We start from the raw sequence: 288,358 nt of genomic DNA on the forward strand, positions 1-288,358 counted from the left end.
AGCTTTGCACACGCTTGGCATTTTCTCAACCAGTTTCATGAGGTAGTCACCTGGAATGCATTTCAATTAACAGGTGTGCCTTGTTAAAAGTTGTGGAATTTCTTTCCTTCTTAATGCGTTTGAGCCAAACAGTTGTGTTGTGACAAGGTAGGGGTGGTATACAGAAGATGGCCCTATTTGGTAAAAGACCAAGTCCATATTATGGCAAGAACAGCTCAAATAAGCAAAGAGAAATGACAGTCCATCATTATTTTAAGACATGAAGGTCAGTCAATCAGGAACATTTCAAGAACTTTGAAAGTGCAATCGCAAAAACCATCAAGCGCTATGATGAAATTGGCTCTCATGAGGACCGCCACAGGAAAGGAAGACCCAGAGTTACCTCTGCTGCAGAGGATAAGTTCATTAGAGTTACCAGCCTCAGAAATTGGCAATTAACTGCACCTCAGATTGCAGCCCAAATAAATGCTTCACAGAGTGCAAGTAACAGACACATCTCAACATCAACTGTTCAGAGGAGACTACGTGAATCAGGCCTTCATGGTCGAATTGCTGCAAAGAAACCACTACTAAAGGACACCGATAAGAAGAAGAGACTTGCTTGGGCCAAGAAATACGAGCAATAGACATTAGACCGGTGGAAATCTGTCCTTTGGTCTGATGAGTCCAAATGTCAGATTTTTGGTTCCAACTGCCGTATCTTTGTGAGACGCAGAGTAGGTGAACGGATGATCTCCGCATGTGTGGTTCCCACCATGAAGCATGGAGGAGGAGGTGTGATGGTGTGGGGGTGCTTTGCTGGTGACACTGTCTGTGATTTATTTAGAATTAAGGCACACTTAACCAGCATGGCTACCACAGCATTCTGCAGCGATACGCCATCCCATCTGGTTTGCGCTTAGTGGGACTATCATTTGTTTTTCAACAGGACAATGACCCAAAACTCATCTTCAGGCTGTGTAAGGGCTATTTGACCAAGGAGAGGGATGGAGTGTTACATCAGATGACCTGGCCTCCACAATCACCCGACCTCAAACCAATTGAGATGGTTTGGGATGAGTTGGACCGTAGAGTGAAGGAAAAGCAGCAAACAAGTGCTCAGCATATGTGGGAACTCCTTCAAGACTGTTGGAAAGGCATGAAGCTGGTTGAGAGAAGCTGTCATCAAGGCCAAAAGGTGGCTACTTTGAAGAATCTCAAATATAAAATATATTTTGATTTGTTCAACACTTTTTTGGTTTCTACATGATTCCATATGTGTTATTTCATAGTTTTGATGTCTTCACTATTATTCTACAATGTAGAAAATAGTAAAAATAAAGAAAAACCCTTGAATGAGTAGGTGTGTCCAAACTTTTGACTGGTATTGTATATTTTTGTGCCTTAAATGCTAAAACGTTAGCAGTGGAAACAGTGTCAGGAAAACTAAACCAAGGCATGTATTTATTTCTGCCATACCTTGTCCATAGACTGCTTGCTTACAGTGTAAGGACACCAACATGTCATTTTGTAATTTGGGTGAACTATCCCTTTAAGAATAGAATAATCAGCTCATTCATATCTAATTTAAGAAAAAGTAAACAGATTCAAATTCTTTCTTTTTATATAAAATATACAGTAATTATATCAAATACATGTATTTACACCACTATTAAACAAGTAATTGCAATGATACCATACTCCAATGATTTGTCTTACATACATTACATTTTAAAATAGACTAGTGTGCAAAAAGGTCTATTGATGATTGATGATGCATTACAAACATACTGGCTGGTGATCAGACCCCATAATCAAATGAATTAAGTTACCAAATTCTCTTTGAGACCCTCGTTTTTTTCAATGGTATTCTCTTGACATAAGAGAATGGTAATGATGACAGTGGCTTTTATAGATGTGGCCTCAGTCAATCAGTCAGTCAGTGTCTCTCTCTCTTTCTCATCTACATACTTTTTCTGGGTGCATTTATGATAACTAGTCCCCATCACCTCATGATTTATTGTAAACCAGCCAATGTCTTTCAGCGGTGACTGTGTTCTATCACCTTCAAGTTAGGCTCGATAAATTCAGACCTTGAAACAAGCGAAGGGCTCCGAGTTCTACTTTCATTTTAGCATAGACCTCCTAGCATGGTAATATCAACCACATTGGATATCACATCACAGGTTATTATAGCATACAAAGTCATAAGCAGAAAGCCACCAGACATTGAAACCCCCCCAGTCAGTTTCCTGTCATGCAACATGTTCTATAGGGATCTTAAAATAGGTGCCTGTTCTTTTGTGTCATGTTTTTACTGAAGGCTTGTGCACAGTGCATTCAAACCTTTATGGCTAACTTATAAGAACTTAGATGAGCTCAGAGAGCAGACTTGGCCTGTAGTAGGCTATATGCACCTTTAAATGGAACCTGTTTTTTAAAGAACTGGTTAATCCAACAAGTGACTGCTTCAAGAGCTTCTGTTGTTAGCGCACCAAGACATCAAACTATCTTTAAGTCGTTCTTCTGCCAAGCTTAGTAATGAAAATGTCCCTCCCAGGGTGATTCAGTGTTGGAACACAAAGAGCAGCAGGTAGTGTGTTTACATGGCAAGCAAAATTGGATCAATTCCATTTCAATTCAGTCAATTCCTATGGGAATTTCAGTTTACTCCATAACTTTACTGCATTGAAATGGAATTCACCCCAACCCTGACGTCAAGGGATGGATGATTGGGAGGGTGGGCTACTCTTCAGACGGACCAGAATTTGAACCCAGGTTGTCAAGTTTATGTTAGCCCTCTGAGCTAAAGCCTATCTAGGAGCTAATACCACCTCAGCTTCACTCTCATGCCTCATACACTCTCATAAACTTGTCAATTGTAGAGGCAATATTGTTCTTTGACAATGCTGTCAGTCAGAGATATGCCCATGGGTACAGTATATGATAAAACTCTGTCACAAGCAGAAACGAGATCCAATACCCATGGCATATTCATTTGTTTGTTGACACATCTGACACTTGTCAGACTCAATTGGTTTTCTTGTCAAGGTTACACCAGGTAAATAACCCTGGCTTACCCTTAGCTGCCACCCGGGTTCTCTTTCCACATCCCCTCAAGGTACACTGAGGCTCTGTTTTGAGTACTGAGCGCATCCGTGATCGTCATACAATGTGGATGGTCTCAACCCTTCAGTCTCTGTATAGGAGAGTCCATCCAGATGGTTGTGGGATCAGTCAGTTGATGATACCAGCGAAGGTGTTGATTGGAAGAGGAAGTCCTTTGTTCATGTACTTGCTGAGGCCAGCGTCCCTCTCCTCTTCCCCCAAACTGAACTTGGACCGCATGGTCCTCTGGACACAGTACCCAGGATCAAGACAGGGGGTGATCTCTATGCTGGAAATGAATTCATTGATAGAGGACATGTCAAATTATGAGCGTTAGATAAGTATGTTTGCCCGTTTTTTTTGGGCTTTAGTGACATTGAACATTGACTGAGGATTATAATATGACACTTTTTAAAAGCATATATGTGCATTTAGTTATTTACATATAACATATATACTGTAACATGACACAATATATATAATATATACTGTAACATGACACAATATATATAATTTATACTGTAACATGACAAAATATATATAATTTATACTGTAACATGACACAATATATATAATTTATACTGCAACATGACACAATATATATAATATGTGCATATGTAGCTAAAACATATACAGTATGACTAGGGCAAATCAAATGAGGTTAGACCAACATGGTTCAAAAGAAACCTTCTGGTAACAAGATCATCTGTCTATCCACCAAACCACTGTCTGACCTGTTTTCATCTATTTAAAGTTGACATGGTAGGCCTACCGTTGGCAACAGCTACACCAACAGCACTCACCTCTGTACGTCTTTGAAGGTCCTCCTAGAGTCTTTGTCCAGGGTCACAGTAAAGGTTTTCATCTCCAGGGTTCTGATCTTAATGTTACAGGTACGGATCTTGGCCTCCTGTGGAATGAAGTTGATGTGTTAGGTTTGGTTTTAGGTTTATGAGTTCATAAGCGATGTGGCCACAAGGCTTAGTAAAGCGAACCAGGCCTTTGGGATCTTAAGAACAATATGGAGACCCAAGAACATCAAGAGGATTAAGTAAATATGTTTATGAATTTTATGACAACCTTCACTAACAGAAGTCTTTGTGTTAAAATTGTGTAAACTTACCATGGTGTTCTTGGGTTTAGTTTCGTTGAAAGCTACTGTAAGACAGTTCAGATCTGAGGACAACAAAGGAACAAGAACATAAGCCAGGCTTCAACAAATATACAGAATAATATGGGAAAAGTAGTAGACATTTCAGAACTTATTTTTACATTCACACAATTGTATCAATTGCAACAGCATGAACATGCACTACTTTTTTACACTGTGACTTTGCCCACTGGCCACACACTGGTTGAATCAACGTTGTTTCCACGTCATTTCAATGAAATGCCGTGGAACCAACTTGGAATAGACGTTGAATTGACGTCTGTGCCCAATGGGTGACAACTCAGCTACCACTGATCATAATACAGTTGAATCTATCAATTAATTATATTAATAGCGGTATTGTGTGTGATATTTAGTGTTGTATACCTTCAGTTTCATTGGAGGGAATGGCACTAATCTGAGCACCTGAGGTCCTCACTGACATACCCTTATCTACGTCTCTACCACTCAACGACACCTGGAGAGGAGGACAGAGACACAGGTCAGAGGTCATAGAGAGAAACTAACACCTAAACGTCAAATACAGGTTATATGATCTTTCTTCAGGTCAGTTCACTCTCATGATGCAGTTCAAAACTCTAAACAGAGACAAACAGACATTGCATGAACAGTATCAATCACAAACACTATCAAAATAGAGCTAAACGTCAAATACAGGTTATATGATCTCTCTTCAGGTCAGTTCACACTCATGAAGCAGTTCAAAACTCTAAACAGAGACAAACAGACGTTGCATCAACAGTATCAATCATTAGCGTTTACATTGATGTACATTGATGAGGTAATGTTAAAAACACGGTTGAACTTCGCTGACCTTTGTGTAGTTTACAGAGACGACAGCACCACATACATCTCCAGTGTTCTTCTTCTGCTTGATGGTCATGGCTGAGAGAGGGAGGACAGACGTGATCAGACCGGACGAGCGACATACACACGTGCACACACCAATGCATGCACACACGTACACACACACTTTAAATCAGTTTAAAAAACATCAGATGCAGAGAATGTTGAGTGCAGCGATCAGCGTACACAGGCTAAATGTTACCTTTCAAAGTAGCTGGGGACTGTTTGAACTCGGGGAAGTCCAGCTCTAAGTGAGAGAGAAACACGTCCTCCACTGGGTCCTTGGTCAGGTTGGAGAAGGAGATCTAGAACATAGTCAAGAGGATGACAAACAAACACCAGTGGATTTTTAATCGGACAATCGTGGCTCAGTTGGTAGAGCATGGCGCTTGCAACACCAATGGTTGTGGGTTTGTTTCCCGCTGGGGCCACCCGTATGTAAAAATGTATGCATACATGACTGTAAGTCTCTTTAGATAAAAGCGTTTTCTAAATGGCATATATTTATAATATATTACAATTCAGATAATGTGCACTCTTGCATTTGGTGTTTTTGGTCTATGAGTGAGGACTGATAATCATGAACATGCTAGAGGACTAAACGTAAACTATGCTCAGTCCATTGCTGCAGACTTAACTGTCATTATATCACACAATGAACAACAGACAGTGGTAGAGAGATTCTATAGTATTTAGGCGATGACCAGAGCTGTTTGTAAAGCATATGGCTATGTTTGTGTTCCAAATGGCACCCTATTCCCTTTATTGTGTACTGCTTTGGACCAGGACCCACAGGGATCTGAATAGGGTGCCATTTCAGATGCATCCTATGTCTCCTCACCTTGACAGAATAGATGGTGAAGTAAACAGGCTGCAGTCCGGTCCGCACATAGTAGGAAATGACATCAGACAGAAAGGGGTTTGGCTCTGCCTGCTTGCTGCTGTTGGACTGCTGGAGAGAGATAGGCTCATGTTAGTATGGAGCCTGGGGTTGACCAAGACAGATAGGGGTACAAATAAAAGTAGCTTTTTAATACACTGAATGATCATGTTTTGGAAGGAACTATATTTCACTGATGTAGAGACACAGGAGAGGAGCGTTTGTTTTGTTTATTGTGCTCTTTGATCATGGGATGATACTATAGAAGAAATAAGGGGTTAATGCTGGATAGTAAACAATGCCGGAAAAGCCTTGGCGCAAAGAAACTTCCAGAAGTAATCAAGGCACTCTCATGTAGTGGAAAAATTCAAAAGCCTTTATTGTTTTACAGCTTATGCATGACAATAATAAAAAACCCACCGACACGTTGCAATAAAGGCTTTTTCATTTTTCCACTACATGAGTGCCTTGATTACTTCTGGAAGTTTGTTTGCGCCAAGGCTTTTTTACTTTGCAGCGTCAACTTATTTTTGTTCTATTTCCCTCATATTGTAATTCATTATAGGTCATTATTGATTGGAAACTACAGCATCTTTTCCCCCGCAATACTTCCCTGTCTTTCCCGATACTGTGTCATTCAGTTTCTCTTCCCTCTATCCAGCTAAATGCTGATGACCAATAACAGCAAAACTATTTGCATACAGTACTCATAGCTTGTTAGTTTCGATAAGAGCCCACAGATGTGTTTTTCACTTCCTGTAAGCAAGCAACTACTGTAAAGTACTGTGCAATTTCCTTTTGTTTTGCTAATCATTCAAGATGCCTAGCAACATGCAAACAGTAATTTGTGGACATTTATTTTATGGTCCCGACTCCCAGTTGCAGAGCATAAACCACATTCAACATAACCACACATAACTTTATCTACTGTAGATCAGACCTACTTTAGATTAGACTAGTATTTTGTTTACTCATAAAATCCTGAAAGCTACACTTGATTGGTCCAATGAAACCAATGGAATAGTCCTGAAAGTGCAAACCCTATCCATCTATAATTCCAGGCAGGCGCAATCAAAGTATCAAAAGAGAACAGAAACACTATTTGATGCTGTCATTTCAACATAACGTAGAAACAGTAGGTTACTGTACCATTTTGGCCAGCTTGGGGATCATGGAGCCCAGACTGTTGATGTTGCAGTCGTACCATGGATCCACCATTCCCAAGTAGGAACCCAGGGCACAGGGGTTGTCCCGGGATGGGGAGAGGTTTTCCTGATAGAGAAGTACAACATGGTCTATTATAGATACACTACTGTATTAAACTGTTAGGGTTACTCAACTACAGCCAAGTTAAGTGTAAAACCAGAGAACAACCTTAACCCTTTACACTTGTGGGAATTGGCCTATATGGATAGGGCTAAATTGAAATGCTTCTCACAGAAGAAATATAAACAAAAATATGCATGACCATGGTAGCAATTGAAAGGGAACAGTTTGTAGATTATGGGAAAATTATAATACCAAAGTTGAGGACACAGTTCACCTGACTCAAGATTGAATCCAAACATTACACTGTTGATTTTATGCGCATTTTACATTTACTGTACTTTTCGCCACATTTATTGATAACAGAATCTCTAAAAAATACTCTGAATACATTCAATAACATGATAAGAATATTACTGGAAAATGTGGGGTAGGTGCAACATAAGACAAAAAAAATTGTCTCCAAGGGGCCACACACCTCTCCAAAGTGTGCTCAGTTTCTAATTAATTTCAATGCATTTTTATGACTCAAAGAAGAGTCTTCAACTATAAGGTGCTTTTTTGAGCTCTCCTAGCTGTGCCGTTGAGGAACTACAGCAAGCAGACTTGTAGTTGTTTTGTTTGGAACACAATACTGCATCACCACCATCACATAATTACTGTTGTTGTTTACGCAATCCAAAGACGGACCATTATAAATCGCAATCTGGGTCAGGTGGTCATCATTTGAAAGCTTGTTCTATTGCCAACATGACTAGCTAAGTTATAAAATACGATCTTACAGTGTTAGGCTTTCACAGGGCAATTCAGAGAACATATCGTAATTTTGGTGCGCATCGAAAGGAGTCATGCGTGCATTCAGGTGCATTCAGCTGCGTGTTCCGTGACGGATTTTCTTCATAATAGACAAACATCCCATTGGGCACAGACGTCATTTCAACGTCTAGTTTTGATTTACATTTGATTGAGTTGTCAACTAATGTGAATTCAACGTGAAATCAACAAAAAATCTCACTACGTCATTAGATTTAGGTTAAAAGGTGGGTGAAAAAAAGAAATTTCCTTATGTTGATTACTTTTTTCAAATCCAATCAGTTTTCCACGTTGATTCAACATCATCACATATATTTGTTGTTGTTGAAATGACGTGGAAACAACATTGATTCAACCAGTTTTTGCCAAGTGAGATTCTGTTCAGAACAACCCAGGGTATGACACCATGCTTCTACATCTGCATTGCTTGCTGTTTGGGGTTTTAGGCTGGGTTTCTGTATAGCACTTTGTGACATCTGCTGATGTAAAAAGGGCTTTATAAATTCATTTGATTGATTGATGTCATCTTGTAACTGTACATCAAACATAGTGATCATACATTTTGACAGTATATTACATGAGTTTTATGATATGGAAATGTGAAGTGCACATTTTGACATTTTGGTGTTTTGCTTGTATGACATCAAAGTAGTATTTATTATAATTCTCAACATCTTATCTTTCAAAATACATCGAGTCCTCTTAATTGACAGAATTTCCCTCACTCAGACAACAAAACATTTCAAAAGTTGTCCAACTAGCAGGAGGGATGGGGGCAACTTCTTGCTGCGCGTGGTGCTGAAGTTCAGAACAGCTGTCAGTCAAAACCCATACAGCGCTGTGAAGCACAGAGCCTGAGCTCTGATGTCATTTACAGCATATTACTGTACAGCCACTATGTTCCAATATAGGCCCTTATTAGTGCCCAAATCTGCCATTTCAACCTACATTCTTTTGATGTGATCATTTCACATACTGTGTGTGGGTGATCACATACTGAAACACTGAAATGAGTCATATCTTTGTCTCTTGACAGGTTGTAAACGGATAGGAGTGAGGTGTTAGTTTGTGGTCTTACTTTGACAGGACAGGTGGGACTGGTATCTTCACAGACAGGGATGTAGTAAAACTGGAAGTTGACTTTCATCGTCAGAAAGAGACGACGCGCTTCCCTTTTCCTGCAGAGGGAAACCAATGATTAATAAACCCTAAAACCATGCTACACAGGAAACCAAAATGGCTGTAATAACCAGTCTTGAGTTAGTCGGAATAATCCCATTGTATATTTCTGACGCATTAACTATTAATGTGTCTTGTTTTCAATTCAACTTTCTTCTTCCTGACTAGACCATGGAAATGCAAATATGGACTGTTAGTTTCCGATTCCATTTTTGGACATTAGGAAATAAAACATTTTCAACAGCATAGTATAAGGCTAACCAAACTGAGATGTTGTAGGTGGAACTGTCTCCAAAAACTGTACTATGATAATTTCTAACAGAAATCTATCATATCCAGTATCCATTCTAATATATCTAATATCCACTACAAACTACATGCAGTCTCCCAGACTACATTACCCATGATCCTTGTCCCTCACCTGAGAAAGTAGAAGGCCTTAGCCAGCTTCCCCAGCACCCTGTCATCCCCCATCACCACGATCCGGGCCGTGAAGTGCCTCTGCTGCTTGGAGAATGAGGGGGTCCCGCTGCACCCCGCCTTCCTCTGAAGTTTCCCCCCTCCAATGGCTGCCCCTCCCCCGGCCACGCTCCCACTCTCCTCCAGAGCGTCCTGCATCAGGGCCATATGGTCCGTGACTGACGGCCTCATCTTGATGCCTCCTCGTCGGGTTAACCTGGCCTCCCCCTCCTCCAAACCACCAGAGGGTTCTACCACTGATGGCTCAACCCCAGGGGGAAGATCCCTCTCGATGCCGCTGTCGTTGGACATCACGGAGTGGCGGGGCATGGCGGAGGAGGAAGTGAGGTCGGCGGGGAGGTCGGCGAGGTCAAAGTCGGTCTCCTGGTCGAGGCAGAAGTGTTCCGACGACATGGAGCTGGAGCGCACACACTTGGCCAGCTCGCGCCCTGTTGGAAGACGTGACATCAGAGAAATAGGAATTAGATTACTGTATCGCTGTAAAATGTATGTCAATGCAGGTCAATGAGAACATGAAGCAGTGAGACAAAAAAGAGCTATAGTATTGGAAGTTCGCATTGGGTGAACCCTTTTAACATACAGTGGGGTCCGAAATGATTGACACCCTTGATAAAGATTAGCAATAATGACTGTATAAAATAAATAATTAAAATAATGACAATAATAATCATCATCATCTTTGACCCTCTGTAGCTTTCTCACTCATCATTATTCACGATTCATTTAGGATTATCCATAATCATGGTAGCATCCACATTAATGTAGAAGTGTTCAGAAACATATTATATTCTTATTTACAATAAAAGTGACTCCAAAATGACACAATACATTATTTACCATTCATTTCTATTGGGCACAAAATAATCTGAAACACAACTAAAAACGAACTGCAAATGCATCCAATCGTTTGTAGAGTCGCAAGCTTGATGTAGTCATTGCGTACTAGGAATATGGGATCAAATACTAAACTTTTGACTACTTTATTTCTAAGAATCTTTAGGGGTGTCAATAATTTTGACCCCTACCCTTTTTGAGAAAAAAATAACAGAGTTGATGTAACAGAGTTCTCCCATTGGTGTGTACATGAGTTCCCATGGGTGTGTATAAACAACAGATCTCGCCACTCACAGATCTCCTCATCCTCCTGCCACAGGTGGAAGCTCATCTCCGGGTTGGGAAGTGGCGTGTCACACAGGGATCCCCCGCCACCGGACGACAATATGTCTAAACCAGGAAGAGCCCACACTGTCACAATGACACCAAAAACAACACAATACCCGCTTACTTCCTGGTCCCCCTGCCCTAAACTAAGTATATGGCTTCACAGCTGGTCTGTGAGAGAGGTCCATTTGAAGGATAGTTGTTATGATGAGAATAATAAATATGGATGAAAAGGGAAATACACTGTACATCCGTCTTAAAGGGTGGGGGGGGGGAGGAATACAGTGTGAAATATCAGCTGACCTATACAGCAATCTATTAATAACATTCCCAACATCAGTGACTGCTATAGAGCGATCTATTAATAACGTTCCCGAAGTTAGTGACTGCTGCACTGAACGGTATGTGTCAGCTTGAAGACACACCAACACAATTGACAGCATTGGCAGTATTTATCTGAATAAGCCCTATGTAAAAAATGTACAACTACTTATACAGTGGGAGAAAAAAGTATTTAGTCAGCCACCAATTGTGCAAGTTCTCCCATTTAAAAAGATGAGAGAGGCCTGTAATTTTCATCATAGGTACACGTCAACTATGACAGACAAAATGAGAAAAAATAATCCAGAAAATCACATTGTAGGATTTTTAATGAATTTATTTGCAAATTATGGTGGAAAATAAGTATTTGGTCAATAACTAAAGTTTCTCAATACTTTGTTATATACCCTTTGTTGGCAATGACACAGGTCAAACGTTTTCTGTAAGTCTTCACAAGGTTTTCACACACTGTTGCTGGTATTTTGGCCCATTCCTCCATGCAGATCTCCTCTAGAGCAGTGATGTTTTGGGGCTGTCGCTGGGCAACACGGACTTTCAACTCCCTCCAAAGATTTTCTATGGGGTTGAGATCTGGAGACTGGCTAGGCCACTCCAGGACCTTGAAATGGCTAGGCCACTCCTTCGTTGCCTGGGCGGTGTGTTTGGGATCATTGTCATGCTGAAAGACCCAGCCACGTTTCATCTTCAATGCTCTTGCTGATGGAAGGAGGTTTTCACTCAAAATCTCACGATACATGGCCCCATTCATTCTTTCCTTTACACGGATCAGTCGTCCTGGTCCCTTTGCAGAAAAACAGCCCCAAAGCATGATGTTTCCACCCCCATGCTTCACAGTAGGTATGGTGTTCTTTGGATGCAACTCAGCATTCTTTGTCCTCCAAACACGACGAGTTGAGTTTTTACCAAAAAGTTCTATTTTGGTTTCATCTGACCATATGACATTCTCCCAATCCTCTTCTGGATCATCCAAATGCACTCTAGCAAACTTCAGACGGGCCTGGACAGGGCTTAAGCAGGGGGACACGTCTGGCACTGCAGGATTTGAGTCCCTGGCGGCGTAGTGTGTTACTGATGGTAGGCGTTGTTACTTTGGTCCCAGCTCTCTGCAGGTCATTCACTAGGTCCCCCCGTGTGGTTCTGGGATTTTTGCTCACCGTTCTTGTGATCATTTTGACTCCACGGGGTGAGATCTTGCGTGGAGCCCCAGATCGAGGGAGATTATCAGTGGTCTTGCATGTCTTCCATTTCCTAATAATTGCTCCCACAGTTGATTTCTTCAAACCAAGCTGCTTACCTATTGCAGATTCAGTCTTCCCAGCCTGGTGCAGGTCTACAATTTTGTTTCTGGTGTCCTTTGACAGCTCTTTGGTCTTGGAGTTTGGAGTGTGACTGTTTGAGGTTGTGGACAGGTGTCTTTTATACTGATAACAAGTTCAAACAGGTGCCATTAATACAGGTAACGAGTGGAGGACAGAGGAGCCTCTTAAAGAAGAAGTTACAGGTCTGTGAGAGCCAGAAATCTTGCTTGTTTGTAGGTGACCAAATACTTATTTTCCACCATAATTTGCAAATAAATTCATAAAAAATCCTACAATGTGATTTTCTGGAGAAAAAAAATCTCAATTTGTCTGTCATAGTTGACGTGTACCTACAGTGAGGGAAAAAAAGTATTTGATCCCCTGCGGATTTTGTACGTTTGCCCACTGACAAAGAAATGATCAGTCTATAATTTTAATGGTAGGTTTATTTGAACAGTGAGAGACAGAATAACAACAAAAAAATCCATAAAAACGCATGTAAAAAATGTTATAAATTGATTTCCATTTTAATGAGGGAAATAAGTATTTGACCCCCTCTCAATCAGAAAGATTTCTGGCTCCCAGGTGTCTTTTATACAGGTAACGAGCTGAGATTAGGAGCACACTCTTAAAGGGAGTGCTCCTAATCTCAGTTTGTTACCTGTATAAAAGACACCTGTCCACAGAAGCAATCGATCAATCAGATTCCAAACTCTCCACCATGGCCAAGACCAAAGAGCTCTCCAAGGATGTCAGGGACAGGATTGTAGACCTACACAAGGCTGGAATAGGCTACAAGACCATCGCCAAGCAGCTTGGTGAGAAGGTGACAACAGTTGGTGCGATTATTCGCTAATGGAAGAAACACAAAAGCACTGTCAATCTCCCTCGGCCTGGGGCTCCATGCAAGATCTCACCTTGTGGAGTTGCAATGATCATGAGAACGGTGAGGATTCAGCCCAGAACTACACGGGAGGATCTTGTCAATGATCTCAAGGTAGCTGGGACCATAGTCACCAAGAAAACAATTGGTAACACACTACGCCGTGAAGGACTGAAATCCTGCAGCGCCCGCAAGGTCCCCCTGCTCAAGAAAGCACATTTACAGGGCCGTCTGAAGTTTGCCAATGAACATCTGAATGATTCAGAGGAGAACTGGGTGAAAGTGTTGTGGTCAGATGAGACCAAAATCGAGCTCTTTGGCTCTGCCTGGATCGATGCTGCCTATGACCACAAGAACACCATCCCCACTGTCAAACATGGAGGTGGAAACATTATGCTTTGGGGGTGTTTTTCTGCTAAGGGGACAGGACAACTTCACCCCATCAAAGAGACGATGGACGGGGCCATGTACCGTCAAATCTTGGGTGAGAACCTCCTTCCCTCAGCCAGGGCATTGAAAATGGGTCGTGGATGGGTATTCCAGCATGACAATGACCCAAAACACATGGCCAAGGCAACAAAGGAGTGGCTCAATAAGAAGCACATTAAGGTCCTGGAGTAGCCTAGCCAGTCTCCAGACCTTAATCCCATAGAAAATCTGTGGAGGGAGCTGAAGGTTCGAGTTGCCAAACGTCAGCCTCGAAACCTTAATGACTTGGAGAAGATCTGCAAAGAGGAGTGGAACAAAATCCCTCCTGAGATGTGTGCAAACCTGGTGGCCAACTACAAGAAACGTCTGACCTCTGTGATTGTCAACAAGGGTTTTGCCACCAAGTACTAAGTCATGTTTTGCAGAGGGGTCAAATACTTATTTCCCTCATTAAAATGCAAATGAATTTATAACATTTTTGACATGCGTTTTTATGGATTTTTTTGTTGTTATTCTGTCTCTCACTGTTCAAATAAACCTACAATTAAAATTATAGACTGATCATGTCTTTGTCAGTGGGCAAACGTACAAAATCAGCAGGGGATCAAATACTTTTTTCCCTCACTGTATGATGAAAATTACAGGCCTCTCTCATCTTTTTAAGTGGGAGAACTTGCACAATTGGTGGCTGACTAAATACATTTTTTCCCCACTGTATACATGTACCAGCTGTAATCTATAGTACCCCTCCATGTTCACTTGTCAAAAGATGACCCCTCTATGATAAGGATACAGTACCTGATGTGTCAGTATGGGTGAGGATCTCTCTGTAGAGTTGTCCCAGTCTCCCCCTCAGCATCACCCCCTCCCCCTTGCTGCCCTCCTCCACACTCTGCTCCAGACTGGCCACCACTTCCTGGAAGTACGGCTCCACGTCCTGGCCCATTTCCTGCCACACACACACACGCACAAACAGACACACACGTGGAGACACATGGATGCGGACGGACAGACAGACACACACACACACACACACACACACACACACACACACACACACCGTCTATCAATAGAATACAGGTGAAAGGCCACCAGTGTCCAGACAAACACATCTGGAAGTCTGAGTTTGAGACATCCTGTTGAGATGAGTGTTATATTAGGACCAGTGTGTGTAAGTATGTGTGTGTGTGTTTTATTAAGAATGGTGCCAACCTCTGTTAGATCATGGAACAACACAACTAAACAACACATTGTTGAGTCATTATAGATAATCTCTGGTTAAGTGTGTTGCTGAATATGACTGAGATGGCATGTATGAGGCACCAGTAGAGACCTTCTAGCTTACTGAGCTTTGCTACAAAGGGGATTGCGCAATACACTGAAATAGAAACTAGTATCAAACACAAAGTGATATTGATTTAGATAACTTTGAACAAACTTTGAACACAGCAACATTTGTGAAATGACACGACAAAACCAAAGTCAAACCGAAGTAAACATCAAAGTAACTATCAAGACCATAAAACAGGTTTCTTTACTCTAGAACAGAAGTCAAACCCAAAAGGTTTTTCTACGGTGTAAAAAGTGCTGTATATGTAAAATGTGTGTACAATGTACATGTAAAAAAAAAAAAAAATTATATAAAAACGAAGTTCCTTTTGTTCTCCGAAGAGGGGTGGATGGACAAATAAAGAAATAAAACAAAGTAAAAGAAGGGTTTTAACAATAACTTTTACCCTGAAACCCATCATCACGCGAAAGAACAAAGACTTGAACAGAAGAAGAAACATCATAGTGAAACTCAATGTTGGGCTGTGTGACATGAATCACATACAAACATAAACCCAACTGCAGCGCAACCGCAAGCACACTGACCTTCAGTACCTGTGCCAGTTTATGACTGTGGCACAGCTCCCCACCTAGAGCAGCCTGGATGGAGTGTTGGACCACGCTCCGCATGTAGTCAAGGGGGTTCAGATACCCCCCTGACCCTGAGGCCTCGATGTCCCACCTCAGCGCCCCACCGAGGGGGCCGGAGAAGACCGCCGGATCGGCGAACACAAACACCCTAGGAGACCATAGGAGAGATTGAGTTATTGCCTTTGGTTATCCTTGATTAACCAGTTCCCTGATTGTTTGGTTGGCAGTTCACATGCAAGCTGCTGTTATTACAAGCTACTTTATCTACAAACAGCATATCATTCTATACCATAAGGAAAAATGGCTTCTCTCTGTGTCACCGTGTGTATACAACATCAAGTTAGGTTGTTCTCTCACCTCTCCTGAAACGGATGGTAGACATTCTTCAAGCTCTGCTCTGCTACAACCATCCTCTGATACAGCACTCCTGTGGGTCAAAAATATTTACTATCCAGATAAAACACATGACATTCTCGTACTACAGCCATTGAATACATTGAAACAAACATCCCTCTTCATTATAAAGTGTATTACAGTAAAACGATGATCACCTATGAAGACAGTAAATTCTACCAATAAAGTCTTATCTAATACATAATAAAAAATACATCATTCGACATGCTAGACCAAGGATGTATGTTGGTTTCAGTACCTGGTGTGTAGCGTTCTGTCTTCATGCGTCTGGTGTAGCTGAGGCCGACAGTACAGTAGGGCTGGGGGAGGGTAAGTAGCCTCTTACAGAAGTCATACACCCGCTCGTACAGGTCGTCAGGAAGATATGCTGACTGGAACATACACAGATATACGCACAGTTAGCACTGTCAGTCAGTCACAGCTGTCCTAAGACTGAACTAAACCACCAAACACAATTGGTATGGTACACACAACCCTCAAATACAGTATGGTACTATTTCCCTCCATAAATACTTGCACAAACTTCCCAAAACAAGCAATCGTTAATGGTTTGTAATATTCTATTATTTTCTATCCCATTCTATTATATTCTATCCCATTCTATTATATTCTACTGTAATGAACCGGTAACAACAAGAACTGTCTCTTTAAGACACTAACAGATAAAGAAGAGATAAAGGTCTACTACAGGACAGAGTCCTGACCTAGCCTGACCAGGAAGTATAAGAGACGATTAACAGGAAGTAAGACTTCATCAAATCTGAGATCATCAAAACAGTGATAGGAAATGATCCAATCCCCCAAATTAAAGCTCCTCCCCAGCCAACCCTGAGACAGGTCGGTCTGTAAAGATGGTGTTATCATGTCTGACAGGTGTTTCTTTGTGTAATGTAAGCCCCAGAACCTACCTGTATGACAGCATAGATGAGTGTGTGGAGCAGGGGGATGATGTGTATCCGACAATCTACCCTCTCAGCCTGCAGACAACAAGAGACAAACACACAAACTGTGTCAGTCAGTTACTCACTAATACAAAGTTTGTCTGTAGAAGATAGCTTGTCTGTTACCACCAGGGGCGGACTGGGACCAGAAATCGGCCCTGGCATTTCTAACACATTGGACAATTATTTTCCTTGAGGCCTCCACACAGGCCCATTATTAGCAAGTTAATGATCATTTTGCGTAAAAAAAAACAAGTTTGACAGACCCACTGTGCTAAAAATAAACCAATCCATCTGGCATTTGCCTGAAATGCCTGATGGCCAATCCGCCCCTGGTTCCACTAGACATAACATTCATGTTTCACATCGTTGCACAATGTCCTTGACAATCTCTGTGTTCTTTTCATCTGTGGCAAACAAGTTTATTTGGGTAGCAATCGTTGATTGTCTTATCATGTTTCTTGACACTACAGTGAAATCTAACGTACCATATGCACTGGATACACTCCAAATGGAATGACTAATAATAAATGGCCCAGAGCCGTATATTTCTCCATATAAGGCCACGGAATGGTCTAATGGCACACATTGATGACATACCTTTTCCAGCTCCTTGACGACGACTCTCACCAGAATGAGACTGTTGGCAGGATTGTTCCGAACCTTCTTGTGCAGCGTCCATCTTAGCATCCCTTCAAATGGAAAAACACACACTCAGCACAAACATTTCCACAGACATGGCGCTAAACAGCACTCACACTCTCCGTTGTTTCCATAGCTCTACACAAATAGCTGGTGTGACTCAGTGTCAATGCTTTGTTCCATTGCACAACTAATCCAAACTGTGGCTAAAACAAATAGCTGACTAAGTGCAATTTTCCGATTATTGGCAGGCAGCGTTACGTGTCATCCTCATGTGGTTTGGGCAGATTGATAAGGCCTGGTTGGCACATTAAAGAGGATCAAGTCAGGGACCTTTAGACCATTTTAGACCTAGATGCTTTGTATGTAAGGCACAGGCGGCTGGTGGCACATTAATTGGGGAGGACAGGCTGGAATGTAATGAATGGAACGGGTCTCCCGAGAGGCGCAGCGGTCTAAGGCACTGCATCGCAGTGCTAGAGGCGTCACTACAGACCCGGGTTCGATCCCGGGCTGTATCACAACCGGCCGTGATCGGGAGTCCCATCGGGCGGCGCACAATTGGCCCAGCGTTGTCCGGGTTAGGGCAGGGTTTGGCCGGGGGGGGCTTTACTTGGCTCATCGCGCTCTAGCGACTCCTTGTGGTGGGCCAGGCGCCTGCAGGCTGACATCGGTCGTCAGTTGAACGGTGTTTCCTCCGACACATTGGTGCGGCTGGCTTCCAGGTTAAGAGGGCGGGTGTTAAGAAGCGCATTTTGGCGGACGCATGACTCGACCTTCGCCTCCCGAGCCCTTGCAGAGACAAGATCAAAATTGGGGAGAAAAAGGGGGTAAAATACAAAAAAATAATAAGAAAAATGAATAAATGGAACGGTAACAAACACGTTCCATTCCATTCACTTCATTCCAGCCATTATTATGAGCCGTCCTCCCCTCACCAGCCTCTTGTGATGTAAGGGTACCCATATGTATCTTTATTAAGCTTAGGGTCAGTAATGTGGGGGTTACTTGATGAAGCTTGCTATGCATCTAGCTAGCACTACCAGTTGAAGCTAGCCCGCTAGCGACACCCCTGACCAAACCAGACTGGAAATAAGCAATGTGCAACAAAAGCAGGCTGACTTTATACGGAGCCATGCTCACACAACAGTGTGTAAACCCTATAAAGAGTCTAGTGGAAACTACTGGTGGGTTTACCTTTATTGTGCACAGAGGAGGGGTGTTGGCTCTCCAGCTCCCTGAGCACGGCCTGGACGCTGCGGTAGATGTCCGACTCTGAGGCCGAGGGGGCACAGCTTCCTGGAGGGTCAGAAGTTAGGAGTTAATGTTAATAAAAGTCCTACAGCAAATGTTCCATTTTGGATCAAATGTACATGCATGCCACTGTTGAAATCGTGGCGCGTCAAATGACACCCTATTCCCTATATAGTACCTATAGGCTCCATGCTGTTCGTGGGGCTGCTCAAGCTATCCCAGGCTGCCTTGTTGGTCATGTCTCACATGCATGGTGGGGACACGGCCTGGTGTCTATAGGGACGGGGCAGGAAGAAAGTAAAAGCTGTTAGCGGCACCCACCGGAGGGATGACATGGGCTTTTAACCAGGAAAAAGGCTATAGACCTAAATGATATACTGAACATTCTTGTGGCACAGAGGTGTTAGAACCAGTGACCTGACCACGAAAAACACACACACACACGTACACACACACACACACACACACAACCCTGAGCTATAACACTAACCATAATGAGTTTCAGCAGCAGGTGCTGCGGTCACAGTCACAGTACTGTTCAAATAGAGCATGGCTGATCGTTCTCATTGCCTCATAAACAACCTCTCTCTCTGCTTCTCTTTCTCACAGTCTAGTTTATCATCGCACAAATAGAATTATACCCCGTCCCACATGTTCGTTTTTTGGCGTTCGGTAGAGATAAGTCATCTACCCACCTGTTTCTCACAATCCCCCATAACAAAGGCTAAAATGACAGGGTGTATTGAGGTCTATGGGACAGCTTCACTCATCACATGTAAAATGGCCAATCATGTCAAATGAAAGTTCCCAACAGTGAAAGACGATGACTTCTTGATACTCAGATCTGTGATGAGTACACTGACAGTATACACGCAGGATGCATCATCACAACACAAGACAGATCTAGTCAACTAGTGAAACTGCTGTGGAGTTATAAACATGAGCATAAAAAAGTGTATTACTGTAACTTGCCTTAGAGATAGATACCAGAGTGAAAGAAAATAAAAGTAATTTTCAATTTGAATTAAATTGCCAAATAGAATATGCTGCATTGTTTCTGCAACAACTATACCACCAACTTGACTTTCACCACATGCCTCAGCTAACAGCATACTAAGACATTTACAAAAGTGAAACATACTCAGTATAATTAACTGTATCACTTCCTCAGTTTTGAATAGCCTGACCCAGAATGACACTGCTGAAATGAATGAATGTCACCATACTGATATAAAAACAGTTGGTCTATAAAGTTGCACCAAATGTTCTGTTGAAACATTTCCGATCCAGTCAAAACTTGGAAAGAAAGGACTATCTGACAAACCCTGTAACAGTTCCCTAAGCCAGAGGCAGAGAGCATGCCAAAATGTCTCTCTTGCTCTCTCTCTATCTCAAAACTCTCTCTCTCAATGTTAGTTCTCATACTGAAAGTTCACAATTAGTTTGCAGCTTCCAGTTCTATCCCAGACACATCCACCATCCAGTACCTACCCACCAAAGCACACAAAACAGGTGAACCGCCAAAAAAACAAATCCCCCTACCTTTTCCCTCCCAGAAAGGTTCCTCTTTTCCGTGATACACAAAAGGTTCCCTGAGGTGTTTAATATCTGACACACTGGCTCAGTGTTCAACGTGCTGCTGCAGGGTCTGACAGAGAGAATAGTGAAGTGAATTTACTGAGTGAACTTCCTCTAACTGGGAGGTAGTGACGAGGTGGTGGTGGTGGTGGTGACAGAGAGAGGAGCAGTGTTCTGAGAGAGGGGGAGCGAGAGAAAGAGGTAGCAGTGTTCTGAGAGAGGGGGGGAGAGAGAGAGAGGTAGAGGGGGAGGAGGAAAGTGAGCTGGAGGTTTGGAGGAGGATGTTTGGGGGTGAGGTAACAGCAGCAACCTGTTTGAACTGTGTTTAATGTTGCATTCTCTCTCTCTCTCTTTTTGTCTTTCCGTTTTCTTGTATCTCTCTTTGTGCTGATCTTTTTCTCATCTTTTTCTCCCTCTCTTTCTCCCACTCCCTCAGGCTGTCCTGGGGGTTGTTCCTGAGGCTACAGTAGCAAAATGGAGGTTTAGTTTGAGGGATCCCTGCAAGAAAAGCACAACACGGGGAAGAACAGCAACAGGGACAACAGCGCTGCCTCAGCAACTGACTGGGTGACCACACGTTTCCTGTCGCTGATGCACCCCTCTCTCTTTCGCTCTCTTTCTGACTCTTGGTCTGTCTCTCTCTCACTCGTTCTCTCTTTCTACACTGTCCTTCACTCCCTCTGCCTTTCTCTCTCTCCATCCTCCCTCACTCTCTCTCCCCCTCATTCTCTCTCTTCAACACTCTCCATCTCTCACACACACACACTAACATATTGTTTTTTTTAACACCTATTTGTGCGGAGGGAGGACAGGACCTGCAACATTTCCTGTCTGTGTGAATGCGTAGGCCTACACCACGCTCAACAGGCTATATTTAGGTTGGAGCCCCAGAGGTGTGTGTGTGTGTGTGTGTGTGTATATGTGTGTGTGTGCCCCAGATGTTTCATTCATGTGTTGCCAAATGAAGAGCCTAAAAATAGTCAGAAATGTCCATTTCAGCACTAAGTGAGCATGTCCTTGCAAACGGAGGGAGGAAAGTGTACGTGTCGCAACAATGAGTGATCTTTTTAATCTTCAACATAGGAATGCTACCAAAAAGAACTTAATGAAACTGGTTACAATTGACGGAGTCACCCATAATTCACCAAATGATATTTTGAAGGAAGAAACAAAGTACTTTAAGCATATGTTGTTTTCTTTTCAGTCGCCTCCATCTCCTCTAACTGAAGCTAATTGTAGAGATTTTTTTTCTATTGATAATGTCAAATTAACAGCCACACAGAAAGACTCATGTGAAGGTGAAATTACAGAGGAGGAACTTCTGGATGCAATTAAAGACTTTAAGTCTGGGAAAACTCCAGGGTTGGATGGCATACCAGTCGAGGTATACCAAACCTTTTTTGATATACTAAGAGGACCGTTATTAGCATGTTTTAACCACTCCTATGTAAATGGTAGATTATCTGACACTCAAGAAGAAGGTCTGATCTCATTATTACTGAAACAGGATACAAGTGAAAAATATAAAGATCCAGTCCATTTACAAAATTGGAGGCCCCTTACACTTCAGTGTTGTGATGCAAAAATCCTAGCAAAATGTATAGCGCATAGAATTAAAAAGGTATTGTCGGATATTATTCATTCTAATCAGACAGGTTTTTTACATGGAAGATACATTGGAGATAATATAAGGCAAGTATTGGAAACAATAGAACACTATGGAAAATATGGGAAACCAGGCCTGCTATTCATAGCAGACTTCGAAAAGGCATTTGATAAAGTTCGACTGCGGTTTATATATAAATGCCTGGAGCATTTCAATTTTGGAGAATCTCTTATAAAACGGGTCAAAATCATGTATAGTAACCCTAGGTGTAAAATAGTAAATAATGGCTATTTCTCAGAAAGTTTTAAACTGTCAAGAGGAGTGAAACAAGGTTGTCCACTATCGGCATATCTATTTATTGTGGCCATCGAGATGTTAGCTATTAAAATCAGATCCAATAATAATATCAGAGGATTAGAAATACAGGACTTAAAAACAAAGGTGTCATTGTACGCTGATGATTCATGTTTTCTTTTAAATCCACAACTAGAATCCCTCCACAGCCTCATAGAGGATCTAGATACATTTTCTAACCTCTCTGGATTACAACCAAATTATATATTTATATTTTTTATTTAGCAGACGCTCTTGTCCAGAGCGATTTACAGGAGCAATTAGGGTTAAGTGCCTTGCTCAAGGGCACATCGACAGATTTTTCACCTAGTCGGCTCAGGGATTAGAACCAGCGACCTTTCGGTTACTGGCACAACGCTCTTAACCACTAAGCTACCTGCCGCCCCACATTATGACAAATTTACTATATTACGTATTGGATCACTAAAAAATACAATTTTTACATTACCATGTAGTTTACCAATAAAATGGTCTGATGGTGATGTGGATATACTCGGAATACATATCCCAAAGGAAATAAATGATCTCACTTCAATAAATTTTAATAGAAAGTTAGCAAAAATAGATAAGATCTTACTACCATGGAAAGGAATATACCTGTCAATTTGTGGAAAAATCACCCTGATTAACTCTTTAGTATTATCCCAGTTTACCTATTTGCTTATGGTCTTGCCTACGCCTAGCGAACAGTTTTTTAAATTATATGAGAAACAAATATTCAATTTTATTTGGAACGGCAAGCCAGACAAAATTAAAAGAGCATATTTATATAATGAATATGAATTCGGAGGACATAAATGATTAAATATTAAAGCATTAGACCTATCACTAAAAGCTTCAGTCATACAAAAGTTATACTTAAATCCGAACTGGTTCTCAAGCAAATTAGTAAGATTGTCTCACCCAATGTTCAAGAAAGGCCTTTTTCCCTTTATTCAGATTACAACCTCTCACTTTCAGTTATTTGAAAAGGAAATAATCTCCCAAATGTCACTATTTCTAAAACAAGCCATAGAAAGTTGGTTGCAATTTCAATTTAATCCTCCAGAAACGACAGAACAAATAATGCAACAAATATTGTGGTTAAATTCAAATATACTAATTGACAAAAAAACTTTATTTTTTGACAGAATGTTTAAAAAAGGTATTATCTTCGTAAATGATATCATCGGTAGGACTGGTGGAGTTATGTCGCACATGCAGCTGACAAAAACATATGGAAATGTCTGCTCTACCCAAAATTACAACCAAATAATTGCAGCCTTACCGCAAAAGTGGAAGAGGAAAGTGGAAGGGGGAGAAAGTAAGGAACTTGTCTGTCGGCCTTGCATTAAAGAACATAATTGGTTAAGGAAAACTGTGATAAATAAAAAAGTATATCAGTTTCACTTAAGGACCAAAGGATTGACAGCCGTCCCATATAGATTGCAAAATAGTTGGGAAGAGATCTTTGACGTACCGATCCCATGGCATAGTGTTTATGAACTGACACGCAAAACGACACCGGATTCAAAAATTAGAATCTTTCAATTTAAATTATTATATAAAATTCTTGCTACCAATAGAATGTTATTTATATGGGGGATACAATCTTCCCAGCTCTGCAGATTTTGCTGTGAAGAGACAGAATCATTAGATCATTTGTTTTGGTTCTGTCCATTTGTAGCTTGTTTTTGGACACAGGTCCAGGAATGGCGAAAGGATTGCAATATTTACCTGGAACTAACCTTGCAGATAGCATTACTGGGTGATCTGAAAAGTCATAGTCAATCAATCAATAATATAATAATACTTTTAGCAATTTTTTTTATTTTTAATTCACAATCTGTAGAAGCAATGAGAATAGAAAGGTTCAGAACTTTTTTTAAACATCACAGTACGCTTGAAATATATATGGCAAATAGAAATCCTGTATGGATGGTGTTAAGAGATCGATGGGAGGTATTGAATAGAGTTGAAGGATGGGACTGATAACAAATAACAACAAATAATAACAAAGATAGCTAATAATGTAAGCATACTGTGTCCATAATAAGTATATAGGTTGTATGTTGGGAGCTTTTGGGAAAGAGCACAGTTAGAAAGATATGGCATATAGAAGCAAACCGGATGGACATCATGAAAATGATCGGAGAGGTTGAGAGTAGAAGAAGTTCAGGAGCAATAAAAATTAAAAATAATATATATATATATAATAGAATTATTGTAAAATTAACTCTGTCCATAAGGTGTAGGTAGTAAGTATAGACCGGAAGTAGAGGCCTGGGCATTGTTGTTCACTAATTTACTCCAAGTAGGGAAAGGATGGTGGGGTTGAAAAGTAATAAAGGGGAGTATATATATAAAAATAAAAAATAAAAAAATAAAAAACATGGGGGATTGGAAGTGATGCAGACAATTACATTGATAGAAGATACAATCTATCTGCAATATTAAGCTGATCCATTCCCCCCCCCCCCCCCCCCCCAAAAAAAAAAAAAAAAAAAAAAAAAAAGAATGATCTGCTAGACAATTATAGGTGTGTATATCGTTTAGATGTGATATGGGTGTGGCAAGTGGCACACAACTAGAGCTCTGCCTGTGGATGACATTTGGAGCTTTTGTAAATTGTGCATGAGATATGGAGCTTTGATAAGAGTAGCCAAAACCAATGGTAAAAGCATGTACTTTAGCAACTTGTACTTCAAGAAAGAAGTACAAGACTGAAGTCCAAGTTTGCAGTGAGTGGTCCACCACCGGGACCACAAAACCCCAAGCCTCAGGTGGAAATGAACACTCACAAACAATGTGCTACAATACTTTAGGTGGAGTCAATCAAACATACCCTTATCAGACTGTATAATTGTACATGGTACATGGCTAAAAACAGACTGCGTTTTCCCAGCTAGCCACACCCCTTTCACATGATCACATACCTGTAAACACCCGACAGTACGTGCAGGGCTACTCAAGTGTATGACTAAGGTTTCATACACACGCATGCATGAACGCACGCACACGCACCCTATAAAGACTACTGTGCATGACTATAGAGGTGTAGAGTCCATGGCTGAGATTTCATTTATGACCAGGGCATCTTAAGTCTAGTAGGCCTAGTCATTGTAATCAGTTTATGTGTGAAAGCGTTATCCAAACATGCAGATTGTTGAAGTGTCTTTTCCTGCTCCTTTATTCAAATCAAATCAATCAAATAAAAGGTTCTGTAGCCAATGTAGCCAAGTCTCCCTCTTTTCAGCTTGAGAGATTACCATTCAAATGATACTGTATGACCCATAATATCAGTGCTACGTTTTGTTGGCTGGTATGTTAATGCAGATGACAACAAGGACAGACATACTACAGCCTGGCAGTGTAAAGTAAACTAACTTCTTCCAGCCCTGCCTATTATTTACAGGACAGAGCTGGCTCAGTTCCTGCTCTCAGTTACAAACGCTAGTTGGAGGATTCCAGTTCATATAGAAGCGAAAGAAACGCACACCTATTTAGGCGAGGTGCTGGCTAACGGAGTAGAACACTTGAAAAAGAAAAGGAGAGCCGCACACTCTAAGAGCTCAGATGCAATCATTTAATAACCTAATAACCAATGTTTCGACAGTCTTCATCAGGGTATAATGACAAACACTGCGGGTCACTAGTTTATATAGTGTCAAAGGAGACACACAGGTGTCTGTAATCATGGCCGGGTGTGGCCTGATATCATTGGTTAATTCACAGATAAACAGAACATACAGAAAACATGAATAGATAGCATACGATCATAGATACAACGGCTACATAGGCCCACAAACATTTACAATGAATAGCAAAATCACAATAATCACAAGAATGGCTTCAAATCAAAGTCTACGTTGAGACCGAAGGGAGCAAGGGTCTTTAAATTAAAGATCCAGGCAGCCTCTCGTTTTAACAATAAGTTGTCGAGGTCACCCCCTCTCCTAGGGAGGGTGACATTTTTGATGCCGATATAACGTAGGGACGAAATCGAGTGGTTCGCTTCCAAAAAGTGGGCAGAGACTGGGTATGTCGAGTTTTTGCACCTAATGGTGCTACGATGCTCCGAGATTTGTACTTTTAATTCGCACTTTGTTTTACCCACATCATTTTTATCAGTTAACATCCACCTGTAGAGCCCCAGTCTGTAGAACTGGGTCATATTAATGTGTGCCCACCATAGCAAAGCGTTTTGCAATGGTAAAATGAACATGTGCTTTTCTTATTGGACAAGATCAGGTAGTCCCTCCCTGTTTTCGTCCTCATTTCTTCCGTTTGGTGCCTAGTGAAAACAACCTTTCGGTCAGTGAAAAACAGGGGGATTCAATTCCGTTCAGGCCTGCCGCAGATGCCTCTGAAAACAGGAAGAGCCAGCCAGCGAGAGAGAATATAGGAATTGGAGGGAGTGGGGGATGAGGGAGGGTGAGGTGCGCATGCGTGCATGCGTGCATGTGAGTGTGTAAGTGTGTGAGGCTGGAAATCCCCACGTTAGGACAGTGAGCAGCAAAATAATATATACACTGTAGGCTCACATGTACAGTGCCTTCGGAAAGTATTCAGACCCCTTGACTTTTTCCACATTTTATTACGTTACAGCCTTATTCTAAAATGGATTCAATATTTGTTTTTCCTCAGCAATCTACACACAATACCCCATAATGACAAAGTGAAAACAGAAATACCTTATTTACATAAGTATTCAGACCGTTCGCTATGAGACTCGAAATTGAGCTCAGGTGCATCCTGTTTCCATTGATCATCCTTGAGATGTTTCTACAACTTGACTGGAGTCCACCTGTGGTAAATTCTATTGATTGGACATGATTTGGAAAGGCACACACCTGTCTATATAAGGTCCCACAGTGCATGTCAGAGCAAAAACCAAGCCATGAGGTTGAAGGAATTGTCTGTAGAGCTCCGAGACAGGATTGTGTCGAGAGGCACAGATCTGGGGAAGGGTACCAAAACATTTCTGTAGCATTGAAGGTCCCCAAGAAATCAGTGGCCTCCATCATTCTTAAATGGAAGAACTTTGCAACCACCAAGACTTCCTAAAGCTGGCGACCCGATGGTCACTCTGACAGAGCTCTAGAGTTCCTCTGTGGAGATGGGAGAACCTTTTAGAAGGACAACCATCTCTGCAGCACTCCACCAATCAGGCCTTTATGGTATAGTGGCCTGATGGAAGCCAGTCCTCAGTAAAAGGCACATGACAGCCCGCTAAAGACTCTCAGACCATGAGTAACAAGATTCTCTGGTCTGATGAAACCAAGACTGAACTCTTTGGCCTGAATGCCAAGCGTCACGTCTGGAGGAAACCTGGCACCATCCCTACGGTGAAGCATGGTGGTGGCAGTATCATGCTGTGGGGATGTTTTTCAGCGGCAGGGACTGGGAGACTAGTCAGGATCGAGGCAAAGATGAAAGGCGCAAAGTACAGAGAGATCCTTGATGAAAACCTGCTCCAGAGCACTCAGGACCTCAGACTGGGGCGAAGGTTCACCTTCCAACAGGACAACAACCCTAAGCACACAGCCAAGACAGCGCAGGAGTGTCTTTGGGACAAGTCTCTGAATGTCCTTGAGTGGCCCAGCCAGAGCCCGGACTTGAACCCGGTCTAACATTTCTGAAGAGACCTGAAAATAGCTGTGCAGCGACCCTCCCCATCCAAACTGACAGAGCTTGAGAGGATCTGCAGAGAGGAATGGGAGAAACTCCCCAAATACAGGTGTGCCAACTTTGTAGCGTCATACCCAAGAAGACTCGAGACTGTAATCGCTGCCAAAGGTGCTTCAACAAAGTACTGAGTAAAGGGTGTGAATACTAATGTAAATGTGATATTTCCTGGGTAAAAAAAAAAACATTGGCAAAATTTTCAAAAAAACTGTTTTTGCTTTGTCATTATGGTGTATTGTGTGTAGATTGATGAGGGGGAAAAACTATTTTATCCATTTTAGAATAAGGCTGTAATGTAACAAAATGTAGAGTGCTTATTATGTCACAGTTGAAAAACAAGGCAACTACAGTAGAACATTCCTTTCATGACATAGGCAAAGAAATGTCCCAGCTAAAGTAACTCTTAGATTGTGTTGCTACAGTATGTTGTTGAGCAATGCCTCACGTCACAAGCAAGTTGATGTTTATTGTCATGAGTCTTGTCCTGGAGGCAGAACTGAGCAATATCCCCTTAGACAGGCCAGCTGCAAAGTCAAACTTCGCTATATGGTAAAAATTTATGAAAACAAAAATTAGCTTTTTGGTCTTAATTTAAGGTTAGGGTTAGGGTTAGGCATTAGGGTTAGCAGTGCGGTTAAGGTTAAGTTTAAAATCAGATGTTATGACTTTGTGGCTGTGCTAGCTAGTGACCACTCCACATAGCTGCCTCCAGAACAAGATTCATGACGAAAAACGCTAACCCACACGTCGCAAACTAACACTACCAAGTTTTTTTTTGTTAGAAACCAGTCCAGTATCAAGTGGTGCAAATGTTGTTCTTGGATAATTTCCGTAGAAACAAGGCACCCAGTACAGAAAAAAATCTAAAAAGGACACCATTGAAAACCAACAGTATTTCCCTAAGCAAAAATCTACATACAACGTCTATAACCCATAACACCTAATGTAACCATAACACATACAAGATAAAGCGGTCAATGATTCTCCTCCACCAGTGGCAGAAGTACCTGTAAGAACATAAACATAGGCTATGTCCTAAAGGTAGTGCACTATAGATATATAGGGAATAGGGTGGCATTTCAGATGCAGCCTCTATGCTGCTGGTGTGAGGAGGGATATCAATCAAGGATATTTCCTGCATTCACAGCAGGAACAATGTGAGGAAGTGTTTCAAGACCACTGGACTCTCACAACCCTCTGGCTCTCTACCTGGCTAAGCTTCCCTAAGTTCCCCTATCACATTGCGTCAGACCCACGCATGAGCATGCACACACACACACACACACACACACACACATTCAGGAGGCAGGCACGCACGCTGGCACGCACCCACAATTCTGACAGGACACAATGGGGCTAAGTGGAAGATTTATACCCCATGTGCTAAAACCATCAGGCTGGATGGAGGAAGAGAGGAGGAAGAGGGGTGGGTAAAGAGGGGGTCCCCACGGGGGGCTGTTGGTGTGAATTGGGTCAGCCCCTGTACAGAGGGTCACCTGAGGATGTCGCTCCTGGGCTGGTTCTTGTTTGGGCCCCAGCACTCAGGGGCCAACTGTACTGTACAGTACTGTACACACACATGCATGCATGCACAAACGTGCACCTGCACGCATGGATGCACGCATGTTTACACAAGCACGCACAAAAACTACTGTAAACCTAACCAAAATAAATATGACATTTACTTTATAGCCATGGCATGAACTATCGGCATGAACTATCGGCATGAACTATTGAACTTCCACAAAGACCTACTGTACAGAACTTACTTCTGATCCTGGTTTATCATGACTATGCTTTTACAACCATCGGATACTGTTCAAGGTTTTAAAATGGTCTTTCATAACAAATAATGAAAGAAAAGCATTGTTAGAATTTTGTAAAGTTAGTGTGGGAGAGGTGCAAAAATGATTGTTATTGATCAAGAATGACAAACCTCCTGGCATTGACAATTTAGATGGTAAGCTACTGAGGATGGTAGCTGACTCTATAGCCACTCCTATCTGTCATATCTGTGGTCCTCTGTAGCTCAGCTGGTAGAGCACGGCGCTTGTAACGCCAAGGTAGTGGGTTCGATCCCCGGGACCACCCATACACAAAAAAATGTATGCACGCATGACTGTAAGTCGCTTTGGATAAAAGCGTCTGCTAAATGGCATATTATATATTATATTATAAAATGATACAATTTGCACGATATCAAAAGTGTATGGCCTCCCTCTTATCAATGTGATAAGAACGTTGCACTTAACGGTTTCTCATTCATTCCTTAACGGGAAATATAATGCTTAATCTGTTCTTATCAAGCAAAAATCCAGGCTTGAACACAATATTGTTACCATAGCTACAACTAGGGCCCTGTGACAACTCAGTAACAAGAGTGCTTGTGGATTTCAGGCTAGTAGTGTGGTACATTGGCTAAGCATACAGTAAATGGCATTTTTCCATTGAATGTCTAAGGAATGGTTTTGTAGATTCTAGTAGGGCTGGTTTTGACACACTGCTGCTGTACGTGGTCATTATAAGCCATGTTAACATTAGAGTAAACATATATCGAGGGAGGTTGTTTGGTGTAATGCAATCTATCCGCCACTGGGACAGGATGTACCCAGGGCGTCAGACTAGACGTGGTCGCAACACACACACACGCACACGTGCACACACACTTGGCAGGGAGCATGTCCAGCCATTGTGGAGACAACCTCCCAGGAGCTTTTACACACGACGATGCCAAAAGTGTGGCCATTTGTTTATATATTCTTCTTTAGGAAAGTGCGTCTGAGCTGAAGTGCGTCTGCGGTTTGCCTGCCACCTCAATGTGCTCATAGCGTCAGGCTTAGACTGTGAGTAAGGTATCATTTCAATTGACATTTCTTCAGTTAAACAAGGAAGCTTCATGGCTCACGCAAAATCTTCATTTCTAATCCAAGACTCTTAGCTTGGGTGCCAGTCTGTTTCTGCTCTCCATACGGAGGCAAGAAACCAGGCACAGGGGAACAGGCTGGCACCCAGGCTACCATATTCCCACAAGGGAATATGTTTACATCAACATAGGCATGCCATAAACCTAGAGTGTTTGGACCCAGTGACCCCTGGCTTGCTACTTTATAACCCCATTGAGACAGAGAGCTTTCCCTATAATGACACTGCCTAAGCTCTCCTCTCCTCAGCTGTGTACACTACCAGTATCCCATACAGAAGACCCAAGCCAATGGGTCATATCGTTGAGGGTCCATATTCAGGGGTGGCCAGGGGTTATGGACACTCCCATAACAAATCAGAGCACCGCTATAAAGCATTTAAAATATACAATTTGGGAACCCACATAAGTGTTCATAATAAGAACATTGATCCAGCAATTACTACTTTACCCATACATTAAAGCTGCAATATGTAACTTTTTGAGCGACCTGACAAAATGCACATAGAAATGTGAGTTATAGATCTGTCATTCTCATTGAAAGTAAGTCTAAGAAGCGGTAGATATGTTCTATGTGTGCTATTTCTATGCTTCCTCTTCTTAAGTCTCATTTTTGTGTCTTTTACTTTTGGTTTTGTATCCCAGCTTCAAACAGCTGAAAATCCAATATTTTTGGTTATGGAAAATATATTTCACAGTGGTTTAGATGGTATAATGATTCTCTACACTATACTTGCTTGTTTTGTCACATAAACTGAAATTAGGTGAACTATTAGAATTTTAGCAACCAGGAAATGGCGGAGCGGTTTTTTAAGTTGTTCTTATACCGGTGTAGTAACACTGTAATTAAATTAGCTGGAAATGGGCACCAACCCTTTCCAACACTCAATGAGTAATTCAAACCCTGCCCAAACATCACCAACAACCAACCACGCATCTAGCCTGGTCCCAGATCTGTTTGTTATGTCTTGTTGACTGTTGACCATATGAGTTGGCAAGACAGCATAAACAGATCTGGGACCAGGCCACAATGCATCCCAGAACTACCAGGAAACCTGAATCTAAAACAAGGAAACTTGAGGACAGCTGTGCTTTAGACTCACCAAGACAAAACACACATCGCCCACAGAGCCAGAGCTTCAATCAAGCATTGTGTTATCATAATGTTGTTATTATCTCAGGAGAGAAAAAAAACTGGTTGTTGTCCTTTGTGTCTTCCAGTTAAGGCGTAGTGTGTTTGAACAGGCATGATGGCAAGGAAAAAAAAATTATAAAGGAAAAACTAAACTAAAAATAGAACAACTTCTTCTCATGTCTACTCTGTTTATCCCCTCTATGTATCCATATTCCTTTCATTCAGTGGGATATCTGTATGAGTCACTTTCGGCCTGGTAAGGTTACAGTGTGGCAGATTCTGAACTCTCAGTTCTCTAGATGAAGTGTAGTACCACACTGATAAAGTATGCACCTGATTCTCATTCAATGGAAAACATCAACAGCAACAGTAAAAGAGTGGAACCAAACAAAATACTCAGTAATCTTGTCATGAGTTTTTGTAACTCTCAACCCCAAAATACAAAGGCACACTGAGAATAATCCACTGCTGGTATTAGAAAATGGCTCAGTCATGCATTGATGACTACTGTTTTGAAATATGCATCAAAGCTCTGTTGGCACCATATCAGAAAAAGAGTTCAACTTCATCTCAGTAGTGAGTTTAACAGTGCAACATTATTGCAGTATTTAGGTTACTAAACTGTGCAACTTGAACATAAAACATGAATCATGCAATGGTCCAAGAGCAATTATCTTACTGTAAAACCATTCAAAATGAACAAACTCACAAAACAAAAAGGCCACACATTTAAGAGAGCTTATTTCTGTTAACAACATCACTATTTACCTGCGGTTCCGTTCAGCAAAGAAATCCATTAGCTTTCTATGAAGGTGATCGAACTCTGCTCGGCAAAAGCAACTTCACAAGTTGCTACAGTGCAGCTGTGACAACAGCACGCGTGGCAGTACAGTATGACAACGCCCACCGAGGATTTATTTAACCAATAGGATGTCTCAAATGTTTCCCTGGCGATCTAGGTAGGAGGAGTTAGCTAATCAAATAGGCCTACAATATATACCTGTATTTTGTGCTGGTTGTGGTTTCTCATCTTTGAATAGATTTCAAACACAGTTGATATGCTGTTTGAAATTCAGCCTACTGTATGTTTAAAGATACCCAGAGAAACAAGTTTTAAAAATGTAGCCTACCATTTTATCTTGTTTCATCATCATTATTTATTTCTTATAGGATTTCTCAGATTATACAAACACACAATTATAGGACATTGATAAAACACAAAATGAAGACTAACATCAACATTGGTACCATATGGAGAGAACAGAAGTGCAAGACAACACCATTTTGTTATATCTTGTAACATGTACAGTACCTTTCATTTCTGTTTATTTTACACCTGTCTTTTGATGTTAACTATATAGCAATATACATTGAGTGTACAAAACATTAGGAACACCTGCTCTTCCCATGACATAGACTGACCTGGTGAAAGCTATGATCCCTTATTGATGTCACTTGTTAAATCCACTTCAATCAGTGTAGATGAAGGGGAGGAGACAGGTTAAATAATTATTTTTAAGCCTTGAGACATGGATTGTGTGTGTGCCGTTCAGGTGATGGGCAAGACAAAATATTTAAGTGTCTTTGAACAGGGTAGGATAGAAGGTGCCAGGCGCACAGGTTTGCATGTGTCAAGAACTGCAATGCTGATGGGTTTTTCACACTCAACAGTTTCCCGTGTGTATCAAGAATGGTCCACCACCCAAAACACATCCAGCCAACTTGACACAACTGTGGGAAGCATTGGAGTCAACATAGGCCAGCATCCCTGTGGAACGCTTTTGACACCTTTTAGAGTACATGCCCCGACGAACTGAGGCTGTTCTGAGGGCAAAAGAGGGTGCAACTCAATATTAGCAAGGTGTTCTTAATGTTTTGTACACTCGGTGTACATGTGTAATGTATTAACCTGTGGTGTTTTCCTGACATCATAGGAAAACTGGTTAGGTCACAGTCAGGAGAAACCCAGAGCCCTAGCCATGTTCAACACTAAGATTTCTAACATACCAACCTCACCCTTTTTTAAGCAATTTTACTGGCTATTTTACTGTGCATTCTATTCTGCTTTATGATTGATTACTGTGACCATATTCATTTTTCTGCAGTGCAAAGCTGTAGACAGCAATAAATTAGATCAGTGATTAACAAAAGGACAAGGTCTGGATGAGTCTATTCTGTAGCACCATAGACTGGTCTATGACACCAGGTCAATATACCCTGGAATATCTATATCCTTTCTGCGTCCCTGCGGTCATCAGTATCAGCTAAATAAAAACATATATCTTATATTATGTCAAATACAGTGTCAAATAAAGATTACAGTGTGCTACTTAGTATGATACACCTTATATTATGTACAATGGAATGTCAAAATGGGATTATTTAATACAATGTCAAATATATACATTCAAATGTAAAAACACAACATTTAACGTAATTGCTATAGGATCAGTCTGTGGAGTCCTGAGAAAGGCTGCTTTTCCTACCACATTAACCTGCCATACATTACTCTAGTGTGGGAAAGTGAACACAATAGCCTCCCCTGCTGGTCTAAAGAAGTTACTGTGATATTTCAGAAATGTCCCATTTCAGGAAACCGTTGCTCATTGCAGTGCTTGCACCAATGCCGGTGTAGCTACAGTGTAATGTTGAAGTTATTTTCAGGGAAGAAATATATAGTATACAAATGTACATCATTTACATAATCCATAGTGTCCATTTTAGAAACTGGGTATCGAACCGGGTCTCCTGAATGTCACAAGACTGTGTGAGCCCAACATTAGTCATCACAGGAGGGTGGTTCGCTGAACCATCAAGCAGCCATAATGTCCCTTGGCTCCAAAAAGAGTCTCATCCATTCATTTTAGTCTGGTCCACAGACTCAAGGCTTCTCACCTCCACTTGCCAGTCTCCCCCTATGTTGTGGTCCTCTGTAGCTCAGCTGGTAGAGCACGGCACTTGTAACGCCAAGGTAGTGGGTTCGATCCCCGGGACCACCCATACACAAAAAAATGTATGCACGCATGACTGTAAGTCGCTTTGGATAAAAGCGTCTGCTAAATGGCATATTATTATTATGTTACCAGCTGTCTAAAAAAAAGTATCAGAAATACATTAAAGTATATATATTTTTAAGGCTGGTCTCCCCCTTCAGGGGAGAGGCCCACTGCTCTCAGGGCTGTGCTCCACTGAAGGTGGCTATGGGCAGGCAGAGGAGGGAGCAGAAGGTGGGGTGGAGAGGCTGGATCTGGGCAGACAGGCCCTGGCCTAACCTCCAGTCTGTAGAGCTGTCAGGCTTGTAGCATACAGATACCTCACACCTGGGAGAGAAGGACGGAGGGAAGGAGACGCTGCGGTCAGTGTGTGTGTGTGTGTCCGTGTGTGTGTGGTTGTGTTTAACTATATTGTGGGGACTAGAAGTCCCCATAAGAATAGTAAACAAACAAAAATTGGACCAACTGGGACATTTCATTGGTCCCCAAAAGGCCAAATGTTATTCCTAGGGGGTTTGGGTTAAGGTTAGAATTAGTGTTAGGGTTAGAATTAGGTTTAGGGTTAGGAGCTATGGTTAGTTTTAGGGTTAGGTTTAAGGTTAGGTTTTGGGTTACGGTAAGTGTTAGGTTTAGGGGTTAGGGAAAATAGGATTTTGAATGGGACTGAATTGTGTGTCTCCACAAGGTTAGTTGTATAAGACTGTGTGTGTGTGTGTGTGTGTGTGTGTGTGTGTGTGTGTGTGTGTGTGTGTATGCCTGTACCTGGTGACACCCTGGAAGATCTTCTTCTCATCCTGGTCCAGACACACAGCGAAGGTAGTGTTACCAGCCCCACTAACCTGCACCTTGTCCACCTTCACCTCAGTAATGCTCAGTTGCTGTCAAGTAGAAACGGACCATTAGAAGGAATACAAGTATATTTTAGGACTCTAAGGGTCGTTTTCCCAGAAACAGATTAAACATAGTCCTGGATTTAAAAAGCATGACCAAAGGAGAATCTCCAGTGAAAGTGTTAAGGCTTAATCTGTGTCTGGGAAACCAGCCCTAAGGACATATAGAAAAGCCTTATTAGTGGCATTAATGCTATATTTGTCGGAGCTACAGGATGCAGTGTCTCACATTAATGTAAGATCAAGTGAACAGGAAAAGGGTTGGACAATTTTAAAAAAACTCAAGTGAAAGTCGTGCTCTGTTAAGGTAGAAACTGAGATGTGTTTGTGAAAGTGTGCATTGGGTTTCTTATCAGGTCGATCTAGAAATAAGTTCATTCTCAGGGTATGAGAGATGAGAGATGTTGCTACAGACCTCTTTATGGAGTCCTTATAGAGCACAGTGGTTTATGTAAAGTTGTTGATGAACATTGTCTAACCGCAAGTCACACAAACTCGATCTGACAACATCCTGCTCACCTGATTGTAGCCCTTCTTAGATTTGTTTGAGTTTTGCCTTTTCAGTACTTCTGTCATTGTCAACTGCAAGCACTCCATCTTCGCATCTAAACCGTGGGGGGAGGAAAGGATCAAAACACGATTTCTGCATTTTTGAAACAAACGTTCAAACCTAACTGATGTCGCTGCTCTCTAACATGTGTGAGCCAAGAAATGTCCAATTCATTAATGAACCGCAGAACATTGTATTACTGTAGTTTATTTTATTGCTGTAGTTATATTACCTAGTTCCTCTGGATTCTTGCAGGCTTTGGTCAGGTTGATGGAGGTGCAAACTTTGTCTTTTGTCGTCCATTGACTTCTCCCACTGATAACCACCTGAAAGAGAAAAGGAAGAAGGAGAGAGAGAAATACATCAGAAATGCATCAGGCAAAGATGTTGATGATTAATTATGCAGTTGACAAGTCAGTATGTTTCTAGAAGGATGAAGAGCTACTGAACACCACCTTACCCTGTTATAAACCACCTCTAACATCAGAGGGACTGCCTCCCGGTCGCCATCAATCCCAAACCTCTTGCTTGCGGCACCTACAAAGGATAAACACAGAGCTTCATATTAGGGTACAGCCATAGAGCTGAACATGATGATGATGAAGAATAATCAATCATTGATGATGATGATGATGATGATGATGATGATGAATACGAAGAATGATGATTTATACATTTAGTATTATTTTGTTTTTTTAATAAGCAAAAAGCGGTGGAAGAGATTCAGTCATGTATCATAAAAGAAATGACATGGAGGAACAAATTAGACAAATGTAGTCTCTGAATCATAGATTGAAACAGCAGATGTTCCCATAACCATAATCCATCCAGACCTTGGACTCCCGGCTGAAGTCAAGATGCATATTTTTTGTTTGGAAAATCTTAACTGCCTGTTGTTTATTATGGGCTGGTTGCTAGGAGACTGGGCTGAGGCAGATGTAAGTACCCATGGCCTTGATGGCTCGTGTTCCCGCGGTGTGGCCCAGCTCTAGGGAGTGGATGAACACCTCTGTCCTCCTCTCGCCTCCAGCTAACGTCATCTACAATCCCAAGGACATCAAACACTCAATACACACATTTATAACATGGAGGATGAGTATAGGAGATGTGCAGTGTGTGTGTGAGTGAGAGAGAGAGAGAGAGAGACAGACAGACTCCAGGCCTCACCTCAGCTTGGTAGAGCTGCATCAGTGCAGGCCGGGTGGCATGGCGACAGTAGTATAACACCAGGTCAGCCAGGATGGGCAGACGATCCTCATAGGAACTATCATACAGCTCAGACTCTATCTTAGAGGTTTGCTGCAAGACACAGTAAATACCATTGACTATGTGCGAGACAAAAAAAATTCAGCATTTGATATGTCACACACACACACACACACACACACACACACAAAATGCGGTCTTACCTGACACACCACGTTGGCTGGTAGACTGAGCAGGCTCAAGGTGTTGCGTTCGTACCAGGGGTCCAGCATACCAATGAAACGGGCTATGTCGTTAGTGCTGTCTTCTGTGCCCAGATTGTTGAGCTCCTAAAAGAACAATACAACACAATACGTCAGTCTCTCTTCATTTTAGCTGCAGTAGTAATAGTATTGTATGGCCACAGAAACATTGCCTGACGACTCATCCTGAATTGAATTCCGTTGCTCTATCAATCTCCCCATACATTCATTGTGGAGAAGAAACGCTAGTGGGCGTGGCGTTTGGCCGGTGCGATGTGGATGGGTCGCCAGGCAAACAGAAACAGTCACGTATCCTAAAAAGCACTCAACCCATAATCTAGAATTATAAATTTTAGAGCTGATGTCTCTTATGGTGCACCATAAACTGTACCAGGGTTTGGGTCAACCTCATCAATTCAGGAAGGGAATTGAAGTTAAAAGTATGAATTGAAAAAACTTAAATAGTAGCACTTTTCAATATTACAAATACAATTTCAATTATCTCCCCAATTGACTGAATTGAAATAGAATTGACCCCAACCCTGATAGGGCCACTATACTATAAGAGTTGGACTCACTGTACAGGATGTACTTCCTCTCCGTGGGCTTGCCGACTGGCCTCCAGGGCTAGGGCACCTGGGACTGGGGCACCTCACAACACCGTCCCTCTTCACGGGCACAAAGTAGAATTGCAGCCGGAAGGCTCTGCTGAGGCGCGGGCAAACGTTCTCTCTCTGTCGTAGGTTACTATAGGCCCTCGCCACCTTGCCCGCAACGTGGTCGGCCCCAAACACTACCACCCTCAGGGTGGTGGCATTACTGTTGCCCTCCTCGTCACTGCTCAGGATGGGCCTCCGGCGGAAGCACACGTGCTTGAGGGCCTGGGGGGTACAGGGGGTCTGGAACAGGGAGTCTGGGCTGCGTAGATGCACCTGCTGCGGGAGGGAGTTGGAGCGCTTGGAACGAACCACGACCAAGTCCTTAGCATCTGGGCTGCCGAGGCTCTTGGCTCTGGTCAGGGACTGAGTCTTTGTCTTGAAGAGACGGGAGAGGTGCTGGCTCAGACGGGCCGAAGCTTTGGCTGACTTGCCGGACGATGGGCTCCGTTCCGAAGGGGAGGGGCTGGAGGTGGAGGTGGCGGTGGCGTCCTCGGGGTCTTCGTAGAAGTCGCTGTCGATGCCGGAAGTGACTGAGAGGACGGAGGGGGCGTGGGATCCGGAGGCCAAGGACAAGGTGGAGTACATGGAGTCTTTAGAGGCAGTGGAGAGGGAGGAGACGGTGGAGAAGGTAGAGGCTCGGTGGTCCACTCTGTAGCAGTTGTACATAGACATGGCGGAGACAAGCTCCTCCTCTCCCTCTTCCGTCTCTCCCTCTTCCTCCTCCAGGTCGAACTCTGCCCCTTCCTCCTCCTCCTCCTCATCTTCGCCGTCACCCTGACCACTGGAGGTCTGGAAGCCGGTTAGGTCATGCTCGTTCTCCAGGATGGTGTTGAGGATGTCTGAAAATCACAAGGACACAGTCTATCAGTTACATGTACTGTAAAGCACCGTCTACAAATTCATTCGTCACAATCCAAGTCGAAATCCCCAAAGAGAAAGGAAAGTCAACCTAGGTAGGGAGAAACCTTGAGAGGAACCAGACTCAAGGGGGGCGGGGGGGGGGGGGATCCCATGACAAGCCATTTCATGAGAGAGTGAAGACAAAAGTCCTTTACCAAAGTTGTCCTTGTCCCAGTGAAACATGTAGCACTTGGCTGTGGGCAGTGGTAGAGTTTGCAGCATTCCTAAAAACAGAATAAATACAACAAAACAACATTTACACACATTGTATGGACATTTTTCTCATAAGCCTCTATCATTTTGACAAACCAATGCACCGATTAGGCTCCGCCCTCTCACCGTCAGACTTCCTGCCATTGGATGCTGGGACGCCAATCCTCTCCCTCAGCCCCTCCAGGCCCTGGGTCACATGATCACGGCCTTTCACCGGGTCGCCCATGGCAGCGGCCGTCTCCAGGACGTCGGTTACCATGGAGAAGATCTCCGCCAGCTCCTCTAGACTCTTGACCTGTGGAGAGATAGTTATGTTTTGTTACTGTACAGAAGATAGGTGGTCCATTTCAGAGGCACTAACAAACTATCAAACTACTAAACATTCATTTTGACCATGATGAAAAACTAACAGATTACACAGCCATCGAGACTAACAAAATCTTTGCTAAAATCACTTTATTTCTATCGGTATCTCTATAGCTCTCTAGTGGTATATTGTGTTGTCCAGTACCTGCAGGGCTTTGTGGATGTTGGCCAGGAGGTACTTGGTGCCCAGAGTAGCCTGGTAGGCATGTTTGACCAGTGTGATGTATGTCTCTCTCTGGGACCGTTGGATACTACTCAGCTGCTCTGCTACAGACAAGAACTCAGGAGGTACCTCACCAGGGTTCATCAACAGAACCGTCCTATAGGGATGAGATGGCATAGGGTTGACGTGGTGGAAACACAGGGGTGATAGAGGTCTGCACTCTAAAAACGAGTCAATATTATTATTCCTTGTTACACTAATTGTATAACAGCAAGATACAAATGCCTTTGTTACACACATAAATACACACCCAGTAACACAGAAACAGAACAAGGGGAACGCTAACAGAAGAAAAACCCACGAGAGTGAAAAGGAAGTAGTGATATATTGGGCTGGGAGTGGGTGGGGAGAACCAATAACTGAAGGGGATTTCCAGACCTGTGCAAGACAAAAATGCACAATACTTTCTAATAAGCTGTAGTAAAATATAGCAGTTGAGCTGTTGACAACCTACATTGTTTTTGAGTGATGTTTTGAGGTGGCCAGGCCTTGCTCTTCTCTCACCAGTCTGTGATAGGAAATCCCTGTGAAATGAACACACACGCTGAATAAGTTGATTGTTCCTTGCACACTAAAGTATTGTATTGCACACAATTACATAATAATTTGATCTCACAACATCACAAAATAGTGAGGCCCATTCACAACACTGCAAGTTAATTCATTTATTGGCCTCTACCTGACGTGACTTTCTCAGATTTCAGTGGGATTCTTTATTTGATCTGTCACTATCCTCTTCCAGGTAGTTGAGAGGTTGTCATAGTTCTGCTTTTCTTTCTTTTGTGAATTGAAATATCGCACATCCGCTTTCAAAGAACAGGCTACAACAGAGCCCTAAATCACTTCTCCATTATCAATGGCACATGTTTGAGCAGACACATTTACCTAACTTGACTCGACTCTTAACTTACCTAACTTGATCACTTTGAGGTGATCAAGTTCATCCGATTATGTTATATCTACAGTGCCTTCAGAAAGTATTCATACCCCTTGACTTATTCCACATATAGTTGTGTTACAGCCTAATTCAAAATTGATTACATTTTTTAAAAATTCTCTCCCATCTACACACAATCCCTCATAATGAAAGTTAAAACATGTTTTTAGATTTTTTTGCAAATGTATTGAAAATTAAATACAGAATTATCTCATTTACATAAGTATTCACACCTGTCATGAGCCTCTCACTCCACCGGGTTACCACCTTAATTTTCTTCCACTCTGCTCACCACTCTCTCTACTCAGCCTAACTAGCTCCACCTGTCCCTGCTCTGCTCTGCTCTAATTACTCTGCCAGCTGCGCTGCATTACCCACTACCTCTCCCAGTATTTAAGGCCCTGTCTTTCAGCTCTCCGGTGTCAGATCGTCTGCAAAGCTCACACCCGGAACCTGTTTGCTCGCGCTTCTGGCTCTCCCTGGTTTTGTGACCCCGGACCTGCCTGATTTTTGGATACTCTTCTGCCCCAGGAGATCCAGACCTGCTTCTGCCATAACGACTCCTGACTACTCTTCAATCCCGGTAACTCTGACCAGCCTTCTGCCTTGCTACTACGTATTTTGGATTTCCCTTGAACTGTACTGCTGCCTTGTTTCATTCCGCCCTGTTGTGTCTGTGTCTCCCCCCCCCAGGACTTCTGGACCACCCACCACCGGCTTCATAGGACGCATCGCTGCCACTGGGGGGGGCACAGACCCAGCACATTGGACGGGATCCCTGTTACCCCTGGAGCCTTCATTCACTCCCTACTTCCCTTTTCCCTTAAGTTTAATAAACTTTCTGGTGTGACGCAATTGTGGTCCTCTGGTCGTCTGTCTGAACCGTGACAGTACGATCTGACCATTATGGACTCAGCGCACACTTTCCCCGACATGGAAACCGATGAGCATGAGCAGCAGTTCCAGCAGCAGCAACAACAACTCGCCATGATCATTCAACTCCTCACCAACCTTACCCCAGCCAGTCTGCACACCAGCCCTGCCCCCGAGTTACCTGCCCCGGTCATTGCAGCCGCTGCTCCGGAACCCAAGATTGGAAACCCCGAGCGGTTCAACGGCGATTCAACCCAGGTCCGGCCATTCCTGACTAGCTGCCGACTTCAGTTCTCCTTGCAGCCAAGGACCTTCGCCACGGAGGGGGCTAAAGTTGGGTATGCCATCACTCACCTGACGGGCCGAGCTCGACTCTGGGGAACAGCAGAGTTCGAACGTCAAACCCCCGCATGTGCAACCTTCGACCTGTTTGCTGAGGAGATGCTGAAGGTGTTTGACCTGGATTCACCAACCGCAGAGGCGTCTCGTGAACTGTTCAGTATTCGACAAGGCAGACGTACAGTCGCAGACCATTCCATCGACTTCCGAACCCTGGCTAGACGAAGTTCTTGGAACACACCATCGTTGGTGGACGCGTTCTTCCATAGTTTGGCTGACTATATCAAGGACGAGTTGGTCTCCCATGAACTGCCTTCCACTCTTGATGAAGCCATCGCACTGACTGTCAGGATCGACAGAAGGATACAGACCCGTCGTCGTGAGAGGGGGCGCCAAGGTCCACCTACTACCGGCATTCGGAGAGATCCGACTGGGCTCCTGTCATCTACTGCCACTCACCCAGGTCAGCTTGATCAGTCTGAGCCTATGGAGATTGGGCGAGCCTCTCTCACTCCTGCAGAGCGCCAGCGCCGCTTCACCTCAAACCTCTGCCTCTATTGTGGAGGTGATGGACATCGTGTGGTAACCTGCCCTTTAAAGGGCCGAAGCTCACCGGGCATAGGGGGAGTCCGGTTGAGTTCAATGACCATCCAGTCCTCCGACCGCAAACCCCTGCTGCAAGTTCACCTCCGCCTCTCTGACTCAACTCACACCCTGGCTGCTCTGGTGGATTCTGGCGCCGAAGCCAACATAATGGACATCAAGCTGGCACGCCAACTGGGACTGGAGAACCTCCGTTTGACACCTCCTATTCCTGCCCGGGCACTGGACGGACACTTACTCGGATCGGTCACTCATGTCACGGCCCCGGTCTCGATGGGTCTGTCCGGAAACCATCAAGAAACTATCCAGTTTCACCTGCTCCCCTCTCCAGGCCAACCCCTCATCCTGGGTTACCCATGGCTCCGCCGGCACAACCCTCAGCTCGACTGGGTGACCGGGGTGATCAGGGAGTGGGGAGAGGACTGCCACCGAACCTGCCTGCTTGCTGCCGCACTACCCCCTCGGCCAGTACCTACTAACTCCGCTCCTGACCTCTCCAATGTCCCAGAATGCTACCATGGTCTCAGAGAGGTGTTTAACAAAGCAAGAGCCACATCTCTGCCCCCTCACCGACCGTACGACTGTGCCATCGACCTCCTCCCTGGAACAGCCCCTCCAAAGGGCCGTCTTTATTCGTTGTCTGCTCCTGAAAGAAAGTCCATGGAGGACTACATCAATGGCTCTCTGTCCGCAGGATTAATCCGTTCATCTTCATCTCCTGCTGGTGCTGGCTTCTTCTTTGTGGGGAAGAAGGACGGATCTCTTCGCCCCTGCATCGACTACAGGGGACTCAACGACATCACAGTGAAAAACCGTTACCCTCTGCCTCTGCTCACCTCTGCTTTTGAGTTGCTCCAGGGAGCCACTGTTTTTACCAAGTTGGATCTCAGAAACGCTTACCACCTAGTGCGGATCCGGGAGGGAGATGAATGGAAAACCGCATTCAATACACCAACAGGCCACTACGAGTATCTGGTTATGCCTTTTGGCCTCACCAATGCTCCTGCTGTGTTCCAGGCTCTAGTGAATGATGTACTGCGGGACATGTTAAACAAGTTTGTCTTCGTTTACCTGGATGACATCTTAATCTACTCCAGAAACCTGTCTGAACACACCCGCCATGTCCAGCAAGTCCTTCATCGTCTTCTGGAGAATTCCCTCTACGCCAAGGCAGAGAAATGTGAGTTTCACGTCAAGACAGTGGCCTTCCTGGGGTACATAGTGGCAGAGGGAAGTATCCAAATGGATCCTGCCAAAGTATCAGCAGTCACTTCATGGCCAGTTCCGGAGAACAGAAAGAAGCTGCAACAGTTTCTGGGGTTTGCTAACTTCTATAGAAAGTTTATCCGGAACTACAGTACCGTTGCTGCCCCTCTCACTGCTCTAACCAGCACCAAGCAACCCTTCACCTGGACCCCAGCAGCCGACAAAGCCTTCAGTACCCTCAAGGTGAGGTTCACCTCCGCTCCCATCCTCCAGATGCCTGATGTGGACCGGCAATTCATTGTGGAGGTGGACGCCTCGGATGTGGGAGTTGGTGCTGTGATTTCTCAGTGGGCTGCGGAGGATAGGAAGCTCCATCCCTGTGCCTTTTTCTCACGTCGGTTGTCCCCCTCTGAGTGCAATTACGACATAGGGAACCGTGAGCTGCTGGCTGTGAAGCTTGCCTTGGAGGAGTGGCGTCACTGGCTGGAGGGGTCCACCATTCCATTTCTCGTTTGGACCGATCATAAGAACTTGGAGTACATCCGCACGGCCAAACGGTTGAACCCCAGGCAGTCCCGCTGGGCCCTGTTCTTCACCAGGTTTAATTTCACTCTGTCATACCGGCCTGGATCACGCAACACCAAGCCAGACGCCCTCTCCCGTCAATTCCAGAAGGATGACACCCCCTCCAAGGACCCTGTGTCGATCCTGCCAAGTCCCTGCATCGTTGCAGCTCTGACCTGGGCTGTTGAGGAACAGGTGCTGGAGGCTCTCCGTAACCAGCCAGGTCCCAGCACTTGCCCAGCTGACCGCCTTTTTGTCCCCGAAGACCTGAGGTCCCAGGTCGTTCAGTGGGGACATGACTCCCGCCTAGCTTGTCACCCTGGCTCCACCCGCACTTACAACCTGCTCGCCCAGAGGTTCTGGTGGCCCTCTCTGAGAAAGGATGTACGGGAATTCGTCCAAGCCTGCCCCATCTGCAACCAACACAAGTCGTCCTGCCAGCCCCCAGCCGGATTGCTGCAGCCCCTGCCTGTGCCCAGACGTCCCTGGTCTCACATCGCCCTTGACTTTGTCACGGGGCTGCCCCCTTCAAGTGGCATGACCGTCATTCTCACCATAGTTGACCGTTTCAGCAAGATGGCACACTTCATTCCCCTCCCCAAGCTCCCAACCGCCAAGGAGACCGCCCAGGTGGTCCTGGAACACGTCTTCCGGATCCACGGACTGCCAAAGGATGTAGTTTCTGACCGTGGTCCACAATTCTCCTCCGCTTTTTGGAAGGAGTTCTGTCACCTGCTGGGAGCCACAGTCAGTCTGACTTCCGGATTCCATCCCCAATCCAATGGGCAGTCAGAGCGGGCTAATCAGGAGCTCGAGAAGGCACTGCGATGCATGACTTCACGCAACCCCCACTCCTGGTCGCAGCAATTGACATGGGTGGAGTACGCACACAATTCTCTGACCTGCTCTGCCATCGGTATGTCCCCTTTCCAATGTGTTTATGGATACCAGCCTCCTCTATTTGCCAGCCAGGAAGAGGAGGTTACTTGCCCATCTGCACTTGCTTTTGCCCGTCGATGTCGCCGCACCTGGTCACAAGCCCGAGCCACACTCCTCAGATCCGTTGCCAGCTACACTACCGGGGCCAACCGTCGGAGAATTCCTGCTCCCACCTACCATGTTGGTCAAAGGGTGTGGTTGTCATCGAAGAACCTGCCACTCAGGGTGGAGTCGCAGAAGCTGGCACCTCGGTTCATTGGCCCATTCCCTATCATAAGAGTGATTAGCCCAACTGCTGTCCGGCTCCAACTGCCTAATTCCCTGAGGGTGCACCCCACTTTCCATGTGTCTAAGATTAAGCCCATCCATGAGAGTCCGCTGGTCCCTGCTGCGCCTTGTCCTCCTCCTCCACGGCTCGTCGATGGTGGTCTGGTTTACACCGTCCGCCGCCTGCTTCGGTCCAGACGGAGGGGTAGGGGTCTCCAGTACCTAATTGACTGGGAGGGCTATGGACCTGAGGAAAGGACCTGGGTGCCAGCTAGTCGGATTGTGGATAGGACTCTCATCACCGCTTTCCACCAACGGCATCCTGATCAACCTGCAATCCGTAGGGGCCGCCCCAGAGGGGTCCCTAACCGTCCTGCCCGCTCGGCTTCCTGTCCTGTGTCTGATCCTGTCTCGGGACCTGTCCCATCTCCCGACCACGGCCCTCCGGCTTCCTCCGAGGATGAGGACGTTCACTCGGACCGTTCGGAGGAGTCCTAGCCCTCCTCCGGCTCCCCTCCTCCCGCCCGGCGTGGTGTTGCTCTTGGGACTTCTGGGGCCGTCCCTTGGGGGGGGGGTTCTGTCATGAGCCTCTCACTCCACCGGGTTACCACCTTAATTTTCTTCCACTCTGCTCACCACTCTCTCTACTCAGCCTAACTAGCTCCACCTGTCCCTGCTCTGCTCTGCTCTAATTACTCTGCCAGCTGCGCTGCATTACCCACTACCTCTCCCAGTATTTAAGGCCCTGTCTTTCAGCTCTCCGGTGTCAGATCGTCTGCAAAGCTCACACCCGGAACCTGTTTGCTCGCGCTTCTGGCTCTCCCTGGTTTTGTGACCCCGGACCTGCCTGATTTTTGGATACTCTTCTGCCCCAGGAGATCCAGACCTGCTTCTGCCATAACGACTCCTGACTACTCTTCAATCCCGGTAACTCTGACCAGCCTTCTGCCTTGCTACTACGTATTTTGGATTTCCCTTGAACTGTACTGCTGCCTTGTTTCATTCCGCCCTGTTGTGTCTGTGTCTCCCCCCCCCAGGACTTCTGGACCACCCACCACCGGCTTCATAGGACGCATCGCTGCCACTGGGGGGGGCACAGACCCAGCACATTGGACGGGATCCCTGTTACCCCTGGAGCCTTCATTCACTCCCTACTTCCCTTTTCCCTTAAGTTTAATAAACTTTCTGGTGTGACGCAATTGTGGTCCTCTGGTCGTCTGTCTGAACCGTGACAACACCCCTGAGTCAATACTTTGTAGAAGCACCTTTGGCAGCAATTACAGCTGTGTGTCTTTCTGGGTAAGTCTCTAAGAGCTTTCCACACATTCATTGTGCAACATTTGCCCATTATTCTTTTCAAAATTCTTCAAGCTCTGTCAAATTGGTTGTTCATCATTGCTGGACAAGAATTTTCAGGTCTTGCCATAGATTTTCAAGTAGATTTAAGTCATAACTGTAAAACTCGGCCACTCAGGTACATTCACTGTCTTCTTGGTAAGCAACTCCAGTGTAGATTGGGCCTTGTGTTTTAGGTTATTGTCCTGCTGAAAGGTGAATTAATCTCCTAGTGTCTGGTGGAAAGCAGACTGAATCAGGTTTTCCTCTAGGATTTTGCCTGTTCTCAGCTCCATTCAATTTCTTTTTTATCCTGAAAAACTCCCCAGTCCTTAACGATGACAAGCATACCCATAACATGATGCAGCCACCACTATGCTTGAAAATATGGAGACTGGTACTCAGTAATGTGTTGTATTGGATTTGCCCCAAACATTTCACTTTGTATTCAGGACAAAAAGTTAATTGCTTTGCCACATTTTTGCAGTATTACTTTAGTGCCTTGTTGAAAACAGGATGCATGATTTGGAATATTTTTATTCTGTACAGGCTTCCTTCTTTTCACTCTGTCAATTAGGTTAGTATTGTGGAGTAACTACAATGTTGTTGATCCATCCTCGGTTTTCCTCCTATCACAGCCATTAAACTCTAACTGTTTTAAAGTCACCATTGGCATGGTGAAATCCCTGAGCGGCTTCCTTGCTCTCCGGCAACTGAGTTAGGAAGGATGCCTGTATCTTTGTAGTGACTGTGTGTATTGATACACCATCCAAAGTGTAATTAATAACTTCACCATGCTCAAAGAGATATGAGTGTCTGCTTTTTTTTACCAATAGGTGCCCTTCTTTGTGAGGCATTGGAAAACCTCCCTGGTCTTTGTGGTTGCATCTGTGTTTGAAATGCACTGCTCAACTGAGGGTCCTTACAGATAATTGTATGTGTGGGGTACAGCGATGAGGTAGTCATCTAAAAATCCTGTTAAACACTATTATTGCACACAGAGTGAGTCCATGCAACTTATTATGTGACTTGTTAAGCACATTTTTACTCCTGAACTTATTTAGGTTTGCCATAACAAACGGGTTGAATACTTATTGACTAAAGACATTTCAGCTTTTCATTTTTTATTAATTTCTAAAATTTCTAAAAACATAATTACACTTTGACATTATGGGGAATTGTGTGTAGGCCAGTGATAAAAAAAATCTCAATTTAATCAATTTTAAATTCAGGCTGTAACACAACTAAATGTGGAAAAAGTCAAAGGGTGCGAATACTTTCTGAAGGCACTGTATTTGTGCGTTTCATCTTCCTGTGTTATCTGTTTGAGTCACTAGGTGGCAGTCACTCATCATGGTTGACAGAGCCACAGTACATGACATGGGGTGTATTCATACGGAAACCATTTACCGTTGAAGAATCAAATGAATCAAACAGAGCAAACTGAACGAAACGGGGAGGGACCTACCTGAATTTGTTCAATAGAAACTCTTGTTTGCGTTTTCAGTGTTTGGAGTAAACAGTTTATTGCAAAACGTTTCGGCGTAATGATTACACTCCTGAGTAACTATGGCTCGGACCATTGAGATAGAAGTCAACCTAGGCACTTGGTGTTTCACAAAAAAGAAAGGCCGTCTTACACATCTTTCATATGTCTGTTTTTGACCTCATATTGATCCAAAGTCCACGTTGCTCATCAATGAAGTAAATGAATAGTTCAAAAACCCCACAGAAACATAGATAGATGTATAAAACCTAGAGTAGTTCACATGTCTTTCAATGTTTACCTGGGGCCTTGATTTCCTGGTGTAAAGTGGAGAGCAGTCCTTTACACACACTGCAGTAAGGCTCTGGCCACGTCAGGAAACAGCCAAACACCTCACAGGCCTCCTCCAGCAGCTCCATGTCAGGGGGACAGAAGGGGGTCTGCAACCAGAAAAACACATAGTTAGAGGTGACTAAGGTTGGGGTTCTCGTGTTTGATTTCTTCAATTGATTGATTGATTGATTTATTGATTACCATTACCTGTAGCAGAGTGGAGGAGAACATGATAGCGAGGGGAGCCACCAGCTCATACTGACACTGCTCCTGAACCTGCACACACATACAGAGACCCAAAAGTTCATTCACATAAACACTTTACAGTTTCAGTTCTCAATTCCCACCACAAGGTGGCATACAGCTCCTAATCCCATGCTGTAGATCAGACTGTGTCTAAAATCCCACCTACATTCTGTGGAGGCTTGGGGTCATCATGACATGTGACCATAAGAATCTAGGTCATAGCAGCATCCTGAGTAGAGGAGTTATGATGGCCTCTGACCTTTCAGTAATGACCTGTGACCCCTCACCTCTCGGGTCTTCCTGAGGATCTGCTGCAGGAGGATGAGGAAGTTCTCTGGGTCTCTCTTCACCAGTTCCTCCAGACTCCAGCGGTTCATAGACTGGCCCACCGAGCACATCAGGACTGAAACAAACACGTCACATCAGATGGAGCATGCCACATTGTGTAACATGTTTATGAAACTAGAACATGCAGCTTCCCTGAAGGGTGCACAGCGTACTTGGAACAAATTAATAACTTCCTTTCAACACCCTATGTGGCAACAAGGTACCATCTGAAAACGTGACATATAAAACCACAGTGTGTAGGTGTATCATATCTGACACAGTTGGTGCTGCTACACTCTACTACACTAACCGATCCTACCCTCTCACACTACCTCATCATACTTCAGGCACACTGCGGTGGTCTGTGCCACCACGGTCTCTCTCTGTGTGTGTGTGCACCACTTCCTCCACAGCCATAGTGTCGACGTTGATACTTCCTCTAGCACATAATAACACTTCTCTGACAGTTTAACAACAACAGACTCACTAGGCCTACTGGGCTTCAAATATCCCTGTCAAAATGAACAGTTCTGGTGTTCAAAAGTTGAGAAAAAACTATTTACTGTCAGTGTGGTCTGACTGACAGGTAATGAAGATGACCTTGTGGAGGGGTTACATGTTGCTGGACACTTGAAATGTGAAACATCTCATGCTATTTGATACCATGTAGACTTTCTGTGACACCACACTTAGAAAATGTTCCTACAGTTTGGATCAATACTCTAACATGAACTACATGCAACAGTGACACGTGAACAGGCCTGCTTTCCATATCATGTGAACAACCATATTATGCCTTTCTTACGAAATAATTTCCCTTAGAATGAAAACTAAGTCACCAATGAAGAGATGAAATACACCCCCCATGTCCGACCCTGCTCAGCCCAGATGAGGCTTACCGTTCCAGGGTTGTGGTGTCGTGGGGCTGGGTCTGAGCCCATCCAGACATCGGTCCAGAGCATGCTGGATCCGGTCCTCAGTACACGACGTGTGCTGCATGTCTTCTCACAACCTGGAGTAGAAGAGAGGGATTGTGAGATAAACATTCATTACACACACACACACTTCTCTCCATTCATCCTTCTCTTTCCGTGAAAACATATTAGACTTATCAGATCAAGGAAGTAAACACAGGTCCAGTTTTGCATGTTGGTATACATCACAATGCCCTCATGAGTTTCGTGGAAAAGCCACAGGACAGGAGGGATTTTCAGGGGGATGGAGAAAGAGAATATCAGTTTGTTTATCTTCCTTCCTGCCCTTCTTAGAGTTTATTATATTTATATGGCCCTTCATAGGCATCACCCTGATCTGTGTTCCTGGGAATCATATAGAGACCATAGCATATGGGATTTCGTGGTATTAGGACGCACAACAGGCATGTTCAGTAGAAACCAAACGATTTGAACATGGTTTGAAACAGAGAACATTAACTGGTATATTATCAAAAATCATTTTTCAGCTTCAAAATGTTCCTGTTTCACGCCTGTTTCGACCCAGGTGTTAGGCTCTATGGTTGGACTTTGTTTCAGTCGTGTTATAAGTGTGTTGAATCTCCTCTGTTATGCATGATGGTGTTGTATCATAACAGGCAATCTCACTCTCAATCACAGGAGTTTCATGTTTCTATAATCCAGTCTCGGCAACAACATAATAAGATGCAATAACAGTCACATGAATAAATGTACATTATATCCTCAAAACTACTGGAGGCTGATGAATTTGCTGTCTATTACTGTAATAACTGGTAATAATTTGTTAATAATTGTGTTATTTAACAAAAATGTCTAATTGTTTTTCACAACAATCTTCAAGTAGTCGGTGACACTACAGTAATTCATGTGACTAGCTCACCAATTGATAATGTACAGTGACAAGTACAGTAGCCTACTGTATGAATGTGTTGACTGCAGATTGATCAACAGCCGGACGTTCTTTGGTTATAACTTCATGATACAATCTGCAGATGTCTCAAGAAAGGCCTGTGAAAATGCTTGTCAAAGTCATTGATGTGTTTTTGACCAGCTACAGTAATGTAGGATACTGTACATTCACAGAGAAACATCTTTGTATTAGCCTGAGTGCCAGTCTATTTGTGCTATCATGCCAACTCTGTATCACTCATTGCCATGCCTTTGTCCTGACAATGAGAGCAGTAGGAGTTGGCAAGAGCACAAACAGATCTGGGACCAGGCTACTAGTGTTTGAATCGACTCTACACATTCTAAGATTCCAATTTAGGGACATAACCAATGGTACTGTCTAAGGCTGCTACTGTATTGTCCTTTCTTGCCCCACTGGGGAACTTTACCATGGGTTAAAGCCCAGGTTTGGAGTTTCCAAAGTGGACAGTGCAGCTTCCTTTGTTGAGTGAAAACAAATGTTTTTCATGAGACAATACACTTAAATCCCTCCCACCAACTACAAGTGTTAGTATCCAATAACAGGCTCAAAAACTCCCCATCGAGACAGAGAAATCCCCTATATCCCACATGTGAGTGATAATGTGTGCCAGATAGCACCGTGCTGCATATGAATCTGTGCCTATAAATGACTCACACAAATGCACAAAAGGTCAGAGGAGTGATTGCCATGCTGATTAGTGGTAATATCTCACCATTAAAAATCCACCAGACACCTGCTCTGAGTGGACTTATGCTGATTCTGACCAACCAATCCTTATCTATGAGTGTTCCTCACTGGCCTTATGTTGATACAGAGATAGGGTCTGTGTTTATGTTTTAGCTCCAGGTCAAAACAAGTACTAGTTCATTTGAAGCATTTTAACACCAGGAGCAGGCTTCATTTGGGTCCTGGAAACCGCCTCTTAAGTAATGTTACAGGGGACAGGGGTTAGACAAAGCCAAGCTTTCTCAACTGGGTCATTCAACTGCTGTTGAGAAAGGCAATATTATAAATTCTCATGATGAGAAGTCTCCCTATTTCTAGGACTTGTGTTGGACTTTTCACAGTGTTGACCACATGACAGGAAACTGTCATTGTGTACAGATGGGTCTGGGGGGCCAGACACACACACACAAAGAAGCACACAAACACCACAGGAGGTTGGTGGCACCTTAATTGGGGAGGACGGGCTCTTGGTAATGGCCATTCCATTCGCTCCGTTCTGGCCATTATTATGAGCCGTCCTTCCCTCAGCAGCCTCCTGTGACACACACAAACACAACAGGGCCAGAGAGCGGATAGTCAGACGGATGGGGAAATCGAGGGTTAACCCGGCTTCAGAAGCTAACCGGCGGGGCGCCCCCGCCATTAAGGCCCCTAAGGAACCATGAGAGGAAGAGCATGTGACCAAAGGCCAGGGGGTCAGAGTAATTAACCATTATTTCCCAGCACCACTACTGTTAATAACAACAATATGGTAAACCCCGACAATAATAATAGAAGTTACATAAACAACACGTCCATACAGCCTAATTCTCAGCCCCCTTCGCTAAAGGTGTATTGTGTCCCGTGTAGCTCACTTGGTAGAGCATGGCGCTTGCAACGCCAGGGTTGTGGGTTCGATTCCCACGGGGGGCAAGTATGAAAAATGTATGCACTCACTAACTGTAAGTCGCTCTGGATAAGAGCGTCTGCTAAATGACTAAAATGTAAAAATGTAAATGTGTCCCCAAAAGTGTTATATCCTAGTCTGAGATCTGTTTGGGCTGTCTTGCCAAATCTGTCATTGTTTGGGTTGACAATGGCCATAGGAGTTTGCAGGACAACACAAACAGGTCTGGGACCAGGCAAGATGTGTGGCACGGTCAGTAGGTGTAGGAAAGTTACTGTTTGATACTAACCGGTAATGACCCACTGGTCATTGTTGGACACAGGTCAGGTGGAATGGGAAGGAACTAATAAGTCATAGAAGTTCTGATGGCTGTATCCAGCCTAGGGTCAGATGTTGACTCTGGGTATAATAAAGCAACTCTTATGATCTCATATACAGTAGGATATTCAGAGTGAGTCATCCACTGCCATATAATGGCTGACTGTAGGTTATTAACTTATTTAAATTATTATGTAGTGGTATGAATGCATTTAGTATGTGTCACGTTCGTCGTATACAGAGGAGGACCAAGGCGCAGCGTGGAAGGTGAACATGCTTTTTATTATGTAACACCACAGCGAACAAAACAACAAACGATACGTGACGTCCAAAGGTGCAAACCACAAACCTACATAGGAACAAGATCCCACACCATACTGTGGGAAACAGGCTGACTAAGTATGGTTCCCAATCAGAGACAACAAGCAACAGCTGATTCACGTTGCCTCTGATTGAGAACCACACTGGCCAACATAGAAACACAATACTAGAACTCACACAAATGAAAACTCACACCCTGGCTCAACATACTAGAGTCCCCAGAGCCAGGGCGTGACAGTATGGATTATGAATATGTAATGAAGTCCTTCAAACAAAGTGTTACCAACATTTTCTAAACATCAGTGACTGTTGGATATATTTCACATAGTCAATGTAACAATAGCATAGAGTAACAGGCTGTTCTGGAAAATTCTATTCAGTAATTGAATCATTCTGTTTGCATGGCAACTATTGAAAATATATGAAACTGTGGGCTTTCATAAGAGGATGTATGAATGTCCTCTCAAACGTCAACAAGGTCACTTCCACATTTTCAGCTGTTGCGAAAGCTGACTAAAATGTCACGTCTGTCTCTAGGTGCCATGTCTCCGGTCTCTCCTTTGTCCTTCACATCACATATCATTTTGGAGTATCCTACACTCTTAGAAAAAAAGGTGCTATCTAGAACCTAAAAATTGATCTTCGGCTGTCCCCATGGGAGAGCCCTTTGAAGAACCCTTTTTGGTTCCTGGTAGAACCCTTTTGGGTTCCATCTAGAACCCTTTCCACAGATGGTTCTACATGGAACCAAAAAGGGTTCTACTTGGAATTTTTGTTAAAGGGTTCTCCTATGGGGACAGCCGGAGAACCCTTTGGGAACCCTTTTTTCCTAAGAGTGTAGCATCTGCAGGTTTTCCACTAATCCCTGATTTTAACCCAAGGTACTAGCATGACACATCCGATCTCATCCAATTAATCAATTAGGATCAGATACATCAACGGATCAATACAAACAACTGACTGCCACGATCAAGCCAACAACTGAGTCATATTGAGCCTGACCGAACATAACCTGACTATTTAGTCTTATTGTCAGCAGATTTATAGGTCAAGCCTGAATGTGACTCAATCCTGATGGAGTACTCTTGCACACAGCTGTGGCATGATGAAGGCCCTCAAGTAATGTCAAGTCAACAGTAACAAGATCTTCAGTTTGCCGCTAGCCGGGTTGCCAGATCTGTGTATACTTTAGCCAACTCTCCAATCAAATTAACAACAGAAGAGTTAGCACAAGCAGATCTGGCAACCAGGTTAGCTTCCCACTCAGCCTGTACCCTCCACAGAGATCCTATTAAATGGCTATATGTAATTCTATGGTACCCTACCCTCAAAAACAGTGTTATAGCCATGACAACGAGCAACAGATCTGGCAACCAGCTTAGCTCTACACTTTCTTCTTTGCCTCTACAATGCTCTTCCCTCAGACACAGTGTGAGACTCTTCCTTCTTCCCAAGTCTTTTCTTTCCTCTTTCTCTTCCTCTTGCCTAGCCTGATCACAACAGCTTCCAAACAGGAAGATAGCTCCCCAGCTCTGGAAGGGAAACAGGTGCCTCTCCATTGTTGTGGTGTGATCAGCCTCTCAGATAGACTCCCACAGACCAGGGAGGAGGTGGTGGAGGGGGGTCGTCTCATTGTACTTTAATTGATAGAGTCCCATATCCCCATCCAATCTTCCTCTGTTGGGTTTAAAACACTGAAGGCCCCCTCCCCCTATCACCTTCCTCTCCTCTCTTTCTCTCCACTGGACTACTGCATGAGAACCAGCCTCTTATGGTTTTAGGAAATAACAAAAGTTAAACAATAATACAATAATGCTCTGCTGTTAATTGCTTCCTCTTTTGTTCAATGCAACTACCGGCGAGGGGGTGTCTTTCACACGTACAGGCCCAACCAGGTACAGTGGGATGCAGCGGCAGGGTATCGATGATGGTAAAGTTCATTACACTCTATGGTGGAAGTAAAGAAGTGGCCACATCTGCAGTTACTATTATGTACTGAACACTTTTATCTGATGAAAATAGTTTTTTACGGATTACTGTCTGCGGTGTGGTCCTTACTGTACACCCTACACATATCTTATGATCAGATTCAGGACACATTAAGACAAGTGACAATAGATCCACAAGGTGGATGGGAGTTAGAACAACAGTGTCATTATACAGACTTTGATCCTCACGTCCCCAGTAAAGATATTATAAGAGGGAGTGGCCAATTATGCAAATATGGTCTGAATTGCATGATGTTGGTCTTGCACTGGATGTTATGGACTACGAGCCAGGTTTGATATAAGACAGACATGACTACCAAACCTCCACACTGTGTTATATATATATATATATATATATATATATATATATATATATATATATATATATATATATATATATATAGCTAGACTGTCAGTTAGAATATCATGAGCACATGATATGTAAATAAGGAAAATCAGTCAGGTGTATAATGTTTGACTGCTCTAATCCTAGCATTAGTGTATAACGTGCAATGTAGATATAGTGTACGCAATGTGAAAGACCTGGGGCGTGTTCAGGTTACCTTCAGATAGAAATATGTTTAACAAAATACTTAGAACAAACATGCCTCTCTGACATGTAGAATAAGGAATCATGTCAGCTCTATTTATTACATTTCTATCTGCAACGTTCCACATTTGCTTACTGAACGTACCCCTGGGTGAGTGAGGTGTAATGTGGGAGAGTTATGAGTGTGTGTAGAAAAGTGAAATTGTAGATTTTGTAGATAGATAAGAGTGGTAAAGAGGTAAACAGGAAGAGAGGTAGTGTGAATCATACTGCAGGGCGTTTTGATGTGCATGCTAACCAAACGATCTTGTCTACTAAAAATGGGTGTTGCTGCTTTCACTAGTGCTTGGAGATAGAAATAGGGAGGTGGGTGACATCCAATCTTATGCTGTAGAGCAGCAGGTAGCCTAGCAGTTAAGAGTATTGAGCCAGTAACTGAAAGGTTTCTGGTTCGAATCCCCGAGCTGACTAGGTGAAAAATCTGTTGATGTGCCCTATTGCTCCTGTAAGTCGCTCTAGATAATAGTGTCTGCTAAATTTTGGTTAACACCTTACTAGTGTTATAAATATTTTCAGTGCTCACAATAGACTGATACCTAAAACGGAAACACACTTGCACATCAATAGCAGGTTGCTAGAAGGAGCATTTGGAGATATGAAAAAGTATTCCGTTTCATTCTGCCTTCGCCAAATAATTGTGTTGACAAAATATCAAATTCTGATAAAAGTGACATAAGTTTTCAATTAAAAGCTAGATTAAAAAGCCGAAACAGTAAATCCACACTCATGATTGGGATATGGATTAAGTAGTTCCTTATGTAACATTACTGTAATTCTTAGAAAAACTGCAACACCCAACTGCAGAGGCCATTTCCCAATCTTTGACTAATCTTTGAGCAAAACACTGAGTAGAAAAATACATGACTGTGAAGGACTTCCAGGTACCTATAGCTTCAGATTACTGTAAGTGGTGCATCAGTCAACACATAGGCCTACTGTAAGGGGTTCATCAGTCAATACATAAGTCTACTGTAAGGGGTGCATCAGTCAACACATAGGTCTACTGTAAGTCGTGCATCAGTCAACACATAGGTCTACTGTAAGTCGTGCATCAGTCAACAAATAGGCTTATTGTAAGTGACAGCTGAGGTATTAGAGTATTATAACGGTGGTCCTCCGTGGCTTGGTTGGTAGATCACGGCGCTTGCAACGCCAGGAATCAAAGGTTTGGTTCCCGGGAACACCCATATGAAGAATGTATGCATGCTTGACTAATTCGCTTTAGATAAAAGCATCTGCTAAATGGCATATATAATAATTGTTTGCATGCATATTGTGTCCATGCAACCAACACATGCTTATTCATCTACTTCCTCATTGTGTATTAGAAGCATGACAGTACAATCACAGGGTGTCTAAAAATAAGTTCCAAAAATGCTGCTTGGTGGGGGTCTGCAAGTTTAATTCCTTGTGTGTCAGTGACATCATTTTGACAGCTCCTTTCCTACCACTGTAACAGAATCTACCATGAACCGTGTAATAAGCCCAGTTGGGTTTATAGGTGTGGTTTCTGATAGTCACCACAGTTTTATTGATGGAGTGCAAGTCCATTTGTGGAATTTGCAAGTAAAATAATTTGATATCAGTTTAATGGATGACGACCTCATCTAACCAGAATAGCCCATCACCAGTACTCTAACTATCCTTATTACTATAATACTGTCTCAGTACCCTTTTCTTACACCCCTGGACCAACAGCCAGCCACAAATTCAGAAACACAAGCATTGAGGCAATGATATGACAATTGGGCATTGGTTAGGTTTATTCAATTGGCTGGTCTAGTCCAAGGATTAGTACAAAATAAAATGTTCCCTTCTCAGATGTATGGCACCAGTATTTTCTCTGTTTGCAGTTGTGTGCACAATGGCCAGTAGAAATGTTCAGTGATAAGGCATCATCCACAGATGAAGACAACTGACAATTCTAAGGCCATAGTAACTCATATCCAAGGTCAAATGTCTAAATTTGAAGAAAATGTAATTGTGAATATCTGAGTCTGGAGTCATAGACACTTGCTGAGTACTTTACAGATTGTCCAGATGTTATATTTTCTAAACTTTTCTATTGCCTATTATTCTGGATCTTTAGGCTCCAGTAATTTAGTTGGCATGAGTCACTGGACCCGGGTTCGAGTCCCAGTCGGGGCTACTCCCCTCCACCAAATTAGCCCTTAACCCTCAACCTTCTGGCCCGAAGCCCAGTGCACCATCGACTGTGCCACAAAAGCATGCTCATACATTGTGAAAAGACAATATCCTTGTAGGGTTACAACCACAGATAAAGCACCAGATCCCCTTCAGGAGATAGTCCACTAGACCTCCACACTGCTTACCTGCTGTTATCGTCCAGTAACATCCATAGCCTTTTGGCGTCAGTTTGTGCGAAAGCCCCTCAGGTCCAATGACTCCAATCCCACTGCCATTCATTCACAAGAGAGAAGAGGGGGAGAGCAGATGAGCCACATCCTTTACTAGTGCTGTGTATGGCCCCAGAGAAACAACAGCTATAGACCACCACCAGTCACAGTAGCCGCAGTAGTAGTAGTGGAGATATAGTCCCTCCACACGCAGAAGGCTTGTGTCAAACAGGAAGTGAATGAGAGAGGTGCATGTAAGCACAATGAGGAAGGCAGAGTGTGGGTGTCTGTGTCTGTTGGCCTCCCTAAAGGAAGTAATTTCTCTCATTTGTTTGTTTCCCTGCTATTTTCATGGATAAACACGTGTTTCATTGTTTTGAATGTTGGGCTTTGACTATATTTATTACTAATCCAAATAGTATTTTGCCTCGTCTTTGCAAAGGTAGTTTTCACATATCACTACCCGATTCACTTGAGAGAAAATACACTTGAGAGTTTGTCCAAGTTCAAGTTAGTTCACACGACAGAGGACAATTGAACTCTGAATTGTGATGAATAATAAAAGGAAACTAATAGAAAAAACTAATACTTTTAGTTTTAAACTGACTTCCTAAAGTTCACTATCTAAATAACAACGAACCTCTTTTGAAAAATGAAAAATGCATCTGGGCTCATTGGGACAGCCATTGTTCCAGGTCCAATTCAGCAGTTCTGTCATTTTCTCTGCCCACTCAGCTGTTTTCTTCTCACTCAGAGCAGCACTTAGTCTCCCTACTTCCCCTGAAGCCACTTTGACTGTGATTTGCATTTCATGTGTTACGGTAAATCCACCCTCTCTCTCCCCCTCTCTCTGAGAGGGAACAGGACCCAGTAAATAAACAGTAAATTCATGAGGTTCACGATGAAGTCTGAAGTCTATGATTACTATAATAGCTCTAGAAAGGTCAAAGGTGAAAATGATATCATTTAAACTGGCTTTAAATGTACATTTGAGATATTGGGAGAAGAGGCCCAGTCTAATAATAAAGATGGCTCTCCACTTGCGGTTCAACCAATGAAGGCCACTATTGCACAGATGCCGTCATGCCAATGAGATTGAATAGACCCCACTAAGTACAGTAGCCAGTCAGAGTAGCCAACCTACAACAACAGTGGTGAAACACTGCCACCTCCTGTTATGAAGTCATTAGACTACAGCAGTGGTGAGGACATTGATGTGGGTTATCATGAAACTTCCTTCGTTTTTTGACTTCTCCACAGAATATCAAAAGGTGCCAGATTAATATTGGTCAATGTTGGATAAACAGTACTACATTGTCTCAACGTTTTAAGTCAGACTGGTTTTACAGGTCATGGTGGGTGCATTTTTGTTGTTGACGATGATTTGGAACAAACTTACCAAGTTCCATCCTGTTCCCACAAGATGACGCTCTTTCCACAGCCTCAGGATATCAACGTGCTACAGGTGCTTGACAAACAATGCAGAACATCAACTTCCCACTCCACAGCCATCTGAAGAGATAAATGCTGCTGATGTTATTGTACTGGCAACTTAGTTAAACATTCCTGACAGCCACTCTAGCATAGGTGTTTGCAAATGTCCATCAACGCATGCCAAACAAAGCACTTTCCAGATGTAATCTTTGCTAACATGCTAAGTCTTTTGCCCATTTATTAGCAGCAAAGATAAATACACTGAAAGCATTACATACAGGCCTATTAGCGTAGGCGAAATCACAGTTCCAAGGTGTAAACGGTGAAATGTATGCTCTCCATACCTGTGCATTCCCACTTCCTGGTCACCTGTGTGCCTACACACATGACCCATGACCCAAGATATAGAGCCCAACAGTGAAGGTGTCATAATACCCATAAAACCTAGCGGTCAAACAGGGAAATGGTTCCAATCATTTTTCCACCATTCATTTTTCCCATAGGGAATTTTAGAAGCACTTCAAATAAGGGCTGTGTTTTGTATAGGCTTACCCTGGCATGACGTTTTGATAACCATGTAAATGTCTCTCGGACAAGGTAACTTTTATCAATATATTCGGCTCTATTTACTCTCAGATTTGAAAATGTTTTTTTAGCATCACAGTAGACATCATGCAAGACTACAAATCCCTGCAAGCTCCTGCACATCATTTTTAGCTGCAAACTGGTCTCAGAGCATTTGTTTTATTCTGTATGTAAATCCGAGACACTCCATTTAGTATGATTTGTTACAATTCGTATGGTATGTATTAATTTGTGGATGTCCATCACCCATTTCGTATGATATGTTACAAATTACAATTTGTATTATATGTCAGGAATTTGCAAAACGTACAATATGTTACGAATTTGCTAAACGTTTGATATATTATGAATTTGCAAACGTACAATATGTTACTCAGTTGCAAAACGTACAGTATGTTACAAATTTGCTAAATGTATGATACAGTATGTTACAAATTCTAGCTAGGTGGCTAACGTAAGCTAGCTTGCTAACGTTAGCTAGGATAGGATTTATGGTTAGGTGTTAGGGTTAAATTTAGGAGTTAGGTTAAAGGGTTAAGGTTAGGGTTAGGGGAAGGGTTAGCTAAAAGGTTTAAGGTTAGGGTTGGGGGAAGGGTTAGCTAACATGCTAAGTAGTTGCAAAGTAGCTAAAAAGTAGTAAGTATTTGAAAAGTTTCTAATTAGCTAAAATGCTAAAGTTGTCTAGATGTTGGAACATTGCTGTGGGGACTTGCTTCCATTCAGCCACAAGTGCATTAGTGAGGTCGGGCACTGATGTTGGGCGATTAGGCCTGGCTCACAGTCAGCGTTCCAATTCATCCCAAAGGTGTTCGATGTGGTTGAGGTCAAGGCTTTGTGCAGGCCAGTCAAGTTCTTTCACACCAATCTAGAACAAACCATTTCTGTATGGACCTCACTTTGTGCACTGGGCATTGTCATGCTGAAACAGGAAAGGGCCTTCCCCAAACTGTTGCCACAAAGTTGGAAGCACAGAATCGTCTAGAATGTAATTGTATGCTGTAGCCTTAAGATTTCCCTTCATTGTAACTAAGGGACCTAGCCCAAACCATGGAAAAAAAGCCCCAGACCATTATTCCTCCACCAAATTTTACAGTTGGCACTATGCATTCGAGCAGGTAGCATTCTCCTGGCATCTGCCAAACCCAGTTTCATCCATCAGACTTCCAGATGGTGAAGCTGGATTCATCACTCCAGAGAACGCGTTTCCACTGCTCCAGAGTCCAATGACGGCAAGCTTTACACCACTCCAGACGACACTTGGCATTGCGCATGGTGATCTTTGGCTTGTGTGCAGCTGCTTGGCCATGGAAACCCATTTCATGAAGCAGCCAATGAACAGTTATTGTGCTGATGTTGCTTCCAGAGGCAGTTTGGAACTCGGTAGTGAGTGTTGCAACCCAGGACAGACTATTTTTACGTGCTACGTGCTTCAGCACTCGGCGGTCCCGAACTGTGAGCTTGTGCAGCCTACCACTTTGTGGCTGAGCCGTTGTTGCACCTAGAGGTTTCCACTTCACAATAACAGCACTTACAGTTGACCAGGGCAGCTCTAACAGGGCAGAAATGTGAGGAACTGACTTGTTGGAAAGGTTGCATCCTATGACGGTGCCACGTTGAAAGTCACTGAGCTCTTCTGTAAGGCCATTCTACTGCCAATGTTTGTAAATGGAGATTGCATGGCTGTGTGCTCAATTGTATACACCTGTCAGCAACGGGTATGGCTGAAATAGCCGAATCCACTCATTAGGATTTGAAAAAAATAAAAGATGTATGCACTCACTAACTGTAAGTCGCTCTGGATAAGAGCGTCTGCTAAATGACTAAAATGTCAAATGTAAAAATGTGAAGGGGTATCCACATACTTTTGTATATATAGTGTATTATAGCCATTTTGCGCTCCATGTAATCCCCAATGAATAGGCTGTGGAAGCATTACACGAGATAGAATATGTATGGTCTCCACTGCATTTTCTCTTCAAAAATGGTCAAGTCAGAAATATCGAAATAGGCATATTTTATAGTGGTCTTGAGCAGTTCATAAAATATGCACAGAAGCCTTGTAATATTATAGAATAGGACATACTTGTTTGTACTTTGCACTTCGTTTCTATGAAGGTTTGATAATTTAAACTTTTTGGAAAACTGATAGGCCTACTGAATGGGGAAAAAACCCATCAAGGATGCGTAAAATGTGCTTAATAACTCTTAATTAACAAGTGAATCTGGGTCACAATCTAAATTATGAAGTACAAATGCACCATAATTCCCCAGAAAGAATAATAGCAGTAGTAATAATAATAAATAGATTAAAAAACATATATATTAACCTAATAAAAGGCTAATGTGACAAAGTCAATATTCATGATGAAAATAAAAGCTGCCATTTCGATAAGAAATATGAAAACAACTTCAATATGGAAGCCTTGGTTTATATAATCTACGTGATAATCAGATAACCTCGATCACTTTGTTGTTCTTGTTATCGATAAACTACCAGTGGATGTCGTTGTTCACTCCTTTTATGCGCGAGTGTCACTCCTCAAGATGACCTCAAGCTCTGCAGACGCTCCAATCGTCCTTCACTTTCTATACAGTCAGTGCGGCAGACAGAGATAGAAGGTTAGAGGGAGGGAGTGAGAGAGTGAGTGAGTGAATGAGAAAGACCGGCACACAGGGAGTGAAACAGACACAGGGAGAGTAGCGGTTCTTACATCTAGACGCGTGTAGATATTTTGCTCCCGGAGATTCCAAATAAAACAAACAAGAACACAACAGCTCGCGCTTGTGACAGGACAGGCACCCGACAGAGAGAGCGAGCCTGCTGATATTTGAATGACTTTTCTGTCTAGTTGAATTATTATTCCGAGGAATAGTGTCATATGTGGAGATTTCTTAACCTCGTAAGCCGATTTATTTCACTTAATAGGTGCATTATGATAGGCTAATGTTATAAATCGATACATTTCTCCTGACAGTGTGTTCATATTAATAACGGTTCAAATTATGTTTTATGTAGGCTATTCATGTGATGGTAATCTATATGAAAATGTTATTCGATCTATGTGCATGGTAAATTCAAATATCTATTGAGGTGTTGCTTTTCTATTCTAATTCATAGCTTTACATCTGCAGTGCTCTTTTGGACATCATGCAAAAGTGTCATTTCTTATCTGTCTTTTCAGGGAACGGCTGGCGTTTTTCAGCGCACGAGACACTGAAGAACAAGGAATACAATGCTAAGGATTTTGGATACCGTGGTCACTGTCTTGACGGTTTCCTTTGTGGTCGAGGGTGTGCTCGGTGGCTACGGGATGAGCATGTTCGCCGCGCAAACATCTCCCCCGGACCCTTGCTACGACGAGAACGGTAACCCAAGGAGATGCATCCCCGATTTTGTGAACTCCGCTTTCGGGAAGGAAGTCCGCACTTCCAGCACCTGTGGTAAGACCCCGGGTAGGTACTGCTTGGTAACTGAGAAGGGCGACGAGAGAAATAGGAACTGCCATACTTGCGATGCCTCGGACCCTAAAAAGTATCACCCACCGGCATATCTAACGGATCTCAACAACCCCCATAACCTCACATGTTGGCAATCGGAAAACTACATCCAATACCCCCAAAACGTCACCATAACACTGTCACTGGGCAAGAAATTCGAAGTCACCTACGTAAGCCTGCAGTTCTGCACACCTCGACCCGAATCTATGGCTATCTTCAAGTCTATGGACTACGGCAAATCTTGGGTACCTTTCCAATTCTATTCCGCCCAGTGCAGGAAGATGTACTCCAAACCGAGCAAGGCCACCATTACCAAACAGAACGAACAAGAGGCGATATGCACGGACTCCCACACGGACATGCACCCTCTATCCGGCGGTCTCATTGCCTTCAGCACTCTGGACGGCAGACCGTCGGCGCACGACTTCGACAACTCGCCGGTGCTCCAGGACTGGGTCACCGCCACGGATATCAAGGTGACGTTCAGCCGATTGCACACTTTCGGTGATGAGAACGAGGATGACTCGGAGCTATCCCGGGACTCTTATTTCTATGCGGTGTCCGATCTGCAAGTTGGCGGTCGATGCAAATGCAATGGCCACGCTTCGCGGTGCGTAAAAGACAGGGATGGAAACCTTGTTTGTGAGTGCAAACATAATACGGCGGGACCGGAGTGCGACAGGTGCAAGCCTTTCCATTATGATCGGCCGTGGCAACGCGCAACTGCTAGAGAAGCCAACGAATGTGTCGGTAAGTCAAAACATTATATTTGTCTCCAAAAATCATCCAAATTATCTTTAAGCACTGCAGCAGTTTCCTCTCCACACAATGTCTGTATCACAAGCAAAAATACCTTTGGCATAAATTGAATTATTTGGTGACTCTTGTTTGGACAGTCATGAGTGATTTGGCTGTTTTTAAATTTGGTAATCTTTGTCAATTCTGGTGAAAAACAAAGATTCAGATAGGCCTATTATTTTCTCTGGATGAAAGTTGTCGAAATACCATAAGAGTTATTTGTATTGTCATGAATTAGAAATGGGATTATAGCACATCATTTTACGCCCCATCAAGTTCACACAATTTTATAAAACCTTCTGTGTAATTTAGGTTTCCAACTCCAAGGCTCGAGGAAAAATTGCCTATCCTTTGTTGTAGTTTATATAGTTATGGAAAACAATTTAAAATCCTTATTAGTATTAAAATGTTATTATAATTATCATTATTATTGTTATTATAATTTAGTCTCGAAATTAATTTTTATAGTTGTAAGCATTTTATTAGGCTATGTCAATTTTTGTCTGATCAGCCCACGCTGTATTAATAGTCCATGCTTTCATTAAAACATGATACTGATGTGATTTGAAAATGTAGGCTATCAAAAACAAGGCTGTACGGTTGGTATAAATCAAAACCACTGTTAGGCCCAACACAAAATGCACTATTTTAATGAAATTATGTCGCGCGTCCTGCACATAAAAAGTCACATGCAATGAGTTCTCAATTTGAAAACCTTAAAGGCCGTTACCGCCATAGCTCAAATGGAGGTTTATAACAACCACCCACTTCAGAAAGACCGCCACATCACAATGTCTAATCATGCACAGCATTGAAATGTTTCTCATGGGGCAAATGTACAGTTCCAACTTCATCACTGCAATAAAGCGACGCACTGTAATTTATTTAAAGAGCATTTAAACTGCCCCACCACAGTAATTGAACACAGACTTCTCTGCCCATTTAATTATCGTTTGAATCAAAGTTAATTATAGGTCTAAATTACGTTAATTGATGTATCATAAAACGATTTTAAAAAAGTATATTGAAAAAAATCCTTATTTCAACCCGAAACCATTATGATTATTATTATTATTATTGTTATTATATCAAATGTATTGCCATTTTTGAAAACAATAAAATAGGAATTTGCCTTCCTTGGAAACAATTTGCAAAATGTTAATCCACCTATTAAGCCTTAATACTCAAATAAATGTGATATTATTAGGCAATCATTATTAATTACAACCATAACACGTTATCATTACTATTGTAATCATTCTAAATATTATTAATAGGCTATTATTAGTATTCATATTATTAGCTTTTTATTATGTGCTGGTCTTCAACGATATCATCGGACATAGTTTATGAATGTGAACACTTTAGGCCTACAATAAGAAAAGTAATCGTAGTAGATATGGATTCCTATCTTCAATGAACTGGCCCTTTTAGATGTATGCTTTCCCATCTGTCCCCATGAAGGCAAATAAAGCACATGGAGGAAGTTATCACATCGGACAAAATACGGCCACTTGGCTGTGTTTTGTGGCTTTCATTGAATTCATTCAGTACACTGTTTCCAACACCGAGGCTACATCAGCTGCTATAGAGATAGGGACAATGCAGCAGCAGGATCAAAGATATGGTAGTACTTTTTATTGCCAGATATGCCTATGAACCACTTAAAGATAATATATATTAATGTGTAGATGAGGAGAGAGAGAGCATGCAGGAGCTTGGTGAGAATGTGAGTGCTCCTACTTTAGATAAAGGAGAATTAATTATTGGAAAATTGTAGTCTGACATTGACTCGGCTGTGTTTTGACTATCTAGCAAATATTGTATACGATTTTATCATGATGATGGTGGTTAAAAGTTGTGATTATGTATTGTTGATGTAGGCGAAGATAATTGATTCCTTGTTAAATATCTCACCCCTTATAAGCCAAGTAACTGCCCTATACATGCATGCTTTCAAGGTTAACATGAAAGGTAGGCCTAGTGGAGGATGGTTCCCCGGACCATAGTACCCGAATGACTTCATCAACTGCATTGCTGCATAATGTATGTGTCAGTACTTTATATCAACTCTGCAAATGTGCACTATTTCATTGACATTGTATACCCAACATTTATAATAATAGTTCAAGACTCAGAGCATGCAAGGGCATCTCTTAGGGCATGCAATGTGGATGCAAATAGGCCAGTGAGTCTCAAGAGACAATGCTGATGGAAAAGATGAGGATGATGATGAAGGTGGATAAACCTCGACTTCTCTCTGTAACCCACTCTAGATTGGATTTGCGATTGCATGGCACACATGAATTATCATGGTGTGAGGAGGCTCCTCATTCAACCCCATATTGTTTGCATCAGAGAGCCCTACTGTCGACCTGTAGTAACATGAACTGAGTCAAACTCCCCTTTTGTCTTTATGTCTATTTGACTGTTGTCGGGGGAAAGTGGAGCTGGATTGTTTGACAGTCATCCATGGCACATGTCGACTGTTTTGACACATAGCAGGTGTTTAAAAGGGTTTTGTTTGCTGTTTGTTTCCATTCCCACAGCTCAGAGTGGTTCTCTACGGCAGATAAACAGGCTTGAGCCTTGTGGAAATATCTACGCTCTTACTATAGTGACTGGCTACGAATACACTTTGGAGACAGTCACCCCAGTTGTGTATAAAATTGTGATGTGTTACCACAATTAAGAGGGCTCTGAATCTGATAATATATCACTCTCAATATATCCCGATCGCAGCCCTCCATATTACAGGCTACATTTCTAAGCCCTGCTGTCAAATCCAAGATTTATGCTAGTTGGCCAACTATGAGAAACACAGAGTGACAATGATTAAATGAAGTTGACCAAATAGGTGAAACACAAAGTGACAAATGAATACAAATAAATAAGTGATTGTCAGTGGCGGTTTCTGTGAGGAGGAAAGGAAGGCTGTGCCTTCCTCTTTGGTTCACCAGGGCTCCCATCCTGGAAAAGCAAACAGACTTGTTTAGACACAACCCCGCCGCTATAGGAATGAAGAATGAATTGTTCCCCCCCTATCCCCAGTATCCTTGACACTTTCTTTTTACTGGACCAGCATGTGTGTGTGTGTCGTGTGTGTGTCTCGCACGGATCCACAAAGGAGCATCACTCACTGTATCCATCATTCTGTCAGCAAGCACACACACACACACACACACACACACACACACACACACACACACACACACACACACACACACACACACACACCCTGTAGCAACACATTCCTCTGGGCTGTTTGTGCTGCGGGCCGCCTGCACCGTCAGACAAGGCGTGGAAATGAAGAGCGAGGTGCGGAGGGGTGCTGGGGTCGCACACCTTCTGCTGAAGCAAACACCGCCTCATCTCTCAAACAGGGAGAAGAATGGTCTGCCTGACACCTCTGTGTGAAGGAAGGCTCCTAGGGTTTTTGAGAGGGTGAAGTGGTTGTGGATGAGGTGGAGTTGGAGCAGTGTGTGTGTGTGTGTGTGTGTGTGTGTGTAGTATAGTGCTGTTGTCTGTTACCACCTGTAATAGCAATTAGTCACAGGAGGTTGGTGGCACCTTAATTGGGGAGGACGGGCTCGTGGTAATGGCTGGAGCGGAATAAATGGAATGGTATTAAACACATGGTTTCCATGGTTTCCATGTGTTTGATACCACTCCATTAACTCCATTCCAGCCATTATTATGAGCCGTCCTCCACCCAGCAGCCTCCACTGCAATCAGTAATTAATTGTAGCATAAAGATATGACTAGAACAGAACACAGCTTCAGGAACAGAGGAGTGATGTCAAAGCGAGATGTACTGTACTGTATGATAAGCTTTGCTATGAGCTGCTTGTCTGGATGTGCTGAAATATTGAACAGTTCCAGCACTATTTGACAGTCAGTAAATTGAAAGATTCCAACTCTCTCTGAATCCTCTGCAGTCATAACATGTTCTCAGTTACAGAGTTTATCTAGTGTAGAATTCAAAAGTGATACCAGGTGGGGAAAGGAAACGTCATCAAGACCAGCATCTTCTTCTATGGTGTGTGAAACACAACATAGGGATAGGTACTTACATTTTATTATAGAGATAATGATAGGCACTTGTTTTTTATCATGGTCCAAAGAGCCAATGGCTGAGAAAAAGAAATACGTACAGCCTAAGCCCATGCAGTTAGTCTGTCAGGATCTCTCTCTGGATGATTATCTTTGTCCAAGTCCTTGAATCTTGCTACTTGCTCTGTCTTTGACTGAACCTTGATATTGGTTATCATATCTATATACAGGTCTAGGCATTCCACTACAAATAGCTTTGCATTTGTGGAGTGATTATAATGCAATTGGTCTTACAAAAACAAAACACATTGAAACAGGTTGCATGTCGTCTTCCCTCCTTGATGTGCACTTTGCTGATTAGTCCGTCTGAGTCTTAAAGGACTTTCATGCACTTCTGAGTGCACTTCCAGGTCCATTTGGGATATTGATTCTCACAGGCCACAGGGGAGACCGTCTTTGTAATCTAATGCAATGAGTTTCAGAATGGAGGCATGGAGGAGGAAGAATCGTGGGTTCAATATCAATTCAGGTGTGACCAGTCTCGGCCTGACAGAAATGGCCGGATGGATAGACTGTCTCATCACGACTGTCTCATCGTGTCGAATTCGGTCGGAGTCAGCAAGGATGCTCAACTACCCAATTGTCCCAATTTAATCAAATAGATTCCCTTCCTCTTACTTAAGAACTCTATCAACTCAGAGTGAAACTACAGCATCTGAAGGAGAATGAAGGAGACGCCAATTCCGCTCATGGTAATGAGGAAAATGTGTTAGACCCCTAAGACGATCACTTTAGGAGGAAGGTCTTTCAGATACAGAAAATGAAATGCAAGACTGTTCCACTGCTTTTTCTGCCTGAGTTTGTCCTGTTTATTAGCTTCTGGTTCCATAGCTTGAAAGTGTTGCGAAAAGGGGTCTTGAATAATTCAGAGAGATTAAGAAGAATGCTTGGAGGCATGCAGAATGAAGGGACGGATACTGCTGCAGCACAGAGAAAAGTAAAGAGATTGAGGGAGACTACAATAGAGACTATAAATGAGAGAGAGAGAGAGGGAAGATATAGAGAAAGAGAGATGGAAACAGAAAGACAAAGGGACAGGAGAGAGTGACATATCCAGGGGCTTTTGGGGACAGGATAGACTTTTTTGATAAAACAGGCTTTATCTTTTCTTGAGAACCACTTCACGGTAGTTTTTCTACTTGTTCATAGAGTGGGTGGAGGGGGCGGGGAGGGGGAGGGCCCTTCCCTCAGTTCTAGAATTTTGTTGGCACAGAGATAGCATATCAGTGACTTGGCACAGACATCGCCTCAAGCCCCGTCCAAATCTCCATGGATTTCCCCCCCCCACCCCCCCGATAAAATTTTTTTCCCCCCGTAGATAACTTCACTTATCTAGCCTCAAACCGCAACATCATCTGGCCGATTTGAGCAGACCTGCCGGTTGTCTCGCCTGATTACGTCAAATAAATACGCTCCCAGGTGTTATTCTGAACAGTTTGATTGACAGGCGAAGATGACTGTGGTGGTGGATTGAAATTGAGATTTGACGCCCCTTCAGGTAATTGGGCTTAAATGCTCTAACCACTTGCTTAGAGGAAACAGTGTTTTGCTGAGATGTCATTTTGATAGAATCTTCCCTTGTTCCATTGACGGAAGAAAGATCAACAATGGCATGATGATATGTCAGTAATTAAAACGTTCTTACCTGAAATAACTAATTCATGTTTTTGGAAATGGAAAATGGTTAACTACAATAAAGTTAAGCATTTTGAGAATGTCGGTTAGATTGTCAAAATGTAATAGACTAGTATTTACGTTCATATGGGATCCTGCAGATAAGATTTAATGGAAAAACAAAGCAACACTACAAAAGAGAGTATACTGTATTGTGTTGGCTTTTCAGACCTTTCATTTCATGTAGGGGTTTCTACAACTGAGTAAAACAGCAATAGTTATTAACAATGACACCATGATGAGGGATGATGACCGAGCTGTGATCTGGTTAATGTTTGAGCTGCCACCAAAGGACCTCCATCCTTTATGAACCGCCAAGCTTAATCTTCAAAGGGCAACCGCCGACCGTCAAACGCATTGACCATCCCGACACTCACCACCCGACAACGCCAGGCAGACTAAAGGAGTGAGAAACAGAGGTGCGAAAAGAGTGTCAAAGTAGTTTGCACTTTGCACCGTGGCGTATTCCCCTCCCTTCCCCCCTGAAGAATCCCGACCCCCGTGCCGGTAGTTCAAACAGGTGAATGGCCTCCCTCACGCAATGAGGACCTCCTTCCTACAAAGTGTTATCACTGTTTTACGACTTGTTTTTTAAACCACTGCATAACACGTTATTCAGAGTCTGGAGTAGGACGCACTCTGATGACTCCTACTTTTGGTTAACTGTGCTATACACAGCCTTGCACCTTGCTCAGCCACTGTTTAAGTTTAGCATATGCATGCAGTTACATATGGTATGCATGCCTGCAACGTCACACACACACAAAACCCATCAAACTCAATTGTGACCATAACTTTGATTCTTGAAACCAGCCACAGAAGCAGACAGCCAAAACAGTCAGCCAAAACAGACAGCCAAAACAGACAGCCAAAACAGACAGCCAAAACAGACAGCCAAACAGATAACTGTAAATCGTAAAACCTCCTCCACAGTGAGAAACCACAGGTTAGGTTTCGGAGGAGGCCCAGACCTCCCGCCTGCGTCTGTGCTGGCCAGGGGCCACAAAGGATTCTGTTGCATTGGGGCCAGGGCTGTTTCCAGCAGGGTGTCCAGGACCATTGCAGCGGGGCCACAGCAAATTCAACCTGATGGCTGGCAGGACAAGCTGGGGCAGGCCAGGCTGCAGTATAGGCCCATCTGTATCTTGTTTAAACCTAGTAGTGTGTTACCATCCACTACTACTCTGCTGGGCGCCGTGTGTAACTAATGGGAGAATGTGTTGAAATATGAGGTTACTGGCTCTGTGCACAAATGCTGCTGCAGTGGTGGCCTGAGTAAATGTGTATGCCAGTGAGAGAGAGAGAGGGAGGGAGGGAGGGACTAAATGAAGGGTGCTCTTTGGTTAGTTTTTGAATTCTCCTGTAAAGGGGGTTGGGATAGATTGTAAAGGGGGTTGATATAGATTGTAAAGGGGGTTGATATAGATTGTAAAGGGGGTTGATAAAGATTGTAAAGGGGGTTGATATAGATTGTAAAGGGGGTTGATATAGATTGTAAAGGGGGTTGATATAGATTGTAAAGGGGGTTGATAAAGATTGTAAAGGGGGTTGATATAGATTGTAAAGGGGGTCGATATAGATTGTAAAGGGGGTTGATACAGATTGTAAAGGGGGTTGACATAGATTGTAAAGGGGGTTGATATAGATTGTAAAGGGGGTTGATATCGATTGTAAAGGGGGTTGATATAGATTGTAAAGGGGGTTGATACAGATTGTAAAGGGGGTGTATATAGATTGTAAAGGGGGTTGATATAGATTGTAAAGGGGGTTGATATAGATTGTAAAGGGGGTTGATATAGATTGTCAAGGGGGTTGATATAGATTGTAAAGGGGGTTGATATAGATTGTAAAGGGGGTTGATATAGATTGTAAAGGGGGTTGATATAGATTGTAAAGGGGGTTGATATAGATTGCTTTGAGTTTGAGGCATCTCTTTTGATCATCGTAGTCTTTAGACAAAATGAATTCAGTGGTCTGTGACAGTTTCAGTATCAGTGCCAGATGAGTTACAGTAATCCATCAAATCTGTTTGACAATTAACTCATTATAACATTCTACCGGGAGAGTGCTCGCACGGAAAGATGCTGTGAGAGACAGCACTTTTATGGTTTTCTTAGCACGTAAGGGATTCCATACAGTAGCTAACTGTACGGCGTCAATCACTTTGACAATAAGATCATGATGACATTTTACATTGGTAGCAAAGAAAGACACATTGAAACCTGATGGCTTGATGGTTTCTTGGACCTTTAGAGGATCCATACTTCACTGTACTGTAAGGGCCACATTCACATCTGTCCAGGACGGTCATACTGTGGGTCCTTGAATGCATAGACTGTACATACTAGGTAAAAATACATAGTCAAAATACCCCCAAAGACAGGGACCCCCTGGGTCTTCTTCCCCCAGCAAGGTCAACACGCGAGCGGGTCAATCTGTGCTAGTCAGAGCCCCCTTGTTGGATCTCTCTGTCTCTTTCTCGCTCTCTCTATGACAACAAGATGAGGAACTATCTGTTTTTGACGATTCACACAGAGACCATTCTGGTTAATTTCCCAAAGACTGAGTTCATATGAACTGCAATAACTCACTCAAGAAACCTTGTGAAATGTATGCATATTAAGAGTTATATTCTATTGTAATCTTGACGAACTGAAGATCTTGAAGCCATTAAAGTCTACTTTGGCCAGACGTCTTTTTAAAGGGGAATTTGGAGCAGGTTGATGCAAAGTGAAAGGGCTGTTCAAGACGCAATTTCACTTTGACGGAATTCCAGCTTTATCCAGATAACAGATTTTGACAGGATATTTTGAATGGAAACACTTTATATATGGAGGAGAATGTCAGATGAGGAGAATAGATGCTGGGGCTGTTAACACAGAAAACAATGATTAGAGAGGGAGGGTGTGTGTGTGTATGTGTGTGAAAACACAATTTTATGATTGTGCAACAAAATGATACTGCAACAAAATAATTTCCCCCACGGGGACAATAAAGTCAGTAAATGAAAGAGAGAGATGGGGAGAAAGAAAGAAAGAAAGAAAGAAAGAAGAGTATTGGCTACTGATACCATGTGCAACAGACTACAGGCTCCTGGCACTACAATCTATACCATCTCTTGTGGAAAGACATTGTTGCTATAATACATTCCACAACCTTTGGCAATGCTCACGCCATAACGCTGAGGGCTTGTGGGATGTGTTTGATTGACAGAGTAGCAAAAATGCATTCAGAAATCTTACAGTTGAAGATTTTTGAGGAATTTCAGGCTTCTTTGGGCAAAGCCTACATTTTGGAGCTTTTTGTTTTGTTTTTGCTGGTTAGGGTTAAATGCATAATGCAACACAGATACTGCTGATGGTATGTGTGTGTGTGTGTGTGTGTGTGTGTGTGTGTGTGTGTGTGTGTGTGTGTGTGTGTGTGTGTGTGTAGCTTGCTTGAGTACATGTTCCTGCTTTGACTCTCCTAGAGACTAAACCTTGACCCTGTTTAGAGAGGCGGTTTGGTGGGAAGCCATATTGTTGTGTAGAAGGAGAATATTGCATTTCCGCCTTGGCTCTGTGTTTGCTTCCACTCATCGGTTGAAGTCCGTCCACTGTCACTGGTTTATCGCATGGTCCGCCATCACCGTGTGTGAAGTCATCACATCACGGCCTCCAGAACGGGTTGGCGGTTGGCGGCATGGAACACGTGTTCCGCTTTGATCATTTTGGTGCGTTAAAACGTCACTGTCTTAATGTAAAGCAGACTCCCACGCTTTCTCATTCAGCACTCTCACAGCAGCTGGAGCTAATTGGGTCGGAGGATGACGGGACTTTGCGTTAACCAGCAAGGCCTTCTCTTTTCTTCTGTTTCTTCTGTTTCTTCTCTTCTGTTCCCTTCTCTCTCCATATTGGCCCAACTGAGAGTGTTGAGTGACTCAACACTAAGTGAGTCTAAGAGAGTATGGCCTACCAAAACGCTGCAGGCGTAGACGCGGGAGACGAGGTGGAGTCCTGGTGAAATTGAGGCGGAGAGAAAACCGAACGGCGCTCCCCTCAGTTCTATTGGCAACTGTCCAGTCAATCGATAATAAGGTGGATGAGCTTCGTTCTAGAGTCTCTTATCAGAGAGACTTGAAAAACTGCAATATTATATGTTTTACTGAAATGTGGCTGGATGATGATGCTATGCACGTAGTACTCGGTGGATTCTCCATGCAGTGGCAGGATTGTACAGCGGCTTCGGGGAAGTCGAAAGGAGGCGGAGTGTGTTTTTTCATGAATAACAACTGGTGTGCTGCTTCAAGTGTGAAGGAAATCTCAAGCTTTTGTTGACCTGATATAGAATACCTCATGGTAAGCTGCAGACCCTTTTATCTACCAAGAGAGTTCTCATCCATAGTTATGATGGCTGTCTACATCCCTCCACAAGCCATCACTACTCTGGCACTCAACGAAATGTATGGGCCCATAAGCAAACAAGAAAACGCTCACCCAGATGCAGCGTTTTTCGTGGGCTGAGATTTTACCGCGTGGAGACTTAAAACCGTCCTACCTCACTTCTACCAACACGTCTCCTGAGTCACTAGGGGCGTTTACTTTCTAGACCACTTTTATTCTACCCACAGAAATGCATATAAGGCCCTCCCTCATCCTCCCTTGGGCAAATCTGACCATGACTCCATTCTCCTGCTTTTTGTTTACAAACAAAAGCTCAAACAGGAAGTAACAGTGATGTACTCAATGTGGAAGTGGTCAGATGAAGCAGACGCGAGGCTACAAGACTGTTTTGCTAGTACAGACTGGGATATGTTCTGGGATTCATCCAATAGCATTGAGGAGTTTACCACAACAGTCACGGGCTTCATCAATAAGTGCATAGACGATGTTGTCCCCACAGTGACTATAAGAACGTATACAAACCAAAAACCATGGATTACAGGCAACATCTGTGCTGGGCTAAAGGCTGGCAAGTGTCTTCACAGACATTTTCAATCTACCCAGTCTGTAATCCCAACATGTTTCAAGATGACCACCATTGTCGTTGTTCCCAAGAGCTCCAAGGTAACCTGCCTAAATGACTACCGCCCTGTAGCACTCACATCTGTAATTATGAAGTGCTTTGAAAGGCTGGTCATGACACACATCAACACCACCATCCCAGACACCCTAGACCCACTCCAATTTGCATACCGCCCCAGCAGATCCACAGATGACGAAATCTCAATTGCACGTCACAATGCCCTTTCCCACCTGGACAAGAGGAGAATAACTATGTGAGAATGCTGTTCATAGACTACAGCACAACGTTCAACTCCATAGTGCCCTCAAAGCTCATCACGAAGCTAGGGATCCTGGGACTGAACCCCTCCGTCTGCAACTGGATCCTGGACTTCCTGACAGGCCGGCATCAGGTGGTGAGGGAAGGCAACAACACCTCCGCCACGCTGACCCTCAACACGAGGGCACCTCAGTGGTGTGTCCCTGTTCAAACACGACTGCGTGGCCACACACGACTCCAACACCATCAGCAAGTTTGCTGACGACACTACGGTGGTAGGCCTGATCACCGATGGCAATGAGTCAGCCTACAGGGAGGAAGTCAGAGTGCTTAGCAGTGTGGTGCCAGGGCAACAACCTCTCCCTCAACGTCAGTAAGACCAAGGAGATGATCGTGGACTATAGGAGAAAGAGGGGAGAGCACGCCACCATCCATATCAACGGGGCTGTTGTGGAGCGGGTCGAGAGCTTCAATTTCCTTACCGTTCCTTGGCGTTAACATGGTCCACACACACCTTATCATTATCTATCCTGATGCCTAGTCACTTTACCCTGCCTTCATGTACATATCTACCTCAAATACCTTATTATTATCTATCCTGATGCCTAGTCACTTTACCCTGCCTTCATGTACATATCTACCTCAAATACCTTATTATTATCTATCCTGATGCCTAGTCACTTTACCCTGCCTTCATGTACATATCTACCTCAAATACCGTATTATTATCTATCCTGATGCCTAGTCACTTTACCCTGCCTTCATGTACATATCTACCTCAAATACCGTATTATTATCTATCCTGATGCCTAGTCACTTTACCCTGCCTTCATGTACATATCTACCTCAAATATCTTATTATTATCTATCCTGATGCCTAGTCAGTTTACCCTGCCTTCATGTACATATCTACCTCAAATACCTTATTATTATATATCCTGATGCCTAGTCATTTTATCCTGCCTTCATGTACATATCTACCTCAAATACCTCGTACCTCTGCACATTGATCTGGTACTGGTACTCCCTGTATATAGCTCCATTCTTGTGTATTTTATTTTATTCCTCTTGTGTTACTATTTTATTTTTAAACTCTACATTGTTGGGAAGGGCCTGTAAGCAAGTATTTCACGGTAAAGTCTACACCAGTTGTATTTGGTGCATTTGAATTTGAGTCTCAGTGCTCAGCGCTCCTCAGGCTGCCTGTCTATCTGACTCAGATTGTCCATTGACATCCAACATCTCTTAACTCAACACCTCCCGCCTTTGGCACTAAACACACAACCCACTCCAGACAGCCGCGTTTAGCTGTTTGGATGTGTCCTTGTTGATACCTGTCTCACTCATCTCGTCTGCCAACAGCTGTTTACAATACAGAGATGTATTGTAGGAGGGTTGTTTCTAGCAATTCCCAGCCCCTCGGGCCGAGTTCAGCTAATTAATTAATTGAGGGCTGTTGATGCCGTAGTGAAAGCTATGTGTCTGGGTGTAGGGCGGTGTTTCAGAGAGGTGGTTTTGGAGCAAGATGGAAGGTTGAGAGAGGGATGGATGAGAGAGGGAGGGATGAGACAGAGAGTGAGAAGGTGTGGAGTGATGAGAGAGAGAGAGAGAGAGAGAGAGAGAGAGAGAGAGAGAGAGAGAGAGAGCTTGTCCTGATGGAGGGCAGTGTTTCAGAGATGTGGTTTTGGAGCAAGATGGTGGGATGAGAGGAAGAGGGATGGATGAGACGGAGGGAGAGACGGAGGGAGAGAGGTTTAATGGAAAGTTTGGGTGGTTTGGTAGACTGGGCAGCCAACAGACGATTAGGAGCAATTAAAGCCAACGCCAGACAACATCAATGTGTTATTCACACATAAGACACATTAAACAATATAATGTTTCAGTACCAAGTCCCATGAGTCAGAATCACTCTGTTTATTAATGACACTCTCACCACAGAATGAACACTCATTATGCATGATCAAACAGCAATGAAATAGTACATTACATGCTTTTTGGTTTGATATGATGTTTTTGCGCTATACCCCAAAGAATGGCAACAATTTATGGACTATTCCAAAAGAGCTGTATCTTAACTACCAATTAATTGGCTATAAATCACGATAGCCTACTTTCCATGTCCCAGGGTGTTGAAACAGTGGCATTGCTGTACTACAGAGCCCATGTGAGCTGTATGGCAGAGCCCCAGCTCCAGTGCCAGATACCCTGCACCTCCAGGAAGTAGACAGACAAAACCCACAGACATCACAGAACCTAGAGTAAACAGTACCCAGACATTTTCCTTGAATTGCTCCAGAAAGAAGTATGTGGAATGGAGAGACCTGCTGCAGTTGTTCTACGGTAGTCCTATCCACGATGAGCTTCCCCCTACAGCACCACCCCTGTTCCCATCCCCATTCTATTACTTAGCAGTGTATAACTGGATGTCTTTCTTTAACCCTCAACCTGTTTGGAAACCCCCCTCATAATTGTGTACTTTACCCGACATTAGAGTGCTTACTACGGGCATTTCTGTGAACTGTGAAGTCATCAGGTCTTCTCCCTGTGTGGCAACAGGCCCTTGTTGAACTGTTTCTGATTCATTACAGTAATAGACAGGGCTGAGTTGTCTTGCTTGTTAAAGTGTCACTGGATTTTTAACAGAGGTCGTAAAGAGAGCAGTAAACAGGGTAGACAAATACATGGGGAGGAGTGTGTGTGTGTGTGTGTGTGTGTGTGTGTGTGTGTGTGTGTGTGTGTGTGTGTGTGTGTGTGTGTGTGTGTGTGGTGTAGTAGCGCCAGTCAACAGTGTGTGAGGCCAGGGCCAGGGGCACTGTGGAGGATCACAGATGATGACCTCAGCACCTCTGTGTGGCGCTTACCAGGTGGTTAACGGGCTGTGGGCAAGTGTTAGGAGCCAAGGCAAATATACAACAATGAGAGAGAGGGGGGGAGAGGACTAGAGAGAGGGGAGAGAGGACTAGAGGTAGATAAAGAGAGAGAGATGGGGAGAGAGAGAGGACTAGAGATAGATAAAGAGAGAGAGATGGGGAGAGAGAGAGGACTAGAGATAGATAAAGAGAGAGAGATGGGGAGAGAGAGAGGACTAGAGATAGATAAAGAGAGAGAGATGGGAGAGAGAGAGAGAGAGAGAGAGAGACAGAGAGAGAGAGAGAGAGAGAGAGAGAGAGAGAGAGAGAGAGAGAGAGAGAGAGAGAGAGAGAGAGAGAGAGAGAGAGAGAGAGAGAGAGAGACCCTTGGTGTAGCAACGCTCGAGTCCCCCTCCGCTGGCCAACAGGACCACCTAGGGTGAGAATGAGCACATTGGACCCAAAGCGGGGTCCAGTCTATAGTCTATAGGCGCAGCGTTATGTATGATTAATGTGTGTATTAAGTTACTACACATACTCTATGCCCCCTGCAGTGTAGGATGTGTTGGACAGAGCGCCCCCCTCTGTCTCCCTCCGGTACTGCTGCTGACGTCTGAGGGGTTGCAAATCTTGGAGTAGTTAAATGTTGTCCCTAACTGATATATTTTTCATCCTTCTAATGGTTAAAGTTAGGATTTGAGCCGGAGTAATCTGAGGTTAGGGGAAATGTCTGGACACAGGCTGAGTCAAGCAGAACACCTGTGGCAGATCAAACAAGAGACAGTCAAACACTGACAGTTAGTCAAACATGCGATGGACAAAAATAATGTATCCCTGGAGTTGGTGTAGGACGAGTAAAGTGGGTGAAGGTGATTTATATTTGTCTTTCCCATATATGTCAGGAACAGGGAGGTTGGACGGTGGGTGGCCACAAGCATTGCAGCCTAGGATTGTATCACTGTGTCACCATGGACGCAGGTCACAAAGAGCGTTCTGTGTGTGTGTGTGTTGTGTGTGTGTATGTGTGTATGTGTGTGTGTATTTAGGCAGCAGAGGTCTCAGGGTCAGGTTGTGATAGGACTAAAAATAATAAATGCACATGATTGTCAGACTTCCAATTTCTATCCTTGTTTTCTAGAGACATTACTTGTCTATTTGTCCTAGTTCTATGGGAAATAAAGATGGTATGGCACTGGTGAACATGGAGCGAGATTGACACCAATCATTGGAGTTCAGGCCAAATGTGACTATTTTATATAATAACATAGCTGCAGACTTGGTTTCACCTTGGCCGTACTGTGCAACTGTACCATACTATTCAAGGGAGTGTACAAGGTGTGTGTGTACGTATGTGTGTGTGTGTTTGTGTGTGTGTGTGTGTGTGTGAGAGAGAAAGAGAAAGACCGAGAGGGAGAGACAGAGTATGAGAGATGAGAGAGAGAGATGAACGTGTGTGTGTGTGTGTGTGTGTTTGCAGGAGTGTGTGTTTGCGGGAGTGTGTCCGAGTGTGTGTTTGTATTTGCGGGAGTGGGGGTGTGTGTGTGTTTGCGTGTTTGTGGGTGTGTTTGCGAGGAGTGTGTGTGGGATGTGTGAAGTGGAATGCGTACTGCTGGGAAGGCACTTAGGGGAAAGTTTGTGAGGTCATCTCAATTTGCCATGTGTGATCCATGGGTTAATCCATCACCCATTAGGTCTCACAAGACCGATAGGAGGTGGGGGAGAGGAGCCCATACCTCTCTCATCTCATCCCCCACAAACACACACACACGTTATTAAGAAACAGAGGGAGAGCAAGTCAAGAGAGAGAAATAGAGAAAGAACCAGCCAGTAAGAACAAGCTCCACATCCCTGTGAGCCTGACACTCCCCTTCCCCATTAACCCCTTCCCTCTCTTTGTTACCTCCAGGACAATGGAGGTGATTCATTAGGCTTGGTTTCCAGCCGGGAAGGGAAGGGTAGAGCAGTGAGCCCCTGCTTATTCAGCCCTGATGGTCCATTATGGGCCCTTTATAGAGAGAGCTGCTGGGCTCTTGACTCAGCAAGCTACTGGTAAGAGCTTTAAATAGCCTCCTCTTCTCACATCGCTACTGCTGTCTGGGGGTCTGACAGAAATGTGTATGTGAGAAAGAGAGAGAGAGAGAGAGAGAGAGAGAGAGAGAGAGAGAGAGAGAGAGAGAGAGAGAGAGAGAGAGAGAGAGAGAGAGAGAGAGAGAGAGAGAGAGAGACGGTGTGTGTGTGTGTGCAGCTGTGTGAGTCGTTCGTAGGGGTCCCCACATCCCCATCTGAAAAAGCCATTAGGTTCCTGCATTGGTCCCTTCCTGCTTCTAATAACAAAAGCCCTATCTAGCACTGGAACATGACAAAGCAAACAAGTGGGCTGTTATTATGAGGGTGATAAGGAAATGGCGTCATTACTGCTAATATTAGTTTTATGAGAGGATACTGCGTCAGGGGCCCCGAGAGAGAAGGGTCTCAGGGTCTCTAGTGGAAATACATTTCTAATAGGGGCCCCTGTTCCCTTGAGGAGGATTGGTTATTTTCATAGAACTATGAGCCACTGGACCTGGGGATGAAAAAATATGAAAAAGACAAAAATGATGGACAGAGATGGAGAGAGACAGTTGGGCCAGGATTCAAACTGACGCCGATTAACAACCTACGCACTGTGATTGACTTTTAAAAGCAATTTCCCAGACGTTCCCGGAGATCCCGTAAACGCTGAAGATGTCACATTTAAAAGTCAATCGGAGTGCACAGGTCTTTAATCTCTGTTTGTTTGAATCTTGGCCTTGGTCTCAATCATAGTCCTCCCCCTCTCTATGAAATGTACAATCCAGAATCTCAATCATTCCCTCCTTCCACTACATATCCAGTAGATATCCAGAGGTAGGCTACATCTAAAGCAGCAGGAACAGGAGGAATAACCTCCCTTCTTTCCACCTTTAAGATCCTTGGGATTCGGGAATGTTTCCCTCTCTTCCTTTTTCCAAGTACTCCTCATATTTTCTCCTGGAGGCTGCTAGGAGGACAGGGCGCTGGCCGGAGATGAAAGCCGGAGGTCGGGATGAGGGATGATCGATAAGAGCCTGTGTTCCTGTCTCCCATCGTCTCTGAGGAGAGAGAGGGATGGAGAGAGGGATGGAGCTGGGCCTGTCGTATAGCAGTGGGTGGGCGGCTGGGCGGCTCGCTCCCAACCCAGCACTCCTTTTTTTTACTCATGTGGTAGAGTACTGTGGTTGTGGCATATAGGAGCTGCAACAATAACCATTCTGACCTTGACTGTGACCCTGACAGTACAGGGGCCTTAACTCCCTCCTGTCTTGCCCTGCCCTCTTGGGGTGTTGTGAGATATTGAGATCCTGGGATATGTGGTCAATGTTAGATGCCAGAGAGAGAGAGGGAGGGTGCTCAATAAGGATCGTGACACCATCCCTTGATATCGCGGCCCTGTGGCGTCCGGGGCTCCTCGTCAACGACCGTTTATTTATCTGGGGATGAAGCGAGACGCGTTTCCACGAGATACAGTATCTGGTTTCTGCGAAGGGGAGGTGTTGTCATGGCGATGGGCGGGAAATTGAAGTGAGTTCGGAGCCTCAATAACAAACAGTGACAGAAACAGATTAGAGTTCGATTAAGAAATAGAATAACAGTGGCGGGAAGTGTTTGGCCTGCACCGTGGCTCTTTTACCTCTTTTTTTCCTGGCCTGTTTAGATTGGTCACTCCCCCTGGATTACAATAGACAGGAGACGGATACTGCAACAGTGAAAATTATGAAATAGGTTGATGACACGCGCACAATAATGACCAAGCAAAAAGACAACAGCATGCTTGATTTGTTTGATTGACACGTATATACCAAATAGCCTGGATTGGTTAATGTAGGCCTAGTTTTCAGCTGCAATGTTTTGAGACAAAAACATACTACCTTTCTACCCCAGGATGTCAGAGTATTAATTCAAAGTAATTTTCAATAGATTACGTTTAAGTGGTCCATTGACAATAATTATGGTTAACTTTCCTGGCCCACCGAACACAATCGGTTTCAAACCGCAAGTCCCCTGCCAGAGCAAATAAAACCGCATATCTACAGAATCAATAGAACATTTAAGGTAATATTATTCTTGACATAAATTAAACAACCACTTTCATTTTGTTGGATGGCTTTGAACTAGCGCTCAGCAGCCAAACAGGCCACAGGAGTGGTAGCAGGGAGCCAATAGAAATCGTACAGGTAAAATCTGGGGCATGTCATAGGCTATCTGACAGGAACAGGACGTTTTTGGAGTTCTGTTGTGTTTCCTGAAACTGTTCATCTTTTAACCTTTGAGAGATTCTATCCACTCTGTCACTTCCTTGTTCTGTTCTGGTCAAACAAGCACATTTCACTTCCGATAATTTCCTTTAGAAAGGACAGAAACACACTGTATGATCCGCACATCCATTGGCTTTGAGCAGGTGCTAAAGATCAAAGTTACCCAATGAAGACCTAAGGGTTGAATCACACCTGGGATCACAGTGTGTGTACTGCAGACTTCCTTTGATGAACCATTACTCAGTCGCCATGCATCACCATCCAACTTTCTACCAGATTCAATACAGTACATTTGATCCCAATGTAGCCTCTCTGTTGCCTCAGTAGCCTACGTCGTTCATCAGCTCTCTTCTCCAGGAAAAGCCTTCCTCCCCAAAGGTTGTCCTCAGAGATGAACTTTTACCCCAGCCTCATCTTTCATCGGAATAAATCAGACTTTTAAATGAGACATTAAAAATAACGAGCTGTTTCCCCCACTCTTCTGTTCTGGGGGACTTCAATAAATCCTCAAATCATCATCTGTTCTGACTCCTGACTCCTCAGCGTTTCCACTCAAACAATGCAGCAATTGCTTCTCGACCCATTGGCTTTTCTTTCCACAAAGTTGGACGTTTTTTGGAACCTTGGGCCTTTTTTCTGTGTGCCCAAGGCCACCCCAGGTTCCAAACTGTTCTGTTTCAGCAATTAGAGAGGCTTGCTGAGCATGTAATCATTATTTAGTGGTAATGTAGGACTTCCTCCATTGTCACGTGACCATTTGTGAATCTAGACATTGTTGCGCAACGTTTCAAAACAAACTCTCAACGTTTGTCAGCCTCCGCAAACTCTGCTCTGCAAATCCCAGCCCAGGTTCCCTAATTGGCCCACTCCTGATTAGTTAATTACAACAAGGTTCGGGGTTTCTGGGTTTCAGGATCTGAGGGGCTATTTACCCCCTCTTTATGCCCCCCTGTATCCTCAACGCCCCCCTGTATCCTGAAGCTGTAATTTCGTTCAAAATAATGTTCTGGGTGAAAAAAAACTCTAAGAACTACTGTTCCAAAGCTGCAATTAGAGCTAGAGTGATCCAATGGTTGGTGTGTGCTGTGGGTTTCCCAGAATTCCAGTGGGGCGAGGGGTAGGGGGTGGGTACTGGGCAAGAGGCATTATGACATGGCAGTGTTCTGTGGTAACTGCGGTTCTGGGAGCCGGTTCAGAAACAACAGCTCAATTCCATCAGTGTCAGAAACAATCTGTGTGGACAGAACCAGCTGGTGTAGTTACACTTTAACACAGTATATAACCATCTATTGTTGTCATTGGATATGGATATCTGCTGGTTTCCATTTTTAGCATAATAATAAGCAACCCCTCGGAAATATGTCAAAGTTATTGGTCTTCTCTTTTTATCATTCGGAGTGCTTGTGTAATACTTGTAGAATAACGAGGCATTGTGTCACGCCATTGTGTTTCTCCTCCAGTGTTGCTGTAAGTGACTTGTTTTTCTATAGCTTGAGTGTTAGGTTACACAGGCCCTGGAAAGACCTGGTCATAGAATGCTAACAGATGTTTTTTTATCTGTTTTGGCAGATGTATTGATTGATGTACCATGATTTATTATAAGAATCATCCAGCAGACATATTCATGAAATATGTACCGTAGACTTTGTAAATAGCCAAAATATACTACTGTAATATAGTTTGTGTATGCCCATTTGTGGAGGGGTCCTGGCTCATCACAAAATCATTATGAGCATCCCTTCTCCCTCTCACTTAAACCGTGGAACAGTATCATCATTTCATCACTGTATTTGACTCTAGAACATTACCGTTCCGTATTAGTGTTCTGATGTGAGCTTCTCTGGCTAACTGGCCTAGACCTGGCAGAGTGTCTCAGTGTGAGCTCATCTTCCACACTGTGCTCTCTCTCTCCGCTGCCCCGTCCAAGAACAACGCCTGAGCCGGGGCAGAAGCGCCGGCTTCACACCCCATTAGCCGCCCTAAGCATCCACGCTGAGGCTTTGAAGGCTTCAAACAGGGGTGGAGAAAGACGGGCCATGGCGAGAAGTTAATTACTCCACACTCAGTCATACTGTGCAGAGACACACACGCTCGCAGATACGCCCGCAACAACGTATACACACACAGCCAAACACAAAATGAAAAAATTTAAGACTTTGTGGAATTCAGGCGAGAGTGGCGTCATTCTACAAACGAGAGAGAGGTGGAGAGAATAATAACAATAAACGTGTCCGAGGGAAGGCCGAGGAGCGCCGCATGCTCCTAATTTACGGTTTCGCCGCTTCCTGCTTGGTCCCACTTCTCAATAGGAGAAACAGCACTAGGCATGTGGCAGGGAGTCAAATACGCTCCCCTCCTCCTCCACCCTTCTCCCTCATCCCTCATTTGAATGAGCAAAGAAGTCTGCATGTGTGTGAAGAAGGCTTCCCCGGAGGCCCAGGAGAACAGGCTCACAGAACAGGCACAATGTTTAGTAGCTACAGCAGGGGTGTCAAACGTACGGCCCGCGGGCCGGATCAGGCCCGCAAACGGGTTTAATCCGGCCCGCGAGATGATTTTAGAAATTATTATTATTATTTTTTTTTTTTAAGTATAAAAATGAGCTTTTTTTCAATGAAATAAACTGCAGTTCCAATTGCGTCCACTGGATGGCGCAATAGCAATTGTGTTAAGCAAGCAAACTGTTTATACCGGGGCAGAGCAAGTAGGTCAAGCACGTGCAGCCAATGAGCTACTTTGTTTTGCCCGCGATATTTATTACGGCTTCTACTTTTAACATTATGTGCTTTGGCACCCTCATTGCCCCAATATGTCTCTGTCAAAAAAGAGAAAAGTGGACGCAGAGTGCAGAGTGTTCCAAGAAAAATAGTCATCCTATTTAATCACGGAATTGAATGGGAAAGCTGTATGTTTGGTGTGTTCAGAGCATGTTGCAGTGCTGAAAGAATATAACCTTCGTCGCCACTATGTGAGTCTTCATGCCGACAATTTGACAACTTTCAAGGACAGCGGAGATGAGAGAAGGTGAATGAACTGTTGGCGGGTCTGAAGAAACAGCAGTCTGTGTTTACTCACAGCCGAGACATCAGTGACGCTGCAGTGAAAGCTAGCTACCTCATTGCTAATGAAATCGCAGTGGCTTCAAAACCATTTAGTGAGGGTGAATTTGTAAAAACATGCATGATGAAGGCAGCGGAGATTGTGTGCCCTGAAAAGCGGCAGGCTTTTGCAAATATCAGCCTGACAAGAAACACAGTTGCAGACAGGATTTCCGATCTTTCAGTGGATTTGGACAGCCAGTTGAAGCAAAAAGTAAAGTCATTTATTGCGTTTTCGGTTGCAATTGATGAAAGCACGGACATTACAGATGTTGCACAACTGGCCATTTTTTCATCCGCGGAGTTGATGACACATTGACCGTCACCGAGGAGTTCGTGGAGTTGGTGCCGATGACAGATACAACGACAGCAGCTGATATTTTTACCGCACTCGTCGGCGCGCTGGACAGGGTCGGAGTGGACTGGTCCCGCGCTGTCAGCCTGGCAACAGATGGTGCGCCCTCAATGATCGGGAAAAAAGCAGGCGTTGTGACAAAGTTCAGAGAGAAAGTGCAATCTGCAAATGGAGGATGTGATTTTTTGACTTTTCACTGTATTTTGCACCAGGAGGCTTTGTGTTGCAAGTCATTAAAGATGGATAATGTCATGAAGGTGGTCATCCAAACTGTTAATTTCATCTGATCCAGAAGCCTGAATCACTGTCAGTTTGACAGCCTTCTCAGAGAGAAAGACCACATCTATGGCCTGCCATACCACACTGAGGTAAGATGGTTAAGCCGAGGTGCTGTGCTGAGGCGTTTCTTTGATTTACGAGAAGAAATTGAACAGTTCATGGAAGAAAAGGGCAAACCCGTGTTAGAATTTCATTCCGCAGAATGGATGCCGGACCTTGCATTTATGGTGGATGTTACAGAGCACCTGAATAACTTGAACAAACAGCTGCAAGGGCGCAACAAAGTTGTCACGCAGTATTATGACAGCATACGTTCTTTCAAGTTGAAGCTGTCATTGTGGGAGACGCAACTTGCCGGTGGTGATGCAGCTCACTTCCCCTGTCTGAAAAATGTGTGCGCGACCCAACATGTGGCAGACATGAAGCGGTTCAAAGATAAAATAACTGGACTGTTACGGGAGTTTGAGCAACGCTTTCAGATTTATGTTTATATGTTTTTATATTGATGTGCTATTGTTTTTAATTGATTTTATTTTATTTGTATATTTAACCTATTCTTGACTCTGTGGTTCTTGCACTTGTTTGGGGAACAGGATTTCATAATTTTTATCTACATTTCTGCCTGAGAAATGACACCCTGATATAGTTCTGTGATCTGTGATATACTTCTGTGAATCACTGAGGCATTGTGTGTTTGTGTGTTCTTTGTCCTCAGAACTTTCAAATAACTTGAGGTGTTTTATGATTAATAGTGATGTTGTGCTTTTGGACACTGTCCTCAGGCTCCAGCTTTATGTTTATATGTTTTTATGTTGATGTGCTATTGTTTTTAATTGATTTTATTTTATTTGTATATTTAACCTATTCTTGACTCTGTGGTTCTTGCACTTGTTTGGGGAACAGGATTTCATTATTTGTATCTACATTTCTGCCTGAGAAATGACACCCTGATATAGTTCTGTGATCTGTGAAACAGTTCTGTTAATCACTGAGGCATTGTGTGTTTGTGTGTTCTTTTTCTTTAGAATTTTCAAATAAACTTGACGTGTTTTATGATTAATAGTGATGTTGTGCTTGTACTATTTTGGACACACTGTCCTCAGGCTCCAGCTTTATGTTGTATGTTGATCGTATTAAAACAAAGAAAACAATCTGAAGTTGTTGTTTTTAAGTTATATATACCATGATTTTTCCGGTCCGGCCCACTTGGGAATAGATTTTCCTCCATGTGTCCCCTGAGCTAAAATGAGTTTGACACCCCTGAGCTACAGGTTGAGTTTTTATCTTACAAAGTGTCTGAGCTGAGACAGTGCAAATGCCTCCCCGACCGCAGCACCCTGACAGCCCCAGTGTCTCTCTATTTACACTGAGTCTGAGTCTGAGGCTGAGTCTGAGCCCCGACGCTCCGAACACAGTTCTACACACACGGGACCTGTAACTCATGATCTGTGTGTGTGTGTGTGTGTGTGTGTGTGTGTGTGTGTGTGTGTGTGTGTGTGTGTGTGTGTGTGTGTGTGAGAGAGAGAGAGAGAGAGAGAGAGAGATGGAGATGGATCATTTGACAAATCTCATGTAGGGCAGTTTACAGAGGGACGTTGACGTAAAATCAATATATTGTTGTTATGAAAGTAGTTGTTCCTAACTCAATTGTCCAAATGCATTGGAATATGCCGTTTTTGTTAGGGCATTAGTGTGATTCAAGGCATAGTTTAACGGCTGTATCAGGGGGTTGAGAACTTTGGCACAACTCATTTCAATTCAATCGAATTTCCTCCTAAACACATTTATATTAATTGAATGCTTCCCAAGTTAGGTTACCATCGAGAGCCAACCACTAATAAAGACCTTAACTAAGTACCAAGCTGCAACTCTTCTATTCACAGCCACCATCCAGAGTCATTGAGTCGGTTTAACCATGTTTTTTATTGCATCCTGTGCTGCGACCAAATCAGCCCCCCAAGACTCTTTGCACTAATTGACAGACTGTTAAAAGAGCTAGAAAAAATCAGGGAGGTTAAATAGCCAGACCTGAATGCCCTGTGAAAGGAGAGGTAACTTAACACACACTCAGTGGGATAGTGAAAGGACAAGTGTTTAGTTTGCAGGGAAAGAGAAAGCAGTCAGCCTGCAGAGCATAGCCTAGAATCTAGATTCTACACCCCTTCCCTCCTCCTTTCCTCCCCCTCTTTATCTTCTTCTTTCTTCTTCTTCTTCTTCTTCTTCTTCTTCTTCTTCTTCTTCTTCTTCTTCTGCTTCTTCTGCTTCTTCTTCTTCTTCTTCTGATTCTTCTTCTTCTTCTCCACCACACCACCACCTCTCCTCTCCTCCCCTTTAGCTCAAACTGAAGTCATTTTCATGCTTTATACATTTTATTGAAAAATCCGTTGTGGTGGACTTGCTTTCCAATAAAGCAGCGTGAAGGCTTGTTAAGGCCAGAGCGTGGACGGCGGTAAATCGGCGAGGAGGTGACACATGCTAACGACATCTGCAGGAGGCAGCGAGGCAGGGAAGGAAAGCCCCCGGTTCTCCTCGGTCCCCCGAGAAGCGTCACGCCACATTTCTGCGGTGGTAGAAGACCCAGAGGGTCGCGGTTGGGGGTAGTACGAAAAGGTTAAAGTTCACGCACCTGGTGACAATGGGCCCTAGTGCTATAATCACTAATGATGCTAGGAGAGAAGTGGAGCTGGTTTATTGAATAGAGCGGAGAGATTAGACTAGAGAGGGTTTTACCATATTACTTCACTCCTACACTCATAGAAAAAAGGGTTCCAAAAGGGTTCTTCGGCTGTCCCCATAGGAGAAACCTTTTTGGTTCCAGGTAGAACCCTTTTTGGTTCCAGGTAGAACTCTTTTGGGTTCCATGTAGAACCCTCTGGGGAAAGGATTGAACATGGAACCCAATAGGGTTCTACCTGGAACCAAAAAGGGCTTTTCAAAAGGTTCCCCTATGGGGACAGCCGATTAAGCCTTTTAGGTTCTAAATAGCATATTTTTTCTAAGAGTGTACACATTCATTCATTCATTCATTTATTCATCACCCATTCACTTCCTCTTGGCTGTGATGATAATGATATTATCGTGCGTGCTTATTCTAGGTCCCTGATCACTAAAGAAGTCCCTCGTCGTCAGTTAACTGTTCAGAAAAGTAAGGATTTACGATATACATGACATCACTCTGGGCCAGATAGCGAGAAATAAGGCAATTCATTAACATGCTATGTGTTATGATTTATGGATCGGAAAAATCCCAAGGAGGCCATTGGAAGTGGTTGCTTTACTTGAACTGAACAGTCCTATAGTTATACATGCACTGTCTCAAAAGAGGTGATTTGTAGACTAAATACTTTGGGGACATTCTGTTACTAACCTTTTTGCATCACTTGTTAGTGATTTAGCATAACACTCCAAACCAGAGTGACTCACAACGAGTGCATTTTATATAGGAAATGAACAACACCATGAAAACCAAGCATAACCCAATTAGCCAACCAAAAATACATTACTAGCCGTCTCTCATCCATGGTTCGTCTGCTCACTGGGATTTTTTCCCCCATAGTCCAATACGTGAAGAGCCAGCCTTAGCGAACGCCAAACCCCTCTCGACCGTCTCTCATGTGAACAGAAAACGAAAGGACCCACCAAAAAATTGGTGGGAAACTATGCAATGTTCAGGCCGTGTTCATTACATAACGTGTCACTGAGATGATGTTAGAGGGGATATCCCCACGTCTGGCTCTTCTAGTCAGAATCCAGTTGATCTTTTCCCTCCAAATCCGGCCAGTCATCTCTGTAACAGAAACTGCCTGTCACCTCCGTTTTGTGACTAATATGACAGGTTAATATCTTCATTAGGAGGCGCAGGCGATATCTGTGTGTGTGCGTGTGTGTGTGTGTGTGTGTGTGTATGCCCGCCTTAATTGCAGACTCTGCTGGATTAGTGTAAACCACAGTTATGATAAGTGTTGGTTTAGTTAGCATTGTGCCGTATGCCGCCGTCTCAGTGTCTTAATTGACAACTTGGCCTTCTCAGCCAGGCCCTCAGGCAAGGGGAAAAGAGCCTGCCAAAATATGTGAGATCAGAAAATCCCTTTGAATCGGTCTCATAGAGACCAAAGCAATGCAGCCCAAATACACTGGAGGTGATATTTGACAAGAGAAGAGAGATGGGAGGTAGCTGTTGTTTAGAGAGATCCGTCTCGCCTCTTTCCGATCTACGTCGGTTCTGTGTAGCCCAAGAGCTGTTTGTGGATGTCCGCTGTGTGAGGCTAGGTGGAGGAGACACATTATTAAGTAATACGGCTGGTTGTTAAACTGTGGAAAACAGAGTGGAATCGTATTACCATTGGTTTTTAAGGTTGTGTTGACGCCGGGCTTGCACCGGGGTTGCGAAGGGTTGAGCAATTGTTTTACACAGTTTGGTTCCCAACTTCCCGTCGATGTGGTGAGGTCTTGGTTCAGTTTGTTCAGGATCAGATAGAGGGCAGAATTTATCCGAAGATTTACCACAGTACCTATAGTTCACATTGAGGTTATTAGATAACTTTGGTCTGGCAAAAGGAAGCACGAATCTCAGCACAGCGATTCTCTGTCTGGAATTGACTGTGAAAAAGGAAACACTGCTCCAATGCTTCAACAGTTAAATACAATCCATTTCTAGTCCCCACTGCTTACCGTTCAATAAAATAAAACCCAACAGCTTCATAAGTGAAAGCAGAGATTTTGGTTTGCCCTCACTGAAAGCTATAAATCCAGTTATTTTCTATCTGTATCGTGTTCAACACACTTCCCTTTGCCATTGACCAATCAGATTCATTTATTTGTGGAGCTCTCGGCTACAGTAACCGACCACTAGCCTGGTTACTCGTGAAGTTCTCGGCTACAATATCCTGGTTTAACTCATGGTGAATACAGCGCCCAGTCTGGTTAAACCAAGCTTTGCGGATCCCACCGCTAACACCAGTGGGAGAGTTGTCGGAGGGCGATAGTGACAGTGTCAGTGGATACTCCAGCGCAGTGGATGCTCCAGCTCCTCAAGCTGTCTACCAATCAAATTCACTTATGGGAGTTCTTAGCTACAGGAACCTAATCGGATCCCACCGCTGACACAGTTGTCGGAGTTGTGACTGACAGTGCAAGTGGATGGATGCTCCTCCAGTCCAGCACTGCATCCCCAATGGGCATCAGTCCCTCATGCTATTAAGACGGCTGGGTCTTTGTGGGTATTGTTTAGTGGGGGTCTATGGGAGCCCTGACAGCCCTTATTATATTCTTTATTCACCCCTAAAGGGCTTTCACTGCCACGGCCTGAATGGAGCCTGTCCACATCAGATTGCCCCCATGGCATTTTTGTGGCTTAGTTCACACACACAACACACCCTCAGTATCAACAGCCTCAATACTTTAGCATTCTCTGCTCTCTGTGTGTTGGTATGTCGTTGTTTTACTAAAGAAGTGGAGGGAAGATCTTTTCCAGGCAACGGTGTATTTATTTGGCAATTACTCATCCAAACACTCATATAGAATAGACACAGTAACACTAACACTCACAGAGGCTTAGATACTGTACACACACACACATACACACAAACAAACAAACAAACACACAAAATCTCTTTCCACACACAACCAGACAATAGAAGCCTTGCTTACTCAGCAAATTGATGCACCTCAGATCAGAGGCCGTCCCCTTTATAAACTAGCCCTATTATAGGCTCCCAGCGTGGGGTGGAAGTGCCAGAGTGGCCCCGGGGGCCTGGAGGGTGTGTAGGGGCCCGGGGCTACACCAGGGCTCCCTAATGAGAGGGCAGGCCGGACATTAAATGGGCACTAATGCGGGAAATAGGAGGCCATTAGGGCCCCTTTGTTGTTGGCCCCTCAGTGTGGCGAGAGCAGAGAGCAGGCTCTTGACAGAGCAACAGGCCTGATTAGTCCCCATGCGGTGGGACTATCTGCCCCCATGGAGACTTCCTTATCTGGGCTGCTTAGGGTTAGTGAGTGCTGCTACTGCAGGTTGATGATGACGAAATAGTGGTGGAAGTGTGACCCAATGTCCTGAGGAACATATAGGGATTGATAAGAGTCGTAAAGGGTGGAGAGGACACATATGGGAATAGTAGTTTACATCCTGGAGCATACTGTACACCAGTGGGATAAAGTTACCCCTGAACACTGACTGAAGGAAGATCAGGGTTTTTCTTCTTTAATGTTTGCCCCAAAGTTACAATTTGATGTTCTTAGATCTGTAACTTCTACCCAGAGCTACAGTACAGTATACAGTATAGTATCATAAAATATTTCAGCTGTACTCTACGGTCACCATGGGCCCTCATTCTTCAGAAAGAACATTGTTTGCACTAAGCCCATGTACAGTACAACTGTCAAATAGAAAGTCGGATTATCTTCATTTTGGACCCATAGGCAATCCACTAGACTAGGCATTCCACTGGATGAAACAGAGGGAATGTTGAGATGGAGAATTCTGCTCTGCAGCTAATGTTTATTCTCCTCCAGTCCCAAATCCCCTCTGCTTAGCATTAACCTTAGCCTTAGAACCCCGGCTTCATTAGGATTCCCCCAGCAGCAGAGCACCCCACTTTCTCACAGCTCTTAATTGCGGCGGAATATGTTTCATTAGCCAACTGACAGAACAGAACAGAACAGAACAGAAATACATCTGTCTGCGAGGGGAATTGACTAATTTGAAGGAGGAAAATAGACGATATGAGAATGCAAATGTGTATGAAACATCCAAAGCCAGCGGCTGCGGTGTTAAATTATGAAATTAGATACAAACCCATAACAGCTTGACTGATATAAAAAAGGTTACACGGTTGGGGAAAGCCTGTTTGGTTCGTAAAAATCCTGTCCATTTCAAATCAGTTCAATTCAGATTTCAGTCCCACGTCCAGACCAGTACATATTTCATCACAACCACAGCAGCCTTAAAACACTGATGAATATATAGCCCAGAACTCAGTTGCACAAGGCTATGTCCCAAATGGCACCCTGTTCCCTATATACTGCATTACTTTTGACCAGAGCCCTATGGGCCTTGGTAAAAAGTAGTGCACTAAATAGGAAAAAGGGGGCCATTTGGACACAACCCACGTCTCTTTAATTAAGTGGAGCCTATGATTTAACAAGCAACAGACTGATAAAAATCATATTTTATGTGCCAGAGACGAGTCATTAAAATGTGTGCATGTGAAACATGAAATTCCTGTGACAGAGTTCTGAGATCCAGAGTTGGTCATTAGAAATTGAGAGAGAAGGAGAGAGAGAGAGAGAGAGAGAGAGAGAGAGAGAGAGAGAGAGAGAGAGAGAGAGAGAGAGAGAGAGAGAGAGAGAGAGAGAGAGAGAGAGAGAGAGAGAGAGAGAGAGAGAGAGAGAGAGAGAGAGAGAGAGAGAGAGAAAGAGAGAGAGAGAGAGAGAGAGAGAGAGAAGAGAGAGAGAGAGAGAGAGAGAGAGAGAGAGAGAGAGAGAGAGAGAAGGGGCGAGAGCCCTCTGGGAGCAGAAGTGCTACTGCTAATTGGCAGCGATAAAGGAATTAAATCAGCCTGATAGAATCTCAGCAGGCAGTAGGGGCCCCTCCCCCCTTCCCCGCCCCCCTTTCCCTTCCCCCCTTTCCCTCCCCCCTCTCCCCATCTGTCCTCTCCATCCCAGGAAAGCTTCAGGGAGGTCCTGCACTGCCTCACTGGCAGAGTGACCCCTCACACCCACAAACTGACCCCCTCTTCCTCTGCCTCACACCTCCAGAAATCAGGTCCATGCCTCTCCCTTTTCTCCTCCGTGGTCCCCTTTTATGCTTCAGGTTTAAATTGGTGGGCTTAAGTAGTTTCCTTGAGGTTGATATAAGGTATGGAAGTCAGACAGAACTCTAGAAAGATCTAGAATTCTAGAAAGATCTACAACTCTAGAAAGATCTACAACTCTAGAAAGATCTACAACTCTAGAAAGATCTACAATTCTTGAAAGATCTACAATTCTAGAAAGATCTACAACTCTTGAATAGAAAATACACTTGGAGGATGGACCTGAAACAGGTCTGAAGGGGAAACTGTCATCTTGTGCTGATGATTGCCAATTAAAGGAACAACAGGTACACATTTTTCAATCAAATAAATGTCTGTAATGTCCTTTAATTTCTTTTAGGGGCAGTGTTTCATAACAATTTTACTAAATGCTTTCATGGAAACGCATGTTACATTTCATGAACATATGGAATCACATTGTGGGTATATGATTTCACATTGTGGGGATATGATTTCACATTGTGGGGATATGATTTCACATTGTGGGGATATGATTTCACATTGTGTCACACATTCAAAGTGCAAGAATGGAACAACTTGTGGAAAGCCCATTTGTTTGTTTTGACTGAGTGTCCACTGAAGTCTCTGTAGAGAGAGTGATCATGGAATCAACAGGGTCCTGTTTGACAATACAAACAGTTGTCTTCAATTAAATATGGAGCGTTTACGTCCTTATACATCGATGCAGATACAGGTGTTTGTCTGAACGGGCATGACATAAATCCTTCTCTTCCGGCCATGCATTCAGACAAACGAAGGCCGCCGCTATGTTAAATGTGTGTTTCATTAGAAGCGTATCGCTGACTCCATTCCCTTTATTCCCCACCTGGAAACTGATCTGAAATCAGAGTTTGTTATTGTGGGGCCTTGTCCACTCTGGTTAAGGTGATCAAAGAACCTTCATCTTTAATACGTTTCTTCCTGGTACGCTTTTTCTCTCTAATCTTTTATTTGTTTATGTCACGCCAAGGTGATACTGTAGTTTCAAATCAGACCTTTTTTATTTTTCCAATTAAAAAAGTTTAGATTTCCGTCAAACCAACAAAGCATTCCGGAACATTGCGGTAACTTGTAAAATAAATCATCATCATCTCCGTGGCTCCAACCCAAGTTGTTGTGTTCTTTTCCCTTCCCATCCAAAATAACAGCTGGCTTCGTGCAAAATATTACAAATGTTTGACGCATGCCGGATGATATTGAAACAGTCTGGACTGGAGAGGAGAACAATAGAAAGAAAGGAGAATAGCTGTAGCTTTATTTAATGAGAAAGACATTCATTGAATGAACGACTTAAGAGGAATATGCTTCCCTAACTGTTCCAGTAGTATATGTAAGGGGTATACAGCTTTTAAATACAGAGGCAAGGTTTGACACTTGACTTGTGATTTAATATTTATATTTTACACATGTTGATGCTGTTCACTAAGAGCCCGATTCTGACTTAGGAAATGTACGCCTTTCCTACGCACACCTTTCCTACGCATGCCTTTCCTACGCCAAGGGCGAAATTGTGGTGTAGATATTTGGGGGGACGAACAGTAGACGGGGACCAGATTTTTTTTTAACATTTTAAAACGCATTTCCTGCAATTCTACAAAGTTTGACATGACTTATGATGCCTCTCTTGAGGGATATTTGGAGGGGAATTTTGAAAACACAGTATAAGTGGAAGGATAAGTAGAATGCCCCCCAACCCTCCAAATGTGTTTTGTTGTTGACTCATCTTACACTCGTATTTGTGGCAAAAGCAGAAATTGGAGAAACCCCCCCCCCCCCACCTCAAACTTGTATCTCAAACAGACATTTTCAAAAATGCTTACTATTTCCTCATAGAGGATGATGTCATTCACACCATTATGTCGTTGGGGTAAACCCATACCATGCCAACACAGAAAAGCTGCTTTTTAGCATACTTAATAAAAAATTTTTGGAAGGAAAACTATTCAACTCATATTGTAATTAATTACAGGTAATATTGAATAGAATTCTGGAAACACTGGACAATTATTTTAAAGATCGACTTTGGGCAAAAACGCTAAAATAATGGCTTTAAACTGTATAACTGATCAATGCACCATCATACCAGGTCATTTAATGCATAAAAACAAAAACAATTATGAATAAGATATTTGGCCACAGAAGTGCCATTTCTTACCGATCTCTACAGCTTCCGTCCAAAAACAAATCCTGTGAAATGAAGTCAACACATACTGGAGGAGTTACTGGCTAGCTACAAGTGGCTTGCTTAACTTACTACCTACTTCAGTCACAGTGCGCATGACCAGAATGACACATCGATGAACCACCAAAAGCACATCCCATTTCTGTTTGAAAATTGAGATTGTGGAGGAGTTGGAAAAAAAATGTGTGCCCATTAAATCTAATTTCCTGCAATTCTGCACATTTCGCCATTGCTTATGACGTGTTCATATGCTATCTGGGGCCCCCCAATCTCCAGGGAGCCCCCAAATCATTTTTATTTGTATTTTGTATTTTTGTTCTGAATATTGGGGGGGACATGTACCCCCATTCCCAGTGGCAATTTTGCCTATGTCCTACTTACTTCTCAGTAGTTGGTATTCAGACATGGTCTTTGCAGGTGTGGTTAAAACTAATCTAAAACTATTTCTATGTGTATTTACAATCCCATTTTCCAAGCTGATTACTTGGAGAATGCTGTTATTTATATCGGTAAAAATAAAGTAGATGCTTTTTCCACTTGGAACCTGCATAGCTGATGTTTTGGCAGTGTCAGAGGTGTAACTACATTGGAGCTGTCAAAACGGTGAGCAGCTGCTCTTGATCATTGTCACGAAGCAACAAAACCGTCCCACTCGGGTAGAAGTTCAGAACAACAAAGTGTAGGCTATATAGAAATAATGAAGCTCAAATTGAAAATTATTCAACAAAATAATGAGGATTTCTATCAGCCTAATCGAGGTGTAGATTACATCTCACATTCCAGTGTTCGAACTTGTAAACAAGGCTGCATGGGATTTCTCTTAATGCCAATGGCAATGTCCGCTTTAGGTATAATGCCAGGAGCCGCTTGTGGATTTGACAGCACTAACGCAGTTCCACCTCCAACACCGCCAAAACAACCGTTATGCGGATGCCGGCTATAAAGCGGATCTGATTGAATAGAGCCCTAAGTCTGATTCAATAAAGCTCCCTCATTTGATCGAAAGTAAACACACATAATGTCAGCTGTTATATTTTGTTGTTGTTTTTTGGTTTAATTGACTGGCAGCTATTAGATGTCTACTAAACGTCACCAGAGTGCTCTTTCATCTGTATATGATGCACCATTTGAAGTTGTCAGGCCCGTTTAATCACATTGATTTGATGCTATAATTGGATCCAAAGGGAACGTCTCAAAACATGCATTGTTAGGCCTATAAGTATGATGTCATCCATTAAACTCTCTGAATACATTTAATTTATTTGGGAATTCCCAGCTCTGGAATGACATAATGCCCAGCTTTTACCATGGCAGTGTCTGAATCAACAAATAAACCAGACAAAAAAAAAATTGTTCCAATGTAAAAGGAAAAATAACACACAACGAATAAATTACTGTGGTAACATGAAGCAATTTAAGTAATTGTTGTCATGAAGTTTAATGGGTCAGATATATTAGTTGATATCTGAGCAAGTATGATACATATGGCATAGCTACAGCGTTAGCGTAAATATTTCCCCTCTCTCTCTCTCTCTCTCTCGCTCAGATCACTTGATGCTTTGTGTGTGTGTGTGTGTGTGTGTGTTTGAGTGTGTGTGTTTGAGTGTGTGTCTGCTGTTATTATGGGATTTGACATAGTGAGATGTTGTTGGGTTGTTTTGCAAAAAACTGTAATTTTGTTCTCAAGAAACTATTATTTATTTATAAGAGAGAGTAGAATTCCAGGGCATGTGAATTCTACACATACTAGAGCATCGGTGTGGTCCTCAGTCCTGATATGTACAATATTGTCCTGGCTACAAGAGCTGCGGGAAGTAGGCCTAGCTAACTGTCATGAACACCAAGGCTTTTTAATCATAGCCAAGGAAAGTGTCAACATTGAGTGAATCTGTCTGTCTGCCAATAGCCTAAGAGGCTGCTGCCAGTTGTGGATGTGTGAATCAAAATGATTGTTTGCAACTGGTGCACTTTAACTATAATGCAAGGCATTACGGCTGGAGTATGAAAAGATGGAAAAGATTTTAAATCACAGACGATATCATTATACCCCCTATGTAAGGCTTTAAGTTGTGCAAGGAATCTATAGCAGTAGTGTGTGTGTACATTCGTGTGTGTGCGTATGTACTGTACATTTGAGTGTGTGTGTGCACGTGCATGCGTGTGTGTTGGTCTGGCATGGCTGAAGGTGTACCATAGCATGCAGTCATATGTGTACGTTTATCCTATCAGACTTTTTGACCCACTTGTGGAGTGGATTAAAGTGGATTAGATCTGTAGAATGGATCTTGTCTGAGGAGGGATCTCCTGGCTGTATGTCAATTATGTGATCCTCCTACTTTTAGCTGTATGAAGCACAACTCCCTCGCAACTACTGCTGGTGTGTGGCTAATGTAATGTTTCCTTAGGTCTCCAACATTGACCAGTCCTAAGCATGTGTAACCGGTTTGAAATGGCTCGCTAGTTAGCGGTGCACGCTAGTAGCATTTCAATCGGTGACGCCACTCGCTCTGAGACCTTGAAGTAGTTTTTTCCCTTGCTCTGCCAGGGCTGTGGCTTTTGTGGAGCAATGGGTAACGGTGCTTCGAGGGTGACTGTTGTCGATGTGTGCAGAGGGTCCCTGGTTCAAGCCCAGGTAGGGGCGAGGAGAGGGACGGAAGCAACACTGTTGCACATGCTGTCTATAGGTTAGCGGGGTAGAGGGAATTGAAGTACCAACTGTTGACCCTAATAGTGCACTACGTTGTGACCAGAGGGGCTCTGGTTAAAAGTCATAGGATGACATTTGAGACACATTTGGTGCTCAGTGTTGCATCATGCCTTGCATTCTAAAAATGTATGTAATGTGCTGTAATACTGGGAAGTCCTGCTGCTGATGTAACAAACAGAATTCATCAACCCATCCACACATGGACAACATACACTCACACACACACACACACACACCTCCCTTCTCCGCCAAAACCCCTCGAAAACCAAAACAATCGCCAAAGCAGGGACACCCAATATTTTTTCATTTTGTCTTCAGGGGCTTTCTGGGCCTAATCTGATTACTTTCAGGGGCGCCCGTAGGATTAAAAGTAAACTGTGCGTGTAGGGGCTCCCCCGCCTGTTTGTTTTAAACCTAGAGACAGAATAGCGAGAGCCTCCTGCTCCCTATCCCTGCTCCCCTGCTCTGACGCTCTGGTGTTGGGTGTTGCTATTCCGTCTGGTTTGGGGGATAGTGAAGGTTTGAGGCAGCAGGGAGATGGAATTTGTGGGGTTTGTGGAATATCAATGACGGGACTCAGGTCAGTCTGTGACCCCTGAATGTTACAACAGACGGATGGACGGGTGGGTGGACGGATGGACGGGTGGGTGGACAGTTTTTGAGATGAACATTGTTGAAGACGTCTTGCAGAGTGGGTGATCAGGTTCTAATGAAGGTTTTATATGGTGCCAATTAAGTTTGGACTTGTATCAATTTATTCAGTAACAAGCGTTCTTCATAGCAGTGAATTTTCTGAACAAATCTGTCACTATATGAAACTAGACCAACAGTTGTCGACTGGAACTTATTGCAACTTGAGCTTGACTCCCAGGGTCAAACTTTCTCGTTAATTAGGAAAACAAGGAAGCAGGGCTGTGTGTTAGTGATAGCAATGGGGTCAGTCCAAGAGCCTGGGGACCGTTCGGAGCGAACATCTGCCAATTCTGCAACACACACAAACACACTCTCTTTAGATCCAACTCTCTCTGGTGGTCTAATGTGTGGTGTTTCTCAGGATGTGCGAGAAACAGTAACAACTGATAGGCCTAGGCCTCATTTTATATTTCCCGCAAAATACCACAGTATTTTCTTTCTAATATTTCTTCTTCGGCTTTTAATTCAAATTACTTTTTTCAAAACTTATTTGGGGAGGTAAAGGTCCCGTTTTCAGTAGGTGTGAGTGTCATTAGGAGGGCTAAGCTTATCTTGATCCGGCTAACTCAATTATATGTGCTTATATGTGCTTAAAGGGATCAGTTAACACATTTTACTACATACCTGTGGGTCATTAACTAGCGGTGGGTTGCCACGGTAACCCAACCTGAAGGGTTATAGTTGATAGCCCCATGGGGTTAGAAAATTGCCACACTTTTGCTTCCCGGTCTCATTTTTAACTTCCAGATTCAATCTTACATTAAATGTACAATATGCTTAATTTATATGAAACAAAACAAGTAGTAATTACACTACAAATAATTGTGTCATGTCTCCTCATTTAATATTTTCAGTTATCACCTCGCTTTCGTAATAGTAAAACATGTCTTCTCATGCCCTGAAGACAAAATGTGTATTTTATGTATTTATTTAACCTTTATTTAACTAGGCAAGTTAGTTAAGAACAAATTCTTATTTACAATGACGGCCTGTACAATTGGTAAATGGGGAGAGAGAACGCACTTCAAAGCACACAGTACGTTCCAGGCATTCCCATGTGTGTGTGTGTGTGTGTGTGTGTGTGTGTGAGTGTGTGTGTGTGTGTGTGTGTGTGTGTGTGTGTGTGTGTGTTGAGGTGCATTGGAGTCTCATGGTCTTATAGGTGTGTACGCTGAAAGGTCTGGCAGGAGTGTGGCGCTTGCAGCTTTTGTGTTTCTCTATTGAGGGGCAGCCACCCTGAATCCTGCCTGGCCCAAGGAGCAGGTGTGAGTAGCTTATTTCTGTTTGTGTGCATTTGTGTGTGTGTGTGTGTGTGTTGGAAGTAGTGGAAGACAATTGTTCTCTTTCTCTCATTTGGCTGGGGTCTCATCACAGGAATCCCACGGTAGAAGTGTGTGTTGCATATGTTTGCGCGGCATGTGTGTGTGCTTGACAGCAACAGTGGGGACTGCTCTTCAGCCTCTTCTAGACCTCTGTGACTGTGGAGGTGTCTCAACTTCAGATGAGGCCTGTCAGGAAGAGCTGCTGCTGTGAACCCTCAGCACAGAGAATGTCCCAGGTCAATGCAGGTGTTAAAACAACATGGGCCTCATCTTCAGAGCGCTGACATATAGAAAAAAACACAAGTATAACAGGTATTCAATGACGAGCGGCTGTATCCCATAGTTACCACCAAGACAAAACAAGATGAGTATTTGGTTAAACTCAATTTGAAAGGGGGAACTCCACATGAATGAATGGATAAGGGTTGAATGAAGCCTGAATGACAAACGTACCTTTCACAACATTGCAGGAAACGTGATAAGCCAATGCCAGACAAGCAAGCGGAACATCAGCTTTTATCTTCAATTGTTTTTAATTAAATCTAGCAGAAAAGAAAACTACCAGGGTTATGTAATTGTTAAAAAAGTTTGTACTCATAATAACTCATAAAACACATTGTTATTCATATGTTGCTCGGTTTCATGTCATGTAGCATTTTTTTTTTTTTGGAGCCACTCTAAACCCCGGGAGGATTTAATTGAAGAGAAGAAGTCTGACTCTGTATGGGCTATTGTGATGCAGGTCTATCACTTTCTAAGGTTCTAAGAACCAGAAGTTTAGATAAAGGGTGTTTTGCTCTTTCCCATTGGTCGCGCAATGTATCTTTTGGAACCAATTACTGTAGCTTGAAGCGTATTACACCTTTCCATCCCAGTTGCATACTGTATAATAGCCAACATGCCCTGTAGCATATCTCTGTTATTGTAAAGATAGAGAGAATGAAAAAAGAGAGAGAAAAGAGAGAATTAATGCATATTGCCCAGTTGTTGTAATCTCTGCTCCCATCATTAGGCAGGGTGTGAAGGAGTCTGGGTAGTGTAACTATAGAGCTGCCTGGAGCAGTCTGAGCAGTGATCTGGCAGCCTGAGGGAGCGGACACGCCGCACTGAATGTCCATCTGCCGTTCGTTCGCCATTCGTTCGGCCAGTGTTTAGAGACCACCCCTAAAACACACTGTGGGTGTGTGACTGCCGACATGTTCGCACGATTCTACATGTAGAATTGGCTTGCAAATTATGGCTGGCACTGTTCAGAGGTGATAAGTACTCGCCACCGGTAAATGCTACCGGTGTGTCCGTGCCTTAACTCTCTCTGCCGGTAATCCCTAAACCTCCTGGCCTCCAGGCAGAGGGTTAAGGGATGGATAGGTTTCCTATGCGATGCCCCCAAAGCAGATGGATAGTTTTCCACCGTGATGTCCCTAAGGCAGTGAGGGGTGAGGGATGAGGGGGCTAAAGCCCAGGGTGAGCCCAGGCAACAAACACAGAAAATCGACAGTCCCAGAGCAGGAGGAAAACAAGCAAAGAGGACAGCCCTAATTAACGACCCCTGGTGTCCGGTAGAGAGCTGGGAAACCAGACCCTACAGATAAGGGACTGAGCTATGTGTGAACCCCCTGACCCTCCTTCTCTCCAGTCTCTAACATCATTTGTGTGAATGAGCTAATTATAGTGTCTGGACTAAAACACTACAGCCCTTCAATGGATCTTTGTTTTAACTGGTGCAAGCTGAGGAGCGACTCTGTTCCCTAGATTGTGATGGGCACATGATAACAGGAAGTAGCCTACTTGAGTGTGTGTACAGTACGTGTGTTTCGGGAGGGAGTGAGCTGAAAAACATGGGCAGATGTGTCAGGGTGGAGCCCTATCCAGATGTTCCCTCCCTCACCCCTCCTGTGGCATTGGCATTGTGATGCAGTATTTGGTACAGTACACAGTAGTGGGACTATTGTGTCCCGCAGTAAATCATTGATGAGGAAGGGAGACCTGGACGGACTGGTAGATGTGTGTGTGTGTGTGTTGTCGGATGGGGGGTTTAATGAAGTCAAGCCAAGCGACGAGTCATGAATAAACATCAGCTGGCTAATTAAACTCGGCTGTAGCAACTTTATTCATTAGTAAACAAGCAGCAAACACGACCGGGGATTTGGTGTGGATTGATAATACTGTACTGAGACCTTGTCTGGTAGAGTCTGCTAGGAGGAGAGAAGAACCTTGAGAGAAAAAGAGAGAGAGAGGGGGAGAGAGAGTGAACGAGAGAGAGAGCGAGGGGGGGTGGGGGAGAGGGGGTAGAGAAAGTGAAAGAGAGAGAGAGAGAAGAAAGAGAGAGGGGGATGGAGGGCAGAGTGAGAGAGAGAGGCAGAGGAAGCAAGAAATCGAGAGAGAGAGAGAGAGAGAGGGAGAGAGAGAGAGAGAGAGAGAGAGAGAGAGAGAGAGAGAGAGAGAGAGAGAGAGAGAGAGAGAGAGAGAGAGAGAGAGAGAGAGAGAGAGAAAACGACTGGACTCAGCTCAGTGCCTGACCTCATTATCAGGGAAGTTAAAACTCTCACGGTCTTTTACCTTGGGGGGCTGATCTGCTGAGGCCCGGGTGTCAAGTAGGATTTGTATATCTTGTAAACAAACACGTACAGAATACTGCAATTATTCACAACGCTTTATCGGTTGTCAGGCACCATACTGATAATTGGGGTGTGGGCATCAAGCGGTGGTGTAGATAGAGTGCAGTAATCTGTAGAGTTTGTAATTCAATGAAAGAATATATTTTCTTCTCTTTCTTTTCTTCTTCCCTTTATTATTTTCTCTTCTCTTCTGTTTATTCTATTCTCTCTCTTTCTCACTCTCTCCCTCTGTGCAGTGTTTTTTTTTTTTTTGATTTAGCATTGAATTCGCAATTCAAATAAGTTGAAAGGTGCCTATAAAGGCTGCTTAAAATGCAATACCTCCCTTCTTTTCTGTCTCTGCAGCCTGTAACTGTAACCTGCATGCCAGGCGATGCCGTTTCAACATGGAGCTGTACAAGCTGTCTGGGAGGAAGAGCGGAGGAGTCTGTCTCAACTGTCGTCACAACACGGCCGGACGCCACTGTCACTACTGCAAGGAGGGTTACTACAGAGACCTGTCCAAAACCATCTCCCACAGGAAAGCCTGCAAAGGTATGAGGGGTCTGGGGAGGGCTTCTGTCCTGGTGTTAACTCTGGGGCTCTCTTGAAGCTCTAGTGACATGATACACATCTTTTATCCAAAGTTACACTTCATGTCATAAATAGAGTACATTTAGAAATTCTCCTCATCTGAAAACAGCATATTGTGCACATTTTTTAAATGTAATAACCCAGCTAGTCATGTTGACTGGTGAATAAGTAACTGCAAAATCAGAGGAGAACCTAGAGATAACCACTACGTTATGTGGGTCCCTCATCTCCTATCTAAAAGTTAAGAGCAGAATCAGAAGAATTTGAAAAACACAGTGATCCATACATTCCTGGCCTGTCTTACCCCCATCTAGCTCTGTCAGTGGAGATGGGTCAGCAGGAGTCTGTGATGAGGTAGGGGTTTGGGGGGTCTCCTCACTGACACAGAGTTATTTGGCTTCATTTGGGGTGAGGGATGGGGGATGACAGGGCAAGCAAAACAAACAGAGGAGAGGTGTGAAGTGATCCCCGGCGAGGCGCAGGTCAGATGAGTGAGAGGAATTCTGGGATGGGCAGGGGGCGACAGGAGAAGGGGGGCAGGGCAAGAACGCACTTCTACACAGGTGTGCTCATCAGGGTTCATCAGGCAGTGGGGGGGTGTAAAGGACGCCACAATTTCCTGACATTTTTGGCCCCCACCTCAGGAGAGAAGAGGGAAAAAACTGAGAGAGAGAGAGAGAGAGAGAGAGAGAGAGAGAGAGAGAGAGAGAGAGAGAGAGAGAGAGAGGGGGGGGGGGGGGGGGTAGAGGGGGGGAGAGAGAGAGGGGGGAGAGAGAGAGAGAGAGAGAGAGAGAGAGAGAGAGAGAGAGAGAGAGAGAGAGAGAGAGAGAGAGAGAGAGAGAGAGAGAGAGAGAGAGAGAAGAGAAGAAAGATTATGTTTTCAAACCTCCTATAGCTGAAGGGAAAGAAAACATGGAGCTAAAGGTCTGTTCAAACAAGGTGACACCTTAAACATGCCCCGCATACACACACACACATACACACACACACAAACACAAACACACTCTTTAGAGCGCTTCCTTCCAAGGTCGTATAAAAGGGAAAAATTAGACAAATAGAGCTCAATTTTTTCCCACATTATTCACGGAGGAGGTAAATAAACAAACTAATCAATCAGTTTGACAGAGAGGCTTTCTTGTCTATCTGAGAAAAAGTACATCTGTGCTGCTCAACCCATAGACAACCCATAGACACTATTCACAGGAGGAGGGATGCCTAAGTCAATGTATTTCAGCTATTATAATGTTGTTTTCTTTATTTATCCACACCTGACATCAATACTACAGTATGAATGTGGAATAAGTGTCTATTTCCTGTATTGTTTGTGATTATTTGCTTGTGTCTGTTCAATGTCATATTTTCACATAACTGCAAAACATGAATTTGCTATGAAGTTACGTTTCTAAAAGATCTGTCAGTTTGACAGAAAGAGAGAAATTGAGAGTAAACAGTCCGATTTATCCAAACACCACACCCAATATGATTCATTCTCTGCATGAAAAAAGTCCTAATAACGAAAGTCATGGAACCTAACCCAAATATCCATCCATCCCATTCTTGCGGTATTCCCAACTGACATTAACACTTCGGAATGTTGATTCGGAATGCAAACAGACATCCATCATGGGAGGCTGTGTATCATTAACCCCCATACTACATGCCTATGAGGCTGTCTAATTGTTGGGGATTTAACCTCTATTGTTTTTACATCCATCCATCCCTTTTTCATGTGGACAAGACTTGATTCTTTCAGCATCATAACTCACTCTCATGGTGTGTTCTCTGTGATACCTTTAAGTCTGCTGATGCATTTTATTACAGTGTTGATTTAAATAATAATATTTAATGCAATTAACATTTTAATTCAATTACATGTATTCATCAATTATATTTATTCATTCATTTATATTTATGCCGCAGTGCTCCCCATATGTGTAGGAAGCTCCACCATGCTAGTCTTTTACCCCTACTTTCAGATTTTAATAAGGACCGAAATGAATAATCCATTTTACTCCCAGGTGAATCTGAACCCTTTTACTCTGGCTTTTTATTAAAAATGATTTGCTTTACTTGGAGAGCTAATGAAGACCTCTGGTTCTGAGTCAGAGGCCACAGAGGATTTCTGAGGCAGTGTGTGTGTGTGTGTGTGTGTGTGTGTGTGTGTGTGTGTGTGTGTGTGTGTGTGTGTGTGTGTGTGTGTGTGTGTGTGTGTGTGTGTGTGTGTGTGTGTGTGTGTGTGTGTGTGTGTGTGTGTGTGTGTGTCAGAGGCCACAGAGGATTTCTCAGGCGTAGCTGAATTAGGGTCAACAAACTAGCAGGAATTTGCTAATGGATTCACTGCAGCTTTGAGTAGTTAGTTAAGCCAAAGTTGAAATGCCACTCAAAACCCTCAATATGCACAATTAGTATTTGGTTCTATAGCTACTGCAGAGTCTAGAGTAACCAACTTTATTTCTGTTGAGATTTTGCTAGTAGTTCTAGTTTCCTCGTTTTTTTAAAACAGTCATAGAATGTTAGGATTTACTGTAAATTATGAATTAATGGTAGGAGACTGATGCATTAAATATTATGTCAAAACAACTTGTCAAAAAGCTGTGAATAATGCATCAGTGTGGACCTCAAGGCATCTAATTCTGAACTATACGTGTGCATCCGGGACATGTGGGGCTGGCTTTGTAATTCTCTTGACTCCTTTGGGTGCACCAACTACCAACGCTACTGACATGGAAAACTGATAAGAACGCTCTCTGTGCCTCCTTCATCATCTCAATGTCTTCTTTTGCATGACTTTCTTTCACTCTTTTTCCCCGGCTGGTCTTCAACTTTTTTACTCATGCTCGTAACTGCTTGATTTTTCTCTCTTCGCTGCTGATAACTTGATGGCCAAACTGTACACATCTGTCCTGTTACTTTCAGTGGGGAAAAAAAGTATTTAGTCAGCCACCAATTGTGCAAGTTCTCCCACTTAAAAAGATGAGAGAGGCCTGTAATTTTCATCATAGGTACACGTCAACTATGACAGACAAAATGAGAAAAGAAAATCCAGAAAATCACATTGTAGGATTTTTAATGAATTTATTTGCAAATTATGGTGGAAAATAAGTATTTGGTCAATAACAAAAGTTTCTCAATAGTTTGTTATATACCCTTTGTTGGCAATGACACAGGTCAAACGTTTTCTGTAAGTCTTCACAAGGTTTTCACACACTGTTGCTGGCATTTTGGCCCATTCCTCCATGCAGATCTCCTCTAGAGCATTGATGTTTTGGGGCTGTCGCTGGGCAACACGGACTTTCAACTCCCTCCAAAGATTTTCTATGGGGTTGAGATCTGGAGACTGGCTAGGCCACACTAGGACCTTGAAATGCTTCTTACGAAGCCACTCCTTCGTTGCCCGGGCGGTGTGTTTGGGATCATTGTCATGCTGAAAGACCCAGCCACGTTTCATCTTCAATGCCCTTGCTGATGGAAGGAGGTTTTCACTCAAAATCTCACGATACATGGCCCCATTCATTCTTTCCTTTACACGGATCAGTCGTCCTGGTCCCTTTGCAGAAAAACAGCCCCAAAGCATGATGTTTCCACCCCCATGCTTCACAGTAGGTATGGTGTTCTTTGGATGCAACTCAGCATTCTTTGTCCTCCAAACACGACGAGTTGAGTTTTTACCAAAAAGTTATATTTGGGTTTCATCTGACCATATGACATTCTCCCAATCCTCTTCTGGATCATCCAAATGCACTCTAGCAAACTTCAGACGGGCCTGGACATGTACTGGCTTAAGCAGGGGGACATGTCTGGCACTGCAGGATTTGAGTCCCTGGCGGCGTAGTGTGTTACTGATGGTAGGCTTTGTTACTTTGGTCCCAGCTCTCTGCAGGTCATTCACTAGGTCCCCCCGTGTGGTTCTGGGATTTTTGCTCACCGTTCTTGTGATCATTTTGACCCCACGGGGTGAGATCTTGCGTGGAGCCCCAGATCGAGGGAGATTATCAGTGGTCTTGTATGTCTTCCATTTCCTAATAATTGCTCCCACAGTTGATTTCTTCAAACCAAGCTGCTTACCTATTGCAGATTCAGTCTTCCCAGCCTGGTGCAGGTCTACAATTGTGTTTCTGGTGTCCTTTGACAGCTCTTTGGTCTTGGCCATAGTGGAGTTTGGAGTGTGACTGTTTGAGGTTGTGGACAGGTATCTTTTATACTGATAACAAGTTCAAACAGGTGCCATTAATACAGGTAACGAGTGGAGGACAGAGGAGGCTCTTAAAGAAGAAGTTACAGGTCTGTGAGAGCCAGAAATCTTGCTTGTTTGTAGGTGACCAAATACTTATTTTCCACCATAATTTGCAAATAAATTCATAAAAAATCCTACAATGTGATTTTCTGGATTTTTTTTCTCAATTTGTCTGTCATAGTTGACGTGTACCTATGATGAAAATTACAGGCCTCTCTCATCTTTTTAAGTGGGAGAACTTGCACAATTGGTGGCTGACTAAATACTTTTTTCCCCCACTGTATATGTGATGTTTTTAACGGAGGTTGTAGAATATGATATTGGTCCAGTTTTTTTTTCTAGGAGATTCTAGGAATGGAGCCTACATCTGTGTTAGATATTGAATATGTTTTTTATTTTTGGAATCTAGTGCGGATGGAGTCAAGCTTCTTGCTTATGTTCTTGAGAAAGTTACAAGCCTTAGGGCTCAGATACACCAATAGCATTTGCTGGCTGAGAGTACTTAACACCTCTGAACGTAATTTGCGAACCGATTACGCACCAACTTTACATGTAGAATCACATGAAAAATAAAACAGAGCGCAGATGAATGCTAGATCCACATTCAGTGCGATGTGTGCGAGCCGGGCAGACGTAGTAAGTACAGGCGCATCAGTGCCAAGACCGAGAGACTAAAAAACTGTTTCTATTAGCAGGCCATCAGACTGTTGAACAGCCATCACTAGCCGGCTACCAGGTTATGCACACTCACTCACACAAAAAAAACACACAAGCTATCACACACACCTCATACTCACAGACACATGCACATACACACACACACACACACACACACAAACACACACACACACACACACATCCAACGCTGCTGTCCCATGTCATAGAGACATTGAACCACTGGACACTTCCCGTTTCACACTGAGTATTTACAGTTGAAGTCGGAAGTTTACATCCACCTTAGCCAAATACATTTAAACTCAGTTTTTCACAATTCCTGACATTTAATCCTAGTAAAAATTCCCTGTCTTAGGTCAGTTAGGATCACCATTTTATTTTAAGAATGTGAAATGCTTTTATTTATTTCATCACATTCCCAGTGGGTCAGAAGTTTACATTCACTCAATTAGTATTTGGTAGCAATTGTTTAACTTGGGTCAAACGTTTCGGGTAGCCTTCCACAAGCTTCCCACAATAAGTTGGGTGAATTTTGGCCCATTTCTCCTGACAGAGCTGGTGTAACTGAATCAGGTTTGTAGGCCTCCTTGCTCGCACACGCTTTTTCAGTTCTGCCCACACATTTTCTATAGGATTGAGGTCAGGGCTTTGTGATGGCCACTCCAGTACCCTGACTTCGTGGTCCTTAAGCCATTTTGCCACAACGTTGGAAGTATCCTTTGGGTCATTGTCCATTTGGAAGACCCATTTGCGACCAAGCTTTAACTTCCTGACTGATGTCTTGAGATGTTGCTTCAATATATCCACATACTTTTCCTTTCTCATGATGCCATCTATTTTGTGAAGTGCACCAGTCCCTCCTGCAGCAAAGCACCCCCACAGCATGATGCTGCCACCCCCGTGCTTCACGGTTGGGATGGTGTTCTTCGGCTTGCAAGCAACCCCCTTTTTCCTCCAAACATAACGATGGTCGTTATGACCAAACAGTTCTATTTTTGTTTCATCAGACCAGAGGACATTTCTCCAAAAAGTACGATCTTTGTTCCCATGTGCAGTTGCAAACCGTAGTCTGGCTTTTTTATGCCAGTTTTGGAGCGGTGGCTTCTTCCTTGCTGAGCAGCCTTTCAGGTTATGTCGATATTATGTGGATATAGATACTTTTGTACCTGTTTCCTCCAGCATCTTCACAAGGTCCTTTGCTGTTGTTCTGGGATTGATTTGCACTTTTCGCACCAAAGTACGTTCATCTCTAGGAGACAAAACGTGTCTCCTTCCTGAGCGGTATGATGGCTGTGTGGTCCCGTGGTGTTTATACTTGCGTACTATTGTTTGTACAGATGAATGTGGTACCTTCAGGCATTTGGAAATTGCTCCCAAGGATGAATCAGACTTGTGGAAGTCTACAAAAAAATGTCTGAGGTCTTGGCTGATTTCTTTAGATTTTCCCATGATGTCAAGCAAAGAGGCACTGAGTTTGAAGGTAGGCCTTGAAATACATCCACAGGTACACCTTCAATTGACTCAAATGATGTCAATTAGCCTATCAGAAGCTTCTAAAGCCATGACATAATTTTCTGGAATTTTCTAAGCTGTTTAAAGGCACAGTCAACTTAGTGTATGTAACCTTCTGACCCACTGGAATTGTGATACAGTGAATTATAAATCAAATAATCTGTCTGTAAACAATTGTTGGTTAAATTACTTGTGTCATGCACAAAGTAGATGTCCTAACCGACTTGCCAAAACTATAGTTTGTTAACAGAAATTTGTGGAGTGGTTTAAAAATGAGTTTTAATGACTTCAACCTAAGTGTATGTAAACTTCTGACTTCAACTGTAAATACTGTACTCCTGACATAGGTCATTCTAATATTTATACTACATTTAACATTTAAGTCATTTAGCAGACGCTCTTATCCAGAGCGACTTACAGTTAGTGCGTACATTATTATTATATATTTTTTTTCATACTGGCTCCCCGTGGGAATCAAACCCACAACCCTGGCGTTGCAAACGCCATGCTCTACCAACTGAGCTACATCCCTGCCGGCCATTCCCTCCCCTACCCTGGACGAATTGTGCGCCGCCCCATGGGTCTCCCGGTCGCAGCCGGCTACGACAGAGCCTGGATTCAAACCAGGATCTCTAGTGGCACAGCTAGCACTGCAATGCAGTGCCTTAGAACACTGCGCCACTCGGTACTACTGTACTTTGTATTAGTTACACTGTTTATACACACCGCATATTTATTTACTTATATACTGGATTCTTGACATAGCTAACTTTAATATATCTACTGCTGTACACATTCTTAATATACAATATATTGTGTAAATTTTCTGGTGTACATACAGTGCATTCGGAAAGTATTCAGACCCCTTCACTTTTCCCACATTTTGTTACTTTACAGCCTTCCTCTAAAATGGATTAAATCAAATAAAAAACTAATCAATCTACACACAAGACCCCATAATGACAAAGCGAAAACAAGTTTGTATTTTATTTTAGAAATGTTTGCAAATGTATTACAAATCAAAAACAGAAATACCTTACTTACATAAGTATTCAAACCTTTTGCTATGAGACTCGAAATTGAGCTCAGGTGCATGCTTTTCAGCAGCAGACTGGGAGACTAGTCAGGATCGAGGGACAGATGAACAGAACAAGTATAGAGAGATCCTTGATGAAAACCTGCTCCAGAGTGCTCATGACTTCAGACTGGGGCGAAGGTTCACCTTCCAACAGGACAACGACCCTAAGCACACAGCCAAGACAACGAAGGAGTGGCTTCGGGACAAGTCTCTAAACGTCCTTGAGTGGCCCAGCCAGAGCCCGGACTTGAACCCGATCTAACATTTCTGGAGAGACCTGAAAATAGCTGTGCAGCGACGGTCCCCATCCGACCTGACAGAGCTTGAGAGGATCTGCAGAGAAGAATGGGAGAAACTCCCCAAATACAGGTGTGCCAAGCTTGTAGCATCATACCCAAGAAGACTTGAGGCTGTAATTGCTGCCAAAGGTGATTCAACAAAGTACTGAGTAAATGGTCTGAATACTTATGTAAATGTGATATTTCCATTTTTTATGTTTTATAGATTTGCAAAAATGTCTAAAAACCTGTTTTTGCTTTGTCATTATGGGGTATTGTGTGTAGATTGATGAGGAAAACAAACAATTCAATCTATTTTAGAATAAGACTGTAATGTAACAAAATGTGGAAAAAGTCAAGGGGTCTGAATACTTTCCGAATGCACTGTAGGTATAGATTGCATTTTGATTACTGTTACAGTGCTATTTGGGTTGTTAATTGGATTCGTCCCAACGTTCTTGATTTTTGTTTTACTTTTTAAAAAACATTTTAATTATTTGTGTACTTGTTTGACATTTTACTGCATTGCTAGGAGCTAGTAACATAAGCATTTCGCTGCACTCCGCTATAAAGTCTGCTAAACTGTGTGCGCGACCAATACACTTTGATTAGTCTTTAGCTAGCAGTCTTAACCTTCATATTCACCTAATCAGTAAGATCATCATCATTACCACAAACACCTCCTAGATTAAGTTTATCACGTTTATTTGTTCTTTATCCGTGTCACTAAATGAACAGCGTCCAATGGCAGTGACACATACACACCAACACACACACACGCACACCCACATCCACCAATCACAGACACCGTTACTGTACTCCCATAGGCTGTGAGCTCAAAGTCAGAACAGCAGTACAGCAAACCCCTGTGGTCTAAACCCTTGCATGCCACCATGTAATTAACACTAGGTCCCCACACTACTAGGAAATAATAACTCATCTCATATGCAAGAGAAACTTCCTATGTTTCTCTGTTAGTTTGCCCTAACTCCTTCAAACTCAGTGACGCCTCACACCAAAATGAAAGCATAAACAGATTCCATCATCATTTATAAAATCCTCAGCTTACCTAAGGAGTTTTATTCAATTTAATTCCTGAAACTAGCCAGAGTGAAAGACCTAATGTAATTATAAGCAAACGTTTTCCGAGTTAGGCTGCGGTGTTCGATTACATCAAAATAAGACTTACAATAAAGAATCCATGGTAATTACGCTGAGGTGACAAATTATATTATGCATGATCCCGTCTGCTTGCCAGTTAAAACATTTGCACAAAACTATATTTGGAACTTTGCTGGCAGTGAGTGAAGATATGAATCTGTCACTGTGTTACACAGGCAAACACACATCGCTGCCAATTAGCAGTAGCACTTCTGCTCCCAGAGGGCTCTCGCCCCTTCTCTCTCTCTCTCTCTCTCTCTCTCTCTCTCTCTCTCTCTCTCTCTCTCACACTCTCTCTCAATATTAACCACCTCTCTCTCTCTCTCTCTGTTAATGAAGTTACCACATACAGTGCTTTACCTATTATATATCAACTCCTATGAACGATCTTATGCTTAGTGCTTAGCTTCTAAAATTCTTTCAAGTCCGGCATATCATAACTCAAGACAATTCAATGAAAACTAAAACCATGTAACTAATTTATGTTCGCTCCTCCAGTGACATAAATACGCACCACGCAGCAACACTAAAGTGACAGCAATTAAGGGCCTCAGTTATTTATTGTTCAACAGGAACCTTTGCTGGGTAGCTCTTGGACAGAATAAGCCCTTTAGCAATCCAAGAGGGTAGAAGAGTACAGAGTCTTGCTTTTGTATGGGAAACTCGATCACTTCAAATGACTCCCATGTGAGACCATTGTGAAGGAAACTGAGAACAACGGCCATTTTGGCTCCGAAAGAACTGTGCCCAGAGCCTAGATTTATGGCTTCACCCCTCATTGACAGAGCGTAAACACAGAATGCATTTCGATTGAGGGCCTGGGCCCTAAGTGACTACTTTTGAAAGGTGCATCTTGTTCGTTTCTCTAACAACTTTGTTGGTAGAGCTAAAGTAATTACACATTTTGGCCCACTGTCCGGGCATGGCCCAAGGCCCACCATACTTAGAGTTGATTGGATAGGGAACCTGTTGTTGATAGCACACAGGTGGTTGGGCCTAAATCACATGCAAGTGTAGATAGTTAATTAACATGGTATGATAGCCAAGGTGGACAACAAGGTAGAAGCTCTCTGGGTGGTCTGGTTACTAATCTAACAAATTTAGCACCACAAATATTATTGTTATTATTTTTTTTTGAGGGTAGATCAGCTTTAAAATTGCAGATAGATTGTAACTTCCATTAATGTAATTGTCTGCATCACTTCCAATGCCCCATATATTTTTTCCCGGAAATATATATACAGTATATAAATATATATATATATATACAGTGGGGAGAACAAGTATTTGATACACTGCCGATTTTGCAGGTTTTCCTACTTACAAAGCATGTAGAGGTCTGTAATTTTTATCATAGGTACACTTCAACTGTGAGAGACGGAATCTAAAACAAAAATCCAGAAAATCACATTGTATGATTTTTTAAGTAATTAATTTGCATTTTATTGCATGACATAAGTATTTGATCACCTACCAACCAGTAAGAATTCCGGCTCTCACAGACCTGTTAGTTTTTCTTTAAGAAGCCCTCCTGTTCTCCACTCATTACCTGTATTAACTGCACCTGTTAGAACTCTTTACCTGTATAAAAGACACCTGTCCACACACTCAATCAAACAGACTCCAACCTCTCCACAATGACCAAGACCAGAGAGCTGTGTAAGGACATCAGGGATAAAATTGTAGCCCATCCCTGCACAAGGCTGGGATGGGCTACAGGACAATAGGCTTGGTGAGAAGGCAACAACTGTTGGCGCAATTATTAGAAAATGGAAGAAATTCAAGATGACGGTCAATCACCCTCGGTGGGGCATCAATGATCATGAGGAAGGTGAGGGATCAGCCCAGAACTACACGGCAGGACCTGGTCAATGACCTGAAGAGAGCTGGGACCACAGTCTCAAAGAAAACCATTAGTAACACACTACGCCATCATGGATTAAAATCCTGCAGCGCACGCAACGTCCCCCTGCTCAAGCCAGCGCATGTCCAGGCCCGTCTGAAGTTTGCCAATGACCATCTGGATGATCCAGAGGAGGAATGGGAGAAGGTCATGTGGTCTGATGAGACAAAAATAGAGCTTTTTGGTCTAAACTCCACTCGCCGTATTTGGAGGAAGAAGAAGGATGAGTACAACCCCAAGAACACCATCCCAACCGTGAAGCATGGAGGTGGAAACATCATTCTTTGGGGATGCTTTTCTGCAAAGGGGACAGGACGACTGCACCGTATTGAGGGGAGGATGAATGGGGCCATGTATCGCGAGATCTTGGCCAACAACCTCCTTCCCTCAGTAAGAGCATTGAAGATGTGTCACGACCCGGTGCGAGAAACAGTCACTAATAATTGTCAGAACCCAGAAGATGAGGCAGACACAGCAGTACTAGAGATGGTGGTTTAATAAAGAACAAAATCTTCAGGCAAAGAAACTTAATCCACAATGTCCAAAAATAAAGCCAAGAGGCACAAAGAGGAAAACCTCCAAAAAACAAAGAAACTCCACAAAGTGGTAAAAAACAGCAGGGAAAAAACAAACCTCAAAAGACTACTCAAACAGAACACAATAACTAAACCAGAGAACCTCTGGAAAAATCCCACCAGAGAAATATCAATATAACACAAGGCTTGGGCTGGGGCTGGGTGCTAACTTACAAACACTGAGCAAGGAACTGAGGAACACACAGGGTTTAAATACTAACAAGGGAATGACCTACAGGTGCAAACAATAATTAGATCCAGAAAAAACAAAAGGTACAAAAAAGGTGCAATGGGGACATCTAGTGACCAAAACCCGAACAGTCATGGCCAAAACCTGACAGAATCCCCCTCCTAGGAACGGCTCCTGACGTTCCTACCAGCCTTCTCAGGGTGGAGGGCCCTGAACTGACGAATGAGGTCAGGGTCCAGTATGTCCTTGGCAGGAACCCAGGAGCGCTCCTCGGGACCGTAGCCTTCCCAGTCCACCAGATACTGCCAGGACCGCTGCACCCGGCGGGAATCCAGTATCCGGTGGACGGTATAAGCCGACTGGCCACCGATGACACGGGGCGGAGGGGGAGGTCTGCCTGCCGGAATAAGGGGAGAAAAAACAACAGGTTTTAATAAAGAAATGTGAAATGTTGGATTGATCTTAAGGGATCTGGGTAAGTGCAGGCGAAAAGTAACGGGATTGACTCTCCTGGCAATCTTAAAGGGACCGATGAACCTCTGGGACAGCTTGCGAGACTCCACCCGTAGAGGTAGGTTCTTAGTTGAGAGCCATACTCTCTGGCCGGGGTACAGGGTAGGACCGGGACGGCGACCTCTGTTGGCTTGTCGTTGGTACTGCTGAGAGGAACGCAGAAGATTAAGACGTGCCTTCTTCCACGTAAGCCGACAGCGTCTGATGAACCTCGAGGCTGAAGGTACTCTGACTTCTGCCTCCTGGTCCGGGAACAATGGAGGCGCATAGCCAAACTGACACTCATGCGGGGACATACCAGTGGAGGAGGAGCACAAGGTGTTGTGCGCGTACTCGGCCCAAACAATGAAGGATGACCAAGTGGACGGGTTGTTGGAAACCATGCATCTGAGGGTGGTTTCCAGCTCCTGATTCATCCTCTCAGTTTGGCCATTGGACTCCGGATGGTACCCGGAAGATAAACTGGCCGTGGCCCCTATGAGTTGGCAGAAGGCCTTCCAAAACCTTGAGGCGAACTGGGGACCTCTGTCGGAAACCATATCTTGCGGGATCCCAAAGACTCGGAACACATGGTTAATCACCAACTCAGCTGTTTCCTTGGCAGAAGGTAATTTGGTCAAAGGAACAAACCTGGCCGCCTTAGAAAACCTGTCGATGATGACTAGGATCGTAGTATTACCATGGGACGGAGGAAGGCCAGTGATAAAGTCCAATGAGATATGGGACCAGGGTCGGTGGGGAATAGATAGAGGGTGAAGGAGTCCTTGAGGGCGAAGGTGAGAAGATTTGCCCTGGCAGCACACGGAACAGGCCTTGATGAAAGTGGCAACGTCTTCCTTCATGGTGGGCCACCAGAACTTACACTGGATGAACTCCAAGGTGCGGCCTACGCCCGGGTGACAGGTGAGGCGAGAGGAGTGCCCCCACCGAAGGACTTGGGACCTTGCTGCCTTGGGAACAAACAACCGATTAGCAGGACCTCCACCAGGGCCCGGTTCGATGGCTTGAGCTTGTTTCACGGTATCCTCCACTTGCCACGAGATCGGAGCCACGATCTTAGCGGCCGGAAGGACAGTCATGTCAGTATCTTCTCGAATGGCAGGAGAGTAGATTCGTGACAAGGCGTCCGGTTTGAGATTCTTCGACCCGGGTCTATAGGTGAGGATAAACTGAAATCGGCTGAAGAAAAGAGACCATCGAGCTTGTCTGGCGTTCAACCGCTTCGCCTGCTGGATATACTCCAGATTCTTGTGGTCCGTAAGCACTTGAAACGGTTGTGAAGCCCCCTCGAGCCAGTGTCTCCATTCCTTCAATGCCATCTTAACCGCTAGGAGTTCACGGTCCCCCACATCGTAATTCCTCTCGGCCGGGGTAAGCCGGTGAGAGAAGAAGGCGCAAGGATGAAGCTTCTTGTCTTCCCCCCTCTGAGACAGGACAGCTCCAACCCCAACCTCTGATGCGTCTACCTCCACCACAAAAGGTTCCTCCGCCGTTGGTAGTGTCAGGATGGGAGCAGAGATGATGCGCTGCTTGAGTCCTTGGAAGGCCGTCTCAGCTTCTCTTCCCCACAGAAACCTTGTGTTGCCACCCTTGGTTACCGCCGAGAGAGGGGCTGCCACCGAGCTGAAGTTCTTGATGAACTTGCGGTAAAAGTTGGTGAAGCCCAGGAAACGTTGAACTTCCTTAACTGACTTGGGGGTGGGCCAATCCGCTACCGCCTCTACCTTCTTGGGGTCCATCTGGACTCGTCCGGGTTCCACTATAAATCCCAGGAATTGTACTCGAGAGGAATGGAATTCACACTTCTCCGGCTTAACGTACAAATGGCTGTCTAGGAGGCGTTTGAGCACTTGTCTGACATGCTTAGTGTGTTCTTGAAGGGAGCTCGAAAAGATGAGGATGTCATCCAAGTACACAAACACGAAGATGTTAAGCATATCCCTAAGCACATCGTTTATGAGCGCTTGGAACACAGCCGGAGCGTTGGTCAGGCCGAAGGGCATCACAGAGTATTCGTAGTGACCAGTAGGCGTGTTGAAAGCGGTCTTCCACTCGTCCCCGGGTTTGATCCGCACAAGATGGTATGCGTTCCGCAGGTCAAGCTTGGTGAAGACAACTGCTTCCTGGAGCAGCTCAAAGGCTGTGGCCATAAGAGGTAGCGGGTAGCGGTTACGGACGGTTATGGCATTGAGTCCCCGGTAGTCGATGCAAGGTCGTAATCCGCCGTCTTTCTTGGCCACAAAGAAAAACCCTGCTCCCGCCGGCGAGGTAGATGGACGCATGAGGCCTGCTGTCAGAGCATCCTTGATGTAGGTATCCATAGCAGCTCGTTCGGGAGGAGAAAGGGAAAAGATCCGACCCCTGGGAGGGCAGGTCCCCGGCAACAGGTCGATGGTGCAATCGTAAGGTCTATGGGGTGGTAGTTTGGTGGCCCTCTGTTTGCTAAATACCAGTTTGAGGTCATGGTAACACTCGGGAACTCGGGACAAGTCGATGGATTCTAGAGACTCAGAAGGAGAACTCTGGGAACTCGGGAAGATACAAGTGGCTTGGCACGTGGGACCCCACTGCTTGATAGTGCCCACAGACCAGTCGATGTGAGGGTTATGGCTGTGAAGCCAGGGATAGCCAAGGACGAGAGGAAACTCGGAACAGGCGATCAGATGAAAGTTCATCACTTCCTTGTGTTGGGAAACTGAAAGTCGTAAGGGGGTAGTGGCACGAGTGACAAGTCCAGATCCCAAAGGACTTCTATCCAACGTAGTAACCCTTATGGGGTCACTTAGAGGTTCAGAAGGAACGCCATTCTCCTTCGCCCAGATCCCATCCATGAAGTTACCTGCGGCTCCAGAGTCTACCAAGGCTTGAAGAGAAACCTCGTGGTCGTCCCAGGAAAGGGTAACAGGAATGAGCAGGCGGGAGTTGGATGGATGGGAGGAGGTTATGTTTCCCGTTACAGTCCTCCCAGGCCTGCACGGGAGAGTGCGTTTCCCTGGAGCCCGGGACACGTGGAGCGGAAATGACCCGGTTTGCCGCAATATAGACAGCATCGCTCCCTCATCCGGCGGTCTCTCTCAGCCTGGGAGATGCGTCCAACCTGCATGGGTTCTGGTGGAGCCAGCGAGGATAAAGGTGGAGACTCGGAGTTGGAACCGATAGGAACTAGGGTGAGCGGTCTATGGTTTTGTTCTCTCTCTCTCAGACGCTGGTCTATGCGTGAAGCCAACTTGATAAGGGACTCGAGGTTGTCCGGTGGTTCCCGAGTGGCCAGTTCATCTTGGATGGTGTCAGAAAGACCCTTCAAAAAACACACTGTGAGCGCCTCGTCGTTCCAGCCACTTGCTGCTGCCACAGTGCGGAACTGGATGGCATAGTCCGTCACGCTGCGCCGACCTTGGCGGAGAGTCAGGAGCTGTTTGGCTGAGTCAGGGCCGTTGGTAGGACCTTGAAACACTCGCTTGAATTCTTCAGCAAAGGTAGAGTAGCTGGCACAGCAGGGACTTTGGGCATCCCACACAGCAGTAGCCCAGGCTAGAGCCTTTTCCGACAGCAGGGTGATGATATATGCTATCTTGGACCGGTCGGTGGGAAACGACGATGGTTGCAGCTCAAAGGAGAGAGAACATTGGGTGAAAAACCCCTTACAAACACTTGGGTCCCCTGAGAACCGTTGGGGAGGCGGCAGACGAGGTTCCGCCAGGGGATTAACTGCCAGGGGCCCTTGAATCGGATGAACTGGAGCAGAAGCGGTTGCCGGGGAAAGTCGATCCGAAATCTGCTTTATGGAAGTCAGCATCTCTGACAGAAGTTGAGAATGTCTAGCCATTAAGGCCTCTTGCTGACCCAGAGCAGCTTCGTGGCGTTGGACAGTCCCCTCATGGTGGGACAGCATGGAAAAAAAATCCTGGGTACTGGCTGCCTCTGGGTTCATAATAATGGCTCAGTGTTTCTGTCACGACCCGGTGCGAGAAACAGTCACTAATAATTGTCAGAACCCAGAAGATGAGGCAGACACAGCAGTACTAGAGATGGTGGTTTAATAAAGAACAAAATCTTCAGGCAAAGAAACTTAATCCACAATGTCCAAAAATAAAGCCAAGAGGCACAAAGAGGAAAACCTCCAAAAAACAAAGAAACTCCACAAAGTGGTAAAAAACAGCAGGGAAAAAACAAACCTCAAAAGACTACTCAAACAGAACACAATAACTAAACCAGAGAACCTCTGGAAAAATCCCACCAGAGAAATATCAATATAACACAAGGCTTGGGCTGGGGCTGGGTGCTAACTTACAAACACTGAGCAAGGAACTGAGGAACACACAGGGTTTAAATACTAACAAGGGAATGACCTACAGGTGCAAACAATAATTAGATCCAGAAAAAACAAAAGGTACAAAAAAGGTGCAATGGGGACATCTAGTGACCAAAACCCGAACAGTCATGGCCAAAACCTGACAAGATGGGTCGTGGCTGGGTCTTCCAGCATGACAACGACCTGAAACACACAGCCAGGGCAACTAAGGAGTGGCTCCGTAAGAAGCATCTCAAGGTCCTGGAGTGGCCTAGCCAGTCTCCAGACCTGAAACCAATAGAACATCTTTGGAGGGAGCTGAAAGTCCGTATTGCCCAGCGACAGCCCCGAAACCTGAAGGATCTGGAGAAGGTCTGTATGGAGGAGTGGGCCAAAATCCCTGCTGCAGTGTGTGCAAACCTGGTCAAGACCTACAGGAAACGTATGATCTCTGTAATTGCAAACAAAGGTTTCTGTACCAAATATTAAATTCTGCTTTTCTGATGTATCAAATACTTATGTCATGCAATAAAATGCAAATTAATAGATTCCGTCTCTCACAGTTGAAGTGTACCTATGATAAAAATTACAGACCTCTACATGCTTTGTAAGTAGGAAAACCTGCAAAATCGGCAGTGTATCAAATACTTGTTCTCCCCACTGTATACACACATATACAATTGAACTCTGAAGTTTACATACAGTACACTTAGGTTGGAGTCATTAAAACTCGTTTTTCAACCACTCCACACATTTCTTGTTAACAAACTATAGTTTTGGCAAGTCGGTTAGGACATCTACTTAGTGCATGACACAAGTAATTTTCCCAACAATTGTTTACAGACAGATTATTTGACTTATAATTCACTGTATCACAATTCCAGTGGGTCAGAAGTTTACATACACTAAGTAGACTGTGACTTTAAACAGCTTGGAAAATTCCAGAAAATTATGTCATGGTTTTAGAAGCTTCTGATAGGCTAATTGACATCATTTGAGTCAATTGGAGGTTTACCTGTGGATGTATTTCAAGGCCTACCTTCAAACTCAGTGCTTCTTTGCTTGACATCATGAGAAAATCAAAAGAAATCAGCCAAGACCTCAGAAGAAAAACAATTACACCTCCACAAGTCTGGTTCATCCTTGGGAGCATTTTCCAAACACCTGAAGGTACCACGTTCATCTGTACAAAAAATAGTATGCAAGTATAAACACCATGGGACCACGCAGCCATCATAGCGCTCAGGAAGGAGATGCGTTCTGTCTCCTAGAGATGAACGTACTTTGGTGTGAAAAGTGCAAATCAATCCCAGAACAACAGCAAAGGACCTTGTGAAGATGCTGGAGGAAACAGGTACAAAATTATCTATATCCACAGTAAAACGAGTCCTATATCGACAGAACCTGAAAGGCCCCTCAGCAAGGAAGAAGCCACTGCTCCAAAACCTCCATAAAAAAGCCAGACTACGGTTTGCAACTGCACATGGGGACAAAGATCTTACTTTTTGGAGAAATGTCCTCTGGTCTGATAAAACAAAAATAGAACTGTTTGGCCATAATGACCATCGTTATGTTTGGAGGAAAAAGGGGGTCGCTTGCAAGCCGAAGAAAACCATCCCAACCGTGAAGCATGGGGGTGGCAGCATCATGCTGTGGGGGTGCTTTGCTACAGGAGGGACTGGTGCACTTCACAAAATAGGAATCATGAGGAAGAAAAATTATGTGGATATATTGAAGCAACATCTCAAGACATCAGTCATGAAGTTAAAGCTTGGTCGCAAATGGGTCTTCCAAATGGACAATGACCCCAAGCATACTTCCAAATTTGTGGCAAAATGGCTTAAGGACAACAAAGTCAAGGTATTGGAGTGGCCATCACAAAGCCCTGACCTCAATCCTATAGAACATTTGTGGGCAGAACTGAAAAAGCGTGTGCGAGCAAGGAGGCCTACAAATCCGACTCAGTTACACCAGCTCTGTCAGGAGGAATGGGCCAGAATTCACCCAACTTATTGTGGGAAGCTTGTGGAATGCTACCCGAAACATTTGACCCAAGTTAAACAATTCAAAGGCAACGCTACCAAATACTAATTGAGTGTACAGTATGTAAACTTCTGACTCACTGGGAATGTGATGAAATAAATTAAAGCTGAAATAAATCATTCTCTCTACTATTATTATGACATTTCACATTCTTAAAATAAAGTGGTGATCCTAACTGACCTAAGACAGGGAATTTTTTACTAGGATTAAATGTCAGGAATTGTGAAAAACTGAGTTTAAATGTATTTGGCTAAGGTATATGTAAACTTCCGACTTGAACTGTATATAGCTATAATATTGTCGGTATGCCCATAGGATCTTGCCTTGGCCAAAAGTGTGACATCCCTAAGGTTTCCAATGATTTTAATCAATAAAATACCAAAACCTATGAAAACCCAAAGCTAGATAGACACTCCTTGTATCAGATAAACATGTCATTGAAAAAAGGCTTGAGTCATGTAACATTATTTCAGTTTTTTTTTACGCTCTCCTCTCCACACATTTTTGCGGACCAGTAGAAACCTAATTATAATAGAACACAGACATGGCTCAGGTTGGACCTTATCCAACAGCACAAAACCAAACTGTTGGGGAGCATTGCAGTTCAAACTTCAAACACAAGCTTTATGGTAAACGATTGGCAGAGTAAAACAATTCTCACATTTAGCAATGATCGTCTCCTACGAAGAGCGAGCTCCTTTGAAATGCCTTCCACCACCCTCCCCATTAACCAAGACATTTTTCACTCTTTTATGTGTAACTCCCTCCTCAAAGTGTGTGTGTGTGTGTGTGTGTGTGTTATGCTAGGAGGGAACTCAATCTTAGCTCCAGCTGAGCCTCTCCAAGGTCTTTATATAGAGGAACGAGACATTTATATACAGGACCCCTCAACCCTCAGAGCTCCTCAACCGGCTCAGTACTTTAACCGGCTCAGTACTTTATAAAAAGCCCCAGGCTCATATAAAAAGGCCTATTCTCTCCCAGACTGCTCCTTTAACTAGCTCAACATGAGTATCAAGAGAAGCAATTTCTCTCCCCTCTTCAAGTGTGTGTGAAAGAGGTTGGAAGGAGCTAGCCTTTCGCTAGCTAGCCCCTGTAACTAGCTCACCATGAGGGGCTCATGAACACTTTATCTGCCCTCTACAAGTGTGTGTGAACGAGGACTCGAGGATGGAAGGAGTTAGCCTTTTTCGCTAGCTAGTGTCCCTATCTTGCCCAGCCATCTGGAGTAGCTGTGAAGAAGGATAGCAGGATAGCGTAGCCACTTAAGTGCTAAGTGGACACCCACTTAAAGCTTAAACTCTCACCAGGTGGGTCCCCAGCAGGCTATAGCAGTCAGAAAGGGCAGGAGGTCCCTGGGAGGAGAGAGAGAGACACCATTGTAAATACAACCCATATTTATGTTTATTTATTTTCCCTTTTGTACTTTAACTATTTGCACATCATTACAACACTGTATATAGCCATAATATGACATTTGAAATGTCTCAATTCCTTTGGAACTTTTGTGAGTGTAATGTTTACAGTTCATTTTATATAGTTTATTTCACTTTTGTTTATGATCTATTTCACTTGCTTTGGCAATGCAAACATATGTTTTTCATGCCAATAAAGCCCTTTGAATTGAATTGAGAGAGAGTGTGAGAGAGAGAGAGAGAGAGAGAGAGAGAGAGAGAGAGAGAGAGAGAGAGAGAGAGAGAGAGAGTGAGAGAACGAGAGAGAGAGTCAGAGAATGAAAGAGACACCCAGAGAGAGAGAAAACGAGAGAACAAGCGAAAAAGAGCAGCCCACCTGCAGACCATGTGCGGAGCAACTTGATTTACTGGCAGGCTTAAGCCGTGGTTAGTGGGGCAGACGCTCTTAAAAACACCATGCTAGCTCTCAGAAGCTCTGAAGAGGGCCGCACTTTGCCCTCCCTAACGCCCCCCTACCCCACTCCCCTCCGCCCCACTGACAGGCTCTTAAATGTACGTGCCTGAAGACGTGCCCGATTGGCCTCTACACTTGTTTATAGGTTGTGTGTAAGCCCCCCCCCCCCCCTTTTTTATTTCTCTTTCCCTCTCTCTCTCTGTTGTCTAGCCTCCACCACTCTCCCCTCCTCTTCCAGACCCAGACAAAACGAGGCAATGAAACCTGGTGACAGATTGGCCTGATAAAGTGCTAATCGTTACACTCGCTTTAAAGGCCGCCGGCCTGATAACAGAGGGGAGAGGGCTACGGATTCCCCCTTCGTTGTCTGATTAAGATAAGAGAGAGTAGCAGCAACAGCCACTGACTCAAATAATATAGACAAATAGAGAGATCAAGGAGGGGAAGAGAGGAGGGGAAGAGAGAGAGAGAGAGAGAGAGAGAGAGAGGTCTTAAAATGCTTACTGGCTCATAGCCTGAATGAATCAACCAAAATACAAAAGCTCCTCATAAAATATTGTACCTAATCTCAACATTCTCTGATCTGAAATATCGTTTCAGGTTTGAGGCAACTGTATGTTTATAGCTCATAGTACCAAAGTCTGGCCTGAGGTCATTAGATCCAGTCATTTAGTACAGTACCAGTTAAAAGCAGAGGCCAAGCAACATTCCCATAACATTCCCACCATGGGGAATGAGAATGCACATTGTGGTCTGTAACACCAGTGTAACTGCTTATCCCCACAAAACCTCAAATTGCATATCTCAAACTGAGACCTTTGATGATTCTCATAGTGACAAGTGACACTAGACAGATGTAGGGAGGGGCCATTCCGAAGGACAATATGCCCACAGGCTAAAACCAAACATCATTGGCTGAAACCCAAAGTAATTTGCTGAAATCCGACATCATTGGCTGAAAACCAGTCATTTGCTGAAACCCGACATTGTTGGTCGTTCTAAGGGACATACAGTAAACATTCAACATGGAACACAGCCCATGTGATGCACACAACCGGACCCAAGTCACATAGTTCTGATACCCTGGCAACAACAACGTCTCATGGAGCTTAGGGGCTTGGTGACTAGAAGAGAGATGTTGAGAGATTATTAGAGAAGTTCTGGTCTTGATTAGAATATCGGATTTGCGTCATGTGTGACATATCGTTATGGTAACCACGCCATGCCTGGACATGAACAGTGCAAACAAACATAGACAAAAGGAACAACTTTGCCAATAGTTTACCGTTATTTATTATAACAGTTGATCTGTTATTCAATTCTTTATCAAACTTGATAAAGTGAGTTTAGTTGGCAAGATAGACCAAATGTGGGTTTAGTTGAAAAATAAATAGGGGGTTGGGGTTAGCCTAGTGCAGGCAGAAATAATTGCATTCCTGAAGCATATGTCTTAGATAGACCCCCCAGTCAGAGAGGAAATGTGACAGCCATTTTGGTTCCAGACTCAAACCTCTGATTAATAAAAAACAGCCAATCAGGATTATCACTCCGATTTAATCATCTAGGAAACACAGTCGCCTGCTCCATTCCCCTTCTTTCACACAGTACAGTACACACTCACACACACACACACACACACACACACACACACACACATTATAGAAAAAAGACAAAACTTTTTCGGACAATCCTACTGTCATGATCATGTTACCATGATAGCAGCTTGGAAAGTGCCAACGATTCCCAGCAGTCAATATCAACTAGTACTGTATGCCAGTTTGAATATGCTGAGTGTATGCTGTTCGTGTGTTCTTGCAGCGATGGCACTGCACGTCAAGCTTGTCGTGTTGTGGACCCAAGTAAGTCTCGTCACTCTTCCTGCAGCAAGCCTCACAAGCTTCACTATCCCTTCTGTCCTCGACGCTCACGTTTCCAACCCTGTTGCTGCCACCACCACTGCTAATGTTGTTGTTGTTTTGTACTGTATCTGTGCTCTCTCTGTATATGGGTGTTACATGTTTTTTGTCCCCCCCACGCCAAACGTGTGTTCTCTTACCTCTTCTCTTCTGTTCCTCACAGCATGTGATTGCCATCCCGTGGGTGCTGCTGGCAAAACCTGTAACCAAACCACAGGCCAATGTCCCTGTAAAGACGGCGTGACTGGTATCACGTGCAACCGCTGCGCTAAAGGCTACCAGCAGAGCCGCTCGCCCATTGCCCCCTGCATAAGTACGTGGAACCCAGCCTTTCCTAGTTGCCTGAACTTGCCTCACCAGCCACCCATATTAAAACCTTGGGTCAAGATATGACCTGTGTTTTGCCCATTCCATCTCTATGCTTGAAACCTTCATACACACCTCCACAAAGAAAATTGACAACTTACAAAAAGGAACAAACTCACTCACTCACTCAACCAACCAACCAACCAACCACCCTCCCAACCAACCAAACAACCTCCCTCCCTCCCTCCCTCCCAACCACCCTCCGTCCCTCCCAACCACCCTCCCTCCCTCCGTCCCTCCCATCCACCCACTCTATCTTAGCTTGACAAACACACACTACATGGCACAGAATCCTACTCTTCTTCTTTCTCTCTTCTATTGGTTTCCTCAGACAAGCGTTTAGTCACAGTGTTCTGACCAACCGGTAAATCTGAAAGCTAAAATAAACAAATCATCCCCCAGAATCCTCTGTGAAGCCTCAACCTCCCCATGTTGACAGTCCCAATAAATCCAACAAAAATAAAATGGCCGCCACTTTATCTTAATTAATTGGCCTTTGTTTTCAGACTCCAAAACAATACATTTTAATTGCTGCTTTTGGTCAATAAAATTATGATTCAGAGGTTAAACAAAAGATCTTATGAAATGAATCGTTCCAAGGGGATATCTTTGGCCAATGTCCAAGCAAAGGGGATAAATTAAACCTACAAACTCCATTGGAATCGGATATCTTTGATTTTCCTGGGAAAGTTGCCCCAGTCACTCGGAGGTGTGAAACTTGGAGATGCTGAGGTCCCCGCGATCAGATCGGATCAACAAAAATATTTAGTTTCTTCTATAATTGCTAAATAATCCTTTTTAAAGCCCTCCCATTAACATTTAGCAATACTGAAACATCTTGCCAATTTCAGTTTTAACAGGGAGGGATAAAATGTAATAGCTCTGACTTCATATACTTTCCAATGTAGAGGGCCGTAAATCCGACCATACGAGTCGATTATGAGAAACAGGCTCATTATTATTATGTGATCTGGCACGCGTGGCTGAATCCTGATCGGCTATCAGGGCTTGGCAGGTCGATTAGCAGTGACACAGAGTAATCAGTAGGGAGTAAGAACCACATGGCCTCTGGCAGCAATTTCTTTTCTTGTCACAAGACAGACGCTTCGATTCTTAATGAAAAAATACAAAATTAGGCCTGTATAATTAAACAATTAAGGGAAAGGGGAAAGGGGATACCTAGTCAGTACAACAGAATGCATTCAACCAAAATGTGTCTTCCACATTTAACCCAACCTCTCTGAATCAGAGAGGTACGGGGGGCTGCCTTAATCGACACCCATGTCATCGTTGCCAGGGGAGCAGTTGTTGTTGGGGGTTAACTGACTTGCTCAAGGGCAGAACGTCAGCAACCTTTCGGTTACTGGCCCAACGCTTATAACCGCTAGGCTACCTGCCGCCCCTATGATTAGTCAACTTTTAGATTCATAATGTTTATATACAGGATAGTGTACTGTATACTAATCTGCACGATTGGGAGAAGGCAAGGAGTAACCAAGCAACCAAGCAACCAACCAACCAACCTAATCAGAGGCGTTGATCAGAAGACTTGATTCTTTCTTCCTTTTCCTTTCCTGTGTATCTTATCTATCTTGCCACCGTTTCCTTTTATCTGTGTGTTCTCATACAACTGTATCTGTGCTTCTCTGTCCTCGCTTCCCCTCGCTGCTTACACACCTGTTTCGGTGGTTTTATCCCCCTTTTGCCGCCAATGTAACAAAATGCATTATGTTTTATATCTACTGTTATCTAATGTTACCATCCAAAGGAGATAAGAGGAGCTCTCTTCATGCATGGCTTCCTTCAATGTCAACTTCCTGCCTCTGTGAATAGCCTACGAGAGGGTGAAGGAGAGCTGAGAGAATGAAGTCTTGGATGTAAAACCGCAGATACCTCGTCGTGGGGGCAAATGGAGGCATGAGAGGAGAGGCATTACAGATTTCACACCCCTCCTGATATCGCCCCTCCAGATCTTAAGATTGCATCTCGCTGTTCCCCTTTGATCTGATCTGCCAGGTAGCTCCACTTGTACGGTATTCATATAAGGAAGTCATCAGTTCTCAGACTTCCTAATATGGATGCCATACAGCTGAGAGAGTAAATCTCTACAGGCGAAACCTAACCAGTAACCATCCCTTCATACAGTTACCCCACACAGCACGTCTACATCTACTGAAAAACTTTAGGTTGTACACTAACACTAAAGCTTGTCTGCTGGAAAATAAACGCTCTTATTGTATACTCTTGTCTTATTTTACATAACTCTTACATCAAGATAACGGTTGTCTTTAATTCTATGTCGAATGTATTAAAACATAATAAAGCTAACTTTTGTTTGTGTTTGTGCGTTTTTTTTACCTGGAAACAGAGATTCCCGTTGCTCCTCCGACAACAACAGCCAGCAGTACAGAGGAGCCAGCAGGTGAGTGGCTCCAGTCTCAGTCTCTTATCTCTTATTATACTGCTTGTGTGATCCTAATTCCTCTGCAAGACAGGATTATCAGAACATATTCTTGAGACTCACTTGTTGATATCAAACTGTTTAAATGCCACTGGCTACACCTGTGGATACCAATAATGCCTTAAGCTAGGATTTGGTTTACAGTGTGTATTTAGGCTGTACAGAAAATAGAAGGAACCGCTCTCCCTCCCTTACTTCCCCACCCCTACTAACTAAACATTTCTTCACATGAAATGTGAGAGCGAGTACAGTTTAAATTGGATCCCCGTTGCCTCCCCCCTCCCTCCCCTCGTTGGAATTTCATCAATATTAAATCAATTAGCCGATGCCTTGGGATGTAGCTCCTTTAATCTTACACTCTTCATCCGATTAACTGTGTAACTGGAACGCAGTGGGGTGTAACAGGAACGCAGTGGGGTGTTGGCACGGCAACGCTCTGGGCCTTGATATTGTTGATCTGTTGATTTTGTCTCTCTCTCTAAGAGGAAAAGAGAGTGAATATGGTAGAGAGAGGAAAATAGAGGAATTTGGGGTTCTGGCGCTAATCAGGGAAGCGAGCTCTTTCTCCAATTCAGGAGAGAGGATACAGTAGCTCGTTCAGAGGGAAATTCTTCCTCCAAATTATACACTCTCCCACCAGCTACTGTCAAAACACAGCAGTACTGTGTACTGTATATATAATTTAATGGAATACTTTCTTAGTTAAATCTTGTTAATTAACATGGAGAGATTTAATGGAATTTGATGGCACTTTTATATAAACACCTGTTAAACTAGAAAATTAAACCAGAGACATGGTATGTGATACAAAGTATTCAGAAAAAATGTTAAGAACCGCATTACAAATTAACAAAGAAGACAATGAAGATTCGTCACTAGTTAGTCATTACAAAAACCTGTCAGGGTTTGCCCCACAAGGGGCAACGTAGGCCGAAATACTTATCCTTTGCCCCTAGACTTTGGAAAAGTCTAGTCATAGCAGTGTTCCTCTCCCAGACAGAGAGAGGAATCCTAGCGTGCGAGAATGCCTGGCAGCTGTTCTCAGACCTCCCTAATGCTGCTCTGACAGATCAGATTGACAGGGAAGTGAGGGTACTGCTGGTGTTGTTCCATCACTCCTCTTCTCTTCTCTCCCTGTTTCACATTTTTGTTGTTGTAATATCACCATGGGTAGTATTTCAAGTTGCTCCTGCTTCTCTCTTTCCATCTCGTCTAGGTAGGTTTAAAAGTAGACTCTCCTCTTCTGTTCTCCTCTCTTCTCTTCCTCTGTTCCATGCTTTTCCCTCTTCATACCACTATGGGTGATGTGTGAGTTTGGTTTCGTGGCACGGTCTGTCATCGTTGGTGTGAACATTTTATTTTCCCTTATGCTGTGTGCTTGTGGTTGAGTGAGGGAAGAACATTAGGGTTTTTTCCCTGGCTGAACTAAACAAACTGTGGCTTTTCATTTGTTGTACCCTGAACAGTGAACACAGAGGTTTTCAAAAGGCCTTACAAGTGAATCACTGGCTGGTCGGCAGCTTTGAACAACTCTTTCGACATCGCTTGATAATTTGCCATAGTTCTCGCGAGTTCAGTCGTTTAGTTCTCTTCCGTCCGAGTTCCTCCTGGTTCTTGTAGTTGAGAACTGGCATTTGAGTGAGCATTAAGGCGTAGGCGTTCTTGCGGAATAAAAGCTAAAGAGCTCCCATTATAATCCTATTGATTAACCCGTGTCATCGGACCAATGTAAACATCATTATAGAGGAAACGTATAATGATACTGACCACGTAGCTCCGTATAACGTCATCACCTGGGGGAATTCCTGTACATACAACCTGAATGGGGCAACACACGTTGAACATTCTATAGAAATGGGAGACGTTGAAATCAAACAGATTGCAAGGTGGGGCACTTTGACTGACACATTGTATCGGTCACGTCAGATTCCTGGGTAGATGGACAGAGGTCCGGCGGGACCACCCAGGCTTCCAGCCCAGAGGATGCATAGTTGCGTACATTACTGGGTCTGGACCGAGCCAACCACTGGTTGGCTTGGTATGTGGATAAATGGGATCTCATCCAATACATGATGGTTGACAGATGTGGTTGTTCTTATCAGGGCTACATCACCACCAGCCCCAGAAACGTCAACCCACCCACCGCCTGGGTGAGTGCCTATGTCGTTAGTGAAGCAAATATACACTACCGGTCAAAAGTTTTATAACACCTACTCATTCAAGGGTTTTTCTTTATTTTTACTATTTTCTACATTGTAGAATAATAGTGAAGACATCAAAACTATGAAATAACACATGGAATTATGTAGTAACCCAAAAAGTTTTAAACAAATCAAATATATTTTATATTTTATATTCTTAAAATAGACACCCTTTGCCTTGATATTCTCTCAACCAGCTTCATGGGGTAGTCATCTGGAATGCATTTCAATTAACAGGTGTGCCTTCTTAAAAGTTAATTTGTGGAAATTCTTACCTTCTTAATGCATTTGAGCCAGTCAGTTGTGTTGTGATAAGGTAGTGGGAGTATACAGAAGATAGTCCTATTTGGTAAAAGACCAAGTCCATATTATGGCAAGAACAGCTCAAATAAGCAAAGAAAAACGACAGTCCATCATTACCTTAAGACATGAAGATCAGTCAATACAGAACATTTCAAGAACTTTTAAAGTTTCTTCAAGTGCAGTCGCAAAAACCATCAAGCGCTATGATGAAACTGGCTCTCATGAGGACCACCACAGGAATGGAAGACCCAGAGTTACCTCTGCTGCAGAGGATAAGTTCATTAGAGTTACCAGCCTCAGAAATTGTAGCCCAAATAAATGCTTCACAGAGTTCAAGTAACAGACACATCTCAACATCAACTGTTCAGAGGAGACTGTGTGAATCAGGCCTTCATGGTCGAATTGCTGCAAAGAAACCACTACTAAAGGACACCAATAAGAAGAAGAGACTTGCTTGGGCCAAGAAACACGCTAAATGGACATTAGACAGGTGGAAATTTGTCCAAATTTGACAATTTTGGTTCCAACCGCTGTGTCTTTGTGAGACGCAGTGAGGGTGAACGGATGATCTCTGCATGTACATTTCCCACCGTAAAGCATGGAGGAGGAGGTATTATGATGTGGGGGTGTTTTGCTGGTGACACTGTCTGTGATTTATTTAGAATTCAATGCACACTTAACCAGCATGGCTACCACAGCATTCTGCAGTGATACGCCATCCCATCTGGTTTGGGCTTAGTGGGACTATCATTTGTTTTTCAACAGGACAATGACCCAACACACCTCCAGGCTGTGTAAGGGCTATTTTACCAAGAAGGAGAGTGATGGAGTGCTGCATCAGATGACCTGGCCTCCGCAATCCCCCAACCTCAACCAAATTGAGATGGTTTGGGATGAGTTGGACCGCAGAGTGAAGGAAAAGCAGCCAACAAGTGCTCAGCATATGTGGGAACTCCTTCAAGACTGTTGGAAAAGCATTCCAGGTGAAGCTGGTTGAGAGAATGCCAAGAGTGTGCAAAGCTGTCATAAAGGCAAAGGGTGGCTATTTGAAGAATCTGAAATATAAAATATATTTTGATTTGTTTAACACTTTTTTGGTTGCTACATGATTCCATATGTGTTATTTCATAGTTTTGAAGTATTCACTATTATTCTACAGTGTAGAAAATAGTAAAAATAAAGAAAAACCCTTGAATGAGTAGGTCTTCTAAAACTTTTGACCAGTAGTGTTTACTGAACAAAAATATAAACGCAACGTGCAACAATTTCAAAGGTTTACTGAGTTACAGTTCATATAAGGAAATCAATTGAAATTAATTAATTAGGCCCTAATCTATTAATTTCACATGACTGGGAATACAGACATTCATCTGTTGGTCACAGATACCTTACAAAAAGGTAGGGGTGTGGATCAGAAAACCAGTCAGTATCTGGTGACCACCATTTGCCTCATGCAGCGCCACACATCTCCTTCGCATAGAGTTGATCAGGCTGTTGATTGTGGCCTGTGGAATGTTGTCCCACTCCTCTTCAACAGCTGTGCGAAGTTGCTGGATATTGTCAGGAACTGGAACACGTTGTCGTACACGTCGATCCAGAGCAATCCAAACATGCTCAATGGGTGACATGTCTGGTGAGTATGCAGGCCATGGAAGAACTGGGAAATGTTCAGCTTGGAGTAATTGTGTACAGATCCTTGCGACATGGGGCTGTGCATTATCATGCTGAAACGAGGTGATGGCAGCAGATGAATGGCATGACAATGGGCCTCAGGATCTCATCATGGTATCTCTGTGCATTCAAATTGCCATCAATAAAATCTCAGACGATCCTCTAAAACGACGTTGGAGGCGGCTTATGGTAGAGAAATTAACATTACATGATCTGGCAAAAGCTCTGGTGGATATTCCTGCAGTCAGCAAGTCAATCACACGCTCTCTCAAAACTTGATACATCTGTGGCATTGTGTTGTGTGACAAAACTGCACATTTTAGACTGGCCTTTTATTGTCCCCAGCATAAGGTGCACCTGTGTAATGATCATGCCGTTGTCATGTGAATTTCTATCTCTAATTCAACCTAAGCTTGAATCATTACCAGAGGTTGTAAGGCTCTGGATTTAATCATCAATGATTCAAGGTCCATAACCACGAAGAAGGATTTTTTGTATGTTTATTCATGGAGAGCTCTGGCGCCAAAAACACACCAAAAACACAAACATACGATTTTATACTTCCTGAACTTGACTCCTCCCACCTTTAGTTGGCTTTTCTAAACAGTTTCCGCCTTCCCCTTCACCCTTGAATGTTTAGTACCGCCCCCTCTGTTAGTGGTTTGACACTACATGATAATTCTAACATTTATACTGTATTTGGGGTGAAATCCTTTAGTCATTATTCTTAAAATCCAAATGAATCTAACAGCCGTTTAATCAGCTTCTAGATCTGACACACCTGTCAGGTGGATGGATTATCTTGGCAAAGGAGTAATGCTCACTAACAGGGATGTAAACACATTTGTGCACACAATTTGAGACAAATAAGATTTTTGTGTGTATGAAACACTTCTGGAATCTTTAATTTCAGCTCATGAAACATGGGACCAACACTTTACATGTTGCGTTTATATTTTTGTTCAGTCTATATATACAGTGCATTCAGACCCCTTTACTTTTTCCACATTTTGTTACGTTACAGCCGTATAAAAAAAAATATATATATACCTATAATGACAAAGCAAAAACTGTTTTTTAGAAATTTTTGCAAATGTATTAAAAATAAAAAACGGAAATATCACATTTACATAAGTATTCAGACCATTTTCTCAGTACTTTGTTGAAGCACCTTTGGCAGCAATTACAGCCTTGATTCTTCTTCGGTATGACACTACAAGCTTGGCACACCTGTATTTGGGGAGTTTCTCCCATTCTTCTCTGCAGATCCTCTCAAGCTCTGTCAGGTTGAATGGGCAGCGTTGCTGCACAGCTATTTTCAGGTTTCTCCAGAGATGTTCGATCGGGTTCAAGTCCGGGCTCTGGCTGGGCCACTCAAGGACATTCAGAGACTTGTCCCAAAGCCACTCCTGCGTTGTCTTGGCTGTGTGCTTAGGGTCGTTGTCCTGTTGGAAGGTGAACCTTCGTCCCAGTCTGAGGTCCTGAGCGCTCTGGAGCAGGTTTTCATCAAGGATTTCTCTGTACTTTGCGTTGTTATCTTTCCCTCAATCCTGGCTAGTTTCCCTGTTCCTGCCACTGAAAAACATCCCCATAGCATGATGCTGCCACCACCATGCTTCACCGTAGGGATGGTACTAGGTTTCCTTCAGACGTGACGCTTGGCATTCAGGCCAAAGAGTTCAATCTTGGTTTCATCAGACCAGAGAATCTTGTTTGTCATGGTCTGAGAGTCCTTTAGGTGCCTTTTGGCAAACTCCAAGCGGGCTGTCATGTGCCTTTAACTGAGGAGTGGCTTCCGTCTGGCCACTCTACCATAAAGGCCTGATTGGTGGAGTGCTGCAGAGATGGTTGTCCTTCTGGAAGGTTCTCCTATCTCCACAGAGGAACTCTGGAGCTGTGTCAGAGTGACCATTGGGTTCTTGCTCACCTCCCTGACCAAGGCCCTTCTCCCCCGATTGCTCAGTTTGGCCAGGCGGCCAGCTCTAGGAAGAGCCTTGGTGGTTACAAACTTCTTCCATTTAAGAATGATGGAAACCACTTTGTTCTTGGGGATGTTCAATGCTGCAGACATTTTTTGGTACCCTTCTCCAGATTTGTCTCTCGACACAATCCTGTCTCGGACCTCTACGGACAATTCCTTTGACCTCATGGCTTGGTTTTTGCTTTGACATGCAGTGTCAACTATGGGACCTTATATAGACAGGTGTGTGCCTTTCCAGATCATGTCCAATCAATTGAATTGACCACAGGTGGACTCCAATCAAGTTGTAGAAACATCTCAATGATGACCACTGTCCTCCCGAGTGGCGCAGTGGTCTTAGGCACTGCATCGCAGTGTTAGCTGTGCCACTAGAGATCCTGGTTCAAATCCAGGCTCTGTCGTAGCCGGCCGCGACCGGGAGACCCATGGAGTGGCGCACAATTGGCCCAGGGTAGGGGAGGGAATGGCCGGCAGGGATGTTGGTCTTGTGGGTTCGATTCCAGTATGAATTTTTTTTATAAAAATGTATGCAGTCGCTCTGGATAAGAGCGTCTGTAAAATGTAATGATCAATGGAAACAGGATGCACCTGAGCTCAATTTCGAGTCTCATAGCAAAGGGTTTGAATACTTATGTAAATAAGTTATTTCAGTTTTTTATTTGTAATACATTTACAAACATTTCTAAAAACCTGTTTTCACTTTGACATTATGGGTTATTGTGTGTAGATTGATGAGGATTTTTATTTTATTTAATCAATTTTAGAATAAGGCTGTAATGTAACAAAATGTGGAAAAAGTCAAGGGGTCTGATTAATTTCCGAAAACACTGTATGTAGAGAGAGAGAGAGAGAGAGACGCATACAGATAGATGCAGATATATACATTGTTTTATCTAGATGGAGAGACTAAGTGATGAGTCATGACATTATTACTACTTTGGTTTGTGAGGTAGGACTAAAGGAAAAGAAAGGGAACCTGTATGCTTGGGGTGGGCTGATTAGAGGCAAGGCTGGACAGCTGTGCAGCAGGTGCCTCCCCCATACCACAACCCAACCCCATCGGAGTCGGTCGAGGGAAGTGGGGGGGGGGGGGCACATGGAGGGGTGGAATGCATGGTGAATACCTCGGACTGCAAGGCCCAGACAAAACACATATTGTGCGGTTAGGTCACAGATGGTGTGAGTAGTCACTCCCCATTGGTCCTCGCCTGACAGAGATGTCTGTAGAGCAATTATAACAGCTGAGCTGACCACCATGATATCAACCAGTGACCACAACCAGGGTGGTGTTCATTAGGCACGAAATGGAAGAAAACAGTCAGAACCGTTATAAAACAGGGAAGTACTGTCGAAACTCGTCCAATGAGAAGAGCTCGTTTTCGTTTTCTGTTGCAAAACATTTTGGGACGGTTTGCCCTTATGAACATGATCCAGGATATGGGCCAAAATGATGATGATGATGATGATGATGATGATGATAAGAAAGACGTGTTTTGTTGTGGCTGGAAGTGTTCAGGGTTTGCGGTGAGACGCTCCCTGGATATTTAGGACATAAGTCCCTCTCTCTCTGGGTCCACACTTCACACGCCCTGTTAATACTCTCTGCTGCCTCACTGGGCTTTAGTGTTGTGTCATGGGATTTTATTACCTGCTCCGAGTTTAATTAGAGAGAGAGAGAGAGAGAGAGAGAGAGAGAGAGAGAGAGAGGAGAGAGAGAGAGAGAGAGAGAGAGAGAGAGAGAGAGAGAGAGAGAGAGAGAGAGAGAGAGAGAGAGAGAGAGAGAGAGAGAGAGAGAGAGAGAGAGAGAGAGAGAGAGAGAGAGAGAGAGAGAGAGAGAGAGAGAGAGAGAGAGAGAGAGAGAGAGAGAGAGAGAGAGAGAGAGAGAGAGAGAGAGAGAGAGAGAGAGAGAAATGGTGACCCGAGAGTGAGGGAGAGAAAGAGAACAGGGGGAGAAAATAGCATCGCAATAGCATTGTATCAGCGTCTCATCATCCTCGATGCTAAACTCACAATATGATTTATGGCTTGGCAATCTCAGGCCTGCTCTCACAACATGAAAACATTGACATCAGCCTCTCTCGCTCTCTTCTGTTGTCTGTATGTTGGGATGGAGCCAGCATCATTGCCCACTGACTCCACTGAAACTCAATTGCAGCAATAGGGATGGTCACACTCTTGTTTTAAGATTGGTTCAACAGAACATGCCGCCCAAAACAAACAACCCACAAAACCATCATGTCATGAATCATAAATAAACGCTTTCGCTCTCTGTTGTTTCCCAGCTCTGTTGCTCACTGGGATCGAAAACACAACTTTTCCCTCCCTTCAGGAGGATGAAAGAATGAATGAAAAAGAGAGAAAGAGGCTGTGTCCGAAATCTGTCTTGCCTACTACTTACTAAAGCTGCATACTGTGTACTAATCATACTACATACTATTAAGAAAGTACTGTTTAGTAAGAATGTATGCAGTAAGCAACAGATATCACCATACTAGACTCACCCATACTGATAATGCGTCATCTAATGTGCAACTACACCGCTTCCCGCCATTCGTTCGTTTTTGGTACAGCATGTCTCATTATCAGCTGCTGTCAAACACACGTGGATCTGAAAATATTATTCTGTTCCTCAAAAGCATGCAGCGAATTTGTAGTAGATGAAAAGCCGAAACGAGTATGACATCCATGACATGGTATTTAAAGCATACATTATTTTCTTTACATACTATAAAACCTATTTTCACATACCAAAAATACCCAAAATGCCTACTGTTTAGAACACAATTATGGGTATTTGGACACGGCCAATGTTATGTTCGAGACCACCTAAAGTGAGACTGATTCAAGACTAAGACCGGAGCAAATCGAGTCCGAATCAAGACTGGAGGTGGGGGCAAGACCGAGTCAAGACGAGTCAAGACCGAGACTGGACAAATGCAAGTCCAATTCAAGACCATGATTGTAATTGTCACATCGCCACGATAAGAGTTCAAAATGTTCTGTCTTCATATTTCAGAAGAACAGTATGTTCTTCCTTACACCGAGACAAGACCGAAACACTCAATATATGGTCTCGAGCCCGGTCTCAAGTACTACTAAAGAAAGAAAGAAAGAAAGAAAGAAAGAAAGAAAGAAAGAAAGAAAGAAAGAAAGAAAGAAAGAGAAAAGAAAACGCCCTCTCTTTGGACAGGGTCCAGCCCTACTGCTATGGTTCCAGCAGCCCAACAGCCCAGGCACTGTGGCTATAATCTAATTAAATGCTTTATTTGCCACAATTTGTTTCTCAATCAGTCTTGTTCAGGGAGGAGAAAGGAGGAGGGAGGAGAAAGTCCTCCCCCCATGCCCCTATTTACACCTCTTTGTTCCAGCTAAGCAGGTCCCTGTCACTGGGTCCTGTCTAGGTCTTAGCACTACTTTTATCCACGTAGATAAACGTCTGAAAGATGTGCATCGGACTTAAAGACTGTAAACGCCTGTGTAGAGGGTGTCAATCAATCTCTCCCACTACTAAATAAGCACTGACACATCCAGGCGGCAAAGGAGCGTCCCTCAGCCTTTCTTCTTCCTCGCTCAAACAAATGAGAAACAAAGGGAACTACACCTCCCAGTAAGAGAGTGTAGAGAAGAGATGGAGAGAGGAGATGGAGAGAGGAGATGGAGAGAGGAGATGGAGAGAGGAGGCGCAGAGGGGAGGTACACAGAGCTCAGCGCCCCTGGACTAATTTCACTTCCCCTGACTAGAGTGTCCAACACAAAGGGTACATTTGTCCTCGCAGTAGGGAACTGCCTGGTCCTGTATGGGGATCTGGGGGTGCTCGTCTCAGGAGTACACTAATGGCCAACGAGAGATATCAAAGGAAAGTATCATGATGCCATCAAGAGGGTTTATGGGAAAACAAAAGCAGGCTTTTCCACAGGCCCGGGTCGTCATTTACATGGAAATCAGGCACCACTCTGCCCAGTATAGACTCCTCAATTTCATCTACTGTGCAATTTTTTCCCCCTCACAAATACCTTCTTGAACCCCATCAGCTGAGACGATTTGGGGTTTACTTGAAACCTCCCCCCCACACACACACCAATAGCCTCTCTCCCACCCTCCTCTTCTTTGGGTGAATTTTTCCTCGTTTCAGTGTTACCCAGGCAACCTCATTCAACCAGAATATAAAGGGAAGTAAAAGGCAGGCATGGAGCAAGGACCTGCTCACAACAATGAAGTTTGTTCATATTCAGGCTGGCTGAAAGGTCCTATCCTTCCTCCTACCACCCCATCACCCCTGCTTAACACATCACCCCCTCCTCTACTTTTCCTTCCCTCTCCTTCCCTCTCTCTCTCTCTTTCCCTTCATCTCTCACTTTGTGAAAAGAAAGCACTATTACAACTTTTTCAGAGGAGAGTTTAGAGGGAGCTGTGCCGATACAGTCCTCTGGATCCAATTTATGTCAGTTAGAGAGGGAAAGAAGGAAAGAAGAAAAAGGTGGTGTGAATAAAGGGAAACAAATGATTTTAATTTCTCTGTTTGGCCTTGCATCACACAGTCTTTACTGAAGGTGACTGGCTGTGTGACAGCGCAGCGTGGGCCAATCAGGAAAGCCTTTGGCACCTTGGTCAAGGTTAACTCAGACAAGTGGGCTGTGTGGATATAGACTTAAAGTCCCTGTAATTCATCACAAACCTGTTACCCTTTTCACATTACGGAACCAAACCGAGTAAGCCAAGCAGTACTAGGCTGGCCTGATGCATCTACCATAGTTACTGAAACTGTGGCGGAAGAAACTAAATATCTGAGTCAGGGGCCTCATTTATAAATGTTGTGTACATATAAAATATACCCCAAAACATGCGTGTGCCCATTTTCCTGCAAAAGTTGCCATTTATAAAAACTGAAAAAACGTTAGACTATGCGTATGCATATTGTATAGTGGTTGAAGTATTGTATTGCAAAATGGGAGATATGATATGATGACAAGATTTTTCCCCAAAACCCCCCACAAAAAAACAGGAAAACATGACAACAAGATGCTACCATTTGCCATTAGTGAGAAGAGTGAACATCAATGTATTTTATTTTTGGAATCTAAAATAATTTCACATACAGTGCCTTCAGAAAGTAGTCATACCCCTTGACTTATTCCACATTTGTTGTGTTACAGCCTGAATTCAAAATTGATTAAATAAATACAAATCTCACCCATCTACACACAATACACCATAATTACGAAGTGAAAACATGTTTTTAGAAGTTTTAGCAAATGTATTGAAAATTAAATACAGAAATATATAATTTACATAAGTATTCACACCCCTGACTCAACGTTAGAATCACCTTGGGCAGTGATTACAGCTGTGAGTCTTTCTGGGTAAGTCTGGGTAAGAGCTTTGCACACCTGGATTGTACAATATTTGCCCATTATTCTTTTTAAAAATGTCAAGCTCTGTCAAGATGGTTGTTGATCATTGCTAGACAGCCATTTTCAAGTCTTACCATAGATTTCCAAGCCGATTTAAGTCAAAATTGTAACTAGGCCACTCAGGAAACATTCAGTGTCGTCTTGGTAAGCAACTCCAGGGTATATTTGGCCTTGTGTTTTATTTTATTGTCCTTCTGAAAGGTGAATTTGTCTCCCAGTGTCTGTTAGAAAGCAGACTGAACCAGGTTTTCCTTAAGGATTTTGCCTGTGCTTAGCTCTATTCCGTTTTTCTTTTTATCCTAAAAAAAACTCCCTTGTCCTTGTTGATGACAAGCATACCCATAAAATGATGCAGCAACCACCATGCTTGAAAATATGAAGAGTGGTACACAGTGATGTGTTGGAAATGCCCCAAAAATAACACTTTGCCAAATGTTTTGCAGCATTACTTAAGTGCCTTGTTGCGTACAGGATGCATGTTTGGGAATATTTGTATTCTCTACAGGCTTCCTTCTTTTCACTCTATCATTTAGATTAGTATTGTGGAGTAACTACAATGTTGTTGATCCATCCTCAGTTTTCTCCTATCACAGCCATTAAACTTTGTAACTGTTTTGAAGTCATGGTGAAATCCTTGAGCGGTTTCCTTCCTCTCCGGCAACTGAGTTAGGAAGGACGCCTGTATCTTTGCAGTGACTGGGTGTATTGATATACAGTGGCTTGCGAAAGTATTCACCCCCCTTGGCATTTTTCCTATTTTGTTGCCTTACAACCTGGAATTAAAATTGATTTTTGGGGGGATTTGTATCATTTGAGTTACACAACATGCCTAGCACTTTGAAGAGGCAAAATATTTTTTATTGTGAAACAAACAAGAAATAAAACAAAAAATAAATAAAAATTTGAGCGTGCATAACTATTCACCCCCCCAAAGTCAATACTTTGTAGAGCCACCTTTTGCAGCAATTACATCTGCAAGTCTCTTGGGGTATGTCTCTATAAACTTGGCACATCTAGTTACTGGGATTTTTGCAGAGTCTAGCCACTGGGATTCTTGCAGAGTTGCAAAGAAAAAGCCATATCTCAGACTGGCCAATAAAAAGAAAAGATTAAGATGGGCAGTCTGAGACATTACTTTTTCTTTGCAACTCTGCCTAGAAGGTCAGCATCCCGGAGTCGCCTCTTCACTGTTGACATTGAGACTGGTGTTTTGAGGGTACTATTTAATGAAGCTGCCGGTTGAGGACCTGTGAGGCGCCTGTTTCTCAAACTAGACACTATAATGTATTTGTTCTCTTGCTCAGTTGTGCACCAGGGCCTCCCACTCCTCTTTCTATTCTGGTTAGAGCCAGTTTGCGCTGTTCTGTGAAGGGAGTAGTACACAGCGTTGTACGAGATCTTCAGTTTCTTGGCAATTTCTCACATAGAATATCCTTCATTTCTCAGAACAAGAATAGACTGATGAGTTTCAGAAGAAAGTTATTTGTTTCTGGCCATTTTGAGCCTGTAATCGAACCCACAATTGCTGATGCTCCAGATACTCAACTAGTCTCAAGAAGGCCAGTTTTATTGCATCTTTAATCAGCATGACAGTTTTCAGCTGTGCTAACATAATTGCAAAAGGGTTTTCTAATGACCAATTAGACTTTTAAAATTATAAACTTGGATTAGCAAACACAACGTGCCATTGGAACACAGGACTGATGGTTGCTGATAATGGGCCTCTGTACGCCTATGTAGATATTCCATTAAAAATCTGCCGTTTCCAGCTACAATAGCCATCCACAACATTAACAATGTCTACACTGTATTTCTGATCAATTTGATGTTATTTGAATGGACAAAACAATTGCTTTTCTTTCGAAAACAAGGACATTTCTAAGTGACCCCAAACTTCTGAACAGTAGTGTATTATATTGTATTTCTTTTATATTTATTTTCATAACCGCTGCAGAATAAATTCCTCCCCTTTTCTGGCCATGATCAGTTCATTTTACTGAAGTAACCATACAATAAATGACCATGCATCGCTCATTTAATTGGGCCTAGTAGCCTAAATAGATAGGCTATGTATTTCAAGTTTTGCTGTAGCCGATGTGATCCCATAGGCAGCGCAGATTATAACATACAGTCGAATTTCACAGGTGAACAGACAGTTGATCTTTTACGTTGAAGTGTGCAAGCACAGTAGCCTACTGTAATAAACTTTTATTTTTTACCCTAGACAATGTTTCAGAATTCACGGACAGTCCAGAATATTTAAGGAAAAGATTGATGCAAAACATTGTTGAATTCAAACGTTCAGCTGACAGGTCCAAAACAATTTTCCATTGTTTTTTCTTTCAGAAACTGTCACAATCCTTTGCCAAATACAGAATAAATTACTGCAAAACATTAAAACATTCTGGTAACACCTCCATAAACATTTGATAACATTTATTTTTGAAACTGCCGTGGCCTAATTCCAATAGTTTCAGATTATACAGCAAATAAATGAGTTTATTGTAACCATAAAAAGTGAATGGAGGGTGTTTCCAGGCAGAGTTATAATGGTCGTTCACGCGTACACAGTTTTACGACGGGTCTGATTTAAACGGGAAACATGCAAATGTGTGGCGTGTGCCAAGTTTATAAATATCAATATTTTTTGACGTTTGTATTATTTTCAGAAATTGCACATGCAGATATTTAGTCTGAAATGTACACAATGGTTATAAATGAGACCCATGGCTGGGCCCTAGCTGTGTCAGGTATTTATTTGTTCACTGTGGAGGAGTGGACACCAGAAAGGGCTTTGGCTAACGCTTCATGGGCTGCTAATTTCCTTCCTGACCTCCTTTTGTCGGGGCTATGACCCCCTACCTCCCCCTCCTCCCACCCATCACTGGGACCACCACCCCTGGGTACCCCTATTGCAATAAATGCCTAAGCTTGACACGGCCCTGGGGGGGGGTCTCGAAGGGTGGGTTTTGGGGGCGAGTTGAAAAGGAATGGGAGTTGGGGTAAGTCGGTGGGGGCCTGGGGGGTGTACAGGTCTGGAAAGTTGGGTTTGGAGGGACATAGCGGTTGAGTTGACAAGAGATTGCATTGCCACGGGAAGATGTTTTGAGTTGGGGGTGCTACATAAAAAAAAAAATATATATATATATATACAGTACCAGTCAAAGATTTGGACACATCTACTCATTCCAGGGTTTTTCTTTATTTTTAATATTTTCTACATTGTAGAAAAATAGTGAAGACATCAAAACTATGAAATAACACATATGTAGTAACCAAAAAAGTGTTAAACAAATGAAAATATATTTTATATCTGAGATTCTTCAAATAGCCACCCTTTGCCTTGATGACAGCTTTGCACATTCTTGGCATTCTCTCAACCAGCTTCACCTGGAATGCTTTTCCAACAGTCTTGAAGGAGTTCCCACATATGCTGAGCACTTGTTTGCTGCTTTTCCTTCACTCTGCGGTCCAACTCATCCCAAACCATGTCAATTGGGTTGAGGTCGGAGGATTGTGGAGGCCAGGTCATCTGATGCAGCACTCCATCACTCTCCTTCTTGGTAAAATAGTCCTTAAACAGCCTGGAGGTGTGTTGGGTCATTGTCCTGTTGAAAAACAAATGATAGTCCCACTAAGCCCAAACCAGATGGGATGGTGTATCACTGCAGAATACTGTGGTGCCAATGCTGGTTAAGTGTGCATTGAATTCTAAATAAATCACAGACAGTGTCACCAGCAAAGCACCCCCACACCATAACACCTCCTCCTCCATGCTTTACGGTGGGAACTACACATGCGGAGATCATCCATTCACCCACACCGCATCTCACAAAGACAAGGCGGTTGGAACCAAAAATCTCCAATTTGGATTCCAGACCAAAGGAAAAATTTCCACTGGTCTAATGTCCATTGCTCGTGTTTCTTGGCCCAAGCAAGTCTCTTCTTCTTATTGGTGTCCTTTAGTAGTGGTTTCTTTGCAGCAATTCGACCATGAAGGCCTGATTCACACAGTCTCCTCTGAACAGTTGATGTTGAGATGTGTCTGTTACTTGAACTCTGTGAAGCATTTATTTGGGCTGCAATTTCTGAGGCTGATAACTCTAATTAACTTATCCTCTGTAGGGAACTCTGGGTCTTCCATTCCTGTGGCGGTCCTCATGAGAGCCAGTTTCATCATAGCGCTTGATGGTTTTTGCGACTGCACTTGAAGAAACGTTCAAAGTTATAAAAAATTGACTGACCTTCATGTCTTAAAGTAATGATGGACTGTCGTTTCTCTTTGCTTATTTGAGCTGTTCTTGCCATAATATGGACTTGGTCTTTTACCAAATAGTGCTATCTTTTGTATACCACCCCTACCTTGTCACAACACAACTGATTGGCTCAAACACATTAAGAAGGAAAGAAATTCCACAAATTAACTTTTAACAAGGCACACCTGTTAATTGAAATGCATTCCAGGTGACTACCTCATGAAGCTGGTTGAGAGAATGCCAAGAGTGTGCAAAGCTGTCATTAAGGCAAAGGGTGGCTACTTTGAAGAATCTCAAATATATTTTCATTTGTTTAACACTTCTTTGGTTACTACATGATTCCATGTGTTATTTCATAGTTTTGATGTCTTCACTATTATTCTACAACGTAGAAAATAGTAAAAAGAAAGAAAAACCCTTGAATGAGTAGGTGTGTCCAAATGTTTGACTGGTAGTGTATATTTGGCGTGAGTGCTTTCCCGACTGTTAAGTGATAAAACTGAATCCACAGCTATTTTTTAGAAGCTATTGATCCTCTGCGGCTAAATTATGCTCTCTGGTGTGGTATTTTGGGATTAATTCATTTATGTCTGTTCAGCCTGGAGTAATATAATTTTAGAACAAATTATTCCAATTTATCAGGAGGCGATGCAGCATCTCCAGCACCCCTACTTCCCGCGGCTATGGGTGTTGGGGGGCTGGGGGGCTGGGGGGCTGGGGGGTGCATCTACAGGCCTTAATCAGTCCCAAACTGGCACTTTGACAGGGGGGGTGTTGGGTGGCGGTCGGCGTGGGGATTGGGGGGGTTAATTTGAGTGGTTTTTTGAAGCGATGGCCTGGTTGGTGACACAATACGCAGCAGTCCAGAGGTACTCCCATCAGAGCCATAGGGGCAGGGGGCAGGCCACAGACAGACAGGGCCGGGGCGGTCGCCTGCAGCCACGGGACCCCTTTTGTCTGGTCTCATTTCTATGGGCCACCACTCCTCTCAATGCACCCATAAGCCCTATTAGAGGAAGACACAATTGAACCTGGCAGATGCGTATCGCAAGTAAGCTCAAGGAATTCTGAAGGAGATGTGATGTGGTGTCACTTTGTCTTTTTTCACAGTTCGTTTTGCTCTCTCTTCAGTTGTTTTAATCTAGTGTGTATCTTATTCGCTCTCTCTCCTACATGCAGACTGTGACTCCTATTGCAAGGCGTCGAAAGGCAAACTGAAGATCAACATGAAGAAATACTGCAAGAAAGATTACGGTGAGTTGAGTTCAATCCTCTGTACAGTACAGTCCTACAGTAGAAGCTCACACAGCCTCCTGAGCCCTGGTGGACTAGGGAGCTCAGCTAGCTCAAGTATCTAGCTACATCTTTATTTACAACACCCAGGACCAAGCCCAGGCCTCACCCCAGGACAACCCTACAGCTCATGGGAATTCTAGTGACGGCTTACTCCGGCTTTTCAAGAAAGAAAGTCAAAGGATCAAACAAAGGAGGGGGACAAGCCATCAGAGAGAAGAGCTTAGGGTGTGAGGACAGAGAGGGTGTGAAGGGGAGGGAGGTTCTAGGATGATGGACAGCCCATCAGGTATTTAAGGGTAAAGCGGATAATGGATAAAGCAAAGTCGGTGTGACGGACAGTTGGGGTGCGCGCCTAAAGGTCCTCATTAAGGGGAACTTAAGGTATGGGCCTTTTCAGACAGGCATTCCTGTGGCCATCCCATCCGGCTGCCCTGGCCATTGAAAAGGTTGAAAGGTTGAAAAGGTGCTTTAGGTGGTTAAGACCCTGGTGAAGGTTGTGGAGGTTTGACCCCGACCTGATTGAAGCCAGTCTGTTAAATCAGTCAACCAAGAAGGAGCATCCTGCCTGAAAATACCTTGGCAGATTGAATGAATGACAGCCCAGGCATTGTTCCTGAGTTTTTGGGGGTTGGATCCAGGAATGGTGTCAGGAGGAATCCCCTGTGCCACAAATGAAAAGTGGCTTAAATTCTTTCTCATTGCAGCTCTTTAAGAGGCAATTGATAAAGATGTGAAAATACTCTACCGTAATTGTGGTGTTTGGTAAATGTTTGCCATGTGTTTGCATATGCAAAAAAATAAAGCTTCTACACCACAGTAACTAGCTTGTGGCCATTTATAGGCGAACAGGTTTAATGAGTGGTAAAAAACTAAAGCTCTGTGGATCATTGATCCCATGAGCAGTTAGTGTCTCCAGTGAGTCAGGCATTAGGCTAGTGTCAATAGACCCCTGTAGAGAGACACACTCTGTCCTGGGGAAGCCCAGTGATGTGTTGTGGTCTTCAGCTGTACAAACTCTTACCCTTATATACTGGACAGAAGTCTGTCTATAAGTCAGAGCTTGTCAGTGTCAGTGCCCACTGAAGACCCATAGGGGAGAGAAGATGGGGAGTGGGACCTTACCCAGGTGCATGTCATCAAGACATCACTGTGTATCTTACTGTAGCTCAGACTCAGCAGTGTTGAGAGAGCTGCTCAACAACACAGGGAGTGTCCTCTACCCCCATCCTAGTCTCTCACAGGTGGGCAGGTCTGGCATGCACCGGAGTGGGAGTGTGTAGAGGGGACCTGCTGGTATTGATGAGTGATCCCAGTGCCACCCCAGCATGCCTCAGGGAAGGCTGTGACAACATGTTGTGTGTGTGTGTGTGTGTGTGTGTGTATGTGTGTGTGTGTGTGTGTGTGTGTGTGTGTAAGGGTCCACAGTGGGGTTAGGGTACACGTTCCTGGGCTTCAGAGCAGGCTACAGTAAGGGAACCCCCACTGTTTTACTCTTACTGTTCTCCTCAATTACCAATTACAGGCAATTTCCTCTGCTTCCCCCTCTGGCCCTCTTCAACATTACCCAAGCCCTCCCCAGCCCTCCCTAACCCTCCCTGGGCCCTGGGTCCAGCCTCCCTGCCAAGGCCTGGGTCTAATCCACTTTCTCCCTGCCTCGTCATACCTCAGGGGGGCTTTGTACTGGTCCTGTACAGGGATAAGACTCGCCTCGCGCTTTGCACTTCAGGAAGTTGTACTGGAGGGTCCCGGTGTGGCGGATTGTGAGCGAAGAGCAGTAGGAGTGCAGTGTCTCGCTGTGCCTTGGGCCTATGCTGGATAATATGCAGACACACTCCAACCCCCATAGAGAACCACAGGGTGCTTGGATACAGCCATGTTTCTATACAAAAGGGCTGAAATGACAGTGGAACAGGGCTTAACAATGGGCTGAGTTATTTACAGTTGGTCTCTCAGGGTTTCACCCTGTGTTGTTGTGCAAACACAAACAGAGAGCGCCTTCCAGTGGTGACACCTGGGAAGGACAGGGTGACAGAGGGCACCAATAGGGTTCACCACCAGGTCACCAGCCAGTTCAACCAATGCCCATGCTAATAGTAACAGTAAAAGACATCAGGAATGCTAATGCTAGCAGAAAAGGACACCAGGGCCCTATTTGATAACGCTGTGATCTACCATGCATGGCGTAAAATCTGCAGTGCAGTGCAGGATACGTCTCAATGAGAACCCATTTAGAGAGCCATGACATTCACGCTCAGTGAGTCAGTTTGTGTGTATTGGAGGTAAGCTAATGACCCATGGTTTAACGACTGCTGTTACATTTTAAGGTTATCTATGCTGCTTTTGAGAGCTGTTGGTGAGCAATAGAGCATATTGTCAATGTAGTGCTCTTTCTCCTCTCTCTCCCCCTGATCCTCTCAGTGATATATTATACTATCACAGAGCCGCTCCCCAAAACCCATCTCCTCACAGCCCATCCCTGCCTCTTAATCACATTACAAATCAAATCCCCTGGACGTGGAGCTGGATCTGCTACCGGACATCTTTGCCTTGACAGCATTTCCCTTGGAGGATACAAGCCTCTGATGGGCATCTGGTTAGGTTACAGGCTCAGTCTCCTATCCACTGGGGCCGGGTGGTTGCTGATGACTCGACTAGAATCAGCGCCAAATGGGGAAGCCAACCTCACTTTTTTAAAGAGAATAAAACAGAACCCTGCCCTTGAGGCTTTGTCAATTATGGTGTTTTTAGTGTCCCGTAATGCTGCATGGACAGTGGAGATCACAGCGTCTCATGGCGCTGGTCTGTGGAGCCAGTAGCACACGGACTGGAGACACACATGGACCAGTGGACACAGAGGACTAAGAGCTAGAGGTTTCAGCTACAGACAGCAGGCTACCCGGCGTCAGTACTGCCTGCTTCACTGTCTGTCTGATACCCTTCTTGGCTGGTGGATGGTACTAGACTCAGTGTAGCATACTAGACTTACAGATGTAGGATCTTAATTTGAGCCAGTCTTCTACAGCAGGAAAATAATCCTGCAGCAACAGGAAATGTAAATTATTATGTGGATTATAATGAATGGACATTTTTGTATCGTAAGAGAAAATCAAGTCTGAAATTACAAAGTGGAAATTATAAACTTTAGAAGCCTTTTTAAACCTCAAAGACGCTACAAGTTTTAAATGTCCTGCGTTGCAGGAAACTTCTCCTACAACAGGGTGATTCAATTAAGATCCTACATCTGTAGTGGGAGATATACTCACACTAGCACTTTTCCCTCCCTCCCTTCCTCCTGTCATACTGAGTGGCCAGAGTGAGAGAGATGAGAGAGATGTCTAGGCAAGGTTTTTGAAAGAAGGAAAAGGGATTCCATGGGAAATGTTGGACTCGGTCAAACTGAATTATTTTGTCCCAGGGTGCCATAGTAACTGTTGCTGTGATCTTGGCTTGTCGGTCTAGAGAAGAAGAGTAGGGTCACAGGTCAGGATAGCAGGAAGGAATGGAGCAGACGATAAGGACCGAGTTGCTCTCCTGTGCCAAGAGGACAAGGATGGGGTTCTAATTTAAGTCTGTGATACAGACACGGACCACAGTGATAGAGATAGGAATAACAGCACTGTACTGTGTATCCCTTTGAGCAGGACATTTTAATGCTAGAATTGAGTCAGACACAATGGAAAGACATAACAATAAAAATACATTGTAAATGACTCGTCACTTAAAGTCTCTCTCTCTCCCCCCACCCCAGCTGTCCAGGTGCACATTCTGAAGGCGGACAAGGCGGGCGAGTGGTGGAAGTTCACCGTCAACATCATCTCTGTCTACAAGCAGGGCGAGAGCCGCATCCGCCGCGGTGACCAGTTCCTGTGGGTCAGGGCCAAGGATGTGGCGTGCAAGTGTCCAAAGATCAAGACCGGGAAGAAGTACCTGCTCCTGGGTAACGACGAGGATTCTCCAGGGCAGTCTGGAGTGGTAGCCGATAAGGGCTCCCTAGTCATCCAGTGGAGAGACACATGGGCCCGTCGGCTGAGGAAGTTCCAGCAACGTGAGAAGAAAGGCAAGTGCAAGAAGGCATAGGCGGAAAGGACGGACGACGCCTGGAGCGAGGGAATGGAACACGGGACAGGAGAAAGCATGAGTGGGTGTTGAAAAAGGGCGAGAGGAGAGAGAGGGAGACTGAGGAAGGACAGAAAGGGACTGTGCGTTGTCGCTACTTTTTCGAGTAGAAGCATGAAGAGAATATTATTAAGAATATTTTTTCTAGTGGACTTTTGTGAAGGAGGTCACGCTGCAGATGTTATTGCTTCGTTGTTTTTGCATTCGAGATTTGTCTCTGTGGATTTGCCAAGTTTGCACCTATTACCAGTTTATATAAAGTTATTTGTGTTCAGTTTAAAAAATGTTCATATTGATATTTCATAACCCGATATTATTAGCATTTTGTGCTGGTGCGAAGACACCACAAATCAAGCTACTGCATTATCACAAGCTGTTTTCTGTAGTTTTTAGGGTTAGCTAATAATATCACTGGCAGTGCAGCAAATGGTTAGGTTTACTCTATTCAGAAAAAGTGCCATAAAATAACATTGGTTCTGCGCCTTGGAAATGCACGTTTCATGTATTATCAAATAAGTTGCCTTTCGTTTCACCTGGTCGTATGTGTATGTAACCTAAAACACACATTTTCATAGCACAGTAACTAGCTATGTTCTTTTTCTATTTCACGGGTGTGACATATTGTACGTTTGATTGAATGTTGGATTGAAAGTTGGCCCCTAGATTCAGACAGTGAAATGGCAAGAAAGAAAATGAATGTCCATTCCTAAAGGTCTACAAAATATTTGACTCCAGCATTGTTAACTAAGCTTAATCAAGGATATTATTTTAATATACAAATTTTTTGTTTGTCCGGTTGACTTAAGTTTCAGTATTCAGAATGATCTTAAATGAATGAATGTTCATTGTGAATTGTCGTGGTTAACACACTCTTGTACAGTTTCAAACTGCATGTCAACCTTTCTCCAAAAAGGCTGGTTATTATGTCACATATATGGTGTCCATATTAGGACAGTGTCAGGTGAGTTGATATCCTAATATGGACACGGTATCCTTACTTTTTGACTGGTGCTGCTGTCTAATTTCATGATTAGTGTTTTTAATAATCATTTTGCTGTATTCCCAAGAAGACGGACTGCATTCAAAATGTCTGGGATTTCACAAAGACTCACGCTATTAGACCAATAACAACCAGATTTCAATTTAGGATCTTCAATCTCTATTTAGGATCACCATACTTGCTTTAACATTTTATTAACGTTTGGTTAAATTATACTGAACAAAAATATAAGCGCAACATGCAACAATTTGAATGATTTTACTGAGTTACAGTTCATATAAGGAAATCAGTCAATTGAAATAAATAAATTAGGCCCTAATCTATGGATTTCACATGACTGGGAAGGGGCGCAGCCATGGGTAGGCCTGGGAGGGCATAGGCCCATCCACTTGGGAGCCAGGCCCACCCACTGCGGAGCCAGGCCCAGCCAATCAGAATGGGTTTTTCCTCACAAAAGTGCTTTATTACAGACAGAAATACTCCTCAGTTTCATCAGCTGTCCGGGTGGCTGGTCTCAGACGTTCCCACAGGTGAAAAAAGACAGATGTGGAGGTCCTGGGCTGGCGTGGTTATGGTCTGCGGTTGTGAGGCCGGTTGTACGTACTGCCAAATTCTCTAAAACAACGTTGGAGGCAGCTTATGGTAGAGAAATGAACATTCAATTCTCTGGCAACAGCTCTGGTGGACATTCCTGCAGTCAGCATGGCAATTGCACACTCCCTCAAAACCTGAGACATTTGTGGCATTGTGTTTTGTGACAAAACTGCACATTTTAGAGTGGCCTTTTATTGTCCCCAGCACAAGGTGCACCTGTGTCATGATCATGCTTTATAATTGGCTTCTTGATATGCCACACCTGACAGGTGGATGGATTATATTGGCAAAGGAGAAATGCTCACTGACAGGGATGTAAACAAATGTGTGCACACAATTTGTGAGAAATAAGCTTTTTGTGCATATGGAACATTTCTGGGATCTTTTATTTCAGCTCATAAAACACTTTACATGTTGCGTTTATATTTTTGTTCAGTATATATTTAATGATTGAGTCATTTAGGAGCCAGTCCTTCCTTCTAAGAGACATAAAGCAGTGTGGTTCTTCCCCATAATGCCCAGATTTAGTATACAGATGTTTTTTTTAAAATTTTTATATTGAAGGTGTACATTTATGAAATATGAATTCACATTACTATTATTATACAGTACACATGCTTTACACAAAACCAAAAGGAAACATTTGCAATGTTGTAATTGATACCTTATCATACCTAAGGTTTCAAATAGATTAGCTACAACACTAGGCCCTGTGTGTTGACAACACAAATCTGATTGTTTTCAGAGAACGTTAACCAAGCAGTGAGATATTGGTACATATTGAATTGAAAGCGTTACAATGTACATATTTATATGACCTCTCCCTAGGAACAATATTTCCTAATACTGTAGGCTATTCACCAATCTGCACAGAATTGTTTCTGTGTTGTATTAAATTCACGATATTTTGGATGCCAAGAAGTCTACATGCCCAACAATAATTAATACCTCTTTTTGTATGTAAAATGTAAGTACAAAAAAAATCACAATATGTAAAGCATTTGGAATTGAAACAAGTCTCTTCCCCAAGGTACTAAAAAAGGGGTTGGCAGTCAACAATAAAAAATCTGTATAGGTAGTATTTTTATGTGAAAATTATCTAGATAATAAAACTATTATTAACTTCAATTTATTGATTGTAGATTTTAGAAATCAAAGAGAATGGACAGAGTGCACACCTAAGAACAGTATTTATTTTCTTGTTGTATTGAGGCAACAGAAATTTAAGAGTGCAGTTTTTCTCTTTGACAAACATTGTTAGAAGTCATCTCTCTAAATTCTTGCTTCATACCCCTTCTCCCCCCACTTAACCGTCCATAGACCTCACCCTTGTGCATAAGATATACATGTTACATGCTGGACTGCCTGTCACTCTTGAGTTCTTGAAAATTCTGTCTTGAATGGTGTACGGCATCCATATTAAGCAAGTCGTCAGATTTCAGGCAAAACTGTCAGTGGTCTTCCTAATATGGAATTCCTAATATGGATGCCGTAGCGGCAGCAATTCAACAGCTGCAGACATTCTTCAATGTCTCTTACAAGGCTGTCAAATTAATTAAGTTCAGAACGATTCGCTGAGGACGAAATGAGGACTAGGAGGAAAAATCATGTAATTCAATCACCTGATTATCCACAAATGAATTCAGACCACATCTTTATTTTATTTTAAACCAAATCAGATGTACATTGAGGGTCTGATTGTCAGCATCTGTGTTCCATACCGTTTCTCTCTGTGTACAGATCAGTCATATAAATACATATGCTTTGTGCTGGTGTCTCCTTGCAAAGATGAAATATACAGATGACATATTACACGTATTTATACATATATTTACAGGTTACATTCTTTCATCGTTATATTCATACTCGCGACATTACATGTAAATGTATTTCTGTTTGGCACAAAATATATAATCAAACCTCGATCGTTTGTTCCATTCTGTCTCTGTATCACCATGATGTACATTTTTGATCAGTTTTCCAAGCAATGGATTGACAATGACCTCCTCTTTGATCAAATATGACTACCCGCAGACCTGTCAAAACGTTTATTTTGTTAATAGTTTTTAATTGTAAATGTTGTTTAGCTGTGTTGGCCATTGCGAAACCTTTTTTGCGATGTTGTTTTACGATGCGTACTAATATATTATGGTTACTATATATGGATATATTTAATGACACGAGACGTGGATTTTATTCCGTTTTTTTTGCCTTTTTTTACTTGTTTGTGGTTGTTTAGATGGTTGTGATTTTAAGAAGGAAACATTAACTACTGAACACTAAGCTGGTAGAACTAAATCCAGAATTCAGTTGAAATAAACTCCTGTTAAGTCGCCACTAGTGTGACTCTTTCTTTTTCTTTGATGCCTTTCTTCTCTATCAACTTCAATCATTGGCTGATGAAGTGCTTAATATCTGCTTTGGATCTCTGAAGCCAGAGTCTTGGGCGTAACACACTTCTATCAACAGCTCCATGTGTGACTTAGGGCAGTACAGTAGAGGGCTAAGCATGCTGGGTGTAGATCGAATAGCTTTAGACGACCAAGCTCGGACCAGTAGTGGGATAGCTGTACTGTTCACACGGACGCAAGCACGCATCTGTCAACCTTTTGCAGCATTTGCAAGGCTTTTAAATTGACATAGTGGAAGAATGCAGAGTATGGTATACATACAGTACATTATCCTTAGTAGATTACCAATATTATATAACATGATTGCAGGCTACCTGTGAGTCCAGAGAACTAATAGCTACATTCTTTACACCAAGGAGTCCATGGACTGTGCTGTTAACTGTAAATGTTGTTTATTAGAAATCACAAGGTTGCATTAAGCTGAACTGATTCACATCAAGAAAATAAAACAGTAATGTTAAAAAAGTGACACAGTCATACGTGTTACTTGTTCTGGCTGGCATTATCCTATAAACATGATAAAATCCCAAGACAAATGATACCATTAGAACTGCTAGCGGGTAAATATAATCATAATAATCATAATAATAATAGATATGTGTGAGTGAATTGCTAAGCTAGCGGAATTAGTGACCCGGAACCCCGGACCTCTCAGCCCACAGACAGAATTATGAAAGAAAAAGTCCCCCCATGGGAGGTCCTACTGTAGGGTCAGTGCTACCCTTTACCCAACCAACACCCATGTAAGAAAATAAAACATTGTTGCTGGTTGAGGTATAGTAGTGTACAGTACACTCAGTTTTCATGTAAGGGGCACGAGGAGAGGAAATATAGAGGGAGGGAGAAGAGGGCTTGGTAGCTCTGGGGAGAGATGTATCAAGCGTCTCAGTGTATTAGAGCTGATCTAGAATCAGGTCTGCCTTGTCTATGTAATTTTATTCCATGGGATCTAAAAGGCAAAACTGGTCCTAAATCAGCACGCTTGATACATACCTACATAAGTGCCTCTGCACCTCGTCTCCCCTGTAGGCTCTCTATGCAGTCTCAGTAGGTAATCCGACAGACGGTGCAACGTCCAAAATGCTCCCCTCAGCCTCTTCGTTAGGTGGGCCACACAGCAACCACCACTATAGCAATGAGTAGGAGCACGATCACCACCAGCATCCCTGCAACAAGAATAGAAACACACACAGAAGGATAAGTAGGAGGGCGACTCGACAGAAATTCAAAATATTAACACAAAAGAATGTTGCTTTACTAAGTGTACCTAATACATAGTAGTTACAGCACAGACAAGTACAGTACATAATAGTTACATAGACAGGTACAGTACATAATAGTTACATAGACAGGTACAGTACATAATAGTTACATAGACAGGTACAGTACATAATAGTTACACAGACAGGTACAGTACATAATAGTTACATAGACAGGGAATTCCACACATTGCCTACATTCTTCTGGTCAGGCTAAGCTGGAAAGCCAGAGACCAAAGGAATAGGTGGTGGAAACAATCAGTAGACTTGAAAAAGGTATGCCTAGGCCTTCTTCTAGTTAGCGCAGACCCTTGGCACTACCCACTTTTCTAAATCCTTGTTGAGCCCCAGTGCTTAGGCTACTGCCCTCGTATTACCTGCACATTTCCACCAAGATGACTTAATACAAGTTCACGTGCAATCTAGAATTGTGACAGGTTTATTGGCACAGATCACACTGCGGTGGGCATGTGTTTTGGATCTGACTTCACTGGAGAGAGAGGGTAATCAATGTTTTTCCACCAATGCTGTGGAGACAGAGGAGACCTGAAATATTATACTGTAGCTACCTCACACTTAATCAAAAGCTTTTTACCCCACAGGGCCTGAAAATGATCCAGACATTAGGTTAGCCACAGATCAAATTCAAGTTTTAATCAAGGCCAAGACAATATAGAAAAACTATTCAAAAGTTAAAGACCGACATTTATTATCAAGACTGTACAATGGATAGTTATTCTGTGCTTGCATTTTGGTTTGAATATTAGATGGCTAGCCTACAACCACCATTCAATGGCTTTTCCAGTTGTCTTGGCTAGTCCATTGTCATCAAACCTACAGCTGTTTCAAATTCTGAAACCATTCTAAGGTGTTGGTAAGAATGAAAGGACTGGTGGATGGCTGGTGTCACGTGTCATGCCTCTCCACCGTGGTGAGCTTTCATGGCAGCTAGGGGGATTTCTCTCCCAACCTCATGCCACACATTACAGTAGATATGGAAAACGATCTCCAAGGGCACATTTAGCTACACTTTCCTCTCGCTCTCCCTCTCGTATTTCTCCTTGAATGGCATCACCATCGGGTGAAGATTTCAAACAACTGCATCCCGGAGAATCTGATGGCTTGATGGCTGTCGACAGTCTCTCGCTGACTCAAGTTGTCCATGGTTTTTTGCATGGGGGCCGGTAATTTTCCTCCTTGCCTTTTCACTTTTGGTTTACATTTCTTTCATACTTTGGCTTTCTCGTCGTGCATTCTACTCAGCAGAGTAATTGCAGTCTGGTCCACAGGGAGAGATAGGGGGATGATGAACCATGCTGAACTAATTGCCTGGGTCGTAGTCAGAGTAGAACTCCTAATCTAGGATCAGGTCCCCCCCGTCCATGGAATCTTGTTAATTTTGATCTAAAAGGCAAACCTGATCCTAGATCAGGTGTTCTTATGAGACATAGAACTTGGCTAGGAAGCTTGGATGTGGCAAAGTCCAAAGGTCTGAGTGCCTCATTAGTTTGGTTGGTTGCGACACTTTCTCCTACTTCTAGGATTTCTTCATTGAATACAGTGGTCTGGCTACTGCAAGGATACACTACTAAAACGTTCAAAACTGAGGGAAAGATCCCTCTGAGGGAAAGATCTCTGTCTCCGAGTTGAGTGAGGGAGATGCAGGCGCAACTTTGTGGCCATGCACATTCACCATACTCTACATCTAACCAATTTGTCCCAGTCCTATTTTCACTTATTCTCCTATGCACATTTTAAGTCAAACTTTAAATAAAACAGCCCTGTCTGAAGCCTAGCATGTTAGTCTTCCACCTCTCAGAATGATCATTGGTCGAGACAGGACCTCCCCACTTGATAACTTACACATGTGCGCAGGGCAGCAACAATATAAACGTCAAGTGGGAACATTCCTCCCAACAGCCCTCATATGATGGCTCTTTAAACACCTCACACTTAGAGAAATATACACACACAAACTCCAGGCAATGAACTACCCTTCAGTGTGAAGGCTATAAAAACAGGATAGTTGACTGTCATCTTTAGATTCAGCTTGATAAACATTCTAAAGTCAAATTATGTTAGACATTCATGTACATCGTTGGATAATAATGTAATCTTCTTCTTCGATATGTCGCCTACCACCCAGTCACCCTACTAACCCTCCCTCCCCTTCTCTTTGGGACTGTCCCCGTCCCTCTAAGTAACTAAATAAGTTACTTACTCCTGACCCAGTCTCGACGAAGCAATGACAACAATCACATTTGCAGGCCAAATAGATTAGACTACGCTTCGCCATTGAAGCCAAGGGGTATGCAGTGCAGTCAGTCAGTCAAAGTGACCACCCAAGAGCTTTAGAGATGGGCAAAGTAAGGCTTTGGATACACCCTTTTGAGCTTTTCTGACATATCAGTAAGACAAATCCTAATTGGTGGAGAAAAGGGTGGGAGGCGGGTGGAGGTTGTATTTCTGTCTCTGCCCTCCGCAACACACACACACACCCACAAACACCTCTCCCGTTCTTGCCCTTTGCCTCTGGTTCATAGCTCTTTTTGGCTGCAAAAGACTCGGCTGACCTTTGATGAAGGGTCAAGTTTTATGTTAACATGGTTTGCGAGGTCATCACTTTTCTAATTGTAATCCTGTAGGGTTCGCACACCATGATAGATAGTTATCTTCCAGCAATTTTATTGTAATATGAATAGTACACATTGATAAACATAATATTGAAGTAATATACCCTCAAATGAAAAACCTTCGCAAAAGGAATAACAGATTTCATAGGGGCTGATCAAATCTGTTAGTTGTTTATGGAGTTTGAAAAATCAGCAGTAAAGTGACTGCTGTTTCAGATCTATTGTTTTATAACCCTCCAATATTCCACTCTCACCAGCCAAAACCAAGTCATAAAGGTTGTGTAAGCATTTGTAAATGTGACAAACCATGAGCTCCAGGATCTGTTACTCCTCTAGGTCATGGTTTCAACACCATCATACGTGCCTCACAACGACCTTGGAGTTTTAGTACAACCTTAGATTTGAATGGTTTGTTTCAGTATTTTTTGGTCCAACACTGAAATGAATGCTAGGGCATGGGAGACTAGTAAAAATGATAATTTCGGCATTGGTAAAATTACATAAAAGTAATCAAAATGAGCCCTCAAAAGTATTTAAGGTTTACTTAACAGGCTTGAAGGGACTAATTGAACTGAAGTTAAATGCACCCTTTACCTACCTTCAATGACAACCCCTCGAAAGCCCTAACAATTCAGCCCTACTTGAGATGCAAGCCACCTGCGGGATTCGAGTGTGTGTGAGTATGTGTGTGGGGTTTCCCTGCAGCCTCCCCAGGCCCATGGGATTAGTCCATTGGAGAGAGGGCGAGAGGTCTGCCCCCACATTGCCTGATGAGATGCTTAAGCCCTGGGAAACTCACACCACCCTCCTAGGGCCCTTTGGTGCTAAGGGGTAATCTGCCTTTCTAATGCCACCTACCCCCCTCAAAACCTGTTCACTATCCCTTTCCCAGTAAAAGGAAGTGACTGTGAAAAGGAGGCTTTACTTTATTGGATTTTTTTTTTGGGCAGCGTTAACTTTCTCATTTTGCTCAAAGCTTAAACACTGTTTAAAAAGGCTAACCCCAAGTTAGCTTTAAAGCTTTAACATTTTTCTTGTCACCCATATATCCTGGTGAAGTCCACAACTGTGTTGTGGTCTGATTGTGGCTCTTCCTCAATGCACCATGAGACTGATGACTGAAGGACTTGTAATGTACCTGTATCTCAACTCTCTATATGCTTCAACAAGATCCAGGATGTTTCACAAGCCTGCCCTGAGATCCAGTCATGCACCCGTTGCTGCAGGATGGATCCATGGCAGTATGTTATGCTATGTGGGACCTTCCTCCCTTCAGAGGAGAGATGACCCCTAACCATGTTCAGCCCGTGCTCATCCAGCTTTCAGCTTGCCAACTAAACACAAAGGTAGGATGGATTTTCCACAGTGTCCTCAGTCACTCATCTCTCTCTCCTTGTCTTGTCTCTGGCAGAAGGTCTAAGAGGTTGATTAAAGATTGACACACCTGCAAACAAAAGCCTCAGCTTTCATCAGTACACTTATTAGAAGTGGTAATTCATCTAAATGCTGCAATTCCTAACAGCCCAAATCCTAACAAGAGTAACATCTTTATGTTAAATCCTCAAGTTAAACACACATCTTAAGTAAGGATTCCGCCCCCAGTGTGTATAATCTGGGATGTTTCTTCTCTTACGAGAGAAAGTATGTGAAATATGCCCGTCTCCTTGTCAAAGCCAGTCTTTCCCACCTATTGGAGAACTCAAGGAAGACATAACACCCAAGCCTGGGCATTGGATGAGCTGGGTTCCAAAAACAAATCAAGCCCAAGCTCAGGAATCATCAACACGCACCCAAGAACAAGAGGAGAAACCCTCCAAAAGACTTGTGGCATGTTCTATTTTCAATTCTTTCTTTGCACGAGACAAAGACAAGTGTCAAACAAACCAGGAGAAGAGAGGATGGAAAAAGGAGGAATGGAGCGGGTCGGGGGGATGGTCAGTGTTGGGGTGGTGGACGATTTTTCCATTCACGACACCCAAACAACCCCCCCACTCCACCTCTCACACTACACAGAATACATTAATACTGTTAAGCATTGGCACAGTAGAGGACAGAAGGGATAGGAAGAGAGAGTGAGAAAAGAACGAGAGAAAGCAGACAGATAGAAAAGACAGAGAGAAAGAGAGAGAGAGAGAAAGATAGAGAGAGAGAGAGAGAGAGAGAGAGAGAGAGAGAGAGAGAGAGAGAGAGAGAGAGAGAGAGAGAGAGAGAGAGAGAGAGAGAGAGAGAGAGAGAGCGAGAGAGAGAGAGAGAGAGAGAGAGAGAGAGAAAGAGACTCCTTGGTTAGCACAATGTGCCCAGTGACTCTAGTTCTGGGATCTTCAAACAAACCTTCTCTGGGTGTCATGGCGACTGGGCAGAAATGGCATCAACTGTTATATTAGCTGAGCCTTCATCGCATCCTCAGATCTTACTGTTGTATGACCGCGCCACTGTTCGCCTGTTAGTGGGGGCTCCTAGTGCAACAATGCGGCCATCGCCTAGGTGACGCGGACTGGCGTTTACAAGGCAAACATAGCTTGACTACGCCAACAAGCTTTGTCGCACATTCCCGGTCTCGCTGTACGGTAGTTAGCCTAGCTACCTCCCCGCTCTGGCATCTCTTTTTCCCAGCAGAGAGAAAGAAGCAGGGTGGCCATTGAGAGAGGAAAGCTGGGCTTTGTAAAGGCTAAAGTCCAAACAGCCGAGTTAAACAAATTAAAGGGGATTGGGGGGTAATGGTGAGGGAGGGCCCCATTGACACAGCTTCACAGCTCCTCTTTAGCTCTGTAAACCACTGAACTCCATCAAAGACTGGTACCAAGAGAGGGTGGTGCTGACTTACTACACAACAGACTGGCTACTGGGAGTCCTTTGAAAATGGTACCAAGAAAGGCTTTTGACTTACTACAGAGTCTGTACTACAGCCTGGCTCTTGGAAGCCCCTTTCAGAGTGTAAGGGATTGGGGATAGGATCGGGGGACCTATGTGGGACTGTTTTCTATAACATAAAGTAGCAGATGTGATAGAGCCAATCCCCCAACCATTAACTGTGTGGTGTTTCGGTGCCAAATGTGCTCGTCGCCATCAATGTCGTTGCTTCTGGTCAATTAAGCAGCATTGAGTCTGCTTCTGGTGAGCACAGCAATGATATCGCTGAATGGAATACGATGGATGGTGCTTGAAAGGGTACCACTAGTCCACAAATCCACTGAGGGCCTTCAACTAGCTCCCTCATGAGATACAATTGTTTGGCATAGATTGAGATACCACATCCATGAAGGACACACCCTCTTATACTCCACATACTGTATAGGTGTGTTTTGGAGCTCATATTACTCTGGGAGAACCCAGCTTTAGAGGGTTTTTCACGATCTTTAACCATCTTGAATGACTTACCTGGAGAGTAAAAGATTATAGGACCGAGACTCAATATAACACATAACTGAGTGCATTTAGAGTTTGGGTCTGGCTTTCCCATTACTGAAGGCCTGAAGGTCTATACTCCCTTTACTAGGCCATTCACAGCACACTGAACTGTCCTGAGAGCTGCAGAAAGAGAAAAGGGAGAGGGACCGATGCTCGTAAATCTGGAAGAGAGACAGACGTATTACAGTTGGGTTACGAACACAGAGCAGATCAAATGGCCTTGCAGACCGCAGCGACCCCGGAGCTGGAAGGCGGGCTCACCGCAGGAAGCCGACTTAGTCTCCACCAGCTTAACCCTTCGTGTCTCGTTGCGGATCCGGTCATCCGTCTTGTCCACCAGGTGTGTGAGGTCATCAATGATTTCTAAGAGGGACAGGGAGAAGTGACAAAGTTAGTTGGAACAATGCTTCAGTTCGATATCAGTTACAGTATATCTCAAAGACCACAAGAATTCAAAAAAGTATATATTTTTTTTAGATTTAAGAGACCTCCAACAGTCCTGTGCTCTCGGCACTCGCTAATAAAATCACCCTTAATAGAAACGCTACAGACTTGGAAGGAAACAGAGGGGCTGTTGGCAGCCTCAAAGAGCCCGGGGGGGGGGGGGGGATGTGTGAAAGCACTCCCATTCAAAATCGTTCAGTTATTCCTGAATCGACGCTGGCTTTAAATCAGTGACTCTAGTGTGATTTAATGGCCGCTCGTGGAACAGACGCCGGCCGGGCGCTGCTGCAGTACAGTAGGACTTCCTGTCTTGAAGTCGTCCAGCTCGAGGCCTGTGATTCATAACGACGAGTTGCCATGGTGACACGACAGCCACGGTAGCCCACAACTGCTGGAGACCACCCGAGACCACGACTTAGGTCACTGCCATCCAACACTACAGCTCAGCAAAATCCCAGCAGGCAAAACTGGTTGAGATGACGTCATAATGAATGTAAAACGTCATTTCAACCAGTTTTGCTCCCTGGGGAATGCTGTGAGTATTTACATATTAAATCTCTTCAATCGCGGCAATAGCCTGTTTCTGTATGACATTGAGTAAACTGTGTTTCAGCGGCGAGAGCCTTTGAAAATGTTCCCACTGCTGTGTCAACTCATAGACGGAGTAAACCAATTACTCAACAATGAAACACAAACATGAAGAAATATGAGTGAAAAACTGTCAAAACAGCACGGCTCATTGCTCGAGTTCTACATTAAATTATTTAATGCTAAACAGAATCTAAATTATCCATTTCGTCTTTGGCGTTTGGGGGTACGTCTGTAGATCGAGCTGTGTGGCACTGGCTCGTCGTTTGTTCAATTCAAGCCTCGATGATAGGTCCTCTCCAGTCTCCAGCAAACCTTTGACAGAATAAAAAATGCTAGGGGCACGAACAGTGACGTGTTGTGGACTGATTTTTTTTAAAAACAAACTGAGGCTGAGGAGAAAAATACCAACTGAACTGACAGAAACTCTGTTCAAATATTACCCATTTTGGCAAGTTGGAGGTTTTTCAGGAAAGGAAAGCAATGCTTTCACCTACAGGCCTCCTTTGGCTGCCAACTCAAACAAGCTGCTTTCTTATTTCGAGGAAACTACCTGTTGGCTGATGTCTGAGACAGACAGACATGTCTAAGAGAGGGTTTTCTAGTAAGTTACAAAATTACTCCAATATAATTTGCATCCGTCCTGTGTAACAGCAACTAGGCTAAATTATGAAATTCCCACGAGTGAGTTCGCAAGGTCATAATCAGAGTTTTCTTATCTCTAGATAAGTTGTCTTTCCTAGTTCGAGATGCCCCTTCGCCAGTGAGAAAACATGTATCGGTAAGTGGCGTCATCAGTGTTTGACAAGGGAACCTGCTTTCGGCCCAACTCAGATAATTAAGTTTGGGATAATTTGGGTGAGGCGGGTCAGGCAGTGTCAGTTTTAAAGGGGCAAAGTGCGGCGGGGAAAGGAAAGGGGCGACGGAGAGACGTGAGACGGCCATGTGTAAAACATCTCCTGGGACATCCACCTCATCCTAGCATGAGGCAACAATTTACGAGCAGCGAAAGAGAGAGAAAGACATCAAGAGAGGGTCTTACAAGTGCGAGCAGCTACCCCTTGGGATAGGTACACAAAAAACAAAACCACTCGCTTTCCCTCTGCGCTCCAGAGACATAATTCCCAATTTCCTAATGTAGCACGTTGCTCCGATACATGACAGCTGCTCCCCCTGGCTCGGACCGGGCCTATCAGCCACACCACAATACAGGGCCTGTTCCAAACCAAGGTTGTTTATTTTAAATGCTATTACACTGGATAAACCTCCAAACCCACAGTGTGGGAGAGAGCACAGAGTCGTAGGCTCATACTCACATAGTGATGTCATTTGCCCTGCTTGCAGTTTCCGGTGTACTGTAAGTGACGGCTTGCACAATGAGACCCCCACCCCCCTTCACATTGGGAAGTAGAGGAAGCCATCTTTCTACACTCTGAGCAGGCACCTAACGTTAGCATCAGAAACAGTGGAACGTGTGCTGAGGTCTGCAATCACCGCACCCTCTTACTAAACCCCATCTCCCCCCGGTCGTCAAGGACAAAGAATGGTAAACACGCTGGTTGAACAGAGCCTTTTGTCTGGATGTCAGTGATCAGGCTCTCTTTAGAATACAGCCCACGGTCAAGGCGAGGCATTATTGCTAAGAGTCTGTTAGACAGTATCTCACTTTGAGAATTCAGGAGTAATACATGAGACAGAACACACACAGTCACACATACTCACGCTGAAGCTTCTTAACTTAAATGGGGAAAAAGTTGGCTGACACTGCTGTTTGTGTCTAGTTTACTATTCAGTGCACAGCACATCAACAAGTCTAATGAATGGATTTCTCCACCAACACATCCCCACAGACACATACCAATGTTAAAGCCTATCAGATTAATCTAAAACAGCAATCTAACAGACGGAAAAACTCCAATCAAAGACTTTAAAAAATGCTGATAAATGTGCCCTCGATATTCCACCTTTTTTAAATGAAGGGACAAGTGATTGCAAGTTGGAGGAAGAGTACATTGGGGGGAAAAACAAGAATAGTTTCCTTAACAATTAAGACAACTTCGGTGTTCTTCCTTCACTGAGGAAAGAGACATGAATCTATCAGCATCATAATATACACTTAAGTAACTAACTACACTTTTCTTAATTACTCTACGCAAAGATATCTATGTCCTTGCTCCAATGTTCCCCAATAAAATGCAAGAGGCAATTAGCAAGTTCTTAATGGATCCAGACTGTTTCCATTGTCACGTCGTTTGTTTTGCTAGAAACACAATTAAAAACTCCAGGCGCAGTCGCTTGGGGGAAAGACCGGGTGGGTGGTTGTTCTTCAGCCAACAGACAGAGACAGCAGTGCTGTTGAGATTACACGGATGCATCGACTGACAGGCCAAGTTCACAGCCCTGGAATGGAAAAAAGAAGCGACTTTCCTTCCCGAACACCAAAATAAACAGCGTAATCCTGTCTCTTCCAGAAGGGTACACGCCATCGTCACCTTGCATTCCTCTCTTTCTATCGCTCGTTCTCTCTCAACTACATTCAAAGAAAGGAAAGCACCCTCACATTAGTTTTATTTGCTTTCAGGTTGCATTATTTGCCTAGTCTTCTCTGTCTGTCCTTTGTACAGGTTGCAGAGGAGGAAAGGTGTGTAGGCATGTGAGTGACGTCATTTGACACGGCAATTCCCCAACCACACTGGTGCACCGTAGAACAACGGCCGTTGCTTCTGACGAAACATGACGCCGCCGAAGTCTCTGGAACTGGAAGACACCAATAGGACACAGATGTTGTTCTGCAATGACGTCACCCACATCTTTACTTTCTCCTCCACGGCCGACTAGACTGCGCCATCTCAGAGTCCCATCATTTCCTGTCCAAGACAATTACACTGCTTCTCTAAACAATGTTTCTGATTGCCATTAGATCCAATGCCAGCTTCCAGCTTCCTGTCTCAAGACACAATAGTTAACAGGTTCATTTCCATCCCTGTTGGATCGTCATCTGGATGGAGAGACTGAGAGACTTCCTCTCCTCTGTACATAGGGAATGGTGATTTGTTTTGTGTCATACATTCTAGGATGAACGCCTTAGTTTCAGTATTGGACGGCCAATTGTTTTGGGAGGTCAAAGCAGCAGAAATCCCTTTGAGGAATAGTGTTTGTCATGGACAATGTTCTCCTTCCGTGTCCTGTCACTGGCTCTGACAATGAGATGTTCATCTCAGAAGACACAGAGCAGAAGACTCACATCATTCTCCATTTCCTTGTCTGGCGTCTCAAATCATGTCTCACGCCTGCAAACAAACATAGGTCCAACATTACCGGTTCTTGCTCATCCAGATCCAAGATCCAAGTTTATTACACAACTGTAAGCAGAGAAGTACTTAAGGTCCGGTACTAACAGAAGCAAGGAGGCCATTTGGGAGCAAAGGAGCAGAGCTGGGGCCTTGGCGTGGGCGCCAGTTACGAAATGGAGTGGAGTTCGTCAAGGGGCAGGAAGTGCAACTGAATGAGGCATTGGTTCAGGTACTGGGGTCTGTCAATGCGGCGTCCTGGGAGGGATTTCCTCCTAGTCTCACCCTCCACAGGATGTGGTGTTGGGCCGCAGGCCAATAGGAATCCAGTACCGCCAGCAGGAGCTGTCACGGCAGAGTGTGTAGAGGAGGCAAAGCAGCAGTCCTAGGCTCCATGTCCTCTCTCTCTCTCAAGCGTTCTCTCTCTCTGCACTGTGGAGAGTAGCACAAGCCCCCACCGCAGACCCTGTCTCTTGTAGGCTATTACAGCAGGGCTCAGATCACTAACATCAGCCCTACACAAAATAAAGGGCAATGTCGCTATTCGAGCATGTTGGAATCCGAGATGAATGAGAGGGGACTTACTCCCTCCCCAACCTCCTTCATATCCCTCCAAACACCCAACTTGCTGACTCATTTGTACTGGGTTTGCTGTTGCGGCTTTGGGGCACCATTCTAAACAGTGACACCCCACTGGCTCCAGGACACGCTGTATTAACTGTGTGTGTTATTGTAGGATGCCTTCCCAATCCGATGGCCTGGGCACAGAGAGAAAGAGAGAGAGCGAGAGAGCTGCTTGTTTTTCAAACACAAACCGACTTGGCAGGCACTCATTTCGTTGCACTTACCCGAGTGATTTCTCCTGAGGATATGACAGGCAGAGCGCTCCACTCTACACTCTGAGTCCTGGGCCCGTGTAGCTAGTTACCCACCACAACTGTTACCAATTGGCCCCAATGTAGAGAGGAGAGGTCCCTGGTTGCCAAGCAAAACACAACACTCCTCTGTCATTACTGGAACTTGGTGCACATTGTGTACGCAGCACTCCGTTTGGATGATACACTGTAGTGCCGGGCAATTACAGTATTTACAAGAAGTTGTGCCTTTTTTTGTCCTCTTTTTCTTCTTTGACTTTTCCCCCGCCTCGATGCGCATTGTAAACAAACGCACCCGAGGGGCTGCTGAGTGAGGATTAGTAAGGGCTGCACTCACAGCTCTGAGCTTTATGACTTTATAAACGGACAGCGAAACCCGGAGAGAGCAACGCTGAGCTGTGGCCAATAATGTGGAGAAAAAAACTCAAAATGAGCCATTTCGGTCTCAATAAAGAAGGACTTGGGTAAAGAAACAGTGCAGAAAATGTGTTTTGGCCAATCTGACATATTGGAAGTAGAATAAATAAACAACGGCACTTTCTTCTCCTAACAACCATCTATCGTAGCTAGTAAAAAAAGAGCTGTCCGTTTATTTGTTCATAATGGAGTGTCTATCGAGGTTTACAAGAGTACTGGCTGATGGCAAGTTAATGCCTTGATTTCTGAACTGGATCCAAAACCAACAACATGCCAAGACATTTTTATTCATGATGAACAAATGCGACCACAAAAATAACAAATCAACAATAAACACTACATTTGGCCTGTTAGCGTTGCTTGTCCAATGATTTATAAAGGGTTTGTAAAGCCTCTAAGGCTCTTCGAAGCTGAAAAGTGTGTGTAGAATGGACTGCTTAACACAACACACAAACGAGAGGGGATCGATTGGCCTTTACCAAGGCATTGACAAATGGCACCTTAGGCCACCATGAAATAGCTTTGCCATGAGGTCGAAGATATTTGTGAGAGTATGTGTGTGTGCATGTGTGTGTGTCTGTGTGTCTCTTCCTCCTATGTGTGTCAGTCATTGTCTGTAAGCAATAACACACTCGCCAGGAGCTTTTTGGAGCTGAAGTATCTCCATGCGTTTCCTCTCAACATCTGGTCTTCTGAAGTGCCTCAGCACATGTGCATAGATTAGTCTCACCGCAGGGTTGGAATTGCCCCTGCCTCTATGAATCCACTGCCCTCCACCGAGCACGACGGGCTCCAGCACCATTTACCCCTATTTACCCAGAAGATTCATCGTCAGCCGTCACGCGAACACCCAAAATAGATGTCAGGTTGATCGATGACTCTGTTTAAGGTGGAACCTCCACTAGAAAGAATGCACTTCAAAGAGCAGCCATAGACATCCCCATCACTGTGCCTTTCACTGTGTCTGTCTGGTGTTAGCGAAACAGGAAGTCAGGTGAATTACGGAAGTGGTTCTCAAACCTCTCTTCAGGGTCCCCCAGACATTTCACAATTTTGTTTTAGCCCTGAATTAGCTCACCTGACTCACTTAGTCAAGAGCTTGATAATGAGTTGACAAGTTGAATCAGGTGTGCTAGCTCTGGAATAGATGAAATACATGGAAATGCTAGGGGGTCCCCGAGGAGAGGTTAGAGATCCACTGAATTAGGGAGTCCAGCAAAGGGCAGTAAACAGGACGTTGCCTGGTTTGACCACATTGTAGAATGACTAGGTGAGGGGCTTATGAGCACTTGGAAAGACTACATCTGTCATGTTGTATTATCATGTCATTCTGCTGTGGCTCTCTGGGGGTGAATCCCCAATGGAACGTGCAAATCTGAACCATGTGGAGAGTGAAAATACATTGAGCATTTTTCAGGTAAACGCCAAACCTCCCGTGCCTAACATGGATGTTCTTGGAGCCTCATGGACGTTCTTGGAAATCATCTCAAGGCACATAAAAATGTAAATGATGCCTCTTTAAAAAGAGCAAAAACCCAAAGCGCAAGTCAGGCACACAGCGGAAGTATACTGTTACATTGGCAGGTTCTCAGAACCAAACCTAGGTCTTTCATACCCACCAGGGCACAGCCATTCAGGATATTGCTTCAGAGGGTTGCCAGATTCCAGATTTATCCAGCATCTCCCCATCATGGCCAGGTGCCACTGAACAATGAGAGTGTGATGAGCATGAGGGTGCCAGCAGAAGAACGGCCCAGAAGCACGGGACTCATGGAAGGGGAACAATCATGGGCACGGACCCACAAAACCACACATCACACTTTATTACCAAGACCTTGGAGGAGGAGGTAACACATTGAAATGGGAGAACATTTCACTTTTGCCTCCAAAGGCTCAGATTAGACCATGGTGCTGGCAACACCAGGGTTGTGGGTTCTTGCAAGAACTAAGAATTGGTTGACAGTTCTGTAAATCGTTTTGCTAAATGACCATGCTATTATCGTTATTAGGGAAAAGCGGAAGAGTACAAACAGGAAACACAATCACTGGACCGATTTCAGATTTCAGAGGGCACAGACGCAGTAAGCATTAGGTTGTTTCCAGGATCTAGCATCATCTCGCTGGCCTGGCACAGCAGTACTGTAAAAACAGCCTGTAGGTGTTGTCAATGTGAGTGTGCTGTGTAAACACCACCTGCGGAGACTGTATGTTTCTCACCCACAAAACAAAATCTGGACTAAGTTATTCTGAACCCCTGTGGAGCTGAGCTGAGCTTCCCGGCAGTACACTGAGTGTCTGACTGACTGCTAAGGGTTATAGCGGGACTTTGATGTGCAGCCAGGGCCCGTTTAACCCGGAACACACACACATTCTGCCAGGACCCTTGTCTGGGTCCAGAGTGAGGAGTAACCATCCATAATAACGCCAAGTCCCTCCCTGTCCATTGACAGTGGAGGAGGAATAGAGAGGAATGACATGTCTCAAACAGAACACTATGATGGAGACATTTTATTATGGAAAACTGATTCCACCGCCAGCTGTTGTTTAGCCACTCAGAGTGCAGGAATGTGTAACAAGAGACAGTTTTGGTATTGAGTATTAAAAAAGTAGACAAAGAAGACAATTCTGAGACTGACTCATGTGAAGAGAGGCCTGAGTCAGTGACATCTATGAGCTGAGTAAGACATTAGGGGGCAAAGGGGTAAGGTCAACAGGATGTACTTCCTAGCGGGCCAATCTGGTTGAAAAGACGTCACTGTAACCAGTTTACAACCAGAATCTAGCGTTGTTTTGCATGGGTTGCCTTTAGCATGACTGCCCTTTAGAATGGTTCCTTCCATGTCACAGGGCTCCAAGTACCAGTAAGTTACCACAGTGCATCTGAAATCTGCTGCTGATCTATGCTGTGAACTGGGTTCAAAGTTTTGATTGGATCTGAAGAACTCCATAACACCTCTGATAGGGGTGATATCATTGGCTTGTAAAAGTTCTATAGCACTTCATAGAAAGACTAAAATAACAGCAAGCAGGTGAAATAATTAAGTCACCTTCAAACATACACAACAAGTTATTTTCTCTTCTGAAAGCTTCCCTGAAACTGTTTTGATTTATAAGTGTATATTACTTTAATGTATGATAACACTATAAACTGTGGGTTAGAGAGAGAGACAGAGAGAGAGAGAGGTGGGGATACTATTGTGGTCCAAGTCCCCCTATTAAAATGGAAAACTTGGGCGGTGGGAGGGCTATTTGTGCTGTTGTAGCTCACGCCAGAATAAATGTTGGGGCACAGTGTTCCTGAAAAAACATCCATACAGGAAAAAGATCCCCCCCATGTAGCTTCTGGACACCAAGGAAGTCATTTCACCACCAATACATGCTGCAAGCGTGCGCACACGCAAACGGATTCACGCACATACGGGCACGCGCGCGCGCACACACACACGCTCATGTACTGAACATACATAAGAGCAACCTATCTAAATGCCATCACATAACGTACATAGGAAAACTAAGTGAAAAGAAGAGGGGTTTTGGGGAATATTATGCTGCAATCGTCTCCACAGCTGCGAGTGCAGATGCTGTATAATTACAGAATGCACTCACCGCTGATGAGGAACATGAGTAGGTGGTGATCGCTTACAGACAGGGAAACCTCCTCTGAGGTACAAAATAAAATTAACAAACCTTAATTGACATTTTACGACTTTCCCTCCTCCCAAAACCTCCCCTCAATTCCACAACCCAGGCCCCACATAAGAGTCTCTGAAAGTGAAAACCTCCCATTTCATCATCAAGACCGTCTCAGCTGTCATCTCCTCTACTGCCCACTGGTGGAGAGGTAGCTGAATTACAGTGTACTGTACCGCACAGGGCAGCAGCCAACCAACACAATGACCAGACAGTGTCCTCAATGCACTGACGTGGGATGTGTTGTTACAGGTTCTTGTTTTTGTGTTCAAGACGCCTCTGTAAAGATAACATATCGTTAAGTTGTGACTGAAAGGTCAAAAAGGTAGTATGTACAAGGCTGATGTTCATTTATGGCCTTGGCTGGCAGAGAGCCACAGAAACAGAAGCTGCAATAGGGAGGGAGGGTAAGATGAAACACCAGCATGCCCTGTGATGTCGAGATCTATCTGTATCTGTCTGGACTCTGTCCTCTGCCCCAGCAGGTATCAGCTACCATCCACACGCCAGTCAGTGCATGAACCCGCTGGGAAGACAACTCTAGATCATTCACCTTGTGTCTACTCTACTTCCCCCTGATAACAGAACACAGACATGTAGGTACAGTAACACAGTGGGGTTCCTTTGCTCTCCCACAACATTTAACTTTGTGTCTTTTAACACAGTGAACACAGTGAACACAAACACTTATAAACTTTGATTGCGTGGATCATAGCGCAATATACACTGAGTGTACAAAACATTAGGAACACCTTCCTAATATTGAGTTGCACCCAATTTTGCCATCAGAATAGGCTCGATTCGTCGGGGCATGGACTCTACAAGGTGTTGAAAGCATTCTACAGGGAGGCTGGCCCATGTTGACTCCAATGCTTCTCATAGTTGTGTCAAGTTGGCTGGATGTCCTTTGGGTGGTGGACCATTCTTGATACACACGGGAATCTGTTGAGTGTGAAAAACCCAGCAGTGTTGCAGTTCTTGACACACTCAAACCAGAGGGCCTGGCACCTACTACCATACCCCGTTCAAAGGTACTTAAATATTCACCCTCTGAATGGCACACATACAAAATCCATGTCTCAATTGTCTCAAGGCTTAAAAATCCTTCTTTAACCTGTCTCCTCCCCTTCGTCTACACTGATTAAAGTGGATTTAACAAGTGACATCAATAAAGGATCATAGCTTTCACCTGGTCAATCTATGTCATGGAAAGAGCAGGTGTTCCTAATATTTTGTACACTCAGTGTATTATTAAGGTTTACTTTGTGGGAATTCTGCCTTTCTCTCATGATGTAGGCCTACATAAAAAATATTTTTACACAGCCTGGTTGGAAAACGGAACAACATCGACTTAGAATCAAATGGCAACAGTATTAAGCCAAAACCAAAACAGATGGGAATGATAAGATGCTAGCCTAGATCAAAAGGATTTGGTTGTTCATCCGAGTGTAGTCGATCTGAGAGACAACAAAGAGAGCGAACTTCAACGTTCAACAAAACGAGGCCAAAAGAGCTCATTTGTGAGGCAAAACTGGTTTTGAAGCTCACCGTCCTGTTATTACTGCCGCTACTTTTATTAAAACCTCCACTCAATCTGTTTATTTTCTGGATTTCACACATAGGAGAGCCCAGATAATAGATCAAATAGACCGTACAGAAAAAGGATTTCCTCTTTTGAAGCATTTCAAAAGCCTCACCTTGGAAACAGTCAGATAGGTGTCACTCATCCGCCGCAGTTTCAAAGAATCATATTATGATTAAAGCCTTTGAACTGCTCTTTCAGTCTTTGATTGTGATTATGATCGGTTGTGAGTCACTGTGAAGAGTTGAGGGTTACATGATAGCCATTGGTCATATCGTGGTGTTAACTCAGATGAGTAATCTTCATGGGTGATGTCAGACACTTGTTGCAAAGGACTGGACTCACACGACTACAATGTTCCAGTATTACTGTACGGCAATATGAGATGGATTTAATATCATGCAATATCTAATACATACATTACGTTATGGACGCAAATCACACTTGCCCCCAAAATGTACTACAGGACCAACTTCAAATCAAACATAATAAGTCGGCTACAACTTGGCAATGACACTCCCCTGACTTTTACTGACAAATAGACAAATGTCATTTAAAGGTGCTTAGTAAGGTGTCTTTACAGATTAATAAACAATTCCACTATCCCCACCAATTCCTCCGTAAAACATGTGTGCGGCGCATGTTCAACAGCCTAAAGAGGCATGCGTTCCCATCACCGAGAGACTGTGAACAAGCCTGGCGTATGGAGTCCCCCTTCATCACATCCTCCACATTTTCACTTATGGAACGACTCCCTTCAAAGCTCACCAAAGACTTGAGACGCTAATGAAGCATTCCCTAATTCAAACATGAAGTCTCTCTCTCTTTTCCTTGCTCCATCTCCCCGTTTCTGTGCATCAGCTGTGATGAATGACTTCTAATGAGTCCCTGCTGTGTGGTTCAACTGGCTGCTTCTTCCAAAGCCTCTCCCTCTCCCTTTCCCCCGCTCTCTCTCTCACACACCCTCTCTTTCTCTCTATGGATGAAATCATTGGAAAATGACCCATCTCTAGGCTGCCTCGTTTCAATGCCATTGCACGGTGTGTTTCTAAGCTCATGCTTAACACAGAGTTAGATTTTACTGTGTGACATTTACCCAACCTCAACCCTCTACAGGTAGCTTGTGCCTCCCCTCAGCCACCCTCTCATACTCATATGAACCTGAGTGTGAACACATTCCCCATATATTCCATATGTGTGGCATGTTAAAAAGTCATAGCGGTGAATATTCTCTCTATTAAAAGGAGAGTAGATGAAGGTCTCTGCTCTTTAGCCCTGCTGAAATGGGAACCACCTGCTGGACTGAGGTGGTGGGCCCTTCCACTCGTTATATGGGGTGACCCACTTTACCTCCAGACTGGTGGCGAAGAAAAGGCAGTACTTTAATACTTTTACTCCACCGAGATCCCGGCGGGTTCCAAACCGTTGGATGTGGCTTCCAAACCGGAGTGGTTAGCGATTAAGTAAACAGAGTGGGAGATTTGTTCCCACTGTCACTCACGTTAGCCAACGAGGCCCGGCGGAGCCAAGCGAGAGCGGAGCCAGGGCCAAAGTAACATTAAATTGCAGGGAATCCTTTGCCCTCCACCAAAGAAAAAGTGCCAGATGAAATTGCAACCTCACCACATGGCAAATGCACTTTCATTTCCCCATGCGGCAATCTGCGATGAAGCCCTCCTGGGGGATATTACAGAGCGATATTAAGACGTTAAGGCCAGTTTGGCGTTAAATCGTACACATACCACTGTGGTGAGGTAATGCTCCTTAAAAAGTAATAGCAGTGACACGAGCATGTGAACGAAGGTATGGTAATCATAGAGTTAACCCCTTAGCTTCTGAGGAGGGCTAGTGAGGTTGTTGCTTTCAAGGCACCTTAAGAGAAGTTCTGTGTCAAACACAGGGAGGTTGATCGATGCTGAAATTCAGTCGAACCCACACTATGGCAAAATGCAAGCTTTAAGTGAAGGAGAAGTGACAAAACATGATGTTTTATCTCAGTGCAAGAACAATAGGCAACAGGACTCAACCATCTGATTGATGTTTGGAAAGTAACAAGACAAATTCACAATACTGGAGTGTGTTGCGTAGTCTAACAGCAGCCATTTTAAAACCATAATGCCAGCTAAGACCATTTAATGTCATCTAATACACTTTAAAGAGGCAGATTACTCAAAGACACGGTAATGAGAACGACTTGAACCATAAGTTTGTTTCCAAGCATTGTCTCATTCTAAAACAACCAACTTGTTAAGAGGGGGGATGAGCCTGCTGGTGAAATCATAGTTGACTTCCCTTACATGGAGGTTTTACTGCTTATTAGTTTGTGTTTTTCCAGGGGATAAAATACACAATTGATAGTTTGCGAATGAGTGTGTCATTGCCAGGCAATCTGGATGTGGTTGTTGTGAGAGGAGGACTGAGGAGCCTCTCCCACTGACTCTCTGGGCCCAGGACAGGGCTCTGAGCTAGGGGACATCTGGAGGTAATCTGGGGCCCGCTGGGCCCAGCTGAGAAACAGACGAGGTGCAGATGATCTGGATCCGGATGACACCTCGGTCTCTGATGCCCTGCCCTGGGCTGCTGCTGTGGGGTGGTGGGTTGTCTCCATCAGAGAGAAAAAGTGTGTGTGTGTGTGTGTGTGTTGAGGGCGCCTGCCTGCGTGTGTGTGTGCGTCAGACCAACATGTTGGACCAGAGAGCTTCTTCCTCAGTCTCCACTTTCACCTACGCCAAAGTCGGGACGGGTGGTCGGCCGCCACTGGTTGATGAATAACTCGATGAGTAACTCTTCATACTGGAGTATGAGACAAGGAGAGGCAGCCAGCTAATCCTCACATCTCCTTTAAATAATTCAAAGACGATCATCAAACAAACTTATCCCTCATCCCTTTAACACCAATAACATCCCCACAGTGAGGACCGTTGTCAGCCATCAGGCTTTTTAATTGCTGACAAAAGTGTCAGGAGAAAAGTTGGCACTTTTAATTGTTTATTCGAGGATTGTGTGGATGTGTTATTGCAAATGATGTGCTTAATGGGTGATATGTAGGGTTGAATTGTCTTGAGTTGAGGTTTCTTTCAGCTATTCCAAGCACAAATAGCCGTAGAAAGGCTTTGCCTCTCCCATTAAAAGCAGACTCAGGGTCATTCGATCCATATGGCTCTATAGCACTGGAAATCCCTTAGCCAACAAGAACGGATTATCAACAAAAAGGGGAAAAAAGGAAGATCAAGATATACAGTACCAGTCAAAAGTTTGGACACACCTACTCATTCAAGGGTTTTTCTTTATTTGTACTATTTTCTACATTGTAGAATAATAGTGAAGACATCAAAACTATGAAATAACACATTTCGAATCATGTAGTAACCAAAAAAGTATTAAACAAATCAAAATATATTTTATATTTTAGGTTCATCAAAGTAGCCACCCTTTGCCTTGATGACAGCTTTGCACACTCTTGGCATTCTCTCAACCAGCTTCACCTGGAATGCTTTTCCAACAGTCTTGAAGGAGTTCCCACATATGCTGAGCACTTGTTCGCTGCTTTTCCTTCACTCTGCGGTCCAACCCAAACCACCTCAATTGGGTTGAGGTTGGGTGATTGTGGAGGCCAGGTCATCTGATGAAGCACTCCATCAATCTCCTTCTTGGTCAAATAGCCCTTACACAGCCTAGAGGTGTGTTGGGTCCTTGACCTGTTGAAAAACAAATTATAGTCCCACTAAGCACAAACCAGATGGGATGGTGTATCGCTGCAGAATGCTGTGGTAGCCATGCTGGTTAAGTTTGCCTTGAATTCTAAATAGATCACTGACAGTGTCACCAGCAAAGCACCCCCACACCATCACACCTCCTCCTCCATGCTTCATGGTGGGACCCACACATGCAGAGATCATCCGTTCACCTACTCTGCGTCTCACAAAGACACGGCGGTTGGAACCAAAAATCTCCAATTTGGACTCATCAGACCAAAGGACAGATTTCCACCGGTCTAATGTCCATTGCTTGTGTTTCTCGGCCCAAGCAATTCTCTTCTTCTTATTGGTGTCCTTTAGTAGTGGTTTCTTTGCAGCAATTCTCAAATGACTGCCTCGCCTGGTTCACCAACTACCTCTCAGATAGAGTTCAATGTGTCAAATCGGAGGGCCTGTTGTCTGGACCCCTGGCAGTCTCTATGGGGGTGCCAGAGGGTTCAATTCTCAGGCTAACTCTATTCTCTGTGTATATCAATGATGTCGCTCTTGCTGCTGATGACGCTCGGATCCACCTCTATGCGGACGACACCATTTTGTATACATCTGGCCTTCATTGGACACTGTGTTAACGAACCTCCAAACGAGCTTCAACGCCATACAACACTCTTTCCGTAGCCTCCAACTGCTCTTAAACACTAGTAAAACTAAATGCATGCTCTTCAACCGAACGCTGCTTGCACCCGCCCACCCGACTAGAATCACTACTCTCGGCAGGTCTGACCTAGAGTATGTGGACAACTACAAATACTTAGGTGTCTGGTTAGACTGTAAACTCTCCTTCCAGACTCACATTAAGCATCTCTAATCAAAAGTTAGATCTAGAATCGGCTTCCTATTTCGCAACAAAGCCTCCTTCACTCATGCTGCCAAACATGCCCTCGTAAAACTGACTATCCTACCAATCCTTGACTTTGGCGATGTCATTTACAAAATAGCCTCCAACACTCTACTCAGAAAATTCGATGTAGTCTATCACAGTGCCATCCGTTTTGTCACCAAAGCCCCATATACTACTCACCATTGTGACCTGTACGCTCTTGTTGGCTGGCCCTCACTACATATTCGTCGCCAAACCCACTGGCTCCAGGTCTATAAATCACTCCTAGGCAAATCCCCTCCTTATCTTAGCTCACTGGTCACCATAGCAACACCCACCCGTAGTCTGCACTCCAGCAGGTATATCTCACTGGTCATCCCCAAAGCCAACACCTCCTAAGGCCGCCATTCCTTACAGTTCTCTGCTGCAAATGACTGGAACGAACTGCAAAAATCTCTGAAGCTGGAGACTTATCTCCCTCACTAACTTTAAGCATCAGTTGTCAGAGCATCTTACCGATCACTGCACCTGTACACAGCCATTCTGAAATTAGCCCCCTCAACAACCTCATCCCCATATTGTTATTTATTTTGCTAATTTGCACCCCAGTATCTCTATTTGCACATCATCTTTTGCACATCTATCATTCCAGTGTTAATACTAAATTGTAACTATTTTGCACTATGGCCTATTTATTGCCTTACCTCCATAATTTACTACATTCGCACACACTGTATATATATTTTCTGTAGTATTTTTGACTTTTTGTTTTGTTTACCCCATATGTAACTCTGTGTTGTTGTTTTTAATCGCACTGCTTTGCTTTATCTTGGCCAGGTCGCAGTTGTAAATGAGAACTTGTTCTCAACTGGCTTACCTGGTTAAATAAAAAATAAAAAATAAATTGAAATGAAGGCCTGATTCACACAGTCTCCTCTGAACAGTTGATGTTGAGATGCGTCTGTTACCTGAACTCTGAAGCATTTATTTGGGCTGCAATTTCTGAGGCTGGTAACTCTAATGAACTTATCCTCTGCAGCAGAGGTAACTCTGGGTCTTCCTTTCCTGTGGCGGTCCTCATGAGAGCCAGTTTCATCATAGCGCTTGATGGTTTTTGCGACTGCACTTGAAGAAACTTTCAAAGTTCTAGAAATGTTCCGGATTGACTGACCTTCATGTCTTAAGGTAATGATGGACTGTTGTTTCTCTTTGCTTATTTAAGCTGTTCTTGCCATAATATGGACTTGGTCTTTTACCAAATAGGGCTATCTTCTGTATACCACCCCTACCTTGTCACAACACAACTGATCGGCTCAAACTCATTAAGGAGGAAAAAAAATCCACAAATTAACTTTTAACAAGGCACACCTGTTAATTGAAATGCATTCCAGGTGACTACCTCATGAAGCTGGTTGAGAGAATGCCAATAGTGTGCAAAGCTGTCATCAAGGCAAAGGGTATACAGTTTTTTGGTTACTATATGATTCCTTATGTGTTATTTCATAGTTTTGATGTCTTCACTATTATTCTACAATGTAGAAAATAGTAAAAATAAAGAAAAACCCTTGAATGAGTAGGTGTGTCCAAACTTTTGACTGGTACTGTACATGAACAAGTGCTTTTTTATCCTGCCTCTTCTCTCAAAGCTGTTCACTCTTTGGTGGTGAAGCGAGCTAAACTAGGCCACATTAAAATCTAGCAAATTGTGTTAAAAGGGTAAATGATCATTAAAGTTAAATTAGGGTTAACCGCATTGTAATGCATTCCCATTCCTCAGTGTGTTTTGAAAACAGCTCGCTTTTAATCTGTCATCTCGTTCATATTCCGCTGCAAATGATTGTTTAATATACTTTTTTATACACATATGCCACTATCACTCATATTTGTGAATGTGCCGGAACCTGCCTGTCTCTGCAATGTACGTTTACACTGCACTGACATTGTTGGTGCAAAAAAGAGAGAGAAAAAAGACTGGTTTGGAAAATAAATTAGACTTTTCCTAAATAATTATATTTACTTTCCGTACAGTTGTCCTAACATGACAAAGAATGTGAGTGTGAGGAGGTGTAAAATCTCCCTCTCCGTCACATAGTTTGCACCCCCATAGATCACTCCTCTTTGCTGCCGTCTGGGAATTCCTGCCAGTTGCCTTTTAACGTGGGTCTCATTTCTGCTGCTAGTGTGTGTGTGTTCGTGTATGTGCGTGTGTCTGTGTGTGGCTAACGACTGTCACGAGCGGAGCGCCACATTCGTTCCAGATGTATAGCAGCTAATCAAAGCCAAGATCCACCGAGCAAGACTGCAGCCTGGACCGATGGCGGGAATACCTCCCACATGCTTTATGGCATCTATAAAAATAGAAAATAAAAATACAATAAAATCTGAGAACTCTCTCTCTCTCTCTTGCTCCCTCCTCTTTCTCGCTCTTAAAGACAAAAACAAAAGCTTTTATCGAGGTTGCTGAGCTGCGACAGTATTTCAATGGTTAACAGTAGACTGCCATATGCACAGGGAAAACAAGTTGTTTAGCCTCGACCACAATACAGATCTACGCAGAGATAGTCTGTGTATTCTTGGTCTGCTGTTTCAGATCCCAAACTTCATATGAATCATGGGAAGTGCCTGAGATGAGAGGAACGGCAATACTGTGTCACCCAAAACACAAACTATTCTAACGTGTATAACACATGGGAAAGCCCCGACCGATGCCAGGTATGATAACTTTTTCTCCAGTGTCAGTGTCGCTATATAATGCGGTTGAATGTGTGACTGGAGAATCAGCCTATTGGCACTTCTCCAGTTCAGCCACAGAAGGAAACATTAGACACTCGTTTAGGTATGTGGCCTTTCTTCACAAACCACCATTGGCAGGGGAGTCCATACATTGGGATAATATCTCTTTAAATCACTCGTTGGTTGAGGTAGTACTACACTAGCCTGGTCCCAGATCTGTCTGTGTTGTCATGTGCGTTCACGCCAATGACCATAGGAGCTGGCAAGACGGCACAAACAGATCTGGGATCAAGCTAAGGTACTACTACACAACCTGAAAAAGTTCCAGAGTTCCAAAGCTTGGACTTCCATGAAAAGGATATGACTTAATCAATCCTGACTTGTAAACTCTTTAACACATGAATTGCAGTTTGCTGCCAAGCTCTCTCCTCTCTCCTCCAGCTGGACTGTGTCTTTGTTATCCTGACCACCACATATTTGTCACAAACCCCCTCTGAAAAGAAGATAGGAGAAACTGACCAAATGCCTCACGAGCCATTGGTAAGACAGTGCAAGACAAGCAAATGGAACCTCAAAGACGAAGCCATTGGGAAGTGAAAATAGTGAAACCATTTGCAAATCAGGGACATGGCACATGCAAGGCCAGCAAATGGAATGTCAAAGAAGACGAAGCTGTGTGAAGAAGTGTAAAGAGTGAATCAATCTCACAGGGAAAACTTAAGTAGACGTTTGATTGATGAAGCTACCTTCTCCAGAGACCCTTTGAGTTCCCACATGCTAATTCGCTAGCGGTCGCAAACGGAGGATCATTCATCACCATGCGGTCGCGGTCGCTTGCCTTTGCCTGAATTCCCTTCCCCGCCTCATTGTTACTTTGTCCCCTTCCACTCTGCCGTAGTGACACTGTGCCCCAGACAGAGACGGATGCAACCACCATCGGATGGGACAAGGAGGAGATGGCACATGATTGATCGTGTCCAGGTCAGGATTTGTAAAACAGGAGGCCCGTCTAGCATTTTCCCGCCTATTTTTTGTCACTCGATCACAGAGCAGTGTCATTATGAATGGGGTGGGCAGTGAATTCATACTCCTACAGCAGCGCTAGTCTGCACAGTAGACATTCCCAGATAATGTAGACATTATCCTGGATAATGACGTAATTTCAACCAGCTTCTCCCGCTGGATTGGTTGTTCCCAGTTCTTGCTCAATTACAACTTGATCACATTTGTCAGATGATATCTGTGAGAAAGAAGCAGGAGAGAAGCTTAACTGCTGTGAGATATTTAGAATACGTCATTTCAAATGTCCTTTTCCAAAAAGGCTATTAAAATGACTGCACATGGAAAGACCTGTGCAGCTCACCACCTTCTCACCCAGAGTTCTGTCCACAAACCTCTGGCAAGTTCCCAGGCCTTTCAGAAAATATTTTCCATCTGAGTCAGAAGTTTAGAGAGTCACAGTCACCAAGTGGGCATGAACCCGGTTATAAAAGCTGAGGCTAGGTACTGATCTAGGATCAGCTTACCCTCCCCAAATCCTAACCTTAATCATAAGGGAAGAAAATGTCAAACTGACCTTTGATCAGCGTCCCTACTCTGACCTATAAACACCCGACTCAGAGGAAGTGACTAAATATGTATATGCTCTGAGACTGTTACAGGAAGGAGGGCTTCCACAGAACACCTTCAGTGAAGAAAGAGATTTGTGGAAAATAACAGTAGTGTGACTCAAGTCAAATTAGGCTATTCTTCAATGAGAGAGGGTGCAACACGGCAGCCAGCAGTAGCACTTGACATGTTCAGTCGTCCAAAGCACCATAACACTAAGCCTGAACCTTAGAACTGTCCGTGAACCACCAACAGACTTGTTTTAAGGTGATAGGATTGAATGTATCCTTCTTATATCTAGTACATGAAGAATACATGAAGAATCCTCACTATTTCCAACTCTGTGGGGCAGAGTCGTGTTAAACTCCAGCCACCAAGTCAGTTGGTCATTTCCACTCTCTGTAACTGCTACTCAAAGCTCAGTGACACCAGACAAGAGTTGGGCGTGTCTTCATGTATGACGACACCCATTTTCGTGACACGAACACCACCCCCACCCCTCCTTCTCCATCTCCACGCCCTACTAAGGTGTTACCCTACCACCCTACCCTTGGCTCGCAGCTGGAGCAAAGAGGACGGGCGATAAATCAATCGTCGACTTCGCCCCGGCAACAGGGCTCAGCCTCGACGCCGAGCACCGCCATTAGTGTAAGTTTATTTGTTCGCAGGACTGTTTCTCTGAAGAGTGTGACCAAGAGCTCTGTTCTCCACAGCCAGGGTTGACCACCCCGCTGGTGAGGTCACTGGTCCTCCAGCAGTTCTAACAAACGTTCCAGAATGTTCCCACCTTCCCGGGTTCCACTATTTATTTGGAACTCATTAAAGTTCCCCGGCCACGACTCTGATGATGCAGCAGTGAATCAATGACGTAATTATTAGTGGGAAATAACAGACTAATGGCTATGTCATAGAAACATATCTCCTTTTCTTCCCAGTATAAAGACTGCTTTACAAAGAGAGAGGGCGGTAGTTGTCGCTAACTATTAGGCCTAGAGATAGCCTGGTCGCAGATCTGTTTGTGCCATCTTGCCAGGTCCTATATACTGTATGGTCATTGTCATGCCAAACAACCATAAGAGTTGGCAATACCGCACAAACAGATCTGGGACCAGGCTATCCCATAGAAAGTCCTAGACACTGATAATAGATCCCTATTATGACCTGATATGGCTCATGTCATCACTTACTCATACAGAAATGGATACACGTCTAACAATAAGTGTCAGACATAACAATCCTGGATGTTTAGGTCAGATGTATTCTTATCTGTTCAAAGCGTTCTTCCTTTTGGATCTTTCCGTAATCTTTCACCAGCAGATCTTAATCTAAATGAAGTTTTGTTTCTCTCTCTCTGTTCCGAATGAGCTCACTTCTGTACAGAAATATTGTCCTCTAACAGAATGATATGGACACCGTGTTGCCTAGCGATGGTGAAATCCACTCAGAGTGTTATTAGCCAAACAGAAGAAAAGCCAGGCAGGAGTACACACAGAGGTCACTGCTGGGATATTTGATGTGCAAGCGGCGAGCAGCACACTCGGCGGCGGCGTCACATGACCACAGTCTATTTATTCAATTGGAGAAGCGGTGGAGGAAAGAGAAATGAAAGAAAACGGAACAAACTGCAGTGACTACTTCCTCTGAAAGGTTTGTGTGTGGCGAATTTGGAGGGGTTCGGCTTAGCGGGAAACTTTGTTGATTAAATAACATCAAACAGTGTGTGGAAGATAAATGAACTCATCCATCCATTTGATCAGCCCAGGTCGACCATGTTGGATTTTTAATGAGGCTTGTAATAGGGAAGATAGACAAACCCTGGAATGAAAGGTTGTGCGTGTGTGCGTGTGTGTGTGTGTGTGTGTGTGTGTGTGTGTGTGTGTATGCATGTACGCCTAACCACACACTGTCCTTTCCCTGGTTATTCCAACCAAAGTGAGGATGTATTATGGAAAACTAGTCTCTAAAGCTGGAACCCTCCTCAGCCCCTCGAAAAGACCCACTTTTACAAGACTGCCCGTCACTCATAATCACAGACCACTGTGACACGGGCTGATGTCATTGTTCCAGACCCGAATGAAGAGAAATATCAACACCAATAATGTCAAACAATGTTGATTCTAGCAGCAAAAAACCTTCCTTTTGTTGATATAGAAACTTTAGTTAGACGCACAGGGACATTTTCTGCCACATTGAATTTGGAAATACAAATATGGTTGATTTCGGCCACATTATGTTGCAAATATGAATACACCTGGTGATGATACACATCATAAATAACCTTCACACCCAAAAACTTTGATTGCCTTTTTCTTTTTATAGGTATTGAACCAAACTACTGTCCTTATGGCAAAAAGTATTTCTTGTCTTCACAGTTCACACCTGCTAAGCTTGGGGATGAGTAAAATTGCTGCTACTTTGCTCAACTCTTCCTCACCATTCATTGTAGATTCATTGTGTTTTTTAAGACAGTGCTGGAAGAGAAACCGAGGGCCTTGGGTTCATTTCTTACACTCATAACAGGTCACCTTCACAGATGACCTTAGCTTCAAGCTCTTTCCCAAAAAGGAGCCGACTGCAACCTCCACTGCACTCAGGTCAGAGGCTAGCTCCGAGCACAGAGCTTAATCTATTTATAGGGAAACACTAACAGGACTGAGATCAGAAGAAAAACAGAACCCCTAAAAATACGGAAAAAGGGAACACTTGGATTTTCGGAGTCTAGGCTTTTTAAATTAAATCAATTTTCCCTGCCTCTCCAAAAGCATTTTGCTATCCTGTTACTTTTTACGTTGTCGATTTTGTCATTTAATACAAGTAAGAAATGCAGCACCCACAAAGCTGTACAAAGCAATAATACGAGTAATTTAAGTACAACTCTGCAAGAAAAACATTCCAAACACTTATTCTCACGAAGTATGCAGAAAACATTAATCGAACCTCTGTGTCTCATATAAGGGCATATCAAGCGTTGACTGTTATGTAAGGTAGATGAGGTTGTGTGTGTGTGTGTGTGTGTGTGCCGTGTGCCGTGTGTGTGTGTGTATGTGTGTGTGTGTGTGTGTGTGTGTGCCGTGAGTGTGTGCCTGCAGGCCTGCATTCCATCATGCATTTGTGTATATAGCCCTATAGCTTAAACACCTTTTTAAAACACCAGCACATTCTTAATTGTACCATCAAAAACAGTATGCCCATCAGAACCTGGGTGGTATGATGTCTTCAGGGTGGCATGGCTTGGTTTGGTGTGGATCCAAGGCACCCACCAGACCACCAGTTTCTCCAGCCTGCAGCCAGGGATTCCTCTCCCCCAGCACCCGCAAGGCCTGTGGGGCACTATGTGGACTGTTCAGCCCCTAAATCAAGCATGGGAACTCCCAGGCCAACAGCAATCAACATGCCTGGCTGTTTGAAGTCCTTCCCTGGTCTCCCCTGCTCACCACGCTGTGTGATATATACTCTTTTTCCACCTGTCCCACACCTCTTCTGGGACCATGACATCTCGGCCATAACTCACAGAGAGGGGAGAGAGAGAGAAGAAGGAGTGGAGAGAGAGGAGGTAGGTGGAGAGAGGAGGGAGAGGGTAGGAGAACAGAGAGAGGGAAGATGGGAGGAGGCAGAGGAGAAAGGAGAGAGGAGGTAGAGGTGGACGAGGCAGAGGTGGTAGAGAGGAAGCAGAGAGAACGAGGGAAAAGAGAGGTAAAGGAGAGAGAGAGAAAGAAAGAGAGGGAAATTAGAGCGAGAGAGAGAGTGAGCGAGAAAGAGGAAAGAGAGGTTAAGGAGAGAAAAGACAGAGAAGGTAGGAGAAGAGGAGGCAGAGGTAAAGAGGGGAGGAAGAGAGAAAGCGAGGGAAGCTAGAAGGCTCCAGAGCCCTAAGGGCCTGTGTGTATGTGTGTGTGAATAGCGTGAAGTCAGTGGGCCTCGTGAACTCTGAGCCCCACTGTAAATTCAGATGGGAAGCCGGTGGAGACTGCAAGATGTTGGACTGATCCACTATTGGATCCCCCCCCTCCACCTCATCCCTCTCTTTATCACCTCTATGTAAAACCCCCTGGGTTCAGGCATACAGGTGGGCCGGTCCGCTTGACCAAGCGAGCCTCCTAACACTCTTATTTGCTGGGTTAGGTTTCAATTTCAACAGGCGGACCTGGTTAGAAGTTTGAACACACACAGGGGACTACGCTGCATTTGGAGATGCATTCGGTAGTGATCGAAATATGGAAAGTGGGAAAGAGTGAAAGAGAGCCGTTATCTAAATCTGTGGACAAAGTGCACTTTAGGGAATGTGGACTGCCTCGCTAAAATATCAAAGCCACTTTGTATCAGGGCTGAAGTTTTAATTCGCCCGCTCCGCTCACTTGCTGCGGGGGCATCGGGCCCGGACGCTCAGTTACAGTTACAGCCGTCACGGCGGCCATTTTGCCACTCCGAGGTCTCTTGTTTTTGGAAACACTGACGCCATGCACTTCAAAAATAAATGCAAAAAAGAGAAGAGAAAAACCGTTGGTTCGGACTCGGATTAAAGGGGAACCAATGATCCCTCTCTAGCTCAATAAGGTAAGAGGAGAGCAGGCTGAACCAATCAAGCCGTAGCTACCCTCTCTCTGACTCGGGCAGGATGACAGGCCAAACATCTACTGTTTGTTCCCAGCAGCAGCAGGGAAACTCGTTTGTTTCCATCTCCAAGGTCATTCGATTAAACATCCCTGTTTGAGTACAGCCTCAGAAAAGGACCATACATAGTCATCTGACCTAACTTGGAACTGGCCGTCTAAAATAAACACACTATAAATACATTGAAATATGCATTGAATATTCATAGGTGTCCATCAAAACGGCTGAAGAATATAAACAATATGGTGTGATTTTGGGGCTATGGCTAAAACAAGATAACTAAGAAGTTATTTAACATTATTGGGATATAGCCTACATTCCCAATGCCCCAGAGGAAGGGGTCTGGGCTCTTTAGGGAGAGAACATCAATCATGTCATCACATTGTGCTCATGGCGGGAGAAAGAAAAGCACCATTTAGTCCAACGGCCCACTAATTGTCTGGCCCCCAGGGTTGTGGCATTGTGGTGTGCCCGGGACATGCCAAGAACAGCAAGCAGGAACTAATGAACTCAGTGTAACATTCCTCTATCAGACCACTAAGCACACTCCCTCTATACGCTCTACAGTCACTAAACAGTGACATCAAGCCTGTAAGAAGTCCCTCTCGATCTTCTTCTACCTCCTATAGGCTTTGGGTGTCCTCCACATGTCAAGAGGGCCCTAACATATTCTGTTCTCAGAAAACATCGCTTTGAAAGGAGACAAAGGCCAAAAGTGACAAGAGGTAGTTTTTTTTAAAATGCCCAGTGCAGTCAAAAACAAGATTTTCCTGTGTTTTAAATATATTTCCACACTAGGAGGTTGGAATAATACTGTGAAATTCTTTTAGTGTAAGAGTTGTTTGAAAAGGCAGCCTGAAATTTCTGCCTGTTTGGACTGCCTGGTGACATCACCAGATGGTAAATGAGTTAATAGACCCATAAGAAACAGAGTCCCAAACCTCTCTGCCAATAACAGCTAGTTTTCCCCACTCAGACCACTCCCAGACAGTCCTAGCAAAATTGTTTCTTAAGAAATGGTTATTTGCTAAGAAGTTATTTTTGTTTCTTTTTGACTATTTTGATTGAAAACAATCACAGCAAGGTACTTAAATGTTACCCAGAAATGATTTGATATTGAGATAAAAGCTGCTGCATTGGACCTTTAAAACGAATAATCAGGCAACACTGGAGTCTCTTGTGGATACAACTAAGAAATGTAGAGTTGAGATGTAGAGTGTACAGTTGAGGAAACAATGAGATATATAATAATATAATATCATATAATATAATATGCCATTTAGCAGACGCTTTTATCCAAAGCGACTTACAGTCATGCGTGCATAATTTTTTTTGTGTATGGGTGGTCCCGGGGATCGAACCCACTACCTTAGCGTTACAAGCGCCGTGCTCTACCAGCTGAGCTACAGAGGACCACTATCTAATGGTTCTGCGAGACAGATGATGATTATCATGCATCCTACAACCTTTTCTCAAGTGCCTCCATCTGTAGACAAACCGGAGCGATATGCTCAGACCTGCCTCCTGCCCGCCGTCTGCCTCCTATGACAGAGCTATTTACAGCAACACAGCCATTACCTCAAAGCAGATCTGATTCCAGGACAGCACTTGACTCTCTCCGCAAACGCATTAAAACAGTGCGTCAGGAGCTCACATTCCTCCTAACCAGACTATACAGCCTGACACAGTCACATATCCACCACCAGCAGAGCTCTTTTCTAAGGACGGCTAGACGTTTTCTGAGAGCTCACCATGAGGTCACTTTAACCATAGAGATACATCGCCTGCGTCCCAAATGGTCCCATATAGTGCACTATTTTTGACCAGGGAATAGGGTGCCATTTGGGATGAACACTTTATTTTATTCTGTGACCCTGACCAAGGTGGTTTGGAGCAGCATGTAAACGGTATTACATGACTGACCCCTGTTCCATGACTGGAGTAATAGCGTGTCTGATTGATTTCACACGGTGACTTGGAGTAGGGTGTGGCGGCTGGTCTAGTGTGTGGCTGGTAGAACTATGTATGAACTATATACACCCTCCCCTTCTTAGGGAGACACACACACACACACACACACGCACACACACAATATGATAAAGAGCTTGCGTCTTACTGTAGGGGAGAAAGGTAGGGTGGACTTATCTGATTGATGCAGAGTAGGTCGCAGAAGCAATAGTAGATGTACCACACACACATACACTCCTCCTTACCATTCTGCTCGTCCAGCTCGTTGCCTATATCCTGACCCATCAGCTTCTGTCGGGTGATGACAGCGGCTAACGCGTCCAACCCAGCATCCTGAACTGTTCAGAGAGAGGGAGAGAGAGAAAGTGGTTAACTCAGCCCTGTTCAGCATGATAGAGAGAGAGACAGAAATAAGGAGAGAGAGAGGCTCCATAAGAGAGAGACCTATACAATATACCAGGGTTCCCAAACTGGCGGCCCTTGGGATGAATTTGGCCCACGGGTGATTTTCTTTGGCCCTCCAAGTTTTCTGAGCAAAAAATATATATATGCTGCAAAGGTAAGCGTTGATACTATGATGACAACCTGCTAAACTACACATTTGTTTCCTCAAAAGTATATAGCTACAGTGCCTTGAGAAAGTATTCACACCCCTTGACTTGTTCCACATTTTGTTGTGTTACAGCCCAAATTTAAAATTGATTAAATAGAGATTTTTGGGCACTGACCTACACACAATACCCCATAATGTCAAAGTGGAATAATATTTGTATTTCTTTTTAAAAATTAATAAAAAATGAAAAGCTGAAAATACTTGAGTCAACAAGTATTCAACACCTTTGTTATGGCAAGCCTAAATAAATTCAGGGGTAAAAATGTGCTTAACAAGTCACATAATAAGTTGCATGGACTCACTCTCTGTGCAATAATAGTGTTTAACATTATTTTTGAATGACTACCTAATCTCTGTACCCCACACATACAATTATCTGTAAGGTCCCTTAGTCGAGCAGTGAATTTCAAACACATATTCAACCACAAAGACCAGGGAGGTTTTCCAATGCCTCCCAAAGAAGGTCACCTATTGGTAGATGGGTAAATACAATAAAAAGCAGACATTGAATATCCCTTTGAACATAGTGAAGTTATTAATTACACTTTGGATGGTCTATCAATACACCTAGTCACTACAAAGATACAGGCGTCATTCCTAACTCAGTTGCCGGAGAGGAAGGAAACCGTTCAGGGATTTCACCATGAGGCCAGTTCCAGAGTTTCATGGCTGTGATAGGAGAAAACTGAGGATGGATTAGCAACATTGTAGTTACTCAATAATACTAATCTAAATGATAGAGTGAAAAGAAAGAAGCCTGTACAGAATACAAATATTCCAACATGCATCCTGTTTGCAATAAGGCACTAAAGTAAAACTGCAAAAAATATATATAAGAAATTAACTTTATGTCCTGAATACAAAGAATGATGTTTGGGGCAAATCAAACAACACATAACTGAGTCCCCATATTCATATTTTCAAGTATGGTGGTGGCTGCATCATGTTATGGGTATGCTTGTAATCTGCAAGGACTAGGGAGTTTCTTAGGATAAAAAGAAACGGAATAGAGCTAAGCACAGGCAAAATCCTAGAAAAAACCCTGGTTGAGTCTGCTTTCCAACAGACACAGGGAGACAAATTCACTTTTCAGCAGGACACCTGCATTACTAGCTGTTTGGGGTTTTAGGCTGGGTTTCTGTACAGCACTTCGAGATATTAGCTGATGTAAGAAGGGCTATATAAAATAAAATTGATTGATTGATTGATTGAATAACAGAAAACACAAGACCAAATATGGAAAGACTTGAAAATGGCTGTCTAGCAATGATCAACAACCAACTTGACATAGCTTGATGAAATTAAAAATTGTGCAATCCAGGTGTGCAAAGCTCTTAGACTTACCCAGAAATACTCACAGCTGTAATTGCTGCCAAATGTGATTCTAACATGTATTGATGAATACGTTTTTTTAAAGTTTTTTTTTTTACAAATGTTAGAATCTTTTTCCACTTTGACAGAGTATTTTGTGTCGATCGTTGACAAAAAAATGACAATTAAATCCATTTTAATCGCACCTTGTAACACAACAAAATGTGGAAAAAGTCAAGGGGTGTGAATACTTTCTAAAGGCACTGTATATCTTTTTATTTATTTTTGTTGTTGGACATAAGACTGTAAAAACACCAGCGAATCAGCTCCAAGTGATTTCATTTTGGTAATCTGTTCCAAAGGATTCCCACACATTATAGAGAGATATATGTGATCGTATACAAATGTATGCAAGGGTTGAAAATATTATGTTTTAGTCAAATATTATATCTGTTTGGGCTTCTTGCAGTCATTTTGCAGTCTACAAATTATTTGTAATTGTGTTCCGTCCCCCTGACCATCCCCTCAAGAAAACTAAATAGGCCCGTAGCTGAATCTAGTTGATGATTCCTGCATTATACAGTTAATCAATAAACAACCCACAATTAGGAAAAACCAATTCAACCCACATGCAAATACTGTAGAGGGCATTATGCATCCACACACAACTGTGTCAAATGTAGCAGTGGTGAGGTGGTAAAACTATAAAGAAATGACAAAATTATTATTTAATGAGCTATTGGTAGAGAGGGAGCAATTTAGTTTTTAAAAAACATTTTAGTCATTTAGCAGACGCTCTTATCCAGAGCGACTTACAGTTAGTGAGTGCATACATTTTCATACTTATTGCACTGTGATTTCACAGGGCAACCATTTGGTGAGTAGGAATGACAAGCTATGCTATTGGGGTTCAGCTCAGATTCACTCAGCACTTAAAACACACACACGACAAAGAAATGCATGTACGCACAAACACCCACACACGCTGTTCTAACTGTACCGGGTGAAAAAGGAGAGCGGTTCAGCTGAAAAGTAACTTTATGAAAGAGACAGATACATAACTTGTGGGAAACTATTATTCTCTATCACAATTTTACAGTGGAGTAGTGTTACACTGAGTTTGTCCAGGTTTTAGTATGTGCTCAATGGGGTTCAGGGAATTGGTGAGGAGAAGGCCCCTTGTCTCTGTATTTGACACAGACACCACCACAGGAATTCAGGCGACCACAGATTTGGTCGCTCACTATAGGCCCTAAACTTCCAACCGGAAATCCCAATGGGGGCTTAAAACCTTGATGCGGTTTCACTGTATCCCATACAATACTGACAATAGCCAGATCGCAGCCAGAACCGTAATGGAGACATAACAGAGGAGAGTCATGTGGAGTCAAGTGAACTGTACTAGGATCAGCCTGGATGTTGCAGTTACAGTGCATGTGGGAACATTTAGGAACTGGGAGATGCAGGGAAAAAGTATCTGCTGAATGTGAGTTACTGTGTTCACCTCATCCTGTGACAGTGTGGATATAGTTATCAAGGTGTAGCCTCGAGGAGGACTGCCACCTCTGTGTTTCCTACTAGAGGCACTGATCACAGGTCAGTTTTCCATCCCCCTCCTCTAATGGGTAAAGTTAGGACTATGAAGGTACAAGCTGATCCTAGATCTGATCAGGGGTCTATTCAGAGTCAGTGATGTGAAACGTTCTGACCTTTGCAGATAGATATAAAATGAATAGAGCTGACAACACCCCCTAGTCTACCTGACAGACAATCATATCTGTTCTATACCATACATTGTTATCTGAACGTTGTGTAACCTTACCTTCGATGATGCGCTGCTGCTGCTGTTTGATCTGGGAGAAGCCCAGGCCCCTGGTCTCCTCTGGCTCATTGACCAGCCAGGGGTTGGCCGCGGCCCCTCCTTCTCCCCCCGCCCCCGTCATCAGGGTCGACCTGGGGAACGTCACAACAACATGATCAGCACGCCAAGGGTGTAGCGAACGCACTCCCTGTACCTGTCAATCACCGGGCCGGGACACACGTCAGAACAACCGACACACATTGTCAACCCACGGTACAACCTCTGTAGCAAGTAATTACATCTGTAACACTCCTGTTACTCATCTGATGTCGACTTTTGTAACTACAAATAACATTTCCTTCCCTTCAGAACCCTTCAGATGAGACAACGCTTATTTATTTTCTTGTTTGGTTTTTACTTTCTGAACAAGGAAGCAGATATGTTTTGTTGCTTTAAAAAAAACTAGGACCGGCTTGTTCGACATGTAAACACTGCATGCTAATCATACACAGCCACAGGCCCTCAAGGTTCCAGCCGGGTTTCACTCTGACTGACACAAACGGACACACACAGACACACACACAAACAGCAGGCAGACCAGAGTGCTCTTATTGTGTTGTGTAGTGCTTAACACTGTTGTGTGGTTTCGAGCTATTTTTCTGGTAATGGGAAAAAGCTGTCTAAAGGCTGCCTCAGACCCCGAGGTTGTGTTGTGGTGAGGTGTTGAGGTCTCTCTTAGTACAGATAGATCAACCCTGTCCGTCAAGACAGTGTCACCTACTGGTCAGACCCAGGACCAGCAATTCACCTCAGACAGTGCTGACTGGAGGACTGGCATTGGCTGTCAGGGGACCTTGGGGGACTGCCATTGGCTGACAGTGGAATTAGGATGATAGCCATTGGCTGTCTGAAGTAGCCACTTAAATCTCAAGGATTCTCCTCCACTTCCCTTAACAAAGCCCATTTACTACAATATCATATGGCTCATCAAATCCTTGTGGTACACTATGTTGAAAAGAATGAAAAACATGTCATTGTAGATGTGATTCCATGCTCTTAACCACTGTGAGGATAACAATCCACAATGTCAGCAGGTAAAGAAATTGTGTGATCAGAAACCTCAATTAGGTATACTTGTTGACTTTATGAAGTTCCTCTCCTTCCGCTGGTATAGGACAGGACAGGTTGTCCTACATTTGCGTTCAAAGTTTGTTGTGATGTGTTTCAAGCATGGCGCCATGACGCCACCTCCTTCCTTCCGCTTTCCGAGGGCGAGTGTGAAGTTTGAAGCACCCCATCTCCCTCTCTTTATTCCTTGGCCCAGCTTACTTTGCAGCGGCGGCCGGGGCGAGACAAGGAGGCCGGCAGCCAGCGCTAAGCTAATCTTTCTGACATGTTTGGTAACTATCCTACCGCGTGGCGGATCTCCACTTCCTCCCGCCGTGTGAAGATTAAAGCTTATCCAATTAACCGCCCACTGGGGCCCGCCAACTTAATCAGGCATCTCTGGGCAGCCCGCATCACACTCCCCCTCCACCGAGGAACCGACAGACAGACAGGCCTCTAAGGCTCTAACTCGGACAGGGCCGATTTAACTCATTTCGACTTTTTGCAGGAGTGATCAAATATAAAGGAGAGGTTATTGGGAAAGGGAAAAGGGGTGGTAGAGGGGAGAGGGGGTTCCAAGGGGGTCAGGGGTGCAGTGAGCCTTCAAAATGGAGGCGCCATGTCCCTTCTTTGCTTGATTAGAGGCTAATCTCTCTCTAATGTAGTGTTTCACAAATAAAATAAGCCCCCTTATCCCCAACAAACCTCACTCCTCGAAAAAATGGAACAGCTTAGGTTATCCAAGCGAGGCTAATACCCACCCACCTCAAAGACCACACACTGAGTGCCAGGCCTACCTACCCACTACCCACCCCTCCCAAATCATCCACCCACCCCACGTCAGCATCAAAGTACACTACACACTGTACATCAGTATATAGTTTCCCGGGCAAACTTGAAACGGTAAGATCACATGAGTAAGATCAACCGTGTAATTCATTAGTTGTCATTTGATTTAGTTATGGGCCACCAATGTTCGTAATTGGGTGTGGGATCTATAAAAAGATGAAAGCAAGCATTCCCTTCCCTCCCCGCTTTTAGCCCCAAAGTGGATTAATCGAAACAAGAAAGTCCGTAAAACACGTATAAACAGAGCAGTCTCAGATCAGACTAATAAGAAAAGAGTTTAACGTTTCTAAAGTCTGCTAATTTGATCAATCGATGACTGATCGTGAGTTTTAGCACACTTTTACCCCACATGGCCATTCCACTATTCCTTGAAGGTAAGCTGCCTTGGTTCAGACAGTAGGCACACACTGCAGTGCTTTGCTGTGGTAAAATGAAAACCTCTGTATTATCCTTGTAGCCTGTGTGTTTTTAAAAGAACACGATCCTGTCAAATGAATGGGGTTTGACTCTCATTTAATTTCACATACAATACATCCTCAAAACCTGAAAGCGGAAGTCCGTGCCGTTACCACTGAGTGAGCGTCATTCATTTCACCTCCTGACTGTCCAAATTCATGTCACCTGGGATGGGGCAGGTCAAGCCCGATGCTAAGTAATTACCGTTTTCCTAAGTGTTTTCCTAAGCTCCTGTGCAGAGCTGTCACTACAATTAGGAATAATATGAGAATACAGGATATAGCCGGTGGCGTCCAGTGCTTTGATTGGTCCACTGGCGGATGAGGATGACAGGATGAGGATATGAGCTCAGCGGAGAGTGATAAACTGTAAACTCGAAAAGCTCGGGTTGCACTTTTTTCATCCGACCCCTTTAATTTTTTTGACTGAGCCCCAGCGTACCAGTTTCGGGAAGTGCCAAGCGTGTGATCACCAGTGCAAGGCAAGTAAAGCCTCTTGATGAATGAGAAACTGAGTGATTCAGAAGTCAACTGCCCTGCGCCGGCCCCCAATATGGCAGACCAGACTTCCAATGGCGTCGGATGGGGTCAAACAAAAGGTTGTACGGAAGTCCGAAGACTTTCTTTGCACACAAAGTTAGTGACCAGTGACTTATCCTCAAAGGAAACCGTGGATCCGTTAGACCCCTCTGGGCTGAGACAAAGTCTAGACTCAGATTAATTGGCAGTACTAGCAGATAGAAAAATATAGTTCTCCGCTGGCAGGATGGGCTTTGGTGCATCACCAATTGCCTATGACTGATGTTGAGGTTCTGGAGCATTTACATTCACTTACAATGAGTGGCGTATGCTAAAAGGAGACTTAATGAGCCGTGTGTGTGTGTGTGTGTGTGTGTGTGTGTGTGTGTGTGTGTGTGTGAATGACTTATACTTAATGAGCTGTAAGAGGGAGAAATACCTCGAGGGCTCTGGCTGTGTAACGTCACCCTTGAACGTGGCATTTAGCTGCTTGTCCCTGGTGACCAGGTCGTCCACAAGGTTCTGTCTCCGATCGGCTTCCGACTGCATTCTGGAGGGGCGGTTGTGTTAAGGTCGAGATTATGGTAAAATGATGGTAAAAAATACAATATATTTTTAACAAGGACTTGGACTATCATACTACTGTCATTAATCTTTAAAGTAACAGACAATGCAATTCACAGATTCTCATTGCAGAGAGTGAAGGTTAGATGCAATTTCTTACAAAACACTGCCCTCTACAGGACCTTTCCATACAACAACACTGCAGTGTCATGAATGTGAAACCAAACCGGTTTGGTTCACTGTGCTGCATATCATCAGTCACATGACCAGGAGGACCAGTGATCGTGTGGTGAAAGGAAGGATACATGCGCCGGGAGGACGAGGCTCGGAGCAAACTCTCTCTGAGCTGGGTGATGTTCTGTTTCAGCTTCTGTAGCGACGCTCGCAGTGTCATGTTGATCTGGACAGACAAATAAACACTTTTACAATCAATTCCTTAACAGAAATGGTCAAATACAGTAGCTAAAGTGCCTTCAGAAAGTGTTCACACCCCTTTACTTTTTTTCAACATTTTGTTGTGTTACAACCTGAATTAAAAATTGAGATTTCTTGTCATTGATCTACACACAATACCCTATAATGTCAAAGTGGAATTTTGTTTGTCGACAAATTTAGAAATTCATAAAAAATGTCAAGCTGGGCCTCCCGAGTGGCGCAGCGGTCTAAGGCATTGCATCGCGGTGCTAGAGGTGTCACTACAGATCCGGGTTCGATCCCGGGCTGTTTCGCAGCCGGCCGCGACCGGAAGACCCATGAGACGGCGCACAATTGGCCCAGCATCGTCCGGGTTAGGGGAGGGTTTGGCTGGCTGGGATGTCCTTGTCCCATCGCACTCTAGCGACTCCTTGTGGGGGCCGGGCGCATGCACGCTACAGCCTTATTTTAAAATAGATTCAATCAATCAATTCAATCAATTTTATTTTATATAGCCCTTCTTACATCAGCTAATATCTCGAAGTGCTGTACAGAAACCCAGCCTAAAACCCCAAACAGCTAGTAATGCAGGTGTAGAAGCACGGTGGCTAGGAAAAACTCCCTAGAAAGGCGAAAACCTAGGAAGAAACCTAGAGAGGAACCAGGCTATGAGGGGTGGCCAGTCCTCTTCTGGCTGTGCCGGGTGAAGATTATAACAGAACCATGCCAAGATGTTCAAAAATGTTCATAAGTGACAAGCATGGTCAAATAATAATCAGGAATAAATCTCAGTTGGCTTTTCAAAGCCGATCATTAAGAGTTGAAAACAGCAGGTCTGGGACAGGTAGGGGTTCCATAACCGCAGGCAGAACAGTTGAAACTGGAATAGCAGCAAGGCCAGGCGGACTGGGGACAGCAAGGAGTCACCACGGCCGGTAGTCCCGACGTATGGTCCTAGGGCTCAGGTCTCTCAGTTGGCTTTTCATAGCCGATCATTAAGAGTTGAAAACAGCAGGTCTGGGACAGGTAGGGGTTTCGTAACCGCAGGCAGAACAGTTGAAACTGGAATAGCAGCAAGGCCAGGCGGACTGGGGACAGCAAGGTGTCATCATGCCCGGTAGTCCTGACGTATGGTCCTAGGGCTCAGGTTCTCAGAGAGAAAGAGAGAACGAGAGAATTAGAGAGAGCATACTTAAATTCACACAGGACACTGGATAAGACAGGAGAAGTACTCCAGGTATAACCAACTAACCCCAGCCCCCCGACACATAAACTACTGCAGCATAAATACTGGAGGCTGAGACAGGAGCGGTCCGGAGACACTGTGGCCCCATCCGAAGAAACCCCCGGACAGGGCCAAACAGGAAGGATATAACCCCACCCACTCTGCCAAAGCACAGCCCCCGCACCACTAGAGGGATATCCTCAACCACCAACTTACAATCCTGAGACAAGGCCGAGTATAGCCCACAGAGGTCTCCACCACAGCACAAACCAAGGGGGGGTCATCATTTTATTCAATCATTTTATTCCCTCATCAATCTACAGTCGTGGTCAAAAGTTTTGAGAATGACACAAGTATTGGTCTTCACAAGGTTTGCTGCTTCAGTGTTTTTAGATATTTTTGTCAGATGTTACTATGGTATACTGAAGTATAATGACAAGCATTCCATTAGTGTCAAAGGCTTTTATTGACAATTATATTAAGTTTATGCAAAGAGTCAATATTTGCAGTGTTGACCCTTCTTTTTCAAGACCTCTGCAATCCGCCCTGGCATGCTGTCAATTAACTTCTGGGCCACATCCTGACTGATGGCAGCCCATTCTTGCATAATCAATGCTTGGAGTTTGTCAGAATTTGTGGGTTTTTGTTTGTCCACCTGTCTCGAGGATTGACCACAAGTTCTCAATGGGATTAAGGTCTGGGGAGTTTCCTGCCCATGGACCCAAAATTTCGATGTTTTGTTCCCAGAGCCACTTAGTTATCACTTTTGCCTTATGGCAAGGTGCTCCATCATGCTGGAAAAGGCATTGTTCGTCAACAAACTGTTCTTGGATGGTTGGGAGAAGTTGCTCTCGGAGGATGTGTTGGTACCATTCTTTATTCATGGCTGTGTTCTTAGGCAAAATTGTGAGTAAGCCCACTCCCTTGGCTGAGAAGCAACCCCACACATGAATGGTCTCAGGATGCTTTACTGTTGGCATGACACAGGACTGATGGTAGCGCTCACCTTGTCTTCTCCGGACAAGCTTTTTTCCGGATGCCCCAAACAATCGGAAAGGGGATTCATCAGAGAAAATGACTTTACCCCAGTCCTCAGCAGTCCAATCCCTGTACCTTTTACAGAATATCAGTCTGTCCCTGATGTTTTTCCTGGAGAGAAGTGGCTTCCTCGCTGCCCTTCTTGACACCAGACCATCCTCCAAAGGTCTTCGCCTCACTGTGCGTGCAGATGCACTCACACCTGCCTGCTGCCATTCCTGAGCAAGCTCTGCACTGGTGGTACCCCGATCCCGCAGCTGAATCAACTTTAGGAGACGGTCCTGGCGCTTGCTGGACTTTCTTGGGCGCACTGAAGCCTTCTTCACAACAATTGAACCTCTCTCCTTGAAGTTCTTGATGATCCGATAAATGGTTGATTTAGGTGCAATCTTACTAGCAGCAATATCCTTGCCTGTGAAGACCTTTTTGTGCAAAGCAATGATGATGGCACGTGTTTCCTTGCAGGTAACCATGGTTAACAGAGGAAGAACAATGATTTCAAGCACCACCCTCCTTTTAAAGCTTCCAGTCTGTTATTCTAACTCAATCAGCATGACAGAGTGATCTCCAGCCTTGTCCTCGTCAACACTCTCACCTGTGTTAAAGAGAGAATCACTGACATGATGGCAGGGCTGAAATGCAGTGGAAATGTTTTTTTGGGGATTAAGTTCATTTTCATGGCAAAGAGGGACTGCAATTAATTGCAATTCATCTGATCACTCTTCATAACATTCTGGAGTATATGCAAATTGCCATCATAAAAACTGAGGCAGCAGACTTTGTGAAAACTAATATTTGTGTCATTCTCAAACATTTTGATCATGACTGAACACACAATACCCCATAATGTCAAAGCAAAAACAGGTTTTTAGAAATGTTTTCACATTTCTACAAAATTAAAAACAGAAAAACCTTACTTACATAAGTATTCAGACCCTTTGCTATGAGACTCGAAAATTAGCTCAGGTGCATCCTGTTTCCATTGATCATCCTTGAGAAGTTTCTAAAACTTGATTGGAGTCCACCTGTGGTAAATTCAATTGATTGGACATGATTTGGAAAGGCACACACCTGTCTATATAAGGTCCCACAGTTGACAGTGCATGTCAGAGCAAAAATCATGCCGAGGTCAAAGGAATTATCCGTAGAGCTCCGAGACAGGATTGTGTCGAGGCACAGATCTGGGGAAGGGTACCAAAAAATGTCTGCAGCATTGAAGGTCCCCAAGAACACAGTGGCCTCCATCATTCTTAAATGGAAGAAGTCTGGAACCACCAACACTCTTCCTAGAGCTGGCCGCCCGGCCAAACTGAGCAATCGTGGAAGAAGGGCCTTGGTTAGGGAGATGACCAAGGCCCTTCCATCTCTGCAGCACTCCACCAATCTGGCCTTTATGGTAGAGTGGCCAGACGGAAGCCACTCCTCAGTAAAAGGCATGACAGCCTGCTTGGAGTTTGCCAAAAGGCACCTAAAGGACTCTCAGACCATGAGAAACAAGATTCTCTGGCCTGAATGCCAAGTGTTACGTCTGGAGGAAACCTGGCACCATCCCTACAGTGAAGCATGGTGGTGGCAGCATCATGCTGTGGGGATGTTTTTCAGCTGCAGGGACTGGGAGACTAGTCAGGATTGAGGGAAAGATTAACAGAGAAAAGTACCCAGAGATCCTAGATGAAAACCTGCTCCAGTGCTCAGGATCTCTGACTGGGGCAAAGGTTCACCTTCCAACAGGACAACGACCCTAAGCACACAGCCAACACAATGCAGAAGTGGCTTCGGGACAAGTCTCTGAATGTCCTTGAGTGGCCCAGCCAGAGCCCGGACTTGAACCCGATCAAACATCTCTGGAGAGACCTGAAAATAGCTGTGCAGCGACGCTCCCCATCCAACCTGACAGAGCTTGAGTGGATCTGCAGAGAAGAATGGGAGAAACTCCCCAAATACAGGTGTGCCAAGCTTGTAGTGTCATACCCAAGAAGACTCGAGGCTGTAATCGCTGCCAAAGGTGCTTCAACAAAGTACTGAGTAAAGGGTCTGAATAATTAAATGTAATATTTCAGTTGTTTTTATTTATTTATAAATTTGCAAACAATTAATTAATTTTAGAATAAGGCTGTAACGTAACAAAATGTCAAGGGGTCTGAATACTTTCCGAATGCACTGTATCTGTAAGGTCCCTTAGTCGAGTAGTGAATTTGAAGCACAGATTCAACCACAAAGACCAGGGAGGTTTTTCAATGCCTCGCAAAGAAGGGCACTGATTGGTAAAAAAAGCAGACGCTGAATATCCCTGAGTATCGTGAAGTGGTTAATTAGGCTTTGGATGGTGTATCAATACACCCAGTCACTACAAAGATACAGGCGTCCTTCCTAACTTAGTTTCCGGAGAGGAAGGAAAGTATTCAGGGATTTCACCATGAGGCCAATAGTGATTTTAAAACAGTTACAGAATTTAATATGGTTTTGATATGAGAAAACTGAGGATGGGATTGTAGTTACTCCACAATACTGACATAAATGACAGAGTGAAAAGAAGGACGCCTGTACAGAATACAAATATTCCAAAACATGCATCCTGTTTGCAACAAGGCACTTAAGTAATAATGCAAAGAATATGGCAAAGAAATTAACTTTTTGTCCTGAATAAAAAGCATTATGTTTGGGGCAAATCCAATAACACATCACTGAGTCCCCCTCTTCATATTTTCAAGTATGGTGGTGGCTGCATCATGTTATGGGTATGCTTGTCATCAGCAAGGACTAAAGGATAAAAAGAAACGGAATACAGCTATAATCACAGGCCAAATCCTAGAAGAAAACCTGGCTTAGTCTGCTTACCAACAGACACTGGGAGATTAATTCACCTTTCAGCGGGACAATAACCTAAAACACAAGGCCAAATATACATTGGAGTTGCTTACCAAGACAACATTGAATGTTCCTGGGTGGCCTAGTTACAGTTTTGAGTTAAATCGGCTTGAAAATCTATGGCAAGACTTGAAAATGGCTAAAAAAGAATAATGGGCAAATATTGTACAATCCAGGTGTGCAAAGCTCTTAGAGACTCACCCCAAAAGACTCACAGCTGTAATCACTGCAAAAGGTGCTTCAACAAAGTATTGACTCGGGTGTGATTACTTATGTAAATTAGATATTTATGTTTTTCATTTTCAAACACTTGCCAACATTTCTAAAAACATGTTTTCACTGTCATTATGAGGTATTTTGCGTAGATGGGTGAGGGAAAAAATCTATTCAATACATTTTGAATTCAGGCTGCAACACAACAAAATGTGGAACAAGTCAAGGGGTGTGAATACTTTCTGAAGGCACTGTAGCTATATACTTTTGAGGAAACAAATGTGTAGTTTAGCAGGTTGTCATCATAGTATCAACGCTTACCTTTGCAGGATTCCCTCTTGTCCTCTGTTGTCTGTTTCTTTCATGAATGTTCTCTGCAATTTCTTGGACAAGGCGGCAAGTGGCATCATAATTCTGTAACCTACAAAACCAGGTTGGTATTGAATTATCGTGAGTAGTACTACAGTTGTATGTGTGGTTAAAATATTTACTATATGAACCACTATAAAAAAAAGCCAGTTCAAAGGAAGATGCTGCAAATCATCAACCTATAATAATAACAACAAACAAAACAATTGTATGCCAATTCATTTGAGCTGATTGGGTGTAGCCAGCTATGTCTCATGTTTAGACTAACGTTAACTGTCATTCAGCACTGGAGCTCTGTCATTTGAGTTCTTGGTAGTACTCAATCTAAATCACAAGATCTTTCTGCTTGAGCTCACGCTTGAGATGTCATCATGTGACAACAATTTGTTCCTCATCATAGCTACTAGTAACGTTAGATAAGTTAGCTACCTACTTCAGTCATAACCCTGACTGCAGTATATTGTTATCAGCGAAAGTGCATTGCAATTAATTTCGCGTGAACTATCAACGGGAATAAAAATATAACATACTGACCGACTAATCGGGTCAAGTCGTAGCACGCTTTTTTTTAGAAGTAGCCGGTTACAGGGACGCGAGTTACAGTAGCTAACGTTAACTATCTAGCTAATAACATAAATATATAGGTTTGAAGACGTATTTCTATATTTTATCCAATGCCATCTTAAATATACTCATAATGGCCACCTCAAAAGCTGCTTACCAGGGATCTTGAGACATGTTAACGAGTTATAATCAATGAATTTGTTGATATTTACTCCATAAATTGTCTGATAGGCAGTGAGCACTTCTTGTTTGGGTGTGACGTCAGAATGGTGTCCTTTGAGTAACAAACTTTCAGTCGTGAATCGTTTACTTCTTCTTCTATGGTATATTGGCGATCGCACAATTTAATGTGCATTCTGCCACCTACTGTGCGGGATGGAAACAGGAATCCCAAAAATGGAACAAAATACCTAAATAACTACCAAACTACCAAAAAATTCATAAATAAAATAAACTAAATCAAACAACTTTTCTGTAACAAATAAAATAAAACAGATCTGATTCCTACAGGTCTTCCGGTGCCAGTACCCCGTGCAAGTCTTCCGATGTAAGATCCTTGAGTCCCAAAAACGTTTCTGTAGCAGCCACAACAATGTCCAGTTTCTTCGACTTCTTTGAGACTTGTGCTGTACAGTTTATAACTGTGGCAATGTATGCAACAAAATCCACCTTTTTAACACACAGGGTATCTTTTGTCTGGCAGCAAACATTTACTACAGGCTGTGGTGTATCCACTACCATTTCTTCACTAGCATCACTTGTTTTCTCAATTATTTTAATCGCCTCTGCATAGGAGATTCGATTGACCGCTCTTATTTTTGCCACCTCAATTTCCTTCACCCTTACAGGGCACTCCAGGAACTCAGGTTCACGATCCCCACCACAATTGCAACACCGTCGTCCTTCTACACACCGTTCTTCACTATACTCTGTTCGTCTGCACACACTTGAAACATGGTCAAATCCTTTACAATTCTTACACTGCAGTGGTTTGGGGACAAAAGCTCTTACGGCGTATCTTACATAACCAAGCTTCACATGCGTAGGTATTTTCTCTTTATAAAAAAACAACAGGACCGACAGACTTTCTTCTTTTTCTCAAATCGTTTACTTCAACCTCGATGTTGATTTGAGAAGAAGCTGTTAAAATGAATCCAAATCAAATCAATTGTAATGTCCCTCTCTGACAGAGCTGCTGCTGTCCCCCAGTCCCACACCAGACCCACTGTAGCCTGCAAACCAAATGTTCATTCATAGTTTACAAATCTTCCATCCAGTCTATGTCACTGTGTTGATGTGTATCTACCCTCTTAGGCTCGGTGGTCCATTCATAAAATAAATAAATAAAAAAGACAATATCCTAATAATTTACAACAAATATTATGACTTCACTTGATTCTATTTATATATAGGGCTGTGGCTGTGTGGACTTGGCGATAGCCAGCAATGTAATTATTTTGTTTTGGTGGAGTAAAGGTCATAAAAGGTGGACATAACCACTGCTCATGTTTTGTTGTTTTGGAAAATAATCTCTAAAATGTCAACACTGCCTCACGTTGCCCCCTGTTTGTCTAGTGATATGGAAGTCCTTATTGTAACATTATGTGAGGATTATGACCACTACTAGTATAAACAAACTGTAGGCTACAGCTCCTTCTATCATCTACATAGGCACTGAGTTTGTTTTTCCTTAACAAGCCCCCACTTAAATGGATCTATTTACAGAGGTTTCTTTGTTTCATAGCAAAACAACGTGTGTTTTGATCAAAACAGTATCTGTTGTGTGAAATTATAACCTTTGCCAATTCTAGGAATAGAGGCAGTCATTTGGCATGGCCATGTTTTCCTATAAAACAGTTTCATGGTCCTATGTTCCTCCAGGAAAAGGGAAGGGAATGGAAAATGCATTCAACTGAAATGGGTTTTTCCGCATTTAACCCCACCCCTCTGAAAATACTTAGAAAGTAAAATAATCTTTAATGTTGTTTTGTTAAATGCTGCCATAAACATGCAAATGAACAATAAAAGATCAACCCAGGCAAACCCAGATAACAGATACAATACCAGGTAAACCCAGGAAGATAAACTGGTTAAAAGTAGGATACATGCTTTGTGTGAACACTCATTGCTGTATAGTCATGATTTTGATACGTATTTTGATACATCTTAATGTGTATCAAAATAATAGCGTAGGCATTCACTGCCCATATATAGCAATGGAGACTGTCCTTTACACAGTAGCCTATTATCAAATGAAACAATAATAATCTGCCACTTTATTGATCTTTTGATTTCATTACCCTAGTTCATTTGTTGCTGTCCGCTGGTGTTGGAATCGAAGAAAGAAGGCATTCCTTGTCGCCACAGTAATGGAACTTAAGTCAGATGAATTTTCCACTCGGAATACACAAAAACACTGTAAACAAACCCATATCACTTTCTGTGCCGGTCACCTGACCAACTGACAACTGTGTATAAAACCCACATCCACATGGCACTCAGATGGAAAACATCACAAGGGATGTATACCACCACTGGAGACTGTCTTGGCATTGATATAGAGGACAACTTGACATTTGCAGAGGAGAATACTGTACCAGACAGCATGATCCATGTTTCAAGAATGCCCAAGTTCTCCACTTGTGGGACTATAAGTTTCGATCCGTCTCCTATGGATACAGCCACTGACCAGGACCAGAACTTGAGCTCATCAGCCAGACACAGAAGACCAAGGTCCCATTCCTACTACAGCCCAGAGGATGCCAAAAAGTACGGCGTAGAGACGGCGACAGATGAGAACTTTGTCAGGCCACGCTCCAGGTCTTTCTATAGTTACGAGACGTCTGAGCTCTACAGAGAGGGGAACTTTACCAGGTCCAACGCCATGAGGCCGAGATCCAACTCCCTGGAGAAGAGTGGGGAGGGGAAGAAGGAGAAGAGTAGTGCGGATGGGAATCAGGGGATCATGGCTCGGCTCAACTCCAAGAGATCCAAGTCCAACACCAACAAACACTTGCCATGCAGAGATCTCAATGGTATGCAAATGACAGTATGTTTAAAAGTGACCGATTTATGTTTAATTGACAAATTATGTTTAAAAAAATATTTTGCCATATTCCTACTGTTATTTGTATTTGCATTTATTTGGGATCCCATTAGCTGTTGCCAAGGCAGCAGCTACTCTTCCTGGGGTCCAAACACATTAAGAAACGTACATTACATATACAACAAAAGATAACACAGTACATCATATAACAATATTACACCACTACATATCTACGATACAACATTTATAATACCACCATACAACAATATTACAATGTACGTGTGTGTAGAGTGCGTGTGCTAGTGCTTGTGTGCGTAAGCGTGTTTCTATGAATAAGAGGGGGAGAAATGCAGAACATGCACAAACACAGAATGTTACTGTGGATTAACACAGATCTATAATAATTAATTCATGAAATAATCAATTTATTAATTATGATGTTAGTAGCTAGTTTTCTTCCTTCCTCTCTCCAACAGGCAGAAGAGGCAGTCTGAAGGGTGTCCCCATGATGACCATCTCCGAATCAGACAACTGGGAGATCAGCTCCTGCTCTGGCATGAAGTATGGCCAGTTTGTGGACTGGGAGAAGATCGACCCTGAGGCTTCAGAGAGCTACCAGAGGATCCTGAAGTCGGACCACCAGGAGCTGAAGACCATGGGTCGATCAGGGTTCTGGACCATGCCCCATACACTGAGGGCCAAGGCCTACTATCATATAATTCATGGTATCAACGGCAGGTCCTTCAAACCAGATCGAGATCGTTACCAGGAAGTGGCCAAGAAGCTCTTTGGGGAGCAGAAGATGAGCACACACCCCGTCCCTGAGTACATGGATGATGGTGTGATCCCCAGGTACTGGCTATGAAGCTATCAGAGAAAAACTGATCAGATTATCAAATCATGATCAAGTCATTTTGGTCATTAAACTTTGATAGGAGAATCTGAAGTTTATCATGCTTTTCCCCCATATTGCATGTACATTATGTTCTGCTCATAAAATGATAACATAGCAAGTGTCTTCATTCTTCTTCCCACCCCCAGGTACTGCCTCAACAAAGCTGGTCTCAATTCTGTTAAAAAGATCCTCCTCTGCATCAGCAAGCACCTCCCGGACATCAACTTCTGCCCCATTCTCCCAGCCTTGGTAGCTCTCCTCCTACATTTCAGCGAAGACGAAGCCGAGTGCTTCCACAGCATCTGCCGCCTCATCGCCTACAATGACCCCAACAAGCGCTACATCGACCAGACATTCCTCACCTACAGGGCCTCCTGCATGACGTTCGGCGACCTGGCCAACAAGTACTGCCGCGGCATCCGCAAGCTCATCGCCAGCTCCCACCAGAACCTCTTTGAGTTCTACTCCGATTGGATCATGTGGATCTTCGCCGATCTCCCCTTCACATACGCTATCAGGGTTCTGGATGTCTATCTTCTGGAGGGTTACAAGGTTCTCTACAGGGTGGCTCTGGCTCTTCTCAGCTTGTACAAGGTCTCAGTTTCGTCTCGTGTCGCCGACGTGGAGGACTTCAGGCGAGACATGAAGAGCTTTGTGGAGAACGTGGCGCGTCACTGTACGGTGGAGAAGCTGCTGGAGAGGGCCTTTAGCATCCAGCTAGCCACACGGAGGGAGCTCAACCTACTGTTCAAAGCTAACAAGGACTCACTCATGCAGAAGGGCATCAGTATCCACCAGAAGAGGTGAGGATGTTGGTCAAGGGAGTTCTTCCAGAAAATGTTTCTACTCTTGATGAACATCTAATTGGGCCACTCTCTGTTAACGGAACAAAAGATAGCAAGCCATCACCAAGTCAGCCCTACTCCTCATAGGATGATTATGCCAGATTACTTCCAAGCCAGTTTGGTATAGAGATGCTACAGTCATTCTACCAAACTAAACCTAGATACTGTATCCTTTTGATCTACAAACAGTTTACAGCTCTTTACTTTCTGAGTTTCTTTATATTCTTCTGTAATCTGAAGATACGGTTCAAAACAAATATTTACGTTCTCAAACTGTTTCTGTTCCTCCATAAAGGCAGTCGTGCCAGGTAGTGGATTTTGACAGCTTCAGCTCCAGTGTTGTCACGGGGACAGAGATGAGGATTGTCTGGGCCTGGATCCCTGAACGCTTTGCCCTCTTCAATCCCATAAGACTGTTCAGCACCAACGAACATGGCCGAAGCCTGGCCTCGTAAGTGACTTTAATTCACTATTTTACCTTAGTAGTGGATCAATGGCTTTGAATACATATACATTCAGATGCCCAGAACTGTCTACAGTAAATTCAACAGCCCAGAGCTGTATAAACTCGCCTTAGGGTTCAGTTACATAATAGTGAAAGGCTGTGTTGTTAGAATCAACAACATGTTTGCCTTAAGGTGCATGACCAAGTGCCCTCCAGTTCGTCGAACAGTTCATGTGGCATCAGTTTTTTATGTCTCTAGAAGTGTTCTGTTGGTCTGTCAGGAGAAAATGTGGTAGATAATATACATCAGCACTCTGAATTCCTACATCACAATTACTAGCTGTTGTCTCGTCCTAGAGCTAGTCAAAACGTCGAGACGCCAATAGTTATTTTTCTCCACTATGAGGAATCTCTATGCACGGTGACTCTGATGTCCTTCAAAGAGTTTGATTGGGATTCTCTGACTTTCCTTTGTCACTGCGCTGAGACGTACCTGCCTCAGCAGACATGCTTTTGAATTGGTTCTAGCCATACACAGGGTGGTCTTGACAGGATGTGATGACCCCAATTAAAAGTCTGACCCTGACCAGGACGTGACCCCTCCAGTAAACTTTGAACTTACACCCTCATAAAGACATTCCAAGGGGCTGGGATTGTTGAACAACAGTTGTCTAAAAACATTACAAATATAGATCAAGTTTAAGTGCCATTGTTCACTGTGAGTCAAGTTTCAGTGCCATTGTTCACTGTGAGTGCTTAAAGTAGTTAGACAATGTAAAAAAAAAATATATTTTTTCTAATTTAAAGATTTTATTCCCGTGTTGAGGGGCATGAACCAGCGGTATTGATTCTGAAAACTGTGGATGAAGAGGTGAGTTTACAGTAGCAGACTACCTTTTTTCAAATCACAATTTTGACACTCAACTAGATTCTATGCAGACTTCTTACCCCTGTGTCACTCCACAGGTCTGTGGTGCCTTCCTGTCGACAGATTTGATTCAGCGAAAAGAGTATGATTCAGAAGAGCCTGCGTATTTTGGGACTGGGGAGAGCTTTGTCTTCACAGTGAGAGAAATTATGATCTACAGATCTGAAATAGCTGATTTTGCAAATGTTTTCTCCTTTGATGCTAATCAATTGTATTAGAGTAAAAAATACTGGTTGAAAATTTTACTGATCATGCCTTAGAATAACATAGGCTCCATTCCTTTCCAATGCCAATCAGTCAATTCAGGAACTTAATTGTTAATTGTTCTTAATTGTTCGTTGTTCTTTCAGCTTCGTCCAGGCATGGAGCGCTACCAACGGGCTGTGGTTCACATTACTGCCAAGAGACAACATTCTCCAGACCTTCGAGCTGCTAGTGTCTGTGTATACACTTCCTCTGGTAAAGAGGACTCCTTCTCTACCCCACACTCTCCCACCTCTACTACCAACCACACCACCCTGACCTGTCCTGCCGGGACCCTCCAGGACCCCAGCTACCTGACCACCCCCTTCACCACCTCCTCCCCCGGACCTCTCTCCCCCTCACCCAAGAGGGCCAAGGAACAAGGGGCCTCCATGTTCATCGCCGGAGACCACGAGAGGCTAGTCATTGGTAAGCTGCTCATATGTAGGCTAAAGTGTTTGCTGTTCAGAGTCGTTGGCAAAGTGTCACAAAGAGTGATCAATAACGTTCTGAAACCTGGATAGGCCTGATGGCCTAAGGAGCATTATTGCCACGTACAAGAGTTTTTGCAGCGACTTTGACGATGGGGGTAGGGAAAACAGCTTAGGGTTTCTCACATAGCATATTCTTTGTATTCACCCTTTGTATTCTTTGTATTGATGTCAACATTACTGGGAAGTGCTGCAACTAGAAGTGGGCTGCTGTTATTACTGTAAATTCAATGCTAATGTCTTTTACAGTGAGTGTGATGTGTTTGTCTCGCCAGGTGGCGATGGGGGTCACGCTCTCTGCCTCCAGGCTGATCTGGAGGGGGGCTACACGGAGCGATGTGACACCTTCGAGAGCGCCCCTCTCTGCAAGGGACACTTCAAGATCCGGACGCTGGAAGTGTGGGGAATTCAAAACTCCATCTCGTTCTCACACTACTTCTCTTACTGTAATTAAAAGAGGAGGCTGACATATGTTTCCCCCTCTTATATGAACTGGTTTCTCCTAATTCCGTTATCCATTTGATTAGACTGTATTTTCTTAACGTTTATAATGAAATATTTTATATTCACATAATTCATCTTAGTTATGTGTGTGTTTGATGACAATTACCCATAGGCTAAACCAAATAGGGTTTTTACAGTGCATTCGGAAAGTATTCAGACCCCTTGACTTTTTCCACATTTTGTTACGTTACAGCCTTATTCTAAAATTGAAGCAAAAACAGGTTTTTAGACATTTTTGCAAATTTATTCAAAATAAAAAACGGAAATATTACATTTACATAAGTATTCAGACCCTTTACTCAGTACTTTGTTGAAGCACCTTTGGCAGCGAATACAGCCTCGAGTCTTCTTGGGTATGATGCTACAAGCTTGGCACACATGTATTTAGGGAGTTTCTCCCATTCTTCTCTGCAGATCCTCTCAAGCTTTGTCAGGTTGGATGGGGAGCGTCGATGCACAGCTCTTTTCAGGTCTCTCCAGAGATGTTAGATCGGATTCAAGTCCGGGCTCTGGCTGGGCCACTCAAGGACATTCAGAGACTTGTCCCGAAGCCACTCCTGCGTTTTCTTGGCTGTGTGCTTAGGGTTGTTGTCCTGTTGGAAGGTGAACCTTTGCCCCAGTCTGAGGTCCTGAGTACTCTGGAGCAGGTTTCCATCAAGGATCTTGCTGACTAGTCTCCCAGTCCCTGCCGCTGAAAAAAAATCCACACAGCATGATACTGCCACCACCATACTTCACCGTAGGGATGGTGCCAGGTTTCCTCCAGACGTGACGCTTGGCATTCAGGCCAAAGAGTTAAATCTTGCATCAGACCAGAGAATCTTGTTTCTCATGGTTTGAGAGTCCTTTAGGTGCCTTTTGGCAAACTCCAAGCGGGCTGTCATGTATCTTTTACTGAGGAGTGGCTTCTGTCTGGCCACTCTACCATAAAGGCCTGATTGGTGGAGTGTTGCAGAGATGGTTGTCCTTCTGGAAGGTTATCTCATCTCCACAGAGGAACTCTGGAGCTCTGTCAGAGTGACCATCGGGTTCTTGGTCACCTCCCTGACCAAGGTCCTTCTCCCCTGATTGCTCAGTTTGGCTGGGCGGCCAGCTCTAGGAAGAGTGTTGGTGGTTCCAAATTTCTTCCATTTAAGAATGATGGAGGCCACTGTGTTCTTGGGGACCTCCGATGCTGCAGACATTTTTTGGTACCCTTCTCCAGATCTGTGCCTCGACACAATCCTGTCTTGGAGCTCAACGGACAATTCCTTCGACCTCATGGCTTGGTTTTTGCTCTTACATGCACTGTCAACTGTGGGACCTTATATAGACAGGTGTGTGCCTTTCCAAATCATGTCCAATCAATTGGATTAACCACAGGTGGACTCCAATCAAGTTGTAGAAACATCTCAAGGATGATCAATAGAAACAGGATGCACCTGAGCTCAATTTTCGAGTCTCATAGCAAAGGGTCTGAATACTTATGTAAATAAGGTATTTCAGTTTTTTATTTTTAATAAATTTGCAAACATTTCTACAAACCTGTTTTTGCTTTGTCATTATGGGGTATTGTGTGTAGATTGATGAGGATTTGTTTTTATTTAATCAATTTTAGAATTAGGCTGTAATGTAACAAAATGTGGAAAAAGTCAAGGGGTCTGAATACATCTACATTTACATTTTAGTCATTTAGCAGACACTCTTATCCAGAGCGACTTACATGAGCAATTAGGATTAAGTGCCTTGCTCAAGGGCACATCGACAGATTTTTCACCTAGTCGGCTCGGGGATTAGAACCAGCGACCTTTCGGTTACTGGCACAACGCTCTGAATCACTAAGCTACCTGCCGCCCCCAATACTTTCCAAATGCACTGTATAGTATTTATATTTTAAAAATATATATTTCTGTCACAGTTCTTTCTTTCAAGTATGTTTTGTAATTTATTAGCATTAGGTATTTGAATTGTATACTATATTTGTTTGATTATTATTCATATACTTCTCGATGAGCATGTATATTTGAGCATGTATTAATGGGGTTGCAAAGGAAGGATATACAGGGCCTTCAGAAAGTATTCACACCCCTTGAATGTTGTTGTGTTACAAATTGGGATTAAAATTGATTTAATTGCAGTTTTTTGTAAACAATCTACACTCTGTAATGTCAAAGTGGAAGAATAAAAAAAACAGTTTTTATTATTATTATTATTATTATTGGAAAATAAAACAGTAATATATCTTGATTTGATAAGTATTCAACCCCCTGAGTCAATACATGTTACACTCACCTTTGGCAGCTACCACAGCTGTGAGTCTTTCTGGGTAAGTCTCTAAGAGCTTTGCACACCTGGATTGTACAATATTTGCCCATTATTCTTTTAAAAAATTGTCAAGCTCTGTCATGTTGGTTGTTGATCATTGCTAGACAGCCATTTTCAAGTCTTGCCATGGATTTTCAAGATGATTTAAGTCAAAACTGTAACTAGGCCTCTCAGGAACCTTCAATGTTGTCTTGGTAAGCAACTCCAGTGTATATTTGGCCTTGTGTTTTAGGTTATTGTCCTGCTGAAAGGTGAATTTGTCTCCCAGTGTCTGTTGGAAAGCAGACTGAACCAGGTTTTTCTCTAGGATTTTGCCTGTTCTTAGCTATATTCTGTTTCTTTTTATTCTAAAAAACTCCCTAGTTCATGCCGATGACAAGCATACCTATAACATGATGCAGCACCACCATGCTTGAAAATATGAAGAGTGGTACTCAGTGATGTTTTGTGTTGGATTTGCCCCAAACATAACACTTTGTATTCAGGACAAAGTGTTGCCACATTTTTGCATTATTACTTTAGTGCCTTGTTGCAAACAGGATGCATGTTTTGGAATATTTTTTACAATTCTGTACAAGCTTCCTTCTTTTTACTCTGTAATTTATGTTAGTATTGTGGATTTATGTTTGTGTTGTTGATCCATCCTTAGTTATCTCCTATCACAGCCATTAAACTCTGTAACTGTTTTAAAATCACCATTGACTGGGTGCATTGATACACCATCCAAGGTGTTAAATTAATAACTGCACCATGCTCAAACGGATATTCAATGTCTTTTTTTTTTTTTACCCAACTACCAATAGGTGACCTTCTTTGCGAACGATAGGAAAACCTACCTGGTCTATGTGGTTGAATCTGTATTCTAAATTCAGTGCTCGACTGAGGGACCTTACAGATAATTGTATGTGTGGGGTACAGAAATGGGGTATTGCACACAGAGTGAGTCCATGCAATTTACTGTGACTTGTTAAGCAAATTTTTACTCCTGAACTTATTTAGGCTTGCCATAACAAAAGGGTTGAATACTCCTCAGCTTTTCATTTTTTTATTAATTTGTAAACATTTCTAAAACTGTCTCTGTCTTCAACCTAGCTCCCTGGCAATGACCAATCCACATAATTAGGAATTAGAATACTAGAATGGACATGAACCTTCTTATGATGGTAATATTTAGGGTCAGACATTTTGGTAAGGGAGTTGGTCAACCATGGTTTGCCAATGCTCTGATAAGAGTGTAAAACACTGCATTTAAAGATTATCTGCACTGTGTTTGTTAGCTAGCTAACCAGACAGTTTTTAGAGGAGTGATCCCATACATTTTTCAAAATAACTGCCAATATGCCAACATTACATTCAAACAATGCAGTCAATCCATTGCCATACACCGGCTGAAATCAGTTGAAAATAGGACTTAGACAAGTTGTAATTGCAACAAGTACTGATATTGTATCATATAATAACACTTTCCAAGAAAACACAAATGTAGACATTTATTATGGTCTGTTTACGTATATGTTATAGGCTATTTATACAGAAAATGTGTATAAAACCTGTCCGTATAAACTGTATTTATAATTATATGATAATAGTTTAGGTTGACAATACTTATATTACATAATTTCTGAAATTTCATTTGCCTTACTTCTATTTTCCCGCGTAAGTAAAAGCAGGAAATGCATCACCTATGCCTTTACTGCCGTTCATTCCAGACTGGTTTGGATTCCTCCATGACCACAATAGCATCCATTTTCACTGCAATCTGGAATTTTGAGGGTTTCTAATTTAATAGGGAATCTAGCCATGTCTAGATGGAATACAGCTTTTGTCAAATTGACTTCAAAAGTTGTTGTTTTTTGGTGTATTTTAGCTAACCCTTACCCTAACTTAACCCAATTCACTAACCTGCTACGTTAATTATCCTAACCTGCTACGTACGTTTTCTTAAACCTGCTACGAAAAGTCAATTTTGACAAAAGCTGTAACCCTTTTAGACAAAACCGATCTCTATGGACCAATCACACTCCAAAGGCACACCCACATTTTTCATCCGGCTGCATGAGGAAACTACTATATCACCATAGAAACTGACCCAAACAAATTGTTAAGTTGCTAGGCAACGTTTGTTTGTCTGGATGGCAAATGAGAGAAAGATAGCTGAAGCTCAAGACGATTTTACAAGTTTGAAGACTTGGTGTAAACACCTTGAAAGTAAAAAAGAGGTGCAATTTTGTTGAATCATGGCTGGAGATGCACAAGAGATTCCACGGCTTGAGCTGGAGGCTGTAATTGGGTTCAATGGTAATGTAAAATATCCTCCCAGCCTATTTAGCTAGCTAGCTAGCTAACATATTCAGCTGAGCAAACCAAGTTATCTGGTAACAAGTAATACAAACGTTAGCTAACGTTATTTGTTGCCCTGAGTGATATGGCTGTTGTCACTAGGATCAGGACATGCTATGGTAGCTACTAGCTACTACTGTTGCTTGTTGCTAGTGGGGTTTTCAGCTAGTTTGACATATTTTCAATGTGTCTAAAGATAACTAAATAATTTGTAATGTGCTGTTCAGTTTATGGAAAGTATTTGGAAGTATCCTTCAAAACTCTATCCATCATGGTTGTTTACCTTGATGAGTTTCTCCTGAATCCTTCAGACAACCAAGTTAGGTCAAATCATAATCATATCCTCATCTTTAGTTCTGGTTTAAAGCATGTCTTTACTTGCTTTTACATTTTTTTTGACAGGACATGTATTTTCTGGCCTCAGAGTGCACCCAGACAGAGAACACTTCATCTATCCTCTTGGTTGCACTGTTATTTTGAAGAGCCTGAAAGACGGCAAACAGGAGTTCCTCCATGGACACACCAACAACGTCTCCTGTGTCACTGTGTCCAAAAGCGGACGCTACATTGCTTCTGGACAGGTCACCTTCATGGGCTTCAAGGTAAACTATAAAGACAGTGAAACTTTCTCGTATTAAGAGAGCAGTCATGTTTCACCTCTTGATATCAGAGAGAGAGTCAGACATATAGATAGACAGACAGACAGACAGACAGACAGACAGACAGACAGACAGACAGACAGACAGACAGACAGACAGACAGACAGACAGACAGACAGACAGACAGACAGACAGACAGACAGACACAATTGGATGGAGGCAGGGAGGGAGAGGCTACAGATGAATGTTGAACATAGGAAACACATGAATGGCAGTAGATTACAGAGTTAATCTATGTTGTTCCAGGCTGATCTGATCATCTGGGATTATGAGAAGAGAGCGATCCACGCCAGACTACAGCTCCACAAAGCGAAGGTGGAGGGACTTGCCTTCTCCCCCAATGACAAGTACCTTGTGTCCCTGGGTGGACAGGATGATGGAAGGTAAGAGGTAGCTTGATAAGGGGTGGCCAAACCTCCTCTTGCGGGGAGCTTCCCTCCCGCAGAATTCTGCTTCAGTCCTGCTATAACACACCTTATCCTACTAATCAGCTGGTCCTCAGACCTTTGATTAGATGATTAGATTGATTAGATCCAGCAGGCTTTGGATGATTGTGTCATTTTAAAAACTACTTTCACATTGGAAGAATTTCAACAGTCATTTTGTAGGTTGTACTACAGAATGTATGTAAATGTGAATGGTTTGTGTTTTCAGCATTGTGGTGTGGAACCTTGAGAGCAAAGAAGCGATCTGTGGTAGCCCCGCCTCTGCCCACAGTGCGGGCCACTGCCTCACCATCGAGTACACCAACCACAGCGACAACATCTTCATCTCCGCTGGCAAGTGAGTGACTTGCAGAGACTCTGGGTTGCTGATAGAATAGAATATTACTTTGTCAATCAGAACTGATCTTTATTGGACCTGAACATGACGCAGAATGATTAAATAAATACAGTTTATTATTAATACTTTTGAATTAACACACTTGTGATATGTTGTTTCCCTGAAGTGGCACGATGCGTGTTTGGGAGCTGGACCTTCCAAATAGGAAGATCCGGCCTACGGAATGCCAGACAGGACAGCTGAAGAGGATTGTCAAATGCATTGAGGTGAGCTAAACCATAGAAAGCAGACACAGCTCGAAGTAATAGTGGTACCACTGAGTACCCACTGGGCACAGACGTCAATTCAACGTCGATTCCACGTTGCTTCAATGTAATTTCAATTTGAAATGACGTGGAAACTACATTGATTCAACCAGTGAGTAAATTGCACAATGGTGCCAAATGCCCCCCAAAATGATATTGTACGTCCCATTCTTAACCACTCAAAGTACGTTTTGAGACAAAGCAAAGGTAGACTATTCATCAATACTTGTTATGGTTTATTAATGAGAACATCTGTAAACACACAAGTTCAGGTTCCTGTTATTTTATTCAAATGGCAATTGTTGTCTGAGGTCAATTGATCTCTGAATTAAGATAAAGATAAAGTATTTCCCGGCATATCAAGCAGCCTCTCAAAGTAGTACAGGTAGAGACGTAAGACTTACTTCTAAGGTGGCCCCATTGCATCACAGATCCCAGACGATGACCATTTCTTTTACTGCGGAACCACCAGTGGTGACATCCTGAAGGTCAACCTGAAGACCCGCCTCCTCAACAGCTGTGGGCCACGAAAACAGAAATTTAGCAAGGTGGGTCATTTCAGTGTCCTGAGCGACTTCCACATGTTCGTATCTCTGAGATCCTCAACTGTAGTTGAGATTTGATACAGCTGTCCCTCTGTCTTTTTGGTGCAGGGTGTGAACACACTGAAGGTGCTGAATTCTGGGGACATCCTGGTGGGCTCTGGGGATGGCATGTTCACTTTGTGCTCGGGAGCTAACTTCAAAACCATCAAGTAAGTAAGTACTGCAGGTTGACATACGAGATAAGAACAACCACATCTGTCAACAATCATGTATTGGATGAGATCCCATTTGTCCACATACCAAGCCATCCAGAGGTGGGTTCGGTCCAGACTCAGTAATGTATGCAACTTTGCATCCTCTGGGCTGGACACAATCTGTCAGTCAAAGTGCCCACCTTGCAATCTACTTGATTCCCAGTCATATGAAATCCATCGATTAGGGCCTAATGAATTTATTTCAATTAACTGATTTCCTTAAATGAACTGTAACGTTAAAATCTTTGAAATTGTTGCATGTTCATTGTATATTAGACAAGCGAACAACATTCACAACTTTTTCATTGTCAATAAATCCATATTGCTCATATTCTTGATGGAGGTTGGCAAGCTCACTTGTTAGACCACACAATTAACCACATTTGCTAAATTATGCAGCTAATAGCTCTATAATGAAAATACAACAAAAACATTCTGAGAATAAATTATTTTATGTATTTTATTTTATTTTAGTTCATTAAAATGTATACACACTTTCTACCTTGTATTAGTAGTTTAAATTCAGACAAGTATTTTTTTGCGACCCATTAAAAACCTCCCGTGACCCAAATTTGGGCCTCGATCCACCAGTTGAGAACCACTGGTCATCTATCTAAAACTGTCATGTTGCATCCATAGCCTAATCTATACATTAGAGTTGTTACATTTCTTCAGCCCCTCAGCTTCATGGCAAACCAAGTGGTGGGGCTGAGATTTTATTTCATTTTTTATTACATAGTGGGCCTTTTAACGCTATGTGTAGAAATACATGATGTACTCACTGTGGCATTCTGCCATTCATCTTCTAACTCTGATAGGAAGGTTCAGTTGGAGGGGGGAGTGACGTCCATCGCTGTGAGAGGCGAGGGACACCAGTTCTTTGCAGGGACGGAGGCGTCTCAGATCTACCGTTTTGGCTACACAGACTTCAAAGAGGAGCTGATCGCCACCAGTCACAACAGTGCCGTCAAAGACGTGGCCTTCCCATTGTGAGTGATAAAGGCACACATTTAGAGAAAAGATTACATACTGTATGTGATTCACTTTTTTTCCCCACAATATTGTTTTATAGCACACATTCTATTTTCACTACTACCTGATTGCCATATGTCACCTCAAATATATAGCTGTCTTTACCTATCTCCACCTCAAACATAGTCTATGCTGTCAAGAGAGACTACCTCAAACAACATTGCTTTCGTCTACCTTCATGCTTTCATTGCCCATTTACTCCCACTAGAGGGCGATATGACCATGTTTAAAGCATAAACATGTATTATAGCCTTTGGCTCTGGGACAAGGTAACTCCTGTTTCATAGACTAAAGTGCAGAATGACTGCCCACAAACTTATTCCAGTGATCTGTCTGTATCTCTCCCAGTGGTTCGTCAGAGCTATTTGCCACGTGTTCCCAGGATGACATCAGAGTGTGGCATGCCGAGACCTCCAAGGAGCTGCTGCGGATCTCCGTCCCCAACATGACCTGCAACGCCCTGGACTTCATGATCGACGGACACAGCATCATCAGCGGTAGGCAGGAACCAATAGTAGTTCTGTATGCCAATGGGGTCGTTAAAAAGATGAACACACACACAATTAAGTGCACACACGCATACACACACTTGCGTATACACACACACACATGCATACACAAACGCGTAGACACACACACACGCACTGTATATGTGGTCCATGCGGGAATCAAACCCACAACCCTGATGTGGCTAGCACTACACTAGGGAGGGATGGTACGTCATCAATGCAGCATATGGCATTGTCTTAAGTTAGAACGATGATGGACTAGCGTAAATTATTATGGAGCACAAATAATTACAGTATTTTCTATGAGAGAGTGCGAATGTGCCTGATATTCCTTCTCATTGTTGGAGCCTTGAATGTTGATAATGGTTTAGCATTGATAGTCATGGTAATAATAATACATTATTTGATTATCTACTGTACATTTTTATTCCAGCCATTTACAGTTAAGACACACGTCCTATATAAGGAACTGAGCCCACAATCTTCACTATAGCCTGAGTGCCAGTCTGTTTGGGCCATCATGCCACTCCTTGTCATGCCAAAGACTGCCGAATGGCCACAGTGTTTGGCATGATAGCACAAATAGATCTGGAACCAGGCTATCATCACAGCACATTATAGCACAATCTCAATATAGAAATACTTGTACGTGTGTCGACTATTCCCATCTAAAATAGTTTTCCTGTTCCAATTGTTTTCCAGCCTGGAACGATGGGAAGATCCGTGTGTTTGCCCCGGAGACTGGCAGAGCCATGCTGGTCATCCACAATGCCCACAGCATGGGCGTGACGGCCATCGCTGGCACCAGGGACTGCAAGAGGATCATTAGTGGAGGAGGAGAGGGACAGGTCAGATGAAAAGTCACCCTGGCATGGCACAGGACACCTTTTAGTCTATATTTAAAGAGAGAGCATAGATTAATAACCACCAGTATTAATTAACCACCATTTAAAAAAAAGTGTTCTCACTTGAATGTGACAGCACTTCCTTTTTCCCCCTTCCTCCTCACAAAAAAACTCCCCAGAAAACACATTATTACATACATATTTGAAACAATGTTTTAGAGGGGTTCCTCAACAACATTGTATTGAGACCTAGTGTCCCTCTCTCGCTTGTTGCAGGTGCGTGTGTGGGAGATCCTGCAGGGCTGTCACCGGCTCATTGAGACCATGAAGGAGCACAAAGCCACCGTCACCAGCATCAAGATCAAGAGCAACGACAAGGAGTGTGTCACCGCCAGCTCTGACGGGGCCTGCATCATCTGGGACTTGGTGTGAGTTCAAATGCACATTCTCATGTACACACACACACACACACACACACACGTTATCACGTTTCAGGAGAAGACCCAGATGCAGACAGTGTCGAAGTAACAAACGTTTATTACAAAAACAGGGGGCAGGCAAACGACAGGTCAAGGGCGGGCAGAGGTCAGTAAACCAGATCAGAGTCCAGAAGGTACAGAACAGCAGGCAGGCTCAGGGTCAGGGTCAGGGCAGGCAAAATGGTCAAAACCAGGAAAACTAGAAAACAGGAACTTGAGAAAGACAGGAGCAAGGGGAAAACTGCTGGTAGACTTGACAAAACAAAACTAACTGTCAACAGCCAAACAGAGACCACAGGTATAAATACACTGGGGATAATGGGGAAGATGGGCGACACCTGGAGGGGGGTGGAGACAATCACAAAGACAGGTCAAACAGATCAGGGTGTGACACATGTATGTATGCATGCTCAAATCCATGAACACACGTAGATGTGCAAGCACGCACACACACTTCTTTACCCCATGCCCTTAATCATGTATCCCTCACTGTCTGATTGCATTGGCTTCCCACTATGGGAGGCTTTCAACACACATGATTACTACCACTACCACAACCATTAATACCACTCCTCCATTCATGTGTTTCCTGTGTTCAACATTCATTTCAAGTCTCTTGCTCTCCTTCTTCTCTCTATCTCTTTTTTTCTCTCTCTCCCTGGTCCCCTCCCTCCCTCTCGTCCTCCCGCTGCAGGCGTTTTGTGAGGAATCAGATCGTCCTGGCCAACACTCTGTTCAGAAGTGTCTGCTACCACCCTGAGGAGTACCAGATCATCACCAGTGGCACCGACAGAAAGGTTTGGAATTAGAAAGACTCAGGTCCCTCTTGGTGCCAAGACTCACTGGCACAGCACACTGTAGCTAGCTGATGATTTCTCTGTGCAGTGTATAATCTCCAGTCACCAGTCATGGAAAGTGAGAGAAGGCTGTTGTCTGTATTGATGCGTCCTCGTTAGCCATCATCTCATCTCCAGATGTTAGATGTTCGAGATGAGATCTATTAGAGAGACTAGTATTGATGTACTGTAGAAAGGCCATATCAAGCTTGTAACCATGCACACGTATCAGCTGTGTCATGTTTTGAAATGTTTCCCCACCTCTTTACCAGTCATAATAAGCCACTATATAACAGTCATGCTGCCAGGTTTATGTAACTCCTCTTTACGCCTTGATTACCTAGAATAAAAACAGAGTTACATAAGCTGGGAGCCGAGGTTCACAATAGCCCCTCTTCAATATGCGCCTTAATATCCACTCATCACAAGCTCTACAGACTAATAAGGCCCATATTGTTGTCTCAACACCACACTGTGAGGTGAGGACAAACTGAACTAATTAGCTAGCACTGTGAATGCGCTGAGACAGAAAATGAGAGAGGAAAAAAGAGTACTCTGGCTTTCGCGTCTTCCTGCGGATGCGATGCCCGCCCATGCCATCCAAGTGCCCGTGTGCCAGATCCACCATCTGCTCGCCCCAGGACACAGGCGCTCTGTCTGGAGTGAGTGAGTGAGTGAGAGAGAGAGCGATTGGATGAAGCAGCTCCTTGGCTCAGAGTTCAGTCAGTGGTAGAGGGTCTTTGGGGACAGTCTGTCGGATGGACGGAGACAACAGAACAGACTACTGCTGGTGGTGGTTCTGTTGTGGGGTCAGCCAGAAGCCTCTTGTGATGATGACCCAGCACTCCTGTGTGTTGGTTCCAGTTTTGGCTGATTGTGATGTAGGGCCATCAGGATCTTGGGATTGATCCTGTGTTATTTATTATTAGCTATTGCGGCATGTCAATTATCAGAGGCATGGTATATAGGCTTCTGTGGTGGCCTTCCCATTGTCCAGCACTAATAGGACAATAAAGACGTTCTGAAGTGTTCCGTTTAAAAGAGAGAGGGCTCTTGAACGTCCTATAACTTCTTTGTTTGACTAATGTCCTTGAGATGTTCAATTAATAGAGGGGAATTATATTTTGTTGGCGAGAGGTACTGTATGTAAGCGGATTAGCATGGTCAAATACATGGCTGAGCGTAGCATTGGGATAAATGGAAGCCCACACAGTAGCTAAGAAGGCTTTAATGGTGTACAGCCCTTCATAAGTGGGTTACTGTCCTCAATGATGTATTGCCTCAACATATAGGTGGAATTACACAACACGCTACACACAATAGAGTGAAAATGTAGCCTAATCTTGGCACAGCATACATTCATGTTTTCAACATACTGGTATTGAAATTACACAACACATACCATAAGATTACACAAAAGACTGGACATTTAATCTCGATTTGGCACAGTGGTGTAGCTTTCAATGCATTGTAATGGTTGTGTAGCTTTCAATGCATTGCAATTGTTGTAGGACCACTGTATATTCCCTATGAAAGACCTATAGCTGAAGCTATACATGCTAGGCAATTAGCCTAGTATTTAAAGTTCCAATGCAGCCGTTTTGATTTCAATATCAAATCATTTCAGGGTAACAACAAGTACCTTACTGTCAATGTTTTAAATTTAAATGGTCAAAAATAGCTTCTTAGCAAAGAGCAATTTCTGAAGCAAGAATTTTGCTAGGACTGTCTGGGAGTAGTCTGAGTGAGTGGCCTAATTGGACGAGTCTAATGGGAGGGATATGTAACCTGAAAACTAGCTGTTATTTGCAGAGAGGTTTGAACAGGCAGAAATTACAGGCGATCTTTTCAAACAGCTCTTACACTAAAAGGGCATTATTATAATTTTCACAATTTCACAGTATTATTCCAACCTCATAGTGTGGAAATATATATAAAACACAGGAAAATCATGTTTTCATCATTTCAGCAAGCCATGACACCCACCATCTCAGATTGTTCTGAAATTGTTTCTGTAGTTAGAAACAAGTAAGATGAGCATTCCAGAAACATTATCTTGCTGAAATAAAATGTTATATCTGAGAAATTAAGCTAATTGATTGCACCCAAATTGGCAATTTTAATTGATAGGATTCAGATAATATTCAATAAATATCGTACCCAACATCCGATTTGGACCAAACCTCTTCTTACTAGCGTAGAACCCTGTATTATCGGCATATTCAACAGCGTTTAAAAAATATTACCTTCAACAGTGTTATCTTGTGATCAAGCCATCAATGTTATGTGATTATTGGTGTCGTAAAAATGTTAGCAATTAGCAACTTTGACATTTCAGTGGAAATACTACTATTATCAGCTTTTTGATAAGCGGTTTAGCAAAAAAATAAGTCCCGTATTATCGGCATTTGTTCAATTACAAGACATATCTGTTTAATTTTGTTCAAAAAAGAGACACCACCCACGTACCCGAAGTGTTTACTAGATAGTTGGCTAGCCTTCCGGTAAAAAATTATGACTTGCCTGTCAACTTTTCATTGCGTAGCCCGGTGCGCCCTCCTGTGGACTCTTAAAAAATTGTTATTCACCAACATATTCAGTGTTGTAACCAAATAATGTCTCATCATTTGTTTTACAGATTAATCTTATGTTTTGAGGAGGTAGATAACAGTTGAATACTAAAATATTAGTATTAATAATTTACATCAAATAAAACTTTAATTTCAGTTATGTGCATTGACATAAACAATGAAAACACTGTTGGAGTTTGTTGCAGAGGTGCACTTGGAAAGTAAAGGAAGAAATACACAACTTTTTTTTTTTGTACAAATAAATAATTTCATATGAACACAAACAAAACAAACAATTTAAAACTCGACCTCCATCCCTATATTGTCACAAAAATCACAATAGAAATCCAGCTCCACCGCTACCTCTTGATCCCACTGCAGACACCTGCAGTGGAACCAGTGCTGACAGAAGTCACAGCACACCCATGGCACCTCGGATCTACACTCCTGAGAGGAGCTTGCAGGCGGATCATGCTCCCTGCAGCGAGCACAGCAGGTGGTGTCTTCTTTTATAAAAAATAAAATAATAATACAATTTGATTAATATGGTTTTGCAAAATGTAGAAGTTCTTCAACAACAATAGTAACTGATACAACTGAGAGAGAGAGAAAAACAGATGATGAAGTACCTGAGAGTGGTGGCATGGGTGGCGTGACAGATGTGACCGGTGGAGCTTTTCTCTTCCTTTTGTGTGCTGCAGTTTGAGAAAAAGTATTGTTAGACAGAGCATGTTTCATGAAAACCCTTTTCAACTTTTTTACATCAATACCTCTGGAGGAAGCTGCAGGGGTTTTGGAGGACGTGGAGATGACTTGAGGGCTGGTGCTATGTACTGTAGATACAGTGGGGAGAACAAGTATTTGATACACTGCCGATTTTGCAGGTTTTCCTACTTACAAAGCATGTAGAGGTCTGTAATTTTTATCATAGGTACACTTCAACTGTGAGAGACGGAATCTAAAACAAAAATCCAGAAAATCACATTGTATGATTTTTAAGTAATTAATTTGCATTTTATTGCATGACATAAGTATTTGATCACCTACCAACCAGTAAGAATTCCGGCTCTCACAGACCTGTTGGTTTTTCTTTAAGAAGCCCTCCTGTTCTCCACTAACTACCTGTTAACTGCACCTGTTTGAACTCGTTACCTGTATAAAAGACACCTGTCCACACACTCAATCAAACAGACTCCAACCTCTCCACAATGGCCAAGACCAGAGAGCTGTGTAAGGACATCAGGGATAAAATTGTAGACCTGCACAAGGCTGGGATGGGCTACAGGACAATAGTCAAGCAGCTTGGTGAGAAGGCAACAACTAAGGAGTGGCTCCGTAAGAAGCATCTCAAGGTCCTGGAGTGGCCTAGCCAGTCTCCAGACCTGAACCCAATACAAAATCTTTGGAGGGAGCTGAAAGTCCGTATTGCCCAGCGACAGCCCCGAAACCTGAAGGATCTGGAGAAGGTCTGTATGGAGGAGTGGGCCAAAATCCCTGCTGCAGTGTGTGCAAACCTGGTCAAGACCTACAGGAAACGTATGATCTCTGTAATTGCAAACAAAGGTTTCTGTACCAAATATGAAGTTCTGCTTTTCTGATGTATCAAATACTTACAGTGGGGGAAAAAAGTATTTAGTCAGCCACCAATTGTGCAAGTTCTCCCACTTAAAAAGATGAGAGAGGCCTGTAATTTTCATCATAGGTACACGTTAACTATGACAGACAAATTGAGAATTTCTTTCTCCAGAAAATCACATTGTAGGATTTTTAATGAATTTATTTGCAAATTATGGTGGAAAATAAGTATTTGGTCACCTACAAACAAGCAAGATTTCTGGCTCTCACAGACCTGTAACTTCTTCTTTAAGAGGCTCCTCTGTCCTCCACTCATTACCTGTATTAATGGCACCTGTTTGAACTTGTTATCAGTATAAAAGACACCTGTCCACAACCTCAAACAGTCACACTCCAAACTCCACTATGGCCAAGACCAAAGAGCTGCCAAAATACCAGCAACAGTGTGTGAAAACCTTGTGAAGACTTACAGAAAACGTTTGACCTGTGTCATTGCCAACACATAGCGCATGTCCTTGCATCGCTGGTACTGTGGTCCTCTGTAGCTCAATTGGTAAAGCATGGCGCTTGTAACGCCAGGGTAGTGGGTTCGATCCCCGGGACCACCCATACGTAAAAATGTATGCACACATGACTGTAAGTCGCTTTGGATAAAAGCGTCTGCTAAATGGCATATTATATATTGAAAAGGAGAGTTAGGTTGCATTTTACATTTACATCATTTAGCAGACACTCTTATCCAGAGCGACTTACAAATTGGTGCATTCAACTTATGATAGCCAGTGGGACAACCACTTTTTCTTCTTTTTTTTTTTTAAATGGGGGGTGGGGGAAGAAGGATTAGTTTATACTGTTCCAGGTATTCCTTAAAGAGGTAGGGTTTCAAGTGTCTCCGGAAGGTGGTCAGTGACTCTGCTGTCCTGGCGTCGTGGGGGAGCTTGTTCCACCATTGGAGTGCCAGAGCAGTGAATAGCTTTGACTGGGCTGAGCGGGAACTGTGCTTCCGTAGCGGTAGGGGAGCTAGCAGGCCAGAGGTGGATGAACGTAGTGCCCTCGTTTGGGTGTAGGATCAGAGCCTGAAGGTAAGGAGGTGCTGTTCCCCTCACAGCTCCGTAGGCAAGCACCATGGTCTTGTAGTAGATGCGAGCCTCAACTGGAAGCCAGTGGAGTGTGCGGAGGAGCGGGGTGACATGAGAGAACTTGGGAAGGTTGAACACCAGACGGGCTGCAGCGTTCTGGATGAGTTGTAGGGGTTTAATGGCACAGGCAGGGAGCCCAGCCAACAGCGAGTTGCAGTAATCCAGACGGGAGATGACAAGTGCCTGGATTAGGACCTGTGCCGCTTTCTGTGTAAGGTAGGGTCGTACTCTGCAAATGTTGTAGCGCATGAACCTGCAGTAGCCGCATGCTAGCCTTGGATGTAATTAATTTCTGGTGGACGTTGCCGTGGATGGCAGCCAGGTTCCACAGTATAAGGGAGGGAACACAGATGGGTGATGGCGACTCGGCCACTCTCACACAGGCGCTGGTCTCTAATAAGCCCTCCAAGACACCAGGAGAGGGGAGAGAGGTCGTGACTAGAGAATCGAACTGGATTTGAACCCATTCCCTAAATGACATGACACAAACTATACTGGAGAGGGGGAGTGTTGTGTCTGCTACTGGGCTAACTCTCCTCCCTCTCACCTTTTGGCTGTGTCAAATCTCATCTCATATGATAGCAAGCGATTTGATTAAGATTCAAATCATGTAAGCTAGTTGCTGCTAGTATTGAGGGGTTTTTCTTTCATTATGCTGACCAAAAATGTTATTTCATAAAGTGAATGAATGCACGCAAAGAACTTTGGATTTTTCCATTTAATTTAAATCATATTGAAAAAATAATGTAGGCCTAAATGATGGTTGTTGGTCATTATGTTGACCATATGTTTTCACAATGAATGATGCATGCGAAGAACCTTGAGCCTTTCCATTTTAATTTAATCAGGTAGCTTAGTGGGCAAGAGCGTTGTGCCAGTAACCGAAAGGTCGCTGGTTCTAATCCCCGAGCCGACTAGGTGAAAAATCTGTCGATGTGCCCTTGAGCAAGGCACTTAACCCTAATTGCTTCTGTAAGTCGCTCTGGATAAGAGCGTCTGCTAAATGACTAAAATGTAAAATGTAAATGTTAATCATATTGAAGAAGAACAGTCCTGACTGTTGTGTATTTCTCAATAATGTCTAACAAATGTGTTTTCCAGTCAGTAAGCCTTTCCATTGAATTTGAATTATATTGAGGTACAAAAGTATTTTTTTATTATCCCACAGAAATGTGGCTCTTGGGCTGGCTCTTTGCTTTGAGCACTGTTTTTCATTCTTAATACTATAAATACATTGTTTTTTTGCCATTTGTTTCTCTTCAATCCCATTATTACAAACTGTATTTGATATGTCTCTGTGAGATTACATTTCCTCAGTCCCATAATGCATTATGTTTGTGGTCTTGCTAAGAGATGAAATCCAGTCCAAGAAGCTATTCTCATAAATGCTATTCTGAGCTCTCTCCCATGTAACATTACTTGTTTCATTGCATACAACTGGAGGTTTTTTCTGATAGGCCTACACCTTTCTGATGAATCCTCTGAACTGGTTTATTCAGATTTACTAGTTGAAATGTATTCATTTGAGACCTTTTCTCACTTCTGTGTGAGGAGATTGTGTTGGTTATTGTAATATTCACTCTATAGCCTAAACATTGACTTGTTGATGATTAGATTTTCTGTTAATAAGGCCCATTGTGCGTACAAAGAAATCATTCATTTCCAGGTACAATCAGTTTGGTCAGTTCCAATACTTAAAATCACAAATGGTTCAGTTATATGGTGCCAGTCAGTCAAACTGCCAGTTTCCTCCTCCTTGATGCCTGAAGAAGCACTCACATGCTGCATTTTAATGATGAAATTCCTCTGTCCTCTCATATGCGTCAGTTAGTTTGTAATTGTAATTAGCTTTGTCATAAAAATAACAAGAAAGGACCTCGCTTCTGTGTGTGGGGAGATTGTGGCGTTACTGTGCGGCTATAAATAAACTTCAAAAACAATTGTCTTTGACCGCTGCAAACCCTCGGGACGGTTAAATCTAATTTAGAGTCACAAACATGTTGTTTTAACTGTGGCGGGCGCACGAAAACTTGATAGACTCTCACCGGCCCCATTTACATATAGTGGAATAATGAAGATAGATAATTCAGTGAGGCGGAATTACTATACTATGAACGAACAGAAGACATACAAGGCGTGGCATTCATACTTACTATAAAACTATGATACATGGTCATTTTAATAATTTATTGTAATATAACATAGAATATGTCATAAACTAATCTGACTTATAAGTCTTATATGTACAAGCTCTCTCATTCATATTCCATATACCTGAATGGTCTTCTTTTCCAGATTGGTTACTGGGAGGTGTATGATGGCTCAGCCATCAGAGAACTGGAGGGCTCCCTGTCGGGAGCCATCAATGGCATGGACATCTCACAGGACGGACAGCACTTTGTCACTGGTACAGTATGCTTTACATTGGTTTTGTTGGTTGAGTTGAAGAGGTAGAGCATGAGTTGATTTGTGATCTTGCCAACTGTTTGGCGTGACATTGACATAGGAGTTGGCACAGCTCAAATAGATCTAGGACTAGGCTACTGTTGACTACCATCAATCAACAACAGCACATGGTCTGTCCATTAAATATCTCTGTATTGACTCTCAATAGTTTGGGACTGTCATGAAGGGCACTTGGTTGAATGTGAGTTCATCCAGCATGCGGTTGGATCAATGTTTGTGGGCTTTGCCGTAGAAATAAACAAAGTATATGTGTCTCTGCTGGCCCACTTCAGGTGGAGACGAGAAGCTGGTGAAGGTGTGGGACTACTCGGAGGGCGAGGTGACCCACGTGGGCGTCGGCCACAGCGGCAGCATCACCAGCGTCAAGATCTCTTCCAACAACAGGAGCATGGTGAGCACCAGTGTCGACGGGGCCGTGCTCCGGTGGAGGTACCCCCACCCCTCCTCCCCCTAGAGCGCCTCCCGGATGCCAGGAGAACAGAGGGTCAAAACCCATGACCCTATGACCTTTGACCCACACACCCTACAAACGTTTAACTTTTGACCTTGACCAGTCCCAATGCACACCTGTCCTCACACCAAACAACTCCGAAGAACTCATGAATACTGCCAGTAGTGCTATCATAGAGCAAATGTTTCATTCATTCATGAAAATAAATGGATATAATTTTGATTGTGCGATATTGACTGAAATATGTATTACTAGCTACATTTTGCTTGTTGAAGGTAATTGCATAGTTATAGTGTGGTATTCGCCATACTCTAACAATATACTGTATCAACAAACTTCGTAGACACGTTCTAATATGCATGGAATTAACCTAACAAATTGACTTAGGGACTCTTAACCTCATCAATGCAAAGCTGGATATTGTAATCACAGAACATTATAAAGATCCTCATCTGCTCGTCATAGCCTTGAATAGCATCCTCTCTGATCTTCCATGGGGAGTGATTGTGCCCTCCCCTTTTCCCCATTAAAACGCAGTGAATGTAAAAAGGCAGGCTACACAGTACATTAAATGCATATTTCATACAGATATGACTGTCCTATATGCGTGTCGTGTGGTAAAGAAGAGAAAGAGAGACGACGAGGCCCAGATTCAAAGGCACTTTAGCACACCGCTGCTGTCAGCTTATCTATCACTGGAGATTCCCCAGAGACTTCGGTAAGGAGAAGGTTTGTGTGTGTGTGCACGCTCGGGTGTGTGTGTGTGACCAGCGAACTCATTCCCTTCTCGATTGCTCAGAAGCTCAAAACTCAATAATTAATAGCTACCCCACTAGTCAGCTACCCACAAAAAGAGAGCGCAAACCTGCAGTACGCTATGAACGGACCAAGTCAGCAAAACATAACCTACACCCCAGCTCTCTAAAATAGGGCAAACCATCCAACTGCCCATGCACACACACTGAATCCTCAGGAGGCCATGCTATAAGATAATAGTACTGTATAGCCCTATAGGGTAAGAGTTTGAGTTTCTGACTCATTGCAGAAGTTTGGAACCGGGGGCTGCAGAGTGCAGACTCCTCAGAAATACAGCTTTCCCTATTACACTGCAATAATAACATGAGATTATAAAAATATTGGAAGATAAATATGAATATTATACATCTGCTTGAGTAAATCAGCACATCTGGCTCACTAAATCCAATCTATGGTCTTGGCGAGCTGTGAAATTAAAACCTAAACTGATTGAGGATCTCAGCAGCACATTGCCGTACAAAACATGCAGTACCAAGTAGCATTAAGACAATTTATTCTCTGTGTCTTTCCCATCATTTGATTCCTCCACACGTGTGTCTCCAGATTGCAGTGAGGCAGGGGGATGTGCCAGCCTGACTATATTATTTTTAGGACATTTGTTTGATAGTCGTGATGAATAATCAAATCAAAGTTGATTGATCGTGTACACAGATTTGCAGGTGCAGAAAAATGCTTATGTTTCTAGCTCCAACAGTGCAGTAAAATCTCCAACAGTGCATTATTAGATGAGGCATTCCATCAGAGGAAAGGATATTTCAGGTGCAGTCTATTACTGTGCCATCACCGGGCTTCAGAACAATCTCAGCCTAAAACAGTAGGGGGCTCCTACACACCTAAAAAATATCATTATTTTCCGTTGGGACCATGTTGTGACAGAGGACATGCACCGTAGCCTACTCACATTATGCCAATATAGAGGATAGTAAAAAAGGAAAGAAAGGGTACTGTACAGTGCAGACCTTGTATTGCTCTAATACAAAATAGGTTCAGTATTTGTTAATATAGGCCTACAGAATGCTTGTAATGTTGATTAAACAATACTCCTTATCATGCATCTAATTATAGGGGAAGCTTATACGCCTGTTACTAAATGAGTGTCAGCAAGCTTGTTCAAGTTGTCAATAAGCCTAATATCCATCAGTGTCAGAGTCCTGTCACTACGTCCGCCACCTTCAATGTAGGCTAAACTAGTAGGAGGGCGGGAATAACGCGCACTATCCACCAAACAGAACTCACTCCAGTAGCAGCGCTCCGAGTGGCGAGGGGAGGGAGAGAGAAAGACCGCCAGCTGTATGTGCTCGAGCACTGTGCCAACGACGAGGAAGTATTGAGCCTCACTACGACCATGGAGTTGAAGACAACTCACCTATACAGTGGTTACTGGTTACAAGTGCCCGCCGCTTCACCATTTTACCAGCGAAACAGTGTGACAAGTGCGCGTCGAGACCTGGCTGGAATTACCGGAATGTCTGAGGAATATTGTTTAGTCATGTGCCTTCACCTCCGTATTGTCTATTAGCAGAGACCGGAGTGGTTTCGAGAGGAGGAGGGGTACAGGCAGACAGGTAGGAGTATATCGCTTCAGTCGTTGTTTCGTTTTCGGTAAATAACCAGCCACCATGGATAACCACAAGGAGAATAAGATAAGGAAACAGTCCATGAAAACCAAATCGACAAAACGCAAAGAGAAGAAATACAAAGCCGGGAAGGTTTTCAGAAGGAAATCGTTGAAGTCCGTTGGGCATTTTATGAGCAGGATACTGAAAACTTTGGGAACTTTGGCACACTTTGGCGACGTCGAGACACCTGACGGCGAGGATGATGATGGCGGGTTCCGAAACAGCGCCGCGTGCTCGTCGAGTGCCAACTCAGGGAATTGTAATAAAGATGAATTTCTGGTCTCGAGGGAGATTAAGGTGAAGAAGAGCGCCTCAACTTTGTCTTCTCATGGATCTATAAAAGACAGGCTGTCGTGGTGCTATGGCGACAAAACTCCTGGAGTCCTTGGTTTGAAGAATCATGGAAACACTTGTTTCATGAATGCGGTGGTTCAGTGCCTCAGTAATACGGACCTTCTGGCGGAGTACCTTGGTTTGGAACAATACAAGTCTGATTTGTGTCAGGGGAGAGTAAACGGAATTGTAAAAAACGAGGACGCACAATTTGCCAGGGGTGAGGTGACCACACAGTTGGCATCCTTGGTGCGGGCGCTTTGGACCCTCGAATATACCCCCCAACTGTCCGTGGAATTCAAGGTGAGTCACTTGTGTAGAAACACTTCAAACACAACTCATGTTTGAGGCTTAATTGGTTAATTTCCCTAACAGTTCCCGCTGTTGTTCACCTATAGGCCTATTTACTGCTTTGCGCGACTCTGATCATGATACATTTTACTGCTTCTGCGCGACACTGATCATGATACATTTTACTGCTTCTGCGCGACTCTGATCGTGATACATTTTCAAAGCTCGGAACAATCGCGTGCCCACGGAGTCGACTACAGTTTCCAGCGCAGCACTTCATTCTAAAACGATTGGAATTTTCGAATGATTCACAAACAAAATAAATATTTTAACTAAAGAGAACACATCGTTCCTTTTACATGACGGTTTGTCATAGTAATTACAGTAGCCCTATGTGTGGGCGGTTATATCAACGGTCAGACTCAACAGGTGTCCACTGCGCACAAACTGGTTAAATCAACGTTGTTTCATTGTAATTTGTCAACGTATTGTGAAGTGGAATCTATGTGGATTGGATTAGAAAAAAGTCATCTAGTAAACTGTTGCTTTCAGGTTGAAATTTCAGCCACGTGATTATGTCATTGTAACCAATTTTTTACATAAACAAACCTTGTATGTGCTAAAATATGTTGAATTTGTAACAATGTCAGATCTTCAATGTTATATCCACAATCAGCAAAATCCAATTGGCTGGGCAGCAACTCCTACTGGAGAGTTGATTTATCTACAGCCATTCATTTGGTCTCCCATCCAGGGTTTTAACCAAGCCTAGCTTTGATATTTGTCACTGACTACTACCACTGTAGTCATTAGAAGTAGTCTTTAACTATTCTTTAACTTAAATGTTTGGTTGAGATGGAGACGTGAATCCAACATATCAATTATTAATTTATAGACAAACTGGATATTTGAATTGTGTGGTTGGCAACGCAACCAAATATCAACATTTGAAGGAGATGTATCTCCTGCTTGGATAGTTCCATCTGTGCCACTGACTTAGTCTGTCTTTAATTACAGTTTGTCAACAAATTAGTAATTGATATGTTGAATTCACTTCTCCATCTCAACCAAAAATCAAAGTTAAAGAATAGGACTAAATCTAATCAAACTTTAAATGCACTTTAAATACAGTTTGATTTAGTCCTATTCTTTAACTTTGGTTCTTGGTTGAGATGGAGACATGAATCCAACATATCAATTATTAATTTGTAGACAAACTAGAATGAATGCCGGACTAAGTCAGTGACAACCAAACACAATTCAATATCACTTTTGCAATACAGTAAATAGCCTATTAACTTGTCGACAAGTTAACTAATGATATGTTGGATTTACATCTCCAACTAAACCCAAAATAAAGGTTAAAGAATAGGATTAAGCCAGTGGCTCAGATTAAACTATCCAAGCGTTAGATATCCTTTAAATGTTGATATTTGGTTGTGTTGCCAACCAAATACAATTAAATATTACTTTTGTAGTACAGTAAATAGCCTAAAGTTAAGGCTCTTAGAAACGAATAACAGTATTTATTCAACCTTAAAATGAGTAACATGTCAATGGCGACATTTTGAGGTTAGCCTACTGTAACTAAAAATGTCTTATGTAATAATAGAAAGTGTGCATGTTTAAGATAGCATGCAGAGGTTGCAGGTCTGTGGAGATCTTCACAATTGCTATAATAATCTGTGCAGAATATCAGCCATTTAGATGGTTGAAAGCATAGTGATAACACATTGGGAATTCAACAAACATCTGGCTGTCTTTATGAGTGAGTGAATAAAGGTTGAAATCTTATTGATCAACATCTCAACCAAATATTACCCACATTTCCACATTGAAATGACGGTGTGCCTAGTGGGTTGTGGCTGGAGGGAGTACAGCTAAGACCGGAAGCATTTTAGCTAAGCCTAACCTGTTTCCTAACCTTAACCTACAGTTATCTTAATTAACCTGCTGCGTAAATTCTCCTAACCTGCTACGAAAAAGTAATTTCTGGTCGTAGCTGTACTCCCTCTAGTCAGAACCGACTCGAACAGTTCTCACGTCCTATTTCCATGTAAGCAGACAGGTAGCATTTCAGAGGAGGAGCCGGTGGCAACGGTCAAAACAGGTGAGACATGTACTAACCGTACAGGCAGTGTCAAAACTCACATATGTTTGGATTCTCTTTTTATTTTCCCCCCACACAAACATGGTCCAAACCATGTGTCATTGCCTAATGACCATTGACCACACATCAGGGCACATTTGCTAACTAATAAGCATGCTGTGTGTGTGTTCGTGTGTGCCCTGTGGCTCCCACCTGCCACAAACACAGGTGAGGTGGCTTGTCTGCATTCCCTGGATGTCCTTGCTGGGAGGAAGGGAGCGGTACTTCACATGCAGGGGTGGTGCAGTGAGTTTACCGAATGCTGATGGGAGTGAGCCAGACCAAGGCAACACAGCGATCAGGGACTGCCAGGAAAGCAGGCCAGAGTTCCAGACGGCTGAGTCTGCACAGGTGTCTGTCTGGCCTGATGATGTATGAATATGTATGTCTATGGTCTGGTCCCACAGGGACACCTGTGGCTGGTCATCCAGGGGCGCAGTGCCCAAAGCTAATACCCCTGGGCGAATTACATTGCTCACTCTCATTTACTGGAGCTTTTGGACCTATACTGCAAATATAATTAGATAGTTTAGAATTCTGTATTAGAACATTTAGATTTTGTTCGGCTTATTATAGGCTCTAAGCTTATTATGATTCTAGTAGTAATTTGTGGAAATCAAACTGCGATGCAAAGATAGAGGGCTATGAGGTGAAGGATTTCATAAGCTTCAGAACAGGAATGGCAAAGTGAGATGCTTTTTGAAGCTTATACGTTAAGCTTTGTGTGCAGAGTCCCTCGAAAGACTGCACTTGGTTGAAATGTAGTACTTAGATCTATTGAATAATCAACTGCCCTTGGGTATAGATATTCCCATTCATTCTCATTCATTCCCTCCTCTGCGGTTATAAGGATGGCTTTGACTCTGCCTGCCAGACTTTAACAATACACTGATTTCTATCTGTTGGTCCTCTTTGGATGAGATGAGGATGTTTACTGCTGTAGCAGTGCAGCCCAGTGCATTTAGCCTGGGAAAGGAGGAGACGGTGGAGACCCCCTACTGCGCTAGCGCCACTGGTGCGTATGGAGAGTGCAGCAGTGAGCTCCAAAACAAACAAGAAAAGTGTTGGTGAAAGACAGGAAAACACCACCCATCCATTTACTCCCGTCCCCCATAGGAATGGTACTAGTTTGTGATGAGGAAGGATTTTGCAGAGTGGTTCTTTGACAGCTAATTGTTATTGTCAGTGTGCTTTTAAAGAGCACTAGTCAGAGGCATTGGCCTGGTAAACAAGTTCAACAGTGACTGAGTGAGGATAAAAGTTGGCTCTGCAAGCTTTTCCCTTCCCTGACTTTCCTTGCCAAGTCTGGAGGTGGTGGTTGTGTCATGTTTCTCCATGACTCCTGTGTAGCTGGTGGTGGGTGTGAGTGGGAGTCATGTTGGTTGTTTTGGAGCACAGGCAGAGATGCTGTTTGTGTATTCCTGTCTCTGCTCTCTCCTTTCAAGAGCTACGGTACTCAAACACACGGTCTCTCTCTCTCTCGCTCTCGCTCTCTCTCGCTCTCTTTCAATATTTGCCTTTAAACTCAGAAATTGGCTAAACTAGAATTACTGGTAGACGACAACAGTCAGTTTAGTCTCTTCCGCACTACACTAAAAACATTTCAAATGCAAAACCATTAGAAACAGCATGCCTCCTCATGACTCAGTGAGCAGGGCACTACTACTTCATTTTACCTGAAAAGCTCAGACAAAACAATGTAATGAAAAACACAGTGAGAAATATGTCTGTGATATGTCTAGGTAAGCACTGCAATTTGGGCGCATTTCCCATAGATGTATTCCCCACCATGATTAATGGTCTAGGTTCAACATGGAGGGGGGGGGGGGGGGGGGTCCAAACTACGTGGTAGTGCTGCCATTTGCCCCCCCCAAAATAAACTACCAATTGTGCCTTTAGGATACAGTAACAGCTCAGACCCTCGTTCTTCCCACACAATTGCACATTTACTGCCTCCACTATAAGTCATAGTGGCTGCGTCCCAAATGGCACCCTATTACCTACAAAGTGCACGATTTTTTTACCAGAGCCCTATGGGCCCTGCTCAAAAGTAGTGCACTTTATAGGAAATACGATTTGGGATGCAGCCATAGGAGTTTAAACTTCTCCATTACAGTAGCGTTTACAGAGAGCCTTTCCCAGGCTGTAAACCACTCAGAGATTATTATAACCAATCGCAATTCATCCTTTGTTTCCATCTCTGTTCTTGATGGTAGTAATATCCCACATTAGGGACGTTGTCGCGGAGACGAGGCAGAGGCTTTGGGCTTTACTCTGTCGACACACTGGCAGCATATCTGGAGGAGGATTTCATGTTATGTTACCGAGAAAATCTTGGAGAGCCTTGCATCCAAAATATGATGTTGTCTTGCCATAATAAATAGTGGTTTTCATTCTTTTGGCGGTGAATACATGGACATGAAGTCAAGCATGCAAACTAGTATGTCCTCTGCCATCACAAATAGTGGTTTTCATTGTTCATTCTTTTGGAGGTGAATTCAGATACAGTATAGACTCAGATTAATCAGGATCGAGGAGTTGGATGAGTTTTGGGTCAAAAAACTGTGACGTGGGCGTCTAGCGTGGGGAATCAGGAGACAGGCAAAGCCATTTGCTTGGCGGCCGGGGCTGCGGTGGGCCGAGGTTTGTGTTTCTCTCCCCCCGACCAGCGGTCGTCCTCCAGGGGAGAAACGGGGGGAGGCTGGGTTGTCTGGAGCTCAGCTGAGATTGATGAGTGGAAATAATGGAGAAAATGAGAGGGGGAACGAGGGAGGGAGGGTATGGAGAAAAAGAGGGAGAAGAAGTGGTAGGTATTGTTGAGTGGATAGAATGGGGGAAGGAATGGAAGGGGAGGCAGGGGATGTATTAAGTGATGACACGGAGGAGAGGAGCGCCAACCAGCAACACCAGGCATGGAGGTGCCAGTAATGATGGTGATGGAGACCGTCCAGGCTCTTTCCCGCCAGGCAGCAACGTCTGCTCTTGCGTGTGTGTGTGTCAACATCACAACCTCTAAAGCTTATGTAATGTCATAATTCCTCATGGTTCTCCCTCCCAGACTGTCATTGTGTAATCTAACAAGGTCCATTTGACAGGCCAGGCTGGGGTGAGGTGAGTTGGTGTGACCCTGTAAATGGGTTTTTGAAGGAGAGGGGTCATTTTGTTGATGTATGGCACATTCCTGGTCCCCTACGGAGCTCTCCTTATACCTCGCTGTTTACACTGGATGTGGGGTACTTGTGAGACCAACGCTAAAGAGGGGAAAGTCAAACACTCTCCAGCTCACTGTCTTGGATGCCAGGGCAGGAGTGGTGTATGTGTGTGATGTTATTCCCTGGTGTGTATTGTCTGAGTGTGGGGGTCTCCAACCACACTCAGAGCGAGCACGACGTTGTCAACTGCCCCTGGAGACTGTGTAGGTTAATGGTGGACCTGCTTTTATTCAACTGTATGTGGAAAACATAGTTCTCTAAGGCTAAGAAATAATATTTGGCTATCCGATTCAAAATGTCCCAACCAACACATTTTATGCCCAGGTTCTCTCAAATCTCTTCAATGTTTACCAAATACCCTGCATTATTATTCCCATGCTCCCTGTGGGGACAGAAACACAGTATATCATGTTTGTTTTGGCACTTTCATGGCCATTCATTAAATGTTAGTGTCAGGTGTCTAAGCTGTCTGTCTTTGATTTGGTTGGGTATGATAATAAATGGAGGGTGATACAGGCTTACTCAAACAGGCCTCAAAATGTTAGAAAATGTTATTCATACTACAACTTTGGTGGGATTACACCACTATCTCCTCTCAGGCATAGGGTGGGTGTGAAAAGTAAAGGCCATGTTGATATGTCTATGCAGATATGGGGTCCTTACTTACTTAGCAACAGTGCTGCTGTGCAGACACACTAATATGCCATAGTAGAGGATCACCTCTGGACGTCAACAAAGCAAAATGTGTGCGCACAGCAGAACATAAGCCCTCCTCCTCTCAACCCCTTGTCCTAATGAAGCCATCACAGCTCTGTGATGTCATCAGGTTTCTGCTTCCCAGACACAGCGGGCCCACTGTAACCTTGGACACATCGGTTGCTGTCCCCACCACTCTCTCCACCACCTCCGACTCTGTTTCCCCCTTTCCCTCTTAGCCTTAATGGGGTAGCAACCTAACTTAACATAACAGCACTGTCCATTGATCCATTGATAGGCAGAGAGAGTGACTAGGATTAGTGAAAACAGGCTGTGTCTGAAATGGCACCTTGTTCCCTATATAGTGCGCTAATTCTGACCAGAACCCTTGCCAAAAGTAGTGCACTACATAGGGAATAGGATGCCATTTCAGATACAGCCACAGTCAACATGCCCCTTTTGCCTCCCTCCCCCTCGGACGGCCCCCTTCATAATTATTAAGCTCATTAGTGGTCCATCTCAGGTAGTAGGGAGGTAGGGGGGCACCCATCCTGTCCGGTGTTTATATTTAGAACACTGGCGGCATGATGCAGCGATTTTTAATGAAGCGTGGAGGAGCGTCTGGGCTCTGTTACTCAGAGGGTGAAGGGAGGAATGGAGAGAATGGGGAGGAGGGAAATGGTTGGTGGGAATGGAAAGTAGCCACCTGGCGGTCCTGATGGTGTTGTTATTAGCTACGCCCGTCACTGTCTCAAGGAGAGCCAGGGTTGGGTAGGTTACTTTCTAAATGTTACACGACTCCAACACCATCATTAAGTTTGCCGACGACACAACAGTGGTAGGCCTGATCACCGACAACGATGAGACAGCCTATAGGGAGGAGGTCAGAGACCTGGCCGTGTGGTGCCAGGACAACAACCTCTCCCTCAACGTGACCAAGACAAAGGAGATGATTGTGGACTACAGGGAAAAAAAAGAGGACTGAGCACGCCCCCATTCTCATCGACGGGGCTGTAGTGGAACAGGTTGAGAGCTTCAAGTTCCTTGGTGTCCACATCACCAACGAACTATCATGGTCCAAACACACCAAGACAGTCGTGAAGAGGGCACGACAAAGCCTATTCCCCCTCAGGAGACTGAAAAGATTTGGCATGGGTCCTCAGATCCTCAAAAAATTCTACAGCTGCACCATCGAGAGCATCCTGACTGGTTGCATCACCGCCTGGTATGGCAACTGCTTGGCCTCCGACCGCAAGGCACTACAGAGGGTAGTGCATACGGCCCAGTACATCACTGGGGCCAAGCTTCCTGCCATCCAGGACCTCTATACCAGGCGGTGTCAGAGGAAAGCCCTCAAAATTGTCAAAGACTCCAGCCACCCTAGTCATAGACTGTTCTCTCTGCTACCGCACGGCAAGCGGTACCGGAGTGCCAAGTCTAGGTCCAAAAGACTTCTCAACAGCTTCTACCCCCAAGCCATAAGACTCCTGAACAGCTAATCATGGCTACCCAGACTATTTGCACTGCCCCCCCACCCCATCCTTTTACGCTGCTGCTACTCTGTTAATTATTTATGCATAGTCACTTTAACTCTGCCCACATGTACATATTACTTCAACTATCTCAACTAGCCGGTGCCCCCGCACATTGACTCTGCACCGGCACCCCCCTGTATATATAGCCTCCCTTCTGTTATTTTATTTTACTTCTGCTCTTTTTTTCTCAACACTTTTTTTGTTGTTGTTTAATTTTTACTTTTTTGTTAAAAATAAATGCACTGTTGGTTAAGGGCTGTAAGTAAGCATTTCACTGTAATGTCTGCACCTGTTGTATTCGGCGCATGTGGCCAATAAAATTTGATTTGATTTGAGTTACTAGTTACCTGTCCAAAATTGTAATCTGTAACGTAACTTTTGGATTGGCCGAACTCGGTAACGTAATCTGATTACTATCCGTTACTTTTGGATTACTTTCCCCTTAAGAGGCATTAGAAGAAGACAAAAATGATCCATCAAATGCATTTGGTGTGTCATCATATACATAGTGGTCTCTGACTTTGGTCAGACTCGCTCATGTGGAACAAACTTTAACTTTCCATATTTTCAATGTGGTATTTAATATAATTGAGAAAACAGAAAGGTGTCATAATATACACTACACGACCAAAAGTATGTGGACACCTGCTAGTCGAACATCTCATTCAAAATCAAGGGCATTAATATGGAGTTGGTCCCTCCTTTTCTGCTATAACAGCCTCCACTATTCTGGGAAGGCTTTCCACTAGATGTTGGAACATTGCTGTGGGGACTTGCTTACATTCAGCCACGAGCATTAGTGAGGTCGGGCGATTAGGCCTGGCTCGCAGTTGGCGTTCCAATTCATCCCAAAGTTGTTCGATGGGGTTGAGGTCAGGGCTCTGTGCCGTCCAGTCAAGTTCTTCCACACCGATCTCGACAAACCATTTCTGTATGGACCTCGCTTTATGCACGGGGGCATTGTCATGTTGAAACCGAAAAGGGCCTCCCAGAGGCAGTTTGGAACTCGGTAGTGAGTGTTGCAACCGAACATTTTTACGCGATACGCACTTTAGCAGCAATCGGCGGTCCCGTTCTGTGAGTTTGTGTGGCCTACCACTTCGCGGCTGAGCCGTTGTTGCTCCTAGACGTTTCCACTTCCCAATAACAGCACTTACAGTTGACCCGGGCAATAAAAGCCTTTGACACTTATGGAATGCTTGTAATTATACTTCAGTATACCATAGTAACATCTGACAAAAATATCTAAAAACACTGAAGCAGCAAACCTTGTGAAGACCAATGCTTGTGTCATTCTCAAAACTTTTGACCACGACTGTAGTGTTTTTTTTTCCGCAAACATCCTTTCTGAATTTAAAAGTAATCAAAGAAATGGTTTTTATTTCTTGATTTTTAAGGAACTCAGTCTGGCTTTCAACTTACTCTTGAAAGTTGTAATAGTAGAATGCACAAGGTGCAATTTCGAAATTGGATAGTGCATCATCTGTTTTCTTCTTGCCATGTCAGTCATTGCATACCTTAGAGAGCTATTTATAACTTGTCAGAAATGTCCAGATCAACTAGCTCGTCAGCTAACGTTTTTTAGTTAGGTTTTTTAGCCCATAGATTTTGTAGTAATGGTCGAATCACTCAAATATCACATGAATACACATTAGACATGGAAAAATGTATACAATTGCAACAATTGTGACAAAATGTGTAGAATTGCAAGAAATAAGCATTAAACCTGCAAAATGTTCTCTCCGCCAACAAGAGGAGTGTGACAGTGCTTGTGCCCATAGAAATAGACGTGGCGTGGATACGTGTGCAGGGGGGGGGGGGGGCGCCGGATGTTCCCCAATGCTGGAAGGGGGACCTGAGTGAAAACGTTTGAGAACCCCTGACGTAACTTATTACAGTTTGTTTTTTTTGTAATCGGATAACATGTAACGGATTACATGTCATCAGTTACTCCCCAACCCTGAGGGGAGCTGATTGAATACACTGTCAAAAGACGCTGTTTACTTACCACAAGACAATGTTTCCTAAAAATAAATAACTTTGAACAGTTATAGTTTTCGAAATTCTCAGATCATGTATTTTGTCAGAAGATTTAAAGGACTTTGCTGGAAACCTAACTGATATATATTTTCTTGTCCATATCTAATCTCCCTCCCGGTCTTTCCTCAAAGTATTTAGCCTACATAATTTTTGTCCGTGTTCAATATTCCCTGTTCGGTTGACCGGTCAGCCTGTACCTCTAAGGTTAATATCTTTGAGTTTATACTGTGGTTTGTTGGAAAGTATTTTTATGTCTTTTGTAATGTCGTTATCTGATTTCCTTCTCCCTGTCTGTCCCCAGAGTATTGTGTCCAAGTACGGCTCTCAGTTCAGGGGGAACTCTCAGCACGATGCCCTGGAGTTCCTGCTCTGGCTCTTGGACCGGGTCCATGAGGATGCCAACCCCACCACCAACAACAACCACAGCAGCAATAGCAGCAGCAAGACCAAAGCCAACGGAAAGGTAGGAGCAGACCAAACACAGTCACAAAGTTTAGATGTGTTTATCTGTCATGAAGCCCAAAGACATTCAGGTGTCATAGACATAGTCTTGTGTTGACATCTCAACATAAGAACACCTGTCACCGAACTGAACCATCTTGAAAAATATTGATCGCTGTTGTGATTGATCGGTCCTGACTCATGACACATTATAAATATACTGTAGCCAACAAGTTAGCTGAGGTAAGGTTTTTGGCTGATGGTAGTACTATGTAATCCAACTGGGGCTGCAATCCAAAATGCAAAGGGCTCTCTGCGTTCTACAGTAGCAGCTTCAGAAGTCTCAGCTGTGAGAGCAGAGGTACAGTTGCAGAGGCCAATAATAGCTCCTTACTCAGGTGAAAGAGTTGAAGATACTTGAGTCATCATATCACCTGGGTAACACTCATGAGCACACACACATCTTGCCTTGCTCATCGACTAACTTACTTTAGAGTGGGACACGTACACACACGTGCATAGTGTAGGGTTGGGCCGAGAGATTGCTACCGCTAGGGCCACTGCTGAGCCACCGTTGCTAAATGAATATAGGGGAAACACTGGACTAATAAACCAACTTGAGATTGAACTTGGTTAGCATATATCAACATCTATTTTTCGCATTCAACTGAGTCATATTGCAAACTGTAACTAGCCTTGGTTTTGCTCACAACCTAACCAGGTTACTCATAGTGCAGTAGAGCAAAACAGCTCTGAGGTTCCCATGAATGCATAGTTCTCTTCTCAAGAGATAAAATAGAGACACAATAGGAAGAGCTTTACTCAATGACAACAATGCGAATTCCTGGTCCTTTCATGTGTCCGACAGCGGCCATTATGACTATTAACTGTCATTTTTATTTATATATATATATATATGTGTGTGGGGAGAACAAGTATTTGATACACTACCGATTTTGCAGGTTTTCCTACTTACAAAGCATGTAGAGGTCTGTAATTTTTATCATAGGTACACTTCAACTGTGAGAGACGGAATCTAAAACAAAAATCCAAAAAATCACATTGTATGATTTTTAAGTAATTAATTTGCATTTTATTGCATAACATAAGTATTTGATACATCAGAAAAGCAGAACTTAATATTTGGTACAGAAACCTTTGTTTGCAATTACAGAGATCATACGTTTCCTGTAGGTCTTGACCAGGTTTGCACACACTGCAGCAGGGATTTTGGCCCACTCCTCCATACAGACCTTCTCCACATCCGTCAGGTTTCGGGGCTGTCGCTGGGCAATACGGACTTTCAGCTCCCTCCAAAGATTTTCTATTGGGTTCAGGTCTGGAGACTGGCTAGGCCACTCCAGGACCTTGAGATGCTTCTTACGGAGCCACTCCTTAGTTGCCCTGGCTGTGTGTTTCGGGTCGTTGTCATGCTGGAAGACCCAGTCACGACCCATCTTCAATGCTCTCACTGAGGGAAGGAGGTTGTTGGCCAAGATTTCGCGATACATGGCCCCATCCATCCTCCCCTCAATACGATGCAGTCGTCCTGTCCCCTTTGCAGAAAAGCATCCCCAAAGAATGATGTTTCCACCTCCATGCTTCACGGTTGGGATGGTGTTCTTGGGGGTTGTACTCATCCTTCTTCTTCCTCCAAACACGGCGAGTGGAGTTTAGACCAAAAACCTCTATTTTTGTCTCATCAGACCACATGACCTTCTCCCATTCCTCCTCTGGATCATCCAGATGGTCATTGGCAAACTTCAGACGGGCCTGGACATGCGCTGGCTTGAGCAGGGGGACCTTGCGTGCGCTGCAGGATTTTAATCCATGACGGCTTAGTGTGTTACTAATGGTTTTCTTTGAGACTGTGGTCCCAGCTCTCTTCAGGTCATTGACCAGGTCCTGCCGTGTAGTTCTGGGCTGATCCCTCACCTTCCTCATGATCATTGATGCCCCACGAGGTGAGATCTTGCATGGAGCCCCAGACCGAGGGTGATTGACCATCATCTTGAACTTCTTCCATTTTTTAATAATTGCGCCAACAGTTGTTGCCTTCTCACCAAGCCGCTTGCCTATTGTCCTGTAGCCCATCCCAGCCTTGTGCAGGTCTACAATTTTATCCCTGATGTCATTACACAGCTCTCTGGTCTTGGCCATTGTGGAGAGGTTGGAGTCTGTTTGATTGAGTGTGTGGACAGGTGTCTTTTATACAGGTAACGAGTTCAAACAGGTGCAGTTATAATAAAAATAATAATATGCCATTTAGCAGACGCTTTTATCCAAAGCGACTTACATTCATGCGTGCATACATTTTTGTGTATGGGTGGTCCCGGGGATCGAACCCACTACCTTGGCGTTACAAGCGCCGTGCTCTACCAGCTGAGCTACAGAGGACCACACAGTTAACAGGTAATGAGTGGAGAACAGGAGGGCTTCTTAAAGAAAAACTAACAGGTCTGTGAGAGCCGGAATTCTTACTGGTTGGTAGGTGATCAAATACTTATGTCATGCAATAAAATGCAAATTAATTACTTAAAATCATACAATGGGATTTTCGTTCTTGGTCAAATAGCCCTTACGCAGCCTGGAGGTGGGTTGTGTCATTGTCCTGTTGAAAAACAAATGACAGTCCCACTAAGCGCAAACCAGATGGGATGGCGTATCACTGCAGAATGCTGTGGTAGCCATGCTGGTTAAGTTTGCCTTGAATTCTAAATAAATCACTGACAGTGTCACCAGCAAAGCACCATCACACCTCCTCCAAACTTCACAGAGGGAACCACACATGCAGAGATCATCCGTTCACCTACTCTGCGCCTCACAAAAACACGGTGGTAGTAACCAGAAATCTCAAATGTGGACTCATCCGACCAAAGGACACATTTCCACCGGTCTAATGTTGCTCGTGTTTCTTGGGACAAGCAAGTCTCTTCTTCTTATTGGTGTAAGTAGTGGTTTCTTTGCAGCAATTTGACCATGAAGGCCTTATTCACGCAGTCTCCTCTGAACAGTTGATGTTGAGATGTGTCTGTGACTTGAACTCTGTAAAGCATTTATTTGGACTGCAATTTGGGAGGCTGGTAACTCTAATGAACTTATCCTCTGCAGCAGAGGTAACTCTGGGTCTTCCATTCCTGTGGCGGTCCTCATAAGAGCCAGTTTCATCATAGCGCTTGATGGTTTTTGCAACTGCACTTGAAGAGTGCTCCTGAGTGTCTCCTGAGTGGCGCAGTGGTCTAAGGCACTGCATCGCAGTGCTAACTGTGCCACTAGAGATCCTGGTTCGAATCCAGGCTCTGTCGCAGCCGGCCGCGACCGGGAGACTCATGGGCGGCGCACAATTGGCCCAGTGTCGTCCAGGGTAGGGGAGGGGAGGGAATGGCCGGCAGGGATGTAGCTCAGTTGATAGAGCATGGCGTTTGCAACGCCAGGGTTGTGGGTTCGTTTCCCACGGGGGGCCAGTATATATAAAAAAAATATATACAAAAAATAGGTATTCACTAACTGTAAGTCGCTCTGGATAAGAGCGTCTGCTAAATGACTAAAATGTAAATGTAAGAAACTTTCTAAGTTCTTGACATTTTCTGGATTGACTGACCTTCATGTCTTAAAGTAATGATGGACTGTCATTTCTCTTTGCTTATTTGAGCTGTTCTTGCCATAATATGGACTTGGTCTTTTACCAAATAGGGCTATCTTCTGTATACCACCCCTACCTTGTCACAATACAACTGATTGGCTCAAACGCATTAAGAAGGAAAGAAATTCCACAAATTAACTTTTAACAAGACACACCTGTTAATTGAAATGCATTCCAGGTGACTACCTCATGAAGCTGGTTGAGAGAATGCCAAGAATGTGCAATGCTGTCATCAATGCAAAGGGTGGCTATTTGAAGAATCTCAAATATAAAATATATTTTGATTTGTTGAACAGTTGTTTGTTTACTACATGATTCCATATGTGTTATTTCATAGTTTTGATGTCTTCACTATTATTCTACAATGTAAAGAATATTAATAATAAAGAAAAACCCTGGAATAAGTAGGTGTTCTAAAACCTTTGACTGGTACTGTATATATTTTATTTTTGTAAAAACAATAGACAACTGACTTAACTGTCTTGATGAGAGGCAGGTTTCAGCTTAATGAGCAGGCCTCCTTGTTAGAAGAGTCGACCAATAGCGCGGGCCGCAGGCTAAGGAATTGAGGCCCCACCGTGGGCCCTCTCCTCAGCTGCTCTTGCATTGCCTGAATAAAATAGCACAAAAGCACCGTACTTGTTATATTCACCCAGCCAGATCACAGAAATCAGTTAGTGCATTTGAGGAAAAAGAGACACAGAATATGTGGGATGAGGCCTCTTTAGAATGCCATTCCCTTGACGACCGTGGTCCCTTTCTCAATGGGACTGATGAGTCTAGCCACTGCAGCATCTGAGTGTTGCCACTCATGGCTGTATTACTATTTACCCACTGGGGCCTCTGAAACGGGCCATTGTGTGTGTGTGTGTGTGTGTGTGTGTGTGTGTGTAACAGGAGATGCTGTTGAAGTGGCAGCCTGCTGTGTGATGCCCCCTCTCATTCTCTCTCTTTCCTTCCCTCTCTGCTCTCCTCTGTCTGCTGCTGCAGAGGGGAACGCATCAGGGGAGGGTGTACCGCATTGGCAGAGAAAACAGGGCGTAATATGACTTACAATGTGGATGTGATCTCTAATATAATTTCATGTAATCACACGTTGCCCCCTTAGGGTGTGCGATGGTTACAATGATGGCTCGCTTCATTGCGCTTCAACCGTATCCTCTTGGCTTTTACTCATCTCTGGCCGCTATTATTAGCCAATGAAGTCCTTATTCTCATTGACTGCCATCGTGACGCCTCCTAATAGCTAATGCCTTTCTCTGCGGCTACGCTATAGAGGAGGCCCTTTATGCCACATAAACAGCTCAGGGCTCTGGTTGTCATTAGCAGCTGCTGAATTATGGCTCCATAAAGCCGCTTTTCCCGCCGACGCCTCGGCCCTAGAAAGAAGAAGCAATTTCAGAGAACGCTGCGTGTGTTCCGTTTCCATTCTTTTCTGGCTCTGTAATTGAATTAATTCTCTCTGTTTGTTTATAGCTCCATCGTTCTCACCTCCCTCGTCTCCTCTCCTCCTCCGTCCTACTCTCTCTCTCTCCATTGACTGGTGTTAGAGCACTGATGGTGTGCATCGCAGCGTACACACGGATAGCAAATGGACAGAACAGATGGATGGGTGTATGGATTGATGGGTTGAGAGAGTGTGAGAGCAGGGCAGGATGGCACCCCGTCATCAGAGCCTGTGAATCGGGCGTTTCAAGTGAGGGCAAAGAAGACCCTGATCTATCTGCTGACCTGACGGACACCTGAGGAGACACATTCTGCTCCTGCCTGCCTATTTCAGTGAATGAATGGTACCTTTCTTATACAGTGAGCTCCAAAAGTAGTGGGAGAGTGACATATTTTTTGTTGTTTTGGCTCTGTACTCCAGCACTTTGGATTTGAAATGATACAATGACTATGAGGTTTAAGTGCAGACTATCAGCTTTCATTTGAGGGGTATTTTCATCCATATCGGGTGAACCGTTTAGAAATTACAGCACTTTCTGTACATAGTCCCCCCATTTTAGGGGACTAAAGGTATTGGGACAAATTCACCTATGTGTACTAAAGTAGTAAAAAGTATTTGGTCCCATATTCCTATCACGCAATGACTACATAAAGGTTGTGACTCTACACATTTGTTGGATGCATTTGTTTTGGTTGTGCTTCAGATTATTTTGTTTCTGAACATTTCTACATTAATGTGGATGTTACCACGATTACTGATAGTCCTGAATGAATCGTGAATAATGATGAGTGAGAAAGTTAGAGGCATAAATATCAAACCCCCCAAAAAATGCTAACCTACCCTGTTATTGTAATGGTGCGAGGTTAGCATGTCTTGGGGGTATGATATTTGTGCGTCTAGCTTTCTCACTCATCATTATTCACTATTCATTCAGGACTATCCGTAATCATGGTAGCATCCACATGAATGTAGAAATGTTCAGAAACATATTCTATACTTATTTATAATAAAAGTGACTCCAAAATGACACAATACATTATTTACCATTCATTTCTATTGGGCACAAAATAATCTGAAACCTAACCAAAACAAACAGCAAATGCATCCAACACGTTTATAGAGTCACAAGCTTGATGTAATCATTGTGTGCTAGGAATATGGGACCAAATACTAAACTTTTGACTACTTTAATACACATGTAAGTGAATTTGCCCCAATACTTTTGGTCCCCTAAAATGGGGGGGGGGGGGGGGGGGGCTTACGTACAAAAAGTGCTGTAATTTCTAAACGGTTCACCCAATGTGGATGGAAATACACTCAAATGAAAGCTGACAATCTGCACTGTAACCTCATAGTCATTGTATAATTTCAAAGTGCTGGAGCACAGAGCCAAAACAACAACAACAAATGCACTTTTGTAGCTCACTGTATCTCCTCCTCTACAGTACATGTCCTTACAACTCTATAACTACTTACATCCTTACACCTCCACTTTCTGCTCCAATTCTTCACTTGTCCCCCTAACTCCCCACTTTTACTTACACCTTTGCAAAACTACAGAAGACAAATTAGTGCAGCGTGTGTTTCTTTTACGTAAGCATCTTTGAGAATGGATGGTCTGAATTTCAAGAATGCATTTCTGCATTATCCACATAGACGCACACCGGCCTGCAACGCCCATAGAACAGAGCAGAAACCAAACCTCACACCTAATGCACCTGCAGTCCTCCATTTTAAGATCACTCCTTTGTTATTGGTATGGGTTCAGTAGCATGGACCTACTATAACCTGTGGCCCAGCAAACCTACGCTACAACCAGCCATGTGACCAACTGAGCCGGTTCACCTTCTTCAGCCAGTGGAAGGTTACGTAAGGAAGTCGGTCAACAGAGGCAGCTCAGTAAACTGATGTTTGATCAGTTGCTGAAGGAAGCCAAGTCTCCTTGAACCAGAACCCATCGTAGTAAAAGGGGATTAAAGGGCCAATTTGATATAACGTGTGTGTCGCGTTCGTCCAACACCTCAGGCTTGACAACAATATTTCTCGTAATATGAAAGGATTAGCCTAGCTAAACCAGTTTGCACAATATTTCTCTGGTGTCGGAATGAAAATAAATCAACCAAACTCACTTCGTTCGTATCATCAAAGTGCCGCACAAATGTGGCATAAATTTCCCTCTGCGTTTAGAGTAGTTACATCTGGCCCTAGGCCTTGGCCTCCCATCCAGTGAGTGGTCCGATCCATCTTACCCTTTCTCTCTCTCTCCCTCTCTCTCTCTATCCGTCTCACCCATACGGACAGTAGTGGTAAACGATGCCTAGCATCCCAACACCGTCGCTTACTCACAGAGGCATTATCTATGCATTATTCCATTTTAAACGTCGATAATAGCTGGCTTCTCGCTCCGCGCCCAGAGAGAATTGACAGGGTGAGTGGATGGCGGGAAATAAAGAAAGGAAATAAAAAAACAGCACTGGATGGATGGAAGTAAACTGCTTAGACTTGGAAATTTGGTCTCTGGACGTTGTGGCGGCCTGCGAGGCGGCGATAGAACACATTATTGACAGACACATAAATTGTGGGTTTGACATCTATGGATGTGAGGGTTGAGAGGCCCTGTTCTCCAGAGAAATGTGTTGTTTATGATACAGATCAGACGTCGATGACAGGTAGACAGGTAGGGGTTGATGGATGCTATATCTGATGTCTCCTGTCAGTTTTGCCCGTTGGGATGTTAAAGCTCTGATACTCCTCATTCAGTTGTGCCATCAGCCTTGACACTGGCAGCCCGTCATAAATAGAGGATGGATCTACCATTGGACATCTCTGCCTTCTCTCTACTGCTCTGGAGCTAAATGAAGTCAGCTTTCCTCTCTTCTCTGTTGGCGCGTTAGTGTTATACATTGATTAGACATTGGGGTTCATAGGTTGCTTATCTTTCCTTTGCTCCCTCTCTCACGCTCTCCCTTTTTTCTCCCATGCTCACAGTCTCAACTCTGCTTCTCTCTCTCTCTGTTTCACTCTCTCTCCTCTGACTCATCTCTCCACATGTCTGGTCTACTTGTCAGTGATGAGCTGTCTAAGCCGTGGCCAGACCAGCCGGCGTGTTAAGATCAGGGCTGAGGGGTTGACGGGGCAGACGGCCACAGACACTCTCTCCTTCTGCTCCGGCGATCCCGCTCAACCTCTCACAGGTTACTTCAAACGATACTTCTCCCGCCAGCCCCGCCGAACCCCAGCCACAATCCGATTAGAACACCAGTGACATTTCTCAGATGCTTTAAATTCCACACTGCATAGAGAGAGTGGGGGACAGAGAGAGGGAGAAGAGGAGATGGGGAGAGACGTTTGTAGGTGGATTTGTTTGTCTGTTTTACTGCGTGATAGGCTTCGATCCCATTTTCTCTTTATAGATGTCTATATTGTGTGAAATTGAGCAGCTGGAGAGGAAGGAAATTTAAGCAAAACTCCTTATTTGCGGCTTCCTGTCATTGAACATATACAGTAACATCAATATCACCACTAATACCCCTTTTCTACACTACATATGTATAGAGAAGAACACAGTGGAGAGGGGCATTGTAGTAGTGGCGATGTGGTGTATATTTTTATCACTGTGAAAACAACATGTGGCCCCGAATTTAGGGAATCGGGGACCGAGGGGGAACTAATCCCTCCACTGCACTACACACACACACACACACACACACACACACACACACACACACACACACACACACTGCCTCACCTCCTAATAGGATTTACAACGCCAACAAAAAAAAAACGTTTCAAAAATCTCGGCTTTATAAAATATTTCTCGACATGCCTCCTTTTTCCTTTTCTCAACATCGGCTTCTTCATCCATTATTCACCCTGATCCGTTTACGTGTCTTTTTAAAGCCTCCTTCCTCCTAACGTGGCTCCATCTACTATTCAGCTATTGAGAGAGAAATGATTGAGCAGGGCCAATCCGCGTCCCCTCTCCCTGTCCCTCCCTCCTTCCCTGGCTCAATTCAAAACGCTTCTGAGAGATAAAAGAAAGAAAGTTTCAGGTGGGCTTTTGTAGTGGCATGGTATCGAGAGAGAAAAATAGGAAGTTGTTGACCCTAGCAGTTCTCAGCTTCAGGGATTCATCTAACTGAGATAGCTGCTTTGTATTCCTTTGTCAAACCTGCTGAATTGGGCCATCTAGGTATCAATGCTCCTCTGTCTAGGTTTATCTGATAAGTTAGCGCTTCTGAAAGAGCTCGCACCTGCTTGGAGACTGAGGTGTTATTTTTGTTCCACTTGGCCTTACTTTGCAAAAGCTGATGTCCTGTAAACCTCTCCTCCGGTTTGCCTGCTTTTCTTCCTTCAGTAATGAATTCATGGTCAAAGATAGAGGTAGATACTAAGAGTGGTACTGAGTGGTTTGGCTAGAACCATCACTGTGGATCAGGTGCCCTAATCAGTCACTAGCAGCCCCATTATCCTGCTGGCCTGGCTCACTGAGATGAAAGCTAGTCCAGTGGCCAGTCCAGACCAGGGGAGAAAAACAACTTTCTCGCACCATACTGAAGCTTTCCAGGGATTTGAGCTGATCCCTGATCCCTGCTGGCCCTCCTTCCCTCCAGACAGGAAGTGGTAGTAGACTGACAGGTATGGTTTCAGCACGGTGCACACCAGAGGGACAGAGTCACATGGGGAGAGAGAGGAAAGAGAGAAAATTGGAAGCGCTGTTGGACATCATCTGTGAGGTCATAATGGGGTGAGAGAAGGAGTCTATCGTCGTGCCACAGAGTGATGGAGATAAAGAAGGAGGAAGAGTGTGTTCATGCATCTGCTTGCTGCCCAAGCCAATTACCGCTCCCACAGGGGCATCAGAGAGCCACAGTCACAACATGGTGCAGAGTCAGGACCCAGCCTCCCCACCAGGAGTCAACCCAGCTCCTTTATTATCATCCCAATGTGCCCTGGGTCTTCCACAGAGCCTCCAGAGAGAGGACTCTAGCTCAGGGACCCTACCCAGGGACCCCCTATCTAACCATCCAGGCTCTCAGAGTATTGCCTGTGACTGAAGCACCACAGGGGGCTAATGAAATGGAATCTCCCTGGGGGTCAGGAGAGGAGCTCAAAGTCGGAGGAAGAGCGCCGGCAGCCGCTCCATTAATGGCAGGAACATTAGTCCCGGGATCGATCTGCTGAGAGGGCAGAAGGCAACATCCGGACTGGCTGGGGGGGGGCAGGATGTGTGTGTGGGCGTGTGCATGCATGTAGGTGAGACTGAGTGCTGTGTGTGGTGGAGCGCTATCAGTGCTGGCTGAAGGGGTCTAGGAAACACACAGTGTGCTTTCTAAGGGCACTCAGCCTCAGTTCCTCTCACACAACACACAAACACAGAGTACAGATGGCTTCCAAACACACTCATATTTATACATGTCTCTGTCCTTTGGGGGGGTAAGTAATGTGACTGTCCCACTTCTCCACTTTAACAGCCCACCCATCGTCTATACACACACACACACACACACACACACAGGTAGGGTACCTCAGAGGTGCCACACAGAGACGGCTGACTGCAATGGGAAACATTTGATTAAAAATATGAATATTTCAAAAGACGCCCAGACCCCCTAAATAGTTCAGGAATAGTTCAAATATTCAGCCGGCTGTTTTCACGTTTATAGAAGAGCCCCACCGCCTCCTGTCGTTCTTTTCCAGACTTTGGACGGCGTGAGAGGATTCAGATAGAAGGCAAAGGGCAACCGTGTCATCTGCAAGCTCTGAAGCTTTATAAAACATAACAGGGGAGGAAAGTAAGTCAATTCATGAAGTAAACTGAAATTCTAATTACAATTATTATTTTCCTCATGCATTCCTGAATTGAAATGGAGTTGACCCCCAACCCCTGGTCTCTATCGAGGTCCCGGGTGTGTTCTTTTGCTAATGAACTTCCCTGACCTAACAACCCAACTTTGTTTCCAACTTTCAGGAATGCATGAAAAGGATGCTCATTAGTAAGGTGAGGGTGAGTCTGGTGTGTATTGAATTTCTTTGTGGAAGGTTGTGTTAGTGATGAAGAATTTAGCTCTCTTTCTCTCTGGGTGTAAAATCAGAGCTGGGCTCAGTCAGGGATAGAAGCACCCCTCAAGCCTTTGATAAACACCAACACATCGTTTGAATGTTAAAGAGCTATACACTATAATTTCATGCTCCTGATTTATGATATTCAAAAATAAATGAATGAGAATACTTTGTCTCCTTGTGTGCCTGGCGGATTTCTCCATGACTGTTTTATTAGAGTTAAAAGGCAAATGCGCACACAGACACACACACACACACACACACACACACACACACACACACACACACACACACACACACACACACACACACACACACACACACACACAGGAGAGTAATATGAGCAAAACACCTGTGTAAATGCATACCGATTTTATTTTGATTTGAAGCATACTTTGAGTAAAGCTGGAGGGATTTGTACGCAGTGAGCCTCCCTGGGTAGAAGGTAATAATGGTCCCCATGGATAAGGTTGACCTCCAGTTAGTCTCTGAGGTTACTGCTGCTGCTGCTGGGACTGGGACTGGGACTGTTCTGTCTCTTGTTCAGTTGTGAATCTGTTCTGTACGGTGCTGTTGTGTAATGCCAACCTGTTCTGCTAGTGTGGAAAATGCCGTAAAAGAATACGCCTGAATACAGTGGTGCCTTTTATTTGCCAATAATACAAGCTAACAATGTCTGGCCTTGGGGCCCATTGTCTTGTGTCATCATATCTCACACCCATCTTTATTGTGACCTCTCCCATATAAGGTAATAACTTCCTGGTACTCTGAAGCTGTATAACTGGAATGGTGGCTATAATGTGGCCTTACCTGTTCTGAGGAACACAGCCATTCTCTTCGACACCCTTTGGCTTGTGACCTGACAAGAACATTTGTATTCTGTTCTCCCCTCCTCTGACTGAACACCTGACTGGACTAGCATACCTTTTGTTTACCTACCTTCAGCTAATGTTATTTTTGAACCCTGAGGGGCAGAAAGGTCACGGTCCTGAGTTTGTTTTGGCTGGGTTCCACTTCAGAGGAACAGGAGCCTGTTTTGTAACACCGCAACAGGTGTGTTATCGTTTGCGTTTTTGTTTACCGTCAGTTTTTTCTGTTTCTGTGTCTTTTTATAAGTGTTTTTTTGTTTACTTTGTAGTTCATACTCTCTCTTGTTCAGTTTAACTGGATTTTTGGCCCTTTCAGTGTTCTCTTTCCTGATCACTTTTAAAGTATGGTTGTAGATTATTTTACTTGGTGAGATTGCCACTTAACCTTTTGAACTCTAGTCTGGTAGACACACAATGTGGCGACAAAGACACTCAAGGTTTCATTCTACAAAGCAGCCCATGTTGAAATCCCACCATAAAACCAACCTATACCAGATTTTATTACCCAATTTGATGTGAAAGTGATATGAGGATTTTGAATGGATGTTGTCCTTTGTAACTTTTCAGAGAGAGAGAAAGAGAGATAAAGAGAGAGTGAGAAAGGAATGAGAGAGAGAACAAATCCTCTGCTTTTTCCACATTTCATGTTAAAAAGGAATTTGAGCTGAAGGAGGCTTTGTAGGAGATCTCTTACACATGGGCACTCTTGTGGAATGTGGTTTTATCTTAGAGCATCACTTTTTACAGAAATTAAAACCGCTGACCGCTACGACCCGTTCCTCTTCACAAAATAATAGATTTTCTCTCCTTCCTCTTTCCTCACTTTGCTGAGGTCGGATAATTTATTTCAGAAATGAATATTTGCCTGTGAATAAACATAGCCAGTGTGCAAAGGAGACGGCTCTCTTCTCTTCCTCTCACCCATCTCTGGTCTTTGCCAAGTCAGATTTGGCTCTGAAGGCGCTGCCAAGAGCTCTTGTCTGTGGCCTCTTATTTTCATGTTTTTGTCTCTGTGTGTGTGTGTGTGTGTGTGTGTGTGTGTGTGTGTGTGTGTGTGTGTGTGTGTGTGTGTGAGTGTGTGCGCGCGGATGCCTCTGTGCATGTTGGTTCAGCGAGCTTCTCCATAGAAACTGCTAGAGGGCAAAGAGTTTGGCTGCGCCCCGTGCCATCGGAGAGAATACACCCAGTTCCAGCACTCTTTGGACAGGTCTAGGATCAGTGTTAGAAGGCTTGGTTGGCAAGTAGCACTGTGTTTTTAGTAGGGCTGGGACGCAATATATTTTACATGTAAAACTCCTTGGTCCTTTAAAAACCAGCTGTATGTAAAATATTGTGCTATAGCTTGGAAAATAAATACATGTGAATCTGGATGACAACATAATGATGTCTGTTTCCAACATTAGGACTGTTTTCTTAAATAAATTAAATATGGTTCATGTTTTGTTTCCTTGCCACGATACTAATGAGTATACTGGTATCGTCCTGGCCCTCGTTTTTAGGTGCACGTTGGCCTATATGTGCTCAGTGGGGCTGTTATGGACAAATTGGAAAGGAGTGCCCTCTATCTCTCTGTGTCTGATGGTATGATAACTAACAGTGAAGAGAGAAACCCATTACATATATTTACTGCTCTCTACTTCAACAGTTGATATGTATTCCTCTGATAGGAATATAGTGGTGACTTTCAACCTAGAGTCTGGACAGATAGAGGTGACATACAGTGGGCAATGCTATCCTAACTGATAGAGAGAGGGGACAGAAGCAGAGAGACAGGGATGGATGGTCTACATGTGTGAGGACGGAGGGAGGGAGGGAGGGAGGGAGGGAGGGAGGGGGAGTTATAGAATGCCTGTGGTTTCCCCTCTTATCATCCAGACGGCCACGTTACCGTAATCCTGCGCTGAATAGACCCGAATTAGCAGCAGCTCTCCGCAGCTAAAATAATAGGAGTGAGTCAGCCCCTTTACTGCAGGGCAAGCATTTCAGACCCTCCCCCCTTGATCTCTCTCGCTCTCTCTCTTCCCCCCCTCGCTCTCTCTCTCTCTCTCTCTCTCACACTCTGTTCCTGCTGACCTCTTCCCTTTCTTTTCAACTCCTGCAGTCCATGCTGCCATGTCGCCTTGTCCACACTGTTGAGTTTTTAATCCCCTCTTTAACCGGAAAAGAACATGAAGTTGGGACAGAAAGTTGGAAACAAAGTTGGGTTGTTAGGTCAGGGAAGTTCATTTGCAAAAGAACACACCAGGGACCTCAATAGAGACCAGGGGTTGGGGGTCAACTCCATTTCAATTCAGGAATGCATGAGGAAAATAATAATTGTAATTAGAATTTCAGTTTACTTCATGAATTGACTTACTTTCCTCCCCTGTTATGTTTTATAAAGCTTCAGAGCTTGCTGATGACACGGTTGCGCTTTGCCTTCCATCTGAATCCTCTCACGCCGTCCAAAGTCTGGAAAAGAACGACAGGAGGCGGTGGGGCTCTACTATAAACGTGAAAACAGCCGGCTGTGTCAACATTGGCTTGTCTCATCCGCACGCGCAGCGGGAGCGATGTCATCTCATACAGCACAGAGAACAGCTGAGCTGCCGGTTTACAGCATGTGCTTCTGTGTGGTATCTGGAACATATCCCCAGAAAGTTTTTGTACGCACACGCACGCACGCACGCAGACACGCACGCAGACACACACATGCATGCACACACACAAACACACAAACACAGTCTTCTGAGACTCCATACAGCTCCCACACACACATCCCATTCAGTGGGTGTGGGAGGAAAAAGATCCAAGAACAGAAAAACCAACACAGGACCAAATTCTGTGCTGTCAAAGCCTCTTCCCATATCTCTCTGCTGCATCCATGAATGGAGCCACTCTGGATTCTTGACCACAGAGCAGGACGCTACCCACTGGGCACACACTGGTTGAATCAACGTTGTTTCCACATCATTTCAATTAAATTACGTTGAACCATCGTGGAATAGATGTTGAATTGATGTCTGTGCCCAGTGGGTATTAAGATTCAGCTCAGATCTATTGCTGACTGCTGGGCTTCTGGAGCTGCTGGGATTGACTCTGAGGGACTATAGGAAGCACAGGTGATAGTGTTAAGCTCTAGTGTCCAACTATTGATTAAACATTTGTTTTGAAATGACCACTGGCTCAGAGACCGGTTTGATTCCTGCTGAAATGAGTCACTATAGGTGGTAGACACATGGGGCGGCGCACAATTAGCCCAGCGTCGTCCAGGGTAGGGGAGGGAATGGCCAGCAGGGATGTAGCTCAGTTGGTAGAGCATGGCGTTTGCAACGCCAGGGTTGTGGGTTCGATTCCCACGGGGGTATGAAAAAAAATAAAAAATGTATGCACTCACTAACTGTAAGTCGCTCTGGATAAGAGCGTCTGCTAAATGACTAAAATGTAAAAATGTAGGAAGCACAGTTGATTTTGTTAACCCCTTCAGAGTCTGATGTAGAAGCAAATGGACGGGGGGGCCAGTATGATTATTTTTTTAAAATAAAAAATAAATAAATAATTATGCACTCACTTAACTGTAAGTCGCTCTGGATAAGAGCGTCTGCTAAATGACTAAAATGTAAATGATAAAACACAGAAATACACCGAAAATACAAGAGAGAATGAGAACTAGATTTGATCAGTTACGGAAATAAAAGTGCTGAAAACATGTTGACTCACTATTTCAAAAGAAGATGGAGAACAAACTATAGGATGAAAAATACCAGTGTTTTGGTGCAGGTACAGCCGATTAGCGCTAGCTACAGTAGCAGGTACAGCCGATTTAGCGCTAGCTACAGTAGCAGGTACAGCCGATTAGCGCTAGCTACAGTAGCAGGTACAGCCGATTAGCGCTAGCTACAGTAGCAGGTACAAATCGATACTTGGAGTCAAATATCAATATAATAGTCCAAAAATAATATTGCGATATGTAACTGTATCGATTTTTTCCCCCCATCACTAGCATCTTTAGCTGTCATCCAACACCCACACACCCACACACATTCACCAAATCCATACACCGACTCGCATACACACACTCACTCACACATGCATGCACATACACACACACATACTCACACACGTGCACACACCAATTCGACACAGCCACTCATCCTTCAGTTCACAGGATTATCTGAGCGACCTCTCTCTCATGAGTACACACACACACACACAACCGTAGCCGCAGGAAGTAGGGGTGCTGCAGCATAATCATTTTGCCAAAATGATAACAAATAAATATTTTGCCCAAAATTATATTGCTCCTGTCTGAACAGACAAATAAAATCATTCAAAATACTTTTAAAAAATAGCTGTGGGTTAAAGTTTTTTCACAAGCACTTACAGTCCAGAAGGCCGCAATTTGGAAAGCACACACGCCAAATATAGAACAGCTTGTTGTGTTGTGGCATATACAGTACTTTCACAAAGTATTCATACCCCTAGACTTATTCCACATTTTGCTGTGTTACAGCCTGAATTCAAAATGGATTAAATATAATTTTTTTCTCAACCATCACACAATACCCCCATAATGACAAAGTGAAAACATGTTTTTAGACATTTTTGCAAATGTATTGAAAATGTATTACAGAAGTATTTTAGTTACATAAGTATTCACAGTCAGTATATGTTAGAATCACCTTTGGCAGCGATTACAGCTGTGAGTCTTTCTAGGTAAGTTTCTAAGAGCTTTGCACACCTGTATTGTACAACATTTTCAAGCTCTGTGAAGTTGGTTGTTGATAATTGTTAGACAGCCATTAGATTTTCAAGACGATTTAAGTCAAAACTGTAACTAGGCCACTCAGGAACATGAAATGTCGTCTTGGTAAGCAACTCCTGTATATTTGGCCTTGTGTTTTATGTTATCGTCCTGCTGAAAGGTGAATTTGTCTCCCAGGGTCTGTTGGAAAGCAGACTGAACCAGGTTTTCCTCTAGCATTCTGCATGTGCTTAGTTCTATTCCGTTTCTTTTTATCCCCCAAGAAAACTCCCTTGCCGATGACAAGCATACCCATAACATGATGCAGCTACCACCATGCTTGAAAATATGAAGAGTGGCACTCAGTGATGTGTTGTGTTGGATTTGCCCCAAATATAACACTTTGTATTCAGGACATAAAGTTAATTTCTTTGCCACATTTTTTTCAGTTTTACTTTAGTGCCTTATTGCAAACAGGATGCATGTTTTGGAATGTTTTTATTCTGTACAGGCTTCCTTCTTTTCACTCTGTCAATTAGGTTAGTATTGTAGAGTAATACAATGTTGTTGATCCATTCTCAGTTTTCTCCTATCAGCCATTAAACTCTGTAACTGTTTTAAAGTCACCATTGGCTGTCACGATCGTCTATGTCGTCCAAGTATGACCAAGGCGCAACGTGTCCAAGAAACATGACTTTATTTAGCAAAGTAACCAAAATCCAAAACAAAAGACGACTCAATGAAGTCCACGGTACACAGACCGAAAACGGAACAAAAACCCACAAAACCAAGGAGAAACCACACAGTATAAATATGGCTCCCAATCAGAGATAACGAGCCGACAGCTGACACTCGTTACCTCCGATTGGGAGTCATATGACTAATCAAGCACAATCACCAAACATAGAAATCAACAACCTAGACACCCCAACATAGAAATACACCCAAACAAATGAAAATGAACAACCCTGGCTCAAATATCAAAGTCCATGGAGCCAGAGTGTCACAGTACCCCCCCCTAAAGGTGCGAACTCCGGGCGCACCAACATAAGGACTAGGGGAGGGTCTGGGTGGGCGTCTGTCCACGGTGGCGGCTCTGGCCCCGGTCGTGATCCCCACCCCACCACAGTCACAACCTGCTTCAGTAGCCTCCTCCCAATGACCACCCTCCAACTAACCCCACCTGGACTAAGGGGCAACACCGGACTAAGGGGCAGCACCGGACTAAGGGGCAGCACCGGGATAAGGGGCAGCACCGGGATAAGGGGCAGCACCGGGCTAAGGGGCAGCACCGGACTAAGTGGCAGCATCGGGCTAAGGGACAGTACCTGACTAAGGGGCAGCACCGGACTGAGGGGCAGCTCCGGACTGAATGGCGGATCCTGGCTGGCTGGCTCTGGCGGATCCTGGCTGGCTGGCGGATCCGGGCTGGACGGCTCTGGCGGATCCTGGCTGGACGGCTCTGGCGGATCCTGGCTGGACGGCTCTGGCGGATCCTGGCTGGACGGCTCATGGCTGGCTGACGGATCTGGCTGCTCATGGCTGGCTGACGGATCTGGCTGCTCATGGCTGGCTGACGGATCTGGCTGTTCATGGCTGGCTGACGGATCTGGCTGCTCATGGCTGGCGGAAGGCTCTGGCTGATCCTGTCTGGCGGACGGCTCTGGCTGATCCTGTCTGGCGGAAGGCTCTGGCTGATCCTGTCTGGCGGAAGGCTCTGGCTGATCCTGTCTGGCGGAAGGCTCTGGCTGATCCTGTCTGGCGGAAGGCTCTGGCTGATCCTGTCTGGCGGAAGGCTCTGGCTGCTCCTGTCTGGCGGAGAGCTCTAGCGGCTCCGGTCTGGCGGACGGCTCTGAAGGCTCATGGCAGACGGGCGGCTTTGCAGGCTCAGTACAGACGGGCAGTTCCTGCGGCGCTTGGCAGACGGACAGTTCAGACGGCGTTGGGCAGACGGGCAGTTCAGACGGCGTTGGGCAGACGGACAGTTCAGGCCCCGTTGGGCAGACGGGCAGTTCAGACGGCGTTGGGCAGACGGACAGTTCAGGCCCCGTTGGGCAGACGGCAGACTCTGGCTGTCTGAGGCGCATCGTAGGCCTGGTGCGTGGTGCCGGAACAGGAGGTACCGGGCTGAGGACATGCATCTCAGGGCTAGTGCGGGGAGAAGCAACAGGGCATGCTGGACCCTGAGGACGCACCGTAGGCCTGATGCGTGGTGCCGGAACTGGAGGTACCGGGCTGAGGACACGCATCTCAGGGCTAGTGCGGGAAGCAGGAACAGGGCATACTGGACCCTGGGGACGCACCGTAGGCCTGATGCGTGGTGCCGGAACTGGAGGTACCGGGCTGAGGACACGCATCTCAGGGCTAGTGCGGGAAGCAGGAACAGGACGCACAGGACTCGGGGAACACACAGGAGGCTTAGTGCGTGGTGTAGGCACTGGTGGTACTGGACTGGAGACAGGAGGTGGTGCCGGAAATACCGGACCGTGCAGGCGTACTGGCTCCCTTGAGCACTGAGCCTGACCAACCTTACCTGGTTGTATGCTCCCCGTCGCCTGACCAGTACAGGGAGGTGGAATAACCCGCACCGGGCTATGTAGGCGAACCGGGGACACCATGCGTAAGGCTGGTGCCATGTAAGCCGGCCCGAGGAGACGCACTGGTGACCGGATGCGTGGGGCCGGCCTCATGACATCTGGCTCAATGCTCAGTCTAGCCCGGCCGATACGTGGAGCCGGAATGTACCGAACCGGGCTATGCCTGCGTACAGGAGACACCATGCGCTCTACTGCGTAACACGGTGTCTGCCCGTACTCTCGCTCTCCACGGTCAGTCCAGGGAGTAGGCGCAGGTCTCCTACCTGACTTCGCCACACTCCCTTCTAGCCCCCCCCCAAGAAATTTTTGGGTAGTACTCTCGGGCTTCCAGCCTTGCCTCCGTGCTGCCTCCTCATATCGCCGCCTCTCGGCTTTAGCTGCCTCCCGCTCTTCACGAGGACGGCGATATTCTCCCGGTTGATCCCAAGGCCCCTCACCATCCAGAATCTCCTCCCATGTCCATGAATCCTTTATGGGAGTCCATAAATCCTGTGTAGGTAGGTCCTGTTGCCGCTTGACACGCTGCTTGGTCTTTTTGTGGTGGGTTTTTCTGTCACGATCGTCTATGTCGTCCAAGTATGACCAAGGCGCAACGTGTCCAAGAAACATGACTTTATTTAGCAAAGTAACCAAAATCCAAAACAAAAGACGACTCAATGAAGTCCACGGTACACAGACCGAAAACGGAACAAAAACCCACAAAACCAAGGAGAAACCACACAGTATAAATATGGCTCCCAATCAGAGATAACGAGCCGACAGCTGACACTCGTTACCTCCGATTGGGAGTCATATGACTAATCAAGCACAATCACCAAACATAGAAATCAACAACCTAGACACCCCAACATAGAAATACACCCAAACAAATGAAAATGAACAACCCTGGCTCAAATATCAAAGTCCATGGAGCCAGAGTGTCACATTGGCCTCATGGTGAAATCCCTGAACGGTTTCCTTCCTCTCTGGCAACTAAGTTAGGAAGGATGCCTGTATCTCTGTAGTGACTGGGTGTATTTAATAACTTTACCATGCTCAAAGGGATATTCAATGTCTGCTTTATTATTTTTTACCCATCAATAGGTGCTGTTCTTTGCGAGTCTGTGTTTGAAATTCACTGCTTGACTGCGGGACCTTACAGATAATTGTATGTGTGGGGTACAGAGATTAGGTAATCATTCAAAAATCGTGTTAAACACTATTATTGCACACAGAGTGAGTCTATGCAATGTATTATGTGACTTGTTAAGCATATTTTTACTCCTGAACTTATTTAGGCTAGCCATAACAAAGGGGTTGAATACTTATTGACTCAAGACATTTCAGCAGATAAATGTTTTATTAATTTGTAAACATTTCTAAAAACATCATTCCATTTTGACATTATGGGGTATTGTATGTACAGGAGGCCAGTGACACAACATCTCAATTAAATCAATTTTAAATTTAGGCTGTAACACAAATTGTTTTGCAAAAAGTCAAGGGTGTAAATACTTTCTGATGGCACTGTAGCCCATAGAATGGTTTTATTTCTCAGTCAAATCACATCTAACCATGGTGATTTGACTGTTAAACTCATGGGTGCACTAGCAATGGCTGCCAGTCTTGACTTGAATCGGAACTGCCATCTATGGATTATATTTCCACAGTTGGTTGCAGCTGTCAGTTTACCTATTGCACATTTCTAAATACAATTGCGAGAAAAACGTACAGGAAAGCAAATGCCTACTGCTGAAAAGAGAAGACTCATCTGTCTGTAGAAGCTAACAACTTTTGAGCGATTCTGTGTTTACGGCACTGTTTTTCAAAGTAGCTTTTTCATTTTGAGATGGGCTATTGGCACGAACGCATGGGCCATCACCGGTGAGTAGCCTAGGCTTCATCTTCATCATTGGGTGAGTCTGTGTTGCTCTGGAAAGTGTATTTAGTAGCCTACTGTAGCCTTAACTTATTTTTCTTAAAACTGCATTGTTGTTCAAGGGCTTGTAAGTAAGCCCTTAATACCTGTTGTATTCGGCGCATGTGACAAATAACATTTGATTTGATTTGAAATATATTTATTATAGGCTACTGAGAGCAATAAAAATGACCTGGTCTTGAATGCAAACAATAGTCCAGGCCAATGAAGAGACACACATTTCTACAATATTAGGAGGAATATATTCTCACTGTCAGAGTAGCCACTCATTTCGGTCATTTGTGTGGTATTAAAAACAATTCTGCTAATGTCTTCTATCATGTACAGGAGGCCGAGTGGCGCAGCGCTCTAAGGCACTGCATCTCAGTGCTTGAGGTGTCACTACAGACCCCCTGGTTCGATTCTGTATCCTGTATTCTGTATTCAGGCTGTATCACAACCGGCTGTGATTGGGAGTCCCATAGGGTGGCGCACAATTGGCCCAGCGTCGGTGTAGGGTTTGGCCGGTGTAGGCCGTTATTGTAAATAAGAATTTGTTCTTAACTGACTTGCCTAGTTAAATAAAGGTAAAATAAAAAATTTAAATGATGTAGAATTGCATGAAATGCAGTTTTTCCCCCCTATGTATGGAAATCCTAAAAACACTTCTGCTCAACCTCTGCCCAGTACCCCCAACTCAAAACATCTCCCTGCGGCTATGCATACACCGTGGTGCATAAGTACACACACACACACCCACACTGCGCTGCACTGTGAAACAGGGGTAGGAAAACAACATGTGTTTCTGTGTTCTGGAGGGCTGCTGCATTATGAAAACCTCAGAAGAAGCAACCAGGGATGTCTCTGCTACTACATGGATCACAGAGCACAGGACCATGGAGAGTCCAATGTGAGCTGCTGCTTCTGTCTGTTTCTCTCAGATATCACAGGACCTGAACAGAATAAATTATGACTCACACTGTGACTGTTATGACTGTGAGTGAATTGTACAGGAGCCCTGTTGGGACAAACAGAACCTGTTTGCTTCGGGACTTGTAAGGTTACCTCTACATACCCAGTAGACACAGGCTAGCATCAGGGACCCCAGAGAGCTTGGCTCCTTCTATACAGAAGTACCTCAATCTCCTATAGAGAGTCCCAGACAGGAGGAAGAGAACGGCCCAGGATGCAACAGCCCAGGAACAGCCTGTGTGTGTTTTTAAGTCAGCACTGAGCATATGGTGATACAGTGAGCAACACCTTGCACCGTCTCTCATGCTCCGGCAGAAGGTGAGCTAGCTCCCTGGGTCCTGGCAGGGGAGGACAACGGCTTGCCTCCCCGCTAACAGAGCTCTATTTTTGGGCTAAACTCAGCGGTAGTCCCCTCCCTGCCCAGCCCTGCCTAGCCCTACAGCTGGCATACACGGTCTCGTTTACGAAAAGATGACCGGTCCAGTTTTTTGGGGGGCAGTTGCTCGGCATCGTGAGAAGATGTCATTCTTTCGCTGCTTTTGTTTAAGAGACTCACTCTTCAACTGCATTTTTACATTGAGTCGAATCCAGAAGTTATGATGATCGTCATCCGTCCAGCTTTTATTCATGTCTCCAACTAGATTAGCAGGATCACGCAATGTCTGTATCACAAACACAGCCACACACCCCCTACGTGAGTATGTCCTCTGGTATGAAGAGCAAAGACAGACATGTAGGAGACACGTCTGTCTGTGACTTATTAAATACGCGTGTCCTCTGATTACATCACACTGTCGAGACCAGACACGTAGCAGACATGGCTGTGACTTTATTGAACTGTTTCAGTCCGCATGAGAGGACCGGACGTCCTATTGATACACCCTGTTATGGAAGAGAGGGCGTCTCCTTGGCTTCGTCTCAAATGGCACCCTATTCCCTTTGTAATGGAATACTTTTGACCAGGGCCCATAGGAAACACTATAATATGGGAATAGAATGCCATTTGGGATTCAGCCCTTGAGTCTATGGGTCGTGCAGAAATGTGATGTTCTGATACCCAATACCCATGAGTATACCCTTGTGTGTCTCTCTCTGCGACGCAGCCTTAATTCTGCTGATTGCAGTGATATGTATCTGTTTGACGTCACATCTTTCATGGCGAAAGCAACAGCAGAAAAGGATGCTGGGTACAACATCTTCTGAGGGAGAAAAGGCATAGGTTATTTTTATTTCTGTGTTCAATACATGGTCTAGGGCAGAAATGTTCATTGCAAGCATTGTGAGAAACCAGCAGTAGAATGAAAAATAAATCCATTGTTTATGTAATCGCTTAGCAATACATGGATGTACACAGTGCATGATCATACACATAATCACTTGATTTCCCATGTCTTTACAAGCTTTATTTCTCACCTAATTTTAGGGATAAGCCATTCAGCAAGCTTATCAGTGTACAGTGGTGTGTTACTGTTGGTATGATGTTCTTTTTCTGAAATGCAGTGTTATTTTATTTATTTATTTTTATTTCACCTTTATTTAACCAGGTAAACCAGTTGAGAACAGGTTCTCATTTACAACTGCGACCTGGCCAAGATAAAGCAAAGCAGTGCAATAAAAACAACACAGAGTTACATATGGGGTAAAAAAACATAAAGTCAAAAATACAACAGAAAATATATATACAGTGTGTGCAAATGTAGCAAGTTATGGAGGTAAGGCAATAAATAGGCTATAGTGCAGAATAATTACAATAGTATTAACACTGGAATGCTAGATGTGCAAGAGATTATGTGCAAATAGAGATACTGGGGTGCAAAAGAGCAAAATAAATAACAATATAGGGATGAGGTAGTTGGGTGGGCTAATTTCACGCCAGATGTAAAGGGACACACACCTTCCAAAAAGTTCAACTTTTGTCTCGTCAGTGCACAGAGTATTTTCCCAAAGACCTTGGGGATCATCAAGATGTTTTCTGGCAAAAATGAGACAAGCCTTAATGTTCTTTTTGCTCAGCAGTGGTTTTCGTCTTGGAACTCTGCCATGCAGGCCATTTTTGCCCAGTCTCTTTCTTATGGTGGAGTCATGAACACTGACCTTAACTGAGGCAAGTGAGGCCTGCAGCTCTTTGGATGTTGTTGTGGGGTCTTTTGTGACCTCTTGGATGAGTCGTCGCTGCGCTCTTGGGGTAATTTTGGTCGGCCGGCCACTCCTGGGAAGGTTCACCACTGTTCCATATTTTCGCCATTTGTGGATAATGGCTCTCACTGTGGTTCGCTGGAGTCCCAAAGCTTTAGAAATGGCTTTATAACCTTTTCCAGACTGATGGATCTCAATTACTTTCTTTCTCATTTGTTCCTGAATTTCTTTGGATCTCGGCATGATGTCTAGCTTTTGAGGATCTTTTGGTCTACTTCACTTTGTCAGGCAGGTCCTATTTAAGTGATTCATTGATTGAGAACAGGTGTGACAGTAATCAGGCCTGGGTGTGGCTAGAGGAATTGAACTCAGGTGTGATAAACCACAGTTGAGTTGTGTTATAACAGGGGGGCAAACACTTTTTCACACAGGGCCATGTAGGTTTGGATTTAGTTTTCCCTTAATAATAACAACCTTCATTTCAAAATTGCATTTTGTGTTTACTTGTGTTATCTTTGACTAATATTTAAATTAATTTGATGATCTGAAACATTTTAAGTGTGACAAACATGCAAACAAATAACAAATCAGGAAGGGGCCAAACACTTTTTCACACCACTGTATTTAATAACCTTATCATATACACATCTCACTTTCTGTCTGCTTGGGAATAGATTCCCCTTGACTTTGATACAAGATTCACATAGCCAGTATATACTGTGTGTATATATATATATCTGTGTTAGCTGTGGAATAACTTCTGAAATGTTGCTCTGCTCCTATCATCTAAATCCTGGAAATCAATTACACAGCCTGGATGGGTTTGGACGCCAGTGCTAATATTCTCCTCTGAGCAACAGGGGGCCCAGAATATGGATCTGTTAGCTGTTAGCATTCAGCACTTTTGGATTACACACAATGTGACAATTGAACATCTTAGCGCTTTTTGGATATTAGCATCTCTCATGTTATGTTAGCTCCCGCTTCTGCCTTGGCAGACAATGGCAGAGCAAGGAAAAATACTATTAGGGGTATTTATTCTTCACTGGGTCCCAGATATAAGAAAATTATAGTGCACGCACACATGTGCACACACACTTTTAGAAAAGGCACAGTTCAATGGAGGCATCTGTTCTTTGTTCTAAGGTCCAGCTAAGTGCCTGTTGACCTACTTGTGGGGAAGGTGCTTTTTCAAGTGTGCAGCGAAGTGCCTGGCAAAACATGCCTTGGGTCTACTGGTATTCCTCACTATACACTCCTACTACTACTACTGCAGCATCCACCCAGAGCCCCTCTTTATCTCACACTCACTCTCAACAGAATTACAAACCCCAGGACAGTGAGTCTATGCCCTTATATAAGCCCTATACAGTGGGGGTGGGGTGGGGGGGGGGGGGGAGTATTTAGTCAGCCACCAATTGTGCAAGTTCTCCCACTTAAAAAGATGAGAGAGGCCTGTAATTTTCATCATAGGTACACGTCAACTATGACAGACAAAATGAGAAAAAATTATCCAGAAAATCACTGTAGGATTTTTTATGAATTTATTTGCAAATGATGGTGGAAAATAAGTATTTGGTCAATAACAAAAGTTTCTCAATACTTTGTTATATACCCTTTGTTGGCAATGACACAGGTCAAACGTTTTCTGTAAGTCTTCACAAGGTTATCACACACTGTTGCTGGTATTTTGGCCCATTCCTCCATGCAGATCTCCTCTAGAGCAGTGATGTTTTGGGGCTGTCGCTGGGCAACACGGACTTTCAACTCCCTCCAAATATTTTCTATGGGGTTGAGATTTGGAGACTGGTAGGCCACTCCAGGACCTTGAAATGCTTCTTACGAAGCCACTTCTTCGTTGCCCGGGCGGTGTGTTTGGGATCATTGTCATGCTGAAAGACCCAGCCACGTTTCATCTTCAATGCCCTTGCTGATGGAAGGAGGTTTTCACTCAAAATCTCACGATACATGGCCCCATTCATTCTTTCCTTTACACGGATCAGTTGTCCTGGTCCCTTTGCAGAAAAACAGCCCCAAAGCATGATGTTTCCACCCCCCATGCTTCACAGTAGGTATGGTGTTCTTTGGATGCAACTCAGCATTCTTTGTCCTCCAAGCACGACGAGTTGAGTTTTTACCAAAAAGTTATATTTTGGTTTCATCTGACCATATGACATTCTCCCAATCCTCTTCTGGATCATCCAAATGCACTCTATTAAACTTCAGACGGGCCTGGACATGTACTGGCTTAAGCAGGGGGACACGTCTGGCACTGCAGGATTTGAGTCCCTGGCGGCGTAGTGTGTTACTGATGGTAGGCTTTGTTACTTTGGTCCCAGCTCTCTGCAGGTCATTCACTAGGTCCCTCCGTGTGGTTCTGGGATTTTTGCTCACCGTTCTTGTGATCATTCTGACCCCACGGGGTGAGATCTTGCGTGGAGCCCCAGATCGAGGGAGATTATCAGTGGTCTTGTATGTCTTCCATTTCCTAATAATTGCTCCCACAGTTGATTTCTTCAAACCAAGCTGCTTACCTATTGCAGATTCAGTCTTCCCAGCCTGGTGCAGGTCTACAATTTTGTTTCTGGTGTCCTTTGACAGCTCTTTGGTCTTGGCCATAGTGGAGTTTGGAGTGTGACTGTTTGAGGTTGTGGACAGGTGTCTTTTATACTGATAACAAGTTCAAACAGGTGCCATTAATACAGGTAACGAGTGGAGGACAGAGGAGCCTCTTAAAGAAGAAGTTACAGGTCTGTGAGAGCCAGAAATCTTGCTTGTTTGTAGGTGACCAAATACTTATTTTCCACCATAATTTGCAAATAAATTCATTAAAAAATCCTACAATGTGATTTTCTGGAGAATTTTTTTTCTCAATTTGTCTGTCATAGTTGACGTGTACCTATGATGAAAATTACAGGCCTCTCTCTCATCTTTTTAAGTGGGAGAACTTGCACAATTGGTGGCTGACTAAATACTTTTTTCCCCCACTGTATATTACCTGTTAGTGACATTATAAACAATGGGATCAGTAAAAGCACATTCTGTAGTGCAGAGTTGCGAAACTGTGCACCTCTTACAATAACACATTCTTGAAAACTAAAACAAGCGCTTTTTATTCTACAAGATCAAGATCAGGTAGTCCCTCCTAGGGCTGTGGCAGTCACAACATTTTGTCAGCCGGTGATTGTCAAGCAAATAACTGTCGGTCTCACAGTAATTGACCGTTAATTAACATAACACTTGTCATCTCCCGTCTGGATTACTGCAACTCGCTGTTGACTGGGATCCCTGCCTGTGCCATTAAACCCCTACAACTTATCCAGAACGCTGCAGCCCGTCTGGTGTTCAACCTTCCCAAGTTCTCTCATGTCACCCCGCTCCTCCGCACACTCCACTGGCTTCCAGTTGAGGCTCGCATCTACTACAAGACCATGGTGCTTGCCTACGGAGCTGTGAGGGGAATGGCACCTCCTTACCTTCAGGCTCTGATCAGACCCTACACCCAAACGAGGGCACTACGTTTATCCACCTCTGGCCTGCTAGCTCCCCTACCTCTACGGAAGCACAGTTCCCGCTCAGCCCAGTCAAAGCTATTCGCTGCTCTGGCACCCCAATGGTGGAACAAGCTCCCCCACGACGCCAGGACAGCGGAGTCACTGACCACCTTCCGGAGACACTTGAAACCCTACCTATTTTAAGGAATACCTGGAATAGTATAAAGTAATCCTTCTTCCCCCACCCCCCATAACAAAATAATAAAAAATAATAAAAAGTGGTTGTCCCACTGGCTATCATAAGTTGAATGCACCAATTTGTAAGTCGCTCTGGATAAGAGTGTCTGCTAAATTATGTAAATGTAAACACATTTAGCATCTCCTGGCTTCCACACATAGCCTACAAGCCATTTTAAAAAGTCTAATAAATCCATGTAATATAGCCTACACATTCACAATAAATCCATTATTTATTTTAGACAGGTCTAAAGAAGCATGATATGAAGAAAATGTAGTCTATTTCAGAAGAAAATAATAGCATACTCTGTTGTCCTGATGTGGCTATGCCAAATATCTGTGGGCTACGCTAGTACATTTAGCAGACAAGATTTGCTTATAATTCCATGGCATTATTTTATAGTATGAAGAATACAATATAAATATTTTCTCCAGATGATTTGAGGGAGTGCGCACATGCGTCTATTCTGTGTTGAGCGGTTAACAAAGAAATAGGTACTCCTATATGCTTAATTTAGAGTTATTCATGTAACTTTAGTTGTTCTACAAACATTGGGCTATATGTTTTGATTTTTAATACATTGTAAGCCTGCATGATGTTGCTTGAAAAGTCACTTGAAAGGCATGAGCTCTGCTTTGTTTTTTGCGCAAGCTGTACACACTCCAATAGTCCCTCATTCACAGTTTGACAAGCACTTGATAATGCCTCGAATTTCATGGCGGCATCCCCTTTGTGGCCGAAATGCACCCTAAAAAAAATCAATGCCTTTTGCGGCCTTGTAAAGCGGATTAATGTTCTTAATTTTAATACGTTATTTGGTCAATATAGTTGTGATACAAACCTTATTAAAACATATATGCCTATGGGCTAGGCTACATGAGGTGTGCGACTCTGATTCAAACAAGTCGTGTAAAAAAAAAAAAGGAATTGTTTCCTATGCTGGGCATCATTCACAAGTGATAATATATCATTCACAAGTGATAGGCAAATATTTTCACCCATCAGGCTATTCTTGATTTAATCTTGTCTTTACATATACTAAATAATATATGTGTGACATTTTGTTTTGATTTAGAATGGACCATTATCATGCACCTGTATCGAAACAGCGAATGGAGGACGCTTTCCCCCGTGGTTTATTTTCATGCCAGCCAGGTAGACTATACTCCTGTTGTAAATATAAGCAATATGGTTAATATTAGGAAAGTTGAGAAATAAGTATAGTAGGCCTAGCCTATAGAAAGCTGATGGGATCCTCCTCTTTTTATTAACGGCCATCACTCTGTTTTCTCCCGCAATTGCATAGCCTATAGACATGTTGCGCAACATAATATAATAATATAATATGCCATTTAGCAGACGCTTTTATCCAAAGCGACTTACAGTCATGCGTGCATACATTTTTTGTGTATGGGTGAACATGAGCTCAAGGGCTCTCATGAAGGATTTGATTAGATTTTTGAAGACAGTTGCATTGATGTCAGTGAATCGAGGGACAATAGAGTGCTGAGTACCAGGCAGTTAGCAAGTTTGGTAGGCTACTAATGACCAGCAGCAGCATCAGAGCTTGGAGAAGCTTAATTACCGTGACTAAACGGACATGTGGAATTTGACTGCCTTCATGACTCGTGACCGCAGGTGTGGCGGTAATACGGTCACCGCAACAGCCCTAGTCCCTCCCTGTTTGTCGGTTTTTCCCCATTTGGTGCTTCAGCAATCAAATCAAATCAAAATGTATTTGCCACATGTGCCGAATACAACAGGTGTAGACATAACTGTGAAATGCTTACTTACAGCCCTTAACCAACAATGCATTATTTTTTAAATAAAAAAAGTAAAATAAAACAACAACAACAAAAAAGTGTTGAGAAAAAAAGAGCAGAAGTACAATAAAATAACAGTAGGGAGGCTATATACAGGGGGGTACCGGTGCAGAGTCAATGTGCAGTGGCACCGGCTAGTTGAGGTAATATGTACATGTGGGTAGAGTTAAAGTGACTATGCATAAATAATTAACAGAGTAGCAGCAGCGTAAAACGATGGGGTGGGGGTGGGGGGGCAGTGCAAATAGTCCGGGTAGCCATGATTAGCTGTTCAGGAGTCTTATGGCTTGGGGGTAGAAGCTGTTGAGAAGCCTTTTGGACCTAGACATGGCGCTCCGGTACCGCTTGCCGTGCGGTAGCAGAGAGAACAGTCTATGACTAGGGTGGCTGGAGTCTTTGACAATTTTGAGGGCCTTCCTCTGACACCGCATGGTATAGATGTCCTGGATGGCAGGAAGCTTGGCCCCAGTGATGTACTGGGCCGTACACACTACCCTCTGTAGTGCCTTGCGGTCGGAGGCAGAGCAGTTGCCATACCAGGCGGTGATGCAACCAGTCAGGATGCTCTCGATGGTGCAGCTGTAGAACATTTTGAGGATCTGAGGATCCATGCCAAATCTTTTCAGTCTCCTGAGAGGGAATAGGCTTTGTCGTGCCCTCTTCACGACTGTCTTGGTGTGTTTGGACCATGATAGTTCGTTGGTGATGTGGACACCAAGGAACTTGAAGCTCTCAACCTGTTCCAATACAGCCCTGTCGTTGAGAATGGGGGCGTGCTCAGTCCTCTTTTCTTTCCTGTAGTCCACAATCATCTCCTTTGTCTTGGTCACGTTGAGGGAGAGGTTGTTATCCTGGCACCACACGGCCAGGTCTCTGACCTCCTCCCTATAGGCTGTCTCATCGTTGTCTGTGATCAGGCCTAACACTGTTGTGTCGTCGGCAAACTTAATGATGGTGTTGGAGTCGTGCCTGGCCATGCAGTCATGGGTGAACAGGGAGTACAGGAGGGGACTGAGCATGCACCCCTGAGGGGCCCCCGTGTTGAGGATCAGCGTGGCAGATGTGTTGTTACCTACCCTTACCACCTGGGGGCGTCCCGTCAGGAAGTCCAGGATCCAGTTGCAGAGGGAGGTGTTTAGTCCCAGGATCCTTAGCTTAGTGATGAGCTTTGAGGGCACTATGGTGTTGAACGCTGAGCTGTAGTCAATGAATAGCATTCTCACGTAGGTGTTCCTCTTGTCCCGGTGGGAAAGGGCAGTGTGGAGTGCAATAGAGATTGCATCTTCTGGTTAAGCCCGCTAGCTTCCCTCCCCCTCTATTAGGAAAAGTTCCTTCTGAATAAACACAACTCTGGAATATGCAACTGGTAAAATGCATGTTGAGGTATTTGATGAAGATGAATTGCTGCAGGGAGAGTTTGTGCTTCGTGGTTTTAACCTCACAACTCATTTCCAAAGAGATGCTGTGTTTAATGGAAAATGTCCTCTGTCCACATTTTGATGGGAAAGGAACCCAATGCTTCCATGGTGATTTGTGTAAGGACTGGGACCAGAGATAAATAATAGTTTGTTGTAATCGGGCTACTTAGCAGACTATTCTGTACTATACTAGTATACTATACTATCTCTGACTATGGTTTAGTTCTGTCTCTGGCTGTAGTTGTGTTGATTCTGCCATCTACTCAAGGTATTGGTCTCGGTTTTCACTATCAGCTATTTACATATCCTGTGTTTTTTGTCCACATTTTGACAGAAAGGAAGGTCAAATTTGAGTTAGCTGACCAGCAGCACTGTACCCGTCTGGGTCATCTTCCAACCTTCCCGGGTACGCAACTCTGCTAACAGGACAAAACCAAGAGACTCAATATCACCTTTCTAATGGTGCACCTTCTGCACTGTGTTGTAGGATTTGCAGAATCCCTAGATGTAATATTTTCTCACTCACTCACTCACTCAATAGCTCCAATGAACCATTATTCCCCAGCACGTCTCAGGCCATCCTCGTCTGTATTTAATCTTTAATTGTGTTAGCGAAGGAAAAAATTGCTTAGGGGATTTGACAGCTTGAAAGAGACATCTTGTTCATTTGCCTCATCATTATCAGCGGAATAGCTTCTTGGTTGAAAATACTTAATAGACAAAACAATATTATTACTAGATAGTCTGGAGTTTTCTGTGCATCATAATGTTTTTATTTCATTATATATATTTTTTTACATTGGATCCAAAATAGTGTTGATGACAAGCTATTATCCAACTATGTTGTCATGGTTTTGCCCCTCACTTTCATAATGTAATAACGTGTAAGCCTATTCTAATTTGTGTACCCTTGTACTTAGATCTTGCAAAACGTTGTACTAATGTAGTTTGTCTGAAGAAAGCACGGCCATTATGAACGAGTCTGACTCAAACCTATTGAGACTCTTTAACACGTCCTCATAAACACTTACTGTAGACGCCTCACACACTTTCAGACTACTATAGTTTCTTACTACACGCTTAGAAAAAAGGGTTCCGAAAGGGTTCTTCGGCTGTCCCCATAGGAGAACCCTTTTGGGTTCCAGATTAAACCCTTTTTGGTTCCAGGTAGAACCATTTTGGGTTCCAGGTAGAACCCTCTGTGGAAAGTGTTCTACATGGAACCCAAAATGGTTCTACTTGGAACCAAAAGGGTTCTACCTGGAAGCAAAAAGGGCTCTTCAAAGGGTTTTCCTATGGGACAGCCAAATAACTATTTTAGGGTCTAGATTTTTTTGTTGTTGCTAAGAGTGTAACACTCAGATGCATCACACACACTACTGCTGCTATTCCTAAAGTAGGTGAGTGCTCTTCTGAAGAGAGTGTGTCTAGTGGCTCGATGAGATTGCCCTGCCTTTGCTGAGACTAGGAAAGTGTACCACACACATCTTCTTCACAGGAAGCATAATGGACTTTCTTACCTTTTTTAAGAACACGGTGACACATTTAGGATGTGAAGAGGAGAGATATAAATAGCAGTTAAGCCTTTTTCTTTTGCTGTTGACACAGAAGTGTGTCAAATAATGGATTACTTCACAGATGTTGATTAAACAAAGCTGACAGATATTCTCCAGGGTTATGTTGTCAGTCTTGGTTGTACTTATGTCTTATTGATACACATTTTGATAGAATATTCACAACATAATATATTGATATTGTATGTGTGTATGTGACCTCGCTCTAAATGTGTCTTAAATTAGTTTGACGTAATTAGTGATTTTCTTTAGACCGGCACAAACTTCAGGGCGGAACTTTCAACCCAAAACGGAAATTGATGTCGACTTCAAAATCACCTCCGACGCTTAGCTCTGGTCCCCAGGTGACAATGAATTCATTTTCAATCTCACTACCTCACGCGGCGCATCTAAACTGTCTATTACCATCCAGGTCGGAAACAGATACTAAAGTGATGCTTAGGGGCAGAGCAACTCAAATAGCTCCTTCATCCTATTCACACATTGCTCTATTTCTTTACAGTCGACTGTACTGTTCTCACTGAAAGCACTCAGTATAGGCTTATCTATACTATCTAGTGTATCATGGGGTTACATAATACTTTGGCCCCATGGCCAGTCAGTATAGGCTTACCTATACTATCTAGTGTATCATGGGGTTACATAATACTTTGGCCCCATGGCCAGTCAGTATAGGCTTATCTATACTATCTAGTGTATCATGGGGTTACATGATACTTTGGCCCCATGGCCAGTCAGTATAGGCTTATCTATACTATCTAGTGTATCATGGGGTTACATAATACTTTGGCCCCATGGCCAGTCAGTATAGGCTTATCTATACTATCTAGTTTATTATCGGGTTACGCACTACTTTGGCCCCATGGCCCAAAAGCTCTCAAAGGGTTCTCTACTAGGATTCAACTCAATGAGTTAAATAGCAATTGAATCAGCCTCAGTCGTAACCCAATAAAAGCTTGGATATGTCACTGTGACCCCTTTGTTTGCTGGGGCTATTTAACTTTTTTACTCTGCATAGCAACTAATTGAAGGCCTCTCTCATATGCTATTCACAGAAAGTGTAATATCCAGAATGGAAGCATGTAGCTTCATACAACACTCCAAACAAGACAACAATAATCATCTTATCGAGCCAGTACATTAAATGTCCTGAAAGTCATCACACAACACACATTTCCCCATGTCCCAAATAATATATGCCTCAAAACATTTGATTGAAATGTCTATTTGATCATTTTCATTGGCTGAGAGTATCAATGAATAACCAGTATGGAAGCATATAGCTCAATGAGCTCCATAATCCAGTGGATCCTTCTCCTTCAGCTTTGCAGGAAGTGATTAGTGTGGTTATGTTGACTAACAATGTATTTTAAAGGCACTCCAAAACATAACAAACCTGAGTCTAGAAGCTCTTGTGGAAAATATCTGTGTGCTGCTCTTTGATTACATCAAACAGGCACTGTTCAGGTAATTACATAGTATCTACCTGCAGTCCCCTAGCACCATGATTCACAGTGATTCACTCTCTCCTTCGTTTGATTTCGCTGTGCGCTGAACAGAACTCAAAACACCAACTACCAAAGCACCTCAATAAATTATAGTTGTGGGTGAATGCAGCCTCGAAATCCCTAGTTTGAAAGCGACTGTGCAGCACCATTTTCCCTACATTTTCCAACACATGGTCCAGCCCCCTAGCAATTCGAGTTCCAGCCAATGAGCTTCAGCCCTTCGCCATTTGAGTGACAGCTATCAAGATGCACACACAGCAGATTTGCGGGAACCACTTTTGGCTCGTGAGCACCACTTTCAAAACTGCAGGCTAAAAGTACCGGAGAATGTCTTTAAATCAGCCTGTTGAAAGATGTCCTGATAAAAAAAAATGTTTGTTGTTGTTGTGTCATTTAGACTGACACACTACTGTCATGCCACGCTCAGTCACATAAGTGTCTGGAGAACAAACGCACGGCTGTGTGTGTGTGTGTGTGTGTGCGCGGAAAACGTTGCTTCAAATACACATTCGTTCCCCGGGAGTGAAATTAATCGATTTTATGATTTCTGGGAATGATTCTGTAAAAAAGCCGGAAGATGATGACTTGGCTGTGGTAAAAAGGAAATATATCCCATAGGCTGAAGATACGTTATGCCAAATGCCATTTTTTCCTCTGTCAAAGCTATCAATTTATATACAGTGGGGGAAAAAAAGTATTTAGTCAGCCACCAATTGTGCAAGTTCTCCCACTTAAAAAGATGAGAGGCCTGTAATTTTCATCATAGGTACACGTCAACTATGACAGACAAAATGAGATTTTTTTTCTCCAGAAAATCACATTGTAGGATTTTTTATGAATTTATTTGCAAATTATGGTGGAAAATAAGTATTTGGTCACCTACAAACAAGCAAGATTTCTGGCTCTCACAGACCTGTAACTTCTTCTTTAAGAGAATCCTCTGTCCTCCACTCGTTACCTGTATTAATGGTACCTGTTTGAACTTGTTATCAGTATAAAAGACACCTGTCCACAACCTCAAACAGTCACACTCCAAACTCCACTATGGCCAAGACCAAAGAGCTGTCAAAGGACACCAGAAACACAATTGTAGACCTGCACCAGGCTGGGAAGACTGAATCTGCAATAGGTAAGCAGCTTGGTTTGAAGAAATCAACTGTGGGAGCAATTATTAGGAAATGGAAGACATACAAGACCACTGATAATCTCCCTCGATCTGGGGCTCCACGCAAGATCTCACCCCGTGGGGTCAAAATGATCACAAGAACAGTGAGCAAAAATCCCAGAACCACACGGGGGGACCTAGTGAATGACTTGCAGAGAGCTGGGACCAAAGTAACAAAGCCTACCATCAGTAACACACTACGCCGCCAGGGACTTAAATCCTGCAGTGCCAGACGTGTCCCCTTGTTTAAGCCAGTACATGTCCAGGCCCGTCTGAAGTTTGCTAGAGTGCATTTGGATGATCCAGAAGAGGATTGGGAGAATGTCAGATGAAACCAAAATATAACTTTTTGGTAAAAACTCAACTCGTCGTGTTTGGAGGACAAAGAATGCTGAGTTGCATCCAAAGAACACCATACCTACTGTGAAGCATGGGGGGTGGAAACATCATGCTTTGGGGCTGTTTTTCTGCAAAGGGACCAGGACGACTAATCCTTGTAAAGGAAAGAATGAATGGGGCCATGTATCGTGAGATTTTGAGTGAAAACCTCCTTCCATCAGCAAGGGCATTGAAGATGAAATGTGGCTGGGTCTTTCAGCATGACAATGATCCCAAACACACCGCCCGGGCAACGAAGGAGTGGCTTCGTAAGAAGCATTTCAAGGTCCTGGAGTGGCCTAGCCAGTCCCCAGATCTCAACCCCATAGAAAATCTTTGGAGGGAGTTGAAAGTCTGTGTTGCCCAGCGACAGCCCCAAAACATCACTGCTCTAGAGGAGATCTGCATGGAGGAATGGGCCAAAATACCAGCAACAGTGTGTGAAAACCTTGTGAAGACTTACAGAAAACGTTTGACCTGTGTTATTGCCAACAAAGGGTATATAACAAAGTATTGAGAAACTTTTGTTATTGACCAAATACTTATTTTCCACCATAATTTGCAAATAAATTCATAAAAAATCCTACAATGTGATTTTCTGGATTTTTTTTCTCTCATTTTGTCTGTCATAGTTGACGTGTACCTATGATGAAAATTACAGGCCTCTCTCATCTTTTTAAGTGGGAGAACTTGCACAATTGGTGGCTGACTAAATACTTTTTTCCCCCACTGTAGCAGCGGTTAGTGACTGATTTCAGTATTGATTTCAGGTCCGTCCGTGTTCTGCCACAGCCTTGTTCTCTTTCACAGAGAGACTCAAGGGTTCAGTTCAGGCCTGTGATTGGTGGGCTTGGCTGCTCTATTCTTTATGCCTGTAGAATCAATATGTTTATTTACCTGTCTATCTGAGTAATAACACAGTCTTTAGCTGTGATATATCTACTGTTGGAGAGAGGTTTGGTATTGTCAGGGGTCTAGACATTCCTTCAGTGGCTCATGTAAAACTCTATTTACTGTATCACAACTTACAATAACTCAAACCGCCTTCATTTTCCTTTGGTTCTCTTCTAACTGAATTACAAACTGTTAGCCTCTCGCTGTCTGTGGTTCAGTACTGTGGGCACTAGGGGTGTAACAGTACACATATTCGTACCGAACCATTCGGTACAGGGACCTCGGTTCGGTCCGCACTGTGAACCCGAATGAATGCATAACAAAATGTATACACTACTTTATTTTTACTATTTTCTACATTGTAGAATAATAGTGAAGACATCAAAACTATGAAATAACACATATGGAATCATGTAGTAACCAAAAAAGTGTTAAACAAATCAAGATATATTTTGTATTTAAGATTCTTCAAATAGCCACCCTTTGCCTTGATGACAGCTTTGCACACGCTTGGCATTCTCTCAACCAGCTTCACCTGGAATGCTTTTCCAACAGTCTTGAAGGAGTTTCCACATATGCTGAGCACTTCCACATATGCTTTTCCTTCAGTCTGCGGTCCGACTCATCCCAAACCATCTGAATTTGGTTGAGGTCGGAGGATTGTGGAGGCCAGGTTATCTGATGCAGCACTCCATCACTCTCCTTCTTGGTAAAATAGCCCTTACACAGCCTGGAGGTGTGTTGGGTCATTGTCCTGTTGAAAAACAAATGATAGTCGCACTAAGCCCAAACCAGATAGGATGGTGTATCGCTGCAGAATGCTGTGGTAGCCATGCTGGTTAAGGGTGCCTTGAATTCTAAATAAATCACAGACAGTGTCACCAGCAAAGCACCCCCACACCATAACACCTCCTCCTCCATGCTTTACGGTGGGAAATACACATGCGGAGATCATCCGTTCACCCACACCGCGTCTCACAAAGACACGGGGGTCGGAACCAAAAATCTCACATTTGGACACCAGACCAAAGGACACATTTCCACCGGTCTTATGTCCATTGCTCGTGTTTCTTGGCCCAAGCAGGTCTCTTCTTATTATTGGTGTCCTTTAGTAGTGGTTTCTTTGCAGCAGTTTGACCCTGAAGGCCTGCGTCATGCAGTCTCCTCTGAACAGTTGATGTTGAGATGTGTCTGTTACTTGAACTCTGTGAAGCATTAATTTGGGCTGCAATTTCTGAGGCTGGTAACTCTAATGAACTTATCCTCTGCAGCAGAGGTAATTCTGGGTCTTCCATTCCTGTGGCGGTCCTCATGAGAGCCAGTTTCATCATAGCGCTTGATGGTTTTTGCGACTGCACTTTAAGAAACTTTCAAAGTTCTTGAAATGTTCTGTATTGACTGACCTTCATGTCTTAAAGTAATGATGGACTGTCGTTTCTCTTTGCTTATTTGAGCTGTTCTTGCCATAATATGGACTTGGTCTTTTACCAAATAGGGCTATCTTCTGTATGCCCCCCCCCCCTACCTTGTCACAACACAACTGATTGGCTCAAACACATTAAGAAGGAAAGAAATTCCACAACTTTTAACAAGGCACACCTGTTAATTGAAATGCATTCCAGGTGACTACCTGATGAAACTGATTGAGAGAATGCCAAGAGTGTGCAAAGCTGTCATCAAGGCAAAGGGTGGCTATTTGAAGAATCTCAAAGGGTTACTACATGATTCAATATGTGTTATTTCATAGTTTTGATGTCTTCATTTTTATTCTACAAATAGTCAAAAGAAAGAAAAACCCTTGAATGAGTAGGTGTTCTAAAACATTTGACCGGTAGTGTATACAAAATAAAAACACTAGGCAGATAGGCTGTGCCTACGCTGAGTTGTATGTCTTTTGAGTAAATCTGAGCTGAAAAAACAAACACATTTCAGGCTATTCCATTAAAACAACTAGAGCCTATGCACATGTTGTAATAGAAATTCTAATTTTATTTGGCGCATTTAAAACTGTCCTTTTGTGAGGCGCAGCCGGGAACTAGTTATCTACGATGGCGAGTGGTGGGGTCAATTAACCAGGAGGATTCTCCATCATCGTTTAAATCGCCAGTTTAGGAACATTTTGGCTTCCCATTAGATTATAATGGCAATGGACAGAGAGATTATGTTGCCACTGCTCAACGAGAATAGCCTATGCAGCTGCCAACACCTCAAACATGTTGACACATTTACACACTGTATATATATTTTCTGTTTGTATTTTTGACTTTATGTTTCGTTTACCCCATATGTAACTCTGTGTTGTTTTTATCGCACTTGCTTTGCTTTATCTTGGCCAGGTCGCAGTTGTAAATGAGAACTTGTTCTCAACTGGCTTACCTGGTTAAATAAAGGTTAAATAAAAATAAAATTACACCGACATCACCCCAGTATTCCTACCAGCTGAGCAAGACGGAAACGCAAAAAAAACAACACAACTTCGTCTCCCTTCTGCATTCAAACAGCCATTTGCAGCTGATTCTGATCGGGGCAAAGAAATTACAAGAGCGATGGGTATGTTTATAGCTGCGGATATGCGCCCATTCTCAGTGGTTTTGAAGAGTAGGGGGTTTCAGTACTTTGTGAAAGTGCTCGAGCATCATTATAAACTTCGCCCTCTAACACCCGTTCTGTATAAGCAAGCTAAAGACGATGTTGTCAATTAATTGGCCAATGCACCATGTGTTGAGCTTACTACAGATGGAAGGACATCTAGAGCAGGGATACTCAACTACTATTTGAGAAGGTCCGGTCACACACATTTCCTAGGTGGCAAAGGTCCGGAGTGATAATGTATTTTATCGGTGTAGTAACAAACCCCCACCTCGCAACCCATGTGACCCCAAACTTTTCACACCCATCTTGTTGGCGGAGAGAACATTTTGCCATTTTAAAGCTAATTTCCCGCAATTCTACACATTTTGCATGGGTCAGAGATTTGTTTTTGCTGGTTTAAAACTCATTTCCTGCAATTCTACGCATTCTTCCATGTCTTATGTGTGTTTATATGATACCAGGGGTCGAAGCCCGACCAAGTAAAAATACGGACCTGTGGTCCGTATTGACCCCGTGCTGGGTCCGGATCCGGTCCACGCTCCGCCAGTTGAGTATGGAGGATCTAGAGCTACTTAACAGTGACAGCCCATCACATTACCCCAGAGTGGGAAATGAGAAGTACCGTGCTACAAACACGCCCCCTTTATGAGAGACACTCAAGTGCGCATATTTTTGTCTTTGTAAGAAAACATTATAGCATAGGCCTATAGAATGTCTGAGCCATGTTTACATATTGATTTCACACATATTGCACTTTCTTTTAGTGTTGTTATTGATGAGTAATCATGTTTTTTTTTTCATTTAAGAAAATACAAAATGTTGTTATTCCTGATTGTGCTCTAATCAGGCATTATATGACTCATGATCATATATGGAATCAGGAATATCAACACTTTGTATTTCTTAAGTAAACAAGAATGAACTACAGTAACGGTTGGCATTTCATTTTCCCGCTGTACTGAAACTGAGCCGAACCGTAACCCCAAAACCGCAATTGGTATTTCCGAACCGTGGATTTGGTGAGCCTTTAAAGCCCTAGTGGGCAGCCGGACCGACTTGTTTTGATTCAACCCAGATTTAGTATATTCACTTTAATGTGTTTACCTCCTGTAGCGCTCCTGTTCACATCTGCTGTGATACACATTTTACATTTTTTACATTTTAGTCATTTAGCAGACGCTCTTATCCAGAGCGACTTACATGAGCAATTAGGGTTAAGTGCCTTGCTTAAGGGCACATCAACAGATTTTTCACCTAGTCGGCTCGGGGATTAGAACCAGCGACCTTTCGGTTACTGGCACAACGCTCTTACCCACTAAGCTACCTGCCGCCACACCTTGTTACCCTGCTGGTGTTCAGCTCTAGCTTCAGTGTTGACGTTCTCTTTCACACACGTTCTCACACACACACAAAGTCATTCACGCTTTCTCTCTCTCTCTCTGTTCCAGGGCCCGATGGGTGGAGGGGAGGAGAGCCCTGTCTCCGGCCCAGCAGCAGCACACCAGCCTGGGACGCGGCACAGCTTCGTCCAGGACCACTTTCAGGCACAGTACAGGTAGGAGTCATAGATATTATCATACAGGTACTTTAGTAGTAACAGACGATAAGAGGTGAGAGTCTCACATTCAATTAGTACAGATCATGTAATAACGCATACTTAAGTTATGCAGCAATTCAAGAACGTTTCTCCCACATGAGACTTCATGGAGTACCCAAACACCTCATCCAAGGCTTCTGTAATGTCTGTGTGCATTGTTTTCTCTCCCCAGAATCTATAGCATGCCGTTAGATATAGTATAGGTATTCAGAACAGGTGAGCATGCACTTTCCCTCCTGTGGATAAGAACCTCTAGCCTGCTAAAGTAGGTCACATTGAGCTGTGAACACTTTCTGGGATTAATCTCTGTCTGAATCTTGTTTAGCTCTTTTCCTCCTGGTCTGCAGTACACACACACACACACACACACACACACACACACACACACAGCAGCAGCAGCAGGCTCCCTGCGTAGCCAGTCTAATAGAAATGTGATGACCCTCTGCTAGCCTTGTCATGATGTTCTTCATCTCCTTTCCTCCCCATCCATCTCTCTTCTTAGATCAATCTGTTGAAACGTTCCACTTGTTGATTTATGATACCAACCACTGATCTGTATACCACATGGATTGACTGAGCAGTTTAACGGATGATTAGACTTTGACACATCCATATTGTAGAGAGAATGAGATTAGACATTAAATGTACAGAAACTGCAGGGAGTTGATTGCAGCCACAGGCAGCGCTCCTCTCTATAACAAAGAAGGACTCCAGTTGTATCGGGCTTAGTATTGGACTTAACACCATGCTGGCAGATTAGCGTGAGTCAATCAGTATAGGGTTAACCCCAGACAGTTAGACTGTATTGATGATGACGCGGGGTTAACCACCCATTCAATCACGGGATTATGATTCCCACTCCCTCATCACAGGATTATGGATTATACACTTATACAAACCCACTGTATCCCTGCAGAGACTGATCTCTCCCGCTGTTTCCTCCAGGCTGCTAATTGGAAATTGCTCTCCGAATCCATTCTCCCTTATGGAAAAATATGTCTAAAATTGAATATCAGAATTTTGAGGCAGAATATCGGAATTCCGAGATGGAATATTGGAATTCCGGGTGTTCCCTTGAATGTGATGATGATCCCTCCTGCTATTCAAAGTGTCTTCTTTAACATCCAACCCCCTTGGCTCTTGGCTATGATGTGTTTGCCACAACAGCACATGGTTGTGTTTACGTGCTATTATCAGATTAGCCGTTAATTCATTAGCAGAAAGAGTAGCGACACTAGGGGAAAGCTGAGACGCCAAATGCATCCCTAAACAGCTTAGTAAAGAATGCTAATGCGATAGCTCCTCTCATCAACAATTTTGTCTCTGTCTCAAATGGCACCCTATTCCCTTCATAGTGCACTACCTAGACGAACAGTTTTGGCTGACAGTTGTGAAGTGTCTGGACTCACCATCCTTCCCCCTCAGGTGGATGGATATACAGATGTAGGATCTTAATTTGATCACTCTTTTGTTGCTGAGAATTTCCCTGCAAAGCAGGAAATGCAAACTTCTAGTGTATTTGAGTTTTTAAAAGGCTTCTGGAGTTTGTAATTTCAATTTAGAAATGTCAGACTTGGGTTGCCGTAACGAAAAATGTATCCACCCCTACAAAAATGTTCATTAATTATAATCCACATAATAATTCACATTTCCCTTTGTTGCAAGATTATTTTCCTGCTCTAGCAAACTGGCTCGAATAGTAGTACACTCTTAGAAAAAAGGGTTCCAAAAGGGTTCTTCGGCTGTCCCCGTAGGAGAACCGTTTTTTGTTCCACGTAGAACACATTCTGGAAGTGGTTCTACATGGAACTCAAAAAGGTTCTACCTGGAACCAAAAAGGGTTATTCGAAGGGTTTTCCTATGGGGACAGCTAAAAAAGAGTGTAGTGTGTGTTTAGTCAGGGGTTACAAAACAACACTTAAAGCACCAGTAATTAGTACTTTGATGGTCTGCTCCCTAAGTATATGTCTCAGTATTGAGTACATGTTTTTGTCACATTATTATGCAGTCTACTGTAAAGTGATTACAGAACTACTCCAAACTCTGTTGTTTCTCCCAAAACGCACCTTGTAATTTTCTGCCTGGCTCCACCTCAACAGCTTGAAGTGTCAGAGAGTAGCAGGGTTACACTGTAATTGCGATTCCGGAGTTCCGGACACAGACTCAGGCAGCAGGCTAACGGCTGTCTGGTTTGGCTGGAGGGAGGTGGGAGGGTGTTGGGGGAGGTACAGATGGAGAGGGCAGATGGCTGGAGGGCTTGTTACAGATGACCTTGCAGGTAGAGCCTGGGAGAGGTAGAGCCTGCCTGGCTGTTCCCCACCCCTGCCTGGTCTTGCATTACATGGGGCCGTCTGTAAAGTTCATTTTGTCTGTAAAGCTCCTGCACTGTGCCTGCCTACAACTGTACTTAGCAACTGTTCATGCAAGTGCATTTGAGTATGAATACAGATCAACACAAGTAATGTATCCTATCCACTGCACTCAAACTGTTGTGTTACATTGGGCTCCGTTCCAACATTCTAACTCAACGTTGCAGTATTGGCTGTGTTCCACCTTCCAGACTTCTGAAGTCACAAGACAGGTAGTGTAGTAGTGTGACTCAGACAATGGGTGTTTCTCAAAATGCATACTACCGTGCTCTGAGCACGCAAATTGGAGCACGGGAGGGTCGGAGTATGAGTCAAAATCAACGGAGCACGGAGGAATGGAGCACGGAGGGCACTTCTCGAATGTGTACTCCGTTTGTACATATTTTGAAGCATGCATCGATGCAAGCTTCAACGGAAAGTATGCAAAGAAATATGACGCAACCACGTAAAAAATGACTCAACAGTTCTTGAAATCAATGGTGGCCATTATTTGAGCTGAAGCGAGAGAAAATACACTCCGACTTCGGAATGAAATGTTGCTTATTCACATATAATATGTTGCCTGACTACAATATTTTATCTTGATATGTAAATAAATACATGCTGTGTAAATTTTTGCCGTGTTTACCTGCCTACGTACCATAGATCGGAAGCCCATAATAATTCAATAGGGATAACTGGCTAGCTATTACTGTTAGCTAGCTAGCCAGATAGCCATGAATAATTGTTAGCTAGCTACCCACGAAGAATTGACATCTACTTTGCATAATATTAGTTTTAGGTCATTTGTGCCCTTTATGCCATCTGGTTAGCAACATTATCACGATTCACATATAGCTAGCTGATATTTATGAAGTAAAACATTTGCTTTGTGTATATCTCGTTTAGTCTCTTGCCACTGTCCTGGCTGGAAGACGGTTCAGTGACTGGGTAGCTAAGTCCATAGTAAGTCAATAGGGCTAGCTAGCCAAGAAGAATTGGTAGCTACCCACCAAAAATGTATATCTACCTTGCATAACATTATTTTTAGGCCATTTATGCCTGTTTAACTAGCTGGCTAGCTTGATTATTACGATTCACATATCTAGCTGATAATTATGAAGTACAACATTTGCTTTGTGTATATCGTGTTTTGTCTGTTGTTGACATTGTCCTGGCTGGAAGAAGGTTCAGTGAATGGGGAGGTGCAGTGTGAGGGGAAGTGTGAGTGCTTCTCAAATATAATGTTTTATGCATTCTCCATACTCTCGTCCTCACAAGAACGTACTCAGGAGAACGTCGTCAGAGCATGAGAGTGTGGAGCATGGTAGTATGCATATCGAGAAACACCCATTGGCTCTGATGAGTTTGGGTTCTGTGACTCGTCCTCCACACTTCCTCCTTATGTTATTGTCCTTCTATAATTGTGGTTGCCATGGCACTCGTCTCTAATTGCAAGACTAAACAAAATAATAATCACTCTTAGATGGTTCCTCTCTCTCTCCCTCTCTCTCTCTCTCTCTCTCTCTGTCAATCTCACTATCTTTCTTTCAATCTTTCTCTGAATCAATCACCCATTCTCACTGTCTCACTCCTCTCTCTCTCTCGCTCTCTCTCTCTCTCTCTCTGTCTGCCAGTCTTTTTATATCTGTGAGACTCCTCGGGGGCATTCTGATCTGAATAAATGTTTGCGATTAGAGCGAAGGCTGTCTGGTGGTTTAGGCTGCAGAGACGGGAGAGGCGAGCGACAGTCACTTTGCGGCCTCAAATGAGTTTTCGTCTACACCCTCAGTCTGTCATGTTGAGTTTGGAGCATTGGTTTTCTTAGTGTCAAAGGCAGCATCCCAAATGGCACTCTCTTTCCTTTCAAGTAGACTACACAACTTCAATGGGCCCTGGTTAAACATTGTGCACTATAAAGGTAATAGCATGCCATTTGGGAGGCACCCAAAGGACTGAGGAAATAGATATTGTCTTTCTATTTGTACTCTCCCCTGTGTCTTCAGTTCAGCACAGCTGCCCAAGATGGTGGTGCAGATTTCTGAAGCCAAACCTTTTAAAGCAGATTATCCAGAGTTCACACAGTCACTCCTCATTCAACCTCTCATTTTGATTTTATTAACATGATGACCCACTCACACTCCTTCTCCTCCCCCTCCATCGGTGAGGCATCCTGGGCTGCCATCTCCCCCACCTGACCTTACCTGGGGCGTCTCTGAGCCGATCCCA

The 288,358-nt window shown here is 43.7% G+C and overlaps 7 protein-coding genes across 8 annotated transcripts in view; 4 read left to right on the plus strand and 3 right to left on the minus strand.

The window, feature by feature from the left end:
• Window positions 1–1,651: 1,651 nt before the first annotated feature.
• On the minus strand, window positions 1,652–20,623 carry LOC311113320 (phosphoinositide 3-kinase regulatory subunit 6-like). The gene is made up of 20 exons (XM_084156542.1): window positions 20,549–20,623; window positions 19,185–19,279; window positions 18,950–19,051; window positions 17,711–17,802; window positions 17,078–17,146; window positions 16,408–16,540; window positions 16,113–16,182; window positions 15,711–15,903; window positions 14,634–14,784; window positions 10,851–10,946; window positions 9,664–10,150; window positions 9,142–9,241; window positions 7,134–7,256; window positions 5,946–6,056; window positions 5,307–5,409; window positions 5,073–5,143; window positions 4,625–4,715; window positions 4,211–4,263; window positions 3,891–3,997; window positions 1,652–3,376 (listed from the first exon to the last, which is right to left on the minus strand). Exons 2-20 carry the CDS (start codon window positions 19,243–19,245, stop codon window positions 3,217–3,219), a joined length of 2,373 nt encoding a protein of 790 aa, XP_084012668.1. The 5' UTR covers window positions 19,246–19,279; window positions 20,549–20,623; the 3' UTR covers window positions 1,652–3,216.
• A 12,788-nt stretch (window positions 20,624–33,411) lies between these two features.
• LOC311113555 (phosphoinositide 3-kinase regulatory subunit 5-like) lies at window positions 33,412–59,304 on the minus strand. Its single transcript, XM_084156806.1, has 18 exons — window positions 59,051–59,304; window positions 50,863–50,975; window positions 49,924–50,039; window positions 49,598–49,666; window positions 49,359–49,497; window positions 40,963–41,032; window positions 40,431–40,605; window positions 40,046–40,214; window positions 39,862–39,930; window positions 38,726–39,645; window positions 38,109–38,234; window positions 37,867–37,998; window positions 37,646–37,739; window positions 37,160–37,236; window positions 36,932–37,025; window positions 36,669–36,754; window positions 36,022–36,137; window positions 33,412–35,586 (listed from the first exon to the last, which is right to left on the minus strand). Exons 2-18 carry the CDS (start codon window positions 50,960–50,962, stop codon window positions 35,439–35,441), a joined length of 2,700 nt encoding a protein of 899 aa, XP_084012932.1. The 5' UTR covers window positions 50,963–50,975; window positions 59,051–59,304; the 3' UTR covers window positions 33,412–35,438.
• Window positions 59,305–63,709: 4,405 nt separating this feature from the next.
• On the plus strand, window positions 63,710–152,116 carry LOC311113710 (netrin-1). Of its 2 annotated transcripts, XM_084157015.1 has the most exons (7): window positions 63,710–63,993; window positions 64,276–65,341; window positions 105,011–105,199; window positions 127,640–127,789; window positions 130,211–130,264; window positions 147,307–147,381; window positions 151,172–152,116. In XM_084157015.1, exons 2-7 carry the CDS (start codon window positions 64,327–64,329, stop codon window positions 151,498–151,500), a joined length of 1,812 nt encoding a protein of 603 aa, XP_084013141.1. In that variant the 5' UTR covers window positions 63,710–63,993; window positions 64,276–64,326; the 3' UTR covers window positions 151,501–152,116. The 2 variants fall into 2 exon arrangements, with proteins under 2 accessions (XP_084013141.1, XP_084013142.1); XM_084157016.1 differs by lacking the exon at window positions 127,640–127,789.
• Window positions 152,117–153,683: 1,567 nt separating this feature from the next.
• LOC311113711 (syntaxin-8-like) lies at window positions 153,684–203,407 on the minus strand. The gene is made up of 8 exons (XM_084157017.1): window positions 203,290–203,407; window positions 202,521–202,620; window positions 196,747–196,841; window positions 196,317–196,427; window positions 192,969–193,099; window positions 189,468–189,560; window positions 163,106–163,207; window positions 153,684–156,710 (listed from the first exon to the last, which is right to left on the minus strand). Exons 1-8 carry the CDS (start codon window positions 203,304–203,306, stop codon window positions 156,646–156,648), a joined length of 714 nt encoding a protein of 237 aa, XP_084013143.1. The 5' UTR covers window positions 203,307–203,407; the 3' UTR covers window positions 153,684–156,645.
• Window positions 203,408–205,653: 2,246 nt separating this feature from the next.
• Window positions 205,654–210,479, plus strand: LOC311113346 (TBC1 domain family member 24-like; the record flags this gene model as incomplete). Its single annotated transcript, XM_084156561.1, has 8 exons — window positions 205,654–206,167; window positions 206,655–207,030; window positions 207,220–207,876; window positions 208,214–208,369; window positions 209,171–209,234; window positions 209,330–209,428; window positions 209,642–209,963; window positions 210,301–210,479. The coding sequence occupies 8 exons, from the start codon at window positions 205,654–205,656 to the stop codon at window positions 210,477–210,479; spliced, it is 2,367 nt and encodes a 788-aa protein (XP_084012687.1).
• Window positions 210,480–215,070: 4,591 nt separating this feature from the next.
• LOC311113696 (cilia- and flagella-associated protein 52-like) lies at window positions 215,071–229,624 on the plus strand (the record flags this gene model as incomplete). The annotated part of the gene is made up of 14 exons (XM_084156998.1): window positions 215,071–215,131; window positions 215,576–215,775; window positions 216,079–216,215; window positions 216,487–216,615; window positions 216,782–216,881; window positions 217,352–217,468; window positions 217,574–217,674; window positions 218,538–218,708; window positions 219,100–219,248; window positions 219,963–220,108; window positions 220,382–220,533; window positions 221,279–221,381; window positions 229,000–229,111; window positions 229,443–229,624. The coding sequence occupies 14 exons, from the start codon at window positions 215,071–215,073 to the stop codon at window positions 229,622–229,624; spliced, it is 1,860 nt and encodes a 619-aa protein (XP_084013124.1).
• A 2,394-nt stretch (window positions 229,625–232,018) lies between these two features.
• The window catches only part of LOC311113503 (ubiquitin carboxyl-terminal hydrolase 43-like), a gene marked incomplete at its 3' end in the record, with an annotated part of 98,606 nt that continues 42,266 nt past the window's right edge, over window positions 232,019–288,358 (plus strand). Inside the window, exons 1-3 of the mRNA XM_084156735.1 lie at window positions 232,019–232,692; window positions 242,614–242,775; window positions 283,633–283,739. Of these exons, the coding sequence (XP_084012861.1) occupies window positions 232,057–232,692; window positions 242,614–242,775; window positions 283,633–283,739 (905 nt within the window). The 5' untranslated portion in view covers window positions 232,019–232,056. The remainder of the gene's footprint in view (window positions 232,693–242,613; window positions 242,776–283,632; window positions 283,740–288,358) is intronic.

Source organism: Coregonus lavaretus, assembly GCF_964263955.1.
Source record: "Coregonus lavaretus genome assembly, chromosome: 40".
Classification (NCBI taxonomy): Eukaryota; Metazoa; Chordata; class Actinopteri; order Salmoniformes; family Salmonidae; genus Coregonus; species Coregonus lavaretus.

Excerpts from the sequence above, each read along its gene's own strand:
- LOC311113320 (XM_084156542.1), bottom strand. The coding sequence starts at position 19,245 with ATGACCAACAAGGCAGCCTGGGATAGCTTGAGCAGCCCCACGAACAGC. Across the intron at positions 7,257-9,141 it reads GTCCCACCTGTCCTGTCAAA|GAAAACCTCTCCCCATCCCG; the intron begins GTAAGACCACAA and ends CTTCTCTATCAG. Across the intron at positions 4,716-5,072 it reads TCTCTGTAAACTACACAAAG|GTGTCGTTGAGTGGTAGAGA; the intron begins GTCAGCGAAGTT and ends CCTCCTCTCCAG.
- LOC311113555 (XM_084156806.1), bottom strand. The coding sequence starts at position 50,962 with ATGCAGCACACGTCGTGTACTGAGGACCGGATCCAGCATGCTCTGGAC. Across the intron at positions 39,646-39,861 it reads CTGGGACAAGGACAACTTTG|ACATCCTCAACACCATCCTG; the intron begins GTAAAGGACTTT and ends TGTGATTTTCAG. Across the intron at positions 36,138-36,668 it reads CTAAGAAGGGCTACAATCAG|CAACTGAGCATTACTGAGGT; the intron begins GTGAGCAGGATG and ends TCTACTTGACAG.
- LOC311113710 (XM_084157015.1), top strand. The coding sequence starts at position 64,327 with ATGCTAAGGATTTTGGATACCGTGGTCACTGTCTTGACGGTTTCCTTT. Across the intron at positions 65,342-105,010 it reads AGAAGCCAACGAATGTGTCG|CCTGTAACTGTAACCTGCAT; the intron begins GTAAGTCAAAAC and ends CTGTCTCTGCAG. Across the intron at positions 127,790-130,210 it reads GCCCATTGCCCCCTGCATAA|AGATTCCCGTTGCTCCTCCG; the intron begins GTACGTGGAACC and ends ACCTGGAAACAG.
- LOC311113711 (XM_084157017.1), bottom strand. Across the intron at positions 196,428-196,746 it reads GCCTCGTCCTCCCGGCGCAT|AATGCAGTCGGAAGCCGATC; the intron begins GTATCCTTCCTT and ends CCGCCCCTCCAG. Across the intron at positions 156,711-163,105 it reads GACTAAGTCGGCTTCCTGCG|GGATGCTGGTGGTGATCGTG; the intron begins GTGAGCCCGCCT and ends TTCTTGTTGCAG.